The 288,358-nt window shown below is 43.9% G+C and overlaps 1 protein-coding gene and 1 pseudogene across 2 annotated transcripts; both read right to left on the bottom strand.

Annotated features, from left to right (window-relative positions):
* Window positions 1-77,216: 77,216 nt before the first annotated feature.
* On the bottom strand, window positions 77,217-78,805 carry LOC113616366 (uncharacterized; annotated as a pseudogene).
* On the bottom strand, window positions 77,217-207,326 carry SEMA6A (semaphorin 6A). Of its 2 annotated transcripts, XM_027099618.1 has the most exons (20): window positions 206,614-207,324; window positions 140,521-140,658; window positions 138,227-138,344; window positions 134,083-134,143; window positions 133,028-133,090; window positions 132,206-132,307; window positions 126,080-126,170; window positions 122,975-123,094; window positions 122,193-122,281; window positions 121,116-121,333; window positions 117,466-117,597; window positions 114,692-114,847; window positions 111,786-111,962; window positions 111,271-111,411; window positions 111,104-111,184; window positions 108,851-108,909; window positions 106,433-106,453; window positions 106,246-106,296; window positions 100,935-101,090; window positions 77,217-81,466 (listed from the first exon to the last, which is right to left on the bottom strand). In XM_027099618.1, the coding sequence occupies exons 2-20, from the start codon at window positions 140,618-140,620 to the stop codon at window positions 80,268-80,270; spliced, it is 3,135 nt and encodes a 1,044-aa protein (XP_026955419.1). In that variant the 5' UTR covers window positions 140,621-140,658; window positions 206,614-207,324; the 3' UTR covers window positions 77,217-80,267. The 2 variants fall into 2 exon arrangements, with proteins under 2 accessions (XP_026955419.1, XP_026955423.1); XM_027099622.1 differs by lacking the exon at window positions 106,246-106,296 and having other exon boundaries at window positions 206,614-207,326.
* Window positions 207,327-288,358: the final 81,032 nt, after the last annotated feature.

Here is a 288,358-nt window from a genome sequence, read left to right as displayed (position 1 = left end):
TACAGCAGCTACGGGCCCTACGTCCTTCCTGGAGACTCTAGGGGAGAACACAGGCAAACTCACCTCTCCCCACTTTCCCAGCCCTTGTCGGGCGGCTGTCTTGATTTGCTATGCTCGCTGCCTCCCTTCACTGGGCAGGGGCTGCCATACGGTCCTCGTTAGAAGAGGATGGTTTCGAGGAGCTCCTGGAAATGCGTTGCAGGTGGGCTCCTGGGCACTTGGCTTGCCTACGGCCTCTTCAGCTCTGTTTGCTTTGCCTGATTGTTTTCTTCTCAGCTGATTTGTCTGAGTAAAGTTTCTTTTCCCCGTTTTGTCCAAGGTGCATCTGGCACCCATTTGGCCGGGGAGGGAGCAGAAGCAGGGTCGTTAAGTGAATGCTTAGCATAGGGCTGCAAGAAGTAAACTGAGGAGAAAGACAAGACCTGGGAGAGCGTGAAGAGTGTGGTTGGTTGGAGCCTTTGCACAGAGCAGAAATTCCACAACCTCCATCCTTGTACTTGGTTTCTGTCCAGAAACAGCCTCGAGAAGGCCGAGGGAAGGACTCTGATGTGATTCTGAAACTAGATGGCAACTCCTACTTCAGGGGAAGCCTCACAAGTGGCCTATCTTTCTTTCACAGGGGCCATGGCTTCTGGGCAGGTGGCCAGGGTACCAGAGGCTCTGCTTGCCAGGAGGGCAGAAAGAAAGGGCTAGGAAAGATCACCTGTGTCTCTGTTCTTGCTTTCATCTAGTTTGCAGTCAGGCCTCTGGTTCTGCAGCAGGAATTTTGGCTCCAGACCCTGGTCTGGATCCAGAATGCCAGGTAGAAGTAAAAGTGAAGTAGTAACACTTGGAATCCCCGTTCCTGGCAAGGGTCCAGGGCCAGCCCAGCCACAGCAGGGGGACTTCGGCCCGTTTACTTGCCTGTCTGTGTCTCTGACTTTGAGAGACCGAAATGAGCATAGTCATTAGAGTCACAAAGTTTGGGTTTCAAATTGGGCTCCTACTTGATGTACGTCAACCAGTAAGTGCCCATTCATTTTGGAGCCTCAGTTTCCCCTCTATAAAACATGACAAATCACATTGTTCCGAAGAGTAAATGAAATGATTGAGAACACATGTCAGCTCTGCACCTCTCTTAAGACTCCACACGTATGACTTCATTCAATCCACACAACCCTAGGAGGAAGTAGTGTCATCATCGCCATCAGCATCCCTGTTTTATGGAGGAAGAAAATGAGGCAGAGACGACATAGGCTGGGACCTGGGACCCGCTACCAGACTGCCTGCACCTGGACAAAATCTTCTCCAGCAACAGAATACAAAGAAACCATGAGGGACTAAAAATAACTCCACGCCTGCACAGTTGGGGCAGTTATGAACAATAGGATACCACCGTCTCGTAGGTGCCAGGAGCACAAGTAGGGTACTGCGCATGGCACCACCAAGGGGGTGGGCAGACCACCTAAGCTACGCCTCCTGCCCTACCCACGGACCCACCCCCCGTTGTTGCCTCATTTAAGGACCTAAGCAGCTCCTCTCCAGGAGCGAGCAGGGGCACCTGTTTCTTGTTTTTGCTTCCTGTGCTGCAGCACAAGCCCCAGTAAAGTCTTGCCTAAAATTCTCATCTGGCCTTTTTACCAATTTCTACTGATTAAAGAGTCCAAGGACCCAGGTTGGTAACAGAGAGAAGCTAATGCCTTGTCCATGGTCTCACCATCCAGGAAGTGGCGGAAGTGGCAGAGCCCAGACTCCACGCAAGGAGTCCGACCCAGAGCCTGCACGCCTAGCCTGTGCAATCCTGCCTCTAGGAAAGCGGGGAAGCTCCTGGCGCCTGGTGGGGAAAGGCACACGCTGAGTACTGGCCCTCCCTCTTATTGCCTTGCGGCTGCCGGAGCTGCTCAGGGAGTTATTCTGGCTGCTCTCTGGAAGGACAGCGACATGGGGCTACCAAACAGTGCAAGAACGAACGTGAGTAGAGGAGGCTGCTGGGTCAGGAAGGACACGCTGACACAAGCAAGGTCAGTGGGGCACCTGAGGGGCGGAGGAGGGGACGCAGGAACTGGGGCCGCCCTGGCCTGTTCCCTCACGGATGCTCTTGAAATCCACATGGTCTATTTCTGACCAGCTCTGAGGAGTTGGCGAGGTCAGACCTGACAGCTTGCCCTGGCGGCGGCTGTCTTCTCTAAACATCTCCAGATTCAGGGCCCCTCCAGCCGATTGCTCCTGCCCCAGCCGCTTTCACGAGACTCGGCTGCCGTCCCTGCCTCTCCTTGATGAGAGCGAGTCTGTCATTGGGGTCCTGCCTGCAGCCCTCCCTGCCCTGCCCGCCCGCTGTCCTTGCTGTGGTGTCACTGCTCCCAGCACACACCAAGGTTCCCTCACGTAAGGAGGTGGCCACAGCACTCTCTGGCCACCCCTCTGGACTTCATCCAGCCTGGAGAAGGGTGCCCCAGGCTGGGTGTTTTAGACGGGGAAGCTCGCGGGAAGAAAGTGACTTGAAGGAAAAAGATGTGTTCCCTGGATGGGTTAGAAAGAATCACTCTAGTTGGTCTGCCCAAGACACCCCACTCCCAAAAGAACAGTGAGAAAAGAAAAAAACCGTGGTGGAGAAAGGATGGAGGGAGAGAGGCCTCAGGGAGAAAGCTTGTGGCTGGCCGCGTCTCACCAATTTTACACACGTCAATCAGGTTGAGCTCCCTGTTTTTTGGAAGGAGTTTGCCCATATGTCACCCCATAGGCCTCAGCCCCCAGAGCGGAGGCACAGGGCTGACGGAGTGGGGGGGCTTTGCAGTCAGTCCTGGCTATGAGCTCTGGCTCTGCAAGTTAGTCCCCTGCTCTGAGCTTCTATTGCCCCTATGAAAACAGAAATCATAAAATCACCCTCACATGAAAACAAGTCACTGAAACCACCTGACCCACAGTAGGTGCTCCGGAAAAGACAGGCCCTTCTTTGCGAAGTTAATGAGGAAGGGCTTTGGCACCCATCCCGCTCCTATGGAGAACTTTCGGAGCCTCTCACCTTCTTCCCTCTTCCCTTCTCCCCAGGGCTGATGCCCTCGTACTCATGCTGCTCTAGGCCCCTGTTGCCGTGAGGCTGGATGACTGCTAGCCGGCCAGGGAGGGCAGGGGGTCTAAGTCTGAAGCTAGGGCATATACGGAAGTAATACGCTTTCTTGCCCAACAACTGTGGTGAACAGGCAGCTCAGCAACCATGACCTGCTAAGGGCAAGGCATTGAGGATCAGACCTCCCGGGGGATAAAGGTGTTTGTCACTGCCTAAAGCCATCGACTTACACCAGTGAAGTGCTGGCAGAGAGTGAGGGAAATGGCAAATGGGTGGGAGAAATAGATGATGAGTATCAATCATGGTCTTGAGATCAGCTGGGGCAGGGAACCTGAGCTTGTTCACTCACTCTCTTGCATTAAGTCCTGTCAGAGGTTGCAGACTTAAATAAAGACCCAGTTGGACTTAGAGGGTCCGTGACAGATATGAGATGTGAGGGACATTCCTTGTGCCTTTTTTCAAATCCTCTCAGCCTCACTCCTTACTTTGCTGACTGTTGCAGGGAACAGGTCTGTACAGGCTTCAGAACAGCTCAGCTCAGTGGCAGTGTGACAGTGTCCCGCCCCAGGGCTTCCCTGGAGCTGCTGTGTGAATGTCCCCGAATTCACTGGGCGCTAACCCAGTGATAACCGGAGATGTGGGGCTGTTAGTGTGAGGGGCCACCCTTGACCAATGGAAGACAGGAGCCTATGAATAAATGCTTACCCATTTCATTCCCTGAGCAGAGAAATCTGAGCTACATCCCATCAGGCTCCGCAGCAGTTCCCACAGGACTGATCATCTGTTGCCCATGGGGGCAGCCAACCCAGTGATGTGCCTTTGCTTTCCCCACTTTTCCCGTTTCACTCTTCAGGGCCAGTCTCTGGATCCCTGAGATCACTTCCCATATAAACTACCTTCAGGTAAGCCTGTATCTCAGGCACAGCTTTTGGGGGATCTCAGGCTAAGACAGCCACGTATAAAGTTTCAAGAGGGAGAAGAAGGTGTGAAACAATCTTCACAGAATGGAAACGTAGGAACGTTACCGAAGTAGCATTAAAACTGCCAAGTGTGCTGGGTTCCTGTTTGGGTGTGTGCTCAAGGTAAATGCCTTAGCCCTTTTGTATTTTCTACCACAGCCTTGAGCATCTCAGTATCATCATAAAATGTGTGGATATGAATTTAATCTTGAATAACTTTTTGCCAGATGAATTTGATGAAAAGAGAAAGGCAGGGAAAATAAGGGAGTTCACAAAGCAGTAATTATAATGTTAAACCATGGAGTTAAGCGGAAGAAGGAGGCAAGTGAGGATATAAAGGGAAGATAGGTAGATAGACAGATATAGATAGATATAGTCTTTGTATACATCTTGCACCTTTACAAAGATACAGAGGTGGATGGTAGGGTCAATGGATTGATATCAGAGAGTGGTGATGCCAGGGTAAGGGGACACAAGCATGAGAGTGTGGATCAAATGGCATAGGGATTAAAGACTGTTGGAGGTGAGGCGGTCGTGGGACTCAGAAGGCAAAGTATTGAATGGGTCACTATTCTACAAGGTTGTTAAATCACTAAGAATGGTGACAGGGACAGGGGTTGAGAGCCAGGTGCTAGGTCATTAAGGAAAGAAGGAGGGTAGGTTAGGAGGTAATAGTAGCAAGGACAGATGGTAGGTGTGAAAGGCTGGCATGAATTTCAGAGGGTCTGGGGGTTTTGAAGAAGGAGGGAAGATAACTGAATTGCAAGTACAATGGGACACCTACCCCACCCTTGAGCCCTCTGGGATATAGTCACCCCTACACCCCAACATTTAGAAATGACAGTGGAGGTGGGGCCTGAATGGCCTCCACTCAAGAGGCTGCAGATGGGGTGGTATTTGCAGGGGAAAGCCAAATTTCCATTAGGGCAAGATATGAAGTGACCTTAAAAAAAAGGATGAAAGATACAGGGTACTTGCTGATGACAGATCCCAAGTGTCAGGGTACATAGTATGTAAAGGTTGGGAACATGGATGACAGGGAGTGAGAAACAGAAATAATACTTGCCTTGTAGGATTACTGCAAATTTGAGAGGTAACTTTATGTAAAGTGGCCAGTAGGGGGTTTGGCAAAGATAATGATGATGGTGCTGGTGTTGACGGTGATCGCCAGAAGAGCAGGTGTCAAAGCTGAATTATAGGGAATGTCAGAAGAAGCACTGGTCTAGGAATCGAGTGTCTTATGTCTCATCCTGGCTCGGCTATTAACTAACTGTGTAGCCTTAGACAAATCAATCACCTCCTCTCTCTGGATCATGGCTCCTCCATCTATAAAATGACAAGGTTAGACAGCATCACTGGTTGTCAACTCCAAGGTGGCAGAGTGGTCATGCATAAAAAATAGATGCTAATTTTATGAAACACTTTCTTAAAACATGTGTATTTGCTCTCTCCTCCCCCTGTCCCCAAGAGGTCACATCTCATCTTCTGGGGGTAGAGACCCAGAATGTGCAGTTTGAAAAGGCCCTCTGGGTGATTTAATAAGTGACCACCCCCAACCCTATTTTCTTTCTTTGGGGAATCGCTTTGCCAAGAAGCTAGTCTTTCCTCTCCCAAATGTCATCGCTCAGAAAGTGATAGTGAGAAAGACGTGGTTAGTCAGTCAGAGCTGGGTAGGAGCGTTTATCAGAGGCACCAGATGCCCTGAGCTCTGCCCTTGGTGGGCTGATGGCCAAAGAGCAGGCAGCATTATCTTTACAGCTTGTTCTTTGGGCACTTCCCCATTCACATGCATAAGAATGAGAACTGAATCAGCATGGCTCAGTTTTGTTGCTGTTGTTTTGGATTTTTTGTTTAATATCAGGCAACACCATGCTCTTGACTAGCCTAGGCATTGGTCATCCTTGAGGAGGGTGGCCCCTTAGCCAGCAAGTGGGGGAAACACAGGAGGTATGGGCCCAGTGGTGGGGAGTGAACCCAGCACACTTAGTCACCTTTATCCACAGCATGTAGAGATGTACTCAGCACATAGTAGGGACTCAACAAATACTTGTTAAACGAAAATCTAAGGAAAAGCAATAGTAGACCAAAAAAATTCACCTAGCAGTTTAGGGGAATTCATTGGTTTTCAATTGCAGGAAAGAGAATGGCTTCAGAGAAGTACAAATTTATGCTGAGTCAAGCTAGCATTAGAGTTGAAGGACAGGGCTTCCCTGGTGGTGCAGTGGTTGAGAGTCCGCCTGCCGATGCAGGGGACACGGGTTCGTGCCCCGGTCCGGGAAGATCCCACATGCCGCAGAGCAGCTGGGCCCATGAGCCATGGCCTCTGAGCTCATTTAATACTCAGGACAAACACATGAGGCAGTTACTACATTAGCCACATTTTAATGACATAAAAACTGGGGCACAGAGAAGTTGAGTAGCATATTCAATGTCACAAAGCTAGTAGACAGCAGATCCAGGATTCAACCCCAGGTTGTTTGGTTCCACACCCTCTGCTCTCAACCTTTAATGTATAGTCCCTCAAAGGGTAGGAACTCAACAAATGTTTCCTGGATGAAATGAGTGACAAGTCTACAATTTTAGCATGGTTCTATCAGAAATAGAAATAACATTTTTAAAAGAAAAATAGTATATTTGAATAACAAACTACAAGCTGTATCTAAAAACGTTATTTCTAACAGAATAACATATTCTTTCAAACATTCATGGAGCTGTAACAAAAATGTACTATTTAATAGGATTCAAAGAATCTGAATAAATATTAATAAGCTGATTGTATTTAAATAAGTTTACTGGCTAAATGTAATAATAGTATAAGCTGATAATAGGAGGGCAAAAAAACCACATTTTTGTTGTTGTCCTTGTTCTTCTAAGTTTAATTTACACAGTTAAATGTGTAAGTATTCAGTGTACAGCTCAAAGAATTTTGATGTGTACACCTAAGTAACTGTCATTCAGATCAAGATCTAGAACATTTCCACCACTCCCAAAAGACTACTCACGCCCCTTTCCAGTCATTCCTCAACCCAGAGACAATGACTGTCTGTTCTTAAACTTGATGTAAATGGCATCATGCAGCTTGTACCCTTGTGTGTCTGGCTTCTTTTACTCAGCATAATGTTTTTGAGATGTATCCATGTTGTTGTTGTGTATAGCAGCAGTTCATTCCTTACTGATTTATTCATTTCCTATATATAGTATCTCTTTGTGTGAATATATTATTGTTTGCTAATCTGGTTTTCAGTTTGGGGTTATTGTAAACAAAGGTAATAGAAACATTCTTCTACAAGAATTTTTCTGAACCCATGCATTCACTTCTCTTGTGTATGTTCCTAATAATAGAATCTCTGGTTTGTAGGGTAGGGGTATGATTAATTTTATTAGAAACTGCCCAAAACAACTACTTTTTTCCAAAATGGTTGTGCCATTTTATACTTTCTTTTATGTACAAGAGTTTTTGTTCCACTTTTGCACCAACATTTGATACTTTACATCTTTTAATGGCAGCCATTTGGTGGACGTCAAGTGGTACGTCATTGCAGTTTGAATTTGCATTTCCCTGATGACACTGAACACCTCTTACATGTTTATTGGCCATCCAGATATCTCCTTTTGTGAGTTGCCTGTTCAAATTTTGCCTATTTTATAAGGGGTTGTCTTTTTATTATTGATTTGTAGGAGTTCTTTAAATATTCTAGATACATCTACCAGGAAATTTTAGCAGAGACTTTTAAGTCACTCCTGGGTTAAAGAGAAAATCGTATTCAAATTACAAGCAACTTGGGAATAAATGAAAATGTGAGCACAGCATTAAACAAAAAGTTTGTGGGATGCATGCAAAATGATATCAGAAAACATTTTATAGCTTTAACTGTCTGAACTAGACAATGAGAAAGATTTTTTTTCAATGAACTAAATTTATGAATCGAAGTTAGGTAAAAAATGATAAGGTAACTCCCCAAAAAAGTAGAAGGAAAGAATTAATAAACATGTGAAAATACAGGGGTTAATGGAGTAAAAGCAAAAAAGAAAAACTAATCAAGGCTTTGCCCTTCCAATTATGAAAAGGAAGAAATTAATGAAACATTAGAAATAAGAAAGCACATATATTCTCTTAGGAGATTTGAAACATAAAAGCATACCATGCTCAACCTCATTAAATAAATTTGAAAAACTGGATTACAAAATGGGTGGTTTCCTGGTAAATATAAATTCTAAAATTAACTAAAGAGGGCTTCCCTGGTGGCACAGTGGTTGAGAATCCGCCTGCCAATGCAGGGGACATGGGTTCGTGCCCTGGTCCGGGAAGATCCCACATGCCGCGGAGCAGCTGGGCCCGTGAGCCATGGCCGCTGAGCCTGCGCGTCCGGAGCCTGTGCTCCGCAACGGGAGAGGCCACAACAGTGAGAGGCCTGCGTACCGAGAAAAAAAAAAAAAAATTAACTAAAGAGAGAGAAATAATTACAGAAACATTTAACAGTTAGTCGAAGTTAGTCATAAAGCTCAGGTCATGAAGGAACAGATAATTTAGGGGTTATATCACTTCTTTTGGAACATAGAATAAACTTGGAAGCTTGTCAACTCATCTGTGAGGCTTGCATAACCATATACCAAGACTAAACAAAGCTATCGTGGGAAAAGAAAACTATAGATCAATCACTTTTATGAACAAAGATACAAAAATCCTAAATAAAACGTTAGCAAATTAAATCCATTGGTGTACTAAAAGAATAATACATCTTAAAAAAAAAAGAATAATACATCTTAACTAAGTAGGACCGATCTTTGGAATGCCAGGATATTTCAACATGAGGAAATCTATTAATGTAATTCATTTGATCAAGAATTAAGAGAGAAAAATGATAACATCATCTTGATAGATTAAAAAAAATTTAATGAATTCAACAAAGACCCATTTATGATTTTAAAAACCACTTAACAAAATAGAAATTCAAATAAAACAGCCCCATTTTAATGAAGGAAAGAAACCCCTCTACAAACATCATATTCAATGGTGAATCACTAGTTTGGAATCAGAAGAAAAGACATAACATTTACACAATTATTATTCAACATCCTAGCTAATGGAATAAAACAGTAAAAAGAAAACATAGATATTGAAAAAGAAGGGACAAAATTATTTTTACTTGCAGATAATATAATTGTCTATTTAGAAAATCCATGCAAATCAACTGAAAAATGATTTGAACTAATAAGAGAATTCAGCCAGTTGGCCAGAGACTATACCCCATTAATAAGCAACTGTGAAAATGTCATGAGAAAAAAAGATGACCTTTTTGAAACTCTAAGCCACCCAGAAATAAACTGAATAAAAAATGTGTAAGATGTACCTGGGGAAAAAATGCTGAAACAATTTCCTAAAGGCTTAGGGAAACCTCACTGATGAATTGCTTAGATATCTGTGTAGAGGGAGTTATGATGGGACACGTCTGGGTGAGATGGGTCCACACTGTCATATTTGACCAGTGAATTCTCATCAAGACTATGGGTTTGCTTTTTCTTGTATAGATTTTGCACAATTGAAAGCAACAATTCCATCCACCTGTCAAAATTAGATATTATTTTAACCCCTTACCCTGATGAATCCAAGCTGTTGTATTTTCTGGTTTTTAATTTGATTTATAGGTTTTGGAGAACTGAAAGCTAATCCTCAAGATGACCTCTGGCCATTTATTCACTGGTCGGTTCAAACATGTCACACAATGGTTGTAGTTTCTAGAAAGGGGTTGCAGGGGTGAAGATAGCCCTTGGCTGATTTTTAGGCAGCAGGGGAAGATGGATTGGCTGCAACATGATTTGGAAAGACCAGTGATCACGGAGCCGTGGAGTTAACCTCATCCAAGAATGCAGGGGGTTTAGAGGAACATCCATCCTCTGGTCACACTGAGATATTTTCTCAGCATCTCTTGAGGACTGAGTAAATGTGCCGTTTTCCTCCTTACAGAGGTGGGCTGCCATCAAGAACGGCAACTGTCAGTCTCTCATGGGTTTATATGTGTGTGCCGCACGTTTGAAAGTGGCCTTGCAGACTAATGAAGGCCTAATCTTCACATCCGAGCTGGGGACTCCAAGACAGCAGGGCCCGCCTTGGGGGTCCGCTGAAGTGCTGGGGGAGAAACAGTGAAAGAGACTTTGACTTTTAAGGTTCCTGGAACACGGATAATCCAGCAACCTGGGTACAGAGCAGATGAATGCCAACCCCGAACTTTGGAGGCACGCTTGTCAGGATAGAGACTTTTCCCAAGAAGCTGGTCGCTCGTCTTGAGTTGTTGGGGAGTCATAAAAACATATGCCTTTCTAGGGCTGGTATGACCTGAAAAAAATTAAAACATTCTAACAGCTTCTGATTCCAGGGGGAAACATGGTGACACATGGCTCCTGCAGGCTTGTTTCTTCATGTGTCAGTTCGCCCAGTGAATGTTGACAGCGTACCTCCCAGGTTCCAGTTCCCGGAGCACAGTCCAGGTGGATGAGTCTAGAAATCAGGTCCCATCAGGAACAATTACAACTGCTTTGGGCACTTGCCCATTTTTCCCAACTGCCTTTCTCTCCGCGGATAATGGAGACTGTGTAGTAAGTGATTTCCTGCTGGCGGCAGGAATCCAGAGAGCACAGCTGATCGCTGCCCTGCTCTCAACTCCACTCCCGCCCGAGAGCGAAGCAGGAAATCACCTGACTACTTCAGGCCCATTTGGATGACACAGGCAGCAGCAGCTGCAAGAGTAGTAGGTTGTTTTCTGGTTTTAGAGCAAAGAACAACAAAATATCCTGTTTGACTAAGTTGAGGGAAGCTGGCCAGCTCTGGAACAGGTGGACTGTTCATTTTTCTCCTTGACAACAATGAACTGAGTTTTTGTGTTCTGTTCCGAAAATCCCACATCTCCTGCCTGGTCAGGTGTAGCCAACATCCCTGCCTGACAGAGTTCTTTTGGGGACACCAGCAAGCCCAACACAATCTCTGCTCCACTTCGGGTTTGGCACCTGATCTCGAGTTCATTCCTTCAGTCAAGTTAGGATAATGACTTATATGGTCTTGGCTGGAAGGTTCCTTGCATCCTGTGGGGAAGGAGGTTGAATGAGCTAGTTTCAAACTGTGATGATGAGGTCCACACAGCAGAAGGATGAGCCTGTTCTTCAGCTGTTCAGGTTCCTTGTAGGTGAAAAGGAGACCACGGCCGCAAGCTCCCAAGTGAAGAGTTTATAACAACATCCAAGCCCTCAGACAGATATTTGAAAGCCACAATTTAAACTTATAATCATATATAAAAGCAACAGGTTTGGCAGTGATGAGACTTTTTTCAGAATTCTTGTTTTGTGTTTGACCCTTCGTGTGTCTGCTTCACCTTCTCCTCGGAATATACATTGTCAGGCTGTCCATAGGATTTGACATAAAGTTTGTCTGGCTCCAGCCGCTCTGGAAAAGGGAGGGTTTGTTTGTTTTTCATTTTTAAGTTTTACACTTCTCTCTGGAGCATTTGGATAGTGTACTTGAGTGGAGTTCAGTATATGTATAAGACTTTTAAAAGTCAAATATCATAGGATGAAAAGGAAGGCCACAAAAAGGAAATATTGTGTGCATAAGGCTGACATTCCCTGGCTTTGCCAAATTTTGTTCCAGAGGTTAGTAACCTTCTGTTTCAAAACAGGAAAGAAGCTGAATCACAGGGAGTCACCTACACACAGGCTTTGCTAGATAATTATTCAGCTGACAGTTCAGAGAGCTTAACAGACCCTGCTCCGTCGTCTCTGCAGACTGAATTCATTATGTCTTAAACAAGAAAAAAAAAATTCCCATTGGGATTTTCAGGTCTTATTGCTTTCTTTAACTATGTGGTCTACCTGTTTAAGGACTTGGCAAAGAGGATAAAAACGCCTTTCTTAACAGTTACACCTCAGGTTTTAATTATTCCTATTTTTGATCTTCGAGCTGTAGATCTAGAATTAAACGGTCTTCCTTTAATGTGGGTACTGGCTTTTTTAAAAGCCGTTTTCAACTTGTAGACTTAAAAAAAATTTTTTTTTTCCCTTCATGAACAGCTTGGGTGGACAGAGAAAAGAAAGTGCAGAAAGTGCCAACTACTTTCCTTTTGTTTCCCTGGGAAGCTGGTGGGCAATTATTTGGAAATGTCTGGAGTGCCTTGTGCCACACGGATTGGGAAAAATCGTGAGGAGTGCTCAGAGGTACCTGGGGGGAGACAGACATATGGGCAAATCCAAGGTAGCTTCCTCCACCCAGGTCCTTCACCAGCGCCTTCTGTGGAGATGGTCTTTGTTCCTACCTGCTCTGTGGGCTGTGAGGTTGGGGGGCTCTGGGCAGGGAGAGCATGTTATGTGGGGCTTGGGAACATTATTTGCAGAACTGCTACCCAAGTGGCCAAAAGAAGACAGGTTTACCTTAGAGAATTCTTTTTTAATTCTACTCCTCTGTTGTAGCCTTAAAAAAAAAGATAGCCGTTATATTCAGAGGGGGAAATGGCTAAGAAAAATCAAAGCAGTCTCCTGTGTGCCTCCTACATTTAGGGAGAGTTAGGAACATAGCAGAGCTGCCTTTTGCTCCCATCTTGGGCCGTGGCGTAGGGCTGAGTGTGGTGGTGGTGAGGTTGACATATTTGGGTCTTTTCATTTTTCTAAAATTAAGTATGTATCTGTTTATAAAATATAGATATATATTTCTCTCCGGGTAAGCGGGGCAGGGCGGGTATACAGAAACGTGAGTAAACAGATCGTTCTGGAGAAAGAGGAACTGTCGCAAGAACAGGAAGGACTAAGCCACTCTGGGATCACAATAAGCAGGAGAGAGAGTCCGACTGTGTGTCAAAATGTGACGGATTAACTCTGAGTGGAGAGCTGACTGGGCAGTCTCTACTCGTTCTCTCCCAAGAGGAAACCTCTGAAGAACCCTGCTAACGATGAGATGTTACTGAGGCATAAGAAAGCAATAATAAAGCAGTCAGCAGCAGGGTGGCTGCGTTTATTATGGTCCAGACACTGTTCTGAGTGCTTTACATGCATAAACTCACTTCATCCTCACAGTAACACTATAAAGGAAGAGCTGTTATTATCCCCATTTTGTGGTAGCAGAAACTGAGGCACAGAGAGATTAAGTAACTTGGTGAAAGCCACCTACATAGTAATTGGGAGAGCAGCATTTAAACTCAGGTAGTGGGACTTCCCTGGCCGTCCAGTGGTTAGGACTTCACCTTCTGATACAGGGGGGGCGGGTTTGGTCTCTGGTTGGGGAGCTAAGATCCCACAGGCCTCGGGGCCAAAAAACCAAAACATAAAAAACAGAAGGAATATTGTCACAAATTCAATAAAGACTTTAAAAATGGTCCACCTCAAAAAATCTTTTAAAAAATAAATAAATAAACAAACTCAGGTAGTCTGAGATGAGCCCATGCTATTAATGACTAAAAGTTTACTAGTAAGAAAAAAAATTAAGTAAACTGTAATTCTAGGTAGGATATGCTGTGACTACGAGTTGAAAGACATCAGAGGGGGGATGGGAAGTTCCACTAGAGGAACTGTAGGTAGTCAAGGGAGAGAGAGAAGGAAGAGGCTTTTCTGTGTATCTTATCAGATCTCCCATCCCCCTGAGTCATCAAGTCCCCACCACATTCCAGCTGGCTGTGAACTCTGGGAGCACGTGATCTCTAGCAGGAATCAAGTGAAAGTGGTATCTGCTCTACTGACTCCTGCTTCTTCCCAGGCAGACACCTGTGGATGAGAGTGTGTTGGATTCGGCGTCTCTTGGGACTGGACTGCCCATCATGCAAGTTGGGGACCGGTCCAGAGGGAGGAATCAGACCTGTTGTCTGTGGTCTAAAGGGAAACCTGATTCTGCCCTCTTTCTCGGGGCCCTGACCCTGGCCTCTGGGAGGCCGTGGGAGTCCTGAAGCGGGAGCTCACTCAGCTCCAAGAGGAAGGAAGCCCCTCGTCATTTCCCCAAATGAAGCCTCCCACTTCCTCACTTCCAAATGGATTTGGAAGAACTCCTGAGTCTGGCCTGGGATTAAGGGTCAGAGAGATAGAAAGAGTTTGATGAGTATCACACACATTTTCACATGATTCAAGATGCTACAGTATCTCAAGGTCACCATCCTAGAGCTCTCTAAGCATAGTTTCCAAGACACAACCTAGTTTAACACTTTTCAATTGATTTTTTTTTGGTCATATGGCCTTTTGTGTCTATAAAAGTAGAAAGTAAAATGTCTGATTAATTGAAAAGTTTGGGTTAGTTGAATTCTGGTTAGCTGAGGTCTTTTTATACTATATGGTCTGCTCTACCTTTGTCCTGCCGGCCTCCTCAAACAAGTTGTGAAGAACATTTCATGGCATAGAAACTTCTTGAAGTTTATAAAAATACTGTGCATTCTTCCTAGCCTAGAGCATATTCATTGTAAATCAAACAGAAAAAAAGATAAAACACTGAAGTGATTGACAGCCAGCCTAGAATATGAATCTACCTAAACTTCCTGTAGCTTCTCATCTGTCAGGTTCTAAGAGGCTAAAGGAATCAAGCAGAACAGGGTTCTGACCTCTTCTCAGGCCACATCTGCCGTGGTGTCCGTGCTGCCCCTGCCTGGAGGGGACGTGAGAGCTGCCTGGTATGACTTCAGTGTTTTGAGTTTCCAAATGGACAGCCGTTCTGGCAGGAGAGATCAGATGCCGTGTTTTGCGCTCTGAGGCAATCAGGTTTACTCAATCTGTATAAATGGCACTGCCTTTGCCTGCCTGGATCATCCTCTCTGGGTCTGGTGATTGCCTCATAAATCAGGGCTTTTGTCTTCCTTGGTTTAATCAAACAGAACCGCAACAATTAAATGTGTTCTTAATATAATCACCCTTTTCTTGTTGGGCCCTGGGAAACAAGTCTCCCAAGATGTCAGTTGTGTTTTTGCAGGCTAGTTTTCAGGGAAGGAAGAGAGCCTCAGGAAAGGGGAACTGATGTTGAGGTATGTGTGCAGTAACAAGGAAGGCCAAAAACCTAGGACAGAAAACCAGGCATAGCTCGGTCACCTGGAAATGGTACAGAGGATTCAAAGGGGCTCCAGCAGTGTCCTCACTCAGCACTCCTCTAATAGGATGAAATACAGTCCACCCTCCGTATCCGCAGAGGTGGAATCCCTGGAGGCCGCGGGCCGGCTATGGGATCATGGGGGGTCCTGGAATCAGTGCCCCACGATACCAAGGGACAACTGTACCTACATTCACTGTGATGGCCTCTTTCTCTCTCTCTCTCCCAACAATTAGTGGCTCCTTTGCTTGCCTATGGCCCTAGCTCACCCTTACTTTTGATTTCTTTAGCTCCACATTTACTGCATAACTCTTCAGAAGTAATTTCTCCTGCCAGCAGGAAAGTCTTGTCTGATTCATGGTTCATATTAGAGAGAGAGAGAGAATTTAATCATTACTTCCTCCTTCTCTTTGTTTTTTGAAATATATGGGTCATAGGTCACTGGAAAGGTAATTATTGGTTCTTTTTGTCGGTCAGGTCTCCAAGCCCTGGTCCAACGAGCTGTGCGGGAGGCGTATGGATGGAGAGAAATGGTTCGAAAGTACACACCTAAGCAGCAAGGGCTTTACGTGGACCAGCTTCCCTTTGAACAGAGTGTGGTCCAAGCAGGCATCAGCTACCCACCAACATAGCCAGCATTTATGGGCATTGGAGAGTCTTTTTAGAGGAGCCATTGACTAGTCATAAACTACCACTCCCACGGAAGACTTGGTTCCATAGGAGAGCGGAAAAAGCTGGGAGAAGGTGAAAAATGTGTCTTTGGCTCTAACAGTCCAACACACATTTTCCATTTAAGGGCAAAGCCATGGACGATCTGGCTATTTCAGAGTGGAATGAAAGAGCCACACCCAGAGCCTCTAGGGCTACCCTGTGCTCCCAGCTCTAAGGCCGGCTCTGGAATCAGAATAAGTCTTCATCACTGGCACGTGCACACCGGGAGGCAGGGGCAGATGCTGCGGAAGATGTGAAACTCCCCTGCGGTCTTGTTGGGAAGTCTCCTGGTGCCCCTCTCTTGTTGGCCTGAACTGAGCAGCCAGCAGCTCCTGTCCTTCAGGCCAGAAATGCCTACAGAGCTGCTATTGTTTCCCTCAGGTAACAAATGCCACAGGCCTGGGCCAGCCCAGCTGCTTCCGCGCCATCCAATGAGAAGGGTGCTTTGTTTTCATTGTCACATTTGTTGTTTGGAAGGACGCTGTTTGACCACGGAGTTTTCTCGGTGACCTTTACATAAGAATTGCATGCAAATGCCCGAGCGAAAGGTTGTGATTGGTTTGGAAAGGTTATCTCCATTTGTCTAGATGGCTGTCTTCACAAAGGCAGAAAGTTCAGGCACGGAACCCAGGGCTGGGGTGCAGCTGAGAAGAAAGGTCATCTGGTCTACACCCCTCAGTCCACTGGGCCGCATCTGCAGGCGGGGGCTTCTGTTTGCTTCTGGCCTCCCACGTTTTACGTCAGCTAGAATAACCCTGCCGGCTGAGGCGCCTTGCTGCTGTTTCCCCCAGATCGCCTGTTTCCTCAGAACAGGCTCTCTTTGAGCAGAGGTAATACATCCTCCAATCGCCCTGAGATAGGCCATGCAGAGGAATCACCCCTCTGAACAACCAAGGCTCTGTTAATAGGTTCTTAAAGGGTTTGTTGAGGGGACAGCGTATTAATGCTTCACCCTCCAAACAACTCTATTTAAATAACTGCCCTTTCTGAACCAAAAAAAAAAAAAAAATCTCTCTGGAAACTCAGCTGAGATTAATGTGTTCCTTATTACCGTAGAGGCGTCTGATAACCCCTTATCCCTAATCTCAGGCTGGCGATGGGAGAGAGATGGATTTTAAATGAGAGGTACTCAGATTTAAGCTGCTGAAGAGAAAGGACTCTGCTATGATTTATGTGTGTGGGGAGTGGATTTCTTGCCCCCCTGGCCAGTCACTCCCAGCGAAATCAGACTGTTGATTTTCCTACTGGGTGGAGGTCCAGAGGCAGCATAATTAACCTTAAAGGTCAAGTGGGGCGAGGGTGGGAGAGAGGGAAAGCCCGGAACGTGAAGCTAGGGACCAGGGTTGTGCCTGACGGATAGCAGAGAAGGTTCCAGAGGCGTGAGGGGATTGCAGTGGAGGAGTGTGACGTTCTCATGGATCACATCAGCTGTTGACGGGGGATTCACAACAAACAGCTGCGCATGCAAGCCGCAGCCCAGTCCCCGGGGAAGCAGGTGGTGGGGACGTGTGGGCTACAGCCTGCCCCAGCCTGTCTCCATTAGCTGTAATTATGCTCATGACTTGTGCTCCGGGACAGCAAGGAGCCAGCAAGGCCTGCTGGGACTACCAGAGACCTGCCTTTCTAGCAGTGGTGGTCAGTCAGCTGTAAAAATGGGCCACAGTTGGCAACAACAGAAGGAGTCTGAGGCCTGAAGCAATTTTTCTTTGAAATCAGCTTCTAAATTGCAGGGAGTCCAAATAAATGGACACACTTACTAGCTCGAGCGGCTTTTCCATTCCTGCTCCGTTGCCTCCGCCTAGCCACTCCTTGCTGGAGCAGTTCTGGCCATGCAGTTGGAGATGGGGGATGGGGGTCTCCTCCACTCCCTCAGCCTCACCCCAGAGGCTGGAGGCGGCTCTGAGCTCTCTGGAGGGCTGTCACAGGCTGGGCACTTAGCTGACGATTCATGTGTGCGAGCCCAGTTTCATTACCAACATTACCGAGTGCTTTTTACCTTATAAACTGAAAACATGTTCCACAAAAGAAACCTGTCATCTACAAGGGAAAGCCCCTGTAAACTAAAAAGCAAAGAGGTACCAAGCGTTCACTCCAAGATAAATAATGTGTGGTACCACGATGCAGGCTCTCTCCCCAATCTGCCCTCCTGGGTAGAGAAGGCCTCTTTCTTAGGCAGCAGAATTTTCTTATAATTTACCCAGTTTAAGTTCTGGCCTGTTTCCTTCCCTAATCATAACTGAAATTAAATGACAAAAGAATGCCTCTTACTGACTGTAATGCTGTGATATTCATTAGCTTTAGATGGACCCGTGTCACCTCTTTTTTTTTTTTTTTTTTTTTTGCGGTACGCAGGCCTCTCACCGCTGCGGCCTCTCCCGTTGCGGAGCACAGGCTCCGGACACGCAGGCTCAGTGGCCATGGCTCACGGGCCCAGCCGCTCCGCGGCATGTGGGATCCTCCTGGACCGGGGCACGAACCCGCGTCCCCTGCATCGGCAGGCGGACTCCCAGCCACTGTGCCACCAGGGAAGCCCCCCGTGTCACCTCTTCATCCAGCTGGCTACAATTTTGAGGTCAGGAGTGGCTTTCTCTTTCCTTGCATTTTCCGCTAGCTTAGTGAAGGGCTCAAAATAGGTGCTTAGCAAATGCTTGTTTAGACTCTTGTAAAAATACAAAGAGGGCTGAAGACTTGTGCAAAAATCAGAGTTTGTTCTGATTATCTCTGGCGTTGATTCATTCAACCAAATTTGACTGAGAACCTTCTAGGCCCAGGGATATGGTGGTGAGCAAAACACAAATAGGTGTTGATGAGAACGAATGCACTGCATTGGGATTGGTATTTCTCCCACAGGTGTGGGAGAGGGATGTGGGGGTGGAAGATCACGGCTCTCTTAACAAGTATTACGGTTGTTTGTACTGTACCAACTTAGCTAACTGGAGCCACGGCCTCCTGCATTCCCTGTGCCGTATGGTTCTAGGTGAGCACTGGCCACGTGAGACATTTTGGATAAAATTTGGAAGGTGGAGGAGGTAAAGCAGGAGCCACAGTTCTTTTTTTTAAAATTTATTTTATTGAAGTATAGTTGATTTACAATGTTGATTTCTACTGTATATCAAAGTGATTCAGTTATATATATATATATATATACATACATATATAAAACATATATATTCTCTTTCATATTCTTTTCCATTATGGTTTATCTCAGCATACTGAATAGAGTTCCCTGTGCTATACAGTAGGACCTTGTTGTTTATCCATTCTGTATATACTAGTTTGCATCTGCTAATCCCAAAGTCCCAATCCACCCCCCATCCCTCTCTCTTGGCAACCATAAGTCTGTTCTCTATGTCTCAGTCTGTTTCTGTTTGGTAGATAAATTAATTTGTGCTATATTTTAGATTCCACGTATAAGTGATACAATAATGGTATTTGTCTTTCTCTTTCTGACTTACTTCACTTAGTATGATAATCTCTAGCTCCATCCATGTTGCTGCAAATGGCATTATTTCATTCTTTTTTATGGCTGAGTAGTATTCCATTGTATATACGTACCACATATTCTTTATCCATTCATCTGTCAGTGGACATTTAGGTTTTTTCCATGTCCTAGCTATTATGAATATTGCTGCAATGAACATTGGGGTAAATGTATTTTTTTTTAATGTGGACCATTTTTAGTCTTTATTGAAGTTGTTACAATATTGCTTCTGTTTTATGTTTTGGTTTTTTGGCTGAGAGGCATGTGGGATCTCAGCTCCCCGGCCAGGGATCGAACCCACACCCCCTGCATTGGAAGGCGAAGTCTTAACCACTGGACCACCAGGGAAGTCCCTGGGGTGCATGTATCTTTTTGAATTATAATTTTGTCTGGATATATGCCCAGGAGTGGGATTACTGGATCATATGGCAGCTCTCTTTTTAGTTTTTTGAGGAACCTCCATACTGTTTTCCATAGTGGCCGCACCAATTTACATTCCCACCAACAGTGTGTGTGGGGGGTTCCCTTTCCCAGGAGCCACCGTTCTTAAGCCCTGAATGTGGGTATGAGGTGTAAGCAAGGTAGCAGCTTACATGCACCGATGCTGATGTGCTGGCTCACCCAGGTGCTACAGGGCAGCACTTGGCTGTGCAGATCTTCCCACCCCCACCAGATCTCCTTCGGCCTCTCTAAGGCCTGGGCCAGGTGTGCGTGCATCTCCGTAGCATAGAACCCCCGCTTCTCCTGCACGTCACCCACCACGTCGAGGTGCCGAGACACAGAGCAGCATCCCCCCGGTTCCAGATACCGTGTGAGTCTCAGTTCATATCGTAGGTCCCAATCTGTCCTTGCTGCCACCCACATCTGCTCCCTTCTCAGCGGATGGTCTGACTGACCCAGAGTAACTGCAGATCCAGCGCTAGACATGAAAGCAGAAGGCTGCACAGACTACATCAGTCCACTGAGGAAGGTCTAACTCCCGTCAACTCTAACAGATCCGAATCTAAGTCATCCAGAATGGTCCTGCTTCTCCAATCAAACCCTGCCCGATCCAATGAGTGCAGCACATAACACTTGTGGAGTCTCATCGTGTGCAGGTCCAGTGGTCGTACCTCGCCTAAGAGAGTTTACATGCAAATGATGTGGCAGGGACCCTTAAAACCCCCATCTCAGGGGGAGAGGCACCCACCATTCCCCTCTCTCCTGGGCTGTTCAGGCTGGCCTTGGGGTTAATGGAGAGGAGGTAGAATCTGTGCACATGACCACCATCGGAGGAACAGCTGTTCACCACAAGACTGGCACGATGGAGATGCAAAGCAGCTTCGGATTGCGTCACTGGAAGCTAGAGATGCGGCAGTGGGAAGAGGTACCAGGAAATCCCATTTCCCAGATTCGCAGGATGCATTTGCCTTCAGAGGGGCCTCAGCCGTACCTGGTCTTTGAATGATGTGGCACGAGATGAGCAAAAACATCCAAATTTGAAGTCAAATAGGCGACAGTGTACACATTCACGTGAGGAAAACATGGGGACGTGGAGAAGGAAACGGAGTGGAAACAGGGAGCTTCCCCGGGGCACACTTATTGAGTGATGAACCGAAGCCTTGCTGTCTGTCACTGCTCAGAGTGCCGTCATTTTATCATCCTTCCCACGCAGCGCTGTGCTATTTTGGGTTCTGTTACTTTTTTTCCCCTCTCTCACCTCAGTATGCCCGAGTTGCCTGACAAACGAATGTGTAAGAAAATGCTTTATTTTCCCCAGCTCGGATGGAGGATTTATTGCAGGATGGCCACCTGCTCCTCTGTGCTGTCAGGCTCTGCCCTGCCGAAGATTCCTGCTGAGAACAGAGGCCTGCTGCCGTCTTGTGCCCAGGATCTGAGGCCCTGTTTGCTAGTAAGATTCCTTTGCTTAGCCGGGATCCAAGCAGAAGAGAAAAGAATGCCAGCCGCCCTTTTGCAAAGACCACATACCACCCCTCACCCTTACACATGGTGTGCCAAAGGTTTGTCTAATTTCCTTCGTTAAAAAACAAAGCAAGACAAAACCAAAAAACAAACAAACAAAAAAAAGAAAAAAAAAACTTGGAACTCTTTTGAGGACAAGGAAGGAGACGCCAGAGGAAGTGGAAGCACTTGATGTTATCTTCGTACCATCTGTTCACCTAAGTTAGCTATTTAATCAAATGAACAGTTGAGAGCCTGTATAAACCAGGAGGCTGGCAGTCGCCCTCAGTCATCCCACTCCTTCCCTCACTGCCCTTTCTGGCCAGGCCTCCTCAGTTTCAGGACGGCGGAAACCCTCATCCCTTGTGTCCATCTTCCCGCTCTGGGTGAGGGCAGAGCTGTGAGCTGGGCCTAGGCAGGCCCTGGTGTCGCGTTACCTCTCGACCTGCATTTTCCGGGCCGGTGAGGGGCCAGCTCTCCATGAAGTAAATCTCTCTGCCTGTAACCCTGGGGCTGGGACAGCCACGAGCAGCACACCAGAGGCCATGTTACTTTGAGAACAGTATTCCTAGCAGTGGGACAAGCCGTTAAACTTCAGGAAAGAAGCTACGAGCCACCTCCAGCAGAGCATGCGTTCCCTGAGACTCGGGGCACAGGACGTGGCCAGAGACCGGTCACCAGTCAGCCTAAGTAGCCACCTGCGGAGACCAAGCCCCTTCTCCTTGGAACTGATGACACTTCACCTTTAAAAGGGAACTGAGCCTGTCTGGGGCATCAGCTCGGGCCTAGTCTAACTGTGCTAATAAAAAGTTATGTTGGGTTTCCCTGGTGGCATGGTGGTTGAGAGTCCACCTGCCGATGCAGGGGATACGGGTTCGTGCCCCGGTCCGGGAAGATCCCACATGCCGCAGAGCGGCTGGGCCCGTGAGCCATGGCCGCTGAGCCTGTGCGTCCGGAGCCTGTGCTCGGCAACGGGAGAGGCCACAACAGTGAGAGGCCCGCATACTGCAAAAAAAAAAAAAAAAAGTTATGTTGCCCTAGGAGAGTTTTGCAGTGACAGCAGAAAGGTGACTGACTGCCTGGGTTCAATACTCCACTGACAGGTGTCCCCAGCCCCCCTCATTTTCCTAGCACCCCTAGGCAGATGCTCGTCCATCCTGCCATTCATATGCTTCTCTGTGAGGGGATCGGACCTAAATGAGCCCTGGAACGCTTGGGAGTTTTGTTGTACAGTATAAAATGCATGACCTCCTCTCTCTAAACCATTTTCAATTCTACCTCAGACGACTCTCCTTTAACCCTTTAGCTGGATGTTTCACTGTTCTGTGTTTCTCTGTTGCTTCTAAGACAACATTTCTACCTGAAAAGCGCCTCCAGAAGTACTAGTTTTTCAAGCTCATCCATTCTTAAAGGTGAGCACAAATGCCGACTCCTCAGTGAAGCCTTGGGTGAGACCCACCCAGAGGTGATCTCCATCTCCTCTGGATCCCCATAGCTATTTACTGTGACCTATTTTACGGATCCCATTCATTTCTGCATCGTTTAATGGTTGCCTAGCTTCTTGGTATAGTGGTTAAGTAGGTGGATTCAGGAGGCAGGTTTTCTGGGAGCAAACCCTGGTTTGGGCATTTGCTGTGTGGCTTTGGGCGTATTAACCAGCCTTTCTACACATCAGTCTCTTCATCTATGAGATGGGATGATAATGAAGTACCGTGCAGGACTGCAAATCAAACGAGCAAATCCATGTTGAATGTGTATGACAGTGACAGGCAGGGCTCGGCAATGTTAGCTGGCTTATTATTACTTATTACTATTGTTATCATTATTATTATATCTTCTCCTTTAAACTTTCTGATGGCAGGGGCCCATCTTGTCTATCTTTCTGCTCCACCACATGGCACTTTGCATATTGATATATGTCAATTTACTTTGTATATTGATAGATGTTTATTTATAAACAAGTAGATGGCCAAAGAATAAATAAGACTTCCATTCCTAACAAATTGATCCCATTTTCCTCCATTAATTTTAAGTTACAGGGGACTTGATCAAACTGACTTAGGCTTCAGATGACAGTATTAACACATTTTCTTAAACATAATACACCAGACGGGCATCCTTTCCATCTCGGCATGTCAGCCCGTGCTGTCATTGCTCAGAGGTAGTATCAAGAGTCCGTAGCCCAAGACAAGCCTTCCAGCAATAAACCATTAAGAAGCAGCTCACCCCTGGGCAGAGGCCTGTCTACGATTGCCTGGCGTCTGGCAGTATTCCCTGGCCCACTATGCAGAGATGGGCTCAGGAAGGCCAGAGGTGTGACAACCTAGAAGTAGAAGTTGGAGATTCAGACACACCTGGGATCTAGGAAGGCCTTGGAGAAGCCATGGAATTTTTCTCGTAGACATAGAGTGACCCCCTCAAATTTTAAGAGGTGGCCCCACGCAAGTACTGTTGTCCGTAGGCCTCAGGATCATTTTGTAAAAGGACGTGGTGGTTTTTCCTAAGTCTGGGCCCTGTTAGTTTCTGTCCCACCTCTTTCTGAGATTCTTGAGCAGGTAGGAGAAAATGTGGTGAAGGGAAAGAGAGGAGAAAGAGAAAGAGAGAGAGAGAAGAACTGGAGGAGAATAACCACAGTGAAAATCACCAGGGAGAAGAAGGAGAGATTTCGATTTTGACATCTTTTTCCACTGTTGTTACCATGAATGAAACAACAATGGAAACTGGAAGAGAGTGAGGAACGTGTGTGCACAGACTGGCCATGCAGGTGCAGCCCCGGACGGGCTGCTGTGTGGGGACAGAGGAGGTGGGCAGCCAGTGAGCTCAGGTGATGGAAATGTCACGGCAGCTGAGTTATACTGAAGCACTCAAAGTTCTTCTTTTCTTTCTTGATGAAAAATCTGTAATTTTTACTCTGTGGCAAAGCAAATGGAACAGTGACTTACGATTCCCAATTGATGCAGTTGGACACTTCTATCGTGTTTCTCGCCGGCACAAGCTTTATTACACTCAGCTTCGTGGAGAGAAGCAGCAGAGGGGAGGGGAGGCACTGTGCCCACTCCATCCTTGAAGTCATGTTGATAGCAGATGTTTGTTTATTTATTTAAATTCATTCACTCAACCAAGAAGTAATCTTGGAGCTGAATGGGAGTCCCGAGTAGCTTACAGAACTGTGCAGGAAGGACCAGGCTGACTCAGGAATCTGACTGAGAAATGAGGAAGAAGAGAAGGTCTTGAATAAATTAGAAGAGTCAAAATCCTGGCCAGCAATGGCTTAGAGGTGATTGTAATGCAGCAGAAATTGCGGTATTTTGTGATGTATTCGACCTCGGTTAACAGGCACCGCAGAGCAGGGATGCGTGTCCCCTGCTGAGGTGACAGTCTCTAGGAGGGGATCCAAATAGAACCAGCCACCCCAGGGGCTTCATTTAGTCCACTTTCAAACCTGTGAATACAGCAGATTTCTGTTGAAAGCAAATATGATTACGTTGGTTTAAATAATTTAAGGACCAAATAACATCTTCGCAGAGTCAGTTGAGGTGTGAAGCACAAATGTCTCTCAAGCTGTAGATTAAAGTGGGAGCGGGGCTTGCACGTGTGATGGAGGAGGTGTGATCCCCAAAGTGTCTGGGGAAGAGGAGGCCACTGTAGCTTGACTTCCCTTCCTGGGCAGGACAGTGGGAAGGGAATTGTGTCAGGGCTGAGCTGTGTGGCAGTCTGAATACTCCATACAACCTCCCTGGGCCGGCCCTTTGCTCCCAGGCTAGGAAGTCAAGGTTGGGTTGTATTCAGCTTGTGCTGGGAGCTGCCCACTTACAAGTTGGAGGCTCCAGGTTAGGGGTGGGAGGGTGCTGAGTCCCACACCGTGGCCTGAGGTCATCTCAGGTAATATTCCCTCTAACGGCCTGAAAGCTTCTCATCCAAGATGCAGGGTTCCCTTCCTGGCCCGAAGCACTGTCACAAAGAGCCCCCTCTCTGCTTAGCCAAGGGAACACTGGCCATCTTCAGGCCTGGGGATACCCTGGTCACAGTTCAACCAAGAGAAGACCCCAGACCCCTGTGGCCCCCTTGCCCCTAACCCAGCAACCATTCACACACCCCTCAGGGGAGGATCAGACAAAGCCACTGAAAGAGTAGCTAAAGTGTTTCTTACTTACTGGATGACAGACTCAGTTGAACTGCAAAATGGAGAGGTATCCGGCGATGTCCACCTGCATTTTAAAGGAATTTACCCTTGGACCTAGCAACCCCACTTTTGGGCATCTATAAACAGATATGCCTGTGCATATATTCAATGTCCACAGAAGGCTATTCACTGTGATAGTACAATAGCCAAAGATTAGAGTCAACTCAAGTATTTATTAATAGGGAACCAGTCAAACAAATAACGGTACATCCGCATAATGACATACTACGCCACAGTAAAAAAGAATGAGGTAAATCTGTATCAGCTGATATGGAAAGATCTCTAGGATATATCGTAAAGTGAAAAGAGCAAGGTGCGGAACAGTGTCTATAGTATGCTACTTTCCATATCATAGCTTCTCAGTCCTTTTCTCATTATAACCCCCCAAGAAGCCTTTTTAAGACATTTTTTCTAATTGCCACCCCCCATGAAATTTTAATACCATATATATCTGTTTATGTGCTGTATGTATAATGTATATCTGTGATTTATACATAAAAAGAGTATGAATTTTTCACTTCCAAAACCAATTTTCACCCCCTTGGGGGTGGTATCATCCCTGTCCAATAAGAAAGGGAGAAAATAAATATATCATGTAACAAACTGGAAGGATACATAAGAAACTCATAAACGTAGTTGCCTGTAAGGAAGGGAGAGAATAGGGAGATGAGAGCCAAGGTGTGAGTATTATTTCTCCAGGTATTCATTTTCATATTATTTTTGTTTTTGAACTATGCAACTGTATTGCCTGTTTAAAAAATTGAAAGACATGAATTCATTTTTTCTAAAGTAAAACAAACAAACAAATAAAGGACGTCTGAGGAAGTGCCAAGCAAAACACACAAGCAGGCAATACGTGCACCTCTGCCAAGGCTCTTCTCTTAACCACGCAGGTCCTGCAGGGCTGGAGGCTGCCTCTGACAGAGCCGGGTATCCGGTACCGCCGGGGACCTCCGCCCCTCAGCAAGGGACTTCAGTCCCCTCAGGTTTATTTATTCATGTATTTTAAAATTTATTTTATTTATTTATATTTGGCTGCGTTGGGTCTTTGTTGCTGCGCGCGGGCTTTCTCTAGTTGCATCGAGCAGGGGCTACTTTTTGTTGCGGTGCGTGGGCTTCTCAATACGGTGGCTTCTCTTGTTGCAGAGCACGGGCTCTAGGCTCATGGGCTTCAGTAGTTGTGGCTTGCGGGCTCTAGAGCGCAGGCTCAGTAGTTGTGGCGCATGGGCTTAGTTGCTCTGCAGCATGTGGGATCTTCCCGGACCAGGGCTGAAACCCGTGTCCCCTGCATCGGCAGGCGGATTCTTAACCACTGTGCCACCAGGAAAGCCCCCTCCCAGGTTTATTTTTTAGCACAAAAGGAACCCAAGAGTATAGTCTGCCCTCTTATAAGGGCTGTTTGGGTTACTTTTGAAGATTTTACCTTCTACTTTAAAAGTGTCAGGATGTTTCAAATTCAGAGGAAGAGGCAGCACAGGGGCTGGGAGGTAGCACTCCCAGCCAGCTTTTCGGAGAGAATGTGAAACGAACGGGGAGATCACCCGTGCCCTCTCGTCCTCCCGTGGCCCACACAGGCTCTTGCCAGGAAGGGCCTGCACTGGGGCCATGCAGCCCCGGTCGTGAGAGAGACGTAAAAGGGCAGAGATCCTGGGCCTGCCCTGGTTCCCGTCACACGGACCAAGGCCAGGTCAGCTTCCTCCAACAGTGTGTTTCCTCCTTCCAGAGAGATCGCTCGGAGGAGGAAAGACCATGCTTAAGGTTGATTAGTAGACCAGAAATTCCACTGTGGGATTAACAAAACAAAACTGAACAAAAAATTGGGCTCACACTTCAAGGTACCAGCAACTTTAATTTGATTGTGTAATGAGGCGAGATGATAACTAAGATGTGCGTGACTGTGCCCTTTCTTTTGCTTAAATATCAAACGTTGCCATGCGTTTTTGGAATAAGTGGCCACCTTTGAATGAGTTTTGTTTTTAAAATGCTCCAATATGGTACCTAGGGAAGAGAGTCAGTTCATTTAGGTCACTTCATTGAGTTGTGCCCCTCAGACTCAGTTTCCCCGTCTATAGAATGTGTAAATAATAATAATCACATCTACATGATAATGCTGTTGTAGAGAGTGAACGATTTGATGTAAGAAATGTTTCATGAGAGTAAGATATTGTCATGGTTGACATTGCTATTTCTAGAAGAGGGAGGGAGTCTTGCTTTTTAGAACTCAGTAGAGGACACTTAATAGACTTGTTGAGCTGAATTGTTGAGCTGAGTTGAAATGTCTCTGCTCCACTGAAGGAGATTCTAGAACAAACATCTCCCTTCTGTTATGTGGATTCATTTCTCGACTTTTTCAGAAGCCACTTACGAGAGGATGGTGTAGATAGCCAGGGTGTTGTGTGCAAAATGGCAGCTTTTGACGCTCAGTTCTATACCTTCTTACCACATCTCCCTGCGGGGCCTCAGGTCTGTCACTTAACTTTTCTGTATTCTCTCCTCTTTCTGTCTCTGGGTGTTGCTCTTTGAAATAACCACTGGGAAACGCAAACTGTCTCAGGTCACGCCGGGGCTCAGTGCTAAACTATAAACATTAGGGTGCTCCTCTAAGAACTGTCTAGACCCTCAGCATCATTTTATATCATAGTGAATTACCCTAACACCTGTCTACCTTACTAAAATGCATTCCTGGCAGAAGCAATTGAGCCTTTTTTTTTTTTTTTTTTTTGGAATATAGTTGCTTTACAATGTTGCGTTAGTTTCTGCTGTACAACGAAGTGAATCAGCTATATGTATACATATATCCCCCCTTCTTGGACCTCCCTCCCACCTCTCCCCCCTATCCCACCCATCTAGGTCATCACAGAGCACCGAGCTGAGCTCCATCTAGCAGGTTCCTTGCTAGCTATCTATTTTACACATGGCAGTGTATATATGTCAATCCCAATCTCCCAATTTGTCCCACCCTCCCTTCACCACCTGTGTCCACACATCAATTCTCTACATCTGCGTCTGTTCCTGCCCTGCAAATATGTTCACCTGTACCATTTTTCTAGATTCTACATACATGCGTTAATATCCAATATTTGTTTTACTCTTTCTGACTTATTTCACTCTGTATGACAGACTCTTGGTCCATCCACATCTCTACAGATGACCCAATTTCGTTCCTTTATATGGCCGAGTAGTATTCCATTGTATATATGTGCCACATCTTCTTTATCCATTCAAATGTCGATGGACATTTAGGTTGGTTCCATGTCCTGGCTATTGTAAATAGTGCTGCAATGAACATTGGGGTACATGTGTCTTTTTGAATTATGGTTTTCTTAGGATATATGCCCAGTAGTGGGGTTGCTGGGTCATATGGTAGTTCTGTTTTTAGTTTTTTAAGGAACCTCCATACTGTTCTCCATAGTGGCTGTATCAATTTACATTCCCACAACAGTGCAAGAGGGTTCCCTTTTCTCCACACTCTCTCCAGCATTTATTGTTTGTAGATGTTTTGATGATGGCCATTTTGACTGGTGTGAGGTGATACCGCATCGTAGTTTTGATTTGCATTTCTCTAATAATTAGTGATTTTGAGCATCTCTTCATGTGCCTCTTAGCCATTTGTATGTCTTCTTTGGTGAAATATATGTTTAGATCTTCCGCCCAGTTTTTGATTGGGTTGTTTGTTTTTTCGACATTGAGCTGCATGAGCTGTCTGTGTATTTTGGAGATTAGTCCTTTGTCAGTTGCTTCATTTGCAAATATTTTCTCTCATTCTTAGGGTTGTCTTTTCATCTTGTTTATGGTTTCCTTTGCTGTGCAAAAGCTTTTAAGTTTAATTAGGTCCCATTTGTTTATTTTTGTTTTTATTTTCATTACTCTATATGCTTATTGTAGAAAAATTCTAAAATAAATGTAAAATGTATGCAGAAGAAGACATTACTCATAATCCTACTACTTAGAGATATGGAATGTTAACCTCTAGGCGTGTAGACATCTATGTATTTATTTGCATATATGCATAATGTGTGTATACATGTATATAGAGAAATATAGATATATGCATATGTGTATATATATTTATATGTGTATATTTAGGTTTATATAATTTTGTTTGTTCATTTTACTTTTATACACAAATGGAATCACAATGCACATAATATTTTGTGAACTACTCTATGCCTTTTCTAAAATCTGATAATATATTGCAAACAACCTTGCACAGTAATGAGCATATTTCTTATACATTATTATTGGCAGAAGTGTCCCACGCCCAACACCCCCTCGAGAAACAGAGCTGGGAGCAGGGCTCACTGTTCCAAAAATATAGGGAACTGGTAGAAAAAGTGGTTTTCCACATTTTCCCCTTCCTCCAAAGAAGCAGATGACTGCAATAAGGATGTGCTGAACTTCTAAGGAGAGAGATTTTCTCTGTTACATGGGAGTCACTCAGGAATGACGTGGACCCAAAGCTTTTCTTAACGGCAAACTTTTCCAGGTTTGCATTCCCAAGCGGGGCAGTGATGCTGCAGGGCTCCTGGGCTTGCACTGGAACGCAGCACAGCATCCTGCCTTCCCGCCTCTCTGGAGAGTCCTACTGGTTTCCCAGGACCCTCAGGACTTCTCTTCGGGAGAGACAGAAGGAGATGCATTCCGAGGGCTTCTTTGTGCTTCTGTTGCCTGAATCTTCCTGGCTTCTGATTTTGTTTGTTTGTTTGGGGGTTTTGTTTTTGCACTGCAAATATTTTGTATCTAGATACATCCTCGTGCTGTTTTCAACCAGCTCTTTACCATTCTGCTGTTACCATGTCTCTCTTGGCTAGGGTAGCTGCTGCCGCTTCAGCCTTCTGATAGCTCCTGTTTACCTCTAGGGGGGTATTCTTTCTTTTAACACAGGATTATGTAGCACACTCAGCTCAGTGCAAACTGTTACGTTCTTTTCCTGGGGCTAGTCAGCAGCAGAATGCAGAGATGCTCTGGAGTCTCTTGGCAGACTGCACTCTGTCCCCGAGAAGGCCCCTGCAGCCATCCGGTTGGTACCTTCTCCAGGAGGTGACTGAGTGTTTCCACTCTTGTAGAAGCCTGCTTTATGAGAAAGAAGAGCCAGGAAGGATGAGGTTGAGGAGGGCAAGTGTCCCATAAGAGTCAGGGAGAAAGAGCTGCCAGTTTCTGAAGAGCCAAATACCGATTTCAGAGCCACGGTGTGGACCCTGTCTGCAGCTAATGCTCCAGGCAGGTGCAAACAGTTCCTGGAGGTCTGGGAGCAAAGGGCCCTGCTTCTCAGGGAGGAAGAACAGAGGAGGTTTACCTTCCTGGAGCAGCAGTTCTTAACTGTTTTTGGATCACGGATCTCTCAAGAAATAAGTAATAAGACCCCAGTAGGGACTGATAGGGGAACAGCAGGGATCCTCACTGCCATGTACACATACAATACAGACACATCACAGACAATTTCAGGAAGTTCACAGACCTGCTAACACCCAGCCAGAGCCCTGCTGGGAGTCAAGCCCAGGAAAAGTGTCTGGTTAGAGCTTTTAGTGGAGGAAGCCCAAAGCCCTGGAGAGCGACTCTCCACCCCCAAACTGAGCAGAAGGCAGAGACCATTTTCTGGAAAATTTAGGTAGAACCCCTCCCTCCCTTTTCCCAGTATTTCTCTTTTTTTTTTTTTAATTTTATTTATTTATTTATTTTGTTGTGCTGGGTCTTAGTTGCAGCAGGCGGGCTCCTTAGTTGTGGCATGTGAACTCTTCATTGCGGCATGCATGTGAGATCTAGTTCCCTGACCAGGGATCGAACCCAGGGCCCCTGCATTGGGAGTGTGGAGTCTTAACCACTGTGCCACCAGGGAAGTCCCCCAAGTATTTCTTTACAAGGGGAAGACAAACCAAAAACGTGTGGTTTGCTAGCTATGTAGTACCTTCTCCGCCAGCCCTAGACTCTTGGCGTGGAGACCCATGGCTGTGGCTTTGTGCACAGCTCTTGCTAGAGACGATTCAGCAAAGCTGGGAGGATGTGCTCTGATCAACCAGGATTTGTGAACCAGAAACTAAATCCTGCAGCACTGACTCTGAGTTTGGCTTATGATAACAGGGGCCCCCCATGACCTCGAAGCTGGTGCATTGGGACTGATTTATTGTGCAGACTGTGGGGGATCCACGGAGTTCCTCAGCTAGTGGAGAAAGGAAGGCTTCCTTCTCCGTTCTTCATCGGTTTGGATATGTTTCTCTCTCCCTGGCAGGACAACCTCATGGACCCAGACCACGTTTCTCGGCAGGGTGGCTGGTGGTGGCCTTGGCTCCGAGCTGTCCGTCAGCACCAGTGCCTGGCCAGAGGCCTGGGGCCAGGCCAGTGAGGGTGGCAGTGTGAGAGGGGTGCCACCGGCCAAGCCCTTGTTTTTGGAGTCCTGTGAGACCCAGAGATGGCCTTGGACAAAACTGGAGAGGCTGAGGAGTTTGTTCTTGACTCCTCCCGCTTCTCTCAAGGCCATTTCTTTCTGCCTCCCCCTTCAAGGTGTATTCCTCCCATCATGGCCCAGCGGTGTCAAGTCTGCTTTGGGGGGAAGAGCCTATGTTTCGTGCAGCTTCCTTATCTCTTAATCAGAGCACGCCCGTTAATAAAGTCCTCCCTTCAGAGGTGGAAAGGTACTTTCTCATTTGAGCTTCAGAATGGCCCTGTGAAGTGAGCAGACTTACCTCTGCCCCAGCCTCACTCCCTGATTTACAGAGAAGGGACCCAAGATTCTGAGAAGGTGGGGAGTTGGTGTTGATTAAACAAAAGTGTGACTTCTGTGGAACCCTGGGTTTGGGGTCAAAAGGACCTGGATTCAAATTGAGGCCCTGCTACCGGCTTGCACACTTGCCTCTTTTAGTTTTGGGGACCATTCTGAGCCTAAGCTTCCTTAGAAAATGTATTAAGTGGGAATAACATACTGCCTGGGGTTGCTAGGAAAATTGAATGAAAACGCATGGCAGGTGTTCAGTCGTGGTGGAAATACTGGCTACAACCTATGGAAAGCCAGTGCATCGTGTTTTGTTTTTCACCAGCTCACATACCACTCACGTGGTGGCATCTCTTTAGAGCCAATTTCCATTAATGATGGCCCAATGTGAGGCTGACATAACACAGCCAGGACATTTCCCAGTGTCCTCACACTGAAATGACCCAGCTCATTAATTTTGTTCCTATGCTGTTTTAAATAGCTTGAATCCAAAGGGCACTTTCCGTTCTCATTCCCTTGGCAAATCGCTTGGTGCACTTGCCAGAATCTCCTTGGTTACTCTCACATATGGATGTGGAACATGTTAATACCGGGGCAGACAGAGCCAAGCTGAGGATTTCACATTTGCAACATACACGTTATTTCTTTTAACTCGGAACTCTCCATTGAGGCCTCTTACAACCTCCTGTTCAATGGGTTTGCAGCTGTCAGTTCTCCCTCTGACACCCACTGTCACTCCTCTGGTCCCACTCTTTGTGGCTCCTTATCACTTACAGAGCCAATCCCAGATCTCGGCTGCTGGACGGTATAGACACGCTCAAGTGTCTCAACATGACCCAGGGTGCCCAGTAGAGGACGCTCTTTCCTCCTGCCAACTATGCCCTTCCTCACCAACAGCCCTCCTCCCCAGATAGAATTCCCTGGACCAAGACATCTCTCATCTGGCAGCTGGAAGCAACCTCCCTCCCTCAGAAGCCCCTAGCATTTGTCTTTGTCTTTCATATACCACTTATCACTTTCTCCTTTGAAGAATATTCATTCAATCTCATCTACCTGGCTTAGCACCTCTTATAGAAGTCTCCTTGGAGGCAAATTCCCTTCCTGATTCATCTTTGTAGCCCCATGATACCAAGCACAATATCTTTCACAGATTTTCAAATGAATTAGTGAATTGAATGAATAGATTAAAATATTTTAAGTATGGAAGAAAATGGCAGAAGTAGTTTGAATTATTGAAAAGTTAGAATGTAGTTGAAGCCATGTAGTCATATTACTTTCAAGTATATATCTCCAGCTAGGCTAATCTAGTCTTGCATCATCGATATCTTTAGGGAACCTATTTTAATGCATAATTGAATTATGATTAATATTATATCAATTATTTATATGTACTTGGTGCTTCTGAAATACTGTTCAGGTCTTTTTTTTTCCTCCTAAGTATTTTACTATTTCTACCTTGAAATCTAGTTTACCCTATTAATTTCTTGTTCATAGGTGTGCATAGATATGTTTCAGCCCAACTCCTGTCTGAATGACCAGAGCACATTCTAGAAAACATCAGTCCTGGGAGATGTTCCATGAAAACAACATATTTTGTCATCCAGTACTTTTAGGATATATCATATCCTGTTCCTTTCTCTATAAGATTCTCAGCTACTAGTTCTCCAGAGGGATGCTGTATTATCGAGTAGACTTCTGCTTTAATTCAGTCACCCGTTACTGGAGCCTCCACTGGGTGTCAGGCACCCATGTGAGGTGCTAGGAATGCAAGGAGACTGACACTCTCCCTGCCCTCTGGAGACACCTGAAAACAAATTATTACAAGCCAGGGTGTTGAGGACGATGGTGATATGGAAGCCACTCAAAGGAATAATCCCCCTGACCGCTCAGAGGGACAGGGTCACTTCTGAAGTCCACTCCTGCCTCTATGCTTCCTCCCCACAGCAGGGGACAGACAGAGGTCTCCCCTGCAGCTCGGCCTCACTCTTCACCACCCTCCATATGCCCAACTCCTACCACAGGCAAATTTCAGAGGCTCCCGTATCCTCCCTCTCAAGCCTTTCCTTCAGGCAATTTTAAGTTAAACTATATGGAATTGCCAACGGTCAACCATTTTTTACCTAAAAATGGCAGTTTCATGTGGTTCAACTCAACACGTCTCTGTTGGCCTCTGTGACCCTCCGTTTGGGGTGGGGACCAAGGAGGAATTTGCGTAGGAGCAGGCAAAAAGTCTGTCCCATTCGGGCTGCTATCACTCCACCTCCCAGATCATCTTCCTCTCCTGCTGTTGACCCCTGAGGGTCAGTATCTCCCACCTTCAGCCCCCATCCGTTGTTACTTCTTCATACTCAGAGCTCATCACTCAGAGTTCCCACTTGCCACTTCCTACAGGGACCCCAGGACAAACCCCACCCTGTCCGCTGAGATACAGCCCTATGTATCCCACTCCTGGAGTTATAGGGCATAGGTCTTGCAGAGGGGAAAAGAATGTGATGGCTGTGTCCATCTGTGATGGCCTCCTCACCCTGGAGCGAGAGCGGGCTCAGGAGTGTGGATGGACTTGCACACCCTTTCCCGCTGCTAGAGACACAGCCGAGACCCCTGCCCTCCTTGCTTCTGAAGGGCACCACCTGTGTCCTTCGTATAGCTCCCTCCAAGCGATGACTGTCAGGCTGAGGGCAAATCTCTTTGCAAAGACAGGAAACTGAGACACCAGTAAAACACCCATCCAGCAGAGCAGACAGGAATCCTACTCAAAGCCAGAGCTCAAAAAATATTAGCCTGGATTGAAAAAAAACAAAAAACAAAAAACAGAGAATGAATTACAAACCAGGTCTCTTGTTGGTAATGGCATAATTAGCATGTTATTGGGTGTCTATTGCATGCAATATGGTGTTTGGGGTCCCAGGGGACAGATGGAGGCTGTGAGGCCTCTCCCAGCAGAGGGGATGGGTTCCAGAATCAAGGGGAAAAATCACGCTGGACACATCAGGATACATTTTTGGCTTTGCTGACCTAAGGAGTCAAATATTCTCATATATGTCATGGTCACATTTTATGCAATGGATGCTTTTATGAAGATCTTGCGTAATTCAAGACAACTTTTCTCTTAGCAGCAAATGTAAAGTCAGGGGGATGTGTTCCAGGAGAGCAGAAATCTGTAATTACTATGTTGTCCTTTTGCTTTAAAGCTGCTCTTTCCCCCAGCATTATCTTTAATATCTGGCGGAGCCTTTTCCCACATTAACAGCATGTCAGAGCTTATGGACGGGTTTCATCCTGGCATTTTACCACATCTAACTTCTCTTGCCAAGATTTCGATTTGGGGGCCCCTTTTATCAGCCTTAGCACTAGCATCCCCATTCAGTGGTCTTTTAGGTGACTCTGCTGTAATAGATTTTTAAAAGACAATAAATTATACCAATAACGATTAATATTAGCAAAATAGTCACCAAGATACTAACAAACTCTGATATATATAAACAGTAAGAAGGTTCACAGATTACAGATCTTGAAAGAGGATGGCAGGCATTTCTATGGCCACACATGTGGGAAAAATACAAACTGTTTCCAAGGACCCCTCCTGGGGTTGAAATGATGCAGTCCTTGATGGATTTTTTTTTTGGAGGATTCATATTAATTCCAATTTTGTCTATAACATGAGACTGTCGAGTCCATACTACTTTATATCCCCTGGTTTGGATATGCCGTGATTATGCTGTGATAACGAGCTGGGATCCCTCTCCCTTGTGCCGGATAACTTAGGCTGAAAAGCGTGTAGGCAGAGGGGCAGGCCTGAGCAGCTGTGAGGGGAGGTAGAGGGGAGGTGGGGTACAGGGGAGGCTGGACCTGGGCGACAGCTGGCAGCGATGAATGGGAAGTGAGTTTTCCACCCTAAGTGTGTTGCCCTGCCAATGGGTCACCTCTGCCCGCAAGGAAATGACAGCTCATTAACTGCCTCTTCTACCCCCACTGGAAAACACCCTGGGGGATACTCTGCGTGGGTTACCTGACTAGTTCTTGGGCGGTGGTTCTTAAACAGGGGACCCTGATCACCAACATCATCACCACCTGGGGGTCTTGTCACAATGCAGGTTCTGATCCAATACCGATGCAGGGGCCTGGCCTCCTACATTCCTAACAAGCTCCCAGGGGATGCAGGTGCTGCTGGTCCAGGGACCACCTTTTTTTAATTTAATTTTATTTTTTTGCGGTACGCGGGCTTCTCACTGTTGTGGCCTCTCCCGTTGCGGAGCACAGGCTCCGGACGCGCAGGCTCAGCGGCCATGGCTCACGGGCCCAGTCGCTCCGCGGCATGTGGGATCTTCCCAGACCGGGGCATGAACCCGCGTCCCCTGCATCAGCAGGCGGGACTCTCAACCACTGCGCCACCAGGGAAGCCCAGGGACCACCTTTGGAGTCGCAAGGCTGTTGGGTTCTTTTAGGGCCCATCAGTTCCCTTCCCTCATACCTCTTCACCACTTGCAAGTGCCTAAAATCCACCTTGATTATACAACTAGAGAAAAGGCTCAACACAGCTGAAGTGACAGTATCAGTGATGAATTCTTCCACAGGACGAAATGACTAATGTGCCTTTTGATGGTGGAGAGAGGATGAGGGCCCTGACTTTGACCCGGGAGAAAGGACAGAAACAGGAGTCTGGGGAAGCCAGGATCACTCTGAAGACTTGACTGTTCTGCACGGGGCAAGCCGAGGGAGTCCTGGCAGCCGCCGTCTCTCGGTGTGGCTCTGGCTCCACGCTGCTTTGGCTATTTACTACGTCTGACTTCACAGAAAGGGGCTTTGTCTAGGGGGTGAGCTAACTGAGGCATCAAGGTATACGATATAGACCTTGACGTCCAGGAGTGTAATGTGACTTTTAACTGTTTCCAGAACAAGACTTAACCGAACTCTGTACAAAACCCGCCATGATTAGTTTTCAGTTTCTAAGCACCTTCTCCTTCTCGACCGAGAAGTGGACAGTCCTGAAAGAGCATATGTGTTCTTCTCCAAAAGCCACAGGCCCCTTACATGTCAGAATATATTCAGCTTTGGGGGGAAATGACATGACAACTAATTTTCACATAAAATTTATCTTTACAAAGAACAGCAGGCAATACACAATAACCGTGCAGGGGATGCCTGAGATTTATTTTCTTCTTAAAACATGCCTTTTACTGTGGTTTTAATGATGTGCATACAATAAAAACATTCATTTTAGAAAGTCGAATAGTCTCTGAACTGTTCCTATTGTGCATTGTATCGGTAAGGATAGAATAGGCTCATTATTCACATACAGTCAGGAGAGCGGGAAGTGATTAAACCTTTTGATAAGAAGATAAATGATAGGAAATCCATCTGAAAGCCTGTATACTGCCCCGAGTCAGAGTTTCCACTTTGAGCCAGCACAAAGCCTGCCTTCTGTGCGAGGCGTCTGGGCATCCTCCCCCTTCCTGCTGTTGTCCCACTTTGGCTGTGACCCTCTTAGAGACTCACACCTGGGGCAGTAGAGTTTCCTGAAAGTAGGACCCGGAGGCATGGTGGGGCCCTTGCTTCTGCGCTCCTATCATACTCATTACCCTTGAAACCATTTGTTGTTCAGTGTGTCCTTCCATGATGTTTGATGCTTCCAGATGTTGGAGACTGGGTCTCACGTGCACAACCTGGCACACATGGGCACTTGGGAATATTTGTTAGATGGATGGATGTATAGATGGACAGATGGATGGGCGGACAGATGGAAGTTTATCAAGCTTTAAAGTGGCCTTCATTGAGCGCTTGGCCGTAGGCCAGACTTTTGTACGAATTGGTAATTGACAGACCATGCACACGTCACTTGCCCCTCCAAGGGGCAGGCTTCTCCTTGGGGGAATCAAGGGAAGCCCATCTTTTCAGGAATTTTATGCGCACACTGTGATTTCTTTAAAATGCACTGAAAATTATATCCACTGATCCCCACACTCTGAAACAACACAAACCACCTTCAGTTTGTCTGCTTCAGGTACCGTAACTCGCATTCAGGGCCTTGAAGGCACTCAGGGTGTAGGACCCTCCAGCTCCCAGCTACCTCCCATTTCAACTCAGGTTGTGGCAGAGCAGGGTCTGGACTTCCGGTCCCAAGTTTAATATCCAGGAAGCAGGGAGTCACTGAGAGATTATGGAAACACCACTCCATTGCCCACCTTCCTCCCATTTCCGTGCGTCTGTGCTTCAGGTACAGCAGAGCATGATTAGAATTAGTGACTAGCCGACTACCAGCAAGAGTCCACTCATTTCACTGAAGCTTCTGAACTTCTGTGTAGCAAGGATAAGGATTTTTAAAAGTCTAGGTGACATTACTCTGAAAAAAAGAAAAGCTTCCTTTTCTTATGTACAGGTAAATACAAACAAAAGAAAACCCCCCAGACTTCCCATTAGGCATCCTCTTTATGCCTTTGATCTTGTCTGACAAATTAACAACGTTGTCACTTCCACAAGCCATATTCAGCTCTTCACTTTTGGAATTAATTGTGATAGGCTGACAGAACTCCAGAGAGCATTGAAGAATACATTTGGCTCTGTTACCAGCTTACTGTAAATTTGGTCTCACTCATGTGAAAGCCACAGCACTTGGTCATCCTGAATCAGGAGTTTATCAAATTAGAGCTTTCTCTAGTGTCAGAGTAAATTAGAGCACAAATTATTTTCTTGAACATACTAATAAAATGAGGCCAGGGCTTCCCTGGTGGCGCAGTGGTTGAGAGTCCGCCTGCCGATGCAGGGGACACGGGTTCATGCCCTGGTCCGGGAAGATCCCACATGCCGCAGAGCGGCTGGGCCCGTGAGCCATGGCCGCTGAGCCTGTGCGTCCGGAGCCTGTGCTCCACAACGGGAGAGGCCACAACAGTGAGAGGCCCACGTACCGCAAAAAAAAAAAAAAAAAATGAGGCCAGTGGTCTCATTTGCTCTCTTGTATATGAAATGATATTGTTTACATGGGTTGATTTTTAACAGGTCTTTTACTCAGGAGTGCAGGATAAATTGACCCCAAATTTACCTGTTAAGACTGGTTAATAAAATATAAAAAGAGGGACGCATCAATGAAATTTCTTTGGGCCCACAAAAATCTCTGGGTTAGGAATCAAAACATGTACGTTCTAATGCCTGCTTTGCCATTTACTTACTGGCTCTCTGTCCAGGGTGGACATCTGTTGTTTTTGCCTGCCCATCACCCATGTCCTTGTCTTCAAGTAACAGCAGCTCTTTCTCACTCGCGCATCATGTTTTCCCTGGGACTGATCCCATATCCCAGCCCCAAGGAATGTGCGAGGCCAGAACATTCAGACTCATGGTGATTAGTTCAGCATTGGGCGTGCAATTTAAACCAGGTCAATGAAATTCAAGCTGTGACTTTTACTAGAACTACTCATTTTTGCTGGGATTGCCCAGTTGATAGACTACAATGCTAGAGCTTCTGGTGGACAGTTTTGCTCACAGGAAAGCAAATGCATTGCCAAGAAATGGAGAAACATACATTTGGGATAACGTTAATTGAGCACCTGGATCCAGCCGTACCTGCACAAATCATGCCTGGAGTTTTCAGATACAAGAGCTAATAAACGTTCCATGTATTTGCCTTTTTCTCCTCCCTCCCTCCCTTCCACTCTCCCTTCCTTCTTTCCTTCCTTCCGGCTTGGTTTTTGTCATTTGCAACCAAAAGAACAGTGACTTCAGCAAACGCCTTAACCTCTCTGGGCTTTAGTATACAATTGATACAATTAAATGAAATGAGATTCCTTTTATCTAAGAGTATTTGTGACACAAATATACACTGTAGAGACAGTGAAGCACTTTTGGAAATGTGTTTATTCTGGGACACCAACTAAACATTCAGGGACTGGAAAGAGGCAGTGCATCTCCAAACCTTTGTAAGCTCTGACTGCAGGGAGCAGTGGCTTCATTGTGTTACTGGCCATCTCATCTGTCCTGCTGGGCTGGTGAGTGGACTGACTGCTCTCACCAAGTCAGACCTGTCCAGAGGGTGATAACTTAACCCTTGCTAGTGCACGACAATCCCTGAAGCATACGTAACTGGCACATTGACTGACCCAAACTCTGTGGGGTCTAGGTAGAGAACAATTTTACTCTTTCTCATTGTGGATTCTTGAGATCCATTCTGTGGACCCGTTTTTACCCACCCATAATAAAAATTCTTGGGAATTCCCTGGCGGCCCAGTGGCTAGGAATCTGCACTTTCACTGCCATGGCCCTGAGTTCAATCCCTGGTTGGGGAGCTAAGATCCTGCAAGTCATGCAGTGCGGTCAAAAAAAAAAAAAAAATTCTTCCAGTCGCCTTAACTTTTAAGAATAATTTCAGTTCCATAGTTAAAATACCCAGTCTGCTGTAATAATTAAAACCTCAAACTTAATTCAAAAAGGAAAACTCTGGGCTTCCCTGGTGGCGCAGTGGTTGAGAGTCCGCCTGCCGATGCAGGGGATGCGGGTTCGTGCCCCAGTCCGGGAAGATCCCACATGCCGCGGAGCGGCTGGGCCCATGAGCCATGGCCTCTGAGCCTGCGCGTCCGGAGCCTGTGCTCCGCAACGGGAGAGGCCACAACAGTGAGAGGCCCTTGTACCGCAAAAAAAAAAAAAAAAAAAAGGAAAACTCTGTCCTCCCAGCTTAGGTTTGAGCAGTGGGAGAGAGGGATAATGGTTGGTTGGATTCTTTGCGGGTCCCCCCATCTCCTCCTCCTCTTTACTTCCCCAGGCTGCTTCGGCTTCCTCCAGGGCTTGGAGAGGGTGAGGGAGGAGAGGTGGGCATAGCAAACTCATATTTGGCCGGCGTCGCCGTAACCCATGTTGTTGCCTCCTGGTTTGACAGGTTCCCAGCAGGGCCCATTCTGTTGGGTTTCGTGGGGGCCATTCTTGGGAGCCTTCAACTGCAAAGGGCATCACCTTTTGTCCTTCAGCCCCTGCGATCCACTGGCTCTGTTGGGTCCCATTTCCCTCCAGGTAGCCCATATGGACCAGGTCTAAGATTTTGCTAAGCCAGGTCCCTTCCTGGGGTCCCACATCTAATCCTGGGGAGATGGCCATCGTAGATGTGCAGTCAGCCCTCAGTACACTTCTCTGCTCTGCCACCAGGCCGCTTCAGCAAGCCTCTGCCTGTGGACTTCTTGAGCAGTGAGTCAGACCCAGCCTCTGCCCCCTACACACTCCAGGAGACACAGGTCAGGCTCTCCAAGTGATTCTTTTGAAGCCCATGTCAGCTGAATAGAAAAGAGGGAAGCCTCATCCCTCCTCACGACCCCAGTGTAGGATGGAGCAGCTGCAGACCGGGAGCACGCTCTCACCTCTCTCCAAAGAAGGTCTGACAGCTTCCTTCACTTCAGCCCTTTTGTGTCCTCCAGGCAGACGACGGCTAGTGGACAAATCTTCGCAATGGCCTCATAATGGTCAAGCACCCCACTTTAGATTGGGGCTTCCTTGGCTCTTAGTGTTCACTGGTACCTCTCTGCCTCTGGGGCCTTAATCAAAACTGAGACATAAAGAGTCCCATATTAACATCCTGTCCATGCCTTGGGGTCTGTGTCAGAATTTTCTGGTTCCAGTTCTAAGTGTAAGTGGAATCTTCTTGGTAGAGGGGTCTCCCATCCCATCCTTGGGCTCTTCCCCCAAATCATCTCTCTGTCCAGGAGCCAATAGGATCTGGGCCACAGTGGTCCCAGGAGTGAAAGGAACTTACCTTTGCACAGGAGTATTCATTCAGATGCCTTGATGCTTTGGTCATTTGGAGGGATTTCAATCCTACCTGATGGGACTTCCAACCACTCTTACCAGTAATTTGCATCGTTATTTAGATTCTAACATAAATTATTGGTCTGAACATCTTTGTGAGTTAGACTCCTAAAAGGAGACCAGAGAGGTTAAGTAGCTCACCCAAGGTCACGCAGCGGAGCCGTGGCAAAATCTCGGAGTGTGACCCCCAGCCCGTTACTCTGGCCTCTAGACCTTGCAAGCTCCTTCCTAAGCTCATTATCATCTGTTAAAATCCCTTCTCCCGTTTTGCACACAGTCACCGAGATGTCTGCAGATTCATTTGAAACAGAATGCAAACATTTCCAGAATTCATTTCCATTTCCATTTCCAGCTCTGAGGAGGTGTTAACTTCGGAGTACTTCACTGATCATTTTTCCTCTAGCAGCAATAATTGTTTTGAAGAACTTGACACACATTTCACCAGGGCTCAGTGCTACCAGGCAGGCAGGGAGCAGTGAGGAACTGAATTCCAAGAGCTACATTTGCATTCTGCAGCGTCCCGGAGAGTGAGCTGAACACCCCACTCCCATTAACAGTAATGAGAGGTGTGCATTAAGCTCTTCCTCATTGCCAGAAATATATTTCATCCTTTGGGGATCTGTTCTGATCCTTGGCCCTTCTGTGCAACCAGCCACCGCAGCATTTGCTCGGTAATTTATAAAAAGATGTGTGTTGCACCTGGGTGCCTCAGAAAATGTTAAATAATTTAAAAGCATTCAACACCAGCCTTAAATTAAAGCTCCCCAAATCCCTTGCCAGATGAGTATCATTAAACTCAGACCCACACAGGTGAGTCTTTTAATACATTTTAGGGATCAGGAGGCCTGGGCTGGGTCTGAGGCAGGAGCAAATCCGGAGACTGCAGGCAGCATGGCATGCTGAGGGCAGATCCCAGTCTATAACAAAGCTTGGGAGCACGCCATTATTCCAAGGCACTCTGCCTGCTTAACAGACGTCATCTTATCCATCGGACTCCACCCATCAGGGAGAATGGCTTTTGCTTCCCATTCAACACCCTGGCCAGCAAGGTCCAGGATGGCCTGACCCCAGGCTTCTCAGCAGAGCAGGAGGGTGAAGGACTCAGAGTTTCTCCCAGGGCTGGGGTCACTTGCTCAATGGCGGTGGGTAGGTTCACGTGCAAAGTGCTTGAGGTTGGGACCTGAATAATCTGCTACAAAAATAACCACAACACTTCCCAGTTTACCTTAGATTTTATTTTCTGAAACAGTTATTTTTAAACCCAAGTCCCTGGAACCTTGGGTACCGTGAAAAGCACCACTTTGGGAATTAAAGGGACTCCAGCTTGAGTCTTGGCTCTTACTACCCACTAGTGAGTGACCTCCAATAAGTTACATCACCTCTCAGCTGATTTTATAAAAATTTTATAATGAATCACTCATTAGTGTATAGGCTAGGCTACTGTGAAGCAATCATATCGATTACACTAGGCTACCATAAGCCAAACATATTGCTGCTTCTTTGTTATCAATGCATGAACTGTTATATCTGTAAATATGTTATACTTGTAAAGGGCAGGGGGATAACAGTGTCCACTCTGCCATGGCCGTCTTAACAGACAGACTTGGACACTCTTTTATGCTTCCAGGGTTGCCCTACCTCCGCGGTGCAAGCTGGGTAAATTCACATGATGCTGAATCCCTGGCACTTTATCCCAGGCTGGCAAATCATCTCAATCTTTCCCTTATTTCCAAATCTAAAAGCAAGCGTGCTCCATAATCTCCTAGGTAAATACATCCTTATGCTCCATTCTGGATGGGATTCTAGAGAAACAGAATCACTCAGTTGAGACAATAAAGAAAAAGCTGAGCTTAGGACCTGAACAATCCAGATAATGGCTTTACCTGTGTACTTGGTGGGACTGGAGACCCTGACTGGGATTGTCCCTTAGAATTGCACAGTCCAATGTGTGTGTGTATGTCTCTATGTGTATATAATATATATATATATACACATATATATTCTCATTAAACATTTTTATATTGCTTACATGTTGAAATGGTAATAGTTTACATTTATTGGGTTAGATAAAATATTTATTAAAATTAATTTGACTGGCTTTTTAATTTTTTTAATATGGCTACTAGATAATTAAAAATTACATATGTGTTTTATATTATATCTATACTGCCCTGGAGGTATCTTTTGTTTCCATTGCAAGAGGTAGACACACAGCAGGATCAGCTCAAACAAGGGGTTTTATTATCTGGATCCACGTGTAATTGTTCAGAAACCTCAGAAACTCAAACCCCAGGGTGGGTTTTGCCCAGATGACTGGATCTGGGAGGTATTCCTGGGTCCACAGTAGCTCAAAGGCCTCCAGCAACAGGGTTAGAAACGATCTTCGGTCTATGTGGTTCACCAACGCCTGTTCCTGCGTTTTCTCTCTCCTTGCGTGACCAATGGGTAGCCTCTCTCCAGGTTTCCTGTTTATATTCCTGAGAGAGGGGGGATCCTACTGGCCCAGCTAATGTCATGCTTTTCCTTCAGCTCTCTTTGTCAATCCCAACAGCATCCGATTGTTGTTTGGATTCTGGACAAAGCACAGAAAGAAGCTCAAGTGAGGTGTACACAGAGTAGGAGGAAATCACGCCACTGGGGGGAGGGGGCCCTTGTTACGGGCTGAGTTTCGTTCTCCCCAAATTCATACATTGAAATCATAACCCCCAGGACCCCTGAATGTGACTGTATTTGGAGACAGGGTCTTCGAAGAGGTCATTAAGATAAAATGAGGTCATGAGGTGGGCCCTAATTCAAAATGACTAGTGGCCTTATAAAAAGATTGGGGTGCAGACTTAGAGTGGGAAGACCATGTGAAGACACAGGGGAAGGTGGCCATTCACAAGTGAAAGCGAGAGCCCTCAGAAGAAACCAGCCTTGCTGACATCTTGATCTCAGACTTCTAACCTCCAGAATCGTGAGGAAATAAGTTTCTGTTGTTTAACACCTCATCTGCAGTACGTTTTCATTGCAGCCGTAGCAGACCAACACAGCCCTCAAAGATGAATTTTCCCCAGGCTCAATTTTTCTGTCTGCTCAGCCCGCCTGGGCTGCAGACTTGGGACTAATGAAGGCAGCCAACGAGATTTCCCAACAGGAAGTCAGACCATCCAGGTGTTCACGTCTCCCTGAAACTGTAGGGGGAGGCACAGGCCATGGGGGGAGCCCTCCCCTCACCCCTGCTGCGGTGGCATTTCAGCCAGCCGCTCCTTTCTGCTCCGTTAGCTCCTGGAGGACGAGGTCGGCTTTCCACACCTGCTGTTGACTGTCTTTCCCTCCTGAGCTGGCAGCAGGAATACAAGGACTTGCCCCGGCTTTTCAGCAGCTGTGAGGCAACCATTTTTGCTTTGAAAGTCACAAACCTGGGAGCCACCAGAATGACTACCCCTTGGGTGGAACAGGCCCCGAAAGACCAGGAACAGGTCCCGAAAGACCAGGTGGCAGGACCAAGTGCCAAGAGAAAGCTTAGTTGTCATCTGAGGCCTTGAAACTTTTAAAGTGACTCAGCAAAGCTGTGTACACAAAACTTTATCAATTATGCATCATAAAGAAGTCATTTAAATGCACAAAGTACTAACTGAATATTACTTTAATTCATGGCAATATGGAGCCATTATGAACCCCACTCCACCCCCTTTCAGAATGCAGAGGTGCGCAGAATGGACTGCCCTTGAGATGCCTTGCCATTGGGGAAAAATGCTCAGAGTGTATTAATGTGAGGCAGTGGAGAGATGCCTCTTTCGTTCATTTCTGTACCTGCCTTTGCCTGTCCTCCGGTGACTGCAGAAATGTGCGTGCCACAATCCCCATTCCTCCTCTCTGCTGAGTTTTTGGGTCCAAGAAAGGGAAAGCTGTTTGGCTTCTGACAGTATGCAATGCCCCTCACCAGCAATGGCCTCTGAAGGGCACACTTGGACCTGGGACACGTGTGGATGTAGCCCAGCGCCGCCCTCCAGAGAGGTTCCACCTTCACCTCCAGAACCTATTGCTTTGCATTGTCTTGGAATGTTCCTTATAGAAATCACTTGCCAGGTGTCTTGTTATATCGAAAGAGAACGGTTTAATGAGGAATCAGAGTGATAGTAATTTAGTTTTTAACAAGGGAGAGTTGAGATGCTTACAGATAAGATTCACTTACAGTGGTTATCTCCAAGGGGTGTCGTCACCAGGAACTTTTCAATTTTCTGCTCCATTTTTTGGTAGCAGCATTTCATTCATTTTCTAATAGTAATAAAAGAGACAAAGCATATAAATGTCTCCTTTCTCTGGTTGAATCGGATGCCCTGCTTCATGGCTGTGACAGACCATCGAACCAAACTGCATGGAGTCTGGGATGGCATCCACCCATCCCACCAACAGTGGGATGTGTGGCCCACCAATAGTCAAGCCCATCGCTTGGAGTGGGATCGCCAAACGGGCCTGAGTGTGGGAGAGAGCGTCCGGAAGAGGGAAAATCCAAAACGTAGCCTGTGGCAAAGGAGAGGACCTGGGCAGAGCCGGCTGTGAAGCACAGCCTTGGCGGCCTGTCTTCGCCCAGCGAAGGTCTTCGCCCGTGAGGTCTGCTCCCCAAAGCCAGATGGGGTGAAAGGAGCTGGTGTCCCTGAGAGCGCAGCAAAGCTTTCCTGTCTTGAGGCCTGGAGGCGCAGGGGTGAGAGAGTAGAACTGCAGCTTTCTGCCTGGAAAATCCACATCTAAGAGTCCCGCCAGCCCCCTCCTGGCAGCAAACTCGCCTTCCCCCTGCGGGCTTCGCATTGGAAGGAGCGAGGGCGTTCATTCTCCTAGGGAATGAACAGTCAGTATTTGTCAACTGTGAGCCAACTGCTCTACGTGAAATAATCCATCTGAACTGTCATAAGGACCCGGAGAGATTGGGGTGGTAATCTATTTTTTAAAATGAGGAAACTGGGGCTAAAGATCTAAGAAATGAGGAAACTGGGGCTAAAGATCTAAGAAATGAGTCAACTAGCATCATGTAGCCCATAAGAGAGACAGTCAAGATTTGACTCCAGGTTTTCTGACTCTGAAATCCAGGCTCGTGGCTTGACTTCTGGTGCATCCTGCAGGGTTAACAACTAGTTCTAAGACTCCGAGTCTATTTTTCTTTTTTCCTAAAATTTACTTCTGTGGGCTGAGAGGCTGTTTTGCCTGGCTTTGTGATATGCGTAGATACAGAGATGCAGATATATGGTTTCTAGAGTATTGTCCTGCAAGACAACAGGAAGGTGACCACACTAGGCTAGAAAATTGCAGATAAAACAGGTTGTGTGGCTTTGCCATCCTTCCTCTCGTGAACACGGACCTCCCAGAGCATGGAGAGTGTCATGTCCCCTGCCCGGCGCCCTGCCCCTCCTCTCCCACTACTGCACCCAGCGCTGCTCTTCTCTTTAGCAGAAGCTAGAAAAGTGTTGAACCACAGTCAAAATAAAGTTGTGAGCAGATGAACCTTTTATTATGTCCCCAGCGTGAAGTCTGCCTGTGAAGTGTGTATTAGATCACCTAACCACTGGGGCACGTTTAATCATGTAACTCACTGTTCTTTCAGCATCGTTGAGAGGTCCTTGTAAGCCCAACTGCCTGGTCACTGTTTTTACATAGCCAAATGTGACATTTCTGGGCTCAGCGGGGGGGTGTGTGTGTATGTCTGTGGGTGTGTGTGTGAGTGTTGAAGGCAAGGAAAACAAAACGAAATACTTTGAAGAAACGTGGCCCAGAGAAGCAGACGCCTTTGAAAACATTAGAGCAAAAACCAAGGGCAGAGTTTCCTAAATGTTCTTCCTTTCTCTGCCACCTTTATAATTTTTGTCAAATTTTGTCAGTAGATCACTGAGCTATTACTTATTTTATATTTTAACTTGACTCACTTTGTGAGTATTTTGGCCCCCTCTCGGGCAATCATACCCATGAAATTACTTACCAGTTATGTCTGTTTCTAAAGCACCCTTAAATTAGGATAAGTGAAATAAAAAGTGTTTGTGTGGCATTTATAAATCATCTGAGGGGCACACTTTGGTGATCAAGGTGCAAGGGGACCGAGAATGCTTTCTCCCTCTGCGCGGGGCTGTCTGTTCTTGGGGCTCTAAGAGCTGGAAGCTGTCGGCTTGGCTTCCACCTTCCCTGGTGTTGGAAAGGACAGCGACAGCACAGACAGGCCCTGAGTGACATCTGGGCAGCGCCTACCCTCTGCCACGGGAGCTGCGTTTCCTGAGAACCCAGACTAGCTTGGCTGCTGCTTTGTGAACAGTAGCCATACTTTCAGAACCCTAGATCAGGATACATGGTTCAGTCACAGGATAGAAGAGTTTTAAATGAAACAGTTCCAGAAAATATGGAGAGCGAGGTTGTTGTAGTCACAGAGCTTCCGGAGAGGGTGGTGGGGTGACTCTTCACCCCCAGTGGACCCACCTGGAGACAGCTTGTGCCCTTTGCTGCCTCACTGGGTTTTATGGGCTAGCTTAAATGGAAAGGGCTAGCTCATTTTCTAAAACTTCAATTCCTTGTATCGTATTACTTGACACAGTCAGACTCCTTCACTAGCATGCATTGCTGTGGTCCAAACTAACTGGAGAGAGAGAGAGAGAGAGAGAGAGAGAGAGAGAGAGAGGATGAGAGCAGGTGAGTTGATGTGATGAGAGGAGTATGAGGCCCAGCACTGAGATGGAAAATAATGTGGAAGCCCAAGGGTCCCCTGCCAGTGCCCTGAGAAGTTTGCCGGAGGGAAAATAAAAGCTCCCACCGGGATGGGTGTCTATAATATTTGAGCAGAGTGAACCGTTCACCATGTGCTTTCGCTGCCTCAGTCACCTCAGACAGTTTTCTTTGTGTGTGTTGATTGGTTAGGACTCTTGATTGCAAGCGACAGGAGAGCCAGCTCCAATCGTCTTCAGCAAAACCAGAGCGTATTGATTCATGCAGGCTGCATTGCGCAGGAGGAGGACTGGTTTCAGGCATGGCTGGGCATGAACCTCAGCAGTGTCCTCAGGACTCGATTTTCTCTTCATTTTCCAGCTCTCTTTACTGAGTTGGCTTCCGTCTTTTTTTTTTTTAAATTGGAGTAGAGTTGCTTTATGCCGCTGTGTTAGTTTCTACTGTACAGCAAAGTGAATCAGCCATATGTATACATATATCCCCTCTTTTTTGGATTTCCTTCCCATTTAGGTCACCACAGAGCATTGAGTAGAGTTCCCTGTGCTATACAGTAGGTTCTCATTAGTTATCTATCTTGTACATAGTAGTGTATGTATGTCAGCCCCAATCTCCCAGTTCATCCCCCCGCTCCTTTCCCCCTTGGTATCCATACGTTTGTTCTCTACATCTGTATCTCTATTTCTGCTTTGCAAATAGGTTCATCTGTACCATTTTGCTAGATTCCACATATAAGTGATATTATACAATATTTGTTTTTCTCTTTTGGACTTACTTTTCTGTATGACAGTCTCTAGGTCTATCCAAGTCTCTGCAAATGGCACTATTTCATTCCTTTTTATGGCTGAGTAATATTCCATTGTATATATGTACCACATCTTCTTTATCCATTCCTCTGTTGATGGAACTTTAGGTTGCTTCCATGTCCTGGCTATTGTAAATTGTGCTGCAATGAACATTGGGGTGCATGTCCCTTTTTGAATTATGGTTTTCTCAGGGTATATGCCCAGGAGTGGGATTGCTGGGTCATATGGTAGTTCTATTTTTAGTTTTTTTTTGTTTTGTTTTGTTTTGGTTTTTTTGCGGTACACGGGCCTCTCACTGTTGTGGCCTCTCCCGTTGCGGAGCACAGGCTCCGGACATGCAGGCTCAGCAGCCACGGCTCACGGGCCTAGCCGCTCCACGGCATGTGGGATCTTTCCAGACTGGGGCACGAACCTGTGTCCCCTGCATCAGCAGGCAGACTCTCAACCACTGCGCCACCAGAGAAGCCCTATTTTTAGTTTTTTATGGAACCTCCATACTGTTCTCCATAGTGGCTGTATCAATTTACATTACCACCGACAGTGCAAGAGGGTTCCCTTTTCTCCACACCCTCTCCAGCATTTATCGTTTTTAAATTTAATTTTTGATTTATATTGGAGTATAGTTGATTTACAATGTTGTTAGTTTCAGGTGTACAGCAAAGTGATTCAGTTATACATATACATATATCCATTCTTTTTCAGATTCTTTGCCCATATAGATTATTACAGAGTATTGAGTAGAGTTCCCTGTGCTATACAGTAGGTCCTTATTGATTATCTGTTTTACAGTAATAATGTGTATATATTAATCCCAACCTCCTAATTTATGCCCCGGCTTTCCCCTTTGGTAACAATAAGTTTGTTTTCTATGTCCGTGAGTCTGTTTCCGTTTTGTAAATAAGTTCGTTTGCTTCCATCTTGACTTTACACAGTCCTAACTTGGCGGCAGAAGCACCAGTGCCTACACTGTCTTTGGTTTCCAGGACATATTCAGCTGCAACTCACTCCTCTGCAGCTTTTCAGCAGATCCAGTGTTGCAGGAAGGTAAAAAGCCATTTTGTACTGAGTTCAGGTCTAGCTCTGAATTGCAAGGGAGAAAACCTGAAGGGCAGTGGCCAGGCATTGAACTTAGTTCAGAAAGATCTCTTTGGTGGTATTTGCACCTTAATATACAAAGTAAGTTATGGATTTCCATCATCCAAGTGGGACTTGGACTATCAGATTTCTGCTCAGTTTATGAAATTGACATTAGAAAGCTGGGGAAAATATTTTTTAAAAGACAGCAATACAGCAGCCCTTTGCAGTGATTGAGACTTTTGGAAACGCTCTCTGGGCCGGGCTCACCACAGCCAAGGATGTCCTCGCCCACGCAGGTGCCCAGTGAACCAGGCTGGCTCTTTGATTGGTTCCTCCCCTGAATCATTTCCCCTTTAGACTTTCTACTTGTGTTCCCTAATGTAACTGACACCATAACCCAAAGGTATGGGTCAAATAGGAAACCAGAGGCACTTGGTTTAGAATTTCCTGAACAGAGAATACAGAATAACTCACACTTACTGCTAGACACCGACATTTGTTTCCTTATAGAACCTTTATAATAACATCGATATTCTTCGTGTATCTGTCTGGAGGAAGGGTCTCAGACAGCCTCACAGTGTCATCTTTAACCCCGAGATGATGAACTGCAGCAACCTGTCCTGCGTTGCTCTTTCTTCATGCCCACTTCTCCTCCAGCCTTCCTTCCCTGGTAGCTGCCTGCAGCAGCCATCTCCTCACCCCTGAACGTGGGCCAAAGCTGACTTGGCTGGGAGAACCATGGCTCTGCTGTCTGTTTACTTTGGAATAATACAAAATAAAGCTGACCTGACTCTCTCGGGTTTACCGAGAGTTTTCACTTTTCATGCCCTCTATCTCGCTAGATCGCCATAACACTTCCACGAGGAAGGCTGAGAATATGAGCTCTCCGGATCGTTGCTGCACCACAGCCCAGCCTAAAACACAGTGTCTGAAAACACCAATAAACACCACGAGGGATGAGCAGACACAGTCTGACTGGAAGCTGCAGGATGAACTTCCAAGACGGCTCACTCACCTGGCTGGCAAATCGGTGCTGGCCATCCAGTTGGGCTTCTCCAGGGGCTAGTTGGGTTTCCTCACAGCATGGTGGTTGGGCCCCAAAAGTGAGCATCCTGAGAGACATAAAGTGAAATTTTATCTTTTTTCTTTCTTTCTTTTTTTTTTTAAAGACCTGGGTCTGGACACCGACATAACAGAATTTGTGCCAGATTCTACTGGCCAAGCTGTCACAAAGCCGAGATTCCAGGGGAAGGCACAGAGACTTACACCTCTCAGTGGGAGGAGTGGCAAAGAATTTGGGGGCCAGGTTTTAAAACTGCCAAATTGAGATGAGGGAAGAGCCCCAAGAAGTCTAGTGACTTGCCTGAGATCACTTCAGTAGACACCTTCTGAGGTGCCTGTCCAATTTGTTACCACCCTCTCTGAGATTTGCTCTTTATCCATGGGGTGGCCCCTGAAGCCCTGTTCCTGATGCAAAGCTAGGTGTCATAGGAGTTCCTTGGTATGTGTGAATAGCGCCTCCTGGAGTTTTTCAGTGCCACCATCCAGAGACCCCCACTGTGACTCACTCCAGGAATTTAGAATTGGGGTGCAGATAGATGGAGACTGTTATTGGCTGGGGTTTACAGAGAGAGGACTTTGGGTCCAGAGCAGGGGACACCCTGATGCATGTTCAAGATAGAGGAAGTTATTTCTTTTCTCTGGGCCTCAGCCTCCTGTAAGTGAGGAGGGCGAATGATGTTAATTAATAATCTACATTCTTGTGATTCACTACAGAATGGTAGTGTACAAACGTGGCTCCCCAAAGCACTTTCTTGTTTCCTGGTATTTTTTAACCATTTTTAAATTGAAGTATAGTTAGTTTACAATGTTGTGTTAGTTTCAGGTGTAGAGCAAAGTGATTCAGATATATATATATATATATATATATATATATATATATATATATATATAAAATTTTTCAGATTTTTTCCATTATAGGTTATTATAAGTTATTGAATATAGTTCCCTGTGCTATACAGTAGGTTTATCTGTTTTATATATAGTAATGTGCATATGTTAATCCCAAACTCCTAATTTAGCTCTACCCCGCCATCCCCTTTGGTAACCATAAGTTTGTTTTCCATGTCTGTGAGTCTATTTCTGTTTTGTAAATAAGTTCATTTATATCATTTGTTTAGATTCCACATATAAGTGATATCATAGGATATCTGTCTTTATCTGTCTGACTTACTTCACTTAGTATGATCATATCTAGGTCCATCCATATTGCTGCAAATGGCATAATTTCATTCTTTTTGTGCCTGAGTAATATTCCACTGTATATATATACACCACATCTTCTTTATCCATTCATCTGTCGATGGACACTTAGATTGCTTCCATGTCTTGGCTATTGTAAATAGTGCTGCGGTGAACATTGTGGTGCGTATATCTTTTCAAATTAGAGTTTTGTCTGGATATATGCCCAGGAGTGGGATTGCTGGATCATATGGTAGATCTATTTTCAGTTTTTTAAGGAACCTCCATACTGTTCTCCATAGTGGTTGTACCAATTTACATTCCCACCAAACTTGTAGTTTCCTGGTATTTTGATTCTCATCTTAGCATTGCTAGAAGACTGAGAATAGGGTAAGAGGTGGCTGATTTTGTGATTGATCCAACATCGTGAAGTCACAGATTCTCTGCTTCAGAGTGGAAAGGCTAAGGCTGAACTCCCAAGAGCACTGAGATGCCCCGGGCAATGGGGCAAGGGAAAGTTCCCATGGGGCCTTTCTTACCCCACAGGTCTTCTGTGTCTACCAAAGGAGATCATGGCTGGAGGGGAACTTTTCAACCATGAGACACTTCATGACATTGTTTTTGGTACCATTGCTCTATCCCAGTGGTTCTCAGTTGGGGTGAATTTGCCCCCAAGGAACAGTTGGCTGTGTCTGAGACGTTTTTGGTTGTCACAAGTTGGGAGGGAGTATGCTACTGGCATCTAATGGATAGAGGCCAGGGACGCTGCTAAACATCCTTCAGTGCAGAGAACTGCCCCCTTCTTCCCCAATAAAAAAATAATCCAACCCAAAATATCTATAGTACTGAGGCTGAGAAGTCCTGCTGTATCCTCTTGCCCAAGGGAAAGTTTGAATTTACAATCTAGATTGAATCAAAGTTTAGATTATGGCTTGAGTTTTTAACACTGGGTTTTTCTTTCTGGGTTATGGCTTTGTAATCCAGATAACAGCTGAAATCTCCCTGTTTCTTGAATTAATTTCATGAAGTTAATTCAAATTCCAAGTCCATACCTCCTTGCCTAACATTTCTTCAAACTCCCATGTATGAGTTTCTGATCATCTTCCTTTACCACATGTGGTGTCTGTTCTGTCCCATGTCAGCCCGTATGTGAAAACTCACCTTCTGTGTCAATTTCTATTCAAATGTTAGTAGGCACACACACACCCCATGTGCATTAGACAGTTTGTATGTGTGTGCAGTACGGTAGTGCGTGTGTGTGTGTGTGTGTGTGTGTGTGTGCGTGTGTGTGTGTCAGAGAGGACTGGGATGGAGTAGGAGATTTATAATGGGGCATTATTCCTGTTCGTAAATTTCTTAACTGCTGTGCTAATGGGCCACGTGGAAACTGAAGAGCGGCAACAGTGGGTATATGAAGAGTAGAGAATGAGCAGATGTAATAATTGGTGGCTATGAGAGAATGATATTTTAAAAATGGAATGTTCTGTGAATGAAGAAGCCAAGGGAAATATTTTTCAAACTTTTTTGACCATAACTCTCAGGAAAAAAATCTGACACCCACCCAGCCCTGTACCCCCATAAAATATTACCTATAATTCAAGCAAAAGTTTCATGAAAAAATACCCTTATTACATGCGGTGATTGTGGATATTTTCTTTTCTATTTTATTTTGTAAAAATGCTGCAGCTCACTAAATTAACTTCATGACTCACCACTGGCTCTGACTGGAAGTTTGAAAACATGGTGGGGGTGATGCCCTAGGGTAAAAGCCTGGGCCATGGAGGTGGGTGGGTTGGGAGAAGAGTAAGGCTGCTTGAGTTGACAGAGTTGGCAACTGCAAAGCTCAGTACTGTGTGATCACTCACAGTGCTATCCAAGTTCCCCAGGATGGTGGTGGGACTAGTGGATCAGGGAAGGTTGTAATACACGAGCCCAAGTCATCAGTGAACATAGAGGAATCATCAGGATGTCACTCAAGGTCTAAAAGGAGGAGCATGAGAGGGTAGGTTGGAGAAAACCTCAGAGGTAGTGTTTTTCTCTGAGTGGAGGAGTATTGGTGGTTTAGAAGTGTTCTAATCATCCTTCTGGTCCCCGGCACCCATGGCACAATACAGCTGCATTGCACAGGTGGAAAATCCTTGCTGATGGATTCATTCTTTTGACACACATTCATTCAGCACCCACTAACTTACCACCAGATCCATACACTTCTGTGTGCTGCTTTGTTCTTCCTAAGAGCATCCTAGGGGTTCACAGCTACACCTGGGGCGCTGCCTGATAACGTCATCTTTTTCCTCCCATACTTACCTTCTGCATGAACACGTGAGTCAAATGCAAGAAAGCGATCAGAACGGGTAAAAATCTGAACTTATCGCATAAGACTTGAAAATGGCTCCTGACACCATTATAACATAGATGTTAGGGCCAGATTACATGACTCATATGGTCCGAGACTAACTTCAGTGCCTGCGAGAGTGCTGGAATAAGTAAGCAGTGAATCTGCAGTCTGATGATGAAAGACTCAGGTCACTGGATTCCAATTATTACTTCAAACATCATGTCCCTGCTTCAGGCCCTTTGGGAGAAGCCTGTGTTTGAAAAGATCACCGTTTATTTACCCCTTTCCCGGCTCAACATCCATCTGTAGCTCTGCAAGAGTAAGATAGAGGTTGCTATCTCCAGCTCTCTATCCATTGGCAAAGTCTGGGGTCTGTTGGACCCATGTGAACCCGGGCTCCGTTGCTCACCAGCTTTCCCATCTAGATGTCAGTTTTCCATTTATAAAATAGGGTTCTTGTGCCTGAAACACATAGTACAATACCTGGCACAAAATAGATCTCTAAAAATATTATTTCTGTTGCCATCCTTCCATTTATCTTCCCTCCTTATGGTAGATGGCTTATTCTCAATTTTCACCCCTCGATGTGTACCATTTCCCGTGTTCCTTCTAGCGAGAGGCAGAATATATTTTTCTGCCCCACTGAGGCTGGACCTGGCTACTTGATTTGATCTTGGGCATGTGACTTGCTTTGGCCATTGGCATATTAGCAGATATGACACAAGTGGAGGCTTGAAATGTGTTTTTACGGTTGAGCTTATTCACTTACAACCCCACTTTTTCCCATGAGAACAACAGGCCTCAAAAAGCTGCTGGGCCGGGGAGGATGGGAAACCTGTGCAGAGACCTGGACCCAGCCTGCAGCTTGGAGTCAAGCCCAGTGGAACACAGCCTAGATCAACTGAACCCTAACTGATCTTCAGAGGGAGAAACAAGTGCTTATGGTTGTAGGTCTCTGAGCTCAGTAGCATTATTGTAGCAATAGCTAACTGATAACTACCTTAAAGTTTTCACCGTCCATAATAAATGCTGCATACATTAAGTAGCAGAGAGAGTAACTTTTCTAGGGAAGCAGTAGCATAAAGTGAATCACTGGTGCATAAAAGGGACTAGAGCTTTATTCTTCTGCTAAGCCTGAAAAACATTTAGTAGGTGTCACTTGGCCAAAGCAAGTCACATGCCCAAGATCAAATCGAGTAGCCAAGCCCAGTATCAGTGGAGCTGCAACTTCCCCTCCATCTTTATTTGTGGGTAGGGGATTTCATATCAAAATGAAACTGTATGGATAGTAGTTTCATTTTTGGATAATAGATAATATTTGGATAATAGATAATAATGCCAGGATTATTGTTTCTCTGAGACTAGACCCAAACTATTGTTAATAGAAAAAATAAGCGTATTTTGCACGAAGCTAGATTCTATTGGCTTCAGAAGAAAACTAATTCTTACTGGGTGAGGTCGTTTGCTCTTAGGTAGTCATAAGGTAACCCGAACCATCATGGTGGAGAAACTAAAGTGGGTCCCTGCCACACATGGGACAGAGCCCCCCTCTCTCTACTTTGCAGCCTGAGAAGGAAAGCAGAGGAGAAAGGGCACCACCGCACACAAGTCCTGGAGACATCTTTCACATTCGTCTGCAGACTCGTCTCCCATGGGAGGGTGGAATCCAAACAGATGGGGGCAAGAAATGGGAAGGAGCAGAGCAGAGAGAGGGGCTACAGGAGAAGAGGGATGAAGGCGTGCTGGAGACAGAGTTAGGAGACCTTGGGGCCCCCAGAGCGGGTCGAGCATTAGTGAGCTGGTGGGCGAGTGAGGACGAGAATTCCAGATGCGCTCCACTTACCAAGCCAGGGGTCAGACATGAGCTGTGTCTGCCTAGCACACCATTGAGATAGAGATAGAGGGGACTTGCTTTATTTTCTGATTCTCACAGGAGCACAGCATAAACTGGCAGCTGTTCTGGGTAAGAACAAAGCACCGCTTCTGTGGGACTGTCCCTGTGGGACATCCTCTGAAGGCCTAAGCTCTGAGGTTTTGTTCTCCCAGCTCCAAATGTGTATGGAGCAAGAAACAATGTTAGTTAAATAAAGCCACTTCTTCCGGCCCATCTACTGTGTCTGCTGTAGAATACCTTCTTGAACCTTCAGTAGAACGTCCTTCTGAGTTCAGAGTGAGCTCCTTCTGAGGAGGACGGGCGTGGCGCTTCTTCCAAAGGGGAAGCACCTGTTTCCTGATCACCTGGCAGCGCCCGGCCCTTCCGCTTTGGCCTGTAATTCCTTTAGCCCAAGGGACCATCATGCATATTTCTCTGTTTACCCAGGTTCCCCCTTTAAGTAGTGAGGGACATCCCACTGTGAGACGAAAAGAAGGTAGGGTCCTGATGCACCCTGCTTAAATTCTATTCTATTTCAAAAGTAAAAATGTTGCTCAGAGAAGTCCTACCTCTGAGTTTTCTGGTTTTATTTCTCTTTCCTCTGTTTGTATGACACTTGGGATAGATCCAAGTTTTGTAGGGCCCCGCGCTTATACAATGTGAAGGGCCTGATTTACGAAAAACTGTAAAAGAACAGGGTGGAACTAGGGACAGAAGTGGAGCTTTACTTAGTTTGAGACTGGAAGGGGCTGGTGTAAGTACCTGGTCCTGAAACATGGGCTTTCTTTGCTTCATGGTAGTCTGCCTCTGACTGCAGCTGATTTAACTTCTCCCCCTTTTGTCTAGGAGGGTGGGAGCCAGGAGCCAGAGCCTCATCGGGGGGCGGGGGAGCGAGCTTCCTCCTGGGCTCCCTGTGGGAATGTCCTTCAGTTTGTCCTCGGCCTGTACCACCAGGCAGGGGTACCCTGCAAACAAGGCTGCTCGCCATGTCCTGTGGTGTCACCCTCAGGAGGGCTCCAGCAAGGGCCTAGCCAGGCTGCTGGGGCAGATTCATCTCTCCAGACCATAAAATGAGTGGGATCCTCATGCAGAGGTCTTGACACATGTCAAATGTCACCCTCAGCCCTTTGTCCCCTAGGTGGAGCCTACTGGTAGAGCTGGGAGATGCTGTGATGTACCAGAAACATCTACTGGCCTTTCCTATTTTCTCAAGGAGCACACCCAACCTCCCCAAAGGCCACTTTGTCTAAAACGGTCTCTTCTAAGGCTTCCTTTTCTTAAAATGTCCACAGCTGACCATTCTTTCAGGTAAGAAATGTATTCGGGCTTTTTGCCCTGCGAACAAATCTAAGAAAGGACAAGAAAGGAACCAGGGCAGGTGTGGAGCTCTAGATAGCCAGAAGCAGTGCACAGCGTTTGGAGCCCTACTTTTGGATAAATTTTTTCCAGCTGTTGAGTTATTCTTTCGTCACTTCTCTCAAGGAGAGCCTGACTGGCCTGGTTATGGTCATGTGTCCACCTCTTGTTCATGACAGACCAGGTCATTCTGAGTGATGGTCCTGTCAAGATGGCATAAAATGAGGAGCTGAGGTTCTGCAAAGGGGAGAATCTGAGAGCTGCTACAGAAAATGGGGGAGGGACGCAGGGTGGTGCCTGCACTAAATGGATACCCTAGGTAGAAGCGCCTTGTTTCACAGTCTGCCATCTGAAGAGACTTTTGCAGTAGTGTCACTTCACCATGAGATTAATTAACAGAGTCCAGGGCGTGAGGAGATGGGGCACAGGGGAATTTGATGGACATTTGGGCTTCGGGAAAGTTCTGGAACATGGAAAGTGATAAGAGGCAAGCCCGGGTGAAGGATCTAAAAGGAAGAGAAGAGTCTGAGCCCTAGAGAGGCCTGGAGAGTGTTGGAGGTTAGTGCCAAATGAGATGGGGTTACTAAGAGGAGGAGGATGGGCCCTAACCAGAAACTGTGTGGAGTTCACCAGTTCGTCTTGGTAGAACTCTTAAGTTTTTCCTATAACAAAGCACTATCCTTTTACAGTAGCCATTTTCAAAACTGTATCCAGGCATCTCAGCCCAAATGGGGGTCAGAGAGTAAAAGAGGTAAGCTCGGAGGAGAGAGCAATTAGAGAGCAACTTTGTCTTTACCAGCTGAGTCTAAGGCTCTGAGCAGCATCTCTGCAAGGGATTCCGGGAGCTCTGAGGTGTTGAATGATCAGAGGCAAAGCCACCTGGGAGATATTTGTGGGGAACTCATAAATGCCATGGGAAACTATGAAAGGTTGCTTCTCAGAAAGAGCAGAGGACAAATAAACCACTTTTGGATTTTAAAAAGGCAAACAGGGGCTTCCCTTGTGGTACAGTGGTTAAGAATCCGCCTGCCAGTGCAGGAGACACTGGTTCGAGCCCTGGTCCGGGAAGATCCCACATGTCGCGGAGCAACTAAGCCCGTGCGCCACAACTATTGAGCCTGCGATCTAGAGCCTGCGAGCCACAACTACTGAGCCCATATACCACAACTACTGAAGCCCGCGTGCCTAGAGCCTGTGCTCCGCAACAGGAGAAACCACCGCAGTGAGAAGACCGCGCACCACAACGAAGAGATACCACCCCTCGCCGCAACTAGAGAAAGCCCACGCGCAGCAACGAAGACCCAACACGGCCCAAAATAACTTAAAACAAAAAAAAGGCAAACCAATTTGACATCACAGAGTCCAGTGGAAAGACTTACTGTATCAAATAGCAGGTCACAACAGATGCTCGGGATCTACACTGCAAGGCCTTGATAGTCATAAAGTGAAGGTGTCATTGCTGGACTGCAACGTACTCCAACTTCAGGGTTTCTGGGATCATAAGTCACTTGCATAGTCAAACTGTGGCAATAGTTCCTTTCCCAGCAGATTCCTCAGGCTCAGAACACATGCAATGAGCAAATCTGTAGAGTGCTTGTCGCAGTGAAGGACCTTGGGCTCTTGCCAGCTAGGAGAAGGGCATTTGGTTATTGTCAGAGGCTGAGCAGAGGTGAGCGGCCCCATCTTTCTTCCTGCAAAGAGCAGAAAGACCAGTGCTCTGTGGTCTTGCCTCTTCTTGGCTTCCTAGGTTCCCCTCCCCCCCACTTTTAGAACAGGTGTATTTCCTGTCCACATCCCCCTGAAACCACTGGGCTCTGCCTAGAACCACTGATGTTCATCCCTAATCCATTCTGGGCTCCTGTCGCTCATTCAGCTGTGCTGCCCTTGGCTTTTTATCCCACTAGAAGCTGCTGCACTAAGGGGAACAGGCCACTGTGTTTGTTCTTTCAACTACACAGAGAAGCAGAAAGTACCTGTGTGTCCTTCACCAAGGAACATTTTTAGTTGGTTCCCAATGAGGCTTTTCTTTTTTTTTTTTCTTCCCAAATGCCTAGATTTATTCTTGGAAGCAGCCCCTTACTGCTGATGCGACGTCTCTCCTTGGTTATGCCTAAGTAGGATCGTTGAGCCAGAGCCCCTCGTTATCTGTTTTACGATGAGCGAGATGCTCTTCTGCTTCACAAAAGAACACCGAGCTTGTAGGAAATGCCCTTGTTTCAGCTCTTGGCTGCTCCAGCTGAGGTTTTCTTGGCCAATTTTAAACTCTCTCCGTAAGCCTTGTGGGCTTTGACAATCTTAAGCAAATACACGAAACCCACGATCTGAGTTCATCACTCCCTGCTTAAACATCTTTGCTGGGTCACATGCCAAAGCTCAGGCTCTTCATAAAAGGCTACATAAAAGGCCCTTCACGATTTAACTGCAGCCAAATATTCAAGCCTCCTTTTTTTTTAAAAAAAAAAAAATAGTTCTATTATTTGATTAGTGAATTTCTTTCTTGTTCTTCCTTTTTTTTTAAAGAAGATGTTGGGGTAGGAATTAATTAATTAATTAATTAATTTTTGCTGTGTTGGGTCTTCGTTTCTATGCGAGGGCTTTCTCTAGTTGTGGCAAGCAGGGGCCACTCTTCATCGCGGTGTGCGGGCCTCTCACTATTGCGGCCTCTCTTGTTGTGGAGCACAGGCTCCAGACGCACAGGCTCAGTAGTTGTGGCTCAAGGGCCCAGCTGCTCCGCGGCATGTGGGATCCTCCCAGACCAGGGCTCAAACCCGTGTCCCCTGCATTAGCAGGCAGATTCTCAACAACTGCACCACCAGGGAAGCCCAAACCTCCTCTTGTTCTACCATGACCAGACACTACACCCCAGGCGTGCAACCTCACTCCTTTCCTCTAAAACTGGCTGCCCATCCCTGTACTTCCTCTACCCATATGAGGTCCTCAGCTGGGAACACTCCTCTTCCCCCATCCCGGTCTCCTGGATGGTGGCATCTCTCCCAACTAAAGTTCATGTGTCTCCCTTCTGTGTTTCCATGCTGATGGGCATCCCTCCTCTGGGACACTTATCAAGGTTCATTTTAATTATTTGCAGACATCTCCCTTCCTTGACCATGAGTTCCTTGAAGACACCAGGTTCTTATTCTCACCTTTCAAGCCTTAGTACAAGGTCTGGCCAGCGCTGGAGCCCAGTAAATATTTGATGAGCAGAATGAACAGTTCTGCAAGGGCAACTTTTCCTTAGACACCAGAAAATTAGCCCTTTTAAAATGGACACACATCCCTGCAGGGACTGGATATTTGGGGAAGGATTCACACCCATTCTCCCCTCAACTGGCTCTCCTCTGGCCAAAGGGGCCAGAATTCCCGGGAGGTCGCTAATGCCTCTCCTGATGGTCTGTTTCCTGTTACTAGCTAAAGGAAACTATATACCATTGTGTTTGCTTTCTTTCTTTTTTCCTTTCTTGGAGGACAGGAAGTTCGGGGTGAAGCCAATGCTTCCTGGTGTAATTATTCTACAAACCTCCTCCCCCTTTTGCCTTTTCTCCTTCTTAGCTCTTGCCTTCTGACTTTAGTTTAAGAGGTTGCATGGTTCTTTTATATCTGTGCTTTTCATTGAAAGCCGTGTCACATCCTTCTGGAAGCAGGTGGGACATAAATAATAAATGAGAGATGAACATATGATACAGTGCTCTTATGTTGCTTCACAACAAGCCTTGCTGCTAATGCGAGAGGTTTCCCAGTCCGTCTGTGGGTGTGTGCCCCTGCCCTCCCCCAATGCACACCCTGGATACTTGGTCACACTCACGAGGCAGTGTCATTGTTTATATCATCCCTAGCTGGACCTGGGGAGAAAGTCCTTTGACTATGTCCTTCTCCAGAGCACCTCTCACAGATTTCAGAGAAGGGGTTCCGTGCAAGCAATGCATTCATCTTTATTGTAGATGGACCACGCTGACGTGCCTGCCATGTGCTTTGTAGGAGATTCTGAAAAAGTAGGGTGATTAGAAAAATACTATGCCTCAGCGTGACCACCTTTCATTAGCATCTCTGTACACATACACACATACACACATGCACACAATTTTACATACACCTTTGAGGCGTTGGGAACTCTGGTTTAAAAACCCATTCTCTACAAGATGGCTTAAATAGGATGCTGTTCCCGGTCAGGGATGGCTACATCCTAATCACAGCTACATCATATGTGGGTGAATAAATATGTGATAAATGCCAAGGAAATGTTGAAAACAGAACAGCATGATGGTTTTGCTTTACCTGCTTTAAAACTACCATAAGTAAAAAAGGCATGGTGCTCAGATGGCCAACAAACACATGAAAAGATACTCAACATCTCTAATTATTAGAGAAATGCAAATCAAAACTACAATGAGGTAACACCCCACACCGGTCAGAATAGCCATCATCAAAAAATCTACAAGTAATGAATGCTGGAGAGGGTGTGGAGAAAAGGGAACCCTCTTGCACTGTTGGTGGGAATGTAAATTGATACAGCCACTATGGAGAACAGTATGGAGGTTCCTTACAAAACTAAAAATAGAACTACCATATGACCCAGCAATCCCACTACTGGGCATATACCCTGAGAAAACCATAATTCAAAAAGAGACATGTACCACAATGTTCATTGCAGCACTATTTACAACAGCCAGGACATGGAAGCAACCTAAGTGTCCATTGACAGATAGATGGATAAAGTTGTGGTACATGTATACAATGGAATATTACACGAAATTGGGTCATTTGTAGAGATGTGGATGGACCTAGAGACTGTCATACATAGTGAAGTAAGTCAGAAAGAGAAGCACAAATATTGTATATTAATGCATATATGTGGAATCTGAAAAATTGGTATAGACGATCTTATTTCCAAAGCAGAAATACAGACACAGATGTAGAGAACAAACATATGGATACCAAAGCAAGGGTGGGATGAATTGGGGGATTGGGATTGACATATATACACTATTGACTAACATAGATAACTCATGAGAACCTACTGTATAGCACAGGGAATTCTACTCAGTGCTCTGTGGTGACCTAAATGGGAAGGAAATCCAAAAAAGGGGGGATATATGTATCCATAGAGCTGATTCACTTCGCTGTATGGGAGAAACTAGCACAATATTGTAAAGCAACTATACTCCAGTAAAAAATTTTTTTAAAAAGGCATAGTACTGACACAAGTACAAAAATTAATAAATGGAAGAGAATATGGAAAGGGATCCAGGTCAGTCTGGATGACCTCACTCAGGGTTCAATCACAGAAGCGGAACCACTATCAATGATACAGAGCGGCGGTTCTGAATAGAGGCGATTTGGCCCCAAGGGACATTTGGCAATGTGTGGCGACGTTTTGTTTTGTAGCCCCAACTAAGGGGCAGGTCCTACTAGTATCTAACAGGTAGAGGCCAGGGAGCTGCTGACATCCTACAATGCACAGGACAGCCTCACATAACACAGAATTCTCTAACCCAATGTTAATAGTGATGAGGTTGTGAAACCTTCCTGTAAAGGACTTATTATTTGCTAAGGACAATACACTTATAAAGGTAACTTTACTAATATTCAGGGACATGGACACTAAAAGCAATGAGCCTTTGTGACCACAAGATTGACCCAACTTAAAAATATGGAGGCCCTTCAAGGGTGGTCATGGTGTGAGGAGAAGGAGAATTTAATTTGTGATGGGTTGTTATGGACTGAACGTTTGTGTCCCCCCAAAATTCATGTCAAAACCTTACCTGCACAATGTGATGGTATTAGGAGACGGGGCCTTTGGGAGGCGATTAGGGTTATAAGAGGTCATGAATCGTCTCATCGGTGCAATTCATGCCCTTGTCAGAGTTCCCAGAGAGCTTGCGCCCTCTCTGCTCTGCCAGGTGAGGCTACAACAAGAAGCCGACAGTCCACAGCCCGGAAGAGGTTCCTCCTCAGACACTGATCATACTGGCACCTGATCTGTTATTTATAAGCCACCCAGTTTATGATACTTTGTTATAGCAGCCCAAGCTAAGACATTGGTATTACTGTGAATTATAGGAGCATTTTGGAGTGATTTTCAGAAATAATCATGGATACCAAAATATACACATCTTTTATCATAGTACTAATCCAACTTCTGGGAATCTAATAAGTAAAAATAATTTCAGTTTTTGATGGTATAGCTTCTAGTTTATGTATTATAGCCTTGTGGACATGGGAGCAACTATTATAAATACGTAATGCTACATATTTACTACGTTTAAAACATGGTGAAGTTCAATACCACGGTTAACTTGGATATCTGGTTAATGCAAATAATGTGATTAGCAATATATGGATCATGGAAATATAGATAGATTCCATATTTGAAAAGAATCCTGCAAAACAGAAAGTATGTGAGGGCACATGTCAAACTGTCAACAGTGATTACAATGTGTGTATGTGTGAACAAGAGGAGGAGGCTGCCCATGAAAGGACAGTATTTTGTGTAGATATTGACTGTATCTATCATGTGTGCTGACTTCAAAGACCTAAGCGTCTGCAGAAATGTGTCCGTCTTACATTTGAAGACTTTGGGTGCTTGCAAATTCCTACAGGAGCCATATTCTGCTGGGCCTTTTTAATATATGCTTTCTTTCTCGTGGAAAAAAGCTCCGTATGCCACCTACTCCCAGGTCCAAGTATCAGCCCCACTCATGCAGCTAATTCCTACTCATCTTTTAAGACCCAGCTTGAGGGCCACCTCCTCTAAGAAGGCTTCTGAAAGCCCCCGCTAGCCCCACAGTCTGGGTAGGGACCCCTCCTCTGATTTCTCAATGGGTCCCACATCACCAGATCCTGCCCACTTTTCCAGCCCCTAGAATAGCAACACGCAGCATGACGTGCAATCCATGTTTGCTCCCTAATGAATCAGTTTCAGATGTTCTGACAGACATTTTACATTTGTTTTCTGGTGGCCGTTAGAAGTGTGCCACAATTCTTGTCAACCTAACACTAAACCAGAGTGGGGCTTAGCCAAGGGGAGAGACTATATTATTAAAGCCCCCATCCCTCCCCACTGCACTCAAGCCCCCCCACTGCCCCCCATCTCTGAATATAATGCACATATTGAGATTTTCCCTCTTCACCTGACAGCTGGGTCTCTGATATCCTGGGAAAAATATATTTCCATTTTAAACATTATAGGGTAAAACTACATTGAGCACCTATGGGGTCCCATTAACCATGTAGAATGTCATGTTTGTTTAAACACATTCAGGGCCCAGAGACTGCTTACAGTGTTGTTACTCAGCCTAATGCTCTCACATGCAGAGTCTGGATGTCAGAGCAAGCTCGATGAATTTGTATTTACAGTCAAAACAGACCTTCAGAAAAGCTAAGGAAGATCCAGCACTGCCTACATGTGTCTGAAACCTCCGGACTATGCAGAAACCACAGGAAAGAGTCCCTGTCCTCTGATTCCCCTGTGGCCCTCTATGTGGCAAGGCAAGATTGAGGGGTGTGGTGGGGAGAATGGCAGTTATCCTAGGCTTTAGGGCATATGGGTATTTTACTGTCTACATCTAGAGCAGCTTGCCGCTGTAAAGGTACATCACAATGATGTACCTTCAAGGGTACATCCAGTGATGTTCCTTTTGTTCAGGCATCAGTGCCAACCACTGAGAACAGCCTTCTCCTTAAGATTCTGGGAAGAAGACTTTGGTCTAGCTTGGGTCACCGGTCTACCTCTTGGTTAGGGGAGGACAAACAACCTTAATTTATGGTCCCATCAAGACCACAGCAAAGGGGGCATTAACGCTACAAAAGGAAAGTAAGATGCTGTTATCAAAAAAAAAAAAAAAAAAAAAAAACAGCAAGGAAGCATGGCACCCAAATATCTACCACTACCTGAGGCTTTCATATGTAGCCTCTGTGCGTTTTCACCTGCCTCCTCATTATACCAAGGCACATGGGAAGGACTGCTTTGTTCCCTCCCCATGCATCCCCACGAGCTGCATTAAAAATTGAATTTCCCGGGGCTTCCCTGGTGGCGCAGTGGTTGAGAGTCTGCCTGCCGATGCAGAGCACACGGGTTCGTGCACTGGTCCGGGAAGATCCCACGTGCCGCGGAGCGGCTGGGCCCGTGAGCCATGGCCGCTGGGCCTGCGCGTCCGGAGCCTGTGCTCCGCAACGGGAGAGAAAAAAAAAGGGGGCGCCCGCCCCCCCAAAAAAAAAAAAAAAAAAAAATTGAATTTCCCACCTTCCAATGAGGTTCCTTATATTCAGTGTAATCCGATTCAACCTGCATTTGAAAACGTGTAGGGTGGGGTTATAGGGTCCCTCTGGGGCCTGCCCTGTCCTTTAGCATGAGCTGGGTCCCTTGAAACCTTAAGGACAACCATTGTACATGTCATCTTGCTTTTGGTGGTTTGGCATTTTACAGTTTCTTATCTTAGTGAAAAGGCTTCAGATTCTGGGGTTCCTCCCTTTTCCTGGGCAAGTTCTCCCACTCTACCATTTACAAAGGCAGTTATTAAGTGTTCTGTTGATCCTTGAGACTCTCACACCAGTTCTCAAAGATCCTGAAAGAGAAACAGTCGTATTGTTTTCAGCTTGAAGAGGCTTCCTCCCAGAATGTCACCCTTACCCAGACTCAGGGGACATGAAGAAAGGTAGGGTGTACATGGCCTGCTGATGCTGGGAGGGGGTCCACCGCCACTAGTTGTCCTCCTGGCCCCCCTGCCTTCTCTGGGTTATCCCCAGTTCTTTGCACGGAGCCGGGGATAGGGCAATGAGAGTACCTACAAGTGAGGAAGTCCTCGTGAGACTGCAGCCCCCTCCCACCCTTGCCCATCCACAAAAATATCCCAAACTTCTTCAAACCAACATTTTCATCTCCAATTTTTGAATAAGTGAAACTTGAAGTTTTGATGCCTTATTTATTTTAAAATCAAATTTAACTCCTTCCCACACAGCCCAGATGTTCCTTCATTTTTCCTATTTTGACTTCCTCTTGACATGAATGATGAATGGTGGAAATGAGGGCCAGTGAAGGTGCCATTGCAGACAACGCTGTGCTCCTTGAAAGGTTCATGACCTGTGGATTCCCCCAAATCTTTACCCAGAGCTTCTCTGCCGCCTCGAGACCCTGGTGATCTTGCCTCTGAACTTGGGAAATGGGTGAGCCTGCTAATTCAGGCACTCTCTGTCAGCTTGCAAATGCTGGCACAGCACAGAGACGGATGAAGAGCCCGAGTAAAAATCAACCTAAAATAAACGGTATTTGAAGACCTTGAAGCAGATTAATTTAGACATGGTTTGAAAAAAGAGTGGATTGGCTTTTTTTTCCCCTTAATTTCTTAGTTGGGATTTGGAGATTTTCTTTTTTTAATGGTCGAGCAAAAGATTCAAATTCTATCCCTTTAATTTCTTACTTCAAATGGCTGCAGAGAGTAATGAAGGCTCAACTTGGCTCAAATATTTTTCCTTTGTTTAGAGCAGGCAATTAACGAGGGGACACTCGGGCTTCTGGGTACAAGAGAGCTCGTTCTACCCTCCTAGCTCCCACTGCAGAGAGAGGGAGAGGCAGATATTAAACGCTGTTCAAAAAAATTAAATAAGTAAAGAAGAGCCCTGGTCCTTGAACTACCTCTAAAAGATATCCTATTACATTTTTTCAGTGTTTCCTAGGAAACCAGTTCAGTGTAAAAACATATTCTTTGTCTTCTGCTCTTTGCAAAATTGTTTGAACCATCATATCTCATAAAAGGTTGCTCCACCGGCAATTTGAACTGCATTAAAAAAAAGCTTAATCTGCAGTTTGCTGCACCAATGACGGTGATACACCTTTATCGGAGGCTTGAATGCTTCAGACTGTATTTGCTGAAAACGGATAAGATTATGCCATTATTTCTGAAGTGTCTGTGAAATCAAATCTTGTTGTCTTTTTCCCCTCCATATCATGTCTTTTTTCCCCCAACATACCCACGTTGCATTAAAAAAAAAATCTCCTAAGATGGTTTTAGGAGATTCTTCTCAGTACTTACACAGCAGAGCATCAAAGAAGAGAGAAATAAATCTCTCTCTCTCTCTCTCTCTCTCTCTCTCTCTCTGTATTCAGCACATATGTGCTTGGTGTCCAGCACTGATATGCTTCTGTGTCCCCAGTGTCATCACTGGGTCACAATCCCCTAATGCCCACTCTGCTGTCTTGGGTCATCTCTGATTTATCTTCCACTATCATTGCATGTTTAGTTCTTATTGTGGTTTTGCAGATTGAGGTATTTGAGTGTGTACTGGGGTGGGGACCTCATGAGGGTCAAGGGTTTAGGGCACTGGGAGATTTCTTTGTTTGTTTGTTTTTGACACCTGAAATTTCAGTTGCTAACTTCATCTCCTATGTGAAGGCCCTTTGGAAAACAGGAGCAGCATCTCCTTAGCACTGACGTGGGCGTGCACATACGGAATATCTGCAAGATGGGCTGCACGGTGTTGTCTGCACCATCGGAAGAGTGTCGCTGAGGGGTTAATCTGACTCCCATCCCTTGTGTCATTAATCACTTAGCTTCCTGCGGTGTTGGCAGTCTCTTTGTTTCTGATAAGCACTCTTTGTCATGTTAAAAAAGCATCCCCAAGTCCACGTCACCAATACGACACAGGATGATTAAAAGCACTGGCTATGGTGTCACCCAAATGTACATCCTGGATCCACAAATCACCAGCTCAGTGAGCATGGAAGTTCTTCAATTCTTCTGTGCTTCAGTTACCTGAGTTTTAGCAGAGCACAAGAAACTGAAGTTTCCCAGCTTCCATTGATGCCTGATGTAGCCCTGTGGTTACACTCCTGTCCCTGGGATGTGCTAAAGAGTTCCGTGCAACTACTGGGATTAGCTCTTAAAAATGGCGGAGGGCTTCCCTGGTGGCGCAGTGGTTGGGAGTCCGCCTGCCGATGCAGGGGACGCAGGTTCGTGCCCCGGTCCGGGAGGATCCCACATGCCACGGAGCGTCTGGGCCCGTGAGCCATGGCCGCTGAGCCTACGCGTCCGGAGCCTGTGCTCCGCAACGGGAGAGGCCGCAACGGTGAGAGGCCCCCGTACAACAAAAAAAAAAAAAAAAAAAAAAAAGGCTGGGGATGGTCCACCACTCTCTCCTTTGCTCTTCCGGTTGACTGAGAAAATGGCACAATTAGAAACGCTTCTCGGATCCAAAGAAGGAAGGCACACATTGAAAGTTGCAGAGCTGCCCCACCCATGCTGGATCACGTGCTTTGGGGCTGTTACATGAGAGTGAAATAAGTTTCTATCTTTCAGCCTCCACGTTCTGCTGTTACTTTTTTTCAGTAGTTAAATATGTACTGCATAGCGTATGGTGTCAGGCAGTGAATTAGGAATGGGGACGCCTGCTTCTTGCCCTCAGCCCTGCCAAGAAAGAGCAGCGTATTATTGAGCCACCTCTCGTGTCATGATTTCATCTTCTCCAGAAGGAGAGGGGTGTTGAACTAGATTTCTCAGCACCGTGAGATATATGCTAATGACTCTCACTGACATTTTTGGTATAATGCTTTACAGTTGTAACAAAGTAGTTTTTCTCTTGAAAGAAATGTCACAAACTCTTGGGATGAGACATCCCAAGGGATGGGCTTGGGACTGAGTGAGTGGTACATCCATCCAGGCTAAATGGAGCTGAGATTGGAAACGCTCTGGACCCAGACAGGGCAGCACTGCAGGTGTGCTCAGGGAAAACGGCTGTGAGGGTGTTGGCATAGAGTCCAAGGCACCAAAGCAGACAGGCAATCCAAGACCGCCGGGCGTCATGCTGGTGCCACAAGTATTGCCTCAACAGCAAAGGCGGTGAGTGAACCTACAGCTGTGTTCCTCGCAGTGCTTTCTGGGGCCCATTCTCGAGGCCAGAGAGTCCTGCCCAGAGGCACCACTGGGGCCAAGGAGACAGGAAGAGTCCTGGCAGCAGGGAAGGCAGGATTCAGTGACAGGACAACCTGTTCTCCCCAGCCGGCCATCTGAGAAAGGAGGAGGGGCACAGCACTGTAGTGTTTGGAGCCCCCAGGCCTCCGAACGGGCATCGTGTGGCTGAGATGGCCGCAGCAGTGAGAAAGAGCCAGAACCCTATCGGGCCAAGCAGGGCTTTTGTTTAACGAGGTCTGGCTGGCTGCTTTTGTTGGCAGATAAGGAGTGTTTAGGAGAGAGAGAAAAAAGAGACATTTTCATTATCAGCAGGATGGGAACTCAAAGTCATTTATTTAATTTGAAGATTTAAAGGACTAGGATCCCATTTTGGATGCCAAGCTGGAGAAGAAGGATACGGTGGGATTCTGGGTTTTGTAAGCACCAGTAAACGTTCACCTCATGTGCCTTTTTTTTTTTTTTTTGCGGTACGCGGGCCTCTCACTGCTGTGGCCTCTCCCGTTGCGGAGCACAGGCTCCAGATGCGCAGGCTCAGCGGCCGTGGCTCCCGGGCCCAGCCACTCCGCGGCATGTGGGATCTTCCTGGACCGGGGCATGAACTTGTGTCCCCTGCATCTGCAGGCGGACTCTCAACCACTGCGCCACCAGGGAAGCCCCACCTCATGTGACTTTTACACTCTTCTGTGAAGTAGACGGGGCCGCCATCATTGTCTACTTTTGCACATGGGGCAAAGGACATGCCAAGAGTTTGAATGACTGCCCCACAAATGGGGAGGCCAGCTCAGACTAGACCCACAGACTCACAGTGAGATGCACTTCCTTCTCAGCTGCTTTGCCTTGTGAGAAGTGAGAACTCCAGATTGCCAGATGAGGGCTGACTGTCCCTAAGAGCCTCTAGGGGGCTGGCCTTGGTGGGCCTGGTCTTGGAGCACCTCACCCTCATGACACCACTCCCACTGAGCGCTGCTCTGTCCCTGGGCCCAGGCCTGTCTGCTGCTCTGGCCAGGTAATTAGAGAGGATCTTTTTGGGTCACTCTTTCCTGAGGACAAAACAAGCCCTTTGGTTTCTCAATTAGAAATCTCAACAGATTGAGTGACAAGGAGAAGTTTTTGATCTTGCTGTTATAGTCACCTAATTAAAATGAGAGGCAGATGCTCCAACACCTAGTAATTTTCACCTCACTTACTTTAGCTCCAGTTACAGCCCTTCCCTACTGACTTACACTGTTTTAATTACAAAGTCAGAGGGAAATAAGACTATTTACCTGTTTCTATTCATACATGTCAGTCTAACACATTATCTTTTCTCCCCAAGCAAGAAATGTGATTGCAGGACTTCTCTTCACTCTGGAGACAGAGGGGGATAAATCTTTGGTTCTTAAGATTAAACACCAATAAGAATTCAACTCAGCCAACACCTAATCAGACTTCAATAGACAATTTTGTTTCAGACAACAAATGTATCCTTTTCCCAGGAATGGAGGAGGCAGGTCTTCAGAACCACTGCATTTGGTATTGTCTTGGAATGCACACTTTGGAATAGAAACCTTCCTTTTCAAAGTTAATCGGTTATTGACTCGGACCCTATAGATCAGGGAAAGTTAATCGTGTCAGAGGTCGTTCAGTTTACCGAGTACGTAATTAAGTAAATAGCACCGTGCAGCAGTTGGAATTATGTGTATATTTTATACCAGAACTACCAAAGTTGGTGCCAGCCAAGCCTTCATCTTTACTAAAAAGCATATTTGTGGGCTTCCCTGGTGGCGCAGTGGTTGAGAGTCCGCCTGCCGATGCAGGGGACACGGGCTCGTGCCCTAGTCCGGGAGGATCCCACATGCCGCGGTGCGGCTGGGCCCGTGAGCCATGGCTGCTGAGCCTGTGCTCCGCAACGGGGGAGGCCATAACAGTGAGAGGCCCGCGTACCGCAAAAAAAAAAAAAAAAAAAAAGCCTATTTGTGTACTGAGAAAAGGCTTGTGGACTGGGAACAGGTCTTCAGCTGGCAAACAAATAAACAAACAAGCAGCAACGCTCCAACCAAGCAGAAAGAAAACAGTGGGGTTAAGAAGAAGGGTGATTTTCCTCTCCCTCTGAGTGACATCTGTCTGAGGTTACCAGCTGAGCAGGCAAGTGAAGATGCTGGCTTCCTCAGAGGGCTATGGAATAGCCCGACACGGCGACTGGCTGGGCCGCACTGCCCCCAGGGCAGGAGGGAGGCCAGCCACCCACTCCAGACAAGAGGGCCCTGCCTCTTCTGCACCATGTGCCCTCATACCAAGCAGCATATGAACTCTAGGACGGCCAGTCTTCAGCACTGGCAGCATGGAACATGGGCAGTGATGTGGCAGAGGAAGATAGTTACCTAGGTGGAGGCCATCTCTACCTTCTGTCTCCTATCGGGAGAATCATCCCCCCATTGACATCAGAGATGATGTCGAATTGTTTAGTTGGTACCCATAGTGCCTAAGTGGCCAATGGGCCTAACATGAGAAGTCAGCAGGGGTATTTCTTTCTCACCTCTTCTTCTCATACTTACTTTACCTCATTCTTCTATGAAGGGAAGGGTAGGCAAACGCTTTACCCTTCTAGATATAGGGCATTTCTTCGACTCTGTTCCCAATTAAGCCTGCATTCTCTTAAGCTTCTTACATTTCTCTTGTGCTCTGTGAGGCTCGGGTAAAAGGAAGAAGCCCTGAAAGCCAGGCCTTTCATCTTTTTCTTCCACTGAGGCAGCCCTTGTCACTGCCCCTGAAGTGGGAGGGTGCATCTCAAGAAGGGAGGTCACGGAATTCGGCTTCAGCTCTTTTTTTTCCTGCTTTGTTGACAGTTCCTCATAACACTGCTGGCATCAGGACTTTGCAGACGCAGGAAGGAAGAGATGTATTCTTTAATGATGGAAAAATATTAGAGCACAATACCCTTAAAATAGAACGTGTGCGCCTGGCCTTTATTTGGGGGACTTCACTGTTGTTAGCCGCCGCTCCTGGGAAATGCTCTTGAGGGGCTTTTCCCCTTTGGTGAAACAGAATAATTGTGTAACCTGAGGTGTCCCCGAGAGAGCTGAGGGGATGATGTCAACACACAGGTTTTGGAAACATGACTCCATTTTTATTTCAATCACTGTTCCAATAGATCCCTCCTCTCCAAACTCCAGTTTCTGTAAAATAAGAAGAATCATACATGTGCTGCTGCCCACCCCACTAGGCTGTTCTGAGGATCTAATAATAGAACGGACAAGATTATGTCTGCGAACTGTAAAACGCCCCCGATGTAAATTGTCATGTCATCCACAAGCAGAAGCCCTGCTCCTCTTGGGTTGGCACCATTCCATTTTTCATCTTTTATGAAGCAAAAGTTAGCCCTATTATTGACATTCGTGCTTACGCACTGACATGGGCCAGGTCTGCAAAATGTTCTGTGTCCACACCTGAGAACTAAGTTTCTTACCCTCTCTCTCAAACACCCACTTTCTCACCACCCTGTCACATGGTCAGGGCGGGTGTCATGATGAACAGGATGACAGAGAGCGTTTGGCTCACAGACAAGAGTTCTCATCATCTTCCTCATCCTAGGAGACCCCTGGGAATCCTGCTGGAGTTTCTTTCATGCTGGTTACCTGGCATTGCTCTTGTGTAATGTCACCTTCATCTGTTTTTTTTTAAAAAATGAAAATCATCAATGAGAAAAATGCCTCCAATTTCATGGTTACTTACTTTCCCCTTCATTAGCATCCCCTTATTTGGACTGTTATTGCAGCTCCATCAGCGGGACCAGTAACTTGCTCTGGGGATGATGTTAGTGATTCTCAAGGGAAAAATCTCCTTTTATTTGAAGAGATTAGGAAGATTAGGAAGAATAAAAAACCGCTAGTCACCTCGGTCAGCATCCGTGGGCTGCCAGCGACCCGTGTCCAGGCCCCTCTGCAAAGGTCTTGTCTCTCACTCCTGAGACTGTAATTTATGACAGTTCACATTTGACCAGAAAGTGCTGAGGTGGAATGCATGTTTTACCAGGAAGAGGGGTGAAAGACCTCCCAAAGGGTCCACCTTCAGCAGACACTGGTTCTGACCCCTGTGACATGTTTGGTGTTAGACACCAAGAGGAAAAAGCCTCATGACAGCAGCTGTTGGCACATGTGCGCAGGGACGTGTTTGCAGAGGGGGATGGGGAACTCCCCACCACTCATCTGCCTCTCTTGATTTACTCAAATTTCATTTCCATTTGCTAGAGGGACATCTGCACATTTTTCTGCCCAGTCACATTGAATACACATCAGTTCAGATACAGCTCTCTGTTGAGGTCAACTGCCCCCCACCTCCAGGCATCCCCGGGGGGTTAGAGCTAAGGATACACAATAGTCTAAATGGAATACTGAAGATCCCCATCTGTCTGGCAGGCCCGATCAATAAATGTGAGCCCTTCCTTCCCAATTCTGTACAAGAGACACATCACCACGTGGGGTTAAGACAGGCGTGAGGTGTGGGTTTCTAAGGGTTACTGAGTCCAAGCACCCAGCTGTCGCAGTGCTCAGCCAGGACACGCTCTTAATTGTGTTATTTTGTTACTAAAGGGTCTTTGAAATTCCCCTTACCCCTTTCCCTCCAGCTCAATATCCCATGTCTGAAATTGATTAGTACTCCCCACTTTTGTTTCACTTGCTGAATGACTTTTTTGGAAAGAGCTTTTGTTCATGCAAACGCCTAGGCACCATGGTTCTGGGCATCTTGTTTGGCTTCTGCCAACTTAGGAGACTGAACAATGAGACCAGTTTGTGTTTGCTTGGCATGGCACTTAAGGAAAGCAGGCAGGTCTAAGACATCAGCTCTGGCCCCGTGAAACACCTAGCCTGTTGGCAGTGCTGGGACAGCCACTCCTGAGAGCCAACAGTCTGAAAACATCTGGCAGAAGCCACCAACCCTGTAACAGGCAAGCAAGCAAACACAACAATTCAAAATCTAGGTTATCCGAGGCACTCCTCAGGCCTGAGCAGGGACATCCCTGGGGCCCCAGCTAAAATACAGGCTGCACCTGTTCAGCCTCTGTCACCTCTTCACCAGACAAGAACAAAGCTGACTTCAGCAAAAGCCACCATCCCAAGTATCAGGTTGCACTGCAGGGACTGTCTACAGTGTGATCTGAGCTCCAACCGACCCACTTGCCTCGGCCCAGATGAAGGAATTTGGGATGCCCAGCTGGGGAAGAGTGAGGCGTGTCTGCAGGCCTTCCTGTGACAAAGGATGGCAGAGTGATTTGGGGATGAAGTTTGGGAGGAGCGAGTGTCAGGTCTTTTTAGCTAACATTACTCTAATGATATGAATGAAGAGGGCATGAAAGACAATAAATTCGTCCTTGGAAGAGTGTTCTACTGCCAGCTTTGGGATCGTGGCAAGTCCTTTCACTCAATGGACCACAGCCTTCTCATTTTTTAAAATGAAAGGGTCAGACAAGCTGTTGGCCATTCTCTCCATTTGACATTTGGATATAACCAGGCAGGGCAAACCCGTCAGTCACGTAAGAAGGAAGCTCTTCTGACCGACAAAAGGAGGAATGGTCACAGAGCTGATTCAGTTCTGTTTCCTAAAGAATCCGAAACTGGATGTGGGGTTTTCACGCATTGCTCCTACCAATTTGGCATGCCACGTGGTACATTGCCCAGCAGCCCGCAGCCTCTTCCTGGACCATTTCCACATTACTGCCAGGTAGCTTTCTAAAGCACAAACATATATATGTGCTTGTGGCTTTATAGTCTCCAAATGCACTCCACTGTCCATCAGCTAAAATCCTAGCACATGGTCCACAGGCCGCTCCCGATCGGACCCCAACCCCCTTCCCAGCCCTGGCCCTGTCAGGCTCTCTCACAGACCCTGCTCAAGGTCCACTAAACCTTCTGTGTCCCAGTCAGAGCACCTTCGGCACCTTTGTACAAGTTTTCCCTTCTGCCTGCCCTAGCCGTCCAGAGAACTGATTCCGTAAGGACCAGCTCGTGTGTAGCCTCGAGCCCCAAACCTCTGGGCCTTTTCCTCAGCACTTTGTTCCTGTCTCCCAACGGCAATTACAGAGGCCGTGTCCACTCTCCTTATAAATGAGGAGGCAGCAACTATATTCTAGTCAACTTTTGTGCCTGACAGCGCCTCACCCTATGGGTGGGATTCAAGTAACACAATTGGAAGTGAGTTATCAGAAGGTGACTAGATCATTGTAGGTGTAAATTGAGGTCCAGCCGCAGCTTCCCACACTCAAACTGACCCAAAACACTTGTAAAAAATTATTTCAGAAGGTCAAAAGTAAAATACTACAGCTGAAGACTTATTTAAATAACTGTTTTAAAAATATTCCAGAGGGGGAAGAAAAGCCCTGATCTAGGCATTTCAAAAGGCTACCCTGCAAAATGAAAATCAAGTGCTGCATTGCACTATAGCTCTGACCGTGTCTTCCGGCTTACAAGAGATAGATGCGAACAAAGAGTAAAATCCTGCACCCTCCACCTTATTAATATGTAAAAAGGCTGAAGTCACATCTGTGCAAGGATTTTTTTTTTTTTGCGGTACGCGGGCCTCTCACCGTCGTGGCCTCTCCCGTTGCGGAGCACAGGCTCCGGACGCGCAGGTTCAGCGGCCATGGCTCACGGGCTCAGCCGCTCCACGGCATGTGGGATCTTCCCGGACCGGGGCATGAACCCGTGTCCCCTGCATCGGCAGGCGGACTCTCAACCAGTGCGCCAGCAGGGAAGCCCAGGTTCTATTTTTAGTGGACCTTACATAGTAAAATCCTAGCCTTGATCTCCTTAACTATCAAGCCTACCATAAATGTTTGATGATGAACAAGCCCATAAAAAGAAAATGCGTGAAATGAATTGAGGGAGTCAACGCATGCTCTGCCTTTTAATTACCAGTGGCTTCTGCTCTGATCCTGCTCCAGGCTGGGTGCAGGCAGAGAGAACACTTCAATAATTTGGGGAGCAGGGTGTGGGTATTGCAGACAAATGGTTCTAACTACATTGTGATTTATGCTTTGGAAGCCAAATAGAGATGGAGGAAAGAGGAGCACCCTAGGCAAAAAGGGGGAAATTATGAGATAAATAAAAGCATTCAGGACACAAAAGAGAATGTAGAACAGTCTTGCTTTATTACTTTTAAGTAATAAAGAGCCTTTTCCTTGCCTTTTTGTCTTTTTTTCCCTTCTTTTTTTTCTTTTTTACAACATACATTAAGTCGTGAATCAGATGTTAGGGGGTGTGGAGATGGAAGGAAAATTGGTGACATCACAATATTTTTTACAACTTTACAACAAATATAAATCTGAGTTGGTTGCATCTACCAGTGTCTAGCAAGGGTGGAAAGCAAAGGCACACTCAGGTTTATGGACCCTCTCCCCACACGCTGTGGGGAGCAAAAGAAAAAGGGAAAATACTTAAATGCAGAAGACCAGCTCAATACCTGTGGGCATTTCAGGGTTAACACCACAAGTGATGGGTTGTGGGATACAGGGACTGGGGTGGAAGTTTGACACGGGACTCTGTAACACAGCTGAGGCATTGATGCCCGCACATGGGGACGAGAGAGCAGGTGTTGCACCTCAGTACTCCTGGGAGTGAAGCTTGGGGGAGAGGGTAGCAGGGTGATACATACCCACACCTTCCTAAGTTCCACATTTCTAAAGAAAATAGAAGGAAGAAAACAACATCTCTGTTCCTAGCAAAGTTTCATGGTTTCAGGGTACAGAGTTCACGGGGTGTGAACATTGATTCCACTAACAAAACAAACAAAACAACAACATAACACAAAAATAACAAAAACCTATCCCGAACAACAGCAAAACTGCAAGGGGTGTTTGGAATAAAAGGCTGTGCACGTGCCCTTGCGACACGCCCAGGTCTCACTCTGTTTACGGAGGTACCACTTTTCACAGCCAATTCAAAATTATCCCCAACTGTCTTTTCTAGAAAGTTTTCTTTTTAAGACAATACTAAACCCAGAAGATCAAACTGGAAATGAAAAAGAGACAAAGAGACCACTAAATATACTGTTTAGCTGTTTTTAAAAAACCGATAACAACCAACAATGCTCACAGTTTACAGTATGTTGACAATTCTTTTGTTCGTGATAAGAGTAAACAAAAGTCCCTTGTGTGTGCTTGAGCTAATGAAAACCAAGGGGAAAAACACACGCCCGACCCCCTCCCCCTACAAACAATACCCGCAAAAGGATAAAGAAATTTAAAAAAATTAAAAACCTTTTGCCCCAGTCAACGTTTTTGTAGCATCCATTGTTGTTGGCCTTGTACTTGGAGTTACTCATTAATCACAGCAGGGACCAGCCTGCCTGCATCTATTTCCATGTCATTTCTTTGTGAGCATTGCACCTGTGTGCTGCGCACATGGCTTGGAGACTCCACCCAGGTGCTTGCCCAACCTCACTGCTGTGTTCTCCAGGCAGTGGACACAGCAGGAATCAGGACTGGGATGTTAGTCCCTTTTCTGCTGGCTAATGAGGATATCATCATGTTGAAATGATCTGAGAATACAAGGGAAGCAGGGAGCTCTGGAGGAAGAAAGGAGATTTGCCACCCACAACACTGGGGTCCACGCTTGGCAGCATGGCCAAAGGGTGGTTGGAGTTGGCACGACCAGAAGAATGCGTGAATCAGAGGGTGTGGTGTCGCCCAGCTTTCCCAGGCTGCAGGATTGTAACCATCACCACTGCATTGTTCTTCCATCTGCTGGACGCTAATCTTCCAGAGGGCTGGACTGGGGGTGGGGGGAGGGAGGGTTAAATAAATATCTGCATTTATTTCAAAAGGGGGAAAAGTTGATCATAATGACAGTTTGCAAGTGTACACAACTCAGGGTGTAAGGCACAAATTTACATGTGGAAAACAGGCTATTCACAGATGTAACCCCACGAAAAACCTGTGTGATCAAACCATTAATTGATGCAAGGTAGCAGCCAGCATATTAATTAGTTCACACGGTTGGTGGATTTTGTTTTCTGTCTCACATGCAAAGTGAAATGAGATGGCATATCACAAGCTGGTGCCTTCACAGAAAGTAGGAACCACTGACAAAGCCATGTTGGCAGCAATGGGACGCGATGTTCCATTCTAAAAGTTCCTCTCCTGGTTGCTTTAGAACTTAGGATCTGGAAGGACTTTTAAACTAATTACTCTTTTGCATGTTATAAGCCAGGGACCTGACCAGCAAATTTAACTGGTAGATTTAAATAAATATTCCCCTCTTAAGTTTTTCCTTTAGCTAGATATCAGTCCAAACACAAGCTCAGGATTCCAGCTGCAACTTACTTACTCAGTGAATTTATTGTAAAAATAAACTCAATTATTCCAGTTAATGGATTTCACGTTAAATAGTTTTAACTGTCAAAGGACTTTCTGAAGAGCTGTTCAGAGGACGGTATGTGGAGAGTCCTTTCCTTAAGGAAAAAAGCGTGAAAAATAAATAGTTACTTGCGTTAACGGTCAGGTTATTTCATTAAAAGAGAGGAGCAGAAATTTATGACATAGTTGCCCAACATGGCATTCATCTGCTATAACAGAAAGCTGTAACACTGGTGGGCATTTCACAGTATCTGCGCATAGTAAACTTCTGCCCTTGTTAACGTCTGAGTTAGAATTATCAATGAATTCTTTTTTTTCTTTTTAATTGTCATGATTTTTAAAAATGTATCTGTGTTTTGCAGGTTGGAACGCTCGCCCAGTCGGGCAGCGCTTGGTGCAGTCATGGACACAATGTTGCAATTGCCGTTCACGCGCGTGTGTGTGCATGTGTGTGACGTGCGCGTGCGCGCAGACTTGCGCGCAGGCGCACACGCGGGGCTGGGTGGGTGGGTGCGTATGTGCTTTTGGCTCATGTTTGTGATGCTGATTGAAGTCTTTCGTGAGTCCGACCTGTTGCAGGGCGTGGGGGAAGAGTGAAGGAAGAGAATGGAGGTGAGTCCCGCGTCGCGAACCTTCACCGAACAGCTTGGCCCAATTTTCAAGAGCGCCCCCCCCCGCCCCCCGCGTCTCAGGGGAGGACCCAGAGTCCTGGGCGCCGCCGCGGCCGTCTTGGTCGGGTGGGTACTCAGCAGCCGCGAACCTTGCTGAGCTGAGCGGGCGCCTAGCCTTTCCTGCTGGTTCGACACCTGACCCCTCCCCCAGGGATTATGTACACGCATCGTTGGGCTTCATGGAGGTGGAAAGGGGGGCAAAGGAAGGTTTGGGGGGCACGTCCGGCTTTAGCGAGGGCGTGCGCTTCAGCCCCGCCCGGGTCAGTGAGTTGTAGGCGTTGAGGCTGGGCTGCCTCGAAACAGTCACGGCCTGGCCCGAGGGCTGCGAGCTGTGCACCTGGATGGAGTCCACCCTCTGCGGGGCGGGGGGTGGGTTGTCTCCCCGGCCAAAGCTCTGGTTTCTGGAGAGGTGGGAGGAATTGGAGGAGTTAGTATTGTTTCTTTTGAGCGTGGCGGCCTGGTGGCTTCTCGTGAGCGAGTTCGTGGGGTAGCTCCTCTTATAATCAAGCCCGTAGGACGAGGAGTGGTGCATCTCCAGCCGCTTGCTCAGGCCGTTCTGAGACAGGGAGGCTCCGGGAGGACCCAGGGAGGCCTCCCGCTGGGGGACTTTGGGGGGCAGGCTGTCCAGGTTCTCCACCAGGTTCACCCCATGGTTGGGACTCTTGCTGCTGAGATGTTCCTTGATGGTCTTATATTCCAGGGTGGCCGCCTGGTCCTCCAGCGCCAACTGGGCCACCTCGCTCATTTTGGGCTGGTCCACGTACTCGTGCTGGTAGCCCTGCTGCGTGATGGGCAGCACGACCACGCTGGGGATGTGGCTGGGGGAGGCCCGCAGGGGCAGGTCGGTGGGGATCACGGGGGAGCCCATGGGGGGCATGTCCTTGGTGCAGGCGTTGATGAGGTTCTGGTTCCTTTCCCACTCGCGGCTGCCGCGGTTGGGCTTGCGCTTCTGCTGCAGCGTCGGGGTGGACTCTGGGGTAGGCAGGGCGGCCAGGTCCAGGTGGTGCTGGTCAGCCTTGATGAGCATCTTAGCGGTGTTGCTGGGAGTGGCGAGCTTGCCGTTGTGCATGAGTGGCGTGAGGATGGCCTCCGGCTTGGGGTCTTTGGACTGGGTGTCCCCAAAGAGGCCGCTGAGCTTGGTGACGCTGCTCATGGAGCCGCGGCGCGAGTGGGCGAGCTCCTTCTCCTTGCGGTGCACGGAGGACACGTCTTTGCGACGGTGATCACAGACGCAGTAGACGATGATGCCCGAGAAGACGGCTCCCATGACAAAAGCCAGAATGACCGCAATGGCCAGGAGGGTGACAGGAACGAGCTGGTCGTGGCCTTTGAGATAACTCTCCCGAATCACTCCTGCAAAATACATCGCATATGGTGTTAAGAAATGAAAGCAGACCGTGAGGCTGATTTTTGTTTGGCATGCACCCAGTTAATTAATAACAGTAATAAGTGAGAATAGCACCTCCGCAGAACTCGTCTTCAAGACACCGTTTGCCAAACGTTAACTAATTAATCCTCCCCACCCCACCCCCAAGTATGTAAATAACTTCAATTGTTGCCCTCTTTGTGTTCTAAAAGTGTTTCCCCCTCTTTTCAAGTATAGGCTCTTTCTACTTTGCTTCACTCCATGGAATATGGAAGTTTTTCTTTTCCAACATTTATCCTTCTTTCCCTCTCATCTCTTTTCAATCCTCCCGGTCCTAAAACTGCGAGATATTTTGAGTCTGGGGGAATAGGCAACAATTTTATGCATGTTAAATGAAAACTGCACATCACTCCAGGCTTCCAGGGACTTTGCTGATGACTTCCTGTGGGCAACATGGCCCCTATCTGGAGAAAAGCTGGTTAGCATTTCAACCAACTGGGGGAAAGACAGGGTGTATCATTTATAGTGTAAGAGAATAGCTAAAGTGCACAGATTACAAATATTTATGCTGATTTTGCATCACTTCTACAAGGGAGAAGAAAATCCCTTGCACACTCAATTTCAGATGAATATGCTAAATGTTTGAATGAAGCTCTTCCCTTACTTGAGCTGAAAGAATATTTAGAAAAAGAGACCATTTGGGCTCCTGTAGTGAGTTTGAGAAGTGTCAGGTATCATTATTACCGCTAGAGTTTGTTGTCACGGTGAAATTCTTCAGCAGAGCTAATCTCTTCAGTTTAATAAAAATTGTGTGGCTCTACCTGTCAATAATCTTACACTACGTAAACCAAGATGCGGTGTTTCTGAAGAAAGTGGCTTTCCCTGGTCCTGCTTAATTAGCCACCAAGCTGAGAGACTAATCAAATGCAAACACTGAAGCTTTTATTTTTTTAATACCAAGTGAGAATACACATCACAATTGTCAGATCTTAAGTGCTTGATGCAGTAGCTAAAAAAATAAAATCTCAAATACCTCAATTCCTGCCTCTGGAGAGTGAAAGAACATGAATACATTAGAGGCTCTGCATGGGCTGAGGAAATGTAAACATTGTTCCTATTATGGAAGTGATAGTAAGACAGAAAATGTACCTTCTCTGGTCTCAGGAGACACATTTTTCATCGACTAAATCAACTCTTTCTGGAATATGTTTAATGTGTTTTACTGGCAGATATCAGTGGCATAGAATTAGAAAGAAATGAAATAAAAATCTCTATCCCTTCCCAAACCCACAACACACAGCCCTTACACTTCTGCTGAAATGCTTTGTGTCACAGCTGAGACCTTGAAGAAATGCAGCTTTGTCACGGAGTTTTTCTGCTAAAATATTTTGATTGGTGAAGCAGTGGTTTTAAATCTCAGAAACCTTAGCCTGAAGAAGAAAACGTTCTCTTTCTCTTTTCTTTGTGAACTCTCCTCCTCCCCCCAATTGTGACATCACAGTTGGTTGCTGTGGAAATGATTGTCCTGTGACAAAGGATTGTGACTTCAGGTGGGGGGATAAATAGAAGCAGCAAATATCTCTTGAGAAATAAAGATTCTGTGATTAAACAAATGCCCTTGGTAGTGAAGGGCAGGGGAGGTAATTCACCCCAGGGAAAAGATAGTAAGACACTGAATAATTTCCACATGTGACACTTGTCAAATATTTCAAGATTTATCTTCATGAACTTTTAAGGGGTAGAAACTGAGAAGCAAAAACGAGCCGGAAACTCAGCTGTAACTCACACCTTATGTGTTGTGGAGCTCCCCAAACAGCGGGGTGTCTTGTGTCCAAATATGTTTGAATACCTAGTCACCAAGGAACTGTGCCAATGAGAATTTCTTCCTTAAATTTGCATTTCCTTGTTGTAATGCTAAAATAGCAACTGATTTTCTTTCAATTTTGATTTTGAGTGGGTTTCTACTGAACATCATTTTTAACCACCTACATATGATGGTACAAAAAATGTACACCTGTGAATAAAATGGGTTTAATTTTGCGTATTGGTGATGTCACCGATGCGGGGTAGTAAATTTTTTCATAGCAGTGGGTATTTCGTGGGTCCCTTCCAGCCAACTGTATTTACGGGGGCTGGGCCTCCCCAGTAGATTCATACCTGTGATAGGTAGTTATCTACAGTTGACTTTGGGATTTTACAATTTAAATTACCATCTCAACAAGAGAACTATAGAAAGCCCGAGGCTAGAGCAATCCATTTGTTTCCTTTATTGTTTAATTGGGAGAACTCCAGAATTTTAAAGTTTATCTATTGCTCCTTTACTTTTAGCTCCCAAATAATTTTCTTTCATGTCTGAAGGTCCTTAACTGTCTTAGACTCATGGACCCCACTCGCTCTTTCACTGGGAAAAACTCTTAGTGGATGATATTTGAGTTCAGGTTTCTGGTTGGTAACAAACCAAGCAGGGTCTGACCTTTGAGAAAAATAGTGTCTCACATGGCTTTCTCTGGCTCATGTTGACATGTAAATAGCGTCCTTAAAAATCTTTCTGCATATACATCCCTCTTGCTTATAGCTGATTCACTTTGTTATAAAGCAGAAAATAACACACCATTGTAAAGCAATTATACTCCAGTAAAGATGTTAAAAAAACCAACCAAACAAACAAAAAACCTTTCTGCGTTTCTTCGGCTTTGAGATATCGACCGTGAAGCAGGTGGCTTCCGTCATCCACCTGGGCACATTCAGAAACCCCACGTCCAAAGTTAGAAACAGATCAGAGATTAAGTTGAAAGTCAAGCAGATAAGACGGTAAAAGTTATTTTTGGAAAACACCTTCCAAACTGAAAGCTTTCTACTTATATCATGAAAAAGGGCAAATGATTAAATCAACTTTTTGCCAATGGTCACTGCACAGGCTTGAACACACCAGACTTGTCAGTGAGGCCGGGGGTAGTGCAACACTAGAGCTCTCCAAAGGCCTGGAGTTTTAAGCTCCCATTTACTGTTGGGTGACCTTTGGGCAAATGACTTAACGTCTCTGAGCCTCAGTTTTTCCCATCTGTAATGTGGGGTTAACACACTTAATGCCTTACTGTGTAGTTACAAGAATCAGTTTAAATAATGATTAAGAAAGAGGTTAAGTGCTGTAGTTTGCTGGACAAATCTAAAGGTCAGAGGAAGCCACAAAAGAGAAATGGTGGGTTAGTAGTTCACCGAGGGCTTAAGAGTAACAGTCATAGGCTTTGCCATTAGAATCCATTTGCTATAGGTCTCCCAGGGGAGGGATAGACCTGTTCTTTCCAGCTCCAAACCTTCGGCTGTCCAAATGTTGCCAAAGGGTTGCCAGAGGTCGATGAGGCAACATCGGTAACATGTACCTCTGTTTCAGGACTGCCTATAGGTCCTGGGTTTTGAAATAAGTAAAACAACAACAGTGGGAAATGTTGAGCAAAACACAGAGATTATACATTCCTGGTGGAGGAATAATAATCCTGCAGTCAGCTCCTTGAGGACAGGGACCATATTTTATATGCATTTATAATCCTGACCATCCCCAGGGCTCTTAGGTCGGACACTTAATAAGTGATTATGAAAGAAATGGGTTTGCAGGACATTGTAGAGACATGTTTTTAAATGGACTTCTAAATTTGCTGGGTCATCTTTGGAGTGACTATGTATAACCTTGCTTCTGAAATCACAGAAACATATCTCTAATCATACAACAGAATAATCATACTGACATCCATTAGGCGAAAGAATCTATACAGGTGCTCAGTATGTATTCAAAATAATAATAGGATAAACTTTTTTAAAAATGAAAAGACATGTGTTCTGGGATAATTCCACAAGAGAGGGTAAATGGGTTATTTGTAACAACTGAGTGCGCCAGTAGAATTGACTAATTCAGAACAAATGTGTCTTTACAAAGGGCTGGGGCTGGAGAAACATCATTGCTTCAGGTGCTGCGATGAAACCCTGGGGAAGCGGAGGGCCTTTGTAGGGTGGTATACTCCCTCCCCACGTTCCCCCACTGTAGAGGGGGAAAGTTGGCTCCACCCTGGGCTGTTGAAATGCCTTCCTCCACCAACCCCTGGGCCTTCTGCTGTCACCAATTGAAAATGGGGCATTAGTAATGAAAACAGTATCTGAAAAACCCTTTGCATTGATTAATTAACCGCCAGCTATTTCTCACCAGTCATGAGGTGCTAAATGGTTATTCTTTCCACCTTCCTATTGCAGGAAGCAAGACACACAATGGCGTAGAGATTTCTCTGAAATCATGCCTTAAATTGGCAGAACTGAGAAAGAATAGAATATCCACTTTTTTTTTTTTCCTCTGAGGTGAGAGAGTTTTCAGATGCTGCTAGAAGGAGGTCTCGGAGGGGCGGTTTGAAGCTCTTTAGAGGCTGAAGTGATGAAAAGATTAGGAACAACCCCGCCCTCCAGGCCCTACAATATGTAACTCAAAATAAGAACAATTATAAACTGCAAAATAAGAGGAAACCCAACACAGTTCTGACTTTTCCTACGATGACTATATCAATGCACTCTGAAATTTCACACATCAAATTCTTTATTTAAATAATGGTTTTTGGTAGCTCGCGGGTACTCTGCTGTTGTCTCTAGTCTGCACAGGGAGCCCAGTGCCAGGCTCTGGGACAACATACCTCAGAAAATATGCTCTCCTATCTCAGGGCTCGATGGTGATGTTCTTGGTGCCTTGACTGTCACTCTCCTGGACTAATAAGGTTTTGGTGGCAAGCATCTTGCAGCAAACATTTACTAAGCACAGATGAAAGTACTATGCTGGGTTTTGGGGAGACAAAGGTGAAGGAGGCACAAACCCTGTGATCCAGTCGGGGAGAAGGTAGGTGCGCACACATCAACTACATCCAAAGTGCGGAAGCGTCATGAGATGCATTGCTTCTACCTAATATGGATGGGCAAAGGCTTTATGTAGGAGGTGACATTTGAGCTAAGTCTAAAGGGTGCGTAGGATGTCAGCTCAAGTGGAGACAGCAACAAGAACCAAGGCATGGAGGGGAGGAAAGTGAAGGCTGTGTTCAGTAATGGCCAGTGGTCCAACTTCCTTCTAGTCTCGTAGCTGTAGGCACCAGCCTCTCAGCTGCATTCGCACTTGCTTCTGGGCTTTCACACGGGCTGCTCCCTCTGCCCGGAATATCCCTGCTTACCTCCCATCCCACTGACCTTCTCCTTTAGGTCTCAGCTTACATGAGGAAGCCTTCTCCAACTCCCTCAAGCCAGTTTAGCTCTTCCTTCTGTAAGTGTCCCCAGAGCTCTGCACCTCTCTATCCTAAAATCATCAAGGAGAGATTTCCTGCTGAACCCCCAGGCATAAAGGTGCTCAGTAAATAGCTGTTAAATAAATAGTAAATGAATGCATGAATGAATGAGTACTTGCAGGGGAAAACTAGGAGTGAGTGCTAAACACCATTTGGAAGCAGGCTGTGAAAAGCCATGAAAGTCTGAAAAAGATATTTAGAAGACATGTCAGTTTTGGAAGGAAAGTTATTGGTTAATTTACCTGTCATTTCAATGGTCTTCTTGCTTGAGAAAGCTGACCATCGAGTCAGAGCGGGGTTCAGCTTACTCTGTTTCACATTGAATCCATTATTGAAAAAAATACAGGCTTCAAAGAGTCAGTACCTTTGCATCAAAAGCACAGCCAGTCTACTTGAATTTATTATTACTGTTACTAAAACTAAGACTCTGTCTTCAACTGTACTTATCCCCTGCATCATACAGACATACCTGGGAGATGTTATCTGTCCTATGAAAAAATGAAGCCAAACAGACCAAGAAAAATACATGAACTCTATTGCACCTATTAAAGTAAGTCCCAAGGAAGAGCCCTACCCATCCCCATCCCAGTTACCTTGCTAAGTACGTGAGGCCTTGGGCAGACAGTACCTTGAAATGGTTAAGTGCACACTTTCCTCTCTCACCCCTGTTCACTGGACTGCCTGTGTCAGAGCTGCTGTGATATGATGGATGTGTCTGTCGCCATAGTGAAGTGATTAATAGGCATCTGTGTAAAGCGGACCTGGTGACCACAAAGACAACAAAGCCCCTCTGTGTCCTTTAGAGAAATATGCAAAGGCAAAAAGGAGGATGGACATTTCCTCCATCGTAGAGCCGGAGTGGGGTTCGTGTTGGGTCTGAGAGCTAAGAAGGATGGCAAAATACCAAGAAAAGCCCTGGAGTGGGATGCCCTAAAAATAGACTCTTGATTCTGCTTTGTAGTAAGACAAGCCTGTAATTCCCTTGAAATCCTCCTAACAACTTGGGTGGATGGAATCTAACAACCCAATCCTTCTTGTTTGAAAATCTTATTGCAGCAAAATGCCAGCCTCACAGTCCTGCAAGGCAGTGCGAGTGAATGAACGAGTCCCGGGCCAAGCATCACCCTGCTAACCACAGAGGGCCTGCTGTAATCCCTATGAAAGAGAGAAAAAAGCAGATAGGGGGAAAACCCTAACTGGAGACAATTTATCCTCAAAGCCACACCCCAGCCCACAGAGATGACCACACGGGAAGTGCAGTGGGCGCTCTCTGTGGTTATCTCGGCAGGAAGCAGCCTTCTCCTTGTCTTACTGCATAATGCGAACCAGATGGCTTAGAAATGAGCTGAACTGCCAGCAGCCGTGGAAATGGACTCAGAGTTTATAACTCAAACTTTCCTTTTTCTTTTATTTTCAATTTTTTTTTTTCCTCCCCCTGGCAGGCTGAAGATTAGGTGCCGGGAGGGGCCATGGTCTTCAAGATGTATCAAGTTCATGACTGACCATGCCAAAGTAGAGGCAGCTTCCTGGCTGTTTAATATCCTCAGTTCAGAAGCTATTTTAGAACTCATAAATTGAAATAATACTGACTGTGGCTGTCTGCAGATGAATCCACTTCCATTTCTATCACCTTTGAAATTGATACATTTTTACTTCTTGTTGGGATGCCATCGCAAGAGGGAACGGGGGAATGAGCATACAACTTCATTTTTCCCTCTGGGCCAGTGGGAGTTCTGGGTTCACTGTTCCTCCTCTGCTCCACTGCTTTAGACCCGGCACTGCCAGGGGGAGTGCTACACCCAGAGTGGAGATTGAGGTCTAGACCGGGGGTCATGATGAGATCGTTTAAAAAAGCCATGCTCTGGAATGTTGATCTGTGGTTCCATGTGTTAGGACTGTCGCTGTCTTTGTAATGACTATTTCAGATGGGCAAAGTTTTAAGCAGAATTTGCATGGTTTATCTTCCTTCCTTTTGAGGCTTTCTTTCTAATAAGGCTAGAAACCCAACATCTAAATAGGTTTTGAAACCAGACAAAGCATTTCTGTTTTCCAGCTTCCTGGTCCCATCTTCCTTTGCTCTCTTAAGAGGCATCAAAGCTACAAAATAGGGAAGTGGATCTCCGTATAAAATTGTGAAATTCAGGTGATTCTTTGGATTATTTGCAGTGCTTTGATTTTTTTTTTCTCTGCCAAATGAAGATAAAACAAATATGAGGAAATAGGTTTGTTTGAATATTCCTAAAACTTAAACTTGCTGGAAATATAGTTCTTGGGATCTTGGGTTATAGATGGGGCTGGGTATTATTGGTTAAGAACGTAAATCTTGAGGTCATAAAGACCTGGGTTCAAGTCTTGGATCTATAAGTAACTAGCTGTATGATCCTGGGCATTGTGCAGGACACATGTTAATGCTCAATTAATAATGTAAGGGGAGTGTTTCTAGAATTTCTGACAAGTTACCTGCCTTCTGCATGGTCTCAGATAGGCTATTTTAATGGAACGCTCTGGTTGGGTACAAGTGTATTAGCCAAGAATGGAGCAATAAGGATTTAAAAATACAACAAAATCTTGGAAAGTGACCTTAAATAAGAGCCCATACAACTTGGAAGGTGTCCTAAATCGTATTACTCAGCGTCAGCATCACCAGGAACTTGTTAGAAATACAAATCCTTGGGTCCTCCTCGGACCTTCTGAATCTGAATCTCTGGAGATTGGGTTCCGAAATCTATGTTTTGATATGGCCTCCAGGTGACTTGTATGTTCACTAAAGCCTGAGAGGCACTGCCCTAAATGATATGAATAATATTCCAGAAAACAGCATCAAGGTGTTATGCTTTAAAGTCCAACCCCAGACACCACTGAGGCAGTGTATAGCCAGACTTTCAAAATTATTTGTAAAAAAAATGAATAAATAGTCTTCCTCGATGTTCACTGAAGTGTGACTCTTTAGTGGGTCTCGTGTATGACATTTTCTTGCAGTTGCCATATTCTGACAAAGAATACAAAATGGATAAGGTTTTATGGGAGAGACAAACACATCCCTAACATTTTCCCTTGGTACCTGACAAAAGCTTGACATATGGCCTAAAATGTTGTACCACTACTTCTGTAACAGAATCAACCCAATATGCCAGAGCGAAAAGCTGCTGGAAAAATGCACATGGTCTCTTTATTTGCCTCAGCATAAAGACAGGGGAATTGTTGATGCTCCCCAACTCTGTCACAGGGGCCATCAGGTAGTGGCTGGTACTAGAGAGCCCAGTCAGGACTGAGTCCCAGGGACAGAAGAAGCAGAAGCTTGGTAGGAACTCACTATTGAATAGAGCAACCTCCTTTAAAGCTTGCATCACATGTCACCTTGAAGTCAACTCCACTCAAGCAATGCACAGCCATCAAGCAACATCTGATAATGATTCAGGGGATCTTTTCCCTCACCCCTCCATGATCAGACAAGAGAATAAGAAACTCAGCAAGATTCTTTTCCTTTCTTTTCTGGATGGAAGGAGGGACCCGAGCTCATGTTTCATTCCCCATATTAAGGTCCTGCTTTAGAGTAATAAAAATGCCTGGTACAAAAGTGCCCTCAGCGGAGCTCCGTGCTTACACATCTGCTGAGTTGAACTGAATCTGCAAATCCATAGAATTACATAAGACATTTTAAGTTACATTAAATTTCTGCTGTGTGCTTTTAAATCATGGAGTGCAAGACCCATCGTCACTTACGGTGTATTTATTACCTTAACAAAATGTCAGATGATTGTGTCCAGTGTTATCTATTATTTAAGAATAATAAGAGGCTGTAGGACTGGAAACAACAAGCTCTAATATGTCCAAAAGGTTAGGCATAACGCAGTTTGCTGCCTTATAAATTTCTTGACATCATTTTCCCTTCTAATAAAGCATTGTCAGTGGTGACTATACTGAACTTCCATTATTTCTATACCGTTCATAATGGCTGCCCCTGCCTTTAGCGAAGAAATCTAATTGCAGATACATATTTGTAAAAGAGTGCATCTTTTAAAAAATACAAATTTTAAAAATAATTGCAGTGGGAAGTTCCTGTTATCCCGTTAAAAAGGAATCTCTTCACAAAGATAATGCCCAATTGTAGACTTACAAGAGCTTAAGAAATACTCATTAAGGATGACAGTCCTTCATACCGCCCATAATTAGCTTTCTGACACCGATTAAGAGCTGTGTACTCTGTACCCAGTATATGTGAATTTATCCAACTGCGTTTCACTAGTAGACTCCAGGGCCTTTCTACCACTAAAGTGCTGGGAGACTGACCTCTGATACCGTTCTTGCAGGTCTGCTCAGGCCCGCAGTGCAGTCCACGTGCTTTGCAGGACTTCACCTGTTTATTACTTGCACAGCCTGTGTCTCCCTGGGACCAGCGAGTGGACACAGCTCTTCTGTCCTCTTTCTCTCTATGGCAATGGCATGAATTATGTATTCTGAGCAACTCTTGCAGCTTTTAAGGCCATTCTCATGTATAATGTCAAGAAAAGAGAGGCTGTCCGCAAGAGATTTCCCGGTTTCCACTCTTTTGCCCTTGCTAGACTACTTTGTTGGTGGAGCAGCAAGGTTTGCAAAGTAAAACTTGTGTGTTACAAGCATTTTTTTTTTAACTCCAAGAAACGAGGCTATCAGAAAGACAGTTTTGAGACAAAGCTAATATTATTTTCCCATTATTACACATGCTCCAAAATATATGTCGACTCTTCACAATTTTATTGTTAGGACAAAACAAATTTGAGATGAACACAGTGCTGCTGAACCAATTAAAGAGCACTTTTTTTTTTTTTGCAGTACGCAGGCCTCTCACCATTGTGGCCTCTCCCGTTGCGGAGCACAGGCTCCGGATGCGCAGGCTCAGCGGCCATGGCTCACGGGCCTAAGCCGCTCCGCGGCATGTGGGGTCTTCCCGGACCGGGGCACAAACCCGCGTACGCCGCATCGGCAAGCGGACTCTTAACCACTGCGCCACCAGGGAAGCCCTAAAGAGCACATTTTTCACTACACCAGATGTTCAGTTAATATGATCATGCCTAACCTAGTCCCTGTAGTCCTTGAAAGTTCCATTAAGCTGTCAGAAAACTTTGTCATTTGTGTGTGTTTTTGTGCAAAAGATAGGAGGGAATGGAAAAAAAAAAAAAGACTGAAGGAAAAGGGTGGGAGCAAAATGAATTCATGTCAAGGGTGATGTGGCTTGAAAAAGTGGCTACAGATTAAAGTAAGTAGCACTTTTAGAAGGTGAATTGATTTTTTTAATACCCCAAGGTTTAAGTTGCTGATTTTAAAAGAAAAAATTAAAGTCTCGATAATCATAATTTAAGTTCTTCATTTTTTTTGAGAAAATGATGTTAGGCGAAGAGAAAAGGGTTTAACTGGTATCTCTAGGAAAGAACATTCAGATGTTGGTGTTCAGATTCAGGCAGGCAGGGAGATGAAACAGCTTTCTACATGGCTGACATTTAACTTTTTTTTTTGGTATGTGGGCCTCTCACTGTTGTGGCCTCTCCCGTTGCGGAGCACAGGCTCTGGACGCGCAGGCTCAGCGGCCATGGCTCACGGGCCCAGCCGCTCCGTGGCACGTGGGATCTTCCCGGACCGGGGCACGAACCCGTGTCCCCTGCATCGGCAGGCGGACTCTCAACCACTGCGCCATCAGGGAAGCCCTGACATTTAAGTTTATTTTTCTTCTGCCCTTTCCACAATAATCTCATCAAGACCTTAGATAAATTCAGCAAGTTGTCAAGAGGATGCAAAATTAATTAGATCAAATCTACCTCTCTGCCCGCACTGCTGAAAGAACAATTACAGCCGACCACGTGGGCATCCTCCCCGCCACTCGCTCACAGGGAAACTTGCATGTCTTCCAGTAGAGAGCCCAGCACCTGACCTCACAATCTGTCATTTTCCTGGGTGCCTCAAAGAAAAGCCAGAGACTGCAAATAGATTCCTTTTCAGTAGGTGATAAAGAAATATTAATTTAGTAAACAAATAAATGGTGGCACCCTGGATTATATTAGCATTTCTTTCTCAGTCTCTCCACCAATTTCAAAATCTGTTCTGGATGAAAAGTCTGCCATGTGCCCTGCACCCCAGTGTTTTAACTAAAGTGATAGAGAAGGCCGAGTCTGGAGTTGAGCTTGCTTGGGGCTTTACCTAGGATAGAGCTCTTAGCTTGGCAAGGATCATCTACAGAAAATGCCAGTGATGTGTGGAAACACACTTTAGATCCAAAATTGATGCAAGATTCCACTTCCCAAGCTTATTGTGTGTACGTGCAATTAACCACCTAATATGATTGAATAATCAGTTTATTATATATCTGTCATCTGTCAATCTCTTGACCTCTGTATTTCCTTCCCTACCACCCATCTTCCTTCGTATCACCCACTGCTTACAGGTAAAGCCAAAACCCCTTAGCGTGACTTTTAATCTCAGTTCCCTTTCTGGCCCTTTTAAATGCTTCTCTTACTCTCAGACTTCAGTCTGCCCCACTGCTAGCCAGGATGTCACCTGTGTGTACCCCCTGCTAAACTGCAAGCTCCTTGAGTGCAGGGCTTATGTTGGATCAGATCAGTGTGTACTGTAGCATTCAGCAGAAGGCTTATGTGTAGCGCATGTTTGCTGAACGTCTGTTGAATGAACGAAGAAAGAAGTGAACAAACGTTGCCATTTTGCCTTTCTTTGAGACTAGGGTTATTGTTACCATTATTACATTTTCTCTTAAATTAACTATTATTTTCTAGTGCTCTGATTCCAGTTCATATCCTTCAAAGTTGTGGAAATGAGAAATGAAAACAAAGGCAGCCGTATAATTGAAGAAGAAAAATCACCCCATATAGTTTACATAACTGTTGATAAAAACCTGAGGTTAAATTAAAATTAGAAAGAAACAGTAGTTTTAATCATACCCTTGTTTAGGAACAGTTTGACTTCTAAGCCTTCTTCACTTAAAAGTGGTATTTGGAAGCTTGCTTTCAGTGATAATTTTTAAAATTACTCTAACATATTTCAAACGCATATACAACTTTTAGTGATATTTCTCTGGAATTAAATACAGTGATAATATTTTTCACAGGATGAAATCTTTAATTCCTCTTATATGGGTTATTTTAGATTTTCTAACAGTTGAAGGGCAAATGTAGACTAGAGATTAGATCTTATATACTCACTGGAGAAGTTATCAGCAACCTCTTCAGTAGGATTGCCAGGTAGCAAATAAATACACAGAACTCCTGGTTAAATTTCAACTTCAGATAAATAATAATGCTTTAGTATACGTATGTCCCGTGCAGTAGGTGGGGCATACTTATACTAAAAAATTATTCATGGTTTCTCTGAAATTCACGTTTAACTGAGCACTCCATTTTATGTAGCAACCCTACTCTTCTGCCTCCAAATAATGGGCTTCTACTGGTTCCCCATAAATATTCTTCAGACTCACTCTGAACTTTCGGAGATTAAAATAGCTTAACAGAGCATAACAAAAATGATAGTAAGCCTTTATGGGGCAGGTTTAGCACAATTTACAAATTTAAAAATATACTAATGGACTAAATTTCAAGAATTGTATCTTCATCAGCAACAACAGCAACTTAGATGCCAACTTTCTTATGAACTTTGAAAGATACTTTTCCTCTAACCCTCAAAACCAGAAATAAGGAAACTCAGGGCTTCCCCGGTGGCGCAGTGGTTGAGAGTCCGCCTGCCGATGCAGGGGACGCGGGTTCGTGCCCCGGTCCGGGAAGAACCCACATGCCGCGGAGCGGCTGGGCCCGTGAGCCATGGCCGCTGAGCCTGCGGGTCCGGAGCCTGTGCTCCGCAACGGGAGAGGCCACAACAGTGAGAGGCCTGCATACCACAAACAAAACAAAACAACAACAACAAAAACCAGAAATAAGGAAACTCTAATTCAGAAGCGTTGTTGGAAGAACAGCAACCAGTCCCCCATCTCTTAGTGTTCCCTGGCCCTGACCGTGCATGTTCCTACCTGGTTGAGTTAGTCGTTGATTGTTAGGTGGAAGTTGCAGCCCTTTGTCCCCCCACTAGCAGCCCCTTCCCCATCAAACAGAACCCCTCTCAACCTCCTTCTCTGAGTTCTCTTCCAAGACGGTCCTGTTCTACCATCACATTTAAAAATGGCTGTGATACTATAGGTTTTACTGATAAAAGCTATGCATATTACCATGGAGTAAAGTTTTTTTTGTTTTAAATAGAGCTCAGGATGTTCAAAAAGAGCCTGAGTTTGCCAGCATTTCCACAAAACTTAAATATGAGTCCTGTACCAGATGTACCTCACTTCCCTCATCCTCCCTGTCAAGTGATATATGACTGCTATAATATTGGCACTGAAGGGGACGACTAAAGGGGCAGAGAAGCCGTTTCCAAGTGCTATGTCCTTGATGTGTTCAGCCAGGTTGTCTTCAGTTGTCTAATATCTTTTCTAAAGTCTGCCGTGCACCGTTTTGCCTTGTTCACAAAGACAATAGTGGTTGTAAAGGCTTTTTGGTGCATTTTTGCGTCTTTGTGTGCTTCATCTGTCTCGCAGTTTGATATTTCTTGGACAGGAACTATGTCTATCTCTAGTTTAGCCTCTAATTCCTTATATTGGCATCCAATACTGCGCTGTAGAGCCAGTAATAAATTTTGCTTGAAGACTCCTCAGAAAACATTTTTGTTATGTAATGTTACTGAAGAAACGGCAGAGAAAATGCAGTCCAAGTTTAGGAGTCAGGGAAAGAAGAGAATCTTATTTTTCTCCCTTTATTACCGTCATCAGCAATAATTTTCTCTGTAAATAAGATCACCTGCATATGACCTGATAGGAACCAAGAAATCACTTTCCCCATTGGGAGAACTGAGATGCTTTAAAATCCTTCATCCATTAGATTTTAAGCGTTGCAGATTGTTAAAACACAGAAGCTGTCAGGCCAGGCTCTGTTACCAAATATACTCTCTCAAAATGGGATTTCCTAGCCTGTTCATGAAGAAAGCCTGGCTCTGTGGGTTTGGGACTCAAAATAGGTAAAGTTTGAAAGAGAGAAAAGGGAAAGAAGGGTCAAGTGTAGGTTACTGCCAAGTCAGGGGAACGTGCTGTAGCCCAAGAGTCCTTACAGATCTCAGAAAAGTAGGCGGGAAGCAGAAGTGCTGGAGGTAAACTTTCCCCGGGCCACAATTTGGGAAATAACGAGCTACTGTCTACACTTGGATGCTCACTGCTGGTCTGGAGAATCATCTCGCCAGATGCTTAACAAGCCTAGAATGACTAATCTCTTTTTAGTCTAAATCCATTTTACTCTCAATTCCTACTTGACCAAACTTCTCATCCCTAATCACAAAGCTCAGTAGTTGGAAGAGAAATCAGAAGAACACCAGGTCGTATAACTGCAGGGCTCAGAGCCCAGCTAGAAGGTAGGGCCATTATTCAGTCTCGTTCTTCCAAATGCCAGAAGCACAGTTTTGGTCTAGGTTAATCATCACTGGACTTTTTAAATTGCTCCAGGCCAGAGTTACCCACACTTTACTCATCAGCTACCAATGCTACAGTCCTAGTGAAATCAATGAGCCTCACTTACCATGTTATTTACTTTTTATACCTCTGTGTCCCTATACTTCCTGAATTAGTAGTTACTTAATATTTTATTTAAATTACCTTTAAGGTGAGTTTCCAGTGGAAACTTTATATAATTATCATAAATGGAAAAAAGTGTCACTTTTCATAAATAGAAGGTAACCATAAAAATAAAATTAACTGAAAGCAAAACAATGTTTGTTCCAGCTAGCTCCAGCTGCATGGCAAAGCCCCCAATCTAAAGCCTGTTCTTTCTCCTCAGAAGGGTAGTAGCAAGTTTCTGGAGTTGCTAAAGCACCAAACTGAGACTTTTGCCTTGACATAACCAAGAAGATGGAAAGAGAAATGAAAGGGGTGTTAACTTTCCACCACATGATTCAGTATTCTTGAAGGCCATGGTGTCTCTGAACCATCTAAATCAGCTCATGTAAGATGTGACATGGCCTACTTGGAGGCTGTGATGCCTTTGAGGAATAAATAATTGACTGTAGAGAGGATTGTTGATAAACTCTATGATTTATACAGTTCCATTCAGGATTGTCATGCAGTGTGGCCAGTATACTCATCATTCTTCATAGACCTTCTGAATCTTACCGGAATGTTATTTCCCAAACTAAAAATTGCTTACAAAATAGCTTGTACATTGATTAACATATATTCACCATTTGCTGTACATTTTAGGTTAAATTATTCATTTGATCCCTAATTTAAATTCTGTTTCTACATCTTTTCCTTGTCTGTAATGACATCTTCTTGACTAAATATAATAATGTGATAATATCTTGTTTTAAAGATTTCCCAAAATATATAAGCACATATATAAGCTCTGGCATTTCCAATCAAATGGGAACATTTTTGTATATATTGACTATTTCATCAGTTTTTTGAGAGCTCACAAGAACTCTAGAAAATAAACTCTGAAGTAGGGGATTTTCTTCTAATCTGATTTATTCTTGTGTCTTTGTGGCAGTGGTCCATGATTACATTAGACATTTATGCTACACAGCTCTCTTGGCAAATCTGTCCCTGGCTAATTTCCTCACCTATCTTGCAGTCTTCTTGGAAATCAGGTTTTGGAGGATTATTGCTTTTGGTCAGAAACAAGAGGCACAGGAGTGGCTATCAATTCCCAGTATTGCTTAACCTAGAAAAGAAAGCTCTTATTTCTCTTGCTGTGGGAAGGAGATGAGGGGAGACAAGCCAGATCTAAAAATAAACTGGATTTTCTTTCTTATTCATATGTAATTAGAGCCCCTTTGTAACTACTCATTACCACCTCGATAGTTATAGGATGAATAAATAATATATATTTTTAAATGTGGCAAAACCAAGAAAGAAGTAGCCAGGGCTGCTCCTAATCTATCAACTTGGTGGTTAAAGGGCTGGCTCTAGAGGCTCCAGACATCTAGGGAGCCAGAGATAAAACAGGGCAGTTGGCTGTGTTTTTACTAATGAATCTAGCGCTTGAAAGATATCAGGCAATTTTAAAGAAAAGCAGCAAGGACAAGAGATATTAGACAAGGCCAGTAGGGTAATGAAGGACAAGGCCAGTTACTGAGCGAGAAAATTACTTCATTTTCTGTGATAATACTTGTGTGTGCTTTGTAGCTCTCTTCTCACGCTTTGTTAGTATGGCTGTATATATATATATACATACAGCATCGGAATGCTACCCCCAGTGTAGAAGGAAAGAGCCTTGGAACGTTCCACAGAGGGGCAGAGGGCTTGGGTCTATTATTTTGAAAGGGGGAGGCTAAGAACAATGGTAGCAGAAGGGGGTTAGATTGCAAGGTGAGGAACAGTGCTTTGACAGAACGTGAGGGACGCACAGGATTAAATCAAGACGAAAGACACAGCAAGGAAAAGAAAGAAAAAGGCAAGCAAACATACTCTGGAAATGCAGAACTGTTTGGAGGATGAGCTGGGACCCGGAGTGGGATCAACCCAGTGGTGCTCAACATTTCTGCAGAGCAGAGCTCTGGGCTCGTTTGCTCACTGGTCTTTTTTCAGCAGCCAAAGTGAAAAGGGCATGGGACACTTGACTCCTCAGCTAGCTGGTCAGCAGACACATTTTCTGCTTAGTGGGGAAATGTGCGGTATTTTACAAACAGTTCCAGAGTATATTTAGCTCCTAAAGCTGGGGCACACAAATGTCACATTCCCATAAGACAATTGGCCCAGTGAAAAGAGCACCCACCAGAGGCCCGCAGAAACCCCATTAAACTCTTGCATCCCAGGAGGTGCTGCACACCTGGATGTGACATCATTAAGGCACCCACGTCAGGGAATGGAAAGAAGCGAGGGGATCACAGATTGGGTCAAGTTAAAGGACGTAATCATGAGTCAGAAAAGAAACAAGACTTTTCCAACGGAGAAGTAACGCCATCACCAAGTCATACCACACAGTGCTTGGCAAAACAAAAGTTCAAAATAAATCATGAACATTAAACAGAAAAACACTTCAGAGCAAAATGGAAATTAAAATCATAAAAAATCATGACAAAAGGAACATCAAGCTACATTACTTTTTTATTTTTAAAGTTTCTGCATAACAACTCATTGTCATTGCCCTATCAAATACACACGTAATCAGTTGTCAAAAATGAAGCTCAAATTTGACAGGGCAAGGCAAGGAGTTAATAGCACGAGAACAGTGATCATGTTAAACACCCATGCAATCACCTCTGCCACCATTGTTTGACAATCTGTAGACTGCTTCCAGCTTTGTCAATATTCATAATAAGACCCAAGAGAATGAACAATGCCGAATTTTAAAATGATCTGTCAAAGTGTTAATTGGACTCTTTGATAACCTCCCTCCCTCGGGAGAGGTAACGATTGGAGAAAATTCACACCATCCGTCTCAGTGAAGCGAAGAGGAAATGACTGTAACCAACAGCTAGATATTTGGTTGACATATTTAATGCTTTACTGGAAAGGCTGTTTGGTTTTTCAGAAAGTTGCAGTGGGCAAATACAAAGTGATTTTTACTGTGTTGTCTGTTCTTGAGAACTCGGCCAAGACTAACACATCTGCGGTCGGGAGCCACACAGAACAAATAATGGCACATGCTAGGGCTGGTGGCCTGCTGGGATAGTTCTGCCCCGTCACGAATTGGCCTGGTGCTTTCTTGTGATGGTTAAGAGCAGGGATCCCACCAATTTAGAGGCTGCTGAGACAAAAGCCACTTAAAAAAAAAAAAAAAGATTGGGGCAGGACATATTAACAGTAAGAAGTTATAGAAGAATAATAAAATCAATTAAGGGGATATATTAAAGAACGAGTTAAGGGACTTCCCTGGCGGTCCAGTGGATAAGACTTCACCTTCGGACGCAGGGGGTGCGGGTTTGATCCCTGGTAGGGGAGCTAAGATCCCACATGCCTTGCGGCCAAAAAACTAAAACAGAAGCAATATTGTAACAAATTCAGTAAAGACTTAAAAAAAAAAAAAAAAAGTTAAAAGGACTACATCTTCCCATTTTGGGCTTGGCATGTAGCAGCAGAAGGTACGACATTCTCAGGAGATGAGCCGCCAAAAAAAAAAAGGTGAAAATTTAGTGTGTGAGTCTGCCTAGCAAACATTCTCTAAAAGTAAAGATGGAAATATGTATACAGAAAACCCTGGGGGAAGACACGATAGAGACTGTCTTCCAAGGGTCACTGTGGCTGGTCTGCCCTTGAGACTCAAATCCCTGCTTGGATGAAACTCTTGAAAACATATAGAAGTAAACAAGGCTGAATGGGGGGAAACAGCTCGCAACATAACTGAGCTTTTCAGTCTCTGATTTACAAGACTTTTTTGGACAAGTAAAGGCCTCTTTGGTTGCAGCTGCAACTAAAGTAGGATGTGTTACCAGAAGCAGCAAATGGCGAGAAAAGAGATGACATTTCCTGTCTCTAGTTGAGCAAAGAAAGCCAGGGAGAATTTAGGACAGTTCACAGTAGAGTCCCTTTCATTTAGTGCAGCTTCCTTTCCATTTTAAATGCATAGCAATTCTGCTTGATTAAATAACATATTTTTGTTTTAGCTGTTATCCTCTAAGGGCAATGAAGTGCGTCCCAGGACCTCAGCTCTATTCAAATTCAGCACCATGCGAGAGTGAGGGATGCTACCAGCCAGAAAAGACTCAACTCTGCTATTTCTCCATTCACTGATTAAACGGGCTTTTACTTTGATTACATGTACTTGCCAAAGCCCGCACCGCATTCCATCCCATTATGGGGGGAAGAGAGGATCCAGAAATCACTGAACGAGCTAAGAGGAGTGGAAAGGGATCTCAGCGGCCAGTATCTGCTTTGGGCCAAGCCATGCCTCTCTTGGGTGGAGGAAGCTTAGAGGCTGTGTTATTTGTTTTGTGTGGTTTCTCCTTGGTCAGGGAATCATTGTGGATCAAGCCTAGCATAGAGGATCGGGTTGCAGCCTTTTCTGAGACGCTTTCAATCATAGTGTGTTGGAGGTTCGTTCCTTAAATGCTGCTATGATTCAGCTGGAAGCAGTTCCGTAGTCCTCCCCACTTTTCCCTCCCTCTCCCCCCAGAGGAAGAGGTACTTCCAAGGCCTTACCCTTCTTGTCTTGGTGATTATGGGAAGACACTGCCCCCAAAGAGTCTGTGCTGTCAGGTGAATCCTTCCAGTCCAGCATTCCTCCCCTAGACTCATACCCCTCTTGAGCCGCCGAATTGGACGTGGTGGTGCTGGGCAGGAGGGAACTGGAGTGCCCTGTTTTCATCACAAATATAGTTAGGGAAAACATCACCGGAGACACCCGCTCTCCCTTTGCTCGGAGGCCAGGAGGTTGGACACCCACACTGGCTGTAAAAGACTCAAAGGAGATTGTCCTAGAAATAACAAGACTGGTGGGTAGGATTCAGCAGAAGACCCCTGAGATTGTCCTAGAAATAACAAGACTGGTGGGTAGGATTCAGCAGAAGACCCCTTGTACTTGTAGTTAGAGGATGAAGGGCCAGATCTCGTCTCTGCTGTTTGCTGAGCCTGAGGGAATCCCTTAAGCTCTCTGGGCCTTGGTTGGTTTTCCCTGTGCACGAAGTGGAGATGATGTCGTTTACCTCCCAGTGTTGGAAGGATAAAGTGACATCACGTTGAAAGTACCTAACAGTATCTGACACACAGTAAGCGCTCAAGAAGTATCCGAGTCCTTCTTTGGTATTCGCACAGCAGCACTAAGGTAGAATGTGTCCACTCTGGGGACAGCGTTTGTGATGGATGGGGCAGGTTTATGGTAGTGGGTGAGCCTCTGCCCCGTCACAAACAGCTCAGCCGCCCTGAGCCTTTCCCATGGAGGATGTGTCTGGTTTTCAGCTGCAACTCAGCCTCACAGGCGTTCCTCTTTGCGGGGGAAGTGACTGCTTTCTAAAGGGATCTGCTCCCACCCCCTCCTTCCTGGAACAGAGGCCTCAACTGCTCCATGTTGTTATGGCTGTGCCTTTTGTGTCTTATTCCAGCCAAGTTAGTTTCATGGTTTCATGACTCATACTAGTGAGAGGTGGTTTTCTGAGGCCACACTGATTGATCCAATTCCGATTAGAAAGGGATAGCTTTTTGAGATCCAGAGCGGCCAACCCTAGGATAATGCCAGAGGAAGAATGGCTAGGTTGGGAGTTATGGCAGAAACTGGATGTTTCCTGTGAACACATTTCTAAGCTTTCCCCCCCATCATTCCACAAGGTTAAATGCAGATCATATCTGGTGCTTTGATCTAAGCTGTCACAATGATTTAAAGAAGCCCCACTACCTGTTCTCTCTGGTGGAAATAAAAAATCACCTCTCTGTGATTTTCCAGTAGAGTCTTTGGCTTATTAAAGCATCTTACCTACAGCAGCCTCTTGAACAATTTTTAAAAAGACATCAAGGCAACCACTGTGAATGTGTAATTGGGGCCTCTGGTAGAAAGTAGGACAGATTCACAAGTGGCTCCAGCCTTGGGCTGTGATCACCGCATATGTGATAAATATGATACTAGCCACCAGAAAGAAAGATTATAATGAATGCACTGCATTCTTCTCCTTTACAATTATGATTGGAAGTTGGATTCCTAGGAGACTTTAATACTGTAAATTACATACTGTGCATACACACACGTGCGTGTGTGTGTGTATGAATAAAGCGGGGAAAAGCAAGCCAGCCAAGTGGCTTATCTAAGCTATAGGATTTCCATGGAGGTTCCACACTTGAAGTGTTACCACAAAGCTTTGGTAACATCTAAGAGGCCCCTTTCTGTGTAGAGCTTGTTTGGCTCTTCCACAGCTTCAAATACCCGCTTTGTTGCAAATAGTCTAGTTCGCATCCAACTGCTAAAAACCTGTTCATTGAAAAGTAAAGAATTCTTGCGTCTAGACTTTTTGTTCTTATATTTCTGGGTTTCACATCTCATCTCCCAATACTGGTAAGAGAACAAGGGTAGGAAAATTATTAACCTGGAATTGGCAATACAGACTTTCTTTTACTTCCTTTATGCTTATATTGAGGTCTAAAATATAGCCCTATTTTCTACTCTTGAATTCAACAATGCTCTCGTGCAGTATACGGTCAACCTAAGAGACTTCAGCACCCAGCCTAAGCAAACAATTAGAAATAGCTTTGCAGGGAGTCAGGAAGGGGGGAAGGAAAAATAGAAGCCTCTCCTCCAAGTAGCAAGAATTTCTTTTACCTGAATTGATATGCATTTTGAGCACTTTCAATTTAACTGTGTTCAAGGGGCAATTTTATGGTAATGCCATTAAGTATGGTTTAGGGAGAACATTTCTTAATACGGTAATCTAGGGGAAATAGATGCCTACGGGACACATTCTCTGTAGAAAGATTTCCTGGACCATATGCTGCAAATATCTGGAAAACTCATTGGTAATGGAAAGCTATGGCTATGAGAGGAAATTAATGTGGACCAGATGGTAGTTAGGTAGGAAAATGTTTCACACAAATGTGAGAAATCAGCTCCTGCCTATTGCTGAAGTGTTAGTCTAATACCCACCACATCTCCATATTCTACATGTAAATCTAGAGAAACCATGCATCTGATGTTCTCAAATGGAAAAAAAAAGAGCGCAGCATGAGGTTTGTAATCTTTTAAACTTATGCTTGAGGACAGGCAATGTGTGTCATGGGTGAAGCAAACAGTCGGAGAAAGCAATGCCTGATTCTCAAGAATTTTAGAACTACCATGTAGAAGCACCATGAAGCAGCCATCCTTAGTTTGAAATCAAAGAGGTGTATTATTACTACCTCTCCACCTGTTAAAAGGAAATCACTTATATTCCTTCTTAGAATCTGATTCTACAGGCTATATTGTTTTTGTGCATTCCCTAAGAGACTGTAACCAAAATAATGCTACAAAAATAGGCAATCGTTTGTGGATATGGTATTACATGTCAACAATTTGGAACCTATAATTTTGTGTTGTTAATCCAGTATGAAAAGTCATATTATCATCAATGGAGCTTATGGTGTATTATTCTTATAATATACAAAGAAATATTTAAAAAGTTAACTTTAATATGCATCATATTGTTTCTCTATATCTACAAGTCTTTGTAATTCTAGAGGTTAGAGATCCTTCAAACTACTCTAACCTATTAACAATGATTGTACCCAGTTAGACACAGAAGAGACACTAAATCAATACAAGAGAGGATGAGAGAAGGAAGATAATCAGGGTCCAATTCACTAAAAAAGGGTTCTTGTATATGTAAGTGGTGTTGCACAGAGCTTTTGCCACACAGAGAGTCTGCATGGCTTACTGAACGATCCCTTTTTCAGAGTTAGGCAGTTCTGGTTCTGCGGGTCACCCTATGAGTCTGTACTCAGCCACTGAACTTTTTATGGGAACATGCAAAGGACACAGCTAGACACAGTGGGTGCATTTTGGACTTTGGGGTTGGCTTCCTAGTCTACATCCATGCTCATAAAAACAGCAATTTGCTTTTTTCTTTGATGGTTCAAATATAGCACCTAGTCCAGTACCTGGCACATAGTAAGCACTAAACTAATGTCTACAAATGAATGAGTTAAATCTCTTCTAGGTTTATTAGCTCCAAAATAAGCATCTCTTGCAGTAGTTTGTGAAAAGAAAGTCTCCTCTGTTTTTGTAAGTACTGTCTGGACCAGCCCTCATGTTGATGGTCAGTTAATCATCTAACCCCTTCACACCCGGGAGAGATTGAGCCTGAAATGGACAGGGTCATCAGTTGAAAGGAAAATTCCAACTCTTCTTTAGTTTCATCACAGAAACCGCTGACCGAGCGAATGGGCATTGTTCTTTAAAGTGTTAACACAGAGGAATTAATAAGTTCCTTTCCTTTTATAAAGGCAGTAAGAGAGATCCATAAATTGAAGAGTGATTTTTGTTCATAAAGAGCAAGAGCATCCCATGGTTTAATTATTCTATCTATATGAGAAATTACCTGGGAGTTAAAATTGGCCGTAGTACTATTGATGAATGCTGGGGTTACTGGTTCAGTTAGATTCAAGACCTGAATTTCTCAATATCTGATAAAGATTATTCAATTATAGGAAATGACTGCAAAGTATGATATTGGAGAAGTGCAGATGCGAAGTGGGTTCTCTTTGTGAAGGGCAAGCTAAGCTAGATGACACTTGCCTCCTGAGAAGTGTTTCTTCCAGCTGTTGGTGTTTGACATTCTGGCTTGAATCATAGACGAGAGAATGGTAAAGGTGGATGAATTCAGTGGGCTCATCTACGCCATGCTGCCTCACTTCACGACAGGAGAAACCGGGCATTGTTTTCCCTACCTGCACAGCCCCAGTTTATAAGATAGTCTTTAGGACTTTCAAAGAGGCTTTTTATTTATGCTAATTAGACACAGGAGTGAGAGTGTCCACAGAGCTATTAGATGTATTTGTAGCCATCTTGAACTATTTTTTTGAATCCTGAAGCCACCTTGCTTTCTTTTCTTCCTCTTTTTTTCTTTTCTTTATTTTGTCCCCTTCCTCTATTACCTACCTCTACATTTAAAGACTGACCTAGAGCTGTTATTGTTACACGTCTTCAACATAAGTTATAAAATGTGTATCAGTGAAGCTTGTAGTCCCCATCATAATGCAGAAGCTTAAATTTCCCATTACATATATGTTGTTCATTATCTGTAAAAAGCACATGAATAGTTTACCTTAATAAACATTTGGGGAGGCTTTGAGAAATGGAACTGGAACATTTCAACTACAGTTTAACTTTTCTTCTAAAGAGTTCAGAATAGTCTGTTTATGGACTTAATGGCTTTGTTTAGTATAGTGTCTGTATATTTCAGAGCAGGAACAATGGGGTAAATCCTGTTTGCACATCATTTCCACTGCGTCACTCTTCCTTGTATACATTTAAAGACGTTTCACTGAAGATACGTCTACATATTCATACTCTTTGTGTGATTAAATTTCGATGGCTATATTGGAAAGTTTTGCCTAATAAGAACTTAGTATCTGCACTCTGTATAGATTTTCCTGCAGAGGGTATTGTTCTGAAAGTCAGCATTTTGGGGAATGATACTGTCAGTTAAGGAGCTATGGCCTATGAGTTATAAGCACTATTCTTTTATCTTGGATGTACTTATGTCCAGAAGCAATTTCTTCTCCCTCAAGAACTCATTAAATGCATTCACCAAATTCCCTAAGGTTGGCATATTTCATGTTCTGTGGATTAAAAATGTAGGACTCATTCTCACATGTCAGTTGTCTCATATATGTAGAGTAATTTTTGAAGCATCATGAAATCTATGAATAATTTTAGTGAATTGGGGCCCTGAAGTAGCAAAGAATCTGGTCCATGATGTTTAGGAATGAAGATTATAAACTACCACAGGATGAATGGCTCGAAGAATAAAAAAGAAACAACCCATAAACTGACCATATACTGTGTTGTAAGACATTTCATGATCTGGTAGAGGAGTTGAAATGTCTATAAAAAATAATGAGAATTTAAAAATTAATTTAAAAATAAACGTAAAATTCGAAAATACTCAAGAGGTTTAGTGAAACAGGATTTCTCAAATATATTTCCATTGCTATTAAATTATGAGTAATATCTTCCTTACCATTCAGTGCCACGAAGGAATCTGAAAGACAGAAGGGAGGAGTAGGTTACTTAACATTTAACACTCTGCTCAGTGTGACTTCCGTAATAAGTGGGAGTGAGCTGATACAGAGCTGTGCTAACATACGATCCCCAATACTAAGTAAGCGCTTTTTACTTTCTGCTTGTAATAGAAGATGCTTCATATTTGGTCCGATTTCATATCCTTATACTATCTCTTTCCCAAGTGAGCTTCCTCAAAGTCATGCCTTTGTTTCCAAGAGGCAGAGAAAAAGCAAGTTAGTGGAAGGAATGGTAGCTGCGATTATAGGTAAGCCCTACTCCAATCAGAGGGATGTGTATGTGGATAAAGTGAGTCACATCTGGACCACACTTACAAAGCACATTTTCTTTACATTCTCTCTCATTTCATCCTCCCAACCATGCTGTGAGCAACTGTCCGGTATCACAATGTTCTGAACTCAGCAGGAGTTTTAGTTAGGAAATTAACAAAAATAAAAATCACACATACAGGCAACATACATTTGTGTGTGTGTGTGCACGTGCGTGCCCCCGCTGTGTGTCTGGGTCACGTCACTTGTTCACTCAGCCTGCTACTCAGCCTCTGACACTGGCTCTTTATGGTTTCGTCATTTTCCCTAAAACTCCTGTTAAAGAGTCATTGTGTACCAAATATCTAAATCCTTTGAATGCTTGTGTGTGACTCGATATGTCTGACAGAAGTAGGTCATGCTCCAGTGGGCGCCCAGGAGCAGAGAAGCCACTAGGAAAGGCATTACCTCCTGCCCGGAGCAGGCACCCTACGTGCCTCAGCAGGAGCGGGGATCGAGTTACCGAGCACACGGAAACACAGAGGCTTGACCAGTGAGACGGAAGAGTAAATCACTGGCCTGGGGCCTGAGGGTCTGCCCTGCACTCTGCCTGAGGACCCAGGCGTGGTGTAAGCCTGCTGGTGTAGTGGATGCTCTAGAGAGCCAGTAGCACTTTCACATTTTTCATATATTTACCTATTCAATCCAAATTGACACCCCTATTTTTCTAGATGCCTATATCATCGAATCATAAAAATATGGAGAAAATTATTCACTAAAAACAGCTAATTAAGTTCACTCAGACATACATACCAACCGAAACCTGATTCCCTAAAAATGGGGCCATAAGGCACAAACATGATCAAGAGCCACCAAATCAAACATCACATTGTTTCACTGCAGACACATAGCAGAGCTTTTGGGCTCCGGACGCGCAGGCTCAGCGGCCATGGCTCACGGGCCTAGCCGCTCCGCGGCATGTGGGATCTTCCTGGACCGGGGCACGAACCCGTGTCCCCTGCATCGACAGGCGGACTCTCAACCACTGCGCCCCCAGGGAAGCCCCCTATGCTAATTTCTTAATTCAGAGTTTGTGTGTGAAGACAAGAAGCTTTTTCCGGTATATATTTGCAAACAAACAAACAAACAAAATATGACCAAGAATTTGGAGATGAGGCTCTGTGGCCCTATTTATTTGATTATGTCTGTTCTCTAGAACATGGCTCAAAGATTTAGAGTTATATCCATGATTTTCATTATCAAATCAAATATCAGAAGTAATATAGTTTCATTCCCTTAGGAGCTATTTTTGGTGCCATTCTGAATACAGGCTTCTTGAACTTTATCACATACAACATTTAAAACATGGCAAACTAAATGTTTTCCAAGAGTATGGCATTATTCTCTAAATTAGCATTAATAAAGCATTTTCAGGAGAATATTGATACTAATCAGATCACTGGACAACTGGGCAGACCTTTGACCAGGTTCCTTTATATAAAGTTCTAACTAAAACGTTGGCATGTAATAACTTTTGAAATGACCTCTGAGATTAGTATAGCAGGTCAGTTCTTATAAAAAGGTTATTTTGAGTCACCTTGTATGTAGTGGGTTCTTTCTGAAATTTTTTTCTACTGCAAATGGTAATAAACCTAAATCTAATTTAAAAAATAATTTTGTTAATCGATACGTTCAAGAGAAATAAAATAGTCCCATTCAATTAAAAAGCTAGAGTACAGTGATCAGTCTTTTTATTATTTGGCTGAAAATCATGGCAATAACATATCTTTAAAAACAACAAAACTGGTTTTAAATGGAAGTGCTGATGTAACTTACTGCTCTGCTGTAGTAGACATCCTCTAGAGTGAATTTGTTCACTCTATGTGAACAAATGAATATAGGTGCCAGCACTTACGGCAACAGCATCGGCAACAGAGGCTTCAAAACACACAGTTTTCTTTGATATTTAGAAGGTGATTTCTGTTATTTATGCATGTTTTAGAGGCAGCTGCACTCAGTTTCACATGTGGGGTCATGTTTCTAGGCCAGTCTATAAAAGCATCTTTTTTATAGAATAAATACCCAAATGGATAAAAAGCTCTACTTACTGTGACAGTCTCCCAGGCCATCTGTGTTGCCACGCTCTATGTCCTGTTCAAAAGTCAGTCTTCCAAAACAAAGGAGGGAAGAGAAGAGAGAGAGACACAAATTCAATGATATGAGTCTATTGCAGGATGCATCTCAAGTTTCACTAAAGCAACTAACACAGTTTGATAAATTGAGTGACAGATGCCAAAAAAGTAGGTAACGGCTCAAAAGTTTATCTCCAAAGCTTACAGAAATGGGTCCTTTGTGAATCTCCCAAGAGAAGCCATGTTTTAGACAGTTAATTCAGGTATTATTCAGGGAGTTAATTAGTTTGTGGATTACCTATATCACTCTTTGCCTCTGATGCCCTGAGCATTTCTTAAATATCTAAGTTTACATGTTAACACACACTCCTTACGTAAGTGATACAGACGTCTCTAAATTAGAAAAAAGTCTTTTCCTCTCTTTTGCCCCAACTCTTGCCTTCCTAGACCTTTACTTGTTTCTTTGCTTAGAAGTAGCTTTGTATAACAAAGTGTTCAGACGGTCAGCGGATATGTGGGACCCTGAGAGGATGGACATGGCGGTGCATTTTGCTGAGACCACTCAGGTGTTTCGTTCACTCCTGCCCCAGGCCCAGTCCTCAGGAGTATTGCCGTCATGCTCCCCTACAGGCTCACTCTTCTTATAAGGTCACCTTTGGGCTGTATAAGCTATTAACGCCATTAATAAGATCAATCCTAATAGAATGTATTTTGATTTTTAAGTAAGCACACTGGAATACTCCAAAGGAGTCTTGTCCTTTTTTGGGGGGAACTTTGCGCTTCTTTCTACACCATAACTGAAACTCCTGTTTTGTAACTGCCTTCAGAGTTTACTTATGAGCCATATAGGAAAACTTTTTGGAAAGTCACACCTTGATCTAATAATGCACCATGTTTGTTTTCCACTGTTTTTGTGTTGTATTAAAAATCAAATTCATCCTCAAAGGCTAAAGATTTCTAGTGCTAATGAAAGCCAGTATGCACCAGGCCCTGAAGGCCACTTTCCAAAGAGAGTTCCACATGTTTTGAACAATGAAATGTTCTCATGTTGACTTTAAAATGATTCTTAAAAATCAGTCTGCCTACTTTTGGTCACACCTTGACTAAAGAAAGGAGACAGGTCATTTCTCAGCTTCCCTCGCTGTGCATTGTGATCCTTTCTCCTTCACTTCAAGGTTCCGGTGAAAAGATGCAAAGCTTTAACACTGTAGTAGGTCAATATTGCTACTCACAAAGTTGATCTAATAGTAAATGGTGAGTCAACCCTTTGCATTAGTCAAATTTCCAGGTCAGACTTGCTAGTTACCATTAGCTCTGTATATGGAAATACTTTCCCTCAAATTATGCAGGTGGTCATCAGATATGCCCTCCTGTCTGTTGACTAGCTATTCTCAAATGGGAGAGGAGGCTCAGAGTGATGTGAGGACCATCCTTTTCGCCCTTTAGATCAGAGGAAGTTGAAGAAATGGCTAAGAAAGAACTGTGCTGCCATCTGGCACTTTCCTTGAATTGCCATAACCTGTCAAGGACATGCGTTGACTATTTTTCCAAATGTCACTTTGGATTTCACATCCACTGAAGTAAAAGCATAAAACCTTTGAGCTAATACCATCCAGGCGTTTAAAGTCAGGGTAACAATTCTAAGCATCAAAATCACATGCATGGCAGACTAGCTTGATCTAGCTGATCTGCTGGAGAAATGCCAAGAATTGATTTTACTGCCTAATGAGTAATAGGGTCAACTGTTCTTCAGTGCAGGGGAGAGGTTTATTGCCTGTATACACTGTGCTTGCAGTACAAACGCATTGCTTAACAAATGCTCGGCAGTTTCTTCTCAGCCCTGGATGGTCAATTAGAAGAGCCAGTTTTGCTGTGGCTGGACAAACCACATCGCTAATCTAATTGGTACCCTCCTGCTCCCTTTCTCTGCTGTTCTCGCACTGTGATGATCCAGGCATGTACCATCTTGTCCCTCTCTCCAGGGAATACTTAGAAGTCCACTGTGTTGTTTCTTTCTGTTTTTAATTAGTCTGAGGATGGATGATTAATCAATTGGAAATCTGCCACCTGATGTTGGGTTGTTCTATGAAATGGGAAAAGGAGGGAGAACGGCCAGCAGTCGTATTGATGAGGTTTGTGCACAGAAGGCTGAGTGGCGGTGGTGTGTGTGAGCGCAATTTATTGTACGTCTAGGCCGCTTTATACTCTCCCACACCTCGGGCTCCTTACCTACTGCCAGGTGACAGATGGGCACAGGCACCTCCTTCCTTTACCCACCCACAGTAGGGGTCTCTGGAAGCGATACAGGTTCTGTAGGAAGAGGATGACTGTGAGCTACCTAGGACTCTTTTCTAAGCACCGTGGACTTGCTAATGATCAATGAGGCAAATACATACTTTTTGCACTTCCCATGTCGTTCACACCGGCCAAGGGGAACCTTTATCACACAAGTGGAAAATGCAACATACAGAGAGCTGCTTGCTTTGTCCAGTTGCATGCCCATAATCCTCTTGTCTTCTACTCCATCATAGCTGCACCTAATTTTATAAGGCAGGATAATATCATTCATAGTCTCTCTTGGGTCAGTTCTCTCTTTCCTGCCACCACCCTTACAGCCCACCTCCCAGCGCACAAGGTCAGATCTCTTAATCTGATCCAACTGAACGGGAAACAGAACCTTATGTGTGCACCCCCCCACACACATACACATAAACACACAATGTATGTGTTTATATAAACACACATTATTAGCAAGGAGAAAGTAATGCTTTTAATGTTATGAAAAGATTTTTACAAATAATACTACAAGTCACCTAAGTGCATAAAATCTAAGTCTGCCATGATTTCTCTGAATGGAAAAGGTAATAAAGTAACGAATAGTTACTAGGAAAGAAGCAAACATTCTACGCACTTTTCAGGGTTGTAGACGCTCATCTCCTCCAGGAAAAGGCTGTCATTTAGGAAACCACTGTTTCCTATCCTGGCCAAGAACTTCAAGATGATTCCTTTCTCTGATCCCAGGAAAACCACAGTGTGATTCTGATATGGCCCAGCAGCGGTGTCCACCGCAATTTTGGTCAGGCGGTATCTAAAATGACAGGATCACATTTTTTATCTCTTCGTTGGTCTTTCATTAAAGTGTCCCCTTTTCCACTTCAAACAATTGGGATAGAGCTTTCTAGTAATAACCTCAAGAAAAATATATGCATATAAATAATGCTCTCAAGCTGTTCTGCTCCTTTATTTCCATATGTAGAGCATTAGTATGGCTCCAGGGGGGAGGAAAGAGGTATGTATGTGTGGAGGCCAAGTTACATAATAAATACGTAGCCATCACCATCTGAAACCACTCAGCAATTATCCCTTCCATGAACAACAAGGAAAGACTGATGTCTGCTGTGAAGAGGGGAAGAAATAATAAGTGAATTCATTTAACATTTCGCAATGCAAAGTACTAACCACTATGCGATCACAGCTAACATTTCACTGAACACTGAAAAGAAAAGCAGCGGCTACCATTTTTCCATACTCTTCCTCTGAGGTGCCAAGACTTGTCAACAGAATGTCAGACTGGAAAGCTTTCTGTTTGTGTACAGAGGGGTAGAGAGTTCTGAAGGATGGGGAGGTAGAGTGCTCATGGCAATATTAATAAATAAATGGATATACAAGCCAAACAAGATCCACCTAAAGCTAAAGGTGAAGGGCATTAGTCCTATTGCCTGCCTAGATAAGTCCTATTGGGCATGCTCCTTCTCTGAAATCCCATAGCCGTTCAACACTCCACTCTCCTTAAGCATCATGGCAGGAACCAGGAAACATGGACTCTTCTGCAAGTTACATACCATGGTTTCCATCTTATGGGCAAGAGCCATTATAGTATTGGGTTGCCCAAAATCTGCCTTCGGTTTTTAAGTAAAAATAAAAGACACATTTTTCATTTTCACTGAACAACATATTCACCCTTTTGTTCCACTACCTTCTGCCATTTTTCAGGCAACTTCATAATTCCATCTTTCCAAAACTTTTAATCTTTTTGAGCATGGAACTGTTCCAGGTGCCTTTTACAGTCTTCCAGGGAATTGAAATTTTTCCATTAAGAGAATTTTGTAAAGACCCAAATAAATGGAAATCCGAAGGTGCAATGTCTGGTCAATACAGCAGATGAATCAGAACCCTGGCCAAACCATAACAGTTTTTTTGCCTGGTCATTGAAGAGACACGCGCTCTTGCACTATCTAATGCATCATATAATTCTGGACGCTTTTCATCAAGTGCTGTGTTCAGTTGGTCTAATTGGGAGCAGTAATCGTTGAAACTGTTTGGTTTTCCGGAAGGAGCTCATAATAGAGGACTCGCGTCTAATCCCACCATATATGCAACATCACCTTCTTTGTGTGAAGACCGGCCTTTGGTGTGGTTGGTGGTGGTTCATTTCGCTTGCCCCACGATCTCTTCCATTCCACATTATTGTACAGTATCTACTTTTCATCACCCGTCACAATCTGTTTCAAAACTGGAGCGTTTTCATTACATTTAAGTGGAGAATCGCATGCAGAAATATGGTCAAGGTTTTTTTTTTGCTTAATTTATGTCGAACCCAAACATCAAAGCGATGAACATAACCAGGCTGGTGCAAATGATTTTCAACGCTTGATTTGGATATTTTGAGTATGTTGGTTATCTCCTGCGTGGTATAATGTTGATTGTTCTCAATTAATGTGTCGATCTGATAGCTATCAACGTCAACTGGTCTACCCGACCGTGGAGCATCGTCCAGTGAGAAATCTCCAGCACGAAACTTCGCAAACCACTTTTGACAGGTTCGATCAGTCACAGCACCTTCTCTATACACTGCACAAATCTTCTCTGGCATTTCGGTTGTGTTTTCACCTTTCTTGAAATAATACAGCATAATATGCCGAAAATGTTGCTTTTTTTCTTTCATCTTCAGTATTAAAATGGCTACACAAAAATTCACCGATTTTCATAAGTCTTTTTTAAAATGCACACTGATACGACAGCTGTCACATACAACCTAACAAAATTGCTTCGAATGAAGTTAAAGACAACTAAGTTCTACTAGAGCCATCTTATGGAAAAAACGGAATGAACCTTTTGGCCAAACCACTGCTTTAATATCTTTCAATCAAGTCACTGTTTAAAAATGGTGGTAAAGTTAATTAACATTTTGTTTGATGACTGCCAAAACTGGATGGTACTTGGGAAAGCCTGTTGAACTGTTTGGCAGTAAGCCCTAAATAAATATGAGACGGAGGAGTATTTAATGCTGTCACAGATTTCTAAGCAGCTATCCATTCTCCGTTGGCCACCACTCCAGACAACAAATGCTAAAGTATGAACCCTTCATGCTGGTTTACTTGTGCAAATACTCCGTTACTCCCTGCTCCGTATGACAGCTAACAATCTAGGGACAGTGCTCGGATGACGTCTGCAGCATGTTTTGCAACCATATCCAACCAAACAGGTATCTACATCCATTGACTGATTCTCTTCACTGCTCCTCTACTCTTACACACATGGGATGAACAGGCTAACGCAGAAGGAGATATCTTTGTTTCTCTAATTGCTGGCAAGTGTCCAATGAGCCTGAAACTATCTGAACTGTGTTCACTGGGAATGTGGTCATGGGGCTTGGTGGCATCCACCCATGTGCCCGGGACTTCAGAGCTGAATCAATGCCCAGGATAAGAGAAGACGTTTGTGGCATTTCAAATTGTGATCCACTGATGATAGGTTCTGTAAGCATGGGAAGGAACAGGGGAAATCCAGTGAGGACATGGTTTGCTTGACACCCACCTGACCATCGTCCTCAGGAACCATGGCTTGTTGATGATGGAGGGCACGGCCTCATCCATGAGCGGGTGCGTTTTGATGAAATTCAGGGTATCGTCAGGAAATTCATTGGAGGTTGCATATTTTTCTAAGGAGGATGAGCCAGCGCAGCAGCCTGGCCTAAAAAGAAACAAAGGGAGGGGGCTTATATCACGCTTTATGGCAAATTCTTTAAATGAACTGCTTCTCTGTGCGTATTGCATGAGGGAGAATATACCGTAGGCTGAGAAGAGGAAGCTGAACAATGCATAATGCCACCAAAAAATGTGCTTAGATTTCCTCAGGGCCACCTCCTCACTCCATAGAGAAGCCTGAGCCAGGACAGTTCAGCCTCGGCTGGGAGCAGCTTGGCTTCTCCGCCAGAAGCACAGACCCACCCCATAAACAGTGATGGAGCTTGAAACAAATGAGGGTTTGGTTTGCACGTCTCCGGGACTGCTCTGTCTGTCTTAAAACACTGCTAGAGGGCTTCCCTGGTGGCGCAGTGGTTGAGAGTCCGCCTGCCGATGCGGGGGACACGGGTTCGTGTCCCGGTCCGGGAGGATCCCACATGCCGCGGAGCGGCTGTGCCCGTGAGCCATGGCCGCTGAGCCTGTGCGTCCGGAGCCTGTGCTCCGCAACGGGAGAGGCCACAACAGTGAGAGGCCCGCGTACAGAAAAAAAAAAAAAACAAAAAGCAAAACACTGCTAGCATTTCTGGAGGCATTTGCTCCACAAAAAGAGACAATTGGGCTTTTTCACAAATGTAGAAAACAAAGGCGTTCAAAAAGCTGCCAGCCTTACGTACCTGCTAGACTCAGTGTAACCATCTCTCATTAATAGGGGGTCAGAGAACATTTGGGTTTTGTTTTTTATTGTTTTTGTTTGATTTGGGTAGGTATGAAAAGCCATTTACAATGAAATTCTTGCCTGAAAAGGCATTTTTAAAATTTCTGAACAATGACACTGAAAATTCATTTCTAAAAGAAATTATGTGGTTTTAGGAGTCAAGGGCACATCTCAGCAAAGTCAGATCAGAGAGACACTGGCACCAGTCTTGTCCAGACACCTGCTTTGCCCACTGGTGCAGGAGAGAAAAGTGGACCCTGACAACACTGGCAGGGTCTAGCCCCAGGCACACGCTTTCATGGCACTAACCCAGTCAGCCAGTGAAAGCGCCCAGATATCTGTAAGAGAGACATGCCAGCACGTGGAAGGATGAAAGCAAACATGCTGCCACCAGTAGAAAGTCACTTGAAGTATGTGTCCTGGTGACAGCTGAGTGACACCATCTTTCGATACCCAGGGGAGCATATTACATAAGTACTCCCGAAACCTGATCCCTTAAGCTTAACTCCCCTTCCTGCTTACCTGGAAGGTAGCTAAGAATCCTAGGCAATGACTTAGAGAAGCTATCTGAGGTTACCAGGGTATGCTTTTTACACCTAGTCTGCTCTCCATAAAGAACAGAGAATGCACATGCCATTTAATTCAGGGGATGAAAATGGATGAACTGTAGGGGTTTCTCCCATGGGAACAGTGTTTCATATTATCTAAGTTAGTTCAATTAAGTGAATTGGGCTGGGTATTTTTTTTTTTTTTTTTTTCAGTACGCGGGCCTCTCACTGTTGTGGCCTCTCCCGTTGCGGAGCACAGGCTCCGGCTGCGCAGGCTCAGCGGCCATGGCTCACGGGCCCAGCCGCTCCGCGGCATGTGGGATCTTCCCGGACCGGGGCACGAACGCATGTCCCCTGCATCGGCAGGCGGACTCCCAACCACTGCGCCACCAGGGAAGCCCTGGGCTGGGTATTTTGTGTGGGGGATTGGATGTCGGAGGAGAGAGTTGGAAACCAAAAAAGTTTAGAAGACACTGGGTTTCCTTCCACAAATTAAGTGGAGGAAGCCGAACACACAGGGATGTTTCTATATAACTTAGATTTCGAATGCTGTGATGGGAGGTATGCAGTGTGTGCCACATAAACAGGGCAGGCACAGGGCTGGGAGAGAGTTTCATCCTGTCCCAGTTAGGAGGAATGAGTTAACTGGTTTAGTGTGAGGATTTGATAGATATTCCACAGGACCAAAAGGTCTCTGTATTGTCTCTCAACAATAGGTTCCTCATGAAAGCACTTCTGGGGCACATTTTGGGGAGGGGAGAATCAACAGTGCATCTGGACCCCGAGCAGACCAGAACCTGACAGACCAGAGACATCCTAATAATGACCCATTGTACCTGCTGCCCTTGGCCCAGAGTCCGGGATCAGCTCTGATCCAGTCTAGTCACAAACTCCAGGGAACACCATTTATATTTTACATTTTTTTTAAGGCTAAAAGACATGGGTCTCTGCAAAACTGAAGAGAAGCGGGGAGGGGCGGTGGAAATCATCTCCCCAGAGATGTGAACTTGCGCAACTCACTTTATACCTCTCTGGGCCTCAATTTCGTCAGCTATAGACCATTGGGGCTGCTGGACCAGATGATTCCTGTCATCCTAGGATTGCATTGGATAATCCACAGATAGAGAGTCTAAGCAAAAGACTAGAGAGTCGCTGTTTTGAATACAACTATAGGTAATTTGGGGTTTCGGTTAAGGGAATGAAGGCAAACGGCCTCACCGGCCTTTCTATTGTGTTGGCATTTGTATCTGCGTGGCCAGCATGGAAGGCACTAGTGTGCAGTTTATGAGATGCTTATTATCAGGGGAGCAAATGGCAGCATTTCTAGAAATTCAAGAAAGCCGTATAAATATCTGCACGTACCTAGGCTTAGGCACTCGTTCATCAGGAACTGGTGTCCACGTGGAATCTGGAGACTTCTGTTCTTTGAATCTCCCAGTAAAAACAATGGCGACATCATGCATGTCATAGGCACACACTGCAGACCCAGGGATGCTGCAGTAGGACATTTCACACAAAGTGTTATTCATGCAACAGTCACGCATGCAGTTTGGAAAATATACTCCAAAGTAACTTTCCTAGTACGGGCAGTTGAAATTTAATGTTCGCATCCTGAACACTAGAAATGTAAGGGATCCTAGCTCATAAGGAGAATGTTTCTGTGACTCAGATGTGCATCAGTGGCCTTAAAGAAAGGGCTAGTTACAGCAGGGTCAGGTGAACATCTCTTTATGTCTTGTGTCTGGCACTGCTTTTGTTTACAAAGGAGGAATGGGCGAGCTGGTGATTTATAAGTTTCATGAATTCCCTGAAATTATCAGTCTTTAAACCAAAGATAAAACGTTTGGACAACATTCTGCATCTCTAATACTGGTGAAAATGTGAAGTAAAAGTGCCCCTACTGTTCACATAGTCCTTCTTTGAATTTGGTTCCTCAAGCCAAGGACTTCAGGAGTGAGGGTGTATGCGTGAGGAACCCAACCATATTTTATGTTAGTCAGTGTACATTGCAAAGTTTACTTCCTGTTTATTTGCATAAGACTAAACAATTGAAATCTCTAAAGCACCAACACTTTGCAAATAAAATGCTCTATTAAGTGCTAAATAATAATAATGACAGTAATCTCTACCTATAATTACATTCTTGCCTGACACTCCTAGAAGGATTTTGGGATTTTTTTTTTTTTTTCATCAGTGGTGAACAGACATGAATTATTCATTCATCTAGGTACACTGCTTAAGCCCATGTTTGTTTTTGACTACGGTCGTTCCTTGATTTTGATCAAATAAATTTCAGCCACTGGCTGGCCAACAGTTTTAATCAGGCTTTGAGGTAGTGGGTCACTGCACACAGAGGCATCCAGGGCAAGACACAAGCACTTTGCAGCATAAACATCATCCAGGGAGAAAGAATGATTTAGTCCTGACTCTGCAGATGTTGAAAGGATACGGAAATCACTTCATATATGATTAGGAGAATTTTATGCCATCTTTAATTTCATAACACAGTTATGAAGTATTACTAATAAAGCAAGAAATAGGGAGAGGATTAGAAAGCTTATTTAAAACAAGGTGGCAGGATGAATTTTAAAAGTATGTAGCGTGTGTGTGTGTGTGTGTGTGTGTGTGTGTGTGTGTGTGTGTGTATTCACAGTATTGAGTCTGTAATAAGACAATGATCCCCATTTGTTTTGAAATTTCAGAACCCCCAGCATTATTTAATTTTGTAAGACTCTCTCCACATCTCGCTTTCCTAAAAGTAAGAGGTGTACCTATTTGCCTTAAATATTAAGAAAAATAGGATAAATACTGAAGTATTTTATGAGGCACTTCCTAACAACTAAAGATACCCTAGGGTTTTATAATCTTCCTAAGGTTATACTCATTTGTAAATCCTTTCTTTTTCCTTCCCTGCTTTATTCCCTCCCTTTCTTCCCATCTTCTGTTCATTCAGCATATATTTATGGAATCCCTAATCTCAAGCAGTGAATGTCAGTAAATAAGGGCATCCTGCTCTCAGCTGACTCACAGTTCAGTGTGTAAGAAAACAACAGCAAAAACAACAATGGTGATAATAATAACAACGATAACAAATATTCCAACACAATCTGGTAAAAAGAGGTATGTGCAGGGTTCCACGGGAGGCAGCTGGAGCCGCGGCTTGGGGCATCCCCGGGGGTTCAGTGGGCAGACCTGGCAGAGAGCAGGGCATGAGCAAGCTCCAGTAAGCCCTGTGCGCTGTAGGAGGAGCCCGTGCCTGATCACGAGGGAGCCTGCATGCTACGCCAAGGAAGCTGGGCCTTATCCCCGGGGCAGAGAGGAGCACCTAAAGGATTTGAAACAACCTGACATGATGAAGTGTGCATGTGTGGAGGAGCCCGTGGAGAGGGATGAAACCAGAGGGAGTAAAACAAGAGAGGGACTATAATTTATATATGAAAACTGGTATGCATATCTTTGCCATTTTCTGATTTTACTAAACAGACACGGTTTCTGAGACTGCATTAGCACGCACTAATTGAATGTTTCCTAGGGCCCTTTTAAGAAAGTTCTTTACATGGGAGTATACATAATACGCAGGAATCTACTACTCTATTGTAATCGTGAAGTGACTCACCCTCTCAAAAAACATACACAAAAACTAGAAATGTGCTCTGAAACTCCACTGGCACCTACATTCTGTGTTCCAAAATAGTATTCTTTTTCAACACTACTAGATACATCGGTTCCAGCAGTCAGGGCCTGAATTTTTTTATCTTTTCTATCCTCAAGTCTAAAAATTCCTTCAGATGGTTGCAGCTTATTTAAACCGAACTCAATACCTCTTGCTGCAGTATGGGTTTACGTTTTCATATCTCTTCAGTGGGAACTCTTGACTCTTGTCCTCCATACAATTGGGGAACATTATTTCATCTTTCAGCTAGCTCTGTTCTGGGCTCTACCCAATCCTTAAGCATTTCTTCCTAGCGGCTATCCTGTCATCTAGCCACTCATCAAGTTCTTCAAAGTTTTTGTAAAAAGTATAATCCAAAACAAAACAGTGCATTCCTTATGGAAGATTATATGGAACACACAGAATTCTACATGGAAGTGAGAATATAGTACATGTATTTCAGTTTCATGACCATGGCCAGAGTTAGGATCATTTCCACACAATGGTGCTAGTACTCTAAGGTTTGGGAGAGCCAAGTACCAGGGAACATAGTGTCCCTGTTCCTTCTGTTCTTTAGTCTCTACACATTTCACTGTTCCAGGGACAGTTATTAGTGTGCCATTTAATAGCTCAGTGTCTTAGCTTAAGTAAATACAAAAATAGGGGTGAACAGGCCGAGACGGTATTTCTCCGTGCAACGTTTGATGACTTGTAAGCCGTCAGTAGAACCCTCCAGAGTCAGACAGTAGTGCTGTGGTTGGGATCCTGGTTCCTCTGACAGGATAATAACCAGGGTCCCTTAGGTGGGATGCAAGATGGACTCATCTAATTCCTAAATTTCACTCTGTAGCATTTTAATAAGTTTCCAGTATTTTTACTTCAAAAATTACTGATCTAGTCATAGAAATATTAAAAGTCAAATAAAATGTTAGATGACCTAGAAGGGAAAGGAGGAACATTCTTGAGTTCCAAAGCTGCTGCTTCCACCCATTGGCTACCTGGACCAGATAGTATAATTGAACTCAGTTTCCTCAAGTGTAAAAAGAAGGCAGCAGTATTCACTTTTCAAGATTACTGGAGGGATTGAGGAATAGCACATGAATAGTGTTTATACCCCAGGCATATGAAAATACTGTATTGTTATAATTTATCTAATTACTTTCTCCAGAATCCTACTCTAACAGTGCTTATAAGTGACTGATAATTTGTTGATGAAAACTGAATGTTAAGTGCTTCTTAGCTACAAATAGTGAATGGCAATTTTTCCATCAGTTGCAAATCTTGTGTGTTAGACGACAACCCCTTGGGAAAAGGAAGCCAGGAAGGACCGATTAGGTCCACACAGCCAGGGCATGGTTACCTGTTATAAGGTGTGGAAAAGGTTGCCAGGACAACATCACGGCCATTAATACGAATCACATCTGTAACGGCCTGGAGGATGTTGAAATAAAAATGAGAGTCCCCTGGAACTGAGCAGTTCAGGCGAGCTTTAAGGAAGGATGTCCACTGTTTCTCCAGGACTCTTTGTGACCCTCCCATGTCATTCTTACAAACCTGAGCCACTCTTGGGAAAACTACCTGCAGAGGAAAAACATGGAGAAAGTGGAATGCACTTACTTTTCGTGGAGATCTTAGTAGAATTTGCCTTTCTTAGAAAACAGAAACAGAACAACAAGGTGCTTAACTTAATCCTGTGTTTCTAAATTCAGTAGCAAAAAAAAAGAAGGGAAAAACTCAGCATTGGAGCAGCATGTTTTGAAAGATAAGGCTGTGGCATTTAATACAGAGCCATAAATCCTTCAGGGGATCAGCTCCCAGCCACATAAACTCATTTCCATACAGACTGCTTAGCTTTTTATTTCCTCAAACAAAAGCACACTTGTATGCACCATCTCTGCCATGCTCACTAGCTGCCTCTGGGCTCTGCATCTCATGCTCTGAATTCCTCTAACTGTGCAAGCCCCCCTGGCAGTGAATTGTGCCCTCTAACTTAGTGATCTTGATCTACTCTCTGATAAAAATAACTGAAATAGACATCCCCTAAGTGTTCTATTGCTTTTTGTAATACAGTCAAGACCCTTGGTTCTCTTAAAAGATATTGAATATTTACACTCTCTCTCTGGAGCGACTCAATTTAAAACAAAAAAACCCTGATGAGTGGACCTGGAAACCACATCTTAAGGTACTTGAAACTCAGTATGAAATCAACCCAACATCTATCTATTAAATTTTCAATATAAACATTTAAGAGGTTTCCCTGTAATCTGTTACTACTCAGAAAAAGCATACAGGGGTTTGAGGAAGCGAAATGTTTCACTTCCACCCGTCTTTGGCTGGATCTTCTCAAAACGATGACCTTGTCATTCGATTTATGGTTCTTATTTCAAAGTCATTGATAACCACACTGGCCCCAAATGGAGACATCCTCCCCGCTTACCTTTCCCATGGTGTTGTACTCCACCGCTATTTCCCTAAAGAAGAAGTAGATGTAGTCTCCATAGTCTACCGCTTGGACAAAATACGGTTCTGTGGACAAATGGGCACTTTAATTGGGGACATGTCACACAGAGTTAAAAGAACTGCAATCAGCTGCAACCAAAGACATGTTATTAATTAAAAGCGTAGGGCCATCAGACATTTGGTTAACACTAACCATTTCTAGTGACTTCACACATGCAAGTGCTGGTGATTTCAGAAAGCATTTAAGCCTACAGATTTTTATCTTTCAGAAGCAGTTGCAATGAACAGTGAAGAATAAAGTGAGTTTTGCATATCTATGTCATTTTATTTTCCACAATACAACGCTCAAATTACAGAATGGATTTTGTACACATCCCTTTGTCACCCTTGACTCATACAGTGTTGTGAACAGCTTTTTTCCTGTTCCCCACCACCTCCAATCCCCTGTTCCCTTCCGTGAATGAAGTGTTTAGTTGTTTTCGCGTGGGACTCTGAAATGAGAGCTTGAAGCAGGAAAGATACATGTCACGTGTTCTATTATAGTGGCATTGGTAGTTTTGATAACACTCCAGAAACTCATGGGAAGTGAAAAGGGGAGGTAAATCAATCAACTGGGGGCAGAAGGTGCAATTTCCACCTTCCTGTCCGTGAGAAGCCATCACTAAAATGCAACTACAGTCTGGTCCATCCAGGCTCTGAATCTCCCTCAGGATATGTATCTCCCCCACCTCCCCTCCTTTTCTTCTTTTGTTTGTTCACCTTTCAACCATTTTGAATCATGCTTGACGGTCCGTAGGGTTGGGCTGTCTCCGAGACTCCGGTAGATGACTGCATCAATGGCAAGGAAGTCAGTCACTGTAGCAGAGTACAGTTTTCCGTCTTCGAAGAGAAAAAGAAGAGGTGGTCGGAGTTGCAGCAAGACAGTGGGCATGCGGGAATAATAGAGGCCTCCCCCGCCCCGGCTTTCCTGTATCAGGTAGATAAGATAGGGCACCTGGGAAAAGCCCAAGAGTCTCTGGGAAAACACTTGGCCCACATTCCTAACCATTTTCAGTTGGGATCCTGAGAGATGAAACATTTTTCATTTTTTAAATTGCACGGCAATTTCTAAGCAGCAGCTCAGGGAACAGGGTAAATGAAAAATGTTGTTTGCTTCACTCGATTAGATGTACCTTGACGGAAATCTCAAGGCCAAGGCCTCTTGGACGCTGCAACTGCCACCACACCATGGTAAACTGGATTAGGGAGGAGCCCAGGGAAAGATAGAGGCTGATTTTAATCACCAGAAAATTTAAGTGCAAGCAGAAGTAACAGCGTCCTCGGCCTGAGCAGGTGAGGGAGGTTGAAGAAAGGGGATTCATAAGCAAAAAAGAGCTGACTAAAATTGCTACGTGTATCCTGCGCGTCTCTGCCCCTCTTTACCTCAGTCGTGAGAGCCACTAAGCCCTGCCAATCTCGCTTTCCATTTAAGAAATATTTGCTTCATTATTTCCAAAGTCACAAACTGAGAACGTTCTGATATATAAGAAGCCAAAGTAAAGTGGGGCGGGGAGGGGACGGTGCTGAGTTCAAACTGGTCTTTCTTTAAGAATTCATGCTCTTTGGGACTTATGCTTGAGGATGCATTCAAGGCAAAAGAGAGCGAAGATGACTGAAGGTGAATCCTTGAAATTTTGCGTTCTTTTCGCGGATTAGCAAGCATTGTTTATACAAATAATCAAATGGGCTGTTCTGGAATAGCAAAATCTATGTAGATGAAATGAAAACACTAATTATATTTAATATAAAAAATTACTTCCGTGGCTCATTTTTAGTGGATTACATATCTTCATTAATTGTGGCTTCGAAAGCATCTTCAAAAGTGGTTTATATACAATACAGTGTTCTTTTAAGCTCTTCCACTTGTGGAATAAGCATATGGTTTTTCTTAAAAAAAAATCTTATCCAGACATACCTAAGCAAAGTTCTTGAGGTCTACTTTTGGTCTTAACTGACATTTGCTTAGTTTCAGGATAGAGCTGTCTTCACACCTACACTCTTGGCATTCATATATCAGTAAGTGTTGACTGTTTGGGTTAGATTTTAACTGCAGACAGCACACCTTTCTATTGATAAACATATATCTACAAAAATCACAACTTGTCCTATAGAATCCTAGCCCCAGGCCATACAGATACACCTGAAGGGTGGAGGGCAGTGGCAGCACTGTGTGCGCGTGTGAGGTTATTGCTGTTGAACACTCCCCCGTACACTGGGTGTCTCACCAGAACTTTTACTTGTAACATCAAGTACTATTTTGGCACTCTTCGTAATATGGCAACCGTTGAGGTGCAACAAATATCTTCTGTTTATAAGGGCTGAGCGCTTATGAGATTTCAGACATTTCAGTGAACACTGATTCAAGTATACCTGTTGGAAGGGGCAGAGGGGCAGTCACAGTATGGTCTCACATGGCTTGCTTCTTGAAGCTTGGTGGCCTTAGTAAACACTCTGCCCATTCTCCTCTTTCTACCTCAGGCTACTTCTTTTTAGTTAATGCTTAAACTTGTGTTCTCCACTGCAGCCCACATCCTCCATGGTACTGACTAATGCAGGTGCCAAGTGTCAGAAAAGTGTTGCTGCAGAAGTTACGCACTTAAGAATATGCTCAAACACCCTAACCACTGGCCTTGCCCCTGACCATGCTTACAAACAGGTCTACAAGACTTTGTGTTTCTCACAAGGCTGCTTCCCGACAATACTGTGCTCTACCTTTGGAGGAGAACCTGAGAAACGTTTCCTTCTGAACCTGGCACGAACCACTTCTTCAATCTTTGACTGCAGATTCAGGCCCACAAATGGATGACACTGAGGATGAAGTTCAAGGAGCTAATCTTTTTTCATGATCGAAGCCCTAAAGTCTCTTATCTGGCTAGGATGCGCCAGTTTTTAGCTGCTGTGATGGAAATTATAGCTAACTGCTTTATTACATGCCATAACAATCACTGTTATACCAACGCTTCTCCCTGTACCCACCTCCACGTGCACAACTGGCCGTGAATTCCTAAATAAATTTCTAATTAAAACACACACACATGCGCACACAGAAATCCCAATCTGAAAGTCATGGCTTCCTTGCTGTTGTTTTATATCCTTTGCAATGGAAGGAAGGAGTAGGGATGGGGCGTATGGGTCAAGCTCCGCTAATCAGTATCATCCCCTTGGCCACTACAATTTTTCTAGCAGAGATAGGCATGCAACCTAATCCGGTCAGTGATACTTGAGAAGATCTTTGCTGCTAACTTATGAGTATGTGGTCTCACTGCTCTGATAGAGCTTCCAAAAGCTTCCTTTTGTCCCTTTCCTTCTCCCTTCTGTATGTAGACAAGAGGACATGTAGCCCTAATTGAGCCCCGGCAGCCATCCTATTATGACTCTGAGAACAGCCAGTCTCTCTCAGAGAAAGAAAGGAAGCAGAGCAGAGAAATGAAAAGGACCTGTGTCCTGGATGAGATTGTTGAGTTGTTGAATCAAACCAACCCCAAAGTCTACCCTACCTTAAATACTCAATCCGCATTGGTGGTTCAAGGTGGGATTTTCTAGTATTTCAGCCCAAACATGCCCTAACCAGTATGTCGCACGTTCAGTACCAAGTTGTTATTCTTTCTGAAGGCACAAAAGCACGGGTAGGCGTGGCAAAGACTTCTCTTAAGAAGCGAAAGTACAGTTTCCATATGAATTTCAAATGGAAAAGGCGTTGTTAATTACACTGTTCACTAGAGAATCGAAGTACAACTGTGACTCTGCAAATCCTCCAGAGTAGATGTGTGGCCACAGGCAGAGCACACAAAAGCAAATGCAATGAGAAGAAATCAGGTCATTTACCTGCAAACAGTGCAACGTTGGCATGTTTGGCATCGTAAGGGCATCTGGCCATTCCACTAAATTCATCCCCAAAAGCTTCCAAAGTATCCATCTGAATGAAATAATAGGACTTAATTAAGAACAACAGAAACCAACAGTAGTAACAGCAACTAATATTTACAAAGCTCTTAATTTGCTAAGTAATTCACATGCATGGCGCACATACTCCTCGAATACCCTCTGAGGTAAGCCTTTCGGTTTCAGATGACGAAGCTGAGGTTTAGAGAGATGAAGTCACTTGACTAAGATTCTACGGCTAGGAGAGTCAGAAATTCAGTCATGTCTGCTTGACTCTGAACCACTACAATAAAGAGATTCCTTTATTCCAGTAAAGAGTATCATTCTGAAATGCTCAAGAAGTAGCATCTTTCTCCTTGGAAAAGGAATGTCTGAGACAGACACCAGGAAAACTTAATTCCCCTCCTTCCTCTCCTCTGCATGAATTATCTGTTGAGTCATGAACTCTATAGAGAATGACTTCAGTTTTGGTTTTGTTGTGCCCGAGGAGTCCTGCCTTTGTGGGTTAAATCCTAGAAGAAGACGCTGGAATTCTTTCTCGGGTTACCTGATAAGAATAGTATGGTGTCAGCAAAGGTACAAAAACATGGATGCAAGCAGAGCTCAGGTAGCCTTTGTACCTACTTCAGAAACATGTCCCATCCTCAGACTGTGCAGCTGAGAAAGGCCCAGAAGCTGAGAGGCTCCCAACAGCCACAGGCTGCTGCTTGACTTCCATCTCCTACTGCCCAACCCTGGCTTTGTTCCTGTGAGCTAGAGGTTATTACTGGCGAGGGGTTATTACTGGCCTGCCTGTGAGCCCTATTTTAAAAATTTTATTTACTTTTGCTGCGTTGGGTCTTTGTTGCTGTGCGCGGTCTTTCTCTAGTTGTGCCGAGCAGAGGCTGCTCTTTGTTGTGGTGCGCAGGCTTCTTGTGTTGCGGAGCGTGGGCTCTAGGCATACGGGCTTCAGTAGTTGTGGCATGTGGGCTCAGTAGTTGTGGCTTGTGGGCTCTAGAGTGTAGGCTCAGTAGTTGTGGCACACGGGCTTAGTTGCTCCGTGGCATGTGGGATCTTCCCGGACCAGGGCTCGAACCCGTGTCCCCTGCGTTGGCAGGTGGATTCTTAACCACTGTGCCACCAGGGAAGCCCCTGTGAGCCCTATTTTAAAACAGGGAGATTGCATATAAAAACCTGGATTTCTTGCTTCTTTTGAACAAGTTGGAAAGTCAGTTTAGGCTGTTCTTACCCAAGTGGCAGCAGGCTATAGTTGAGTACTGGCAGCCCCTGCCATTTTCTTCAAACAGGCACGTGGTCTTTAGCACCAGGGCTCCTTCACCCACAGATTATCCTGACAACCTGATTGCTTCACTCCTGTGAGTTACCTGTCTGGCTCCATAGGCATTTGCAGGTGAGGCAGGGCCTTACTAGCTGTTCACCAAATTTCATTTCCCTTTCCTGCATATCCCACTAAACTACATTTCCCATCCTCCCTTGCAGGTCAGGTATGATCACATGACTGAGCTCTGGCCAATGGGGTGTGTGTAAGGCTCTGCACCACTTCTAGGTCTGGCCTCTAAAAACCTTGCAGAGTCCTCCCCTCTTGCTCTCTCTCTACATTCTTCCCTTAGATACAGAGGATCCAGTGGAGAATTCCAAGATCCTAAGAGATGGCAGACACAAGAGCAGAATGGAGCTGGCTTTCCGAATAACTTCCTCATAGAACAGAACCTCTCTCACTGACCCACACTTGACTGTGATGTGAGCAGGAAATGAACCTCTGATGGTCAGCCACTAACACTGGTCAGCGGTTGGTCCACCTAGACCAATAATTAAGGGGGTTCCTACCACACAGGCTTCTTCCTTACGCCATGGATCGTCCTAGAATTTAAACCTCAGCAGCACAGAGTCCCTAGACAGATCTCCACACTATTAATGTTTTGACCCTCTCTGTAGTTCAGTCTTCTTTACGGTTTTAGGGTATTTTGTGTATCATGTGGCAGTTGCCTGGTTTGACTACATATATGAAAACGGAAAGAAGATAAACCTAAGACAGCCGTGGTGCTGAGGAAGGATCTGTGGAAAGGCCTTTAGCGCTAAATCAGGGTGCCTTAAATCAGGGTGCTTGGAGTTGCTGCCCAGGAGGAAGGAGCGAGGTTCTTACTGAGCAGCTGCTAGTGTTGTCCAACACTAGCCCTTTGCCCTCAACCCACAGAAACCTTTTCAGGGATAGGACAGGCCATTTCTACGTACAAGCACTTTGAAATCTCCCCCATCGGAGCCATCCTGTTTGTTTAAACTGTAGCCGAGAATCCCATAAAGCAGTGTGTTAAAAATGTAATTTTAGGGAAAAGATGTTCAAGTTAGACATCCTTTAAAGCAAATGTACTCTCGCCCCAGCACATTTTTATGAAAGTCTTTTCCTGATATTTTGTCCCAAGGAGAGCTTCCTGATGAACTGTGACAGACTTTGCGGTCTGTGGCAAGTATTCAAGGTGAGGCTTAGTACACAGTGATGCAACGGAAATGCTGTTATCCCAAGCAGTGCATGCTGTAATCCTGGCAATGGGGAAACAATAATATACAGTGGGGATATATGTTTTAAAATGTACCTACTTGTAAAAAAGCGGCTATAGCTATAGCTAGTCAAGGGCAGGAAGCAATGAAGAATTAATGTATTGGTTTGGGAACTTGGAAAAGCCCAGAGACAAAACAATGCCATGGTGAAATCCTCCTTCCATGAAGTAAGAACTAATCCTTGTAGCAGTCATCAGATCTTAGACTTAATATTAGCCCCTAGTAAATTAAATCACCGTAGGGTACAGATAATTATACTAAGAACCAGCCTGACTTGTGCGGAAGTTCAAGAGGTTTAGAGAACAGGAGGGAAAAGGTGTGGAGTGTAGTTGTAGATTTATAGTGGGCAGCCTTCAGAATTCTTCCCCAGATAATCTTATTTGGGGCTCTAATCTCTCTAATATATTCAGCTTACTTCTGTTACAAAAATTGTGTAAGTCAGGGCTTCCCTGGTGGTGCAGTGGTTGAGAGTCCGCCTGCCGATGCAGGGGACGCGGGTTTGTGCCCTGGTCTGGGAAGACCCCACATGCCGCGGAGCGGCCGGGTCCGCGAGCCATGGCCGCTGAGCCTGAGCGTCTGGAGCCTGTGCTCTGCAACGGGAGAGGCCACAACAGTGAGAGGCCCGCGTACCGCAAAAAAAAAAAAAAAATTGTGTAAGTCAGGGCCCGGTGCAGAAGCAAAGACCAAAATTTTGTCACTCTCCTGCTTCAGATAGTTTAACTTGACGCTTCTGCGCTCTGAGAGTTGGGTTAGTGGAAGACTGGTCATTGTTTTTGCTTTGACCCTTTGGTCCTGATCTGGAGATAACAAGCACTTAAGAGAGAGGCTGTCCATTCTCCCTGCAGCCAAATACATTATGTCTCATATCCTCAGCAAAGTCCCTCGTGCCCCGAGAGTCTAAAAACACTTGTCTGAGCAATGCCAAGGGTTCTCGCTACCATTCGCCGTGCTAGGTGTATCCTGTCTGTGGTTTCTGAGAGGCCCAGCCTCCTGGAACATGTTTCAGCAGGTGTGGCTAGAACAAGGGAGAGATGAAGGCATCCCTTAGAGATGAAGCGCCCTGGGGAATAGAACATGTGCAGGAAGAAAGAGCTGGAACACTTGCAGGCCGGGCCTCACAGTGCCAAGAAAACCTGTAATTTGTCATAAAAGATAGCTTTCCAGCTAGGGAATTTGTTAGGATTTGTTAGAAGCACTGATCTTAATGAGTCCTAAACAATGACAAACAGGGATGGAATATTACGTGGTAGAATGGAAGTCCGTGCTCCAGTATACCGTTACTGGCTGAATGTTTGACTGGACTGCTGCCTCTATTACAGCCTGAATCGGCTCCTGTCATTATTTAAAATTTGGATATGACAGTATTTTTTGCATTAATTTAGATTTAAAAAAATACTGCATTGAAAAAATCATTTATCTTGATTACTGAATTTTTGGACGCCCCCCCTTTACATGTTGCTCCTGAGCCAGATGCCTCACTTGCCTCACCCTAATCCTGACCCTGCTGGTGCCCGTTTCCAAACATAAGATGAAAGATGAGCATGAGGGCAAAACAGACCCTCCCTCCGATGTCTGTGCTAAGGCAGTCTTTTAAAACTGTCAGACCCAGGCTGGTGAGCCCTCTGGTCCTGATATCAGCCCAGCATTTTTTTGCTCATTCTTCACACCCCTAAGGTTTCACTTTATGCTGGTGAAACCCAAATCTAGATATGCCCCCCATGTCTCTCCCTAAATCAAGGTTGACCCCGTCCATCTTCTTGTTGGAGATCTTTATTCATGTCCTGTAGGCCTTGCCATCCATGGTGCCAGGAGTACTGCTAACATGCAAGATGGAACACCCGTGTTCTCACCACCCCCCTCAACCTCACTGCTCTTCCTTTACTCCCTGTCCAAACTGGTGGCCGCCCCATCCGTCCACCCACCCAGGAGATAGCCTCGCAGCCGTTCTTAACTCCTGTCTCTCCTTATCCTGTGCTTCTTGTTAATTAGCAAATCCTCCTGGTTTTTGTCACCTAAGTATTTCCTGAATCTCATCTCCTCCCTTAATCCCTGAGGCCACCTCCCGCTCTAGGCTCTTTTTTGTTGTCACTGTCACCTCAGAGTCCAGCACTTCAGAACCAAATGAAGTTTCTCAAGCTCAGTAGACTGTTTCTTACTCCATGCCTTTGTTCATGCTGTTCCCCTACCTGGAATGCCCTTCTCCCTTCATTTGGTAACTTCTACTTCTTCTCTAAGACTGAGGTTAGGCATTATCTCATTCACTATTTACCCCTCAAAATTAATCGAACACCTGTTTGGAGACACTGTGTCAGGTTCTGGGCAATCACAGACGCTTGGGTTTCTCCTGGGCTGGGGTGTTCGTGTTCCATACGTGGGGACAGCAGGAGGGAACACTTGAAGACAGGAGTCGTCTACCTCCTTCTGGAAGCTTTCCCTGACTCCACATCTCAGGCTGATATAAGCACTTTTCTGTGATACTTCCATCATGCTCTGCATTATGTCACCATGGCAGCAAACCCATGGGATTGCAGTTTTCTTCTCCCTGTCTGGCTTCCCTAAGGATGGAGGCCTCCTATCTGTCTTTACAACATCAATGCCTGGTCACGGGAGAAACTCAAAATGGGTTTGCTGAATGACAGACTGTTGCAGAAAGAAGGGACAAGGAAAGACCTCAGATCATTGCCATCTCTGCTCCTTCAGCAACACCACCATCAGCTGCATCAGAACTAAGTAGATTTATTAATGCTGCGAGGGTTAATTTTTTTTTTTTTTTTTTTTTTTTTTTTGCGGTATGTGGGCCTCTCACTGTTGTGACCTCTCCCGTTGCAGAGCACAGGCTCTGGACATGCAGGCTTAGCGGCCATGGCTCACGGGTCCAGCCGCTTTGCGGCATGTGGGATCTTCCCGGACTAGGGCACGAACCTGCGTCCCCTGCATCGGCAGGCGGACTCTCAACCACTGCGCCACCAGGGAAGCCCGAGGGTTAATTTTTTTCCCTTGCATAAAGGCCAAGTTAAGTAAGGCCATAGTCAAGTAAGCTGAGTGCTGAATGGAATTAACTTCCTGTGTTCTTGAAAATCTTACCTAGAGGAAAGTCTGCAGTTTCCAATGACATGCTTTTGAGATCCCTTTAAAAATAGGAATCGTTCACAATATAAGTGTGTTTTTGTGCTCAGAGAGGAGATGGTAGGGTGGGAGGGAAAAAGAGAAAGGGAGAGAGAGGAAATCCACTATGTGGTACATATGTTGGCGTTCTGAACAATAGAGAATAGGGTTTTACAGAAACGAACTTAGCCGGGTCAGCTCTTTAAAGCTGCGTCAATCAATCCTGAACAAACAGGAAGCTTAGAAGCCTGCCCAGGATCACTCATGTGGAGCAATACATTAAGTCGAACAAGTGAGAGGAACCCAGGTGGTGTTGAATTAACCCTCTTAGGTTACTGCAGGCGCAATCACAGTGAATTATGAAATACCTCCGGGCTGTGTGGTTCCAAGAGACAAGAGAGCATTTACCTTATAGTTTCTGCAGGAAGGGTTGAAGGCATTAGTTCCACAGACAAACAAAGTATCATCGTTTTTCTTTAGAAGCACTTTAATAAAGTTGTGACACTCATCCTGAAAAATAATTCAAACTTTTTGGTATCCAGTCCGTTCAGTATAGAGACCCCTTGACCGTGTACCATGATCTGCTAACAGCAAGGTTAAAATGCTGGTGGCTGGAGCGTTCCCCTGTGAAAAGTTCGAGCCCCTCCTTATGTTTACCACAAGATGATGATGAGAGTAACAACTGCTTTTTCAACAGTAAATAAGAACATGGCATAGAGTGAAAATGTGTTTATGCCTCAAAAGGAAGGCAGGCCTGGAAGTACCAGCCTCCCCATCACATTAATTCTAATGCCAGAGACTCCAGGGTCCCTTGATATATAAGGTTCCTGGCTGAAGTGTGTTTTTATGTTCTATGACCAAAGGCACAGACTTTTGTATGTCTGCGGCAGCCTTTCTGAGCTCTTCTGCAGACTCCCTGAGGGCTCTGGACCGTGAGGCGTGGGCTCCCGGAGAGGGCACTCACAAGAGTCGGGGCAGCCAGCTTGGTGTCCATAATCCCTGGTGCCCCTAGATAGTTCATGACGCATCCCTAGCAGCTGTCGTAATGTTTTATCACATTAAAAGCAAACTATTTTTGCAAATTAAAGCCTTCAATAAGTTGATGGAAGAAACAATTACTGGGGGAAAAGGGACTAGTGTGACCCATTCCACATGACGGTCTACGGCTAGAGGTAACAGTCAAGGACTTAACCCAAAGTGGCAGCTGCAGGAGAAATGAAAATTGCCTACCTTATGTTTTCCCTTCATTCTGCATGTGTCTACATCGGCCTGTCTAGATTTCCATGTCAGTTTCTGCAGTGATCAAGAAAGAAATCAATTAGAACCCAGAGGTTGTTGCATTTGATTTTAGAAGTAAGAGTTCCCTGGGGGAGACTAGAGGCTGAACATATATTTATTGAAAGCTTTCCGCACCCTTTCTCCATGATTAATTCACCATAACAACAAAAGATTAGAGGTGGAAATGTTCATTTAATTTTGAACCCCTATCTATTCATTAAACTACAAAATGATCTTCTTCTCCTTGAGATGAAGATGAAGGAAAAAGGAAAGAAGAATAAACAACAGCGTGGATGGACATTTCACATAAAATCTCCACATTAACTTGCTAAATTACGCTCATTTTGATAAAATACATGTCCTTGCCCTTCTTTTTCACTTGATAAATCAGTTTCCGTGAAGCAGGCCTTTTTCTTAAAATATGGAAGTCATTTTCTTAAACATAAAGGAGACATTCACTTTAGGTTGACAAAGATTTAATTCAGGTTATACTCCTTCGCATAAACTCATGGGCTGAAGGGATCATCTACTTCTGGGGCAGATTTTATTAACTAAAATACCTCCATGTGGAGTTACAAGGGAGGCTTAAGGTTATATTTTATGTGTGTCTGAAATGGGTAATTATCAAATTCCTGAACCACAACAGTCAACTCAAACTTAGTATTGCAAGATATGGAAACATAACAGTGAAACGTTTGTACGACAAAAGTTTCCATATGAAAACTGATATTTTCCAGGACAAACATCCAATATTTTATTAAAACAATTTAGCAATTACCTAAAACTCTAAAGTGTACATGCACACATAATTGATGAATAAAATATGACGTACATAACCATTTCTGGGTACGTATTAAGCCCTAACTTACCCCCAAATTAGGATTTCACAGAATGTTCCAAATTATTATAAGCCATGTCATCTCAATCAATGCCTTTAAAATACATATTCTCTTCAAGAACTATCCTAAGGTCCTTCATTTCAGAAAGAAGGTTTGAAAACTACTTACTTTGCTACAATAAATTTCTTCTGTGTGTGAGGTGTCTATATCAACAGTATAAATATGGTCCCTATAAACAAAGAAATATTAATACAACGTCAAACACAAGAGTCAAGATCGTTCATTTTCTCCTGAATACAAGTATATATCTCATTCAAGGCAGATAAACCCACATCCATGTTATTAAAAACAAAACATGCATATGCAAGACAAAGGGGAGGGTTCAGCCTCCAAGAGATGCCTCTGGCTGACATGCAGCATCTTCTGACAAAATGTGGCATCTTGCCACAAGGGACACCTTTTATGAAAACTTTCCAGTCGTCTCTCTCATCATAGAACTATAACATCTGTATATATGTAGTTTAGGGGGAGATGTCTGAAAGCTGAATAGGCTTCCAAACTGGAACACAGATGGGTTCGCATGCCCCTTCACATGGTATTCAACACGCTACAGTTGTTCATCAAGGGAGCTAACAAAAAGCTCATCTCCATCTCTTTTTAGACAACATATTTTCAGCCTTAGCTTTGATAATTTGAGAAGATGGAAGACGATAAAAGTAAAACTGTTTCCAGGAGCCGCTCTCTCTTTTCACACGATGATGGTCAATTAAGGTCTAAAATGTACTTGAGCTAAAGTTTACATTTCTTGCTTCTGTTTACCTTCCTGTTTTGCTGAGAATTTGGTTGACTTTATGATTTGCTGCCATTCTCCCCTTGGAAGGGGAGAAACAGAATCAGCAGCTCAGGTGTGGGGCTATATTTAAACATCCCCTTCTGTGTGAACTGAGTACAAGGGCGTTTTTGTCTGGAATTCAGAATAAAGGAAAGAAAAGAACTACACTCAACTGGGGAGATGGGGGGCTAGTGAGGGAAAGCAAAACAGCTCGTTTTCCCTTGAAATAACATTGACTTTTTCTAAACTGCAGGAAGTCCTGGGGCTGGAAAATTACCCACAGCTTTAAAGCAAGACCTCAAGGCTCCAGTGCAGACTTTCAAGCCCCCTCATTACTTAAAAGAAACGGAAAGGGGAGAAGGAAAGAAAGAAAAAAGAAAGGAATCTGCTGTCAGGATTCACTTCAATTCTTTTCCCCCCAGTTCTTTGGAAATCTGTTTGCTACTGCTTTTAGGGAAAGTACAACAGAGAAAAATGGAAATAAAAACAGGCGCTCTCCTGTGAAAATAAAAGGGGGCAAGGCAGTTGGCCTACAACATTCCCTTGCTTGCTCCTGGACTGTGAAAGAGAGAGAGAGAGTGAATGTGTGTGTGTGTGTGTGTGTGTGTGTGTGTAAGGGTGGTGAGGGGGAGAAAGGGGAGCCTGTTTTGTAAATTGCTGAATTGGGAAGTTCTTCAGACTTCAATAGGGTGCCAGAATCGCCCTGCCCTTTAATTCCAAGGCAGTTTTATGGCATTCCTTTATCTCTTGTTTGACTCTATTGGTGGCGCTGTAGGTCAGGTTCATTATTGGAATGGAATTGCCTATTACTTTGGTATTAGGTTTGAGATGACTCGAGGTTTTTCCTGGCCCTGTCTCTCCTCAAAACTTTAGTAAGAGCTGAACATATAAATTGTAAACTAACAACTGATTAATATTGGCAATTCCTCAGAAAGCTCTTAGATTGCCCCCTTTTGGCATGGCCTGTTTATGTTAATTAGCAGTTCAGAGATTAAACAACAAAAAAAGAAGAATTTACAAAATGGATAATAATAAAGCAGAACTGAAAAGCCTTCTTCCCATCAAGCTTCACTCAGTCCCTGGGCTCTGGATGGGACTTGGCTTCTGATTGCTGACACACATTGTCTAGAAGAATGGGGGAGCCTTTTAACTATAAAATTCTGTGAATGAAATCTCCTTTTGGACAGTGGTAATCTTTTTCAACCTCCAAGAGATCACATTGCCCAGCAAACAGAACGACACTTGATGCTAAACCACAGACCAGGGTCAGGGGTTATTCCCCAGCACCAGTGTGTGCATCCCAGGGTTCATACCCTGCTCTCACTGAATTAAGTTATTTGAACACAAACTGACTTAATCCAAGGACTTCCTCTTCCCCCCTTCAGTGAGTACCACTGAGCTGTGTTGCCATGACTTCAGCGTGGGGGAAGGATTTCATTTTAACTCGTGTTACTTGCTGCCTGAGAATGGATCTCTCGGGGCACTGTTGGGAAACCCGAAATTAAAAGGAGAGGAGGGACCCTAAATACAGCGACCACAGAAATAATTTAGGAACTTCTCCAGGGGTGTATATTGAAGGGAAGTGGCTGCACGTAGAGTGAAAACCAACATGTCAATGCTAGGCTGTTACAAATTTGACCTTTAACCAAAGACAGTCTATTTTATGGTGTTAAAAAAGTGAATGTGTTTCCCTTTTTTTTTTCCCTTCTCTTCTTTCTCCTTTTCTTGGGGTAGGGAGTTACGATAAAACGGTCTTGGTTTTAACAAGCTGTAGTAATGGTTACTTTGAAGTCTGCGTAGCACCTTGCTCCTAACTCAGGTGCCCACCGAGGCCTGCAGTTCCTACCCATGCTAAATCATCAGGCACAAGCGCAGAGTCTGTTACAATGTTTCTTTTCCCCTAAAGACTCAGTGGCAAAGTGAGCAATTCATAGAAGATTCTTGAGTCAACCTATTTCTCACAGATGCAATGTTTAATCATTTGTTTTGACCATCCTTTAGCTAATTGGGTACAAATGTAATCTTCCAGACTTGCTACATTTAGGAAACTAAAAATGGGATTTAAGAAGGAGCTGATAACTCTCCCAGAGAGGCGGCTACTCAGGACTCATTGGATTGCTTTTTAATGAATACCTACAATGGCCATGTTCTTGGGCAACAGCTATGAGAAGGTTATCAGCCAGGACAAATAGTACCGCTTCTACGGCTCAGTAGGCTGCAGAGTACGGGGAGTAGTGACCCAGACTCTAGAGCAAGACCATTCCAGTTCAAATCCTGCCTCTGTCATTCTGACCCAGTCATTTCACCTTTCTGTACATGGTTTCCTCCTGTAAGCCATGGGTATGATAATAGTTCCATCTCATAGGTTTTTTTCCAGGATTGAATGGATTAACATTTATAAAGGACTTACAACTGTATTTGCAATTTATATAGCACATACAACCAATATGTACTACATAAGTATTTGTGAAGTAAAAATTTTAGAAAGTGCTTTGGCGTTGCTCCCTGTGACCAAATGTAGGGTACTCGTAGGATATTTTAATCCAGCCAGTGGATTTTTACTTTATGTTGTATAGCTTGTATTTTCAGGACATTTAAGTGCTTTGAAGGAATCCAGCAGTGTTGTTACTTACCTGTTTGTTGCCTGTGCTCACAGCCAAACAGGTACTACAAACATAATCTCTATTTCTCCTTCCCAGTGTAAAACGATTCATCAGGCTAGACCCAGGTTATACTTTATATTTTGAATGAGCTACACACACACCCCCAGATGGGAAATCATGTATTTTTAGAATCCCAAAGGACTTCATTAAGATAATCTAATCTAGTCTCTCATTTAACAGAGGACACTTACACAGCCAGAGAAGTTGTGGTCCAGGTGAATTAAGATTAGAGGTGAAACAAAAGCCTAATCCATGTAATTCCTGTCTGGGCAGTATTCTTACCATGCCATCCAGCCTTAAGACATGGTCTGTTTAAATGACATGTCCCTAGTGGATAAGTGTTTTCTTAACTAGATCCAAATCAAAATCTTCTAAAATGGATGGCTACTGCTAAAGTAATGATATATACTATACATTAGCTGCAAAAACACAAGATTAATATACACACACCCACACACTCATTGAACTTAAATCGATACATGTTTACACATTCAACTTAATTTAGTAAGTATCAAGGAGAGAAGCACTTTACTCTGTGCTTGAGCAAATATTTGTATATATATATACGATGTTCAAGATAAACAGTGGATTATTTGAGTCTAAGCTCCAAAATATGCCATTATTTCTACCCAAATCCACATAATGAAGTTAAACAGACACAGAAAATCTTGAAAGAATGACTGCTTGACAAACTAAAGTAGACTTTAAATTAAAGAACACTCTGTTGGGGATCTTTAAAACGATGCATAGCGGAGACATTTAGGTATTAGGACCCTTGGCTTGCTCTGAAGGCAAACGTGAGGAAAAGGTGGCTCACCTAGCAGCAATGTAGAGGGTTCTGTTCATGATCATGATCATCTGGATGTCCAGTCTATGCCTCTGTGTGGTGTTCCGTCCTGGCTTGTGGCCCACAAACACCGGATACTGTTTTGTATCTGTGAAAAGAGGAGATGGGGCAAGAGAGGGAAAAGGAAATGAAGCCAAGAGTTGACAGGGCAGGGAGAGGAGGGGGGCAGCCACAAAACAAAACCATATTTAAGTCCAACCGGGCCACCATTTTCCAGTCTGTTATTTTAGGAAATGCTGTGATAGAAGAGTCCTCTTTAAGGATAATCAAGTTACAGTTTCATTTCCTGATGCTAATAAGACTGGGCTTAGATTTCTAAGTGTCACTCTTTCTGACTTGTCCTTCTTTCTGGGGGTTAAACTTGCCAGTGAACCCTTTACATGAAGGTGCTCTTTTCATCCACAGTTTTCTTTTCATCTTTAGAGTGCTAAGCCCGAGGGGCAGTCTGCCAAAGATCTTGTCTCCGGACAAAACTATTTCAAAGCAGCCTTCCCATCAATCACCACAAAGGCAATGTGGTCTGGAGGCAAGAGCCCTCACCCAGGAGCCAGAAGAAAAATACAGTCTCCACAGGCGTCCAGTTGGAATAATCTACTATTGAAGGCAGCCCCGCTAGGTTGGTTGGCATTCTAGGAACTGTGGGAAGTTCGCTCTTGAGTTAAGCAATTGGCTAATCTCACAGAAATGGGGGCTTTGACAGGACAGGGTCAAACTGAGTGTAGCCAGTCGGGTGATCTGGAATTTTCCCTGACCTGGAGAGTCAGTGAGCGTATTTCTCCTTTTCTGCAATTCCCTTTAGCTGAGAGTGGGCAATTTGTAATAATATTTGACCTTTGGAAATACCTACACCTCAAAAATCTCTCTGCCTTTAAACCTACAATCTCCAGAGCACTGGCAATCCTCCAGAGAAACTAAGGAGAAAAGAGAGACGAGTCACACTTAAAAGGCAGTTGTTTTGAGGGTGAGAGGGGTGGAAATAATGACTTGTAATCCATTCACAGATGTGTGCTCAGACCCCTACACCTTAAACCCCTGTAGCATCTGAGCATGACTCACTCTTACTAGAGAGCCTCAGTATATTTCACTCACAATCAAGCCTAGTATGGGATTGTCTTGTGCTTTTTCCTCACTGCTCTGAAATTTCATTAACCCACTGATCAAGGAGGTTGCTAAAACAATTCATGTCTCTCTCCTATCAAAGATTTGACTGTCCACTGAAGCAGCACATTTGGGCCCGGGGTCTCTTCAGTACAGGGGCACCAAAGATAGAATACCTGCCTCAAATGGACATAAATAAATGCTTATTAAGGTTTGGTACCGTAAGTTAGGTGGACTCTGCCACTTCAAGAATGATGGTCTCAAACTACACAGTTTGGTCCTTAGTCATACCCTGACTTTTGTTCTCAAAGCTGTCAAGGCTTGACACCTCCCCTTCATATAAAATTATTTCCTTTTACAACCTAGACCGTCCAGCAGAAAGCTGGGTAGATCTCTTTAGTATCCTAGTATTACTGTCAAATACTTTTTTAAGGTTCCTTCAGTGTTTGGAGATTATTACTGTGAAGATAGACATTTGGGTAAAATGCTTTCACTTTTACTGTGACAAAATATTTTATCTTTTGGAGAGAAGGAAAAAAAAAAGTAATTGTCTATTTCATCCCACACACAGGTAGAACCTTCCTCTTTTTGAAGAGGAAACTGACTTTTTCATCATGTTGCTTTCTACCCTTGACAATGAAGCAGAGATCAAAAGAAAGTTATAAGCAGTAAAAGTCAGTCTACTATGAATTCAGAATCTCTCTATCCAAATCTAGCAATGATGAAACTTCTAAGTCTAAACAAAAGTTCATTTTTGTCTCTGAAGTACTCAAAAACAGTCTTCTTTTCTGTTATCTTGTAACAATGCCTCTGTCGTAATTACTTATGAAAATGTGGAGTACTGGCAACACCCAGATGACGGTGATGTTCTCCCATAGCTGGTTTCCAGGCATGATCACAGCCTCCTTGTAGTAACTGAGACTTCATCGGAGGTATCGAGGGATGTCTCAAATCCTCACAACCACGTTTATTGGAGTTACAGAACAGTCATCCCACCAATTTTGGCTAGACTTGAATTATCTACCTCTGCCATCCACACAAGTTAAAGTGACTAACAAGTTTCCTGTTTCATGAAATGTTTAATTTGTATGTTTTGCCTGTTGACGCAGGCTCAAGTGCCCACAGAGGGAGAGAGTGAGAGTGAGAGTGAGATTGTGGATACTTACAGTTGCCATGCGAAATACTGATTGGCTCAGAATCTTCTGGGAAAGCAGCCCCAGCGAAGTGTAGCAGTGTGAAATATAGCAGCAAGGCTTCTGACCTCATAGTAGTTCAGCGGGGAGACTTTATTTCTCTACTTCACCCTGCCAAAGAGCAAAGAAGGGATTTTTTTTTTCTTTCTTTTACAAGTCAGCTTTATTCCACTCCATAAAATGAAACGGGCTTGAAGATAAATTTTAGAGAAAGGGGCTCCAGTTTCCTGTCTCTTCCACTGTGAATTCACCGATGACAGTGTTTTGCATAAGGAACCCGTGTCCATTACCCACTGCAGCCTCCTTCCCCATGCATCTGGGCCCTTTTGCAAAGCTTCTACCAAACAAGTAACTCAGAGCCTTAACTGCTTTGTCCTGAGTCGGTGTTAGGCCATTGTGGGTGGCTATTTCACAGTCACGAAATAGCATTCCAAAAAATGTGGATGATTTAGAAAGCTTTTTTTTTTTTTTTTTTTTAAGGTAAATACATCTTTTTTCTTCTCAGCAGGTTTATAGCAGCATGCCATCCCCAGACATGAGTTGTTTGGGCAGCCCAGAATCTTTCAAAATTTTGAAGTAGTTGCCCAGTATTGAAAAATTAAATATCTGATATAATGACCTAAATGCCAGTTCCCTTCAAGCACCATGCTCCCATTCACCAACCCCCGTCCCCACTCTACTGGCCCAGTTCACTGATTTCCATTACCTGCTTGACCCCTTAGTTGAGATTTTCACTCATTTATGTAATTCTGTAGTAATTCTGTAGTGACCTTAGACATAAATAAAATCACAGAATCTACGTTTAAAAAGAAATAAATGGATCCTTTCAGACTCTGTGGAGAATGTTATAGGGAGCACCTGAAACCACATCCTGAAATAGTATTGTTGATTTTTAAACATATCTCTGTATATTTTAGTGTCAGATACTACCTTGCAATGAAACAGTAGTGAATAAAAATGCCAATATACTGTTTTACCCATCTGCATTTTCTTAAAGATGCTCTTCATGTGTAGAAAAAATTCTTCTAAATCTTAGAAGTAAAAACATTCCCATATGGGGCTGCTGGATACAGTGAAAGGAAACTCATAAGACAGTACATATTGCATAATTCTCAGGCATATTTCAAATAAGTGTTGATCTATCAGGGAAATTAATGTAAAATGGGGCTATCTTTTTATCTTAGTAAAGCCTTTGAAGTAGACTGCCAAAGGTCTTGTTTTGAGCAAAGCTATTTCACAGTAGTACATCAATCATTTAAGATTGGTGTGTAATAAAGTCAAACTTAGTAACTTAGATGTCTTTGAAAGTTAACCTGGCAAACAAACTGCTAACTTATGCTTTTTAGAACACACTTAATATGAGATACCTGTGTCTCTCTTCTTCGTTGCCAAAAAAAGCATTAACAAGTCCCGAGTGTTGCATCCCAACTGATAATTTCACAGACACAGCTGGGTCTTAATCATTTCTTCAGTCGAAAAGTGCACATTAATTAATTTGCTTTATCTTGAAAATCAAAGAGGGAGAGAGGTTGAGAGAAAAGCCTGAGCAATTCCATATCTCCATCTCTGATGTGTAGATGAAAATTAAACTTTAAATAATTACTTGTTCACAAGGGCAGTCCATAACCAAGAGACACGAACATGTATTTACAGACAGGTGAAAAGCACCAGTCCATTCATTCATTTGCTAGTTCCTCCTATTCTGGAGAATCTAAAACCAAAGGGAAGAAGCTCTGTGGTGCCCTGATTTTGCTTGTCGTAGCTTCTGTTCAGTGTAACATTAAAGGCGAGAAATCAGTCACAAGAGCAAGTAAAACATTTAAAAAAAAAAAAAAAAGAGTAAAACATAAACCAGCTACCAGTCAGAAAGTATACGGGGAAGAGGAAGTGGCAACATTTACCGAGGGCTCAAGAGCAGTATTATAGTATTATACAGAAGCCTATTACCTCAGAGAGTTTGCAGCACGCCGTGGAAGAATAATGGAGACTCAAAAGGCTGATCCTCATTCCGTTAGAAATCTTTGGGAATACAGGTATACTTTTAAAGATTCATTTTTCTTGACATGACAAAGGAGTCTGTATCCTCCCATAACTGCATTCATCTTTGTACAGATGTCCTAAAGCTAACGAGACAGAGTCCTGCTATTTTAGTCTGTCTCCCAGTTTTAATTTTTTCCATCTTAAGATTGCATGGATTGATGCAACATTCTCAACCCAACCCAGAAGCTGGCAGGAAGAGCAATGCATGCATAAGAAATCTGTTATGCAATCCAATGGCTTTTTTTCAATCCTCATCCTAGCCAGGATCATGGCTAAGATGGGTTATTTAAATATCTCCAGGTTTACAGAAGGGCTCTCTGCCAGGAAAAATATCTGTTTTATGTGTCTTCCTGTCATCGTATCATCAGGTTGTTAACATGTACATCATGTGGGTGAAAGTGTTCTGGCAGTCCCAGTTCATCTTGGCCATTCCATACGAACGCTTTCTAATTTTCTTCAGCTGAGGTTTTGATGTATTATTCCCTTCCTACACAACTTTGGGCTCTAACCCTTGTAAATATGTAGACAGTATATTTTCCTGTTGAAATGATTACTTTGTGGCGAGATCCCAATCAATCACATTGTCATTTTCCATCCTGCTGAACAGGGGCTGAGTCTCCCTGCTAAGACCTTAGCACGCAGACGTGCGCTAGCCCAGCAGAACAAAAACAAACAAGAACTTTCCACTGCGTTCAAAATCTGGAGCTAGCTGGGCTGCCGCTACGAGGTTGTTGAAGCGATCTTGAAACTTTGTAAAGCGGTACCCACATATAGCACAGTTGTAGGCATCTGCAGACACTTGTCGATTTCTCTCTTTGTGACTGTGCTTGTAGAGGCTAAAAATGACTTAGACTTAATCAGCTACCCAGAAAATTAGATCATGGGAAGACTGTCAACATGAGGATTCTAAACAAAAACGTTTACTTCAAAAAGAAGCTCATTATGCCTGAATTGTCCATCTAAATTGTTTCAGCCTCCCATAACTCTTAGCCTGAGGAGAAATGACCTCTGTAAAATACACCATCACTAAAAAGTGATATTCCTATTCTTCTCCACCCCAGAAAATTCACTGGAAAACCTTAAGAACAGGCAGGTGAGGTTAATGGGTAAAAAAGGCTTCCTAAGACAATGGTGGGAATGTTTCCACTGGGGGAGGGCCAGCCCCTCTACTCTGAGCACCTGCTGTTCAGCTCTGAAGTGCAGGCCCTATGCAGTGTTGGCCCGCAAAGCCAGATCTCTGATTTTTATTTTTATTTCTTAAGAAGCCAGAAATCTGGAGTTGTATGTTAAACCTCCTATTTTTTTTTTTTTCTCTAAATGTTGGCACCTAACTTAGTTTTTTCTTCTCTGTGAGTCACCTTTGGCCAAGTCCTACCAGTTTGTGAGCCCAAGTACAATTTTCTGGGGCAGGATTTGGGGAGTAGTGGGCAGAGGATTAGAACTAGTATTGGGGAAGTGTGAGGCATACTCTGGCCAGGTGGGTTTGTCATGGCTTCTCGATAGTAGTGGCTCTTGTGAAATTAACCTGATTAATCAGAAGTAAGATGTGGCCATTTGTGATCTGATTATCTGACTTCATAATCATTTCTGGTTCTCGTGACATCCCCTTTGCTTTATGCTCTGCTGACACAATGACTTCTTCTTCTTCTTCTTTTTTTTTCATTTCTTTTTAGCTGTGTTGGGTCTTTGCTGCTGCGTGCAGGCTTTCTCTAGTTGCGGTGAGTGGGGGCTACTCTTCATTGCAGTGTGCGGGCTTCTCATTGCCGTGGCTTCCCTTCTTGCGGAGCGCAGGTTCTAGGTGCACGGGCTTCAATAGTTGTGGCATGCAGGCTTCAGTAGTTGTGGCTCGTGGGCTCTAGAGCACAGGCTCAGTAGTTGTGGCGCATGGGCTTAGTTTCTCCGCGGCATGTGGGATCTTCCCGGACCAGGGCTCGAACCTGTGTCTCCTGCATTGGCAGGCGGATTCTTAACCACTGAGCAACCAGGGAAGTCCCAGACACAATGACTTCTATACTACGACAAGGGTATGAGGGGTAGATAGAAGTCCCAGTTATTGTCTGTACACACACAAGTGAATGAACATTGCTTGTTTTAAAGACCCAGCTGGGCTGCCCCACATACCCTGTGTGTGTCCAACTGCAGCAGACAATGCATCAGTGTACTTGCACTTGGACTTGGCTGTACGGATATAGCTTGTATCTGATTTGGTACCACCATTCTTCCAGAATGTTGGTATCCAATGAACATTTTAATAGTAAGCGGTAATGATGAGAAAAATAATTTATCTGGAAACTTGCAAATGCAAAGTGCTCTTGATGGTAACTCTAAGTGTGGCCTAGAAATAGAGATGGAATCATGGTGGTGGCGCTTCTCTTTTTCTGTGGGGAAAATTATTTGCTGCCATGCTTCTTTTAAAAAGCACATTTTCTACTGACATAATAGGAAGTTTCAGAGATAATCATTAATTCATGCCGTCATTAATAGATGGAAGGTGTGACCCTGGGTCAGTCTCGTAGCTGCACTGGCTCCTAGCATCCTCACCAGTAAAATGAAAGGATATAAAATATAATGGCCTATCAAACTCCTCTGGACTCTGAGACTGTACAATTCTAGGCGATTCTGCCCTAGTGAAGAAAGGATTGGGTACCAGATGGTGATTCAGGAGGATAGTACATGGAGTGACCCTGAGCTCGGACACTGCAAGGCCACGGACACCTTCTGGAGGTGTGGGGCTGGGACGGGAGGAGTAGGCATCGAGGCAGGGTGGGGTACTGGAGCTCGAGACAGCGGGAGATGCAGTTGGGCTCTGGTGGCGGTTCTGTCCGCCACCCTCTGAGATGATGGCAGGGCGGGGGCAGGACAAGCTCTGTGCACTTGGGCAGTGATCTTTCCAAAGAGAACAGGGCTGGGTTTTTTCTATACCCTTTCCTGGTTGCCCCTAAACTGCATGTGGTTTGGAAACTCAAGGAGCCATCAGTGTGTCACTGTGTGGTACTGCATGTGGCAAACAGGAGGGATGGAACAGGTTCTCTTCAACTTTGCTCTTGGGGGACTGCACTAGGCAGAGCACACAAGTTGTAGAAAGTTAGTCAGGCTGGAGCAAAGAACTGTGACTCTGTCTAGTTTCAACATCAGGACAAAGTTCAAGTCCATTAAGTAGTTCTACCCTGGCCAAAGAGAACCACCATTATTACCGCTGAGTCATATTCGGAGTTTAGTCGGGTTTTACGCTAAGATAACGTTTTCATTTTTATTGCTCCAGCCTTCTGACCTCATCCATCATCATCTTTGTTTTCACAACGGGAGTATCTTTAAAAATCTGACTTGAAACTGGCGTAAAAGCTTTTCCGAGAAATCAAACGATCGCTAATCGTACACGGAGGCAGCGGGAGCAGAGGGTAAAAACACAGGATTTGAATGCCTCTGCTCCACTTATTAGCTGGGACCTCTGGCAAAATGCGGAAGATCTCTGAGCCTCAGTTTCCTCAACTTCAGAGTGGGGAAAAATAGCGTCTCAAGATTAGCTGTGAGATACTGCACGTAAAAATGGTAGTCCTCCATAAATGTCTGTTTATTCTTCAGTTGAGATACTAAAAATTGCCTTATTTGAATAGTTTCTCTTGGAATTCCTTAAATTCTCAGAGTAGCAGCTGGGGTTCTGTGTCTTCAGCAGGAGAAGCAGCTCTCTTCTTCTTCTCCTTGCTGGCCCCTAAGCTTCCCAGCTCTGGAGGTGGGTGTCTGGGAGAGGCAGGAGAGTCTGTCTCAGGATGGCACAGCTCGTGTTGTGTGATTTAAAAAAAATGTGAATCACAGCACTCGCACAGGTGCAAAGGAAAAGATCAGTGTGGACATCGGTGAAAGGGTGGGGTGGAAGTGAAAGTTTACTGAGCATCTTCTACGTATGATGTACACATGCGTGTTATTTTATTTAAATATTACAGCAATCCAGAGAGACAGGCCTTATCCTCTCCATTGTGCACACAGGGAAACTGAGGCTCACAGAGGTTAAGTAACATGTCCAGTCAATATCTATAGCCCATCAGTAAAAACAGAAGGCCAGGTTGCCAAGCCAGGGCTATGTGATGCCACAGTTGATGTCCTTCCCAGAACACCAGGGAAAGGGGAACAGAAGGAAGGCTGGGAAGAGAGAGAGGCTGGCATAAATGGAAACTGCACTTAAGATCATAGTTGAGTATAGGTTGATGCATCTATGCTTCCATGGACAGAGTGGCTGAAGGTCCCTAATGGCTTCAGTAATAATAAATCTATTAAAGGAGTGCATAGTCGCTTGCAAATGTGTAGGCAAGCAAAGGCTCATTCTACTTTGTGGCCCTGCGATTGCAGGCTTAAGGTGACAGAAAGATGCAAATGCTTTTCAACCACGGTTTTAGGAGGAATTGATTGTCTCGTGACACCACTGGGTTAAGTGGAACCACGTGCCTGCTTGCAGCCCCCTCAAGAGTGATGTTTTAAAATAAATACACCAAAGAGAACAACGTCTGTTATGAAGGATAAAATCGAAGTTGCCTGTTTCAGGAGCTGAGAGGATAAACAGATTTGGATACCTCTCAAATCCGAGTAGGGAACCTTTGCCCAGAGAGAGGTGGGAGAGCAGATGTTGGTGCAGAAAACCCAGCTTGCTGAATGCTGAAGACGGCTGGTTATTCCTGCACCAGAGGGACAGTTCAGGAATCAAGGAGTGTTTAAACAGCAGGTTTCCTTCGCTGGCCTGGACTGCCCTGTTTCAAGGGCTGCAGCATGACGAGGATGCTGCTGTCCACGGCAAGCACGGCCAGGCCACAGAAGGACTCCTCCCAGATGGAGTTAGGAACAACTTGGGCCCGTTGATCCTGGTTGAAATGTCCACTGCACCCAGTCTTCAGGGGTCACGCTGGCCACCTGTTTGGTGACACTGCATTAAGGTATAAGTTTTATGCAAATGAGAAAAACAGCTCTAGCCTTTTAATAAAGCATTTGATCTTTATGTTCTCCTCAGCCATTAACAGAGACATAAAAGCTCCCATTTCAGAGGAAAGGGAAATGCCACGGACCTAACTCTAACACATTTTGGAGAAGGATGATGGCATTCAGTGGAGTATAATAATAAATATCGACTGTGTATAATAGATGTTCCAATTTGATCTGAAACCACTGTCACAAAGGAGAGAGAAAACAGCTGTGAATTCAGAAGTCTTTTTAGAAAAAAATTTTCTTTTTTAGGAAAATAAAAGTTGGTTGTAAACCTATGATCTTTTGAGGAGAGAAGGCGAGTCTTGTCTTTCAGGTGATCCTTTGTCATGATCGTTTTCTTTCTTTCTACCAATGCTCTCCCTATCCCGTAAATGCTTGAGACAGTGCATTTAAGGCACTTTGCTTGGATGTTTCAGGTACAGTCTCATGACTCATTAGGGCTCTGCAGTTATAGGCGTGATCTCAGCAATCTGTGCAGAATATCCTGTGGAAAACCACCTTGATCTCAAAAAGCTGCCACAGTCGCCAGCATGTTTACCCATGTCACACCTCAGCTTTTTGCCATCTCCATCTTTCTCAACTTTTACAATAGCGCTGACCTTAAACATATGCTCCAGAGACAGAAACAAATACCCGCTTTGTTCTGCTGTTAAGGAAACTGAGGCCCTGAGAAGTGAGATCATTTGCCAAATGTGGTGCAGCTCAAAAGTGGCCAAGCTGAGCCGCCACTGAGGACTCCTGGCTCCAGCACCGAGCTCTGTCCCTACATTACGCAGCTTTCAGAAAGGAAGCCAAGACTCATTCATTTCTCCTTGGCTTGCTGCCTGGTGTTCATTACTTCCATCGCTTGCTTTCCCTCTCACTGATTCCCTGCTTTCTGCTGGGAGCCAGGCTCCTGTGCTAGGTGCTGAGACAGAGATGGAAAAAATAGATCCCTTACCCTCTAGGACCTTGCTGTTTAGTAGGTGGGCCTGACAGTTCCAGATCATTGACCAAAAATAGAACACACAAACAATAATTTTTCCAAAAGAAATGAAAGTTCTGTTGGGGAGAATACTATCTGGAGGGTGAACGTGTTGCAGAGAGACGCAGGTGGGAAGCTCAGCGAAGGCCTCTGTTTGGAGGAAGCCATGGCACGTTGCGTGATTGTTCACTGAGGACTGGGGCGGTTAGAGGAGAGGCGGCTGGGGGGACATATCGGGTAGAAGGACCAGATCTGGAGAGCAGGGCATTGAAACGGACAACTCCATGCCAGTTGGACTTCAGACACTTTCAAACTGGACCATTTCCCTCTTTGATTAAGGAGTTTCAAATATTTGTCTGAAGTAATGGATGGATGTTTTTTCATTTCACCCAAAGTTTGGTTTAAAGAATATAACTCAGAATAAAGATGGTATCTGATGACTTTTTTCTTCTAAGAATATGACAGAAGAAGAAGTAGTAGTGTGGGGAGGAGAACTCTGAGGTAACAGCTGGGAATATTGGTATTTATTCTTTGAGTTATTGTCACATTATTCTCCCTAGCTTTCTGTACATTTGTAATTTCATTAAAGATGAAAGAGGGCAAACATAATATGCCTAAACTGAAGGCACTTTTTGCCAGCCCTTAGAAAGATACTTGCAGAGCAACTTTTAAGGGAACAAACTAGGGATATTAGCGACTGGAGTTTTCCGTGAACCTTTGTCAAAATCCTGAGCTGGTTTAAACCGAAGCAGAGCAATGGCTGCCCTTTGCCAAGATGACTCCCCCTCGTAATTTTTCCTCTGTTTGCTGTCAGTGTGGTTTACAGAAAACAGAATCTCCCAGCCGTATCTCTCAGGTTCAGGTGGCTACGGCAGTCTCCCAGCCATATCTCTCAGGCTCAGGTGGCTGACCCTTCCTGGTTTTGAAGGGGAGGTCAACTTCAGACATGACTTGGAGAGAATTAAAAACAACCTGCACGTCTCTCCTTTGAGTTCTGAGTAACAGTCCCAAATAACAGTATCACCAAGCATGGATGATTGAAACTTTAACAGAACGCTACAAATTCTTACTGCTTTTTTGGTAAAAAGTCTCAAGATCAGGGAGTGAAAAACATTTCCTTGAGCTAAACTTTTTGAATCCGTTTCTCTGGTGTTTACTGCATGCCATCTTTCACTGTATTGCTTGTCTTTCTCTGTGACCTCTGATGCTCTCCCAGTACCTTGAAAGCCAAAAATAGACTTTATATTTGACTACAAGCTTCTGATTATATATAGAGAGAGACATAATATCATGTCAGGATCTGTTCCATAACAAAGCATGATACTGCTGACTGGTACTTACCACCAGTAGAAGATCTACAAACACAGTGGACTATCTGTATGTTTCTGTATGTCTAGACACACCCAGAACAGAAATGAGATGGAAGTATTGTCTCTTGAATTTCCACAATTTTCTTATATTCTTTAGGAAATTCATTTCATTTATTGAAAGGAAAAAAAAGTCCACTTTGTGTCCCAGTAAACTGCTGGGAAACTGCAAAGCCATACATTTAAACCTATTTCAGTTTATTATTGCATCTGGTAGATAGCACTACATCTTTCTGGAATTAATGATTTCTTTATTGGCTTTGTTCATGTTCTCTACGCATAAAAAGGGACTCATTAGTCTGGCTTGATTTACTTAGAGCAGTTATCAGTTTGAATTGGGGTGGAGAAAGCACTATTTACTAGTTACCCATTCCCTAAAGTGTTCATTTGTTTTTAGTGTGAAATCTTACCCTCGAAATTACTAGCTATTTCCAAACATCCTGAAAATATGCTTCCTTAAGGCCAATGAGAGTAAGCTCCAGGAAATTATGGGTTTGTTTAAATATCTCTACCGCTTGGTGACTTGATTCCGCACACAGGTGACTTAAAGGTCACTGCACAGAAACATTTGAACCCCATCCACTGAGATGAAGGTGGTCAGCACACAGGTGAACTATTTGGGTGGTAGTAGCTGGTTTTTTGTTTTTTGTTTTTTTTAATTTTATTTATTTATTTATTTATGGCTGTGTTGGGTCTTCGTTTCCGTGCGAGGGCTTTCTCTAGTTGCGGCAAGCGGGGGCCACTCTTCATCGCGGTGCGCGGGCCTCTGACTATCGCGGCCTCTCTTGTTGCAGAGCACAGGCTCCAGACGCGCAGGCTCAGTAATCGCGGCTCACGGACCTAGTTGCTCCGCGGCATGTGGGATCTTCCCAGAGCAGGGCTCGAACCCGTGTCCCCTGCATTGGCAGGTAGATTCTCAACCACTGCGCCACCAGGGAAGCCCAGTAGCTGTTTTTTAAAATGCCTCACTTCTCCTTTAGTTTAAACAAAAACAAGCAAGTTGCCGTCTGAAATACAGGTACACAATCCCTCATTTGCAATTAAAAACGAGAACAATCTCCCGCCCCACCCTGAAAACCAAGAGTTTTTTCCTTTTCAATGGGCAACAGAACTTGACCTACAGTGGCGTGACACTTTATCCCTCTTAGGATAAATATTTGTACATTTCACTGCAAAAACATTAATGGGTCTGATTACTGGATGTTGCCCACGCTGGGAGATACGTCCCATGTCACCTTTCTAAAATCTGAAAAATTTTAAATTCTGAAGCACATCTGTTCGAAAGGTTTTGAAAAAGAGACTTGTCCCTGAAGAGATTAAAAAACAAGGATAAAAAACAAATGAGGGAAGAGGAGATCCGTTAGAGCAGAATCCCCAACACTGGTTTTGCTAAGCCCAGCAGCTCTCTAATTACCCTTGGTGTATTGTGAGATTCTCACAGAATTAAAAAAATGTAATCTGATTTCATTAAAAAAACCCCCGTATATCCTATTATACTTTGCTTGCAAGAATAATTCGGACATTAGGAACTGCAGACAGAGTCATCTAGCCTTAATTTTCTCTATTCTGTGCTCATAGCGACAGGCTCCCAGGCTCGGAAACCATTCAAGGGACTGACGGGTGCAGGCTTCCCCAAGATGAGTGATGCTCACAAGGTAGAGGTGATCTTGGTAGAGAGGGTCTCCAGGGCTCCCGTGAGTGAGCTAGGACGTCCAGCAGTAGCAGAAGGTGGCAGCCTCACCAGGCGCAGCAGCCCTCTCCTGGGTTAGGGTTTTCCTCCCACCGAACAGCCAGCTACAGGCAGTTCAGCACTCCTTCCTCTCTCTGGGTTAAATGGATAAGACTTCACCAGGCTTTTTTGTGCAGTTGGTGGTGGTTTCTCCAAAGGAATGTCCATAAGGTCTGCAGCCTGTACTCTCTCTCGCCCATGGAATGACCCTGGTAATGGCTTTCTCTAGTCGCTATAATCAGAGGGAACTGCGGGCTGGCAGTGTCAGCCCTTTGCTTTGTTATATGTACCTGCCTTTAATTTTCAGTCACCTGCGATTTTCTTTCCATGGAGAACACCAGTAGGTTGAAGGATTAAGTAATACCGTGAAGAATTTGAATTTCAAGAATATTTCGGGAGGACAGCTATTACCTTGGGCGGGTGGAGTGGCTGAAGAGGAAGGCATACTCTCTTCCCTTCCTGTCTGAGGGGCTCTTCCACAAACTGTCCCCCTCCTTTCTTCCTTACTAAAGGGGTAGGGGGCATCAGGCACGATGGTCATCAGTCCTAACTCTGGGATAAAATGGAGGCAAATGGTTAATAGCAGATAACCTGGACACCAGGTTAATCGCTGCAGTCTAGATTATCTGGAGGGAAGACAGCACATGGCCGTCAGCAATTAGCCTCCGAATCTAAAAATAAATAAATAAATAAACCACCATTCCTGTAATTAATAGCACGGCAGACGATCAGTATAATTACCATCTCTGTGAGAGAGTCCAGAATCAGGAGGAAAAGTGAAATTATTCAATAAGCTTGAGTGTGACAGGCAGAAACCAAATTAAAGAGCTGAGGGTTAGACAAAGGGGACACGATAAATCAGAGAGAAAGTGAGTGTGTGACCTGTGCCCAGCCCAGCAGGCGTGCCTGGGCAGCTGTCACCCCAGGAGCCCTGCAGGCACAGGCTCACCTTTCCGGGGAGGAAGTGGAGGTGCAGGAAGTGCATAAATGGCTCTGAAAGCTCATCGCCTGGTTACTGGAAAGCACAGAGGTCCATCTGGGTCACCCAGGCTTTCACTGGTGAGGATTCTAAAGGGCTGAGCCGTGAGATGGAAAAAACACAGCTGTGGAACACATGGAGAGGGGATAATACGGGAACTTCTTCCTGAAGGGGAGATTGCCCCGCTGCACTCTGAGTAACTAAAAGACTATGGCAGAATTATGTTCTACTCAAGTAGCAATATTCTTCCTGTGCAGTTCACAGAGCCTTCACCTCTCCAAAGAGTAAAAACAGAAAAGTCATTCTGAAGTGTTAGGCAAGAATAGGCAGACGTGCTCCTCGAATATCTGTTTAATAATCAGTCCTGGGCTTCCCTGCTGGCGCAGTGGTTGGGAGTCCGCCTGCCGATGCAGGGGACACGGGTTCGTGCCCCGGTCCGGGAAGATCCCACATGCCGCGGAGCGGCTGGGCCCGTGAACCATGGCCACTGAGCCTGCGCGTCTGGAGCCTGTGCTCTGCAACGGGAGAGGTCACAACAGTGAGAGGCCCACGTACCGCAAAAAAAAAAAAAAAAAAAAAAATCAGTCCTTTCCAGCAGCACTAAAATGAGTAAGCAAGGCTGAGTCTCCTCCAGAATCTTCAGTGAGGAGGGAGCATGGTGCTACAGGGCACGAGGGCAAGATAACCCCCACTGGGGCACTGCTTCCCCATCTGCAAGTGAGGGACTTACGGATGCCTCCTCCTTCCTCACACAGAAGGTGTATTTGAAGGTTGAGAGTCGTTATTAGTAATTTTTCCATGTTTTGCAAGTACTTTTACTCCAAGGGAGCATTCCTTTTGTGCATCACGGATAATTTCTTTAATGTTTTGGGAGTTACCAGTAAGAACATTAGACGCGAGAAAATATCTTACAGGTGTGTAGGCACTGAAAGTAAAGTAAGAAACTGCCTTTGTTGATGGTTCACCTTGACTCATTCACTCATCTGTTCATTCACTCAAGAGTCTGATGTGAGCCAGCAAAGCACTGTGCTGGGGCAGTGGGGGAGACCCAGGTCATGGGTCGGTCTTGGGGTTCTGCCCTTGAGGAGCCCCCAGACTGCTATAGGAAATAGTACAGGAGCAGCTCTAACAAAGTGTTTATAGAAAGCATGTAAAGAAATACGAGAGGGCTTCCCTGGTGGCGCAGTGGTTGAGAATCCGCCTGCCGATGCAGGGGACAAGGGTTCGTGCCCCGGTCCGGGAGGATCCCACGTGCTGCGGGGCTGCCGGGCCCGTGAGCCATGGCCGCTGAGCCTGCGTGTCCGGAGCCTGTGCTCCGCAACAGGAGAGGCCACAACAGTGAGAGGCCCACGTACGGGGAAAAAAAAAAAAAAAAGAAATACGAGAGTTCCTAGGACTGAGAGAGAACATCCTGGCATTGATTCTACAACCCAAACACCTGTCAAACCTCTTCTCTTCTCTACATGCTGCCTATGATCATCTGACCCTCCATCAGCTCCTGCCTGGACTACTACAGTAGCTTCCTCATTAATCTCCCTACTTCCACTTGGCCCTCCATCCATTTACTGTCCATGCAGCAACTGATGGTCTTTTAAAAACGTAGATCAGGTCATGGCCTCCCCTGCATAAAACTCTCTAGTGATTTCTTATTACATTTACAACACAGTTGAAACCCTCTATCCTGGGTGCAAAGGGCTTCACCTACCTCCCTGACCCTATTTTGTTCCATCCCACCATTGCCCACTCTGCTCCAGCCTCTCAGCTTGGGTTTCCTCCAACACACAGCTCTCATTCCTGCCTTAGGGACTTGCCCCTCCCTCCTCGCGGAATGATCTTTCCCCACCCCGATCTTCACGTAGCGGGCCCACTTCTGTCCTTCAGAACTCACTTAAAATGCCACATCCTTGAACAGGCCTTCCCTGACCCTGAAAAGAGCCCAGTGCCTCTTCTTTCATCACTTTATTCTCAATTTCTCTGATGGATTTGCCCCTAATTGGTGTTTCTTCATTTATATTCTTATTTGTTTTTGTCTGTCCCTCCACTCCATTAGGAATATAAGCTTTGTACGGGCAAGTTTGTCTTGTTAATCATTGCATCTCCACGTTCTGGAACAGTGAACTTCCAGCAAATATTCACTGAATAATGAATAAACGTTAATCCGAGGAAGAGCATCAGAACAGTTTCTGACAAATCAGTGTTAAAAGCAAAGCAAAGTGGAGATGCAAGGGGCAAGGATAGGTATTTTCAGATATCTGAAGAAAAACCTGGAAGACAGTTACGAGGGTAGAACTAAGATCAATGGGCAGAAATTATGAGGAGATAATTTCTGCTCAAAATAAGGAGGACCTTTCTAGTAGTCCCAGTAACACAAACCTGGACTGGCTCCCGTAAGGGGCCGGGAGGCCAGAGGAGGGCTTGGGTGGAAGGAGTGTTGTCCGTGGGAGGCAGACATCGGGTGTGGGGCTAGACTAGACAGCATTTGAGGTCCCAGTGGAGAGCCTGATTGCCTACGATTCTTGGATCTTCTGATGAGCCCTCCCCCCACGTCCTGAGGAAGCACTGCTTAGAGTGGGAAACCAGAGATGGTCCAGCAAAATCCTGCTGGTGACTCAGTCTCTTTAGATGAAATGATGTACCTGCAGTCAAAGGATGAAAGAGGAAGTCCTTGGGCTTTGGCTAGGCCTCGTTCATTCAAGATCCCAGTTTGACCAGCTTGTAGAGGCTGTAGGTCAGTAGCCAAAAAAGTATATGCAAGGAGAGAGATGGTCATAACCTGCTGAGCATCACTGGCAATAATCAGAGGCCTTCTGGGTTGGGAGCATACCGTGTCCATACTGCCCTGCCTCTTCCCGTCTCTGCAAGGCTTATGGAAGGTCTTGAAGTGTGGGATACAGAGTTAAGCTCTGGTGTGTGGCCTTCCTGGGGATGCATGTCATCCACTGGCTTGTTACTAAGGCTCAATTGCCAATGACATACAGACCCCAGGAGATGATTTAACTCCACTCTTGTCTCACATCCCTTACCAGTGACTCATAACTTTCTCCCGACACCAGAGCAGCTGGGCCAGCCAGCCGGAGAGAAGACGTACAGATGTTGCTGGCTGGAGTTGGAGAGGGCTATGGGCCTCTCATCTGCAATCAGCGCAGAATGCTTCAGTGGGGTACAGAGTGGGGTTGAAGACAAGATGTGGGTGCGGATGTCAGCTCTGTCATGGACCGTCTCTCATCCTTCCACACATCCGTGTCTTCAAGCAGAAAACACTGCAGTTCCTCTTTTTCTGCAACTCAGAGAAGTTTTATTTCTTTGGGGAATATGAGACCCTTAAGCCAATCCATCTGGAGAAGGTATGCGAGATAGTACTCTGGCCAGAACGTACCACCCACCCAGATGTGTGGGCTTAAAACAGATCTCAAATTAGAGAATTGTGAAAGGATGAGAAGACAAATGAGCGGGTGGAGGTGGGGGGCAAGGAAGAGATGATCTTTGTTTCTGAGAAAAGGATGTAGAACAAAGACATTCAATTAGATCTGTTGATTATACACCAGAAAAATGAAATATATACGTGTGAAATTCTCATTAGAAACGGCTTGCTCAGACAACATTTTGTACACTGAAGGCACTTGTTAAATATTGGTTGATATTGATCCAAGTGGCTTTGAGTATTTTTAAATACCAGTGCATTGAGTTCTACAGTGATTTGAAAAGAGGCAGATTTTTAAATGAAAATTGAAACACAAGTCAGGACTGACTGACTTTTTTGAATTGTGAACGTTGCAGTTCTGTTACATATGCAACTACTAATAGTGGCTGTCTCTGAGGGAGAAGGACTGGAGGTCAGATGTGGGAGAGAAACTCACTTTTTAGGCTGTACCCTTTTATGTTTTTTGGAATTTTTTTCTTATGTATGTGTTTCATTTTTGGAATGAAACAAGTTATTTTTTTAAATCTGTGTCTCCAGAGGCAGACCCGGAACGCAGGCCTGCTGCTACCTGCCAATTCCCACAGTTTTTCCCAGGATCCCGTCCCCTCACAGTATGCTCAGCCAGTGGTCATATGCTGCAATACAGGATGAGGGTGAGGGACGTTTATAGGCATTGTAGTGTCAGTAGTGGTAACTTCATCTGTGACCCAGATGGATATATACGGTGGCTGGTAGTCTTCACAACACCATAAACCCGCCTGTGTACCATACGAGTGGCTGCCTAATTTATTAGCTTTCAAATAAAAATGTAACCAACTCAGAAAAGCAGGACATAATGAAGTCAAATACAAAGAATCAGATGAGCTCAAAGCAAAACCCCTTCGTATTTAAAATTTTATTTTCCATAAGGAAGAGTACAGGGCTGTGTATGGGAACTTACTTTTCCTCCCCTTGCACGTTCATATCTGGGCAGGCTCCTGCCCCCATGTTCCTTGGCACCATTGCCCTTTCTTGGCGTTCATGTCCCATGGCAAAGGAAGGCCAAAGGCTGCTTCTGAAGCCTGCCCAAAGGATGCCCAACTTTTTAGAAGTGGAATGAGTGTTCTCTTCTGGGAATGGTCACCTTAGTCTCTCCCAGAATGACTTCTCCCAGAGAACAGAGGTCACTGACTAGAGAAAGGAGGAGACTTCATCAGAAGAGCGATGAGGGCTGAGTGGAGAGGTACCCACTGTACTGGGATATGATGGATGAAAAGTGTCCTTCACCCTTATCCCAGCACCCCTCTCTGGGGAGTGAGGTTTACTCAACAAACACTGAGCTAGGTGCTGAGATGGGGGCAAAGGCTTGTTTCTTCCTTCCTTGCTTTCCCTTCTCCCGAGAGCCTATTTCAACCACTGTGAAGTTGCTTCTCCTGTTGGGTGGGTCACATTACGCTCCTCTTCTTGGGGCTCTAGGTTTCTCACTGGGGTGGGAGACAGTAGTTTCTGATTTGAATTTCAACTCCAACTTGAACCTTGGAGGCAAGTGCTACCTATTGGAACATGCATGTTCTCTTTTCCACACTCCACCAGTACCTGCTGCCCTGTCTGTAGCTAAATGCGAAAATGGACCATACTGTGGCCATAAACCACTGGTTTCCAAACTTTCCTACACATTGGAGTCACCTGGAGAGCTTCAAACGTTAAGGATGCCCGTGTCCCACACGCAGAGATTGTGACTGAATTGGCCTGGGGGTGTGACGTGTGCTTTGGAAATTTTAGTAGATTCCCCAGGTGATTCAAGTGAGCAGACAAGTTTGGGAACCGCTGATGTAAACACAAATGGTATCCAAATTACAATCCTTGTCCCTTTCATTCCAATGCCTTCAGCTACAGCCAGGGATAATTAATCATGATTCAAAAAACTTGCATTTGTGCCAGGCACATGGAGTGGCTTTTAAAATATCCAAGTTTATTTTGTGCCCACCACCCTCATGCCAAACCACTAGCAAAATATAATTTAATCCATTAAAAGTTACAGGGAGCCCTGCAGAAACTTCTTTTCCAGCATGGGGCCTGCAAAGTATTTTTAATGTAAACACAGACAATAGGTATGTTCTCCTTTATAACAGAGTTGAAATAAAGCAGATCTAATTAACCCACTCAGATGCTACGGAGTAGAGGCCATGTGAACACTGCCTTAGGAAGCCTGTCCTGCAGCCTTATCAGAATGGCTTTTCTCTTCACCAGTGCCCTGGTAACCTGGGAAGTACAAATTTTGATTACTAATTGCTACATTGTTAGTAACTGACTATATATCATCAGGAGCTGGTCACCAGTGTCAGCCTAGACTTAATTATCTCAGCTGAAGAGAAAGTAACCCTCTGAAAGAACTGTTTTCCAATTAAAGCAGCATAGAATATGCGATTTGTCTCTCTGGCGATATCCAATTCACGCCCCTTTTCATGTTATTTGTATTGTCTTCTTTTCCTCATTACAGGCTCAGAGTTGTGCATCTTGGGCTCTCTAACAAGAAACACATAAATATCAAGAGGGCAGCTGTCAGACCTTTGGAAAAAAATCATCACCACCACCAAAAACACAATAGTTATTACAGAGTTTCCACTAGCAAATGCTACAGCTAAGATTAAAGACAGCTTTCAGCATATCCATTTACTTTCACAGTTTCGTAACCTCAATAGAATGTGGGTATGATTACTTGTACACACACACATCTCACATACTTAATTTTCAGAAGATACTCTTTAGGGGTGCTTTGTCTTAGCTATTGTTTCAGTGACAAGGACAACATTTTTATAATAATACAAAAAAATATATTTGGGGTAAAATCCCAGGCAGTACTCCCTCTTTAATTCTTCATCTTTCGTATCTTGTTTGTTTTTACTGCTGTTAATTTGTTATTTATTCCCACCGAATGTGTGCCCACTTGCCTATCAAGGCAATTCTTTTTTTTTTTTTGGTGGTACGTGGGCCTCTCACTGTTGTGGCCTCTCCCGCCGCGGAGCACAGACTCCGGACGTGCAGGCCCAGTGGCCATGGCTCACAGGCCCAGCCGCTCCGCGGCATGTGGGATCCTCCCGGACCGGGGCTCGAACCTGTGTCCCCTGCATCGGCAGGCGGACTCCCAACCACTGCGCCACCAGGGAAGCCCAAGGCAATTCTTTATCCCAGGAGAAAGTATAAGTTTGTCTCTCTGTGACTAGCTCGACCCTGACCATGCCATAAACAAAGGTTTAGAAGTCTGGGTTGTTTCAGAAAAGGTTTATTGAGCACCTGCTGTGTGCCAGGCACAGGTATATTCTAGTGGGTTTCCAGCCCATTCCTTCCGTTAATGGCTACGTGGCCTTGAGTTGGCTATTTAATCTCTGTAAGCCTCTGGTTCTTGTAAAGTGGGACAGTGATGCTTTCTCTTCAACCGGTTGTGGTTAGGACTTAAAGCCCCTGGGCCCTGAAGAGGTGTTTAATATATGCTTCCATTTTCTTCTCCATCCCCTTTGTGCTTGGGGGCTGGCATTGGGAAACTAAGGATCTTCAGGTTTCAGCATTTTCAATTTTGTGTACTGTGCTTATGCATCACTTGTTTCCTAAAAATACTTCCTCTTTGTAGTTTCAATTTTCTGCTTTCCCTAAAACTTCCCAACCACACATAACCTTCTGTGTCTTGCCTTGGAGCTGCCCACATTTTGATTCACTTATGCATTGCTGCCATTCTGAGAAGACAGTAATTGCAGTTTGGTACTTAACCAAAATGTCATGGAAGTTTAAATTACTTCTTTGGGGGAGGGAGTGCTGTATTTTTTTTGATGCATTTTTCAGGGCCATGTCATTTTAAAAAGGAGGAATAGCCTATGGTCACTGGTGTTAGTCATTATCTACTAGTCTCATATCCCTCTCCCCAGCTACTTTACAGATACCTCAAAGGAAGGAGCCCTTTTATAATAGACAGTACATTGAGCATTTATTGTCTATATTGATGAGCAAGGTACTGTCTCAGGCACTGTGGCCAGTACAAAAATGAAGGATGGCTAATGTACAAGAACTTGGAAGGAAGCAGCATTAAGAACATTTCTGGAATCCTCTCACCTAGCATTTCTTGGTGAGTGCCCTGCCCTAGTGCCTTGGCTTTCCTGCCTGTGCCCATTATTGGTTTTTCTTCTCTCCTGTCAGTCCTTTGTGTCTGTCTTGCACTGCTCTTCCCTCCACTAGGGGTGGTTTCTTTTTTACCCCCAGTGTTTTCCTCATTGCCATCCCCCGCAACTCAGCCAACTTCTTTATCCCATTCTTTTTCCTGCCTTGGGAATTCCTACCTTTTCCTTAAGACACTCTTCAAATATCACCTCCTCGTGAGGTCTTTCCTGATCTCCTCTGACAGTTAATTACTAATGTCTCTCTCCTTTCTTCCACATGAAAGAGTTCTGTCATAACAAACTGACATTATTTGTTTACTGATCTGCCCACACCACTAGACAGTGAACTCGGCAAGGGCTAACAAAATAACAAAGGTTCGATGGATAAATAAATGGATCAACGAATGAATAATCGAATACACAATCTCTGTCCCCAGAGGATTCACAATTTATGGGGGAGACAGATATGTCAATAACGAACTGCAAAGTAAAGTACAAATACGAATGTACTATAAGGAAAATGCCACACATTTTGAGTTTTTTCAGAAAGGCTTAGATTTACTTGCTTAGTTTACTTCATAATGGATTGGAGCCGTGAAGCAGTTACTGTAGATTGCACCCGACCTTCTTTTTTAAAGGCCTTAGTCTAGCTGGCCTCAGAAACCCTGTTATGTATACATGCCCTGGTAACACACAGCAGCAGACTAAGGGAGGCTTGGCCTTTCTATTTGCAAATACAGGCTCTTGAAATATACATGAAATGTAAGACGCTGGTGTTGGCACAGTGACATGAACACCTCCCTATTCTATGAAATCCCTGACCTAGTTACACTGCTGAAAGCATAGCTTTAGTGCATGTAATGCCCAGCACGTGGAAGAAATTGTTATCTTGAGAAAAGTAAATTTTGCATTCCCCAAGTTCTATATTATTAAATCTGTGATCTTAATATTACATTAGAGTAGACATTTTATTCAATTATATGGACAATGAAATAAGAACTGAGAAAGAGGTAGCTGGCCCAGATTCCCCTGGGTGTGAAAGGATGATATTTATTTTATCTGCTTCTGACAATGAAGGTTAAATTGTTACATAAAGCTCCTACCAGCAAAATATCAATTCAGATGGAGGTTAATTCTTCAGTCATACTTGGCTTTCAGCATTTTGTCATCAGAACTAAGCAGCTGAACACTTCTGCCCTAAAAATGGGTGGGGTTGGATCTTCCAATATGCTGGATCAAGAAAATTGAACGTGGCCAAGAGCTGACTATTGCCAAATTAAACAAATGGACTTGGGGCTTGCTCAATAAAATAAACTGTTTCTAATGATCCAATGCATGGAAATATAGGGGCTTTTCTTTTTTCTATATGGAGGGAAATATTTCTCACCAACGTACTTTCAGAAAGTGATCTTTTATACCCAGTAGGCCATGAAAAGGTGAAAGTATAAATGAGGTTGGAGGAGGAATTCTTCTCCATCTTCCTCCTGCGAGCTGATGTTTTAGCTCTGTTCTAGGAGAAAGGGGTAGGGAACGTGGACCGTTTCATCTGTCCTTGTCAACCAGTTGGTTCTAATGAAGTCTAATGATTAGTCTTAGACGGTCTGTTAACTGCATGGTGTGAAAGTCGGTAAGAACCTTCAGTTAAAAGTCAACCCTGAGACCACAAAACCTTAGATAAGATTAAATTCTAACATCTAAAGAGCTCTCCACTAATCTGTCTAACAGGCTGAAATCCAACTCAAGTGTCATTAACTTAATAACACTCAAGTCTAAATGCCACAAAGCAAAAGCTTATTAAAAATGAACAACTTAGAGAACCAAAAAAGGGAGGGGGAGGGAAATGAGGATTTTTTTTAAATTAACAACTTCTTGCAGGATATAGGTTGCAGGTATCATTTCCTTTAGGCCAAATCATTTAAGTGGATCTAGTTGTAAAGCAGTTTACACTCTGCAGGATCACTAGAGGTTAAACACCTAATCAACAAATGGTAGCCTGTTTTATCGCTTCCCTTTCCTTTCTTCATTTCCTTTCTTAACAATTGGATACGATTCCTGAGTGATTAACATAGCACATGATCTCTTTCTCATTTTCCAACTTCATCCTTTGAAACCAAAAGTGAATTAACAATCATCCGTAAACTTCCTGCCATGGTTCTCACTTGCTTACGGATGTGATGTGGATTTCTGGAAATGCCCAGTTAAAGGAGAGTATGTCCACATAGACTCCAGTTCCCTGATGACCAGCCCCTCTCACCTCACCCCATCCTCCCATCCTCATTTGCCTTTACGGTATGGAGCTGATACTGCAGAAGCAGCCGATTATCAGGAAAGCCAGATCAGGTAAATTAACTTAATGAAACAGATAACTCTGTATATAAGTATACCTTTGAAACTGACTAGGCTCAAATATCCACTCAGCTAATGAGCCTGCGATAGGACCCTGGCAGAGGTGTAATCCTTCTGCCACTAAAAGCCTTTCCACAGCCCTGCATCCTATCTTTCTGTCCGAAAACTAGGCAGGAGCTTAACAACTGCCAAGCTTCCAAAATGCAAACAGCAGCAGTTGCCTATCTAAGTTGTGATTGATGGTGCGCAAAAATACACAGCTACTTCATAGTTACGCTGGCCCGCAACAAATTAAGGATCTAAACCTTTGTGCTAGGCAGATAGCCAGTATATCGTGGGGTACTGCTGGGGCTCTATAATTATATCCAGCCTGATAATTATCCATCCCACCGCTGTGAATGGCCGGCACCCAGGGACTTTCATTTCACTGTCCCCCTCCACCAGTTAATGCCTGACCCTATGTCACTCTGACTGTGAAAGACGCTGAAGGAGACAAATGAGTTTTTCTCTGACTATGTTAAATTAACTAATGGATTCTGATTGTGAAACGGGCATCATCATAACAAACCAAGGCTCTGCTTTGCTGGGTGGACATGTAGACAGTCTCTAAGGGTTATTAACTTCAGGCATTAGAACAAAACGGCAATAAAACCAAAAAAATCTGGCGAGTGTGAATGTAAAGAACCTATTTAGTGTGAATAGTGATTAACGAAATACTTTATATTTCAACCCGTTATTTTGGTGTCCGAGACACATCTACAAGAGAGCTGTTGTAGGGCCTAAAACTAGGGATTAAGTGACCGGTTTTAATCAGCATTTCCCCCTTTTCTTTGAGTGCTTTTGTTTTCCTACTCACAAGGTAGCTGTAATTCAATATGGCTGCACATCTATTTGAGCTAAATGTAAATCCTGAATATCTTAGACTGAAAATAATCACTGTTTTCATTGCTTTCATTCTAACGTAAAAGGCACTATTGCTTCCAGTAATTGGTAAAGGACATTATAGTCTGTCCAATAGGGTAATTGTACAGATTCCAGTGTTGTAGCTATACAGACACTCCCTGTTACACATGGTCTTAATTTTTAATATGTATTTTTCGTTTAGTTCACTAAAATATTATGGGTTTCATCTTCGTGCAGCTGAAAAGATAAATGTCCTTTCCCATGTCCCCATCACAAGTCTGTGTTCTGGGAGATTAAAAAACTGTAACTCATCTGTTCCGTACCGTATTAAGAGTGAAATTTGGCAATCTAGATGTGAATTTATTTCCAAAAAGAAACAGAATCTGGTAAGTTTTTGTCTTTTAGAGGAAAGAATATTTTAGAAGCTTAACTTATTTTAAAAAAGACTCATACTGATTTTTTAAAAAAGATAAAATTGTATATAATTTTATTTAAACCCTTTGGACTTCTGAAGAGTAAAAAACCCATATTAATCTAAGAATTTTACTTTTGAGAACAGGATACTGAAAATGCAGAAGTCATAGAATCTTTCTTAATCAGTGACCAGAAATACCTGTTTACCTTTATTGTAGGTGGTATATTTTCAGAAGGGTTCCCTCTGCCCAAGAGGAATTCATTTTTGCAAAATAATAACGTTTTATTGTGTTTACCATGAGTCAGGCTCAGCACTCTTTATGTGTTATGACTCATTTAATCCTCACAGCATCTCCAGACAGATGCTATTATTGTCCCCATTTTACAGGTCAGGAGACTTCCTAAGGTCACACAATAGTTAAGTGGGGGAGCATGGATTTGAACCCTGGGCAAGCCAACTCAAACGCCTATTCTTAACTACTATGCATACTGTCCTCTAATCATAGTCATTTCCTAAATCTTAAATTCACTAAACATTTAATAAGTGCCTGTTATTCTAAGTGCAGGGCATCGTACTGGAGGTTGGGGGTTAGAAATGGGAGGGTCTAGAGTGGAGAAAAGGGGGGACAAAATTTTAAAGAAACATTCTTCCTACAATCCGGTCAGATGGACACAACTCCATGACTTTGATTTGATGTTATAAATCCTGCCTTTCCCAGTTGGCCTTTCCATCTGGGGAACTGTGGGACCCAGAGGCTAGTGTCAGAGGCACTTGGGTCTCTCGGGTCCTGCCCGGCCCAGTCGACCTGTGTAAAGGCCCTCCTTTGCCACTGGAGACATTTACAGGGTTACCCTCCTAAAGGCATCCACAACCTGGTGGTAAAAGTCCTCACCTGCGTCACATCACGGTGCCTTGTTATTTTCCCTCAAACTCCAGTGGACATCAGTCACAATGCCTTTGGATGCAGCTGCTTTGAAACCACTGGCTCTTAGCACCCTGTCACACATAACCCAATTGTTAAAGTGTCATTAGCAGAGACCCAGAGAGATGACAGGTGTAAACAGTTTATAATTTACAAAGCGCAGGATCAGGTTTCTCCACGCCCTCTGCCAGCAGCTCACAAGCACTCCTTAGCTTGGCCCTGTGTATGCACTGTACACATTTTTACAGGACTGTTTTAAAATAAATCCCATGTCGTACCTATTTAGTAACCTTTTGGCCATTTGAATCCCTTTGACTGTTCGGGAAAACTATGCAAAGCTATTGGTTCATTTTGAAGTTAAGATTTCAAAACGTTCTGTCAACTAAGTAAAACGCATGTGCCTTGGAATCCTCGGAATGGACTGTCCTTCAACTCTGTGCTGTGGATTTCCTTCTTTTCTTTTTCCGTTTTTGAACCGGTGGTGCTCTTGTGCATTGGAGATGGCAGGTTGGTAAATGACTAGCTTTTAAAGAGACCGGCCGTTTGTTGCTCTGTGCACAGATGTGGGATTTCTGACGCCTTTTTAGTCGGTCCTCCTGAGCCGCCTTCTGCATTTTTCAGTGCTGACATGTCTCAGTAAAACTTTGACTAACTGGGATACTTGGGGGAGGGGGGTTCTGGCTGAATGATTTCCTGGTTAAACTGAAAGTTATTTAGAAAGCTCTTGTTATTGAAAATCTTTCCAAAATACATCAGCACACTTTTCTCTGGAGTGAGGCAGCACGGCTGGAGAAAAATTGAACATAGCTGTTTGGAAGGGCTGCAAAGAAATTTAGCAACGCTGCTAACTGCTCTCCAGTCCTTTCTCTTACTCGAAAGCAGCCCCTCTCTGGATTGACAAGGCAGTTCAGATGGCAGACCCTTACTACCCTCTTCAAAACCTCTTTTCCTGTCTAGGTGGAGGTCCCACTTCCTACCGGGGGCGTAAAACCAAGGCCAGGTGGCCATCGGCTGTTTCTTTCCCGTCCTCACACACCTCCAGGCTTCCCTCCCTCGGGTTTCCACTTGCCTTCAAGACTCACCCCTCCTTCACCTCGTTCCACATTCATTCTTTCCACCCTCCCCAAGGAGGCTGCCCATCTCTTTGGCCCTTTCTCTGGAAGTTTCACTCTCTCCCAACCCACTGACACAGCCATTAACACGCCTGTCTCCCTACTCCAAACAGACCTTTCTCTCCATCTGTCCTCCCCTTGAAGGCCTTAACCTTCCTTGCCAGATGCCTCGCGCGGGTTGGTACAGTTCCAACCCGCATTTACCTCCCGACCTCCATCCGCTCCCCAGTGATCTGTTTCCCCTTGCCTGTAACTCCGCCGGAGCTGCTCTCGCAAAGGCCGTCAGGGACTAGCTCCGGAATCCAGTGGCTCTATCTCCCAAGCCTTGTTGATTCTTCCTAAATACAGCTAGAATTCCTTCCCTTCTTTCCACATCTGCTGCCACCTCTGTTCTGCTGACTGTGTATGGAGCATGAAGCGGGTCTCAACCTGCTTCACTGCTTCCACCGCACTTGGAACAAAATACAGACTTCCTGAACCCACGGCCCTGCACACTCAGCTCCTGAGAGCCCGTCCCCACATTCCAGCCAGCCAGCGCCGGGGCCCTCCAATGTTCTAGAGCTCCGTCTTGCCTGGAGCTGTTTTCACTCGTGGTTCCCTCGACCTGGAGAGCTCTTCCCCCTGGCCTCCCTGGCTGGCCCCTCCTCCACTTCCAGCCCTTAGTTCAAATACTACCTCCTCTGAGACCTTTCGTGCCCAAACCATCTGTGTGGGTTCCCGACACCCCCCCCCCCCCCACCACAGCGCTGTTTGTTGTTGCTTTGTGGTACGCGGGCCTCTCACTGTTGTGGCCTCTCCCGTTGCGGAGCCCAGGCTCCAGATGCGCAGGCCCAGCGGTCATGGCTCACGGGCCCAGCCGCTCCGCGGCATGTGGGATCTTCCCGGACCGGGGCACGAACCCATGTCCCCTGCATCGGCAGGCGGACTCTCAACCACTGCGCCACCAGGGAAGCCCCACAGCGCTGTTTTTCATGCAACCCCGTTCTTTCCCTTCGCGCTGCTGACCACAGGCTGTCGTGGGCAGTGTACTCACTTGCTCACTGGTCGGGTTATCTTTTGTGGCCACTAGACTTTGAGCTCATGAATCCTTGGATCACGTCCTGCTTATTCACCACTAGACACCCAGTGCTGAGCCCGCACTGGGAACATAGTTACTGAATGACTGAATGAACAAATGAAGGCTTTCTACTTTTACAACAGAGGACCTTTCTAGAAGGTTACAGAAGCCTCACCAAAGATACAACTCAATAAAGAGCAGCTGACGACGTTCACATTTTCAGCTTTCTAGCGTTTGAAATTCTGTACGCATCTTTACCTATACGTAAATCAGGCCCCTCAGCCGGGAGGGGAAAAGCACTCAGCATCATACAGATACACGTGCTGCTATAAGGAGACGAGAGTCTAAAGAAAAGCACAGACATTGTGTCGAGAGCAGGGACTAGGGTGCCCTGAAGGAAGGGAGGAGGGCAGCCTCTGCCCTGGGAGGTTAAAGTTAGACCAAGCAATAAGGTCATTGACCTGGCTGGGCAACAGGGAAGCTGGGTAGCAAGTGGGATGCAGAACTGCAAGTCTGCACAAATGCAAAGTTGGCTTTGCGACGGCGAGAGGGAGAGTACAGGAAGGATTTGGGTGGAGACAAATAGAAATCGCAGCGATGAGCACAATCTTGTGGCATAAGGGGGCTGCTGTGAGTGAGCAGCGGGAATCTCGTGATAGGCACGTGATCTTGGATTTTGAACACGATGAAACTGTGACCCAGGTAATATCACAGTTATTCTGACTTTGTATCCAATCAGAAACACAGGTAATTGGGTTGATGATGTTTCTCATGTTAGATGGGAATGTAAACTGCAGGAATAAAGGCTGCCGACAGCCTGAGGGAGATGATGAGAGCAGCCCATCAGCTGGGGCTCAGCTGGAGTCATAAAGCATTCCCATCCACACTGGCGTCCTGCACGGTCCAGGGGGGCCCACACACCCTGAAAAGCGGGGCTGATGCTGAGCTGAGGGAGAAGTTGGAAACATGCAGCACCTTTCGACAAATGTACAGCTTTTAAACAAGTCATGTTATAACTGTAGGAGCAGAGTTTCTGCTTAAGACTCCTCCTGTGAACGATTTTGTAAAACAGGTTACACCCACTCCCTCGATTTTTCTCCAATCCAGATTTTCCTATACTGAGACTGTTGACAGCAGGGATTTCTGTATCATTCTAAAGCAAGAAGATGTGGTAGTCATTTTGCATGGCCCTTAAGTTTTGAGGCATTATAAAACAACTATTAAAAAGTTAAATGCCAGTACTAAATAACTCAATCCTATATACCCAAAAGGAAATGATTTCAAATAAAGATTGATTTCAAATAAAGTCCATCTGGCTTTTAGTTCAGCCAGCCCTGTCTACCCACAGGGAACACAGTCATTTCCTCTGCACAGACGGGTTCTCCAGAATCATCAGTTAGAAAACTCACCTTCGGCAGTGTGAGGAAGCATCAGCCAGCACCAGTAAAGTTGTCTTCCTCTTCCTCCACCCCCTTATTGCAATTAGATTCGTTTTTTGGTATTATTTTAAGAGTGATTGGAATTTTTTTTTTTTGCGGTACGCGGGCCTCTCACTGCTGTGGCCTCTCCCGTTGCGGGGCACAGACTCCGGACGCGCAGGCTCAGCGGCCATGGCTCACGGGCCCAGCCGCTCCGCGGCATGTGGGATCCTCCTGGACTGGGGCACGAACCCGTGTCCCCTGCATCGGCAGGCGGACTCTCAACCACTGCGCCACCAGGGAAGCCCGAGTGATTGGAATTTAATTTTAGTTAGGAAGAGCTGGGCCCATTGTTTACTTACAAACAAACAAAAGAATCCTCTCCCAGGCACTAGAGTCCCTGCTTGGCTGGTTTTAAATAGATGAGGCTGACCAGATATTTACCATCAGCTTGGTGAAGAAAGAGACATTGTCCTAGGGAGCCAGAGCCCTGGGAACTCAGTTCACACAGTGATGCGTTGCTAACTGGGTGTGGACTATGACCAATCAAAGTCTCACTGTACATTTCACGGAGGTGGGACCAAAACAGGAAAAGAAAAAGTCCCCAAGTGTCAGCATGTTGGGAAGACATGGTTGCAATAATATTGTGAAACAAACGCTGGCTGGCAGACAACAACCAATAACAAACTGCAAACTGCTTATCGGGGTTTGACCGAGAAAAAGGCCCCCAGTCTTTCTGAGGACACTGGCAAAAATCCCAGGTCCTGCAACTCCTGGAGAACTCCCTGAGCAGTGTTTCCTTCAGGTACTGCATTGTCAACAGCGAGATGTTCTCAGCAGTCAAGGAACAGCTGCACAATGCAAGCAGCCTCTGAATGGTGTAAGAGCTTTTTATTCAGCCCTTGTGTGATAGAAAAGAAACAAAAAAACACACACAAAATCACCCCAACTGGTATTCTTTTGTGCTTTACAAAGGCAGTACTTTTCTGGCTCCAAGTTCAAGACTCATGGGCTATTAGGAGAGGCATGATAGACAATGTATTAGCATGTGTGAAAAAGAATAGGCGTTCCTAAAAATCAAGTCCATAATAAGAGCAGCCCAGTGTTTGGAACACCTACCTAGTCAGAAACATTTCTAGCAGCAGTTAGAAGGTGAGCATTTTGATTCATGTGCTTTTGATGAAAATCTTTTGGCAATAGTCACACACACACACAAACACACACACACGCGCGTGCGTGCGCACGCTCCCTCAAAGATCTATCGATAGGAGACTATAGCAGGTATTTATAATAAAGGTATTCTTTACGTAGGATGGTAATCGAAGCTAGAATCACAGAGAATTTAGAGCTAAGAAATCATCTAATCCAGTATCTCAGGCTGCAGAGAGGAAGAAACCTTCTTCCAGAAGAATAGGCTTCTGGAGAAGTTAAATGACTTGCCCAAAGACACAGAGATACTTCAAAAGGAAGCTTTCATATGCCCTGCATGTGAGACAGTGTTTAGGAGTCAGTGGAGACCAGATCATGGATTTTGCCATCAGTCCAGTCTGGGCTTGGAAGCCTAGCACTGCTCATTTCCAGTTGTGTGGTCTAGGGAAACATGCTTTTACTCTTCAGAATTTCAACTAGTTTAACTAAAAAAATGGGGATCATAGTAACAGGTGCCTTTAGGGTTGCTGTTCGGATTAAGTGAACAAATAGCATGCACTAAAAAAATACTGGTTGCTATGATTGTTGCTATTATTATTATTTTTAAATTAATTAATTTATTGGCTGCGTTGTATCTTCGTTACTGCGCACGAGCTCTCGTTGCGGCAAGCGGGGGCTACTATTTGTTGCGGTGTGTGGGCTTCTCATTGCAGTGGCTTCTCTTGTTGCGGAGCACGGGCTCTAGGTGCGCTTCAGTGGTTGCAGCACGCAGGCTCAGTAGTTGTGGCTCGCGGGCTCTAGAGTGCAGGCTCAGTAGTTGTGGCACGTGGGTTTAGTTGCTCCGCGGCATGTGGGATCTTCCCAGACCAGGGCTCGAGCCCATGTCCCCTGCATTGGCAGGCGGATACTTAACCACTGCGCCACCAGGGAAATCCTTGATTGTTGCTATTATTAATAGTAGTCATGTTTTCACCTTCTTGGGAATTTTAGCACATTCAGAAAAAATAACAGAAAAGATACTAAAAAACCCCCAAGAGAGTATATGAGTTAGCATATGGAGAATAAATGCAGGCAGGTCACACAAGCAATATGTTTAATTGCTTTATCTGCTCTTAAAAACTTAGGTCAGCTGCTCTGTAGGAATAACAGTCTGCTGTCTTCACACATGAATATATCATTCCTCTTACCCATCTACTTAGGTTCAATGGTTTGAGGGTTTATTTCCCAATGTTAGTAATAGGTATTTGTTGATTCTTTAAAAATATTTTACCTTCCTCAAATAACTTACTGCTGAGCATTTTCATTTTTTCCCCCTGAAGATGGGTGGGTATCCTAAAGTAATGAACTTGTATGGCCAGGATGCAATGCCACTTACTGTCCTGAGATGTCAGCCTCACATATGTGGAGCCACCCAGGCTGTCGAGATAATGCATGACTTTCAGGTCCTTCAAATTCCATGTGTTCCAAAGCCCTTTTAACACTATCATTTTACATGAGTTCTCTGGATAGTTCTGTTCAGAGGAATAGAATTTCAGTTAGTGCTTTTGCTTTCAGCAACAGTTTTGTAATACTTTTGTCTGTTATCTTATTTAACCTGTTGTGTATATGATAGACTATACTTAATAACTTTTTCATGCGCTTATATTAACTCGGAGTTGGTAGTGTTTTTTGATGGAAGTCATTCATAACCGCCAAGAAAATATCATTTTCAGTTGTATGTTCTGCAACCAGGCAAATTTTTCTTCATTGTATATGAAGTGCAGTTTTAAACGGCTACATCTTTTCCTTACGTACCGCACCCCAACACCCCGACTTATGGAAGTTAGAACAAATGGCATTTCTTTCCTCAGCCCTAGGCAACTTTCTGCGATGGGGTTTTAGCTGTGATGATCTGGGCAAGCATTATGTGGTAGGTCTGCTTCCTAAAGCTGAAGGTGATACTGGGTTGCTTTTGTAGTTCTTGTTGGTTTTTGGTCTTCTTCCTGGAATAAATGTCACAAATTCCTAATTCTAAGGGTGCTTAAGAGGTGTGAACTGTGGAGTATGCACATAATCTGACATGCTATGAAAAGCATTCTCCTGGTTTTGCGATCTGATAACAAAACAAATCATTGACGCTTAGCGCTTGTAAGAACCGTCTTGCCTCTGCAGCTGCGCTGGGTGGTACACAGAGCTGCCATCCATACTCTTAGGTTATACTTCAAAGAAATGGCTCCCAGTATTCTAATATGGTAACCTTGTACCTCTCACTAAAACACATCTTCATAATTCCCCTAATGCTGACTTGTGTGGTCTTTCTTTAATTTGTGCCTGATTGATTCCCCTCAAATCTCACATAAACATAAAAAAACTGATGGATTTCCTTCAGTAACTTGATTTTCACTGCTAGAATTGTTAACACCATTTCCGTCAGTGGTAGACGTTCAGATTAAATGATTTATGGGTCTTCTGTATGCAGAAAACTATAAGACACTGATGAAAGAAATTAAAGATGATACAAACAGATGGAAAGATATATCATGTTCTTGGATTGGAAGAATCAGCATTGTGAAAATGACTCTACTACCCAAAGCAATCTACAGATTCAATGCAATCCCTATCAAACTACCACTGGCATTTTTCACAGAACTAGAACAAAAAATTTCACAATTTGTATGGAAACACAAAAGACCCCGAATAGGCAAAGCAATCTTGAGAAAGAAAAATGGAGCTGGAGGAATCAGGCTCCCTGACTTCAGACTATACTACAAAGCTACAGTAATCAAGACAGTATGGTACTGGCACAAAAACAGAAATATAGATCAATGGAACAGGATAGAAAGCCCAGAGATAAACCCATGCACATACGGTCACCTTATTTTTGATAAAGGAGGCAAGAATATACAATGGAGAAAAGACAGCCTCTTCAATAAGTGGTGCTGGGAAAACTGGACAGCTACATGTAAAAGAATGAAATTAGAACACTCCCTAACACCATACACAAAAATAAACTCAAAATGGATTAAAGAGCTAAAAGTAAGGCCAGACACTATAAAACTCTTAGAGGAAAACATAGGCAGAACACTCTATGACATAAATCACAGCAAGATTCTTTTTGACTCACCTCCTAGAGAAATGGAAATAAAAACAAAAATAAACAAATGGGACCTCATGACACTTAAAAGCGTTTGCACAGCGAAGGAAACCATAAACAAGAAGAAAAGACAACCCTCAGAATGGGAGAAAATATTTGCAAATGAAACAACTGAAGAAGGATTAATCTCCAAAATTTACAAGCAGCTTATGCAGCTCAATATCAAAAAAACAAACAACCCAATCCAAAAGTGAGCAGAAGACCTAAATCGACATTTCTGCAAAGAAGATATACAGACTGCCAACAAACACATGAAAGAATGCTCATCATTAATCATTAGAGAAATGCAAATCAAAACTACAATGAGCTATCACCTCATACTAGTCAGAATGGCCATCATCAAAAAATCTACAAACAATAAATGCTGGAGAGGGTGTGGAGAAAAGGGAACCCTCTTGCACTGCTGGTGGGAATGTAAATTGATACAGCCACTATGGAGAACAGTATGGAGGTTCCTTAAAAAGCTAAAAATAGAACTACCATACGACCCAGCAATCCCACTACTGGGCATATACCCTGAGAAAACCATAATTCAAAAAGAGTCATGTACCACAATGTTCATTGCAGCTCTGTTTACAATAGCCAGGACATGGAAGCAACCTAAGTGTCCATCTACAGATGAATGGATGAAGAAGATGTGGCACATATATACAATGGAATATTACTCAGCCATAAAAAGAAATGAAATTGAGTTATTTGTAGTGAGGTGGATGGACCTAGAGTCTGTCATACAGATTGAAGCAAGTCAGAAAGAGAAAGACAAATACCGTATGCTAACACATATATATGGAATCTAAAAGAAAGTGGTCATGAAGAACTTAGGGGCAAGACGGGAATAAAGAAGCAGACCTACTGGAGCATGGACTTGAGGATATGGGGAGGGGGAAGGGTAAGCTGTGACAAAGTGAGAGAGTGGCATGGACACATATACACTACCAAACGTAAAATAGATAGCTAGTGGGAAGCAGCCGCATAGCACAGGGAGATCAGGTCGGTGCCTTGTGATCACCTAGAGGGGTGGGGTAGGGAGGGTAGGAGGGAGGGAGACACAAGAGGGAAGAGATATGGGGATATATGTATATGTATAGCTGATTCACTTCGTTATAAAGCAGAAACTAACACACCATTGTAAAGCAATTATACTCCAATAAAGATGTTAAAAAAATGATTTACGGGTCTCTGAAGTCCAGATACTTTATATTTTAGTTATTATTTTACTTCTGTCCTGGAATTACTTAACCTCTTGATTTTTATATAAAAATTTAATTATTTAGGTCATTGGTCACATCAGTTGTTCTCTCCCATGTATCTTAAATTAACATTAGCTGTAGAACACATTATATTGCTGTGGTGAATTTTTAGTTTGTTGGGTAAGTGTTCTTGAAAATTTTCTGATCTCGTTGATTGTTTTGGTAAGTCTTCTTTCCATTACCAGTTAATGTCATCATATTCATTTTCTTGTACTAAACTGCATTTTTTACAAAACTTCTTTTCTTTTACTGTAACTTCTTGGTTAGGTAAAAGATGGATCTTTTTTATATGCTCAGGCTGATATTTTCTTCAGATAATGAGACAGGATCCAAATACTCTTCTCAGGGCATGCAGTTATTGTAACACTGAGATATACAGATTTTTTTTTTGATAGGGAAAAGTATCCATTATCATTCTTTTGATTCACCATCAGTTCAAATACCACTTGTAAAGTAGGTAAGTGAAAAATGACTATGGTAAATGCAGGCCAAAATGGACTCTGTCATCACCGCAAACTGCAACACGGAAGCCACTTCCTGCCCTGTGCCCTCCATCTCTGGCTAAACTCCTGCTTCAGGTGTTCACAAAGATCCCTTAATTTCTAGCTATAGCTCTATTTCAAGCCACTTCTACTAGAAGAGGCTGGCCCCTGGTTATTCCCTGAAACGGAGCAGAAATGAACTCCCCCATCTTTGCCACAGGTCACTCTAACCTCTCACTGTCAGAACCATATGGCAAGATAAGGAGGTGGGGCACGAGGGTGCACTGGAGTTTTGTCCCCAGAGTCCCTGTTTGCTCGTAATCCGGCATCCCTCACATTTCAGAGACCGATGTTGTGTGTACGCACGTGTTACATACCTAATGTCAAGAGTGAGAGAGCGAGAAAAGCAAACTTGGTCCAAGCTAACGTTTTTCACTTGTGTCTTCCCTGGCAGTTTATTCTCGTTTGACTGGCACCAGTACCAGCGAACACCTTTTCCTTCAGATCAGCATCGTTTGGCTTTTAGATGACAGTATATTTCTGCATGGCTGAATGCAGACAGGAAAAAGTCTTGTGTAAATAACATTTTCCATTAGCAACGCTGAACTGATGTAAGAGCTCTCGATCCATCCCAAGACAATAAAATTCACAAGCACGATAATAGGAAGATGACAAGGTAAATGGCTTACGGTGGAGATTGTGGTGCTCCACTTGATTCTCATTGGGGCAAAATAGAGGAGTCACATCTGGAGCATGTCTTTCTCAAGCTGCAAATGCTTGATAACATTCATGTGGATCAGCGATGATGGGTGGTGCCAGTGGAGGGTGAACACAAAAACAGCTGAATCACTTGCTGGCCTGGCTATGCGAAATGCTAATTAGTGATGATCACTGTGTCCGATGCACATTAAATACTCAAAATAAGAATCTAGATTCATACCACAGGTCTTTGATCTAAACCTGTTGTGTTTGTTTTCAGAAATCTTATTATGACTATTGGGTGTGAGGGAGGGGGGGAGGCAGAGTCACCAAAATTCTTATTATTTATTTTTTAAATGATAACTAGTATTCCAGGACATTTGAAAGCAATATTCTTAAAAGGTAGCAACCCTCGACGGATGTGACTAAATAAAGGGTAAATGACTGCGTGATCCTATGCCGAGGCCACACGCACAAGTTCATTCTGTCGGTACCAAGCTCACATTGTCGTCGCTGTAAGTTCAAATGCTAATTAATAGTTAGAAGAACTTGGTAACATCTTACACCTGAATGGGTATCTAGGGCAGAAGAAGCTTTAAGCTTTTTAAGATGCTTACTTTATCCAGTTTCTCATGTGCAGAAACACATGTTGTATCTTGGGAAACGCACTGCTGTTTGCCCACTGCATTTCTCCCCCATGTTTTCTGAAAATTCTGTCCCTGCTGCTGGGAGGGTAGCCTGGAGAGCCATCAAAAACTAAGTCTCTTTATATTTCGTCTTCCTTTGAGATAAAGGAATTGGTGTGGGATTTTTTAAAAGACTTTGGATAGGGAGTTTGAGATCATCATTTCCTATATCCTTTCTAGTTGTTCTTTGCTAACCAAAAATAGTGTAAAGGTCTAGGAACTATGCACCAAAGCCACTACCATAACTAACCAATATTCTGGTGTTTATATAAGTCAGAAATCTGGACAGTTCTTTGAGAAATAAAGTATCTTCTAAAGGACACTCAGCATTTTCATCTTGGTTGCTCTACTGTGTTTTCTTTCTTTCCAAGAGATGCCTCCCCAGCCTCTTCACACACAGATACGATTTTAACAGCCTTTTTTTTAAAGGGCCCTGTCTCTTTATCTTTCATTAACAGGGTTAAGGAAACATTTGTTTTCTCCCCTCTCATTTACTTTAGACTACAGGGAATTTAAAAGCAACACCCACCCATACATCTACTGTATCAAAGAAACTAAAAAAAAATTTTTTTCAAAGGCAAATAACACACTCTACTGGATGCCGAAAGAATTTGGATTTCTTTGAAGGTGAAGCCTGACCATTTGCAGATACTAGTAGATCAGGGCAACCTTGTGGGGTTTAGCATCATTTTAAACTCGGCATAAAGCTGGTTCCTGTGTCACGCTTGGAGAAACAGGAAGCGTCTGTGGCTGAATGGTCCCAGGAGCAAGGAAGTGAGGGTGCCAGAGCCTCTTCTGTTCGGGATTGCTTGGTTCACTTCTCCATCTCTTTACTCCTCTAGGCCGGCAACCACTTCCCTTATTCCAGAGGCTGCTGTTTCAGCACCACTTGAACCTTTTCCCTGATATTTTTTGTCCTGTGGGAGATAGCATCATTTTCCATTTGTAACATTGGGATTCTGTGATGTCAGTCTATTTGAATATTCACAGAGCCCAAGCAGCATAACATCAAGTTGAAGGTTTTTCTCCCCTAAGCTCTGAAAATACTTTTCTCTTCCAAAATGATGTCAATTTCATTTTTCAACGACTGCGGGTTATGGTTGGTTTTTTGGTTATGCCTATGCCTGCGTTCCTTTAAGCCTTAGAAGGTGCTGCCTTTCTATTTCATAACTAACTAAATTTTACTTAATGTTTTTGGAAAGCCCTTACAAGTTCCCTTGGTTCAGAAAAACCCTCTCCCCCTGCGCCCTCCCATGCGTGGAGCCTGAGAGCCCAGATAATCCAGGTCAGGAGAGGGTCGCTCCCACGTGGAACCCCTCCACTCTCACCTTTTCTGGGATCCTCTCTGCAACTGCAGATGTGTCTCAATCTTTTGTTTTTCTCTTGATCTAGTTTCTGCTGCAAATACTTTTTTCTTCCTAGAATAATTCTCATTACTCTTGAACCCTAATAGGTTCTATTGTAGAAATACTATAGAAATACCCACTAATCTAAAAACAATACTTCTCCTTAACCTCTACACTTGTTAACCTTTTAAATAAGACCAAAAATTTCATTTTCTAATTCCAAGTGGTCAAGACTGGCCAACATGTGCTAACTCTTTGATCTTCTCCAAAAGTTTATAATCCTACTAGTTTCCTGGCTTGGCAGGGCTGTCGCACCCAGATTAGGCAGCAGAGATACCACTCCCACATACTGACATGAGTTTGTGCTGGAAGAAGAAAAAGAGAAGTGAATGGGACAATACGATAAGGCACACCGATTTGGTTAGATGATGCGGTTAAGCCTCCACGCTCTTGGTCAAGTCTCCAGTGTGGTCAGATTCATGCCCAACTAACCCTTTTCACGTTTGTGGTAGACTTCATAGGTTGTCTCTTCTCCTTTGCTTGTCATTAAATTCTTTAACCTTTTGGGCAGCTCTTAAAATACATTTGGCCAGTCTTTAATTACATGGCAGTCAGTATTCTCTGCTGTATTTCTCAGGCAGATTAAATGTGCCTTGGTAGAGATAGGAAAAAGAAATTCTCTTTGGTCCCTAGTATTTCCAAGAAATAACTCGTCTACTGGAAAAACTTGGAATAGACTCTAGTCCTTCTTCCAGCAACATATTTACACTTCCAGTTTATTACTGCTGAAGGCACTCTTTCCAACCTCTGTCACTAGGGGTGGCCCTTCCTTATGAGAGTTGCTTTCTGAGATCACTGAGGAATCTCCTTCCCAACCGTCCCTCCCGAGCTTGGGGTCAGGCACAATCTGGGACACGGATGCAGTTTGCAGTTTCCTTGTGTACTTCTTGGGAGAGGTCTTGGGAGAGGTCTCCTGTGATTCTCAGAATGAATTCTGCCTGCCAAACAGGACTGAGATGATTACATCAAAATGTTACAAGGACAAAAAATTACTGGCCAGCATGTAATCACTGTGATATCACCATTCCTAGTCAATATTTCTCTAGCTTGGTACTTATTGCTTTTAGACTTTGGCATGAAAGGTGAAGTGGCAGGGGTTTATCTGCAGCCTCACCCTCCACTGTTACAGGAAACTGTAACATACTACCTAAGCACTTGATTGCTTTGGAAAATGGTGGCCCAGAGTGGGAAAGTAAGAGACAAGGGTCGATCTAGTCTCTCCATGGAAGTAGGAAGAGGCCATTCAGATGTGGTGACAGTCTGCTCTGAAGAGGAGCCCTTTTTATCCCGCCATCTTCACAGCCCCATCCAGTTCTGCTGTCCATCAAAATTGTGGAGGTGATGGCAGAAATCCTCATTTGCCTTAGAATCAGAGAACACAGTGTGAGCTATCCTGGGAAGCTGTTATGATGATGAAGATTGTCGTGGGCTGTAAAGCATTTTGGAAGCAGGAAATTTTAATAAAATAAGTCATTTCAGTAATAAGTGCATCCTAGAAACCAAGGGCAGAGTCCTGTTTCCTAGAGCCAAAGCTCTGAGACCTGACGAAAGCCATAATCCTAAAGGCCATTGAGATTAGTGTCACTCTTCTTATCACCCAGCGCTCTCACCTCAGTTCTGTTTGCCCATGTGGCCTTGGGGCTGTTAGACAAATATTGGGCCCTCATGACTCCACAGGTACAAGCATGTCAAGGTCCAAGTTAACGACTTCCCGGAGACATTCTGCTTTACATCTTGAACGATAAACTACCAACAAAGATCATCACATCCCTACAGTGTAGTTAGCTATAGCAAGCTAAAAAGTTTTTGTTTCTCCTTTTTCTATGACGACCCCATTTTTGCACCCCACATTCTGTGTGTCCTCACATCTCATGTCCATGAATCCTTTTGCCCAGTGCCTCTCAAACATTACTGGGTACCACAGTCACCCTGTTACAATACAGACTCACCGCCAGTGAGTCTGGGGAGGTGGTGGGGAGGTGGGGAGGTCTGAGCGTTTGCGTTTCTAATAAGCTCGCAGGTGGTGCTCGTGCTAATGCTGCTGGTTGGTGGGCCACACTTCCAGGAGCAAGGCTATAGATCACCTGTCAACTGGATCCTAGGGCTGGAAGTAGGTGATGTCCGAGAGCTCTTTCCTGCAGCCGGAAGACTGTCCAGATTGCCTGGAAAGCCCCCATACCATTACACAGGTCCTTATCGTAACCCCTTCCAGTGAACATAACACCACAAGGGGGGATTAAAGGGCTTTCAAAACTCGGATCTCGAAAACGACCCTGAGTCCACCCATTTTCCCTGATTCCATGTCCCTGCATGTTAGCCACTCCCACCTCTTTTTACTGCTCATTATAGCTAGTCTGAACAAACACAAGCTTTGGCCTGATAAGCTATCAACTGACTTTTCCATAAATATAGATTCTCATGAAAAACAGAAAGAAAAGGGAACAGAATGGAGAGGTGTCCTATGTTCAATTTATTTTTGGTTCCAAACCTATTTCTTTCCTTAGGCTTGTTACCTGATTTCCATGAAGTCATCCTGTTTGCTCTCTGCCTTTGCATCAGTTTTTCCTGCTCTACAGAGACATTAAAAGGATTTTGAAAAAAATCTATTAGCCTTAAAAAAAAAAAATCCATCCTTTGATTTTAGTGGCATTGAAGAAATGGACATGTCTACCAAGTGTCCTGAAGAGGTATATAGCCCTGATGTGGCTGAAGAACCTCATATTCTATTCTATGGAACTTTGCTTTCATCCTTTTCTTCCATGTCATCCCAACTGGGTTCCCAGCCAAGGAATCCCATGTGCTAAACCCTCGAAATATATTCACACTATATTTGTATTTGTTTATTTTTCAGTATTCAAACATGAAATTAACTCCTAAAATGCCAGCCAGTCTGGGGTGTATGTTATCAGAAATGAGTGGTTTTTTTTTTTTTTTTTTTTTTTTGCGGTACGCGGGCCTCTCACTGCTGCGGCCTCTCCCGCTGCGGAGCACAGGCTCCGGACGCGCAGGCCCAGCGGCCATGGCCCACCGGCCCAGCCGCTCCGCGGCATGTGGGATCCTCCCAGCCCGGGGCACGAACCCGTGTCCCCTGCATCGGCAGGCGGACTCCCAACCACTGCGCCATCAGGGAAGCCCATGAGTGGTTTTTATATATTCTTAAGGTGAAAAGGGACGTTTTAAAAGCATTTACCATTTTTTCTCATTAGTAACCTATTTGATTAGTATTCTCTTTTTTAAAAATATTTATTTATTTATTTATTTATTTATTTATTTATGGCTGCGTTGGGTCTTCATTGCTGCATGCGGGCTTTCTCTAGTTGCTTCTCATTGCTGTGGCTTCTCTTGTTGTGGAGCACAGGCTCTAGGTGCGCGGGCTTCAGTTGTTGTGGCTCATGGGCTCTAGAGCGCAGGCTCAGTAGTTGTGGCGCACGGGCTTAGTTGCTTCACAGCATGTGGGATCTTCCCGGACCAGGGCTCGAACCAGTGTCCCCTGCATTGGCAGGCGGATTCTTAACTACTGCCCCTCCAGTTAAGTCCTTGATTAGTATTCTCTTAAGTAATGTACTGATTAAGAAAAGGCCTTTATTTCATCTCTTAAGGAAGCCTCTGTAACAGAAGCTTTTATTTCATAACAGTATTACTAAGAAGCCAGCATTCAGACTGGCTAATAATGTCTTTGGATCTAAACCAGAGGAGGAACTCCAATGATATAAACTCCTATACATTTGATATTTAATAAAAGAAGCCAAATGATCCCTTGAGTCAACACCTTGAATGTAAAGTATTCTGCAAATAAGGAGGGAACATGATCAATGCTATTAATTAAGGTGTATTATACCCAGAACCTTCTCCCTGGGAGGAGCTGAAAGCACTTTTAGGGACTGCAAATTAACGCCATCTCCAAAAGTGCTGAACCTTATTCCTGGACATACCTTTTGCGCTGAAAGACTCTGGCCCCATGGCTATCGTGGTTATTGTGTAAGACCATCTACCCTATCACTTACATTCACACCTGCAGACAGGAATGTCTGGCAGCCCTGGAACTTAATTGTTTAGTTTGTGGTTGATCAGTCTTGAATTGCTTCCAAAGCTCCGTGGGTGTCCACACACCTGGGCACTACAGAACAGCAAGAGCCAGTTATAATGCCTTCACCCTCCTTGACAACTTTCTTTTCTTTCTTTCTTTTCCGTACTTGAGATTTGCTTTATGGACCTTAGTTCTTGCTCCCAGGGAGGACTGGCACACTCCTGATACTGCCCACTTAGCTGCCATCTCCTGGTCGGCTCAGCAGTGGTTCTCAAGGCTCATGATGTGTCTCAGTAAATATCACATTTTTCACACTGGAGCAGAAAACTCGCTTTAGGATGGTGTATGGAGAAAAGTTTCAGGCTCCTGCCGTGCAGGGCAGAAACTGTGCGTGTCATTCTGACACAGACTACTTTGAAAATGGGTTCTGGAGGGTTGTTGTGGGCTGTTAATACATCTCTGGGTTTTTGTTGGTCAAGAAGTAGAAAACAGGCCTCCCAGCATTTGTGCTACATTTTTTCAATTTAATCTAGAAATATAATAGTATATACCATGCAGAAACTGTTGTTGTGCTTAAATAATACATTTTTCATTAATATAGCTTCTTCAGCTAAAGAAAGGGTTTTAAGATATGGTTCCAAAAATCCCCTTTTCCATGAGAAAACTGAGGCCAGGGAACAAACAAGGCTTTCTGACAGATTATACCAAGTCACAAGAAGATACACAAAGGCAACTGTATTCTCTTTGTCTGTACAGCTTCAGTTCACCTTAAGACAGTACTGCTCTACACAGTTCCATTCTGTACACCATGATGGATAACCAAAAGGGTTTTGTTACTCTCCAAAAACATTTAAAACTCTGTTCTTAAGTGAATTCTGTCTTGAAAACTAAAGGAATAATGGGACAGGCCTAGCATTCTCTGTCGGCAATTTTTACTTCTAGAAAGAAGTGTACAATAACTAAGGCATTATCTTGTAGATACAGTATTGTAAACCACTAATTTAAAGCTTCTCAGAACTAGCTGATGGGAAGATCGGATAAGCACTTTTCAGGCTCTTGATGGATCAACTAAAAATACAGTTAAAGATCATTATAAGCAAACAAGAAAATGGACCTGGTAAATCATCTCTTAAATGTCTGTGAAAATTAGGGGGAAAAAAAGCACAGGCTACATCCCCTCGATATAGCCAAGGACCTCTAAGAGGTTACTTCATAAGCCTCTACCATTTGAGGAATGAATCAAGAAATAAGAATTTCTCTTGGAGTCTGTTAGCCATAACAACGCGATACATTCTGTTTTGTACCATCCCACAGCATATGGAGATCTCAGATACCAGAACACAGTTCAGGCTAGAGCCTGAAGAGAGATAAGCAGCAGAAGGATCTTGATGATTATGTTTATCTCCTGGAGAAGACTAGACTACTGGGAAACTCTTGCAACATTTAGAAGGGGAGGAAAAGGATGGGGAGCTGACACGGGGCGGGGGGGGCTTCAGCTGGAACGCCTAGTGAGCCATTCCGCACCCCCCTCTGACTGAGAGTTAGAGAGGTTAATTTCCTTTTCACTTCTGCCAACATTGACCAGAGAAATAAAATGTAAACACAGATGGAAACTGGAGACATGACATAAAAATAATTTTATTTATAATAAGTGAGAAATTGCACTTTGCTCTTCTAATGAGGCATAAATATCCAATTCTTGTTAGCAGAATGTGCCATGTGAGTACTCTTCTATGCAAAACGCACCAGAGTTTTCCCCTGTATCATTCATACCGTGTATAAATGATCAATTTTCAGAGCATTTAAAAGTATACAAACAATAACCAAAACACTTAACCAATATTCAGACACTGTCACAAATACCTCACTGCCAAAGGCCAGTGCTACCTTTTGGACTGGTGACAGCACACATTCAATTCACTTGGCCGTGACTGGTTCCATTGTTCGTGGGCCTTCTAAATGGGCATCTTATGTTCACGTTTAAGTCAGTGATGGATCCTAACTTTGTACAAATAGAAAATAAGGAACTGTATCTGTTTAGGGTTTGAATAGAAAGGGGTTCATGGTTTAAAGAGTTTATATTTTTAGAAGGCATTTTAAACAGAGATGTTCTAATAAATATCCCTCAATTATTTCAGGTCATTAATTTCCTAATATTTCCTTCCATGCCCACTTCTAAGCCTCCTTAATTTTATTTTAAAAGCAAAATAAACGTATCTGCTGAGGGTTAGTCACAAATTTCATGCTGTCAGCAATGTCTGGAGTATTTTAAGAAAGGAGAGATTACCAAGAGAATGATCCCCTCCAAGGTTATCTGACACCATTACTCTACCTTTTAGTTCTTGAACTTGAAACCAGCTCTGTGAAATAATACTGTGTAAGTGCCGATGTTAACAGTATCTAACGATGCAGAGAACCCCATGTCCGGTTCTGTGGGCTTGAAACCTTGCTTTTAACGGACTTCTCTGAATCATAGCAAAAGCAAAGGAGATGCCAAAGGAGAGATCCTTGCCAGTGACCAGCCGCCGAAGGCCCTGTCAGTGTGCTCAGCAGACATCTCTGTGCCCTGTGGTCTAAGGACCGTCCACAGCACCCAGGGGCTCTGTATCTAACAGCAAGAATAGTACCTTAGGTTCGCCTGGTGCCACCCTGGGTAACAACAGGTATGACATCTGCAGCAGAACCTTGGGAGAAAAGTTTGACTCTCTAATCATCTTACACCGTGAGGAACATTATTCTCAGAACAGTTTACTAATCAGAGGCTCCCCACATTGACCGATCATCACAATCACCTGAGGAACATTTGACTCCTGTTAGTTCCCAGGCCTCAATCCTGGAGATTCTGGTTAGGTAGGTCTTTGGTTGACTCAGTTCCCCAAATAGCCTCATGCCTAAAATTCTCATCTTTAAGGACAGAAATCCAACATTATCAAAAGAGGTCTCGGGTTAGCTCCATTTTTAAATATTAGCATCCATTAGCTCATTCAAAAAGTAACATTGGGGCTTCCCTGGTGGCGCAGCGGTTGAGAGTCCGCCTGCCGATGCAGGGGACATGGGTTCATGCCCCGGTCCGGGAAGATCCCACATGCCGCGGAGTGGCTGGGCCCGTGAGCCATGGCCGCTGAGCCTGTGCGTCCGGAGCCTGTGCTCCGCAACGGGAGAGGCCACAGAAGTGAGAGCCCCGCGTACCGCAAAAACAAAAAACAAAAAAAAAAAACACTGAATGCAAAGATGATAAGGGTATATAGTCTCTGTTCTTGGGGACCTCAAAGTTGAGTAGCTTTATGGAATTTGCAAAACGTCACTTAGGTGGGATACAGGCCATGACCGAAGAGAACATGGGTAGAAGAATCTGAAGCGGGAAGGTGGAGGACGGGATTGACAGAGCAGGGGCTTTGGGTGTAGGGAAGGTGTCAAAGCAGATAAGGTGGGCCCAAAAGGGCAAACTTGCCCATGTCATAATTCGTGTCGAATCAATTCTATATCACATTCTCTAGCGCGTGCGTGCACGCGCGCGCACGCACACACACACACACACACACACACACACTCTCTTTGTAGCTTATTCCTCATCAGCATGCTTACATAAACAGATTTGGGGGCAAAAAGTAAAAATACCAAACACTTATCTACTGCTTAGTATGTAATAGACCCTTAAGGCAATTTACACATATTGACTCATTTAATCCTCAAAGCAACCCTCTGGGGCAGACACCATTACTATTCCATTATACAGAGGAGTGAACTGAGGAACAGGGAGGTTAAGAAGTTTGCCTGAGGTCACACAGCCCAGTGAGTGATGAACTTTGAATCTGTACCCAACTTCCAGCCTCTCTGCTGGTGACCACTGCCATGCTCCCTTTCTTCTCTCACACACATGGTTTCGTTTGCTGAAGTCATTTCCCTCCCACCCACCCGTAAGTTTTGACCTGATTATTGGATTCAGATAGAATAGGTATCTTAGAGGATGTAATCACAACAGGCTTGCTCTGTCAGCTTCCTCTTTGGAATTAAATGCAGACACGCTACAACAACAACATCAATAATCCCACTAAGGAATTAGAATGTCTGAACCGACACTTACAAGTATCAGGAGCCATCAGCTTTCTGACAGCTAGGATAGGGCTTTAAAAAATACCTGCCTGACGTTTGCCACAAGGCCTCTCCTGAGAGTGTGTCACAGGATCCTGTCTGTAGATCCTGACTCAGCGATCTACATTAACCTAAAGACACGGTGACAATAAAGAATGCAGGCAGGCCACCACCACATGTCACTGACAGCAGTCGGAGAATTGCTGATTAAACTGGAGAGCACTACGAGGTGAGCCATGGTCTTTGTTCTTACTCTTGAAAATTTCCCAGAATGTGTAAAATAGCTGTAGTCAGGGCCTCAGGCTTTCTCTGATGTTCACATTTCTGTTTAAAAAAGGATTTTGTAGCCAACCATCCTTTTCAACATGTTTTAGTGTGCCAAGCTGAAAATTACAAAGCACAAAAGTTGGGCAAAATAATGAGCACACATAACTTTACACTGACTGTCTTTTTATTCAAGAGGAGAATGTTTCTTCTCTTTTTCCAAACTAGGGCAAAGACAGGTGCCACAGTGTATTGTGAGAATCAAATGAGATGGTGCATATAAAAGAGCGTTGAAAGCCTTGCACTAATTACTTGGTCACCCTCCAGGTCAATTACTGATTTGGTACTAAATGAAATCCTCCAGGGTGGGGCCCGTTAGGATGATGCATGCTCTCCGGCATGGTTGCTCGAGGCCATAGAGTGAGCCGGGTAAGCACCTGAGGAGTTGGAAGGTGAGAAGGTGAGGGCATTTAGGTGGGGCATTAGGTTGCATCCTCTCTACCGGGAGGAGCATTTGCACCTGTCATTCAGGTGCAGCTCTGCAGATCAGATCCTCTCTCAAAGCCTTTTACATCAGTGGTGGATGATTGTTTATACTCACTCACTTACAGGAAGTGTTATTAATGGGGCCGTTTTACACATCCAATAGAAAACTATTTCATAAGTGCAGCCACATGCTGCCAGAGGTGATAAGAAAAAAACAGAACATTTTCATTCAGGCATTGCCAAAATATACTCAAAAGTTAAGAAAGTGGGCTTCCCTGGTGGCGCAGTGGTTGAGAGTCCGCCTGCCGATGCAGGGGACGCGGGTTCGTGCCCCGGTCCGGGAAGATCCCACATGCCGCGGAGCGGCTGGGCCCGTGAGCCATGGCCACTGAGCCTGCGCGTCCGGAGCCTGTGCTCCGCAACGGGAGAGGCCACAACAGTGAGAGGCCCGTGTACCGCAAAAAAAAAAAAAAAAAGTTAAGAAAGTGAAATTTTACGTGGATTGGATATAGGGATACATAAGAAATGATGGAGATCCTGTCTCCAGGAGAAAAGCATCTCCCTGACAGATGAGGATCCAGGGGGAGTTGAGTGTACTCTGGAGAGCATTCCTTCTTCCCAAGAATCCTTGAGAGGCACCAAAGGACACTCACTTCTCCATTGGGAAAATGAGGACAACGTTACGAGTTTGCAAACTGCTTTGAAAACTGTAGATTAAAAATGTAAATGCATATAGGACATTCAAATAACACATTGTATCAGGCCTATTTTTCGTGACTGTATTGGGAAACTTTTATTAATATGTTCAATTTAAACACAGATAGCCACCTCATCGATCGTTAAGCACTTGAAAATCCACCAAGTATAATTTTAGCCGGATTTTCTTACAAACCTTCATGTAACCACTGTAGGGAGACCACCTCTGAACTCCCAAGTTCAGTCCCTCAAAGGGATTAAATCTTAACCACACCATCACGTCGACTGCTTTCAGTGATCACGCTCGGTGTCATTAGCATCTATTTAATATGGCAGCTGATGCCTTGTGGCCCCCTGCAAATGGGGGTGAGCAGAGCCTTGGCGAGAAGTGAATCGTAATTGCTGGCCGCGGGGCTGTGCGGCGCTGTGACAGCGGCAAGTGGGGAAAAGAGGAAAGCATTAGAGAAGGTCTGTTGTACTGATGAAGTAGAATTCCTAGAACACACTGTGCTATCAAATGAGATTTGGCTCCACAGTGCTGGGAGCAAACAATGGGCTCAGTAGGACCCAGCATTGGCTGCTGCGCATATTCTAGCTTCTTTAGTTGCAGCTGCCTTTCATTCGGGGGAGCAGGAACCGCACTAGAGAATGGAAAGGAGGGGCTGTATTTTTGGGCCAGAGAAATCCAGAGAGTAAGTAAGATGTTAGGGAAAAAAACCTAGAGAATTTCAACCAGGATGAATACAGTGGTAAGTTATCTTCTCACACTCAACCAAGTCTATAATTTTTTTGGATAAACAGTTATAGAAAGGACTAGTAAAATGTGTCCAGCCTCTTTAGCTGGGTTAGTATAGAGCACGTTTTAGAAAGAACTGGGTGGAGGATGAGTCTTTCTTGGAACTTTAGCTCTGGAAAGGGGTGGGGAAAAGGAGGCTTTAATGCATGGGGGTGGGAATAGGGGCTGCAGAGTCTGAAGTGTTAGGGAGGGTCTCTATTCTGGGTCCTTATCTGCATATGAGCTGAATCCAGGGAAAACAATGAACAGTAACATCAGGAAAAAAATGTTCCAAATCACTTATTATAAAACTACATCTTGCTTTACAAAGAATTATTTGTCAGTCTCCAGATAGGTAATATTCTGTTAGTAGTAATAATCCAGGATATAAGAGTTTGTGCCCAACTTGCAAAATGGAGAGAAGAGAGGCGAGAATCCCTACTCAAAAAGTGCCCGAGGCACCAAAAGACAGTTTGACTGTTGAAATCAAAGACAGCTGATTGTAGCCTGTACAAGTAGGAACAACTCTACCTAATTATGAATGGGGCATTGTCAAACCAGTTTGCCCCTGAAATACTCACTTTAACTTAGTTTTTAAAAAATCCATTTTATCCAAAATATTTGAACAAAATTATGCTGCAGCTGTTACTAACCAAGTACAACCAGAGGTATGAAGTGCACACATTCTGTTTGAGGGTTCACATGAAGGTAATAATTTTTATAAAGTATGTGTTCAAAAAACACTGCATAGAAACCAAATTTGTGGAGAAAATTCCGCCCTCTTAAGAACTGCCTAGGAGGGCGGTGAAGTCCAAACAACCCTGATTTGCCCACCTTCTTGAAAGGTTTCAATTCTTAAGCACCTACACTCAAAGCAAACACTAAATATCTGTTGTGGAGGTTTTGTTACAGAGCCCAGGAACCCAAATCCCTGAGTATGGAGAAAGCTGGGTTTCCCAACAAGGCCTCCTCCCTAAGCCGGGAGAGGCAGGCTTGGACCTTGGGATGGTCACGGCAATCCTGCCCATTCGTGCCTTATTTGTTCTGATCGTTAGGAGGGTGCCAATTAGCGCCTATTTTGATGACAGTTTTGTGTTGTGGACGTCTGTCCACTAGCATCTGGCTAGGGCCCAAGTCCATTTCACAGGAAACAAACCAACCAAACAGCTGTCAGATGGTCCTGAGTTTGGGCGAATACCAAACAAACACAATCCTCCCCGCCACAGGGGAGGAGGGCCGGCGTTCCCATCATCCATCATCTCAGGAAGTGCGCAGTCTCCAACCCATTACCTGACTCCTGACCGGCAGCTCCCTTATTTTTGTGAATTAGGCTTTGCCCACTGGAGTAAGTACTTAGAATGGATGAATCCAGAATTCACTTGTGTTTGCTTGAGAGCTGACGATCAGCTTGGCCCTTGTGTTTCTTCTTAAATCACTGAACCTCTTTTCTGTCCTCTCATTGCACCCGGGGGAAGTAGGGGGTGAAGGCTGGGTTGGAATAGGGATTCACTTTCCAATCCAACTACTTTGCTGTTCAGTTCTTGGGTTTTGTGAAAAACAAGTGTTTAAAGCCAGTGAATCAGTTTGACGCTTTTAGCTTATTGGTGTAGGTAGTTAATGCCATATATACCTTAAAGTTTTGTCATATAAACTTTTTGTATTTACACGTTGATTTTGAGTCAGGTTAGATTAACAGAGACCTTTGGGCCCTCTTTGAAATATCGTGATTCCAAATATAACATTAACTACAATCTAGCACAGAAAACTCCCTCAGTATTATTCCTTTGGAGTTCCTACATGGTCTGTTCCCAGAGTGTAAGAAGGCTTGTGGCATAAGCCTGATAAACACAGGCTCCTCACTGAATGCCAGAACCAACAAAGGCAAATTAAAATGGGATCAAAACCTACTCATCTAACATCTACTTAATATTTTGGGATTATCCAGTAGGATCTAATATATAATATAGCTCAATGCATATTGTAGGTGTGTGCTAAGTATTTCCTAAGTAAAATGAAGAAATGAATGATTATTCAATCAACTATTTAAAATCAGGCTCTGACACACAGAAGTATATAGAGAAAGAGACAGAGATAGAAGCAGGCAGAAAGACTCATCTGGTCACTATCATCTTGTCACTTCAGTTTTAACTTACATGCCAACAACCATGCCCTCCTGGTGGCATGAAACACTGAATTTAGCCAATTCTATAAGGAGAACTTGGTGTCAAATTATAATAGATAATTTTTATTGTGTGCTTACCATGTACCAGACATCATTCTGGTACATATGGTCTCATTCAACCATCAGAATTGCTTTATGAGGTTGGCACTATTAGTATTTCCATTTCACAGGTGAGGAAAACAAGGCCCAGAGAGGTTAAGTGACTTTCCCAAGATCTCACAGCCAACAGAACAGGAAACTCGAGCTCATACTTTTAACTCCTGCATCATGTCACCCCTCTAGAAGAAAAGTTGACTCCCAAATGCAATTTTAACCCTCAGCTTCATTCTGTGTCTCTCTAGCAGTAATGAGATCTTAGTTGTTTTTCCTGATCTTAGTCTCAAAATTAGGGAAATCATCATCATCAGTCAACATTTCTGTCAAATTCATGTCAGTCACTCTACTGCTATGAGCTGGATGTACCTGGAACATTGTAACGTTACCTCCGTAACCCACTGAGGATGCCAACATTACACATGCAAAAGATAGCTACGGAGATTGAAATTTACTCTCTCCACTTATTGCAGACTCTGGAGTGTGCTTACTCTTCATCTGAGAAAAAGCAGAGCTGGCACTACTGTCAGAAAGTACTTAATGCCACAGTTTAGGCTGCAGTGCTGTGCTTCTCAATATCTTCAGAGGATAATCTATAAAGTGCTGAAATTTACTCATTGAAGGTCTGTAATAGGATAGTGTACTGAAGTTAGAGAACTCTTCCCTGAGGGCTAATTATGCCACGGACTTGGAGGTGAGGCTATCTGGTCAAACATCTCCCACCCAATGGTGGTTGAAAATTCTTTCTTGACATTTGTAATTTTAATTTAAACTTATTAAAGAAGGTCTTTTAGACTTATTTGACAGAGCTTATTTCATCGTATATTGTTCTTTTGCGTGACGTAAAAGAAAATATAAGTGAACTTAATTGGATAACGCAGTCTTAAAACTTCTTGTTCGGTGTTTAACTCCTTATATGGGGTTGGAATTCCCAGTCATGAGTGTGTGTGTTTTTCCACACCATATTGTCCTCTTTGCCATCAAGAGCTTTGATGATGGACACATGTAAATTTGTTCACCACCTTTCAAAGCAGGTATCAAACTTCTTAACACTATTTAGAGACAGTGACTAGCTGGGCTAGGTTAGCTGCTAACTATCTGTAGATGGTAAGAGTCTCTGTTTTTTCAGCTTTCCTGGAATGTAAACAAAAGTAGTTGTGTTGATATCAAGTAACACTAGAGGGCAGCCTGCAAGTTAGAAAGTAAGTAATCCTACACCAAGCACTACTTTGGCATAGTACAATAGATAACAGCAACTCAAATATGGTGTCCCAGTGTAAAAAAAATCATCAGATCGTTCTTTAATGTTTAATTCGAATGTGCCTTCAGAAGACTTCAAAGCAAACAATTTCATAAACGTTTTCTCCCTTCTAGAAACTCCCTTATTTGTTAAAGTCCCCTGAAGATACTTGATGTTTCCAATCCTGTTTTTTTTCACTTCCATTATTCAACCTCTTTTTAAAATGTAAAACAAAACTTTATTATGGAATAAAACTTTCCTGTTAGAAGTTTCACTTAGAAGCCTCTGAAATAAAAATGCACTGTGAAGGGTAAAGACAGAATATCCATCTTTTTAGGGTTTTTTTATAGCATAAATATGAGTTATTTTCAACTATTAAAGGTCTTTGGAGGATTCTTGTGGACAACTGTACTGTATCAGTACTTATCTAAAGGTTGAAACCATAAAACGAAATCTGTAATTCCTCATTCACCTATGTATTGAAGGTTTATTTCTTCCTAAATAAAATATTACTCAACACATTTTTTTTCTTCTACAGTAAGCAGTGTTCAGTTTTAGCATAATGCAGCAAAACTAGGCTTAGCTGTCTGCTAACACTGTCTTATTAAATAAACAACACAATTTAGGTGTTATTTGTGTTTTGTGAATTACATCATCTGTAACATTTCAGTTGCAGGAGGCAACTTAAGAGATAAACACTGGTAAATATGCCCCAGGCAGGGTTAGGAGGACAGAGGGGAGGAAGGGACAAACACATCTACATTTAGTTTCAGAATTCAAAGACTTGCATAAAGTAAAACCGTTCAGAATGAAAAAAATAGGAAACAGGTGGCTCGACCTATGCCCTGATTCTTCCATGCATGAGTCACATGCTCTCCTTCCTCCTGTACTTTGTAGCCAGTTTTTATAGATGCATTGGACGGTGCTTCAGTCTTTCTTATTATTATCCACCTCATATCAGGGTATTAACCTCCCTAATGTTGGAGAAAGTGGTCCCAGCTGCCAGACCAAATGCAACAGTTTAAATGCTCTTAATTTTAAAATCTTTAGCACTCATTTTACAGAGCTGGGTATGAGCACAATAGAACTCATCCCAGGCTTTGGCGTTTGGCTTCTTATGTGTCATTTACATATTGTTTTATGATAGCTGTTAAATATTAACTATTTTGTCTGTAAACCTGGGTTCCTGTCTTGGCCAGTGCCACCGCGATCCACTCAGCTCCCCAGACATGACATCTTGGAACCATTTTTTACTACTTCTACCCCCTTATCCCACACGTCCAACTGGTCCTTAAGTCCTGACGGTTGTACTTTGTCAACACACCCAGAATCTGTTTCCTTGTTTTCCACTCACAGTGCTAGCAGATTTATATTTCTAAAACACACATCTGAGGACATCATCATCTTGCTGAAAAGCTTGGAGCCTGCAGCTCCAAGTCCCACCTCTTCAGCAGGGCAGAGCCCTCCACAAGCTACTCTCCATCCCTCTTTCTGTCCGCTGGGCTTTCAGGCCACATCACCAGTCATCAGGAGGCCCCCTTGCTGCTCTGGGGCCAAATCCTGCATTTCTCTGCCTCTGGCCTTTGCTCCTGCCTCTCCTTTAGCCCCACTGCTCTTCTGCCCCTTGCCTCCCATGTACCAAAATCTCACTCATTCTTTAGATGCAGCTGAAATGCTTCCTCCCCAGCTGGACAGAGCACTCCTTCCTGTCCTTAGCATCCTTACCACTCTGCTTTGGGGATGGAGAATAGTCAGACCTCAGACACTATAGTAATTTTTTGCAAATCTAACTTCCTCGATAGAATGTCGACCCAATGTCTGGCCTTGAATGGGTATGCAGTTAATCAGTAAATTCTGAACTAGGTCATCATTGTGTCTCAGCAGTATCTAGAACTTGCCTAGAGTAGGTGCTAAATATCTATCCGCTGAATTAAACGGAACTGCTGCTTTCACTAGACCCAGCAGCATGGACCAGAGGAGTAAAATAACCTTGGTCAGAGGGAAGATCCACTTATGTTGAGCCATCTGGTCTACTTTATTCCTTGCAAAAAGTGTGTTTCTGTTTCATAGGTACAAGTTGCAAGCCCCAGGAGGATATTCCTGCTGAATATCTGGTTCACCCCTCTGTCCCTCCAGTTGTACCCTGCCCCAGGGTCAAAGTTTCCACTTCTATGTTACTGTTTATTTTTATTCCTACTATAAAACAGGACTAGAATCCTAAATAACAACATCCTTCATTTTTCAAATGATGTCCTTTCGAATGACAGACTCAAGGCCCTAAGAGCTGCTGGAGACAATGACCTGCAATAGCATTCCACCCAGAACCAGGAGTTTAGGTCCCAATGGCAGTGAACCCTCAGGTGAAGTCCTTGGAAAGCTACTTCTAAGCTTGTTTCGTGGCAGTAGTCAATCTGCATAGTAGGCATAATGTAAAAACGTCTTCAGTTGGAAGACCGTAAATTGTTTTCAGAAATTTTTAAAGTATTGAGTAAACCGTACAATGGCACGGAACATAAAAAACGCAGATTCAGAAGGCTGGGGACCTTGTCTCAAGCCCCTTACCAGAGGTGTATACTCTTAGGCCAATCATTTGACCTCTCTGAACCTCGGTTATCTCATCTTTAAACTGGGCATAATAATATCTGCCCTGCCTAACCCAGGTTGTAATAATATTAAATGAGGTGATGTTTATAAACACACTTTGAAAAATATAAGCACTATGTAGTAAGGTCTTTATTAGTAGTAATAACACCGTTAAATACTGTTGATGTTGATCGTCACCACTAAGCCTGATTTCTAAAATCTGATACGGGACTTGGCAAGACTCCTTCCTGGGCAGAGCAGTCCTGGGTTTGCACCTCACGGCTATAAGCCAGTCTGTCCTCTCCCATCCTGGGAAGGCCGGCACTTGAAACACAGGCAATAAGAAACAATGAAATATGCCAATGCATTATGATTACTTTTAATAGAACGAGCCCTCCAGTGAAGACTGGGTATGGTTGACAACAAGCAAGAAAAGACATTGCCCCAGTCCTACGCTGGAAACCTTTGCAAGCTCTGCTCAGAGGAATTTGCATTTCAATAACAATGCGATAATGTCAAGCTATTCACAACATTGCAAAGCCTTCTCTTGCACACCTGGCTTGGGGAACTGGAAGTGGCTGTTTTCTAACAGCAATGGCAGTTATGTTGTCCTTTTCATTCTTGGGAATGGATGTGTTTGGGCAGTATTCGCAGGTCTTGTGTTCTGGACATGACAAAATATGAAAACGAAAGCCCCACACTCCAAGATCTCCCAGGAGAATTAATTAATCAGCATATTCAACATGTTGAACTTCCCCTCATCACCAACGAATGGAAACACCACGTAGATAAAAGTTGACTTTTTAATAGAAAACTTTTCCCTGTATGCTGAACATCACCTTAAAAAAGAAACGTGTCCAAAAGATGTTTGTTACCTTCCTCTTGGCTACATATGAAACTACTCTGTTCCTTCTAGATGATACCAGTAGCATCTCCTCTTGTCTGGGCAAACATGGGATCATAACACAGGGTTGACTTAATTTATATTAGAAGTAAAACCATATTGCACGCAGTGGGACAACCATCTTGCCAATTATTTCAGATAATCACTCCCCTAGAACACAGTACAGCAAATAATACCAGTCAACTTAGGTAATTTCTCATTAAAACTCTTATAGATCTGTAAGCTTAATTGTAAAAGCTAAGCATTTATAATTCGTAAGCACAAATTATGCTAAACTAGACAGGTTGTATGCTACCAAGAGTTTCGTATAAGCTGCAAAATGATTATTCACTCAGTAGTTTAATCCGTAAGTTGGCATTAATATACTATACCTAACTTTCATTAGGCCCCTCTAGTTAAAAGCTGAATGTAAATAGCGCATTAACATGACAGTTCAGCTTCTTGATATCTGTTCTAAGACTCATGACACAGGAAAATTACTGTAAATGAAAAGTAAGGCCTGTTTCTCTCCAGTGCCTATAGTGTTCTGGTCGTTATGGTTAGCACTCGGTAAAGAGTACTTTTAGGCGAAGGAAATACCACTTGGTCCAGTATCCCCAGCATAAGTGGCTTTCATTTGAAAGAATTGGGGCACTGCTCAAAAGTCCCATTCAATCTTTGGAAGGCATGGCCTCGAATCCAGCTAGGAGCCAGTATATATCAACAATTTTGATAAGTAAATTCCTTTAAAATACAACATGATTCCTCTAAAGATTCAAAACACTCCACATCACTTGTAAATTTCAGCTGTTCCCCAAGTGATATTTCATTCTTTATATGATCATTCTGCAAATGATACAGAATCACATTTCTCATAAAAGAAGAACCTAGCATGGTTTGCATGGCAAGATAATGGAAGCATATTCAAGTCACCGCTGTCTGAACATGTTCCAGCAAAATGCAGCCTCCGAGGCATGGATGCCTTGGAGACACCAAAACATCTGTAATCAGAAATCATTAATTAAGGTTACCTAAAGTCTACATTGTATTTGACTGACAGCCTCACAAAAGCACTGCTTACTTTTCGTAAGGCTGCAGTGTGCAATGTCGTCTCTGACCAGATACCAAAGAGTAATCACAACCTTGTCATTGTCGACAGGACAGCAAACTGAATCCCCACAAACTCTTCTTCGAACAAAAAAAGCTTCTGATCTGAAATATTAATCCCATTGTCCTCCCCACTCCATGCTTTTTTCTTTAAAAAAAAAAAAAAACTATCGTAAAAGAATACTCTAAAACAAGCAGGACCTATTTTCTGACCCTGCCGAATAATCAGAGGTCCCTAATACTGAATTTACAAATGGATATTTTCTTTGCTTCACAGAGATATTTGAGGGGGAGGTGGGGGAGGTCTGGGGGGATAATTGCAGCCTATGGGTAAGCCAGACCACATGATCAAAAACTGCTGTGACACTTAAAAGTGTTTCTCCACAAGGAATTCCTGTGCCCAGAAGCCTGGTGAAGCCAGTAGCAATTAAGGCCATGTTATCCTTTTAATTTACTTCAAATTATTGGTCTCTAAGATCAATCATTTAGTGTGGTTGAGTAAGGGAGGGGTCAATATAATAGGCACGTGCATTAAAAATTCTTGTTGATCTTAAACAAAAATTTTGGCAGGCTGGATCTGGGGAAATTTAAAACGGCTGCTTTGAAGCTCACCCTGAAATAAAAACTAGTTATTTTCTAGTTTAAAAAAAATGACTAATATTCTAGATTAGGCCCATTTGTAATGAATTCAAGGTTTTCTTCTTCTGAAATCGCCTGGATTTTCAGTTGCTGCACTGCGTGTCCTGAATTCAGTGCTGTTTGCTTCAAGTGTGAGATGGTTTTATTTTATGTTTTAATTTACAAAGGAATTAAATGGCTGGGCTTAGACTGATGGAGGAGTCCTTGAAAGTCCACTCGAGAAATGGGGACTAAAACATTAAGAAGTGAACCAGTATCTGTTACACAAGGCCAACTCTACCTAACAAAGGAGAGCTGTGTTCTTCATCACCCACGAAGCACATAAATCATGGGGTGCGTGTATCTCCCTCTTGTAGCAATTTAGTCCTCCAGATCTTTTCTTGACCAGGTCACACGAGATGTCCGCCACTGGAGAGCTTTTTCCTCATCAACCCGAAATAGCAAGATATTATAATCACAGGAAGAAAAAAATGCTCAGACACTCAAGAGCTGGCAAAACAGTAGACCTTTGGGCCATTGTTGCAAAATGCAGTCAAATGGTCTCTAGCCCTTTAGTAATGTGCGTCGAACCAAAGAAAATAAAGGCGAAACCTGAAGGAAAGCACGAGTGTTTACGTGGCCATACCAAAGCACAACATACAACACTCGTGAGGTCATTTTATTTATTTAGCCATCTGCAGAGCCAAAACCAAGTTGTGAAACTGAGATTTGAGCGAAGTCAGGAATGGCCTCGTTTACCTCCACGTTTAGAGACAGCCTTAATGAAGAGTTCGTACCCTTTGGCTTTCTTGTCGAAAGACGAAAGTGACATCAGCCCCTGGACTGTAATTTTTTACCAGCAAGACTGAGTAAGAGGCAAATCCTGGAGTAAATTATCAGCTTGGATGTGCACGTAACAAGGTCCAGAGAGACCCTCTCAGAAGTTGCCTCTTTTAATCCAACGCTGACTTATACGAGAAGCGGTTTTCAGTGCTTTCAGAAGACCACAACAGCCAAAATCACTGCAAGCCTCGCAAGCCTAGTAGATCTCAAACCTTTCCCAAGACATCCCAACACTATCTGAGGCCCTGAAACTATGGCAACCGAATAAGAAAGTAGCCTCCATGATTAATAGATGAAGATCCCAGCGACAGTGTCAAGCTAGGGCCATCCTTCATGATGCGAGAAGAATTAGCACAGAATCCATCTCAGAAACCATTAACAAGTATTCTTCTTATAAAAATCCACCCAACTGCCATTCTGCTGCCTATACCCCAGTTTAGAATGCCGTGAACAGTTCGGTTTCTAGTTATCGCTCACTCTGCAGAGATGAGAATGTTGTTAGTAACTCAGATGCTCACGTTTTTAGAATAATGAAAGGCTTAATAGGCTGGTGTTCCACCTGGGTATCTGAGGCCTAAGAACAAAGGCATTCAAACACCAAAGTATGTGAATGAAGTCGAGTGGCTCTCAGGGTAAAAAGGAGAGACAGTTGTGGATTGTTCTGCGTGTTTTTTGTGGAGTGCAGTTTTTCGTAAAGCATTCCATTTTCAGGAAAGGAACGTTTCCATTCACCAGCTCCATCAGTATTCTCTTACTTTCCTCATTCAAGGATGGTAGGAGTCTGGGGGGGAGGCAAGCCCTAGAGTCGCTGCAATATTAATGAAAAGATTGAGTACGCTCCTGAAAAAAGGACTCGGGAATAGGAAAAAGGAAGGAAGAATAGATCCACAGAAAGCCTGGCTTTAAAACTCTCATATAACATTAAACCACAATTAATATATCCGTTATTTCCCGGTCCCTCAAATGCTTATTTTCCAATGGCATGTTTTCATTGTGTTCAATGCCAGCTCCTGTTCTGTTCTATAAATGCTTCAAATCAAATCATGGCCAAAGGCTTGGTCTTAAACACGTGGGAGGGCAGAAGGGATAAGAGAGGGATAAATGGCATCACTTTTAGAGATTCTTCCGCTAAGGTTTTTGAATTGGCTTGGATTCTTTGAATTAAAGTTTCTGCAGATGGCAATTATAGGTTAGTTGGAAACCACTAGCAAGCGCTGAGTCATATTAAATGAAAGTCTCAGGTCTCAAGGCTGTATGTGGAAACATCTATTACTAACAGTACTTTCAAAGCAACAGTCGCACACTGGCTGCTCCACAGGACCTGGTCCTTCAGTCTTTGGGGCATGTGAATTGCTGATTTATTCCCCTCTCTGTATGTCACCTTTCCACTTGCAAAATTGAAGAGAAAAACATTTTCCTAGATGAAAATAACTGTAATTCTAAGCCATGGAGGGATTCCTGTTCCTTCAGGGAACTGCAGCGATAATATTGCCCCTTTTGCTGTGCTTCTGAGGAGTCAGATAAGATAAGAAACTGTATGATTATCATCTGAATCAAATTTCAGGTTGTATAGCAATATATCAGCAGTAGAGTAATCACTGTCTCCACTGCGGTCAGGTGACTATTTCCCTGCATTTGGTGGGGAAGGTAGTGGTTCGCTTCTGCGTGGAGATTCAGGTGCTCCCAAACTGTCACTGTTTCAGGCTTGGCCAGGGAAGACTGACCTGGCAAATATGGCCACCATAAAGACTCTCATGCAGTAGTCCCAGCCATAGCCTCTTGGAGAAGTTGATTGACAGCCAAGCTTCTCCCCTATGTGGTCCTTGGGGTCAATTCAACTCATCCCTGAACAGTCATTATGGGCAGCTCTCAGATTTCAAATGTGGGTACTCTCAGATTCTTTAGTGGGTGTATTTTACTTAACGGTGTGAATGTTCCTTTCCAGTCCGAAGGTGTTTCCTTCGCATCATCTCTTTATGTCACAGATTTGTAAGGCCATTTCCTTTTGTACTCTCCCCACCAGGGCACTCTCCATGACAACTGTCACCCAAATAAAAATAATACTTTATATTTAATGAGTGTGTGTAGTGTATCCGGCATTGGGCCATGAAACTTAAAGATGTCATATTTACTCTCCTCGACAACTGTAATACAAATGTAAACTGTAGCATTTTACAAATGGAAACTGAGGCAGATAAGTAACTGGCTCAAAGTCACACTATTTGTAAATGGCAAAAAATGGGATGCAGTCTGTGTTGTGTCTGCCTAAGATGTGTGACCTCTGCATCACCTCCAGAGCTGTCTACAGCCCTCCCTCCAACAGTTCTTGCACATTTTTTATAAACTTATGCCACAAAATCGAATGAATTTGCCCTGTATTTGGTGGGGAAGATAGTAGCAAATAGCAAAGATCAAAACTTCTTTCCTCTCACTCCTAGTTCGCCCTGATGTGTCTGTTCTACGTTAATGCTTTCACTGACATGAGCTGTGTTAGAACTTACCTGAGCAAAAACAAGCCCTTACTTTTTTTTTTTTTATAATGCCTGGCAGAGTGCCACTCCTATGACCTTGCCCAATGCATTGGTCACATTGGAAACAATCACTAGTTGACACGGTTGGCATCTGATTCATAAAGTTGCCATCTGTACACTACGTAGATTGTGCATTTTCAGTGAATTTGAGGATCTTACTTAATTTCATAATGTGGTTTACATTAAAATGACATCAACACAGTATAATCTTTCTTTTATGATTTAGAAGACAATGAAGCAGGGTCTCTGCTAGGCCTGGGGTCTCGGGAGCGGAGGAAGGAGTCAGCATCAAACTTTTCAAATTTCCAGACTGCATTTAAAAAAAATTAATTAATTAATTTTTGCCTGTGTTGGGTCTTCGTTGCTGCGCCAGGGCTTTCTCTAGTTGTGGCGAGTGGGGCTACTCTTTGTTGAGGTGCGCAGGCTTCTCATTGCGGCGGCTTGTCTTTGTTGCGGAGCATGGGCTCTAGGTGTGTGGACTTCAGTAGTTGTGGCACGTGGGCTCAGTAGTTGTGGTTTGCGGGCTCTAGAGCGCAGGCTCAGTAGTTGTGGCTCACAAGCTTAGTTGCTCCACAGCATGTGGGATCGTCCCAGACCAGGGCTCGAATACATGTCCTCTGCATTGGCAGGCAGATTCTTAACCACTGCACCACCAGGGAAGTTCCAGAGTGCATTTTGTATTTTACTGAATACAGTTACATTCGTGATTTCATATTATTCTCCCAGCAGTCCTATTAGATAGAAAGCATAGGTTTACTATTCACAATTTTTATTTAAAATAATGCAGCTTGAGAAAAGTGGCTTGTCTGTTGTAGTAAGTCTGGAACCCAGGTTGTCCAACTCCAACAACAGGGTCTTCAACAACAGTTATCACTGCACTGGGACAGGATAGAAATGTGGGTTAATGGGCATACTGTTTCCTCCTGGTAGGAAGTTGAATTTTATTTAATAAATTTATTTATTTATTTATTTATTTTTGGCTGTGTTGGGTCTTCGTTGCTGCGCACGGGCTCTCTCTAGTTGCGGTGAGCGGGGGCTACTCTTCGTTGCGGTGCGCGGGCTTCTCATTGCAGTGGCTTCTCTTGTTGTGGAGCACGGGCTCTAGGTGCGTGGGCTTCAGTAGTTGGGGTGTGCAGGCTTAGTAGTTGTGGCTTGCGTGCTCAAGAATGCAGGCTCAGTAGTTGTGGCACACGGGCTTAGTTGCTCTGTCGCATGTGGGATCTTCCCGGACCAGGGCTCAAACCCATGTCCCCTGCATTGGCAGGCCGATTCTTAACCACTGCGCCACCAGAGAAGCCCCAGAAAGTTGAATTTTAAAAACTACTATTAGCAAACTCCAAAAAGGCAAGAAGCTTCTGTGGCCAGTGGTTAAAATGCAGAACAAATGAGTCCAAGGTCAAAAGCTCAGTCTCCGTAAGTGCTGGCTGTCTTCTTAGCTCTGTTTCTCAGAAGGGTGATTCTACCTAACTCACATTCCCTCCAGCTTCAACCAGGTGTCCCACAGATGTGTGCTCTTGGCTATAGAAGGGGACTGAGTGGATGTGAGTGTGGGAACGAGCAGGCTTCAATCCATCACGAAGACTGGAAAAACAACCCAGAGTGAATGCTCCACTGATGATGCATGAGACACGTCACCTATGTACATGGAAGACAGTGTTACACACACACACTCATGCAGGCAGAGAGGTGTCTCATTTGATGGACACATATCATAGAAAAACAAGAGCAGGCAAAAGAGATAAAGGCGGGTTGTTTGCAAAAAGATTCACTCTTCATTCATTCAACAAATACTTGTTATGAAAGCGCTGTGATGTGCCAGGCACAGGTTTAGGTGCTGGAGATACGGCAGTGAAGGAAACATAATGGCATTGTGTCTAGCAGAAGACAGAAAATAAATGAGGACAACAGACAGTTTGTCAGGATGTGAAAAGTGCTAAGAGGAAAAAAAAACAAACCTGAGGCTGTCCACTGGGGTAAGGAGTGTTGCGACAAAAGGGTGAAGCAAATATGATCAGGAAAGGCTTCACTGAGGAAGTGACATGTGAGCAGAGAACCTGTAGGTGCAGAGGAGCAAATCCTGCAGCTCTCTGGGCAGAGGACCGCCCCAAGCCTTGAAAGGGCAAGTGCAGAGAGACCCTGCAAAGGGGCCCGGGGGGAGCACGCCCAGCATAGTCACGTGACCCCAAGGAGGAGTGGAGGTCAGAGAGGTGGGGACCCGAGTGCAGATCACGTGGAACCACAAAGGCCATAGAAAGAACTCTGGCTTTGACTGGAATAAGATGGGAAAGCATTTGAGCACATGTAACCTGATCTGTAAAAAAAAAAACTGTTATCACTTCAGCTGCTGTGTTGAGAAAAGACTGTAGGGGGCCAAGAGCAAAGCCCAGAGACTAGCTGGGAGCCTAACACGTAGGTTCCCCAGCAGGAGGAGACAGTGGCTTGGCCAATGTGAGGGCCACTGAGCTGGAAGACCTAGAGGGAGTCTGCATGCTTTCTGAAGGTGGGGCTAACAACATGGCAGCTAGAATGGATGCAGATACCAGAAAGAGAAGAGTCAAGGATGACTCCTGAGTTTTTTGGCGTGAGCAAACTCAAAGGATGGAATTGCCATTTACCAAGATGGAGAAGATGATAAGAAAAGCATGTGTGGAGGAGAAAGATCCAGAACTAGGCGTTTGGAGCATTTGGGTTTGGGATGTCTAGATTCTACCCCCTGTAGGCATTGTGTATATCACAGATCCAGGAGAGAGGTCTGGGCTGAGGGGGTAATTTGGGAAACATCAAAGTATTGATACTTGTGTGTGACGCTCTCCATTAGTGTAATTAGAATTATTCTAATAAAAAGGTTTGCAAGAACTCATCTGCTTCACAAAGCAAGATACCCTTGTGTATAAACTATATTGTAATAGTCCCATGCTGAGAAGTATCCCGAACTCACTTCTCCCCTTGAGGTTTGTGTGGTATGACATCTTACTTGCCCATTTCAAAGGGATTAAATGCCTCCCTCCCTTCCCTACCTTACCATATCCCCAAGAGGCAATTGTGTGGTTGCCAGCAGAGAACAGCTCAGTTGCTCTTACAGCACATTTTAAGGCAGAGGAGAAAAGCCTTCACTCTGGAATAGAAATCTCTCAGAGACAACTTGGCTCCAGGGCACCCCAAGAGAGTGGGGGGCACTGATACGGGAGGGCCCAGCAGGATGCTTCCAGGTTTCCCCTTCCCCTGGAGATGTGAACACCCAGGGAACACTCGCTGTGGGACGAGGGCAGTGAACTGTCGAAACTTAAAGTGTGTGCGCAGGGCGGGCGGCAGTGTCGAGATACGTGCAGGCTTTTCCACCGTCGCAAACGGCAGATGCCTAATTAAAGCATTTGCAATTAGTTTGGCTTGTTCTGTGATTCCTTTCTGCAAACAAATATGATGGGAGAATATATTAGCTCTTGGCAAATCTAGTTCTAAAAAAACTTTCTCTCCCGTGATTACTCTTTTGTCCTGCTCAGAAAAGAGCTGAAGCACTATGTACACACCCTGAAGTATGTGACTTACCTCCTTGTCCAAAACAGTATTTTTCCTTCCATTTCATAAAGGAGTGCAACTGCCCATTTGCCTTTAAAGCATGAGGATTTATTTTGAATTTAATACAAGTTCTTAATTTGGGTCTCTTAATTTTATTCAATGAATGTAACAGTCTTCCTAATTCTTGCCATCCTTCTGATTCAACACACTTGGCAATGTTATCCACCTCCTCAGAATGCAAATGCTATATTTCTTTAATGATGGGAAAAGCATTCAGTAGACTTCGAAAGAACTCTAGGGGTGAGTGTTTGTGTGTGTGTCTCTGTGTGTGTAAATAAAGAGTTGCACTTATTGCCACTTTACAATAACCACTTACTTGAAGGCATAGACTTTCTTTTTCACTGTAGGGGAAAAAAAAGCCTAGGTCTATTCTAAGTGGAGAAATGTGAACTGTTTGGGACTGTTTCTTTCATTTAATCATTCAATATTGACTTGAGTTTCTACAGTGGTTCTTATGAATCTTTAACCTATTTCAACTTAGATGTTTTATCCAATAAGTATATTCTGCAGGTAGCTACTGAGATCATGATTTTGGGTGTCTGTTGAACATTTACATATGTGGTTATATGCATTATGAGAGTGTGGCCCATCTCTAAACGGTGATAACTGCAAAACAGAACGCTTTGGGAAGACTGTCACCAAACAGTGTAAATAAGAAACATGAACTAGAATGCCTCTTTATATCAAGTTGAAAAAAGACATCACACAAAAAAGAGGTTTAAATCTGTTGGTCATTCATTTCTCCTTTCAGATTGGTTTGCAAAGTGCCTCATCTGAGAATGTCCTAAACCCAAAATAATAACAGAGAGTGGGGGGTTACTCAAGAGTTGAATAAAAGTCACCATATAAACAAGCATGGGTAAACCAAATTCAAATAATTAGTGCAGTTATTTTTTAACAGATGGTTTAGGTTAATAGGTGGAGACACAGTGTTGCCACTGTTGTATTTAAGGTTAGGTTAATAATTAACTTTCGTGCCTGGAGTAGTTTAATCAAAGCTTACTGTAAAAACTGCGCCATGCAGACTAAACAGGGTATTCAAAAAACCATGCAAAATACTTGCAATCTTGACCTCTGGTAGTCATTTGGAAAAAGTGTGAAAAAAGAAGATGTTTTCATTCAGAAATGTGCACTAGTATCTTTACTTTGGGGGAAAAACCTTCCTAAAGGGTTCATATTATCTGGAACCAACAATCTTCTCCCTGCCATGAGAGTGGCTGACTGTGGACTTCAAATGCCCAAGATGTATGTTGAAAGGAAGACCAGACAATTATCAGGATTAGAGGAAGGCAAGGCAAAGGCACTCGACCTTCGTACCCGGAAAGACTTCAGAACCGGCGCTGGGGGGCATTAAATAGCTTTCCCGAGACCTGCTGGCACAACACTGTAACAGGGTTAAACATCTTTTCAGATACCAAGCAAAGAAAGTTGGGCATACATGTGAGAGAGTGTGTTTGTATGAGTGTCTTCGCGCCCCTGTGTTTTAAACCTTTCATGGATCACATTCAATTGCAACTTGATTTTCATCCAGCCTAGGCAGAGAGTGATCCCACTGTGGCCGTCCCTGGCCACCACATTCCCAAAGCAGACGCCTTTCTCCCAAGGACCGATGCGGATTGGTAGCGGGGCTGCCCCCTGCAGTACAGGCAAGAGGCGGCCCCTGGAAATGCTCGCCTTGGCCGTGAAAACAGCGATTCCTACCCCGCTCCACGCACACCTGATTTCCTGCTCTGCCCCTCCTTGAACACCCGCCGGCTGGAAAACAGCGCGAGGGGTGCAGGAGGCTGGGATGCTGAGCTTGGAGCCAGCGAGCCCGGGCTCGTGCCTACACGCACCCGCGCGCCAGCCGCTGTCCACAGTGGCCCCGCCAGCCGCTGTCCACAGTGGCCGCACCAGCTTCCTGAGTGCTGCGCTGAACTTCCCCTTCTCGCCCCTCCCCACGCCCACCCCTTGCTCAATTGCTTGAGAGACTGGGCCAGCAAGTGTAGCGCCACGACCCCAACCAAGCTGACCACCGGTCGGGGTGGCACTCTCCGAAGGGCCGGCTGCTACCTTCTAGCCGTACGTATCCTGGGCGGTTCGCCCGCCTCCCTGGGGGTTCCGTTTCCCGCGGGCTGCACATGCTGAGCCCCAATTCTGTAGTGCCCCCCCACCCCTGGCCTTCAGAGAAACTTTCCAGAAGCGCCTGGTCGAGTGACCCCGCGCTGGAAAAAAAGGAGGCGGCGCTGGGCGGAGGGGCGGCGAGGGAGCGGGAAAGAGGAGTCCTGTTTCCTTCCCCCATACCCACAAATCCATACTGTTCCCTGGCTCCCCCTGTACCGTTACGGTCGTGGGAGGAGGGAACGGATCTCGGGATCCTGCTTTGCACCGTGTAACACAGTGGGGAGCTGAGAAAAAAGCGGAGCATCTGGGGGAAGAGACACTTGCCATCCCAGCAGGGTCGTGTAGAGTGGGTGGGCACTGTCGGGCTTGCTCCCGAGCGCCCCACTGCCAGCGAAGCAGCGCTCTAGACGCAGCAAGTAGTCCGGACAATCCAGAACCTGGGGCCCGGGCAGAGCTGTCGTCTGGTTAGCAAGCACTGAGCCATCTCTTGCCTGGTCTTCTCACCCTTCCCCCTCCCGGGACACCTTCTTTCCAGAGAGGGACCTCGTAGATTCTGGAAGACGGCACAGTGGGCGCCAGTCCCGGCGTGGCGGGTTCTGTGCTTGAGGGGGACACAGACACGACGGATGCTGTCTTCGCCGCCCAGGAGGGAGCTGCGGCGGGGAATAGGACCCAGGGCGGGGGCGCCGCGGCACACTGGGAGGAGGCCACTCGTTCGAGCAAACAAAGCCCGGAACCTCTGGTGCCAGCGTCCGAGGGACCCGGGATGTCACCAAGTGGTAGGGTGCGCGAGTGCCAGGGCCATTACAAGTTTCCCGCACTCCACTGAACCCAGCCCAGACCCCGCACCGACAACAAAAGATTCTCTTTGCTTCCCCACCGTATCTGCGGAACCCCTGAACCCAAACCTCGTGCCGAGCGAAAACAGCGCTCTTCTACCCAACCTCCTCCAGCCCTGGAGGGCAGAACCCCTTCCCCTGCCTTCGCACCAGGACCGGGCACTTCCGAGAATCTCACCCTTTCAGGGCTTCTCTGCTGCCTGCTGGCCCGAAAGTGAGGACGAGCCCCCGGGTACTGCATACACATCCCAGGGCCAGGGAGCTATCCGCGCGGTTGGTGTCCCGGGCGGCGCCTGGCGTGTGCGCAGCGCGGGTGGGGAAGCTCGCAGCACGGAGCCCGGCGGTCTCTGGGGCGCCGGGTGGAGAGGAGCAGCGGGCAGGGCTCGCGACTGCTCCCCCAGGGCCGGGCAACGCTTGGGAGACTGACACAAGACAAAATAAAACGCAAGCACCACAAAGCCGAGACAGGGCGTGCGGACCGCGGCCCCGGGACCCGCAGGAGGGAGCCGAGCCGCCCGGGAGGTGGGGCGCGCCGGGGCGCCCCAGCCGTACCTTTTCGGTGCATCGACGGGCAGGCGGCCGGGGCTCGGAGCGGGCTGGTACAGCGTGTATCCCATTTAGTAATCCATTATCGAGGGGATCTCTCCGGGCCGCGAGCTGCGCTCTCTCCTTCGCAAGCCTTTGTCATTCCTACATGTGTGCTTGTCTCTTTGGGGTAACAGTCGCGGCGACTACTTTCTGGGATGCAAACGCGCTGTATTCATCTCCAATGACAGGCGGAGAAGGGGAGAGGAAGAAAGAAAGAAAGAAACCAACAAGAAAGGAGTAAATGTTCAAGAAACTCTTCTCCAAATCCAAATTCCACTTGGATTCCACTCCGGCAATCCCTTCGGTAGTGTCTGCGCCGATTAACAAGTCATTTCAGGGTGGGGGGGCGGGGTGGGGGCTGGCGCAAGGGTTCGCCCTCTAGCCCCGCTCCACGGCTGGGAGCGCTACGCCGCGGGTGTGGCAATGCTGGCCGCTGCCGCCGCTCCTAAGCGGACATCGCGGGCGGTCGGCCCCGCGGAGAAGCGCCGCTGCTGCGTCCGGAGCGCCTGGACAGCCGAGTGCGTGGGGAGCGGAGTTGGCTGCAACCTCACCCCGTGCGTCTCACTACTCCTCTGTCACTCGAGAGGCCGCCGCTCCGGGGCGGAGCCAAGTCCCGGACTGGATTGCGCAGAGCGGACTCTCCTCCTGCAACCCCGCCTCCTTTGGCTGGCGTCTTCTCCGACCCAAAGGAGAGCTGCGGTCTATGTGTGCGAACACTAGCGAGCGAGGCGGAGAGACGGAGAACCTACGCGGTTTGGCCGCAGGTGGAGCCTTGGATCGACTGGCCAGCGCAGCTTCCTTCCATCACTATTCCCTGCCCCGCCGCGCGCTCGGCCGAGGTCCCCGCGGGGGCGATGCCGGCAGGAGGCCAGCCCTTGCCTCCCCCAGCCCCGCATTTGCTCTAGCAAAAAAAAAAAAAAAAAATCCCGGACAGCATTGCTGAGCTCTGACAAATCAGAAAAATTAATAAAAATAGACGTAGTGCAGGAGCGAGTCACAAGAAAGGATTTCATCGATTTTCTTAAATGGAAAAGTTTTAAAGGATGAGGGTGAGTGAACGGCGAACGTTTCTAATTCTGATTATTGTATCAAGAGGTAGATTCCAGAAGTGATGGACGCTCTGCGCACCCAGATGAATTGGATAAAATCCGGTGCGCTTAAAAATACACTTCGAAGATACGAACACAGCTATTAGTTAACGTACGTACAACACAACACGTTAATAAAGCATGTTAAGTAAGCAAATAAACTATAGTGGAAAGGATGCTGTTAACGAAGATTTGCTTTTAAAGTTAGAAAGTGTGTAAACTGTTCTTAGAAATAACTATGTAAACTTCAGAAATAAGACACAGTTCCAACGAGAATCCAACAGCTTCATGGAATAAGTAAATCTCAACTTCTTTCAAGGCGCTTTTGTTACCATTAGAAGAAGAATGGCAGGCACAGCCTTCCTCCTCCGCTTGAAAGTTCAGTCGCCAAAAAAGCCTTGCTGTTACAGGCTTGGGCCCACTGGGCAGGCCACACGATGTCCCCCCTACCCCGGCCGCTGCGCGCTACCCGCCTGCTTGCCCCGCAGACTGCGCACGGTAGCACGTTGCTCCCCGAGTGGGCTTCTCACTTCGTTTGGATCGTAGCCACAGCCTTTAAAGAAAGTAACACGGGGCGGCCAAGCAGTTCTCCGATCATTACTTACTAGTCGTGGGGTCGGCCGAGAAAAGCATTGGGAAGCAGATCAGGGTCTCAGTCGCCCTTAGGCCGAATGCCGTCATAGAAATGCAGTAGAAACTGTACCTGTTCCCTAATTGGGGCTAGGGCCACTAATAAGTCTACCCCCCCCCTTTTTTTAAATTACCGTTCCTACATGGAACTAGACTACATACAGACATCTGCTAATGAGGGCTCACGAAGAATAAAATAAGTGCACACGCGACAACAGTGTATGTATATATAAGATATATTTTCCACAAACCGTTTAGAAAAGGTGAGAAGGGTAAGCGGGAAAACGTCGGTCTCCCTGCTGTCTGCCAAAGGTGCCAGCAGGGGCCGCTATCCCCACCTTTCGCAGGCAAAAGCAGCTACAGATCCGCGGCGGCGGGGGGTTGGGGGGCTGCGGCCGTAGGTGCGCGCGCAGCCAGCGCGACACGCGGAGCCAGCTCCGAGAGGGGGCTGGGGCGTGGGGGCGGTGCTCTTGGCTGCGCGCTCCCGCGGCCCGGGTGGGGACTGGCTCGCGGACGTCCCTTTCGAATCCGGTCGGGACCCGGGGAGGGGCCCTGGCCGGCCGCCACCGGTCAATCGAGGCTATTTAACGCCCAAATTTCGGCGTTAAGTCCCGAGCTCGTCCGTGCGTCCCCGGCGGGGTCCCGCGGCCCGCACGTCGGGCCCAAGATGTCCCTGGGGTTCTCCGCCTGGTGTCTCCATCCCGGCCGGGTCGCCGAGGCCCCTTCTTCCTTCTCTGCCGCTGATTTACATGCTAATTGTGTCTGGGAAAAGTTCTTTAATTGGCAGGATTAGTCAGAGCAAACGAATTGTTTCACAGGCTGAACTAAATTCCGGGTTTAGCGTCTTCCCTTGGAGAAACAGACAAACTGTTTTGTTTGTTTCATGGATGTATTGGAAATGCCCCACATCGAGTTTCAGAATATGTTTTTAAAGGGAAATTATTTTCATTATTAATACTTACATGTTTAATTTGCAGTAACGCTGAGCCAAGAAGCAGGAGATTAAATTTACCTAGTTTAAAATTAGAGAATACAAGAAGAAAAGACTTTGAGTTAATTTTCGCACGGCTGAGAAATATCACCCAGAATCTTCCTGGCAATGACTAAATCCTGAAGCCTCACCATCCAATTAGGCACTCGTCATCCTGACCAGGTGAGATTACATTTCCACCTGCCGGGGGAGAGATGCTTCTGAAGCTGGCAGAAAAGCCAACTGTTGTGTCGCTCCCAAGCCCTCGGGGGAGCACCTGTGGGAAGGCTGCCCCCTGAAACCTCATGATGTCATTTCCCCTTCTGTGCGCTGCTGCAGACTCACTCCCAGAAGCCTGCCTTAAGTTTTCAGTAAAACTTCTGCCCTTTCAAAGCCTTTGAAGTCTGCAATCCACCCTGTCCCTTCAGGGAAGAAAGCCAATGGGAGTTAAAGAATCACCAAGTGTTAGAACTAGAAGGAAACTTGGACTGTTTCGTAGTTAAGTGGCATGAAGTGGAGTGACCAATGCCCCAGTCTCTGGAAGCCAGCTGTTGTTAGGGTAACTTACTAGCTGGTGACCTTGGGGCGGTCCCTTATCTCTCTGGAGCAGTGGACTCACTTGTAAATGAGGATTCAGCTACTACTGTCTTCCCAGGGATGGTGTGGATTAAATGAGATGGTGAGTGTAAACCATGGGTCTAGGGATAAAGGTTAACTAGCATCTGTAAAGGTTAACTAGCATCATTGTCATCACCCGTGTCGATCCTTCCACCACCGTTTACAGGGGTCAGACAGAGGCAGAGGAAAAAGGTGGCTTGCTTTGTGTCAGTGCTGGGAGCTAGCCCGTAACAACTCCTCTTCAATAAGCCCACAATGCTGTGCCCCACAGCACCTGGAAAAAGTGTGATGAAGGAGAAGAGGAACTGGAAAGGTAAACTCAACTCACCCAGGAACCTTTGGAACCTTTATTTTTTCTTTGCGGTACACGGGCCTCTCACTGCTGTGGCCTCTCCCGTTGCGGAGACCAGGCTCCGGACGCGCAGGCTCAGTGGCCATGGCTCATGGGTCCAGCCGCTCCGCGGCATGTGGGATCTTCCCGGACTGGGGCACGAACCCGCGTCCCCTGCATCGGTAGGCGGACTCTCAACCACTGCGCCACCAGAGAAGCCCACCCAGGATCCTTTTAAAGACCGCATCCAGCTGTTTGATCAGAATCTCTGCTTTACTACAAAAGGGAGTAGTGAACTTGGAAGAAGTGTCTGCTGGTGTGCACTGCTCAACTCCTTGTGGGTATGAGTTCCTGGAGCACACTGGGGAGTGCAGTTTGCACAATCAGGCCATTACCGCTCGTGATCAGGGAGCCTCTCTGTGTCTGTCTTTGGAGTCCCTTCTCCAAAGTTCACCTGCTTGCCTTAAATCAGTGGTTTTAAAATCCATTTGTACATTAGAATTACGGGGGAGCTTTTGAATGGCGGAAATCCCTGGGCTCCAGAGATTCTGATCTATTGGTCTGGGGTGGGGGGACATGGGCATGGATATCTTTCAAAGCTTCCTGGGTGGTTCTAGTGTGTAGCGAGGGATGGATGAGAGCCACCATCACCATGAATCCTGGCTCTGTTCTAGAACACTGCTTTTTTCCAGCCTTCTTTGATGAGGCTGTTTGTTATCCTTCTTGCCTGTTTATCCCAGTGTCAGGAAGTGCGGTTAGTGTCCTTCTTGCTTCTCAGACCACTTCTCCTTCTCTCAAAAACTCCCAGACCATTGGAGGCTGTGCGCTACAAAGACATTGGCACTATCTTCCACAGACCTCATTTTACCTCACTTTTAAAGATTTAGCACCAGGCTTACTGTCCTTCTACCTGTCCCACCACCTGTCACCATTCATGGGAGTGTTAGCGTCCACCTAACTACTAACCCTCTGCTTTTTCAGCTTCTTGCCTTCCTCATCAATACTGTCCTTTGTTCCTACTCCCCTCTGCCCCCCACTCCAGGGCTTCATGCTGGGCCTTGTTATCAGGAAAGGTGCCACGTTCTAAATCGCTAGTTCTGACATCCCCTCTCCAATCACAGCTTCCTCTCGTTCCACCTTACTTGCCCACGCACCTGCCTGCGCTCACTCTGATTGCAGGAAGCCCTCCAAGCCGTGGGTCCTGCCGCTCTCTCCATCCATCCATTCCCTGCCTCTTTCATTCCCCTCTGTGTCCAGCAGAGCTTTATAATAACAGTGTCTCTCTGGCTAACACTTTCAACTCCTGGCTCCTCTTTCTTTTGGTCACACTCATCTGAGTGAAAACCAGTCCCGAATTATAGAAATACCACCCTTCTCTGCTCTTGCATCGGGTAGCTGAAGCCTACTAGAAAAAACATTTCAAGCACGCATCTAGGTAGGCTGCACACTCAGTCGTCAGCCTCAGTTGGGTACTCAACGCTGACTCGTCATCTTCCCTTCCTCTCAGTTAGTCTCTAACTTTCTCCCCTAATTGGATATTTCACCCTCAGTGCCTCCTACTTCCCTGAAAAAACAGAGTCCATCAGATGGGAACTTCTTGCATCTGTACTCATCATTTCCTGCTTATCTCCTTACGGTGGAGGCAGTGTCCCTCCTCCAATCTGAGGCCAATCCCTCTACCTGTTTTCAGATCATTTACACGTTCTCAGAAATCTTGTCCTACTGTCTCCAGCTCTTCTGCATCTCCCCATCCGCACATAAACAGGTTTTAGTCTCTCTCATCTTAGAAACAAGCCTTTCTAGGGTTTTCTGTGCCTTTTACCCCTTGTCTCCTCTCTTCCAAAGACAAAGGATTGTTGACAGTCTGCATTGCCACTACCTTCTCTCCCACTTGCCCATTCCTGCCTGGCTTGTGTTCCCAGCATGCCTTTGCCAAGGCTTTTGCTCTTGTCTTCCGTGACATCCATGACGGTAAATCCAGTGGACGTTTTAAAGTTTGATTTTATTTGAGGTCTCGGCGTTGATGCACGTGACCACTCCTTCCTCTGGGAAATACCCTTTGCTCTTGATCTCGATAGCACATCACTCTCAGCTGGTTCTCCTGCCTCTCTCCTTTTTTCACCTTTGTTTTTCTTTTGATGCCTTTGAAAGATACAGAAAATTTCAAAGAATAATAATAAAAAAAAATCCCAGAATTAGCAACTGTTAATATTCTGTCTTATTTGTTTCCTGTCTTTATTGCAAGAAATAAAACATGGTGTATAAAGCTCAGCTTCCTTATAATCAACGCTGTCTTTCCCATTCCCCTCCATTTCCTCATAGTAACAGTGTCATGAGTTTCCTGTGCATCTTTGTAGTTCGTTTTCTATACTTTAACATAGATCATATGTGCCCACAACCAATATATAGAGAAATATTTTTGGTGGAGTTGTCCCCCAAATTAACATAAATAATGTCCTGTTTAGTCTTTTCCTCCAGTTCACTCTCCACATTGTAGCTAAAGCTATCTCTGAAAGATGCATATCTAATCCCATAGCTTCCCTGCTTAAAACACTCTGACATCCCGAAACCTTAATAGGATCTTCAAGGCTGTGCATGATTTGGTTCTTGCCTACCTCTCTGGTCTTATCTCTCTGCCAGGCTCCCATCACTTTCTTACATCTGCAACATCACTGGTATGGAAAGTTCCAAGCTCCTTTGTAACTACAGGCCTGCACTGGAACACCGTCATCTCCCCCTTTTACCTCTTTACCTGGCTAATTCCTACTCATCCTTCAGGTTTCAGCCTAAATGTTTCTTCCTCAAGACAGACTTCCCTGATACTGCAGAAGACATCATACCCCTCCATTATGTGTTCTCAAAGTACCCTGCCATATTTGTCCATCTATGACAGCTAGAGTTAATTTTCGGTCCAAGAGCTTGTTGAATGCTTCTCTTTCCTGTTAGATGAGAAGCTCCTTGAGTCATGGGACTATATCTTTTTCGTTTCTCTTGCATCTCTAGCACCTTACAGACGGTAGGGGCCTGGTACCTAAAAGAGAGGATGAATTTGTGAAAGCAGTGAGTTCTTCTTCAAGGATTCAGTGGGAAAAGAAATAGATTGTTGGATGGGATAGGACCATTTAAAAAGGGAAAGAAGAAAAAACACTAGAAAGTTATTTTGAGATTTCAGTTCTCAAGATGAACAAAATCTAAGCTTTCCCCCAACACAGAACTTTCAATGTACGGTGTCTAACTTGTTTTTTGAATGAGGAAAGGATTTACAGGTGTGAGTGATGAGTAAATACCACAATTACAAAACAAGATGCTTGAAACTAAGTTGCAATAAGAATATAAATACAGCTCTAAAAGACCACCAGTGGAAGGAGATAAAACTGCAATTTGAATCCCCTGGGGACAATGCAGTCTCTGGGGAGTGCTCTCGCAGCAGGCTGGAGTGTGCTAACAGTGATTTACTGTCTGCTCCTCCGTGAATAGTTTCATGGGTCGCACCCTCTCCGTGTAACAATCGTGCCACTGTCCCACAGGGCTGCTTGGGCTCCATTCCCTTCTGATATCAAATCATTGTTTGGGAAATGAAGAGAATGGTAGGTTAGAAATAAGGTCGTGAATGAACAATAAATGTTAAGTAAACCAGAACTGCATTTTTTTTCCCTCACAAGAGCTCTTGACATTTAATCGAAGTCTTTAGTTATGTAACGCAGAGCAAAAGCTATGTCTGACCTTATTTTCATCTTTCTGTTCCAACCTAACTTCTTTTAATTGTCCCTCCTACTACCATTGAGACTTAAAAGTATCTGCTTGGTTATGAGTTTGTTTAAAAATGCAGTTCGCTAAATATAATTTATAATTTTCATAACCAGATAAATCAGATGATGAAACACTACTTTGGAATTTGCTGTTTAGTCAAAAGAATGGCGAAAAGTAAAATATACTTATTTTTGAGAACTGTTTTCAAGGCCTTTGCTTCCAGGTAGTGGAAGGTCTCTAGACGAGGGCTCTGGCCTATAATTAAATATCTAATTAGCTTCAAATTCAGTCCAAATCTAGTTTTTAGATTATGTGAGAAGACACTGTACTGATATCAACTGAAAGACTTTTTCCAGGCTGTTTCTGATGAGTGTGTATTTAAGAGCAATTTTATAACTAGAGAGATGGAGATAACCAAGGGTGTTTTTGTTTGTTTTAATATCGAAACCTTAGAAACGGGAAGACAGCTGTCTTAAGCATCAAACTTAGGCTGGATATTGCGGACAATGAAAGTACTTAAAAAAAATGATATGCTTGGATCTAAAGTAGATTTTTAAATGAAATATAAAAAATGACATATTTGGATATAAAACAATCCTCTGAAAACTCCTCTGTACTTATAAAATATAAGGATGGTTTCCTAATGTCTTAACCTGACTTTGGATTTCATACCTGGGCAAGTCTCTAGTTAGTAGTCCTATAAAACACTGACAACATGTAGCTAGCTAGATTTAAGAATGTTTTCAGAGATAACTTTTAGGTGGAAATTAGCTTAAATATTACCTTATAAACTAAGTAACATATTGTTCGGCACTTCCCCGAAGTTTCAGATGATTCAGTCACAAGCTACTAGTGATTAATTTGTACTTCACCAAAATTTAAGACAAGTGGAACAATTGATGTCACATTCTTTGTGAAACCTTTTAAATATACCTTTATTCATAACCGGGTACTTATTAATTTAAACTAGAATGTTAACGTTTTAACATTTGAACTGAAAACCTACCCGCCCATTTTCTTAAGAAATATTGTGTCATGAACTGTATTATTAAGACTCATGTAAACACACACGTTGATTTCCTCCTATAGTTCCTCTCCCTCTCTCTCCATGCCTCAAAGCAATTGAGTCATTTCCTTTCTCCAAATGGCCCTTTAAAGGCTTTTTCTTGTTTAAGCAAATTTTTGAAGGCCCTAACCCTCGCTGCCTCCTCCCCATTTCTGTACCCTTCTCTACCCTTTGAACAAGATCGCAAGCATGGATTTTTGTATTATTATAGCCCAATGTTGACATTGTTTTGCTAGATTCCCTTGCCTTGGGCAGTTTTTTCCCTTTTTGCTTTACATTACTTTTTCCAGTCACTTTTTTTTTTTTTTTTTTTTTTTTGCGAGGGGAGGGGAGAAAACTGTTTAGCTGTTTTTCTTATAATAAAGCACATCATATAAACTGTACTAAGAATGTTGTATGGTAGTATTGACTTACTCACGTGGAGGGAGAGTTACCCTTATGCTCTCAGGTTCCTATCAATGCGTTATTAGATGATGGGGACTCAGATGCAGTGGTGCTTTAGTTATCAGCATGCTGTCTCCGGATCACATCACGAGGTCATCGTCATCCTTCCAGCTGCTCAGGCCAAGCAACTTAGAGTCATCTTGACTTCTCTTGGTCTCCCATTTGTCGCATCCAATTCATCAGCAGAACCTGTTGGCTCTACCTTCAGAATATATCCAGAGTCTGACAACTTCTCATTTCCCCCATTATCACACTGGTCCACGCCACCATCATTTTCACCTGGAGTCTCCTCATAGCTGGTCTCCCTGCTCCTGAACTTGCTGTATGCTGTACCCTACAATCTAGTCCCCAGATCGCTGCCAGAATGATCGTTTAATGTTTTCAATAAAGTCAGGTCGCTCCTCTGCTCCAAACCATCGAGTGGTTTCTCTCCCACCTCCTCAGGTTGAAAGCCAAGGTCCATTCTTCGTGGTCTGCTCTCCACCTCTCCTTCTCATCTCCTCTTTGCCCTTTCACTCATCCCACATCCCACCTCATGCTCTTTGTTTCTCCTCTTCCCGAAACATTATTTCCTGAGATATCCCTCAGGCTCACTTCACCTTCTTTAGGTCTTTGCTCATATGTCAGGCCTGCCTGACCACTACATATAAAATTAAAAATCCTTAACCTATTATACTTTCTTTAATACCCCTTACCCTACTTCTTTTTTCTTATAGCCCTTATTGCACCTGTATATACTTACTTGCTTATTTGTTTAGTGTTTATTTCCTGCCACTTAGACTAAACTTCAATAGGGCAGGAACTGACTTTCATGTACCACTATATCCCCAGCACTTAGAACAGTGCCTGCCATATCTTAGAAATGCAATATGTGTATATATATATATATATATTTTTTTTTTTTTTCCTTTGGCTGCGTTGGGTCTTTATTGCTGCGCACGGGCCTTCTCCAGCCTCAGCGAGCAGGGGCCACTCCTTGCTGCGTGGGCTTCTCACTGCAGTGGCCTCTCTTGTTGCGGTGCACGGGTTCCAGGCACACGGGCCTCAGTAGTTGTGGCTCATGGGCTCAGTAGTTGTGGCTCATGGGCTCTAGAGTGCAGGCTCAGTAGTTGGGTGCGTGGGCCCAGCCGCTGAACGGCATGTGGGATCCTCCCAGACCAGGGCCCGAACCCATGTCCCCTGCATTGGCAGGCGGTCTCCCAACCACTGCGCCACCAGGGAAGCCCACGATATGTATTTTTTGAGTGAGTGAATGAATAACCACACCTTACCAGGTTTAATGTCAATCATGTTAGAACCCCTGGGTGCGTGGACTATACTAGGTAACATTTAAAGCAAAGTGAGTAGCTCTCTGTTGAGAAATGCTCCCAAATACATGGTTCTCTAACAGTTTCTTTGTCTAATGTTACAGTAGGCAGCTCTTGGTGAATTTTTGTTTTTGTTAATACAGTTTGCTTTGGGGCAGTGCTGCTGTTTGGTGGCGAGAGTAGGAATAGGTATGCTGAGCTAGGAGGTTCTGAATGAGAAATACCTGGTGTGATGATGAGGCTCTTTCTTGCTCCTTGCTGGTTACTTCAGATGATCACTTTCAAAGACCAAGAGTAAAGGACAGCTAGCTTCACATCACAACCTTGGGCTGCCATAATAAAATCTCACAGACTGGGTGTCTTAAACAACAGGTGTATATTTTCTTCTGATTCTGGAGGCTAGAAATCCAAGATCAAGGTTCTGGCTGTTTGGTTTCTGGTGAGCCCTCTCTTCCTGGCTTGCAGATGTTTCCCTCTCACTGTGTCCTCGTGTGGCCTTTCCTGGGGACATGCAAACACAGAACAGAGAGAGAGTGAGCTCTGTTGTGTCTCATCTTATAAGGACACTAATTCTATTGGATCAGGGTCCTAATCTTATGACCTCATGTAACCTTAATTATGTCCTTACTGCAAATACAGCCCCCACTGGAGGTTAGGGCTTCAACATATGAATTTTGGGGGAACATAAGTATTTAGTCCCTAAAAGCCTTCCTTCCAGGGTTAGCTGAATCCTGGGAGGTCTCATGCTTACTGTCCTAGAGGCAGGCATACATAAAGGCGTGGCCAGCAGGGCCATTGGGTTTGGGCCCACATTCAGAAAAGTTCTCACATGATCTTTTTTAACCTTGTTTTCAAATAATGTCCATGTACATACATATACTACATGCATAAAAATAACCACATGCATAAAAATATTACATATAATATGTATATGTATATAAAATACATAGAATACATTATATATAATGTATATATAATTACTGTATTGTTATTTTATTGAAGTGTAGTTAATTTACAATATTATATTAGTTTTAGGTGTACAACATAGTGATCCCATATTCTTATACTTTATACTCAATTTAATGTAAAATATTGGCTCTATTCCCTGTGCATCCTTGTAGCTTATTTTATACATACCTCTTAATCCCCTACCCCTATCTTGCCTCTCCTCCTTCCCTCTCCACACTGGTAGCCACTAGTTTATTCTCTATCTGTAAGTCTGTTTCAGTTTTATTATATTGATTAATTTGTTTTATTTTTGAGATTCAACATACAAATGATAACATACATTATTTGTCTTTCTGTGTCTGACTTATTTCACTGAGCATGACACCTGCCAGGTCTATGTTGTTGCAAATGGCAAATTTTCATTCTTTTTTATGACTGAGTAATATTTCATTATATATATATTTTATAGCTTCTTTATGTATTCATCTGTTGACGGACACTTAGGTCACTTCCATATCTTGGCTATTGTAAATAATGCTGCTATGAACATTGAGGTGCATGTATCTTTTCAAATTAGTGTTTTCATTTTCTTTGGCTTTATACCCAGGAGTGGAATTGCTAGATCATATGGTAGTTCTGTTTTCAAATTTTGAGGAATCTGCATACCATTTTCCATAGTGGTTGCACCAATTTACATTCCCACCAACAGTGTACAAGGGTTCCTTCTTCTCCATGTCCTCACCAACATTTGTAATTTGTGGTCTTTTTGAAGATAGCCATTTTAACAAGTGTGAGGTGCTATCTCATTTTGGTTTTGATTTGTCTTTCTCTGATGATTAGTGACATTGAACATCTTTTCATGTGCCTGTTGGCCATCTGTATGTCTTCTTTGAAAAAATGGCTATTCAGGTCTTCCACCCATTTTTAATTGTTTTTTTAATATTGAGTTGTATGAGCTGTTTATATATTTTGGATATTAACCCCTTACTGGTCCTATCATTTGCAAATATTTTCCCCTGTTCAGTAAGTTGTCTTTTAGTTTTGTTGACTGTTTCCATTGCTATGCAAAAGCTTTAAAGTTTAATTAGGTCCCATTTGTTTATTTTTGCTTTTGTTTCCTTTGCTTTAGGAGACAGATCCAAACATATATGCTGTGATTTATGTCAGAGAGTGTTCTACGTTTTCTTCTAGGAATTTTATGGCTTCTGGTCTTGCATGTAGGTCTTTAATAGATTTGAGTTTATTTTTGTATATGATGTGAGAAAATGTTCTGATTTAATTCTTTGACATGCACCTGTCCAGTTTTCCCAGCACCATTTGTTGAAGAGACTGTTTTTTCCCTTTTGTATATTCTTGCCACCTTTCTTGAAAATTCATTGACCATAAGTGTGTGGGTTTTTTTCTGGGCTCTGTGTTTTGTTCCACTGATCTGTTTCTGCATTTGTGCCAGTACCATACTGTTTTGATGACTTTAGCTTTGTAGTATAGTCTGAAGTCAGGGAGCATGATACCTTCAGCTGTGCTGTTTTTTCTCAAGACTGCTTTGGCTATTCTGGTTGTTTTTTTCATATAAATTTTAGGATTATTCTAATTCTGTGAAAAATGTCATGGGTATTTTGATCAGCATTACATTAAATTTGTAGATTGCTTTGGGTAGTATGGACATTTTAACAATATTAATTCTTGCAATCCATGAACATGGGATATCTTTACATACCTTTGTATCACCTTTAGTGTCCTTCATCAGCGTTTTACAGTTTTTAGAGTGTAGGTCTTTCACTTCCTTGGTTAAGTTTATTCCTAGGTATTTTATTCCTTTTGATGCAGTGGTAATTGGGATCATTTTCTTGCTTTCTCTTTCTTACAGTTCATTATAAGTGCATAGAAAAGCAAGAGTTTTTTTTTTTTTTTTAACATCTTTATTGGGATATAATTGCTTTACAATGGTGTGTTAGTTTCTGCTTTATAACAAAGCGAATCAGTCATACATAAACATATGTTCCCATATGTCTTCCCTCTTGCGTCTCCCTCCCTCCCACCCTCCCTATCCCACCCCTCCAGGCTGTCACAAAGCACCGAGCCAATATCCCTGTGCCATGCGGCTGCTTCCCACTAGCTATCTACCTTACTACGTTTGTTAGTGTGTATATGCCCATGACTCTCTCTCGCCCTGTCACAGCTCACCCTTCCCCCTCCCCATAACCTCAAGTCCGTTCTCTAGGAGGTCTGCGTCTTTATTCCTAAAGCAAGAGATTTTTGTTTATTAATCTTGTATTCTGTATTCAACTTTACAGAATTCATTTATTAGTTCAGATAGTTTTTTTGATGGAGACTTCAGGGTTTTCTATATGTAGTATCATGTCATCTTCAAACAGTGACAGTTTTACTTCTTCCCTTTCAATTTGAATGCATTTTATTTCTTTTTTTGGTCTAATTGCAGTGGCTAGGACTTTGAATATTATGTTAAGTAGAAGTGGTGAAAGTGGCATTCTTGTTCCTGATTTTAGAGGAAAAGATTTCAGCTTTTCTCTCTTGAGTATGATGTCAGCTATGGGTTTGTCATAAATGGTCTTCATTGTATTAGGATATGTTCCCTGTATACCAACTTTGATGACAGTTATTGTCATGACTGGATGTTGAATTTTGTCAGATATTCTTTCTGCATCTGTTGAGATGATCATATGATTTTTATTCTTTGTTTGTTAATGTAGTATATCACATTGATTAATTTGCAGGGGGTTTTTTTGTTTGTTTGTTTGTTTTTTTGCAGTACGCAGGCCTCTCACTGTTGTGGCCTCTCCCGCTGTGGAGCACAGGCTCCAGACATGCAGGCTCAGTGGCCATGGCTCACGGGCCTAGCCGCTCCGCGGCATGTGGGATCTTCCCGGACCGGGGCACAAACCCGTATCCCCTGCATTGGCAGGCAGACTCTCAACCACTGTGCTACCAGGGAAGCCCGATTTGCAGGTGTTGAACCATCCTTGTATCCCTGGAATAAATCCCACTTGATCATGGTGTATTATCCTTTTTATGTATTGTTGAATTTGGCTTGCTAATAATTATGTTGAGGATTTTTGCATCTACATTCATCAGTGATATTGGCCTCTAATTTTCTTTCTGTGGTGTCTTTGTCTGGCTTTGGTATTGGCGTAATGGTGGCCTTGTAGCATGAATTTGGGAGTGTCCCCTCGTCTTTAATTTTTGGAATAGTTTGAGAAGGATAGGTATTGGCTCTATGTTATATGTTTGGTAGAATTCCCCTGTGAAGCCATGTGGTCCTCTTTTGTTTGCTGAGATTTTTGATTACTAATTCAATTTCACTACTAGTGACCATTGTGTTCAGATTGTCTGTTTCTTCCTGATTCAGTCTTGGAAGATTGTATGTTTCTAGAAATATATCCATTTCTTCTAGGTTGTCCAATTTGTTTGTATATAGCTGTTACTAGTATTCTCTTATGGTTTTTTTGTATCTCTGTGATATCAGTTGTAATTTCTCCTCTTTCATTTCTTATTTGGTTTATTTGGGTCCTCCATCTTTTTTCTTGATGAACCTGGCTAAAGGCTTATGAATTTTGGTTATCTTTTGAAAAAACTAGCTCTTGGTTTCTTTTATCTTTCTTTTTCTTTTTTGGTCTCTATGTTATTTATTTCCTCTCTAATCTTTATTTTTTTCCTTCCTTCTGCTGCCTTTGGGCTTTGTTTGTTCCTTTTTTATAATTCCTTTAGATGTCAGATTAGGGTGTTTATTTGAGACTTTTCTTGTTTCTTGAGGTAGGGCTTTATCATTACAAACTCCTCTCTTAGAACTGTTTTTGCGATGTCCCATAGATTTTGAAAAGTTGTGTTTTTATCTTCATTTGTCTTGAGGTATTTTCTGATTTCCTTTTTGATTTCTTCATTGATCTGTTGGTTTTTCAGTAGCATGTTGTTTAGTCTTCATGTGTTTGTGTTTTCCCATTTTTCTTCCTGGAATTGATTTCTAGTTTAATACTACTGTGGTCGGAAAAAATGCTTAATGTAATTTCTGTTGTCTTAAATTTGTTGAGACTTCTTTTGCAGCCTAGCATGTGACATATCTTGGAGAACATTCCATGTGTGTTTGAAAAGAATTTGTATTCTGCTGTTTTTGGATGAAATGTCCTGTAGATACCTATTAAGTCCAACTGGTCTAATGTGTCACTTAAAATCCTTGTTTCCTTATTGATTTTCTGCCTGGATGATCTGTCCATTGATGTCAGCAGGGTGTTAAAATCCCCTACTATTATTGTATTATTGTCAAATTCTCCCTTTATGTCTGTTAGTATTGGCTTTATATATTTAGGTGCTCCTATATTAGGAGCATATATGTTAACAAATATTGTATGCTCTTTCTGTATTGATTTCTTTATCAATGTATAATACCTTTTTTTGTCTTTTGTTCTACACTTTGTTTTAAAGTCTGTTTTGTCTCATGTGAGTATTTCAACCCCAGCTTTCTTGTAATTTCCCTTTACATGAAATATCTTTTTCCACACCCTCACTTTCAGTGTGTGTGTGTCCTTAGCTCTGAGTTGAGTCTCTTCTAGGCAGCATATGGGTGTGTCTTATTTTTATTAATCCAATAAGCCACTCTTGTCTTTTGATTTGAGCATTTAGTTTATTGACATTTAAAGTGATTATTGATAGGTATGTATTTATTGCCATTTTGTTACTTTTTTTTTTCAAAAACAGCTATTTTAATGCAACATCAGAGAAGCTATAAGCAAGTTACACTCTAAAGGATATAATTGTCTACGCTCAAGGTTTAAACAGAGAAAAGAAAAACAAAAATGATTTTTTCTTCCTTAATGAAGTGAAAACAAAGTAGGAAAATTTCAACTTGAGAAGAAATTTAGCACATTATCATTTGCTACTATCAATATTTCTAATAAAATAGTGAGTAATTACTATATAGCTGGAACTTCACAAAAAGTGTCTCTAATTCTTTTATTTTAATTTTTAAATTTAATTTTATGTATTTTTTATACAGCAGGTTCATATTAGTCATCAGTTTTATACACATCAGTGTATACATGTCAATCCCAATTGCCCAATTCATCACACCACCACCACCACCCCCCTGCCGCTTTCCCCCCTTGGTGTCCATACGTTTGTTCTCTACATCTGTGTCTCAATTTCTTCCCTGCAAACCAGTTCATCTGTACCATTTTTCTAGGTTCTACATATATGTGTTAATATACGATATTTGTTTTTCTCTTTCTGACTTACTTCACTCTGTATGACAGTCTATAGATCCATGCACGTCTCAACAAATGACCCAATTTTGTTCCTTTTTATGGCTGAGTAGTATTCCATTGTATATATGTACCACATCTTCTTTATCCATTCGTCTGTCGATGGGCATTTAGGTTGTTTCCATGACCTGGCTATTGTAAATAGTGCTTCAATGAATCTTGGGGTGCATGTGTCTTTTTGAATTATGGTTTTCTCTGGGTATATGCCCAGTAGTGGGATTGCAGGATCATATGGTAATTTTATTTTTAGTTTTTTAAGGAACCTCCATACTATTCTCCATAGTGGCTGTATCAATTTACATTACCACCAACAGTGCAGGAGGGTTCCCTTTTCTCCACACCCTCTCCAGCATTTGTTGTTTGTAGATTTTCTGATGACACCCATTCTAACTGGTGTGAGGTGGTACCTCATTGTAGTTTTGATTTGCATTTCGGTAATAATTAGTGATGTTGAGCAGCTTTTCATGTGCTTCTTGGCCATCTGTATGTCTTCTTTGGAGAAATGTCTATTTAGGTCTTCTGCCCATTTTTGGATTGGGTTGTTTGTTTTTTAAATATTGAGATGCATGAGCTGTTTATATATTTTGGAGATTAATCCTTTGTCAGTTGATTTGTTTGCAAATATTTTCTCCCATTCTGAAGGTTGTCTTTTCATCTTGTTTATGGTTTCCTTTGCTGTGCAAAAGCTTTGAAGTTTCATGAGGTTCTATTTGTTTATTTTTGTTTTTATTTCCATTACTCTAGGAGGTGGATCAAAAAAGATCTTGCTGTGATTTATGTCAAAGAGTGTTCTTCCTACATTTTCCTCTAAGAGTTTTATAGTGTCAGTCTTACATTTAGGTCTCTAATCCATTTTGAGCTTATTTTTGTGTATGGTGTTAGAGAGTGTTCTAATTTCATTCTTTTACATGTAGCTGTCCAGTTTTCCTAGCACCACTTATTGAAGAGACTGTCTTTTCTTCATTGTATCTCCTTGCCTCTTTTGTCATAGATTAGTTGACCATACTAGCATGGGTTTATCTCTGGGCTTTCTATCTTGTTCCATTGATCTATGTTTCTGTTTTTGTGCCAGTACCATATTGTCTTGATGACTGTAGCTTTGTAGTATAGTCTGAAGTCAGGGAATCTGATTCCTCCAGCTGCGTTTTTTTCCCTCAAGACTGCTTTGGCTATTTGGGGTCTTTTGTGTCTCCATACAAATTTCAAGATTTTTTTGTTGTAGTTCCATAAAAAATGCCATTGGTAATTTGATAGCGATTGCATTGAATCTGTAGATTGCTTTGGATAGTATAGTCATTTTCACAATATTGACTCTTCCAATCCAAGAACATGGTATTTCTCTCCATCTGTTGGTATCATCTTTAATTTCTTTCATCAGTGTCTTACAGTTTTCTGAGTACAAGTCTTTTGTCTCCCTAGGTAGGTTTATTCCTAGGTATTTTATTCTTTTTGTTGCAGTGGTAAATGGGAGTGTTTCCTTAATTTCTTTTTCAGATTTTTCATCATTAGTGTATAGGAATGCAAGAGGTTTCTGTGCATTAATTTTGTATCCTGCAACTTTACCAAATTCATTGATTAGCTCTAGTAGTTTTCTGGTGGCATCTTTAGGATTCTCTGTATAGTATGTCATATGCGAACAGTGACAGTTTTACTTCTTTTCCAATTTGTGTTCCTTTTATTTCTTTTTCTTCTCTGATTGCCATGGCTAGGACTTCCAAAACTATGTTGAATAATAGTGGTGCGAGTGGACATCCTTGTCTTGTTCCTGATCTTAGAGGAAATGCTTTCAGTTTTTCACCATTGAAAATGATGTTTGCTGTAGGTTTGTCATATATTGTCTTTATTATGTTGAGGTAGGTTCCTTCTGTGCTCAATTTCTGGAGAGTTTTTATCATAAATGGGTGTTGAATTTTGTCAAAAGCTTTTTCTGCAACTATTGAGATGATCATATGGTTTTTATTCTTCAATTTGTTAATATGGTGTATCACATTGATTGATTTGTGTACATTGAAGAATCCTTGCATCCCTGGGATAAATCCCACTTGATCATGGTTTATGATCCTTTTAATGTGTTGTTGGATTCTGTTTGCTGTTATTTTGTTGAGGATTTTTGCATCTATATTCATCAGTGATATTGGTCTGGAATTTTCTTTTTTGTAGTATCTTTGTCTGGTTTTATATCAGGGTGATGGTGGCCTCATAGAATGAGTTTGGGAGTGTTCCTTCCTCTGCAATTTTTTGGAAGAGTTTGAGAAGGGTGGGTGTTAGCTCTTCTCTAGATGTTTGGTAGAATTCACCTGTGAAGCCATCTGGTCCTGGGCTTTTGTTTGTTGGAAGCTTTTAAATCACATTTTCAATTTCATTACTTGTGATTGGTCTGTTCATATTTTCTATTTCTTCCTGGTTCAGTCTTGGAAGGTTATACCTTTCTAAGAATTTGTCCATTTCTTCCAGGTTGTACATTTTATTGGCATAGAGTTGCTTGTAGTAGTCTCTTAGGATGCTTTGTATTTCTGCGGTGTCTGTTGTAACTTCTCCTTTTTCATTTCTAATTTTATTGATTTGAGTCCTCTCCCTCTTCTTCTTGATGAGTCTGGCTAATGGTTTATCAATTTTGTTTATCTTCTCAAAGAACCAGCTTTTAGTTTTATTGATCTTTGCTATTGTTTTCTTTGTTTCTATTTCATTTATTTCTGCTCTGATCTTTATGATTTCTTTCCTTCTGCTAACTTTGGGTTTTATTTGTTCTTCTTTCTCTAGTTCCTTCAGGTGTAAGGTTAGATTGTTTATTTGAGATTTTTCTCGTTCCTTGAGGTAGGCTTGTATAGCTATAAACTTGCCTCTTAGAACTGCTTTTGCTGCATCCCATAGGGTTTGGGTCGTCGTGTTTTCATTGTCATTTGTCTTGAGGTATTGTTTGATTTCCTCTTTGATTTCTTCAGTGATCTCTTGGTTATTTAGTAACATATTGTTTAGCCTCCATGTGTTTGTGTTTTTTACGTTTTTTTCCCTGTAATTCATTTCTAATCTCATAGTGTTGTGGTCGGAAAAGATGCTTGATATGATTTCAATTTTCTTAAATTTACTGAGGGTTGATTTGTGACCCAGGATGTGATGTATCCTGGAGAATGTCCCATGTGCACTTGAGAGGAAAGTGTAATCTGCTGTTTTTGGATGGAATGTCCTATAAATATCAATTAAATCTATCTGGTCTATTGTGTCATTTAAAGCTTGTGTTTCCTTATTTATGGATGATCTGTCCATTGGTGGTGTCTTTCCATACTTCCTGTACCTGGATTTCTATTTCCTTCTTCAGGTTTGGGAAGTTTTCAGCCATGATTTAATCAAATATATTTTCAACCCCTTTCTCTCTTTCTTCTCCTTCTAGGACCCCTATTATGTGAATTTTAGTATATTGTTGACATAGAGGTCCCTTAAAGTATCCCTGTTTTTATAAGTTTGTTTTCTTTTTTCTTTCTTTTTTTTTTTTTTTTTTTTTTTTTTTGGGGGCCTCTCCCTTTTGCGGCCCCCCCCCCCCCCATTGCAGAGCACAGGCTCCGGACGTGCAGGCTCAGTGGCCTTGGCTCACGGGCCCAGCCGCTCCGCGATATGTGGGAACTTCCCGGACCAGGGCACGAACCTGTGTCCCCTGCATCGGCAGGTGGACTCTCAACCACTGCGACACCAGGGAAGCCCCCTTTTGCTGTTTTGATTGGGTGATTTCCATTATTTTATCTTTCAGATCACTTATGTGTTCTTCTGTATCCCCTAGTCTGCTTTTCATTCCTTCTAGTGTGTTTTTCATTTCAGTTATTGTATTCTTCAGCTCAGACTGGTTCTTTTTTATATTTCCTAGTTCTTCTTTACAATTTTCACTGTGTCTATCTATTCTTTTCCCAAGTTCAGTCAGCATTCTCATTACTAATGCTTTGAACTCTATCTGGTAAATTATTTATCTGTTTCATTAATTGTTTTTAGGGTTTTTTCTTATTCTTTTGTTTGAAGCAAATCCTCTGTTTTCTTATTATGTTTAACTTTCTCTATGAAATTAGGTGAACCAGTTACCTGTCCCTGTCTTGAAAGGATGTCCTTGTGTGGGAACATCCCTGTGCAGTCTATGTGTGCTCAGTGGCTTTGGTGGAAGAGCTGGGTCTGAGGTGAGCACAGGTCATGTCTTTCCCCAGGATATGCTGGCAGCTATCACCTTGGCGGGAGGTGGGGCTGGAGATGGAGGGGTAGGGCCAGAGCCAGGTATGAGTCACATCTTCTATGCTCAGTGGCTGTCCCTGCCCTATTTGGGGCAGGGAAAGAGCCCAAGGTTCTGGAGCAGAAGCCCTGAGGGTCAGGTCTGAGCTGGTTCTGTTCCTGCTAAGGGTGTGTTCTCCAGTCTCCTGGCAATGGCACTTTTGCCCCAGAGGGGAGCAGTGCTGAAGCATGAAGAGCCAGAGCGGGTGCCAGACGTGACCCAGGGAGCAAACTGGGATGGTCTTGGCATGCCAGTCAGAGTTCCAGACATCTCCCAATCCACTGCCTTCATGAGCACCAGTAATGGCTGTCCTCGCTTGTTCAGATGCAGTGCTAGATCTGAACCAACTCTGTCTCGCCAGAGTTTGCACTCTCCCTGGCAATGGCAGCCTTCACCCTAGTGGGGAGCTTTACGGAGCTAGAGGGGCAAGGGCATGTGCTAGAATGGTTGCCGGAAACCAGCTAGAGCCCCAGGGAAGTGTCAGTCATCTTCCTCAGCCTTGTTCCTGGGAGTAAGCAAGCATATGAGCACTCTTCAGGAGCAGAGTTTCAGTTTCTTACAGCCCTCCTGTGTGCTCCACTGGTTTTCAAACCAGCTAAGGGGACGCGTCTTCCCAATGTCAGACCCCAGGGCTGGCTTGCCCACTACGTGGTTTGAACCCCTCACTCCCCAGGGAGGATCTCTGAGCCTGTGTAATCCCCCCGCCCCCCGCTTCTTTGTCCGCTTCTAGGAGCACGGTTCCTGTGATTGCTTCTCTTCCCCTCCTGCTTGACTCTGTGTGGATTTTTCTTTACAGCCTTGGTTGTAAAAGAGTCTTTATTCTAGTCTCTAGTTTGTTTTTGGTGAGAATTGCTCCACATGTAGATGTATTTCTTTTATTTTTTTATTGAAGTATAGTTGATTTACAATGTTTCAGGTGTACAGCAAAGTGATTCAGTTATACATATATATGTCTATTCTTTAAAAGATTCTTTTCCATTATAGGTTATCATAAGACATTGAATATAGTTCCCTGTGCTATAGTCCTTGTTGTTTACCTGTTTTATATATAGTAGTGTGTATCTGTTAATCCCAAATTAAAAATTTATCCCTCCCCCCCTTCCCCCTTATGTAACTCTAGGTTTGTTTTTTTATGTCTGTGGTAGATGTATTTTTGATGTTTTTGTGGGGGAGGTGAGCTCTGCCGTCTCGATCTCCTCCCCACTGTAATGTTATTTTACAAATTAAATATTTGCACAGTGCTTATGAGCATGGTATAGCACTTCTTATCTTTTTTAGTGTAATGGAGCGTCTAGCCTCTATCAACATCAGAGAGACTGCCTTCTAGATTTGGGGAACTGTATCCACCATACTGGACATCCCTATTATTCTTGGTTATCATCCAAACATTGGCCCTTTCTCCCAGCAATTCTTCCCAGTGTCTTACTGTCCACACGGCTCTGAAATTTTCCCTTGACTGGGTCTCCCACTCCTCCCTTCCAAACCTCCCTTTATTGTCCTTGTCCCTTTTCTTGTCCCATTCCGGGACTTCTGCAGGATGAACAATGCCTCCCATATCCTCAGCCTCTTCAGTGACTAATCTTCCCACCTCTGGTTCTCTGCTAATATGGCATAACAAAGGACCCTGGGTGCTTTACGGCCATTCTTGGGTGACGAGGACTTCATCAGTTTCAGGGCAGAGCCCCAAACATACGAAGTGTTTCCCAAACTGATCATCCCCCAGGGTGGGGTTGACGGGGGAGCCCCTGAATGAGAACTGAGGACTGGGTTGTATAAAATGAGGGCCTCTGGTGAGATACCATTTGGTACATGGGGAGGAAGCCTGTAAAGGAGCTAAAAGGCCACAGGGGTGGGACCCAGGAAACCTAGGTGACCCTGGCAATCCTGAGCCTTAGTGTTTTTAATCTGGGATTAAGATATCTGAAATCTCCTACCAAAGTGCCACTCACGAAAAGGACCTCAGACAGTAAACATGACAAGATGCCGTTGAAGCTTCATGGGGGAGCGGGAGTGCTGCGGACCTGGAGCTGGCCTGGGGCAGCTACGAAAGGGTCCAGGGCTGGGACGCACATCCCCTGGGATCAGGCTGGTTGTGGGGATCAGGGTGCTCTTCTCATTAGGCTGGTGGCAAAGACATTTCCCAACTTTCCTTGACAGTGCATTCAGGACAAAGACTCTGTTTTTGAGAATAAACAAGAAAGTCCTAATAATGGAAAAGAGAAGTGAATCTGAAAACATGCAGAGTTTAAAAAGGAGAAAAGTGGGACAGTATGAAAGCATCACCTGCAGGTCTGAAATCTTCCCCTGCCGTGGAACACTGGTCATGCTGGAGACTTCTTGAAGAGCTTTGTGGGTGTCAGTGCATTTAGTCTTTTCAATGATTCTAATATCTAAGTGTTATTATTATCCCCATTCAACAGATGAGGCAGATGAGGCAAACAGACATTAAGAAAATGTGGCCAGTGACTTCTTGTTGTGACGTGGCTGAGGCAGAAGTCAGAGCCAGGCCTTCAGCGTGCAGCCACCACCTGCCCTGTGCAGTCGGGCCAGAGAAGCACGGGAGTTACATGCAGCTGATCCCTTGTTTCAGCCCTTTCGAGAAGCAAGTAAAAGTCCAAAACATCCTTGAGGTGGGTGGTGGTTAATGCCGCTGCTAACTTGACAAAATAGAGTCTGGTTCTAATGTGTGTAATGTTCTGGTGAATCTCCCCCAACACAATTTCAGACAATTGTTTAAATTTAAATGTGTGCTTATTCAATCAAAACAAAATTAGAGGAAAATCTTAATTGTAAAAGAGATAAAGCAGGGGTTGATAATTTCATTTATAGAAAAGGTGTTGTGCTTTTGAGAGACATCAATACTGAAGTCATCTCTCAATTCAAGTTTAATGTTTAACCTTACTAAAGTATCACTTACTGTATATGTCTGTTGCATGAAGAATGGATACACCCTGGGTTCTGTGCTTCCAAGGGTGTGGTCCTGTTCTTCTGGGGCATGTTGGGGATGTCTTTATACACCAGTGTATTTTCCTCTCGAGCTGGGTCCAGAAACAGTGAGGCACAAAAGGGTTTTCTCTTTTTAGAGCTTGAGCTTCTAACAAAAAGAGTCAGTTCTCTACACTGGGACAACTGGCTATCCATTCCAGAAAACAGTAAAGTTAGTTCCTACCTCACACCACTTTCAAAAATAAATTCCAGACGGATTAAAGATCTAAAAGAAAAACAAAAACAAAATATAAGACAGTTGGTTGAACATATAAGAGAACATGATTGTGATCTTGGGACAGAAAAGGGCTTCTTTGACCCTAAGAGCAAAACCTCTAAAGGAGACAATACATGCAACCTAAGTAACAGACAAAGGATATAGTACATGTAAAGGAGCCAGACAAATTGAGTAAGACAGTGATAAACAATTTGATAGGAAAAAATGGGCAAAACACATAAAGAAGCAGAACTTAGGAGGGAATGCAGTTGGCCAATAAATATCCCAAAGGATGCTTGACTTCACATTAATCAGGGAAGTACAAATTTAAACAATAAGATTACTTTTGTACTCATCAGATTGGCAAAGATATTAAAGTCTGATAATCGCACATATTGCCAAGGATGTTCAGGTAGCCTCATAAGTTACTAGTGAGGATGTAAATTGGGATAGCCACCTTGGAGGACAGTTTGACGGTATCTATTAAAATTGATAATCTGCATATTCCATGATCTTGCAATTCAGCTTCTGGGTATCTACCCTGGAGAAATATTCATTCACCTTTGTCATAGAGAGGCAGGTATAAAGATTTTCATTGCAGGATAGTCTGTAATTGGGAAAAAATACTAGAAATGACTTAAACGTTTATCAATATGGTGGTAGTAATTTAAAATAGCTAATAGGATCTGGTCATCATATTTTAGAATATCGTGCAGCAACTAAAAATAATATAGTAGATACTTGTATACCACTCTGAGAATTCCCCAAGACATATTTTATTTTTAAGAAGTTGAAGAAGTCTACACACAGGAAGATTTTAAAAACTAGACAGAATTAAAATGACCTCATAAAATCTATAGTTATTTTTTTGTTTGATTGTTTTTAAGAAAAAAGTCTAGAACATCCCTGTACCTGAGGACTGATAATACAGGGCATAATTAGGGAGGAAGCATTTAGGTGGGGGAAGGAGGGGATGACGTTGTTATGGACTGAATGTTTGTGTCCCTCAGAATTTATATGCTGAACCCCTAACCCCCGAGGGTGACTATATTTGGAGTAAGGAAGTAATTAAGGTCAAATGAGGCCATAAAGGTAGGGCCCTGCTTTTATGGGGTTAGTGTCCTTATAAGAAGAGACACCAGAGAGCTAGCTCTTCCCCACCTTGCCTCCTCTCTCTCTTTCCCTCTCTCCCTCTCTCCCTCCCTCTCTCTCTCTCTCTCTCTCTCTCTCTCTCTCTCTCTCTCTCCCTCTCCCTCTCCCTCTCCCTCCCTCCCTCCCTCTTCCTCTCTCTCTCTCTCTTTCCACTATGTGAGAACACACTGAGAAGGTGGCCCTCTGCAAGCCAGAAAAAGAGCTCTCACCAGAAACCAAACCCTATAAACCCTGTACGAACCTTGATCTTGGACTTCCAGCCTCTAGAACTGTGAGAAAATAAATGACTTTTTTAGGCCACCCAGTCTGATATTCTGTCATGGCAGCTCAAGCTGACTAAAACAGTTGTTTTAGCCTTAGCTGGCATGTTAGCTGTAATGTTCTAATGTTCTCATATTTTAGAATGAGGATGTATTTACATATGTGATTTACATTTACATATGTGATTAAAACTTTGACTTTTTAAAATTGAAGTATAGTTGATTTACCATGTTGTGTTAGTTTCAGGTGTATAGCAAAGTGATTCAGATATGTGTATATATATATATATATTTTATATATATATATATATATATATATATATTCTTTTTCACATTCTTTTCCATTACAGTTTATTATAAGATATTGAATATAGTTCCCTGTGCTATACAATAGGACCTTGTTGTTTTTCTATTTTATATACAGTAGTTAAAACATTGACTTTTTAAAGTCAGTTTTCTTCTCTCTTCCCCTGTAACTGCCCTTCTCCCCTTCTTCTCCCCTTCCTCTGAGCTGTATTAATCTAGGCAGACACTTATGTTCTGAGCCTCCCAGCAAAATTTTCCAAGAAGACCTCCCGTAGGTCAGGATTCTTCACCACAAACCTGTGAGGAAACACCATAGAAGTTACTTGAGGTTAGATCAATAAAGTCAGGCAGTGTGAATTGGGAAGGGGATTTACAGTAAGGGGAAATTGCTTTCTCTTAGAATTAAAGGAGAAATCTCAAGTGAGAAAGTCACTTTCTGTCATCTTCTAACACTACATAATATGCACATAGTGTCTTAAATGTATTACCTTACTACTGATGGCCAACATTTATTTCATCCCCAGTATGTGGCAGGCAGTCTGCAAACATTTTATGTGTATTATCTCATTTAATTCTCACAAATCTCCTATGAGGAAGTTGAGATAATTATTCTTAAATCACAGAATTTTCTCACTAAATTTTATTTATTATAAAACAATACTATATCAACATTGCAAGAAACTTAAAGACAAAATAGTTTTCCATTACCCTCCACTGTAAACACAAACATGATTTCCGTTTGTAGGTGTTTCTAGGTTTCATCTATATGCTTACATATTTTTCTGTTGTCACTAAAGGACTATATCATTTTTTACATACCTTATTTCACTTAGCAGACTTGTTACATACTCTTCATAATTGTCATTTTAATGGCTACTCAATATTTCATTCAGTTGTTACGTTGGAATTTACTTATCTGTTCCCCTGTGGTTGACATCTAGGCCATTTCCAACTTATAGATAATGTTGAGTAAACATTTTCACACACATGGATTTTTAAATTTGAGTTAGTTCTCTTGGATAAGTTCTCAAAATCACTAAGGGCCAGATGATACAAGCAGTTTTTATTCTTATTGATCAAAATTGCTCAATAGCCTTCCAAACCTTGTGTCAATTAATGATGGCCCCAGCGATGTACAAATATACCATGTTCACCTCAGTATGGTCGGCATTGGCTGGTATCATTTCAAGGTTTTTGCTGATGTAATAAGTTGAGGGGCTCCTCAGCTCTTCTAAGACTACTTGGTAAGCTGATTGAAAACTCCAGAGATGCATAAAAGGAAAAGGATTGTTTTTCCCAGCTCAGCATCCATCCTTTCCCTTTCCTCTAGGAACAGCACCCTGAGTTCCCCTGCTCTCTCAATCCACGTGGTGTGAATGGGACCCCCACCTACCCTCAGATCCAGGAGATCAGCATGTGACACAGCGTGCCCATGCACACCTTCTCCCTCACACACATGCATGCGCACAGAGGAATGGATTCAATAAAAGGCGAGCAGAGCCAGGAGGAAGTGAGAATAAGTCCTGGTGACAGTGTTGGAGTCCCCAGATCAGCTGGGCTTGATGCCAGATCCCCCTTGGATTCAGGGCCATTGTATAGAGTTTGTGAATTGCAAAGGGTTCTCAGCCAAAGGGGGAAAAGGGGCTGAATCCATTTTGTGGCTCTGGGAGCCAGACGGCATCTACCTAGAGGAAGGGACATGTTTTTTTGTTCTCTTTGTTGTTTTCACACAAAGGCTCCCATTGGGTGCCAAACCACATACTCACTCAGGAGTCCCTTTTTCCATTTCTCAGAAGGGGCTGTGTAGGCTGCCAATAGCTTCACAGTTATAGGAGCCGATAAATCTCCCCTTTTACTTAAGTCAGTTTGAGGTCTGCTTCTGCCCCGTGAAACCTAACTAATCCTGATGAATATATCAGATCAAGGTATTTTAAAACTAGGATAAACCTTGAAAATTCCTGAATACCTAGAGGTACTTTACAGATGAAATGACAGGGAGCTTAGTAACTTGCTTGAGGTCAGCATGGGCAAGTGGTAGGCCACTAGTCAGTGGCACTATGTTATACCACTGTGTTAGTGGCCGGCCAGCACTAAAATCCTGGTTCCCAAGTAAGCATTCTTTGCAACATAGTATACTGCCCCTCTGTTTACTACCTAAGATGCTATTTTTCGAGCTTGGGTTTGAGAGTCTAGCTCTGCAGGATGGCTTAGTTCCTCTGGGCTACTCTGCCTACCACGCAGCTGCCCATGGTCAATGTTGACCTCTTGGCTACGGCTTTGGGGTCCAACTACTTACACGTCTCCATGGCATAAACATCAGAAAAATAAATGGTAGGATGTGATTTGATAAATTTATTTCTATGTATAAGAAGTCAACTCAGAAGGTGCTGGAACACTAGGAATACTATGACTAGGAAAATTAAACAGCTGTACTCTTTAGCCTACGATTTAAAGAAATAAATATATTTAGACATATTTGCATCTATCCTTTAGCTGTTACTAAACGCTGTTATTAAATTTGTGCATGGTCTTTTTGAAGGCCTAAGTAGAAAACTCCTCACAGGTCCTCTTAGACTCATAGATAAATTCTCAGAGGGAACTTCACCTTGGCCTGTGCCCAGCAAATGTGTCTTCTGACCACCCCCCATTGGGTTTATCATTCCCCTTACTTATTCTGATGTTCCTGAATTTTACTTCCCTTGGAGAATCTGTCTTCTGTTCTATATACCGCTTCAAGCTGGAAAAAGGAGGGCACTTTCAGCGTTTCGACAAACGCAAGGAAAGGCTGCACGATTTCTCTGGGTTTCTGTCAAAGCCTGTTATCTCTTCCCGGACAGAAGAGAGTAATTTTCTTCCACCAGACAGCCTCCTTGCTACCCAAATTTGCCCCGTGACAATGTAAAATCAGATTCTGTGCCAAATTCTATAGATGTCTTCTTGTTCTAAGGCCTAGTTTCTTTGACAGTGACCTTTGAACAAATTACTTTTCAAGGAATAAGGCCCCTTTCCTTAGGCTCATTGTGAAACCCATTCAGGCTGAGCTCTCAAACTGGCTCCTCCTATTACAGCATTTGGTCAGTGCAGTAGCATCCGGGGAAAGGTGTGGAATGGATGCCATCCAGGGGAGCTGCCCCCCTCTCCCCAGGAGCCCTGTTCTGCCCGCAGGCGTGGACTCCATCTGCTGCCTGTCTGCAGGTTTCCACTGTCCGTTATCCCTGCGTACGTGTGTATCATGTGCTACTCATGCTCAGTCTCACCCACCGAAATAACTCCTTTTCTTTTTTTTTTTGCGGTACGCGGGCCTCTCGCTGTTCTGGCCTCTCCCGTTGCGGAGTCCAGGCTCCGGACGCGCAGGCTCAGAGGCCATGGCTCACAGGCCCAGCCGCTCCGCGGCATGTGGGATCTTCCCGGACTGGGGCACGAACCTGCGTCCCCTGCATCGGCAGGCAGACTCCCAACCACTGCGCCACCAGGGAAGCCCATAACTCCTTTTCTTAATCCAAATTTCCCTTCCAGATATCACCACGCCTTCTTTTGTCCCGTTCATTCCTATGTTCTCTAAAGATTTGTCTGCACGCACCATCTCTGCTTCCTAACCACCACTTCCTCTTTCTACAGCATTCTCTATAGGCATCCTTCCGCATCTCCCCACAAAACAGCTTTGGCTCAAGGCATTAGTTAGGGAAGCATACAGGCATCTAAGTAGCTCTAACACAGTAGATCCTTCCTGAGCACTCCATTATCACTTCCTGCTGACCTTTTCCTCCTCCATCCAGTCTTTAAATGATGGGATTCATTTGGGCTCTACAGTGCCAACCCCCTTCTCTTTTTTTTGCCTCTGTCTTCATTCCTGTGATTTGAAAGACCATCCGTATGTGATGACTCCCGAGTATGCATCTTCAGTCTACAGCTCTTCTCTGGGAATCAGATTCACACACCCAACTGCTGCTTGACACCTCCGTTTAGATGCCGTGCAAACATTATGACCCAGATAGGGCTTTGCTTTTCTGCTCAAACTTGACCCACACTCAGACTTCCTCATCTCACTTTTCAGACTAGAAACCTAGGGATACTCCTTGATTCTTCCTCATCTCTCACAGTTAATCCATCTGCAAATCTCGTCTTCTGGTTCCAACATATGTCACATCCCTCTCTTTCTTCTTTCCTGTCCCACTGCCCCCACCCCCATTGAAGCCACTGTCATTTCTTAACTGTTTCACTGCAACAGCCTCCTAACTGGTTTCCCTGAATCCCATCTTAGTCCCCTCTAATCCATTATTCCTACTGCGTCTCGAATAAAGATACAAATGTCATCATATCACTCTATCGCAGAAAATCATTTGCCATTGACCTTAAATCCTTACTGCCATCTGCAAGTCTTGGTTAATCCTCTGGAATGTAAGCCTCATGAGGGCAGGTATGTCTTCTCTCTCATTCTCTGTTTCATCCCCAGTGCTTAACATCATATTTAGCACATGGAAGGCATTTGATAAATATATTCAAAAAATGAATGATGAACACTTTACCATACTGTGTGGAGTTATTTGCTTAATGTCTATTCTCCCAACTGTGGAAACAGAAACCATGAATTTTGTTGTTTGACCCTTTATACCTAATCACTAGAAAAAGGCTCCATCATTAATATACAAGAATTGGGAATAATGGACTGGCTGTGTTTATGGCATTGTAGTTGTATCTAAAAACATAGTGCTGAGTGAGAGCGGTGTGGAAGAAAATTCAATATATAACACAAGGCCATTTAAAAAAATAACAAGTACGTACGTGCAGAACAGCAGTACATACTTGGCAGGATACAAATAAGAAGGTATACATTAAACATATCAGAATGGCTGCTTATAGAAGGGAGGGATGGGCATAGGAAATAAGATAAAATAGAAAAATATCTAAAGCCAGAGAGGACAGACGTGTTTGTTAAATGATTGATGAATGGAGTCTGCAGGTGGTATGAAACTCCAAGGTGAGGAAGCATGGATTTTTAAGCACTGTCAGAACAGGGCATTGAATGTGTTACAAAAATCCATTTGTTGGGGATTCTCTGTTTTGAGAATAATGATGGAAATGCGGCAGTCATAGCCTGGTACTTTAAAAAGACAAAATTCCTTAGCACAGACAATATAGAAACATTCTGATTCCCACGAGCATCAGACATTCCAAATATCTTATTTGGGCAGAGTTGTCCTCTAATTCTTAAAAAAAGTCCTTGAGGGGAGAATTCTGTTGTTCTTTCCTCTTGTGCATGCTAGTTAAGAATGGGTAAGTTGCAGTATCCTCAGAAAAGTGATTTCCAAATCTGATTCTGCTGATCTGCAAGAAAGCTCCATGAGTGCCAACAAATTCCTCAAACAAAATTTGCTTTAATTCATTTTAATAAGGACAAATAAATATGTTATGCAGCACTTTTAAGAGAAAAAATGGATTATCACATCAAATTAATGAGGCTGGGCATGATAAGTGAGGCACTATCATGTTGGAATCAAAACCTTAGGCTCTGTACAACATAGTGTAAAGATTTTAGGCCATTAAAAAAATTTCCATAGTTATCACATGATGGATTCATGGCTCAGCCTGAGCGTGTAAAGCCCGCTTTTTTCTGCTTGAGAATCAGAGTCTGCTGATTCCAGCACCTAAAGCACTGGTGCAGCCAAAGCAAAATTTACAAGTCTAAGCTGACTTTTTTTTTTTTACATCTTTATTGGAGTATAATTGCTTTACAATGGTGTGTCAGTTTCTGCTTTATAACAAAGTGAATCAGTTATACATATACATATGTTTTCATATCTGTTCCCTCTTGCGTCTCCCTCCCTCCCACTCTCCCTATCCCACCCCTCCAGGCGGTCACAAAGCACCGAGCTGATCTCCCTGTGCTATGCAGCTGCTTCCCACTAGCTATCTACCTTACGTTTGGTAGTGTATATATGTCCATGCCTCTCTCTTGCTCTGTCACAGCTTACCCTTCCCCCTCCCCATATCCTCAAGTCATTCTCTAGTAGGTCTGTGTCTTTATTCCTGTCTTACCCCTATGTTCTTCATGACATTTTTTTTTCTTAAATTCCATATATATGTGTTAGCATACGGTATTTGTCTTTCTCTTTCTGACTTACTTCACTCTGTATGACAGACTCTAGGTCTATCCACCTCATTACAAATAGCTCAATTTCATTTCTTTTTATGGCTGAGTAATATTCCATTGTATATATGTGCCACATCATCTTTATCCATTCATCCGATGATGGACACTTAGGTTGTTTCCATCTCCGGGCTATTGTAAACAGAGCTGCAATGAACATTTTGGTACATGACTCTTTTTGAATTATGGTTTTCTCAGGGTATATGCCCAGTAGTGGGATTGCTGGTTCATATGGTAGTTCTATTTGTAGTCTTTTAAGGAACCTCCATACTGTTCTCCACAGTGCCTATATCAATTTACCTTCCCACCAACAGTGCAAGAGGGTTCCCTTTTCTCCACACCCTCTCCAGCATTTATTGTTTCTAGATTTTTTGATGATGGCCATTCTGACTGGTGTGAGATGATATCTCATTGTACTTTTGATTTGCATTTCTCTAATGATTAATGAAGTTGAGCATTCTTTCATGTGTTTGTTGGCAGTCTGTATATCTTCTTTGGAGAAATGTCTATTTAGGTCTTCTGCCCATTTTTGGATTGGGTTGTTTGTTTTTCTGATATTGAGCTGCAAGAGCTGCTTGTATATTTTGGAGATTGATCCTTTGTCAGTTGCTTCATTGGCAAATATTTTCTCCCATTCTGAGGGTTGTCTTTTGGTCTTATTTATGGTTTCCTTTGCTTTGCAAAAGCTTTTAAGTTTCATTAGGTCCCATTTGTTTATTTTTGTTTTTATTTCCATTTCTCTAGGAGGTGGGTCAAAAAGGATCTTGCTGTGATTTATGCCATAGAGTGTTCTGCCTATGTTTTCCTCTAAGAGTTTGATAGTTTCTGGCCTTACATTTAGGTCTTTAATCCATTTTGAGCTTATTTTTGTGTATGGTGTTAGGGAGTGATCTAATCTCATACTTGTACATGTACCTGTCCAGTTTTCCCAGCACCACTTATTGAAGAGGCTGTCCTTTCTCCACTGTACATTCCTGCCTCCTTTATCAAAGATAAGGTGACCATATGTGCGTGGGTTTATCTCTGGGGTTTCTATCCTGTTCCATTGATCTATCTTTCTGTTTTTGTGCCAGTACCACACTGTCTTGATTACTGTAGCTTTGTAGCATAGTCTGAAGTCAGGGAGACTGATTCCTCCAGCTCCGTTTTTTGTACTCAAGATTGCTTTGGCTATTCGGGGTCTTTTGTGTTTCCATACAAATTGTGAAATTTTTTGTTCTAGTTCTGTGAAAAATACCAGTGGTAGTTTGATAGGGATTGCATTGAATCTGTAGATGGCTTTGGGTAGTAGAGTCATTTTCACAATGTTGATTCTTCCTATCCAAGAATATGGTATATCTCTCCATCTATTTGTATCATCTTTAATTTCTTTCATCAGTGTCTTACAGTTTTCTGCATACAGGTCTTTTGTCTCCTTAGGTAGGTTTATTCCTAGATATTTTATTCTTTCTTTTGCAATGGTAAATGGGAGTGTTTTCTTGATTTCCCTTTCAGTGTATAGGAATGCCAGAGATTTCTGTGCATTAATTTTGTATCCTGCTACTTTAGCAAATTCATTGATTAGCTCTAGTATTTTTCTGGTAGCATCTTTAGGATTTTCTATGTATAGCATCATGTCATCTGCAAACAGTGACAGCTTTACTTCTTCTTTTCTGATTTGGATTCCTTTTGTTTCCTTTTCTTCTCTGATTGCTGTGGCTAAAACTTCCAAAACTATGTTGAATAAGAGTGGTGAGAGTGGGCAACTTTGTCTTGTTCCTGATCTTAGTGGAAATACTTCCAGTTTTCAACCATTGAGGATGATGTTGGCTGTGGGTTTGTCATATATGGCCTTTATTATGTTGAGGAAAGTTCCTCTGTGCCTACATTCTGCAGGGTTTTTAACATAAATGGGTGTTGAATTTTGTCAAAAGCTTTCTCTGCACCTATTGAGATTATCATATGGTTTTTCTCCTTCAATTTTTTAACATGGTTTATCACGTTGATTGTTTTGCATATACTGAAGAATTCTTGGATTCCTGGAATAAACCCCACTTGATCATGATGTATAATCATTTTAATGTGCTGTTGGATTCTGTTTGCTAGTATTTTGTTGAGGATTTTTGCATCTATGTTCATCAGTGATATTGGCCTGTAGTTTTCTTTCTTTGTGACATCCTTGTCTGGTTTTGGTATCAAGGTGATGGTGGCCTCGTAGAATGAGTTTGGGAGTGTTCCTCCCTCTGCTATATTTTGGAAGAGTTTGAGAAGGATAGGTGTTAGCTCTTCTCTAAATGTTTGATAGAATTCGCCTGTGAAGCCATCTGGTCCTGGGCTTTTGTTTGTTGGAAGATTTTTAATCACAGTTTCAATTTCAGTGCTTGTGATTGGTCCCTTCATATTTTCTATTTCTTCCTGATTCAGGCTTGGCAGGTTGTGCCTTTATAAGAATTTGTCCATTTCTTCCAGGTTGTCCATTTTATTGGCATAGAGTTGCTTGTAGTAATCTCTCATGATCTTTTGTATTTCTACGGTGTCTGTTGTTACTTCTCCTTTTCATTTCTAATTCTATTGATGTGAGTCTTCCCCCTTTTTTTCTTGATAAGTCTGGCTAATGGTTTATCAATTTTGTTTATCTTCTCAAAGAACCAGCTTTTAGTTTTATTGATCTTTGCTATCGTTTCATTCATTTCTTTTTCATTTATTTCTGATCTGATCTTTATGCTTTCTTTCCTTCTGCTAACTTTGGGCTTTTTTTGTTCTTCTTTCTCTAATTGCTTTAGGTGCAAGGTTAGGTTGTTTATTCGAGATGTTTGCTGTTTCTTAAGGTAGGATTGTATTGCTATAAACTTCCCTCTCAGAACTGCTTTTGCTGCATCCCATAGATTTTGGGTCATCGTGTCTCCATTGTGATTTGTTTCTAGGTATTTTTTGATTTCCTCTTTGATTTCTTCAGTGATCACTTCGTTATTAAGTAGTGTATTGTTTAGTCTCCATGTGTTTGTACTTTTTTTTTAAATTTTTTTTATTTTTTTTTATTTTTGGCTGTGTTGGGTCTTCGTTTCTAGAGGGCTTTCTCTAGTTGTGGCAAGCAGAGGCCACTCTTCATCGCGGTGTGCGGGCCTCTCTCACTGTCGTGGCCTCTCTCGTTGCGGAGCACAGGCTCCAGACGCGCAGGCTCAGCAGTTGTGGCTCACGGGCCCAGTCGCTCCGCGGCATGTGGGATCTTCCCGGACCAGGGCTCGAACCCGTGTCCCCTGCATCGGTAGGCAGACTCTCAACCACTGCGCCACCAGGGAAGCCCTGTGTTTGTACTTTTTACAGATCTTTTCCTGTAATTGATATCTAGTCTCATAGCGTTGTGGTCAGAAAAGATACTTGAAACAATTTTAATTTTCTTAAATTTACCAAGGCTTGACTTTTGACCCAAGATATGATCTATCCTGGAGAATGTTCCATGAGCACTTGAGAAAAATGTGTATTCTGTTGTTTTTGGATGGAATGTCCTATAAATATCAATTAAGTCCATCTTGTTTAATGTATCATTTAAAGCTTGTGTTTCCTTATTTATTTTCATGTTGGATGATCTGTCCGTTGGTGAAAGTGGGCTGTTAAAGTCCCCTACTATGAATGTGTTACTGTCGATTTCCCCTTTTATGGTTGTTAGTATTTGCGTTATGTATTGAGGTGCTCCTATGTTGGGTGCATAAATATTTACAATTGTTACATCTTCTTCTTGGATCGATCCCTTGATCATTATGTAGTGTCCTTCTTTGTCTCTTCTGTCTTTATTTTAAAGTCTATTTTGTCTTATATGAGAATTGCTACTCTAGCTTTCTTTTGGTTTCCATTTGCATGAAATATCTTTTTCCATCCCCTTACTTTCAGTCTCTATGTGTCTCTAGGTCTGAAGTGGGTCTCTTGTAGACAGCATATATATGGGTCTTGTTTTTGTATCCATTCAGCCAAACTGTGTCTTTTGGTGGGAGCATTTAGTCCATTTACATTTAAGGTAATTATTGATATGTATGTTCCTATTCCCATTTTCTTAATTGTTTTGGGTTCGTTATTGTAGGTCTTTCCCTTCTCTTGTGTTTCTTGTCTAGAGAAGTTCCTTTAGCAGTTGTTGTAAAGCTGGTTTGGTGGTGCTCTCTCAGGTTTTGCTTGTCTGTAAAGGTTTTAATTTCTCCATCAAATCTGAATGAGATCCTTGCTGGGTAGAGTAATCTTGGTTGCAGGTTTTTCTCCTTCATCACTTTGAATATGTCCTGCCAGTCCCTTCTGGCTTGCAGAGTTTCTGCTGAAAGATCAGCTGTTAACCTTATGGGGATTCCCTTGTGTGTTATTTGTTGTTTTTCCCTTGCTGCTTTTAATATGTTTTCTTTGTATTTAATTTTTGACAGTTTGATTAATATGTGTCTTTGCGTATTTCTCCTTGGATTTATCCTGTATAGGACTTTCTGTGCTTCCTGGACTTGATTATTTCCTTTCCCATATTAGGGAAGTTTTCAACTATAATCTCTTCAAATATTTTCTCAGTCCCTTTTTCTCTTCTTCTGGAACCCCTATAATTCCAATATTGGTGCGTTTAATGTTGTCCCAGAGGTCTCTGAGACTGTCCTCAGTTCTTTGCATTCTTTTTTCTTTATTCTGCTCTGCAGTAGTTATTTCCAGTATTTTATCTTCCTGGTTACTTATCCGTTCTTCTGCCTCAGTTATTCTGCTATTGATCCCATGTAGAGTATTTTAAATTTCATTTATTGTGTTGTTCATCGTTGTTTGTTTCATCTTTAGTTCTTCTAGGTCCTTGTTAAATGTTTCTTGCATTTCGTCTATTCTATTTCCAAGATTTTGGATCATCTTTATTATCATTATTCTGAATTCTTTTTCAGGTAGACTGCCTATTTCCTCTTCATTTTTTAGGTCTGGTGGGTTTTTATCTTGCTCCTTCATCTGCTGTGTGTTTTTCTGTCTTCTCATTTTGCTTATCTTACTGTGTTTGGAGTCTCCTTTTTGCAGGCTGCTGGTTCGTAGTTCTCGTTATTTTTGATGTCTGCCCCCAGTGGCTAAGGTTGGTTCAGTGGGTTGTGTAGGCTTCCTGGTGGAGGGGACTAGTGCCTGTGTTCTGGTGGATGAGGCTGGATCTTGTCTTTCTGGTGGGCAGGTCCACATCTGGTGGTGTGTTTTGGGGTGTCTGTGGACTTATTATGAACTTAGGCAGCCTCTCTGCTAATGGGTGGGGTTGTGTTCCTGTCTTGGTAGTTGTTTGGCATAGGATGTCCAGAACTGTAGCTTGCTGGTCATTGAGTGAAGCTGGGTGCTGGTGCTGAGATGGAGATCTCTGGGAGATTTTCACTGTTTGATATTATGTGGAGCTGGGAGGTCTCTTGTGGACCAGTGTCCTGAAGTTGGCTCTCCTACCTCAGAGGCACAGCACTTACTTCTGGCTGCAGCACCAAGAGCCTTTCATCCACACGGCTCAGAATAAAAGGGAGAAAATGTAGAAAGAAAGAATTAGTAGAAGTAGAAAGAAAGAAATAAGGAAAGAAAGAAAGAAAGGAGGGAGGGGGGAGGGAGGGAGGGAGGAAGGAGGGAAGGAAGGAAGACAAGAAAGAAAGACGATAAAGTAAAATAAAATTAAGATAAAATATAATAAAGTTATTAAAATTAAAAAAATCATTAAGAAAAAGAAAGAAGAAAATTAAAATCAAACAAAAAACAACCAAAAAACCCCCGGATGGATAGAACCCTAGGACAAATGGTGGAAGCAAAGCTATACACCATAAATCTTGCTCTCAAAGTGTACCCCCTCAATTTGGGATGATTCGTTGGCTATTCATGTATTCCACAGACATCGAGTTGATTGTGGAGCTTTAATCTGCTGCTTCTGAAGCTGCTGGGAGAGATTTCCGTTTCTCTTCTTCTCACAGCTCCCAGGGGCTCAGCTTTGGATTGCCCCCGCCTCTGCGTGTAGGTCGCCGGAGGGCGTCTGTTCTTCACTCAGACAGGACGGGGTTAAAGGAGCCGCTCATTCGGGGGCTCCGGCTCACTCAGGCCGCGGGGGAGGGAGGGGCACGGAGGGCGGGGCGAGCCTGCGGCGGCAGAGGCCGGCGTGACGTGGCACCAGCCTGAGGCGTGCCGTGCGTTCTCCCGGGTAAGTTTTCCGTGGATCCTGGGATCCTGGCAGTGGCGGGCTGGACAGCCTCCCCGGAAGGAGGGTGTGGATGGTAACCTGTGCTCGCACACAGGCTTCTTGGTGGCGGCAGCAGCAGCCTTAGCGTCTCATGCCCGTCTCTGGGGTTCGCGCTTTTAGCCGCGGCTCGCGCCCGTCTCTGGAGCTCCTTTAAGCAGCGCTCTTAATCCCCTCTCCTTGCGCACAGGGAAACAAAGATGGAAGAAAAAGTCTCTTGCCTCTTCGGCAGGTCCAGACTTTTCCTCGGACTCCCTCCCGGCTAGCCGTGGAGCACTAAGCCCTGCAGGCTGTGTTCACGCCGCCAACCCCAGTCCTCTCCCCGGCGCTCCGACTGAAGCCCGGGCCTCAGCTCCCAGGCCCGCCCTCCCCGGCGGGTGAGCAGACAAGCCTCTCGGGCTGGTGAGTGCCGGTCGGCACCGATCCTCTGTGCGAGAATATCTCCTCTTTGCCCCCCCGCACCCCTGTTGCTGTGCTCTCCTCCGCGGCTCCGAAGCTTTTCCGAAGCCACCCACAGTCTCCACCCGCGAAGGGGCTTCCTAGTGTGTGGAAACATTTCCTCCTTCACAGCTGCCTCCCACTGGTGCAGGTCCCGTCCCTATCCTTTTGTCTCTGTTTATTCTTTTGCCCTACCCAGGTACTTGGGGGGTTTCTTGCCTTTTGGGAGGTCTGAGGTCTTCTGCCAGCGTTCAGTAGGTGTTCTGTAGGAGCTGTCCCACGTGTAGATGTATTTCTGGTGTATCTGTGGGGAGGAAGGTGATCTCTGCGTCTTACTCTTCCGCCATCTTCCCGGAAGCCGCTAAACTGACATTAATGAACAAAGAAAAGGTGAGAAAGCAAAACTGAAATATCATAATTAAATTTAAGTATTTTATCAAAGAAGGCCAACATCACTATAACAGACACGCACACTCACACTTTGTTGTACAAGTTAGATAACTAATTCTGAAGACACTATACAACTGCAGTTTATGAGATTACTATTTGGTAACTTCAGCTGTGTTGCATAATTGATTATGAAATATTTATAAATTTGGAGGGTTTGATTTCTAGACTTCGCCGAGGAATCTCGTATATCAATTTAATTGTAATCATAAACTTGACTCCTGCATCTGTATTCCCACATCCTAAGTTTCTGGATCATCTGAAGAGTTCCCCCATCTTCATATCCAAATAGAGGAAGGAGCAGATATTAATTGGGAATCAAGATTCCATTTATAAAACATGACCAACGTATTCTGTCCTGAGGAATATAACCCGGAGTGTTTTTACTTAGTTGTAATAACTGGTTTGTTGCAAGTGGGTTGACTTAGTAATACCATTTCTCCAGTACTCATTATGTGCTGGACTGGGTTAGTCAGGTTGTCTGTGCAGTGGTTCTCAAACTTGAGAGTACATCAGAATCACCTGGCGAGCTTGTTAAACCACAGATTTCCTGGGCTCCATCTCCAGATTTTCTGAGTTAGCAGGTCAGGGGTGGGCCCTGAAAATTTGCATTTCTAGCCAATTCCCAGGTGATGCTGCTGTAGAAAGTAAAATCTCAGGAGCTTAACACAACAAAAGTTTGTCTCTTGGTTTCACAGACTCCCATGTGAGTGGGCAGCCCTCCTCCGTCTTATGGCTGTGCCACCTGTGCACACGGCCTCCAGGGATAGAAGAAGCACTGAACTTCCTTGATCCGCCTGAGACATCCGGGAACCGGATTCCAGGAGCACTCTTTACGCCCAGCAGGTACTTGCCATTCACCGTCTTTTCTCTGCACCACAAAGCTGAAAGGCAGTGTGTGCACACTGCATTCAGAGATAAGAAAATTGAAGCTCAGAGAGACTACCTTCACAGGCCACACAGCTACTAGAGAAGGGCTGGAGCTGGGATGTGGCTGTCTAACTGCAGAGCTGCTGGGCTGTCCTCTTCAGAAAACCACCGAACTTGCTGAAGGGGCTAATTCAGTCAAGGGTTGGCACGGAGCAGGCTGTTCTATTGATGTTGGATGAGAAATTTATCCAGCATCAACAGAACAGACCCACAGTTGCGGGCCCACGGCAGGCTCCTTCCACAACTCCCTCTCTCCATATAGTTTGCAACTTGAGAGCCCGTCAGAGTAGCATGAAATAGCCGTGTATTTTCACAGTGGTGTATGCCCCTGCGGTGGCTAGATATTTTGAGGAAATGGATCCTGAAGAGGAGAAAGAGAAAGCGGTATTTAAACAAGAAACCTCTAGGAGATGGCAGAGGAAAGATCATCACAAGTACTTACCGATTCATTTCTCAGTTTAAAACACTGAGGAGAAATTGAGTCAGCCCAGCTCTTCGTTTAGTCTGTCATTTTAAGAAACTTCCAGCCATGTACCTCTTTTCTCTTTACCTCTCTGTCCAAGCTTTACCTCACCATAAATAATGCAATTTTGTGTTTTAAATATAAATCTTTCTTTATACTGAAGTATAGTTGATTTACAATATTAGTTTCATGTATACAACATAGTGATTCAATATTTTTATAGATTACACTCTAAAGTTGTTATAACATATTGACTGTGTTTGCTGTGGTGTACAATGTATCCTGGTAGCTTATTAATTTTATACACAGTAGTTGGTGCCTTTTAACTCACTACCCCTATCTTGCCCTTCCCCTTCTCTCTCCCCATTGGTAACCATTAGTTTGCGCTATCTGTGAGTCTGTTTCTGTTTTGTTACCTTCATTTGTTTGTTTTATTTTTTAGATTCCACATGTAAGTGATAACACAGTATGTCTTTATCTGTCTGACTTATTTCACTAAGCATAATACCCTCTAGGTCCATCCATGTTGTTGCAAGTGGCAGAATTTCATATATATGTGTATATATGTATAAAACACATCTTCCATTCATCTGTTGATAGATACCTGGGTTGCTTCCATATCTTAGCTATTGTAAATAATGCTACTATGACCATTGGGGTACATGTATCTTTTCAAACTAGTGTTCATTCATTTTCTTCAGATATATACCCAGGAGTGGAATTCCTAGATCATATGGTAGTTCTCTGTCTTTTTTTATTTTTTGAGCAACCTCCATACTGTTTTCCATACTGTCTGCACCACTTTACATTCCCACCAAGAGTGTAACAAGGGTTCCCTTTTCTCTACATCCTCACCAACATTTTTTATTTGTGGCCTTTTTGATGACAGCCATTCTGACAGGTGTGAGGTGATATCTTATTGCAGTTTTGATGTGCATTTCTCTGATGATGAGTGAGGTTGAGCAACTTTTTGTGTGCCCATTGGCCATCTGTAAATACAAGTCTTAATAGAGTGGACTGATGCACAGTGATGCCTGCATGTCCAGGCTCTCCCACAGATGTTATTGACTAGTTCTTCAATTCTAGATGCAAGTGTACTTATTTAGTACTGCTTTAAAACTTGATGTTTCAGGAGCTAATGATCCTATTTGTGAATTATGTAGTCTTTATCGGCCTTTCACCTGTTCATTCCTTTCTTTTGGTTGTTTTGCTCTTCCATAGAGCTTTTAAAAGAAGTTGGTATATTAATGAAGATAAAGCAAAGCTCATTCCTTCCATCCACCCACCATGCGTGTTTTGAGTCTTTTTTAGTAGCTCTTACAGGAGAATCAGTGGACAAAGGGGTCTGAAATACAGACTGAAGATTCAAATTTTCTGTGGATTTACTTTATCCTTACTCCGTGACTGATTGAGAATTTATAATATCTCTTTACCAGTTCTACCAATTCTATAGGTTAAATTTCATATATCAGTTAAACTTGCATCTGTTTCTTTGAGGGAGGGTCTGTAGAAATTTCTAAGGTGATAATCTTTTAGATAGTCTTTAAAAAGCATTGTTTAAACACTTCTGGGGACATCAAAAGGTTATGTTATCTGTAGCATTTCTTTCTTTTTAATTAATTTATTTACATTTTGGCTGCATTGGGTCTTTGTTGCTTCACGTGGGCTCTCTATTGCGACAAGTGGGGGCTTCTCTTCATTGCAGTGCACAGGTTTCTCATTGTGGTGGCTTCTTTTGCTGCGGAGCATGGGCTCTAGGTGCATAGGCTTCAGTAGTTGTGGCATGCGGGCTCAGTAGTTGTGGCTCGTGGGCTCTAGAGCGCAAGCTCGGTAGTTGTGGTGCATGGGCTTAGTGGCTCCACGGCATGTAGGATCTTCCTGGACCAGGGCTCGAACCCGTGTCCCCTGCATTGGCAGGCGGATTCTTAACCACCGCACCACCAGGGAAGTCCCTTATCTGTAGCATTTCATTTCATTTTGTTTAATGACAGAAAATTTGGTTTCTTCAGGTCTATATACTTGTTAAATATTAATAAAATGAACCCAATCCTAATATATGCCATTTAAAAAGAACCACAAATGGTCACCTCTTGGCCTTTTGGCTAAGATCAAGTGTAGTAAAAAGAACCACTGACGTGGTAAATAAAAAATTAATTCAGTATAGGAACTTGTTACTTTTTGATTCAGAAAGTAAAATTAGCCACATTCTAAGTAAAATTAAGTATTGTGTATTTTTTTCAAACAGATATCATTAAACTGCAGAAAATGAATGTATTTATATAGAAAGAATATTAAGATTTCCTGAAAATTACTGCAAATAAATAGGCACATTTTAACTGTACTCTGAAAATATAGTGACTAAGCTTTAAGGAAAATCACTTTATTAAATGTTGAGACGTCTTATTCATCCAGGTAGAACACTTTTAAGAAGGGCACTTCTGCTTAATAAGTTTGGTTATGCTAAAGATAGTTTGAACCTTTAACAAAATTCTCTGACAGTGAGGCCAAAATAAGTGTATGTATGTTTTCTAGTGATCTAACTCTAATGGATTTATGGTTTATTAAACAGGCTCATGTCAAAGAACAGGGCTGAAGAAAAATGTATAGATCATAAATAAAGTAAAACAAAACATTTTAAAGTTAAAACAGACTAGAAGGAGTTTGTATTATATACCAAAGACTGAATTGATATCCAGAATATAGTTTATAAGAATGTCTATAAATCAGTAAGAAAAAGACCAAAGAGTAGAAAAAAAATCTGTAAAGGTCATAAGCAGACCATTATCAAAAGAAGTTCAAAAAGAATGGACAGGTATGTAAAAAAAAGATTCAGCTTCTCCAATGACCAAAGTTATGCAACTTGGTACAAAAATGAGATGCCATTTAACTCATCAGAATATAAATATGATGTCTATGTTGGCGAAAGTGTGGCCAAACAATATACCAATGTAGGGAGTACTACCATTTCGGAGAACGTTCTGGAACTATTTAGTAAATTTGAATTTTGCATATGCTAATACTTAACATTTTCACTTCTAGATATATTGCCTATAAAATTTTTCACACGTGTGCATAAGGAGGAGTAGCAAAAATGTTTACAGCGGCATTTTTCTAATGGCAAAAGCAAAAAACAATTGAGACAGTTTCAACGTCTGTAAATAGAGAAAAGCATAAATAAAAGATAGTTGGCCCTCGGTACCCTAGGATGTGGAACCCTTGGTTACAGGGGCCGATTATACTACATCATTTTGTGTAAGGGACTTGAGCATCCCTGGATTTTGGTGTCTTGTTGTCCATAGGGGTCTTGGAACCAGTCCCCTACTCATAGGGAGGGAAGACTGTATTGAGATGCCAAAATAACAACAGCACTTGAAGTGAACGAACTGCACCTTTATATATTAACACAGATCTTAAAAGAATACATTACAGCCTCACATATAAGTACAGAAAAAAAAATCAGAAGTATAAGTTAAAGAGTGCTGTTGGGTGTCCCAGTCTTCCCTGGGTATCTCCTAACCCCGCCCCTTTTCCAGCATAGCTCATGCTTCCGAATTCCTGGAAAAAACCTTGCTCACTCGCTGCCTTTCCCACCACCACCTTCCTCCCCCCCTACCCCAGGGCTGGGCTGCACTGTCTGGCTGTTTGTATCACAGTGGCTGTTTTATTTGTGAGATCCTTAAAAGCATGGTCTGTGCCTTTTAATTCTGAATCCCTAGCACTGAGCACACTGCCCAGCACATGGAATAATGGGTGAACGAAGCAGATTGATTTAACTGACGGCACCAGGATTCATCTGAGGCAGCATGAACAGTGACATGGTGCACATAGAACAGAAGACAGTTACAGATTATCATTTTATTTCTTTGAAGGATCATCAATATTTTAAAGAAATTTGTTGTTTTCTAAGTACAAAGGATGTCTGAGGTAGTTAAATAAATAAACCATTACACTGGAAACAGAAATGTCAACTGAGATCCAATTTACCAATTGGACCTATAATTCTTTTAAGGTCTGTTTTTAATACAAATTAAATTCTCAGCTACTTACCTCCCTTTTTCTCTATTCCATTTTCATATAGGAACCATCTTTTAGTTTACAAATCAAGGGTTTAAATACTGACCTATGTTTTTCTTGGAGTTAATTTTTCTTTACAGCTTTGATCATAACTAGATTGACTTCTTTAGTTATATCATTTGGGAAGATTCTTCAAAGTATGCAATCCATGTGGGCACTGAACTACTGATAACTGCCCTATGGGCAGGACCTGTCATTTGAGGGTGTTGTTTACCTAGGAGTAACAACGTAGTCCATAACAATTCTGAACTTATGTGTGGAGGACATTTTCATATGGGGAGCTAGTCAAAAGTCTTCCTTAAATATTGATGCATTTTAACTATTATCAATCAGAGTTATTGCTCCATCAAGACATAGGTCAAGGGCTTCCCTGGTGGCGCAGTGATTGAGAGTCCGCCTGCCGATGCAGGGGACACGGGTTCGTGTCCCGGTCCGGGAAGATCCCACATGCCGCGGAGCGGCTAGGCCCGTGAGCCATGGCCGCTGAGCCTGCGCGTCTGGAGCCTGTGCTCCGCGGCGGGAGAGGCCACAACAGTGAGAGGCCCGCGTACCGCAAAAAAAAAAAAAAAAAAAAAAAAAGACATAGGTCAAATTCCACAATTCTACCACTTCCACTACTGCTGCTGCTACTACCGCTCCAGCACTTTTGCTATTTACTAGTCTTTCTGCTTCACTCTGACTGTGTACTCAAACGCACACACACATACCTCCACAACCACCCAAATTATGTTTCAGTGGGGTCTGATTTTAATAAGTATTGATTTACCCATTAATTTATTCATTCATTCAGCAGAGATCTGTTGAGTGCCTTCTCTCTACAGTAACCTTGTAGGTATTCACATACCTAGGTGAACAAAGGTATTCACCTACCTAGATCCAGAGGTGGGCAAAGCAAAGTCTCTACTCTCAAGAAGCTTACATTCCGTTGCAGGAGATGGATGAGCAAACAAATAGGTGAGAAAGTAATATAATTTTTAATAGTGGTGACTGCTGTGAAGAAAAGTAAGGCAGAGTAAGGGGTTGAAAGTGAGCCAGTGGGGAGTAGGAAGGGGCAGTTATTGTAGACAGCTTGTGCAGAAGCGTCTTATTGCTGCTGTAACAAAACTACAAACTTAATGGCTTAAAATGACACAGCTGCTTCCCAGGTACTTTGGTGAATCAGTCAGAGAAAAGGGCATAAATTCTAAACCAGAAAAAAATTGAGGTGTCCTCCTCCATCCTATGTTGAGGGCTGTGGTTGGGTAGTAAGGAGAGTTGAATATGATGCCTTCCTAACAGAAACCTTAGTAAAAGAGCTGAGATGATTTTGACTGTCTTCCTTTACTTCTGTGTTTTTCCAGCATAGGTAAAGGACAAAATGATGCGTCCGAGTTGGGTGTATAATCTTCCTGGCAGAGACCAGAGAAAAGTGTGTATTCCATAAAATAGTTTATTATATAGGATTATTCTTAATTTAATTAAAAATCACTGTCATTTTGGTTTATCCCGCAAGATATTAAGGTAATTTAGCTATACAGAAATATTTTTGTAGCAGTATACTTTGTGATGTAATTTTACCTGCAAGTTAAATTGACCTGCCATGATTCTCCTGTTACACAATCTTATTAGTTGCTATTTCATCATCTCTATTTACATTCTTCTAGGATTTTTATATTTAATATTTTTTGTGATCTTGGCCGGCATTAAAATTAAGCTGAGCAATCTAGCATTATAAGCATAATTTGTTTTCCTCTTTAAATTTAAAGGATTTCAGGAAAACGGTATTTTTTTTTGTAGTGATCTTTAAGCAAAAGTGAAACCAAGTGTTTGTATGAACGTAACATACCTCACTACCTACAGAAATCATGCAATAATTATTAAAAAAATTATTTTCCATTTTCTTTTTGACACTCTTTCTTTTTAAACATGAAGTTGGCAACTTAGGTCCAAAGACAGTAAAAGTCAGAGTTTTGCAGCTGCTAGCCCCGTTTATGTGCTCCGGAGCTGCAGCTAACCCTACAGTATTGTTGGAAAAGAAAATGCTCTCACAGGGAATGTGCGAAAGACATCCTGACAGGAGCGTCATGGATTAAATGCTCTATTCACAGCAAGGCTTCGTAAAGGCAGAGCATCAATCAAGAATTTAGTGGAGCAGGGGGAAAGGATTGCGTTTATCTTGGCAAGGTCTATGTTATCACAAAAGAAGACTGTGGGCCGGTGTAGACCATAACCATGCCTCCCGAAATTGCCGAAGTCAAGGAAAGGGTGTAATTGCCATAATTGTAAATAAGTGGCCCAGAGAAGTCTGTATTGTATCACAGGGGTTTTACATACATTTAAAACATCGAACAGATTGTTAAAGATCAATTGAAAATAATAGAAAAAGTATGAATGGGTAAATCAATAGCTGTCTCTGTGACCTTTCCCTTGAATCCTGCCATGGATGTAGCCTGGTCAGCTGGACACGAAGCAGTCTCCAGCGGTGGAGAAGCCATTCACACCCTTCAGAGGCTTGAACCTGGATTTTAACGGCTAATGTCAATTATTATGAAGCCAATCATTTTTGTTCTTGGGACAAAAGGGACTGGAAAGAAGACGACACTCTAAAAGTTTTACAGTAGAGATTGTGCTAGAGAGAAGGTCGAGGCAAAAAATAAAAAATGAAAAAGATCCAGAAAGGAGATGAGAAACAAAGGGGGAAATAGAAGAAAACACTGAGTGCACTAAAAAGGACGAAGAAGAACCAGGAATCTTATCTTGGAAAAGTTAGGGAGAACGTGGTTTATTCCCATGTTAGTATCTAGAAAACAGCTAATATTTGGCTGTTCTCATTAGCTGAAATAGGCTGACTGCCAAATCTAGATGAAAAGTGAAAAATGTCATCGGTTATCCAGATGTTTCCAAATACCTGAATTTTTGACACCAAATAGAGAAAACATCTCAATGATCAACTGAACTTTTTGCTTTGCTTGTATAGATGTTGACATCACGTGACAGCCAAAGATGGCTTGGCACCTGTCCACATAAAATATAAAATAGGTTTCCAACTTGAACCTGTTTAACATATAACAACACTCAGGCAGCCTCTATAAGCACGTGTTTGCTCTGGCTCTGACACAGCACTGTGCTGCCACTATCTTTGTATATCGGAAGGAGAATTAATGTTAAGCACATTGTCATTACCCATGAAAAAAGGTGACAATGTTTTGAAAGATACTGCAAAATACTTGGAAAGAAGAAGAATGCCTCTTTTCAACAGATGATACTCACTCATGCTCAAGAATTTGAAAAATCTTTTTGATTTAATTCTAACCCTTGGGAATGGAGCTGGTGAAAAAAACACCTTAAAACGAGGATCTGCAAACCCTTTCGGCAAAGGACGAGAGAGAATATTTTGGGCTTTATGGCCCCTACCATCTCTGATGTTACTTCTAAACTCTGCTGCTGCACCATAAAAGCAGCTGTCGACAGTACATACATGAATGAGCATAGCTGTGTTCCAGGAAAACTTTACTTATGGACAATACAATTTGTATTACATGTAATTTTCATATCACAAAATATTCTTCTTTTGATGTGTTTGCAACTATTGAAAAATATAAAAACAATTCTTACCTGTCCAGCTGTATAAAAGCAGGTGGTGGGCTGACTAGTTTGCTCTGCCCTAAAATAGGAGAGATTTAGAGGAATAAAAATGCAATAATAATAGTAAAGATTTGCAGCATGTTTAAAATTTGCAGACACTATACTAAACACTTCCCATGTTTGTTCTATAGCAATTTAATCCTCAAAACAATACTATGAGATGGATACTCTCATTTCTTCAATAGACAAAGAGGAAATGAAAACTCAGAGATTTCGAGTAATAGAGCCGCTGTGTACAGTTGTGTGGATTGCTTACTGCACATGGGCGTCTAGTCATGTGAGTGGGTGGGTGTGAGTCAAAAATGGGTCCTCACCCTCCTTGGGATTTCATCTGCCCAGAGGAGCGCCTGTTTCTAATTTGCCCGGAGGTCATAAGGGCCAGTCTTTCAAGTTGTTACATGCTCAGGTCTACGGTGGTGTTTAAGTGGCTGATCAGAATTTGAACCCAAGACTCTCCATCTAAAAACTCTGCTATACTGTTGAAGCAAATTCCTTGTGTCCTTTTGAATAGATTTTTATGTTCCAGAGGTAATTTTTGCACACATCTTGTTTGTTTCTTTATGAACTCTGTCTTCCTTCCTGAGGACTAACAGATGCAAGTTCTCTAAGGTGGCTTTGTTCCTGCAATTAGCTCTGTTTGTCTTTGTAGCTGCCTTTTGCAGCAGTGAGTCAAAGTGTCAGAGGACATAAAACAGCAGTAGCACCAAACGTTACAAGAATGAAAACATTCTGAGGATGGAAGCCCTTGTTTTCTCTTCACTTCTGTAATTCTTTCCCAGCCCAAACCAAGACAACACATTTCCAGTGGGACTGAGGTGAACAGCAGCTTAAAATAGCAAACTACAGTGTAGTTCACAATTTTGGCCTGTAACGTTACTTAGATGGAGTGAACTGTCTTATGCCCAGTATGTTCAGATGATTGTGGGCTCAGCTAGATGGGATGCTACATCATAGTTCCCAACTTGCCAAAAGGAATTCCACTCTTCCAAACATGTTCTTCCACTACCTTAGGCACGAATTTCTTTCTCCGTCTACCCCATGCAGGTCTTTACTCCCTTTTTTCCTGGATTACTGAAATGGCTTCTCATATACTCTGCCTCCTTCCAGTCTCACTGGCTGTCAGTAGTTTTTCACATAATTTCATGCTCATCTTTGAACATAATTTTTAAAAAACAATTTCACAGTCCAGTTTGAGACTCTGGGTTGGCATCTGGTTGCCTATAGTGTCCAGTGCAAACTTGAGCCAGGCTCCCGAGACCTTCTACAGGGCTGCCCACCTTTATTTTTCTGGTTATCCACTATTCCCTCAATTCATTCTGTCACATTATCTCCTTCTTATCATCACCCTTGAATGCATATGCTCGCTCTCCATCTGAGTCCTGGCTCCAGCTTTGTACATCCTAGCGTTACACCTTTTTGCTGAGGTACCACGTCAGGTACCCACCTTCTCCAGAGGGCTTCTTGTGGGTCCCCAGCTGAAAGTCATATCTCCTACCCCACGTTCTGTCATTTAACTGTTTTCTGTGTTTGCTGCTCTCAGATTCATTTTGTCTCTGTGATCTGCGTACTGGAAGCATAAGCACTTAGGGTAGAGTAATGCATTCTCCTTTAGCAGCCCCGGGATCCAGCCCCCAAACTCTGCTACACAAGCAGTACTTCATCGTTTCGCTTTCTGTAGCTCAACCTGAGAACTGACCGATGCGCCCATTCTGTCAGGCCTGTGGAAAAACAAGGCAACAAGCAAAACATAGCTAGAATTTAGTTCTTCTTGGGCTGCTCTAAGCCCTACTCTGGAACTGTGCCATGGTTCTGGGAGCTTCCGCAGAGCCGAGTATTGGGGAGGCGGGGGACACTGGGTCCTCTGTTAGTGCTCCAGACCGGGTAAGCCTGAGAGCCTGTCATCTCTGTCCGCAGCTTTAATACTCTTCTCCTGTTCCCATGTCATGCTGGGAGCCCAGGAATCTTCGTGAAGGCTGTTTATATTTCTGTCAATGTGCACAATGTAGCCATCCCTTTCGGGGCTGGCAGCCTTCCTAGCGGGCTGCTTAATGCAAGGCGCTGCTGTCTGCTCTTGGGACTGGTCCCGGGCCCCTGCCTCTTCCACGCTTCCCCAAGCCCAGGGAACTGGGAGACTTTAGAGGAACTGCTCCATTCCTGTTTCTTCAGGATGTGAAGAGAGGATCTCTCCCGTAGGTTGAGGCTTTTGGAAGACAAAGACACAAAAGCTTGTGGTTTGCCTTGTTTTCCGCTCTGCTGTGTGCCTGTCCTGAATGAGTGGAGATCTGATCTGGTGCTGGAATGGGGTGGGGTGGGAGAGGTTTACTGGGAAAGAAGGAGAAAATGAAAAATATGGGGGGGGAAAAAGTAAGTGAATATTTTAAAATAGTAACCATCCACAGGCAATTTTTGTTGTTTTCTATAGTGCCTTCCCAGCATTAGTGATGATGCAGAAAGAGCTTAATAAAGACTGTCTCATGTAACTCATGGAGCTCATGATTTACGTGTACAATGAAAACAAGAGGAGCATCCCTTTCTAGCATCTGACGTTTTAGTGCAGTATTGTGTTTTGTTTACTTTTATAGCTGGATTAGGCTTAACAAACACGGTTACCATGTAAGCAAAAAGGTACCCTCTTCCAAATGGGTGCTTTTTCGTCCTCACATCACATCCTTGTCTGTAGAGAGGAGTGAGGAAGAAAGGTAGGATCTGTCTACAGAGAACTTTGGCTCTCAATGACATCAACAGGTAAGCAGGTGGCAGCGAAGTCTGTGCGCGTAACTGGCAGGGAGGAGAACTCTCTCTGTTTACCTAATTCCTCGGCATGAGTCACTTGCAAACACTGTCCACTTAGCTCTGCCAGGTATGACCCTGTCTGAACATCTTGCTTCATCCAGTTGAATCCTAGGTATGTCTCCTGCTGTGTTTCAAAGGAAGTTACAAACAAAGAGTACTCAGGGAATGCCCAGTATTGGTAGTGGGAAATTTCTACGACAGCCTTAAATTAAGGACCAAAAAGGCAAGAGCAGCAGGGGTGATGAGGCTGGCACCGGAGCCAACCTCTGGCTTGAGTTGCAGCTCTTATGAGCTGTGGGACCTGGGGTGGGAGCACCGTGCTTAACCTCTGGTGCCTCTGTTGTCTTCTCTGAAAAAATGGAGATATATGTAATAGTATTATAAGATTATTATGAAGAGTAAATGAGTTAATTTGTCTGCTGCTTAGAACACTGCCAGGCATACAGTAAGCACAATATAGTGTTATTATTATTATTGTCAGATCTCTATTCTTCTTTTTTGTCTGTTATTTCTTTCCTGATCACACCTAGAAAGACTCTAAAATTCTTTACAGTTTAGCATTCTGTTCAACATAATTGGAGCTGTAATAGTGACTTACCATGATCTGTCATTTTAGGAGGCTTACGCTTGTGGTCCGCTTAAAGCCATTACTCTGTATAAATTTATTTATTTATTTATGGCTGCGTTGGGTCTTCGTTGCCGTGCGTGGGCTTTCTCTAGTTACGGCGAGCGGGGGCTACTCTTTGTTGCGGTGCACGGGCTTCTCATTGCGGTGGCTTCTCTTGTTGTGGAGCACGGGCTCTAGGTGCGTAGGCTTCAGTACCTGTGGCGCACGGGTTTAGTTGCTCTGCGGCCTGTGGGATCTTCCCGGACCAGGGCACGAACCCGTGTCCCCTGCATCGGCAGGTGGACTCTCAACCACTGCGCCAGCAGGGAAGCCCGTCATTTTAATTTTTAATGTCTAAAAGCATTTTGCTCTCTGCTAAAAATCTCATTTTGGCTCATTATGTTCAAAAGGACTGGTTTTGTTTTGTTTTGTTTTTGCTTGTTTGTTTTCTGTGTTAACAGCAAATATCATGATTCATACCTGTCTTGGCCACCTGGAATTATAACTGGCCACAGCAATAAGTTAGAAGCTCTGCCCTTTGCTAATTAAACTAGGCATAACTTTAAAGGGCTAATTAAGTGCACATAAAGGCTTATTCATATATTTTTAAAGTAATTCTTTATGGTGTCCTGCTTTTTAAAGAGAATGTTGGTGGAATTAGGCTCTCACAGCTTGGATATATGTTTAGATACATTCATTTTTGAATCCTGACTAAGCTGATGAACTAGCAGTGGGTACGCACTTGTCGAGGGGGACACGCACCTCAGCCCTTTGGCCTGCCAGCCCCCATGTGATAATCTGTTGTTCTCAACTGTTTTCCCACCAAGTCACTCATTAAGGAAGATGTTCACCCTGAGGACGGGCTCTCATGTGCACCTTGCAGTACATCCACGTTTCCTTAACCATTCCCTTCCGCTGAAACAAGAACACATCAAAATGCAAGTAAATGGGGCTTCCCTGGTGGCGCAGTGGTTGAGAGTCTGCCTGCCGATGCAGGGGACACGGGTTCGTGCCCCGGTCCGGGAGGATCCCACATGCCGCAGAGCGGCTGCGCCCGTGAGCCATGGCCACTGTGCCTGCGCATCTGGAGCCTGTGGTCTGCAACGGGAGAGGCTGCAACAGTGAGAGGCCCGCGTACGGCAAAAAAAAAAAAAAAAAAAAAAATGCAAGTAAATGAGAGATGTATTTTTGCAGGCATGAATTTGAATCTGCTCTAATTTATAAAAAGAGAAAAGTTATTCTCAAACTTTAGTTTTTGTATTATTCAGGTAAGGCTAGATTATGCTGCAATATGAAACAACCCTTCGTGGCTTAACACAGCATTTTGTTTCTTACTCAGTGTGAGCTTACAGTGGAGGGGTCCCTGCAAATCACCCAAGGACCCCACTGACAAGATGCCATCTCGAAGCAGCTCACACAGTCACAGAGCTGGGCGAAGCCAGCATCACCAGTCCCAAAGTCGCTCTTAATGTTTTTACCCTGACATGACACACATCATTTTCGTCCCCATTTTATGACCAAGATGAGTCACATCGGCCGTGCAACGTGCCAACAGCAAAAAGTGGTCCTATCATTCGCTCATATGAAAGCCCAATGACCACTACAGGTTCAAAAAGAGAAAAATTACTAGTAACAAACGAGCTCTATTGTACCTCATTGCCCTGCTCATTAATAGTACCTTCTGCTAGCCAGTAAAACTCTGTTGGGCAAACCCATAAGCTGAGGAAGGTGCTTCCTGGACCATTTTCTCTATGTTTGCTGCTTGGAAAGAAGAACTTTTTAGATATTTTGCTGATGCTGATTTGTTGCACATTCTGGTTTAGCAGAATTTAGAATTATATGTGTGTGTGTGTATATATATATATGCAAGTGTTGCATAAACATAGGGCTACTTTATAATGTATGCTCAAACCCAAAAGATGAAAATAGTCCTCCAAGAGTACAATGAAGAACCAGCCTGAAAACCTCAACTTAAATAGCTATCTAACAGTCCATACAGTGAGATCTCCTTTCTATAAATACTCATATATGTGTAGTTGTCATACTCAGGAAAACCCTGGAAGCAGATTCACTAAAGTGCTAGGAGTGATTATATCTAGTTATAATAGTGAATGGTATTGTACTTTTTATTTTACTTTTCTTTGTATTTTCTAAATTTTTAATAACATCTTAAATAGAAAAATAATCTCATTGCCTTATCAGTTAGGTGAGACAGCTGAAAAGCAACTGTGGAAGCAGAATTCCAAGATGGCCCCAAGTCTCCTGCCCTCAGTGTACGTGCCTTGTATAATCCCCACCCCCCCCCCCCCGAGTGTGGGTGGGGCTGTGAATATCATGGGATATTACTCCCATCATTATGTTATGTTATACGGCAAAAGAGATTTTGCAGATGTAGTTAAGGCCCCATATCAGTTGATTTTGACTGAATCAAAAGGGAAATGATCCTGGCTGGGAGTGAGCTAATCTGGTGAGCCCTTGTAAGAGAGGAGAAGCAGCAGTAGCAGCAGGAGCCCTATTCTCCTGGCCTTGAAGAAGGAAGCTACCCTGTTGGGAGAGGAGGGAGCCATGTGGCCAGGACCTGAGGGTGGTCTCTAGGAGCTAAGAACTAAGAGCCATCCCTGGCTGACAGTTGGCAAGAAGCCAGGGGCCTCAGGAGTTCAGCTGCAAGAAATGAAGTCTGCCAACCACCAGTGAGCTGGGAAGAGGGCTGTACACCTCCGAGGAGATAGCAGCCCTGGATTACACCTTGACTGCAGCCTGGTGATGTCCTGAGCAAAGGATCCAGCTAACCCATGCCCGGAGTCCTGACACCTGGGCATTAAGAAAGAATAAATTTGCGTTGTTTTAAGTCGCCAAGTTTGTGGTCATTCATTACACTGTAATAGAAAACTAAACAGCAATGCCAACAACTGCCAAAAGAGTCTACGGAATAAAATCAAGAAAAAGTGAAGATGAACAAGTGTTTTCAAAAGAAGAAGAAGATTCTTCAACTAGAAGTCAGAATTGCAGTTAGCTTTGTGGAGAGGTACTGGGAAGGGCAGGAGAGAACCTTCTGGAGCGCTGGTGGTTGTCTACACCTTGCTGTGGTCACTTGATCTGGGCATTGGTGTGTACACATATGAAAATGTGTTGAACTGTATACTTAAGACTTGTGTGCATGTAACATATCTCAATAAAAAATAATGAACTAAAAAAAGTAAATAGAATAATGAACTAAGCCTAGTGAGCTTGGTGTCAATCATTACCAAAATTCTGTAGGTAAAATCTGTGTGTCTTGTGCATGGCAGGTATTCGAAAAATATTTTTTCTTGTGGTAAAATATACATAACATAAAATTTACCATTTTAATCTTATTAAGTGTACAATTCAGTGACATTAAGTACATTGGCATTGTTGTGCAACCAGCAACACTGTCCATCTCCAGAACTTTTTCATTGTTCCAAACTGAAAAAGATATATTTTTACTGTTGAGACTCCTGGCTCTATTTTCTTTTGGCTGTGTAAACAGGTCACGAAACAATACAGGATGGTCAAGGCACTGTTCATATTATGCTTTGTTTATGTATGAGTTGACATGTGCTCTGACATGCTTCTAGGTTTTAGTGGAGTAAAAAATTCTTGGAAGATGGCCATTTATTTTACGCAATTTTATAAACTAGGATTCTTGTAATCCCTTTCCAGCCCCACTTTTCATCACTTTCTCACTCATTCTCTATGGTAACAAGGTATTTGTGATTCTCAGAACGAACCAGGACCATTTGACCCTTGCCTGGGTACCTGCCCTGAGATGCTGTCATGTCCTTCTATGCCTGGCAGATTTACTCAGGTAACTCATTCAGAACATCTTACTGTGCATGTACTCTGTCCTAGGTGCTGGAGACACACTGGTGGACCAGCCTTAATCCTGCCTTCGTGGCACTAAGGACTGAGAGGGAGATGGCCACTTGTCCTTTAAATTTCTATTCAGATATCAGCTCCTTTGTGAAACTTCCGCACCTGCCTTCCTCTGTGGCTGCTCTTCCTGTCACAGTTGCCTGAGGCTCTTTTAGCAATATTATACATACATCCCCCTTCAGACAGTCCCTCCCTGTATCACATTTATTTATATCCTTGTCTCCTCTACTTAACTGAAAGTTACTTAAAAATCAGGCTCTCCCTGTTCATTTCTGTGTCCCGTGTACCCAGCACACTGCCGGGCCAGGGTTGACACTCATTTACTATTCCCTGAATGACTGAGTTGGGTGTGGGGTAGGGATGCTAAGGGTATAATTAAATTGCAAACTCTACCTGAGGATCATGGCAACTGAACATCTGTAAGTTACTGAAAAGTTCAGTTAATAGTTCAATAGGTAGAGAAAATGCAGAGGGCACTTTTAGAGTCTCCTTATGATGGATTTATATTATTAATCAAACAGAGGTATGTAGGAACCTGTGAACATGTACTTCCTCCTCTAGAAATCAGCTCGCTTTCCTATTAATGAGGTTGGATATGGTATAGTATAAATCTCCTGATGCTTGTTCCACTCTTTTCATACATACTAATGAGGACGCGCCTACGAGTGTGTTTGTGGTGGGGAAAATAACATCAAGACTAAGACCCCCTGCTGCTTTGCACCCAGTTTTTTAAGGATTGTTATTGGCATACTAATTAAGTAGCTGAGTGCATTAAATAAAGAGCATGTCACTGCAGAAGTTATTAGCGATTCCTTGTGTTTCTCCACATCACATCTTGTAGGGGAGGGTGGAGAGTATGGACATTATCTCCCATTTTCAAGTTTTCTGCTTCCATCAAAAATTAATCACAGAGTTCAGAGAATTTTCAGAGTTCCCATTAACTGTGGAATGACTCTTTTTTTTTTTTTTTTGCGGTACGCAGGCCTCTCACTGTTCTGGCCTCTCCCGTTGCAGAGCACAGGCTCCAGACGCGCAGGCTCAGTGGCCATGGCTCACGGGCCCAGCCGCTCCACGGCACGTGGGATCTTCCCAGACCGGGGCGCGAACCCGTGTCCCCTGCATTGGCAGGCGGACTCCCAGCCACTGCGCCACCAGGGAAGCCCTGGAAAGACTCATTTTGATACAAGACCCCATAGTGATGCTTGTCCCCTTTATACTATGTGTATTTAACATTTAAAAATGTGGATGATAGTCTCATTAGCTAAGAAAGAGCATATTCTGAAGACATATCCTCAGACTTGATGATTGTGCCTAGATTATTTATTAATTTCTAGAAAGAGAGAAAAGGGTAAGATAAGTCCCTGAGTCATTGTTTTATCTTCAGGAAATGATTTGTGTTCTTCCTGGAAGTGAAATTTGCATTGTTTTTTTACAAACCCACATGCTTAGTCAGCTCTGTTTGTATCCTGCCTGACTATAGTTAATGATGGCAGAATTGAAACACAGTAATATTAATTTTACAGTATATCACCTACTAGTTTATTTTTTGAACGTCAGTACAAACAAAATTTTTCAAAAAGCACATGCAAAGCATTTGTGTGTGTGTGAATATGTTAAGATGACTTTGAAATTATTTCGTGAGTATTGAAATGAAACAGTCTTCCTACAAGAAAGCAGGTGACTTAGTCTAACGGTTTCCTTCTTTCCCTTTTGCTTCTTTGTATGTTATGGACATAAAAATGTAGGAACAATTTACGATGGGTAAGTGCCAGTGGATTGATTAACTGATTGGATGTGTTTGTTTGGATTGTGGCTGGACCAAAATTGGGAACTGAGGGCCAGAAATTGGCACTGTATTGGCCAGTGTCACACAGCCAATTAGCATAGACAAGACCAGACCGTCAGCTCCAACTGCCAATGGGTTCTCTTTCCACTGGAGAAGGAGACACAGTTGCAAAAAATTTTCCCCTTTCTTTGCTTTTCTTATTTATTTTTCCCCATATGTTTTCCTCCATCTGTATCTTGACACTGTGTATATTAGTAGTGATAAAAGAACTCACTTTTGTTTTCATTTCTGTTTCTCTTGATGCATCCAATTTTCCCCCCACTGGGCTCCCAGCTAACTGTTGCCATCCCTTCTTGTCAATATTCTGTTCCCAGGGAGCTGGATCTGTTTTTGATGTTTTCCTGGCTGAAATCAAGACAGCAGGAAGGGTTGCAGTGTTGACTCTGTCTTGTTTCTTGTTTTACCATGAAAGTTGGGAGAGGTAGGATGGTGGGAGGGAAATCTTAAATCATGGTAAGAAACTCTTCCCTCCCTTTTCTTTTTTTTTTCCAGGTCTCATTTTATTTTTCTCCTTTTTTAAAAAACATTTTATTGGAGTACGGTTGATTTACAATGCTGTGTTAGTTTCAGGTGTACAGCAAAGTGATTCAGTTATACATATACATATATTCTTTTTCAGATTCTTTACTCATATAGGTTATTATAGAATACTGAGTAGAGTTCCTTGTGCTGCACATTAGGTCCTTGTTGGTTACCTATTTTATATATAGCAGTGTATGTTAATCCCAAGCTCCTGGTTTATCACCCCCCAACCATGTTTCCCCTTTGGTAACCATAAGTTTGTTTTTGAAAGTTTCTGTTTTATAAATAAGTTCACGTGTATCATTTTTTAAAATTAGATTCCACATATGAGTGATATCATATTGATATTTGTCTTTCTCTGTCTGGCTTGGTTCACTCAGTACGACAATCTCTAGGTCCATCCCTGTTGCTGCAAATGGCATTATTTCGTTCATTTTTTATGGCTGAGTAGTATTCCATTGTATATATGTGCCACATCTTCTGTATCCATTCATCTGTTGATGGACATTTAGGTTGTTTCCATGTCTTGGCTATTGTGAATAGTGCTGCAGTGAACATTGGGGTGCATGTATCTTTTCGAATTATGGTTTTCTCTGGATATATGCCCAGGAGTAGGATTGCTAATTCATATTATAGCTCTATATTTAGTTTTTTAAGGAACCTCCATGCTGTTCTCCATAGTGGCTGCGCCAATTTACATTCCCACCGACAGTGTAGGAGGGTTCCCTTTTCTCCACACGCTTTCTAGCATTTATTGTTTGTAGACTTTTTGGTGATGGCCATTCTGAGGCGTGAGGTGATACCTCGTTGTAGTTTTGATTTGCATTACTCTGATGATTAGTGATGTTGAGCATCTCTTCATGTGCTTTTTGGCCAACTGTATGTCTTCTTTGGAGAAATGTCTTCTTAGTTCTAAGTGGAGGTTTTTCCGTCGCACCAGCTGCCTTGCAGAACTAACTCATGGATCAGATCGCATTTTCTTTGCACTGCATCACCCAGTTACCTTCTCTTCGAGACAGGCACCTTGGCGGGAGAGAAGTGGGGTAGGGGAGGGGGTAAGCACTGCAGGGTGGGGGAATGTATCCAGCATGTCTTGGAAGAAATGTACCACTTAAGAGCAAACTCTCAAGATTTGATCCCCTGCCCTTCCACTTTTTAGGGCAGGCCTGGGTAAGCCATGACCCCTTTGTGCCTTGTTTCCTCATCTACAAAATGGGGACAAAAATATCTCCTTCCCAGGTTAGAGGTGAGGATTAACTTAAGTGCTTGGCACAAAGCCTGACCTGAAGGTAGTTATGATTTTTGGAGTGACACCAATAGGCAGGACATAGTTTCTTGGGAACACTCTCAGATTCTCTCTGAACCAAGAGGTCATGGATTGGAGCTCTGTTTCAACAAGTTCTCTTTCTTGGAGTTTGGGGTAGGAGAAAGTTCGTGCTCCCAGGAGGATGAAGGAGGAAGATGGTAAGACCCAGGTTGGATGTCAGGGCCTCAGTCAAGTGGTCTGAGTCCCAGCTATGCTCTAATTCTCAGAAAGAGCTGCAGCACCAGGCTGGAAACAGATAAAGCCCAGAGACCCACACGTAAGACTCTGGCATTTCCGAAGCTACTTCGGTGTGTGCAGTTTAAAAATTTCAGCACTGGCTTTTCCTGCCTGCTTTGGTGTAGAGGTGGCCAGCATTATACAGCAAGAATGGCTGCAGGGCTTCCCTGGTGGCGCGGTGGTTGGGAGTCCGCCTGCCGACGCAGGGGACACGGGTTTGTGCCCTGGTCCGGGAAGATCCCACATGGCGCGGAGCGGCTGGGCCCGTGAGCCATGGCCGCTGAGCCTGCGCGTCCGGAGCCTGTGCTCCGCAACGGGAGAGGCCACAACAGTGAGAGGCCCGCGTACCGCAAAAATAAAAAAATAAAAAATAAAAAAAAGTATGGCTGCAGGCCTGTGCGTATCCTCAGCTGACCTGGAATCTCTTATCTCAGAGACGCTTCACGGGAAGCCTCTTTAGGGCGTTTATATGTTGTACTGGGCCCAGACTCCCAGCCCCAAGCTTGGTCCTCAAGTCTTGGTCAACCACCACGAATGGGCCTCAGCCCAGCCGCTCTCACTGTGAAAGCCTTGTAAGATGTACATGGTGCCTCTTCTTTTCCCAGCATTGTTCTGTGTGGACCAGACTTATGGGCTTTAATTGAGTGAACCCCCTTTCCTGTGCTCCTCCCACTGTGATGAGAGGGAGAGTGGGGCTCACTATAATATAGTGTGAAAGAGATAAGAGGGAGCAGAATCCAGGGTAAAAATTCATTTTTCTTGTTGCCATATTTCTTTGCTGGTTATAGTTTCTTTGCACCCTAGAGCTCTTGTCAGCGACGCATTTTGTGAATGGAGACATTTCTGCTTTGAAGTCATAATTTATCCTACAAGAGCTGCTAAAAGAAGCACTTTTAAACTCAGATCTGAGTGTAGGCTGGGAATTGTAAGTCACCTCTGAGCACTTGGGTAAATTGCAAAGAGTAGGATCCTTTTTACCTTAGGGAGTCAATTTTAACTTATTGCTTTTTCCTCTGAAGATAGTTTTCTCAAACATTTTCTCCTCCTTGCTTTCATTGCAAATTCTGACTTAGGTTGTACGAATGAGCCATTTGTGATTTATTTATGACATTTAATTTGCTGTTAAGTTAACTTGTGACTACCTTATCATTAACCATCTAGCTAAACAAGAGTTTTAAAAATTAACCTGTGGAAGGTCTAGGGGAACACTATATTTTTCCAACCTACTCCAAAGACAATTACAGTTACTAACTAGCCATCTCTGTTCCTGAGCCTTAGAGAGAAAATATGGCAGAGAAGGTGAGAATGTGAACACTGGCATCCACATGCCTGTATTCAAATTATGACTTTATTACTTATCAGCTCTGTGACATAGGGTAAATTACTTGACCCCTCTGTGCCTCAGTTTCCTCATCTGTGAAGGGAAGTAAAGCTCATACCTTCCTCCTAGGGTTATTGCACGTAATAAATGAGTCAAGATACCCAAGGATTTTAGAAGTTGCTTGACACGTAGAAAGCAAAATGTAAGTACATCTTTTTCTTATTAAATTGTCTTGTAGATGTGTAATATTGGAGTACGGAAAGAAAGACATCCAGATGGACCAGGAAAGCATATATTTGTAAAAACGGGTATCTTTTACTTTTATGGTTTGATTAACCTTAAAATGGCTGTGAGGAGCGAGTCAGATTTAATCAAAGGTGATCCTAGATTTAGTCACTGAAAATGTTTTGTTTTTTGTTAAATTATATCAGAGGCATAAACTATTTAAATCTTCTGGGTCTTATTACAGTGCTGTTTTGAATGTCATGTTTTAAAGGTTGAAAAGAATGTCTTCAGTGTGTGAGTTTGCATAATACAACCATCTGACTGAATAGGGCTATATTAAGTGGCCGGCCAGACTCCCTGGGGCTCCCCCCAACCCTTCCTTACCTTCCCACACGCTCTCAAGAGGGACATGTAGCACATGTTATGCAAGCTCTACAGGAAAGAAAGATAATAAAAACACATCTCTGTCTCCATATGTTACTGCTGCTTCTACACACTGAGTTTTCAGGGTAACTATCTTGTTAAATTTGTCTATTGCTGACAAAGCTATTCAGGATTAAACAATACCCGGTGTCGTTTGATAGGAGGCCAAATTTCCCTAAGAGGGTTCTTTTGGAACCCCCTAAAATGTCCTTTGGTTGCAACCCGCAGAAAGTCACAAGAGAGCAGCTGAACTGTGCAACTGAGTTTTGTTCATTGAATGTATACACATGCGTATGCACACATATGAGCACACACACATACACACACACAGAGTCCTTGTGCCTTATTCCTTCACATTTTTTCTGGGATTGGTTAGTGAAGAAATTTGGGCATAAATCTCTGCTAGTTTGGGGCCATGATTGCTTTACGTTTCCAGGAATTCAAATGCATTACATTCATTCCTGAATCTTCACAGTGTGCATTTAGTAGGGCTCTATTATACCCATTTTATTATCAGAAAGTCCAAGGAGAATTCTAGGGATCTGGCCAATATTGGCAGATGAATCACCTGGCAGTCACAATTTGGCCATGTGGACTCAAGCCGCTCTTTAATTGCTTGGAAGCCCCCAAAGGGAAGGTTATGCAACTTGAACTTATCGGGGAGGTGGATATGGGGGAGAGATTTGCACAGTCTTAACCTAGAGGCTCAGAGTTCTGTTTCCAGGATGGTTCCCTCCCTCCTAATCACACAGGGAAGGCCAGATCCTCCTGTATCTTGCTTTCAGAGCTCACATATATCATTGTCTTCTAATATGTATCATGTTGTAATCTCATATTGATTTTTAAAAATTAATTAATTTATTTATTTTTGGCTGCGTTGGGTCTTCGTTGCTGCACGTGGGCTTTCTCTAGTCGTGGCAAGCAGGGGCTACTCTTCGTTGTGGTGCACGGGCTTCTCATTGCAGTGGCTTCTCTTGTTGAGGAGCACAGGCTCTAGGTGCACGCGCTTCAGTAATTGTGGCACGTGGGCTCAGTAGTTGTGGCTCACGGGCTCTAGAGCGCAGGCTCAGTAGTTGTGGCACACGGGCTTAGTTGCTCCGCCGCATGTGGGATCTTCCTGGACCAGGGCTCGAACCTGTGTCCCCTGCATTGGCAGGTGGATTCTTAACCACTGCACCACTGCACTACCGAAGTCCTGATATTGATTTTTATCATCACTTGAATAATTATCTCCACCCAGAGGGCCAGAACTCCACAAGGAGAATGTTTTACTAATCACTGTGTTTTCAGTACCCAGTCCAGTGCCTGGCCTACAGTTGGTGCCTAATAAATAATGACTAGTTGAGTGCTCTCCTCTTTGTACATATTTCTTGTGCCAATTCTCAGTGTCCTTTGTAACACCACTGACTCAGTTAGTGCTGACTGGGGCCAGACGTGATTCGGGGGCGCTGAGGGGCTGAAATGACCACATAATCCTCTAGGCAGCCAGGGAGGTGTTCCATCAATCAGTACTTTAACAAGAATTTATTAGATTTGAACCATATGCTTTGTGCTCAGTGTTAAAAATCGAGGGAAATATTGTAAAGAATAATAGTCTCCTTGCCTAGAGAATTTCAAAATCTAGCTGGCAAGATGAGTCTTTTACAAATATCACAATTAAAGGCTAATCAAAAAGATAAAAAAACCAAAAAACTGAGACTGATTCTAAGGGAAGTAAAGTTTCAGAGAATGGAGAGATGAAGGTATTCTGAAATGGACAGAAAAAGTTTGTATGGAGTTAGGACCTAAGTAGGAAAGATGTGTAGGATTGGGATTATCAGGGGACAGAGTGAGACTTTCTATATGGGAAGGGGAGACCCAGTGAGCATAGACATGGGGACTGGCATGAACATGGCTTATGTGAGGACAGGAGAGGCCACTAACCTGACTGGAGTGGAGTGTGCTTGAGAGAGAGGAGGAGATCATAGCCAAGTAAGTGATGGAGAACCCTGACAGGTGGTTTGTGATGTTGACTCAGCCTGGTCAGGCTGGGACTTTTGTGCTCAGGGTGGCGGTGACGATAGTTGGAGCAGTAGTGGAGGTTGGAGGGAGCTACAGGGGCTCGTCCTAGCACCTCCACGTGCGTGCGACACTCTCCTCTTGGTTTTGATTTCATTACAATCGGCACTCAATTTTTTGACTTGAAAACTCCCCTTGGTGAACCAGCCTGATCTCTTTACAAGGGAGTGGTTTTCAACCTTGCGTGTGCATCAGCACCCTTCCGGGATCTTATTTTAAATGCGGATTTCTGAGACCTGTCCCCTACCGCACACCCAAGTTCTGATTCCATAGAATAAGACTTCGGGAGCTGCATTTTTGCAAGAACCCAAGGTGCTCCACAGACCACACTTTGTGAATATTGCCCTAAGGAGTAAGTGGTCCAAGGAGCAGTAAAAACTTAGAAGATGGACAGCCAGGAAAAGGCGTGTGTAATAGAAGCAAACTGCGCAATTAGTCACTGTGACGTTGTTCTTTGATGAAATGTAAACACTATCCAGATAATTCTTAGCTTTCCCATCATCTGCGGCCTTACCTTAATTTGATGACTAGGGTGATATATATATGATAGACATGGAAATGATCCAATTTCCAGAAGCTCAGGTAGTGAGAATACGCAAGCTCACCTTAATCCGGGGACATCCTAAGAGCAGCTACTTGAATTTATACTTTCCTATCAGCTGTTTAAAAAACTACAATTAGTAGCAAATGACAGTCAGACCGACTTTCAGAAGAACTGGTTACATTCTGCTAGGAAACAGTTTAAAGGATCAGATTCGTGCTGCCGGTAAGTCAAACAAGCGCATCTGGCCCCTGAGACTTGGGCCTCCCAACCCTGCGAAGTCAGTGAGTTGGATTCTCTTTCAGCGAAAAGCGCAGCTTCGGGCTTTGGTATTCTCATCAGTGTTCACTCGTACAATCGCCCGATCTGCTCAGGGAGGATGCAGAGGACTCCCGCGCAAAAATGCAGAATGGTAAAGATGTGTGTTCCTTCTACATCTCCAGATGGGAAAACTGCCGGGGACTCTGGTACCCGATCTGGTTTCTTCAATCATGTGCTGTAGCCTCTCTGCAACGCTTGATGGGAAGCAGAGAGGACCTTGGAGGTCACACAAAGGAGGGGGACTCTTTTCTGTCAACTGGTCTTTCGTTCAATCCACATTGAAGAAAGGGCAGACAGTGCAGAGTAAAATCATGCCACCGGGCTCCCTACAAAGTCACGCCATTCGAGTGTGATGATTGGAACGCTGTCAGCTGACATAGTCCGGTACAGAGTTGGAAGGTGGGGTGTGCAGGTCGGGGTCCAGTTTTGAACGGATCAAGTGAACCTTCTCAGAGTTAGAATTTGAGGAGATTGTAAAAGGTATTTCAGTTTTTCTATCACAGCTCTGGGGGGGATGGGTGGGGGAAGCCTGCACAGTAGTCGTTTTACCAGAAATTTGTTTTGTGTTTCCCACTCTCCTACAGATTTACAGTGACAGCACAGCCATTTCACCAGAGATAAAAGCAAAGGAAAGAACTCTAATAGCGAAGGAAACATATTTTAGAACTAATACCACTCTGCTTTTTCAACCTGCCAGCAAAAAACTGTTTGGCTTCATTTTATGTGATGCTGGTTAGCTAGAGTCAAGGTTCATTAGGGAATGTGCAGAGCCTTGTATCTTAAGGTTAGGTGAGTCCAGTGCAGCTGTCTTGGCTCACCCATGCCCAAGCACAAGCACCTATAATGCCTGGAGTTAGGGAAACAAAAGCCCCCGCTTCTGTGAATCTCCAACTAAAGGCACTAAAGGCAACCTTCGACTCCCCCCAAAGCCAATACAAAAGAAGGGAGAGAATGTTGTTGAACTAAACTGAATTTGAATTGAAAGCCAACGCCCTTTTCAAAAATGTAAAAACTTTTGCTTGCTTAGAATATCTACCAGGCACTGAATGGGTGGGTCACTGGCGGTTCTCCAGGACCACCCAGTCTCTAACTACCATCCAGGTATCTTCCAGTTTCCAACTCAAGGTAAAGGAGAGACACCTATCCTAAAAGACATCTTGCATGTTTTCTTCTTTTATTCTCTTTCTTTGACCATTCTCCCTTTACCACTTACCATGGATGAGTTAGCTGTCGTAAGGGGTAGCTAGAGATGAATTCAGTGTCTTCATGTCCTGTATTATACACCGAGGTAGAAAGTGTATAAACATAAACCCAGGGCCTCACGTCTCCTCAGCACTTGAGGGGTGGAGGTAGGAACACTTGTCTTCACCCTCCTGAGCTGGACTGCTGGGAATAGGGTGGATACGCCCATTCTGACCAAGGCCTGGTATTTTTTTTCACTCCCTCATGCACATCATATCAGCTCTGTGAACTAGGTATTATTATCCACTCATGAGGAAATGAAGGCTCAAAGAGGTTAAGTAATTTGCTCAAGGTTGCACATCTGGGAGGAACTGGGATTCGGATCCACATCTGACTTGGCCCAGGATTGTTCCATCATACCACATCTCTAGGGCCCTGTGTAGAGCACTGCCCAGGCCTCTAGAGATAGGCAGCTGTGCATGTGGGATGAGGGGCAGAGCCATGCTCTCAGAGGACAAGCCCGTCACCTCTGATCCTTGATGCAGGGGAGAGGCTGTATGTGTGTACGTTTGTTGGTCCCGAAGGACAAAAACACAGGTGAGACGGGCTATTCTGCTCAGCAGGCACTGCTCCTATACTTGCCCTAGTTCTTGCCACTTTGAGCATTTTTTTCCTCTCTGAAGTGACATTGGAGGAAAAAGGATCTTGCAGAGGTGTTATGAATAATGACACTAGGGTTATGTGTTGCATAAGCTGCCTGATTGCATAGGGCCAGCAGGGACCTGGGTGGGACTGGGGAGGTGGGGGAAAGGTGCGGTGCAGGCATCTTCTTTTCTTTAGGGGGATGAAACTTAGACCACCCTGCCTGTTAGGCAGATATGCAACAGGGCACTGGTTCTCATGCCCTTAGCAGAGAAGATGCTTTTGTTGAAGCACTTTTGTTCACTTTTTCTGGGTATCTGTTTAGAGGCTGGTTTCCTCCCCAGGTGGCCCTCTGAACGGAGGTGGGAAAGGAGATGAGTGAGAAGGGAATTTACAAGTATTGTCAGGTGCAGTGTGTCAGGCACAAGGCTCCCAGCTTCACATGCACTTTCAGAACCAGAGAAGACAGGGCTTGCTACCTCTTGGCCCAGAAGACTGACTCGGATCCTCTGCGTTGGTTTGCTAAGAGTACTGTGAGAAAAATGTTTTCTAACGTGGGACTTTTCTTGGAGGAAAACCTCTGAAGAGGAAAACCCATAATCTAGTTAAGTTGTCATTTCTTCTTTCCTTTTGCTTGCTCTAGGCCTTCATTCATTCCATTTGTCTTTTAGACATTAGCACTGTAATTAATCCCACTTTTTCTCTATCTCCAGAGATTTAACTGTAGCTCATTTTAAGATGGCATATCACCAAACCCTTTTTCTTCATCTTTCCAAATGTTTGCAAACTGGTAGGACGATTTAAATGTGGGTAATCTGAAGAAATGTTGGCTTATTCTATCCAAACATAGATTTTTTTTTCCTAAGAGAGTACAGAGTGACTTTTTGGAGTTCAGAGGAAACTAAAGTTATTTTATTATTTTACACAGGAAGACAAAACCCTGAGAAAGAGCAGAAAATGATATAAGAATAACATCAGACTGGGGTGGAAGTTTCTCTACGTTTCCACGTTCTTAATTACACGAACACTCACCGCCCTTTTCCATAAAACCTTGTTAGGAATGCTGACATTGCTGCTGCTTTGACAAGGGTGAAAAGTCAGTCCACTGCCATGAGTTTGACTTGCAGGATTATTACTGGAAGAAAATCTATACAAGTGTGCTTTTCGATGGCCACGGCAGACTTTTTAATTTCTCTGATAATTCCTTCACTCTTCTGTTTTGGTACAGCTGGGACTGACCTGCTTTGTTCCTTCATTACAGGGTTTTGCATAGGTATTAATAACAGGAGAAGGAGGCTCTGATGCTCAAACTCGTCCCTGAAACTCAGCAAGACTTCTCAACTTCAAATCCCCAGGCCAGCTTCATGGATTTTATTTATGTATTCATTTATTTATATGATTTCTGGTGCTGAGACACGGATGAAAAATTAAAACATAAATTCATCAGCAAGACCTAGAGGAGAGCAAGATTAAAATTTGAACCCCTGAACTTCCAGGCACCTCCTGCCACAGAAATAACAAGATCATCACTGAACTCCACAAACAAAGGGAGCTCTCTCTCCTCCCCCAACAGCTGGCGAAAAGGCAGGCCTGAGAATACACAGGCTCAAGACATCACTCAGAACATCCCAAACCAAAACAAAAGCAATGCACCAAACACCCAAAAACAAACAGAGGTGTGATCAGATTCCAGCAAGCCCTGGTGAGTTGCCAAATTCGGTTTCTGGCTGTTTGCCCCGCAGGAATTATGTAATTTCCCAGACAAGGGCCCTGGACTCAGAATTGCAGCCTCTCATCTGTGAATTTTACTCCTAAGAGCTGGCAGCAAAAATAGGTGAGAATCTCACTTCCACTGATGCAGTGAGGCTGCTGATTTTTATTAGGTAATTTTGTTAGTGTAGTTGGGATGGTGTTGGAAGGAAATGCCGTGTTATGAGATAATAGAGTGAATTCCCTCTCCCCTAAAAGTAACTAAATTGCCCTCCATTTTATACTCTTAAGTAATCCATGCCCCAGTTCTCTGAGGCCAGTCAATGTGAGTCTCCAAAGCAGAGCGAGCCTTGTTTATTTCACCCTTCCACAGTGGGACAGCGAGCTCAGACTGAGGAATGGGGCTGACATGCTGGGGATTCACTAAAGAAAAGCAGGAGGCGTAGGAGAGAGTTGAGGCTGGTATCAGAAGAATGAAACGACTGACCCCTGTGAACCAGATACCTTACAGATGTCCTCTCATTTCATACTCACAACAGCTTTATAAAAAGTAAGTATCATTCTCATTTCATAAGGGAGGAGATTGAGTCTCAAAGAATAAAGCAGGGCTTCCCTAGTGGCGCAGCAGCTGAGAGTCCGCCTGCCGACGCAGGGGACACAGGTTCGTGCCCCGGTCCTGGAGGATCCCACATGCCGCGGAGCGGCTGGGTCCGTGAGCCATGGCCGCTGAGCCTGCGCGTCCGGAGCCTGTGCTCCTCAACGGGAGAGGCCACAACAGTGAGAGGCCTGCCTACCGCAAAAAAAAAAAAAAAAGAATAAAACAGCTTGCTTGAAATCACGCAGCTGGTTAGTATGACTGGGGCTTATAAGACTTCAAAGTTTATTCCATATCCCAGGCCAAGAGCACTGCTCTGTCAAGTTCAAGGGATTTAGGTAAAGCATCCAGTGGCTTCATTGGTTCCATAGGTCCTTGTGTGATTGAGCCACTAAAGGGCTTTATCGCTAGGGTCAAGCCCTCTGTATTCCGTAGTCTCTGTGCTGTCTCATGGCTACAAGTCATGTGTGGCCATTTAAATTTAGATTAATTATAGTAAAACAAAATAATTTAGTTTCTGTGTCACACGAGCCATAAGTCAGTGCTCAGTAACCACATGTGGCTAGTGGCTGTCTTTCTGGACAACACAGGCTTCTAGAACATTCATTTTCAACTTAACAGAAAGTTTTGTTGGATAACAGTGGAGGTGGAACATTCTAGTTGTTAATGGGACCTCCCCCTTTCAGGCTGCACTTAGTTCTTCTGAACCTGAGAATCCAGCTCATCCTGCTTATCAAAGCAGAAATGTTCAGTCCCACTCTGGGTTTCCATTGGGAGGGATTTTCCCTAAGCACATTTACGACCTCTGTCTGCCTCTTTACTCAGTCTGCTCTGGGGAGGTGGAGATGATTTACTAATTGGTCAACTTGGGAAGAATAATTGGGAATGAGTTACCTACTGAAAACAAGTTCTGCTGTTCCCCCAGGTCTCTGCCCCTGTGGTGGGCATGGTTTGGGGGTGCCCTGAATACCTTCTGTTTGCCTGTAAATCCACTCTCTACCCTTCTCCACCCTGCTCTGGGCTCCAGGAGGAGCAAAAAAAAAAAAAAAATATATATATATAGGCTTGTGGTCAGTAATCAATGGTTTATCTGATTGATCAAGGCCTGGAAAGAGAAATATTGGAGGATTAGGGACCAGGAGGTCTGGGGAAGAGCCATGTGGAAGCATCTATGGGCTCGAGCATGATGTGTGACAAACTTTGTATCAAATATTAGTGCTCAACAGAGAGCATTTATTTACCATGGAAGGGCACTAAACAACCAACTTGATGAAATGACTTAGCCAGTTGAAGTCAGTCCTTGGATACTCCGGTAACTGGCAAAATGGGCTTCATGACACGGCGTCTGGGATGGAAGCTATGCATGGACCCAACAGCACGGGCTCCCCCTCACCAAGGCTGGTTTGCCACTGCTGAAAGCCCAGCTTTCTAGGAGCAGAGAGGAATACTGAGCTGCTGATTTGGCACCATCCGCTATGGGGCCCAACCAGCCACTTGGAGGCAAGTGATTACATCAGCCCCCTCCCATCTTGGAATGAGCAGCCATTCGTCTTGAATGCACACCAGATACAAGATTGCCTGAGAGCGTCTGCCAGCATGACAGTCAGAGGACTTACCGAGTGCTTGATTCCCTGCCTCAGGATCTCGTTGAACTGAGGAGCCCAGTTATAGACCAGGATGTGTGGCAGTGAGCACGTGACCATGGAATCCGCTGGCCTTATTACATACTGCATCATCCAGAAATGGTTGGCTGTGATGAAACATCTTCTTAACAGCCACCAAAGATCCAGCTTAGAGATGATAAGCTCTGAGGACTGGCACCATCCTCTAGGACACAGTATATACCCTACATCAACAGCCATTATATGGGACTGTGTTCCCAGTAGGTAGCAAGCATGAATCTGGGAACCTAGGAGTAGAAGTAGGTGCGGCTCTGCTTATATGACCCTCGGTGACCCATTTAGGGAATTTGTGCCTCCTGTTACTGTATTTCTAGACTTTTGAGGTTCAGTTTCCAGAGGGAGGACATTTCTGTCAGGAAACTCAGTAGGGGCCTCATTAAGTTTTAAGCCCTATCTGCTGACTGACCCTTGTGCCAAAGTCTACCAAACCTGGGAACTAGTCTGCATCCTAGTAGGAGTAATTGACCCCAATGATTAGAAGATGTAGGGCTGCTGTTACAGCCTGGGGTGTCTCTTGGAATCCCCTTAGCCACTTTTAACAATAAATGGACAAAGGAGTAGCCATAGCCTGAGAAGGGCATAGTGACCAGGAGCTGAGATCATCTTACTGATGAAGGTCAGGGTGACCCCACCAGGTAAGCCACTTAGACCAACAGAGGTGCTGGCCAAGGGGGAGAGGAATCTAAAACGAGTAGCAGAGTGGAGAGATGATGTGTCTCAGTTACCTAGAAAGCAGCTGCAGCAACAGGGGCTGTAATTCATGTCATTAACCTTGTAAGTTTAACCAGGAAAACAGACCAGCCAGAATCCTGGAGAAGCTGTTCTCAGATTTTACAAGTGAAGAAGGTGGACCCAGGTGGCTCAGTGAGTGCTATGGGGCTCTTCCCAGACCCCCCTTTAGGATGAGGAGACCGTTCTCCCAGCTTCTGAGAATGGCAGTGACTGGGTGACTTGCGCCTCTCAGATGAAGCCTCTCCAGGAGTCGGCTTCCACCAAAGAGAGCCACGGGTCACACTCCACTCCCAGGGGCAGCCCGCACCCAGCGTGTGTCAGTGTAAATGCCAGACTTCCTTGCATCAGGCAGGACATCTGGGCAGGTTCCTCCCAGGCTCTGGGTTAGATGAGGCTTTGGATGCCGCTTCTTCGCAGTTCAGTACCTCCCTGGGCCCAATGCCACTTCTTTGCTACAGGGGTAGCTCTTCAGTGAACGCCCAGTAAACCTCCTGCGTGCTAATCTCTCTCAGAGCCTTTTTCCTGGGGCACCGACTTCAGACAGTGCTGTTCTTCGCCTCAGAGTACTTTCCCTGCCTACACTTCTGACGGATTCTTCATGAATTATTCCTAATTTCAATGTGCCCTCTGAACACTGCTGGGACCCTCACTGACTGGCACAGCAACATGGGGCAGGCCTGCTCCAGGCTCTGGATCCCCAACAGGTGGGTAGTTCTGCCCAGTTCTGAGGTTCAGTATCTGTAGGACCCCCTACCCATGGATAGAATCTGCATCCTCTAACCTACAAAAATCAGCTTGATAAAGATATTTTGGCCTCTCCATTAATTCTGTGTTTAAATTAGTCAGACCATGGGTGGGGAAATACTCATTTGTGGCTCCTTCAGAGACCCCAGCCCTGTAGAGCGCAACTTATACCAGATTTAGATGCATGTGTGTGTGTGGGGGGGGGGGGGGCAAGCTTGGCCTACTTTCAGTAGGATGCCTATTTCTCCCCCTAAACGGGGCCCTGATAGGATAAGTAGGTTGATTGAATCTCTTTGATTCTCAAGGTTATTTAAGACATTGATGTGTTCTGTATCTAAAAAATCTCTTTTTAAAATTTATTGTTTCATTACATAATTAATAAGTGAATTCATTCACTTTGTTTAAAAAATAAAGCATCACAGATGAGGCTAAAATTCCGTTTGGCTGTCACACCAATCCCCTCCCAGAAGACAAATTATTACCCTCCAGACCTTTTCCAAATCGGCAGTACCTATTTAAATTAAAGTTGTTCATTTTCTTTGACCTGGAAATTCTAGTTTTCAGAAGGTACACTTAAGAAAGCCTCTTGGATACGCATGAGAAAGAATGACAAGGATATTTACGGCAGCACTGTTTATAATAGCCATAAAGGTAAGTAACTTAGTAGGGGTCTAAATAAATTGTGGTATATTTTTACAATGATACTGGATGCAATAGTGAAGACAGGGAAGTGGCTCTGGAAAAGCTAACAGGAAAAAACCTTCAGGAGATACTGTGGCATGAAAAAGGAAGTTGCAGAGTGAGAAACGTACTATGATTCTGTTTTATCAGGGCTATTCAAGTAATTGCCTAACTGAAACGACCTGGGTTAGAGAAAGAGAAGGAGGAATCAGGGAAGTGACTAGTCCTCTCCCCTGCCCTGCCTCTCTTAGCCATTTCTTCCCATTTTCCTGTACCGTTTCTGCTTCCCTTTCACTCCATGTTCTTCCGTCTTTTTTTTTTTAACTTTTTATTGTGTATTGGAGTGTAGTTGATTAACAGCGTGGTGATAGTTTCAGGTGTACAGCAGAGTGATTCAGTTATACGTATACGTGTATCTATCCTTTTTCCAATTCTTTTTTCTCTCTCTCAATCACTGCTTTTCATGGGTTAACACTGGAGCCAGATCTACATCCTGTGAACTGTTTTTGTTTACTCTCTTTAACAACCGGTTGAACTCAGTTGATGAGCAACATGGCCAATCCAAACTGATAGTTAAAATGTCAAAATAAATGGTTGCATTGCCTGCGCCCCAGCTCAGGTGATGTAGTTGATGAATAATTCATTGAGCAGCAATATGAGCTGTTTGTGGAAACTTGCCCGCTTTGGCTACTCTAAAAGCTTCAAAGATAAACCAACAATTTGACCAAGTCATAAAAAACAATGTATATATAAAAGAAACTTCAATGGTGGGTTGACTAATGAAAGTCTAGTGTTTGCATTAAACAAAGTGCAAGTAGCCGTTGTATTTTGTGTTACTAGAGCATGTAGATTATTTGAATTAAAGAATTCTAGTCTTGGCTTCCCTGGTGGTGCAGTGGTTGAGAGTCCGCCTGCCGATGCAGGGGACACGGGTTCGTGCCCCGGTCCGGGAAGATCCCACATGCCGCGGGGTGGCTGGGCCCATGAGCCGTGGCCACTGAGCCTGCGCGTCCTGAGCCTGTGCTCTGCAACGGGAGAGGCCACAACAGTGAGAGGCCCGCGTACCGCAAAAAAAAAAAAAAAAAAGAATTCTAGTCTAATGGCTTCCTTTTACATTGGAGAGAATTGTGGCCCAAGAAAGTGAGGTTGCAAAGCAGCATTCCCGGTTCAGCTGTTTTCTGATGATACATTTTTTAGACAGTACAGATGTTCATTCTCCTGTACTCTGGGAATGGTCCTATCTCTCTCTGGTATGGGATGATCCAAATGTCTGTTCTTTTACTCATAGGTCTGTGATTGGGGCACAATCTTTATGGGATGGATGGAAATGGTTGACACAGTCCTGAATGGGGTAATGGCAGGAGGGACCAGCTCTGTGCCTCTCTGGAGTTCCCTGTTATGGTTTAAGGATGTTTCAACGCTAGAGGGTCTGGGAATAAAATCACATGAAAATGGCCACAGAAACTGGACATTTTTAGCTGGAAGAAGAAATCTAGGAGTAGGGTTACCAGATAAATATAGGGCATCAGTTAAATTTGAATTCAAGATGAACGATGAATACTTTTTAAGTATAATTATGCCCCAGATATTGCATGGGACAAACTTACACTAAAAAAAAATTATTTGTTGCTTATCTGAAATTAAGTTCGATTGGGTCCCCTGTATTTTTGTATTTTGTATGTTTCTTTGTCTTGCTGACTCTAAAATTATAAATTATGACCAAATTCTCTTTTTTTCTATTGTCTGAAGCTTCTAGCTAATTTTATGATAGCACCGTCACTGCTCTCATAATGCGACCGTTTCCCCAACAGACACGCTGGTCTCTCTGACTCTTCAGGGATATTCCTCCTGCCCTTCAGGATGGTCCCCTGTGTATCCACAGTGGGAAGATGTCCAAGTCCCTGTTGAAGTTAAAAAAAGGTAAATGAGCAGCATGCATGGTAAGATCCCATTTGTGTAAATTTTCAAAAGCATAAACAGAAATACAGGTAAAAACTTTTTTCTGGTTAAATATCTAAGAAACTCTTAAGACTTTATTTTAGGATGGGATCAGTTATTAAAGGCTGGTGAGGAAGACTTAGTTTTTATTTTACACCCTTATGGATGGATATTTTAAAAATAACTGTTCACTTTGAAACAGTCTAGGTATTTACCTTTTAGGAGCACTGTGGTGGCATTCCCAGTGATGGGTTAGGATTTGTGATCGAAGGACGCCATCTCACGTTCCTTTCAGTTTAAAGATTGTATACATTTAAATAGTTTGAGGCCCCATCAGATAGTCTGGGTAACACCATTGATATGTTTGAGCATTCTCGATCTCCCCTGCCCACCTAAAAGCTCAGGTGAGTGGGAAGCATCTCCCGACGCAGCCGTGGCCAGTTGCACGTATGTTAGCCAGTGAGTGTGTGCGCACCACCTGAGGGTAAGGAATATGAGCCCAGGGTCCGCGAATCCACATGCAGTTCTTGGCCTTACGTTCAAGGCAGGTCTGGACAGTTCAACAACAAGGAAAACAAACTTTTTTATTCTCCTCTTCATAATAGCTCAGTCCACATTGAAATTGCTGTTGCATAGGCCAAAAAAAAAAAAAAAAGATTGCCTGAATGCCAGCAATTTCATATAGTTCAACTAATACTACTTTGGGACATCACTTTTTACTTTCTCATTTGATCAATTAGAAAAACAAATCAAAGCAACTAAAGTATGTATATTTCCAGGCTTCCAAATCTGCCTTACCTTTTATTTACCTATTCTTTGTGATACATATTAATAACAGCTAAAACTTACATAACATTTTGTCTGTGCCAGGTATTTTAAATGCTTTGCATATAGATGCCCATTTAAACTTTCCAGTAAACCTATGAGATAATTCTGTTTGTCTCATTTTGCCAGTGAGGAAGCTGAGGGGCGCAGAGTTTCAGCATCTTGCCTGTGTTGGTGCAGCTGTAGGTGATGCAGCAGAGGGCCCTGAGCCCAGGCAGCGTTGGCTTGTAACCATGACATCACGCTGCCTCTCCTTTGTTCTGGCCCCGAGTTCCTGTTATGATAGGCTCGTCACTGCCCTCTTATAACCTGACCTACTAACTCTTTCCTCGGCAGACGAGTTGATATGTCTGGATTCCACAGGGGTACACGTACCATACTTTAGGATGGTCCCCTTGAAGCAGTATAGGAGTTTATCCAACTCTGGTGAGGCCAGGGTGTCCCCGCACCCAACAGTTTGGATTGGGGGCCCTCAGGCAGGCAGCCTGATCCTTCCTTGCTGCCAGTGCCAGTCTTGCTACAAGGAAACGGTCCTTGATAAGAATCATCAGTTTTCCCCTGAGCTGGTGCTCCTGCAGGCCTGGTGGAGGCACCTGATTTAACCATCCCCACAAACACGCTCTCCACCCATTGTACACCGAGCTCGCCTTTGTGCCTCTGCTTCATTTCTCCTTTCCTACAACGGTGGTGCTGAGGCTGCAGTGAGGCAGAGTGGCTGGTGCGTCTCACAGACAGGAGAGGAGGACCCACCGCTTAGTGCCTATGGGCGTGTTAACTTTTCCGCAAGTCAGTTACTTCCTGTGTAGAATGAGCATGCTAACACTGATGTTTTAGGGGGTGGTTGTGTGCCTTAACTGGGTCCTGGACGTAAAGCCCAGTATAACATGGGACATGCGGAAGATCATAGGAAGCAGCAGCACTGGGGCGAGATCACTTCTGTGTGAGGCTGGGCCTGTGACGTGGGCTAACGCAGCTTTCTCTGGCTTATAAAGTGTCCTTTTAGCACTGACCACCTCACTGAAAGGCACTTTTGCATTTATTAATTACATCTTCTTATCTGTAAGTGAGGAAGTTTAGACCCACTGTTCCCTTCCACGAGGATGGCTTTGGACTATTTTTGGTGTCTCGGCCCGCACTCTTTCCTCCCCCCGGGGGAAAGAGGAGGGTGTGAAATTACCTGTTTGGTGAGTCTCTCCTTGCTTTCTTCTTACTCCTGGGGCCTGTTAGCTCCCCTGAGCAGCCGGCCTCTTCTGTTCCCAGCAGAGACAGCTCCCCATACCCACTGGTTCAGAATCTGGGCTGGGAAGGCAGGTTCTGTATCACAATTTTTGTTGAGATGTTAGACCACGGGGTCCTTCTCAGAAATATATCTCAGAAGATCTATTAGAATTCGATTTCTCCCTTGCTCTCAGACCGTACTTTGGCTTTGCCCCAAATTTCAAATGCTGATTAAACTCATGTGTTGCATATATCTAGTATTCTAGAAGGCAATAGCTACCGTATTCATAAGAACATTTGAGATATTTGAATAATTTGATACTAGAATATTATAGACATTCATGCTGATTTTAAAACATGGGATGGCGTAATAGATTTTTCATTTATTTTTGTGACTGTGTTTTTTCTACACTCGGTTTTGGAATGGAACGAAGGCAATATTCATTTTAGTGTGATTGAACTTTGGGCTTACTGATGAAATGGAGTCTGTTCCCTTAGAAGTGCCTCACAGTTTGCTTTTTAAAGTGAAGTAAACTAAACATATAGAAAAGTACATTGTGATGTAACCAGCACTCAGATGGAGAGAGAGCACATTACCAGCACCCCAAAACTCCCCATCACAGCCCCCACCTAGTAAACTACAGCCTTGACTTCTCACATCATATATGAGTGTTGCTGGTTTTTGAACTTGATGTACATGCAGTCACACAGTATGCACTTGGTGGGATCTGGCTTCTTTGAGTTAGCACAACTCTAATTTCTTGATTCTGAAAATAATGCTGTGATGGTTTCTAAACCACTTCTTGGAAAGGAAAAGAGGGAGGCAGGGAGGAGAGAAGGGAGAGTGGGGAAGAGAGTGAGAGGTGTGTGTTGGGTACCATTTGTCTGTAGCTACTCTGAAAGGGATGCAGCCCATGAAGAACTTTGGGAGACTATATACCAGCCATATTAGCCAGTCTCTGGCTACCTTAGACCTTATTTATGTGAGAAAATAAATTGGACCTGAATGAAAATTTTGTTGAACTGACTTGCTTTGGCTGTGCCGTGGGGCTGTGGACACGTGGTCCTGATACCTGTGAACCCTAAGAGGACCCCAGGGTGTTGGCCTGGCTGGATTTTACAGTACTGCCCTGAGTCTTAAAGTTATAGTCTTAAAGTTATAGTTTTGTACCCCAGCCGTCTTCCCAGGGTCTATAAGAAATCTCTGTTGGAACGTTTCCTTCTAGGTTTTCATTGTAGTGTTAGATAATAAATGGATGACAAGAGCTATACAGAAATGGAGTAGAAAGGAACTTACATGGTGTGATTTTTAGAGACATTATGGGGCTTCTCTTGTCCCAAAGTAGCTTTCCCACCACGATACCAAGGCACCACTGTCCCCTCCTCTCTGTCCTACAAGTCCTACATTAGATTCAGTCACTATTAATCCAGAGTAATGAAACCAAAGAGCTAAAACACACACTTATTGTGAGATGTTGGTAGGAGCTCAGAGAAAAGTTGGGTCTTACCTCCTTTACACATTATGCATCCTCTTTGGAACACTAGGACGTGCTAAATGAGAGGGAGACTATGTTTGTGGTGGCCATATTCACACTACGGAGTCAGGCTTCATGATGGAGGCAGCCTTGTTCGTCCTTGTGCCTCCCAAATTCTTCAACTTCTGTTCCCAAGGACACACCCTGAATATTATCTTTCAGGGTCTGGGCGCCTACATGTTGCTCACTGCTCAGGATGGAGGGTGAAGTTAGGTAGTTTTCTCAGGCTTCTGAGTGAGAAAGCTAGAATTTGAATCTAGCAGTATGACTCCTAATCCAGTGATTATTTACTCCACTGCGTGGATGGAACAGTGGTTGTAATCCACTCCTTTAACTTTTCAGATGGGGCAAGAAGATTTTGTAACGTTTCCAAGGCCCAGTGCCCTTTGAGTTCATCACCCTGTCTCTTGTCTTCCTTACCTCTTTGCCAACCTCAACCCAACTTTTCTCTGAGCTCCTACCAACATCTCACAATAAGTGTGCGTTTTAGCTATTTGGTTTCATTACCCTGGATTAATAATGACTGAATTTAATGTAGGACTTGTAGGACAGAGAGGAGGGGACAGTGGTGCCTTGGTATCGTGGTGGGAAAGCTACTTTGGGACAAGAGAAGCCCCATAATGTCCCTAAAAATCACACCATGTAAGTTCCTTTCTACTCCATTTCTGTATAAATCTTGTCTTCGCATTATTTATTTGTTCAAAAATTATGCATTGAGCACCTGCTAAGGGCTAGACAATACTCTGAGGGTTTGGGGGCACATCCATGAGCAAAACTGACAAAAGTCTTTGATCTTATGAGCCTTATATTCTAGAAGGGAGGGATAGAGAACTAACAGTAAGTATTATAAATCATAAATGCATCAGTTTCATGGTCTGTTAGATGATGATAAGTGATACGGAAAACAACAGAGTAAGAAGGATGGGGAATGTTGGGGGCAGGTCACTGCAGGTGTAGTAGAGTGTTCCGAGTGGACTCACTGACAAAGTGGCATTTGAATAAAGACTTGCAGGTGATAAGGGAATAAGCCACACAGATATCTGGAAGAAGAGTAGTCCACAAAGAGGGACAAGGCAAGGCAAAGGCCTTAATATGAGAGTATGGCTGGAATGTTTGATGTAATGTAGAAGACGAGTGAGGGAGGAGAACAATAAGAGGTGAAGTCACAGAAGTAACCAGGAGTCGAACCATGTAGTTACTTGTCGGTCATTGTTAGGACTCTAGCTTTCCTGCTGATTGAAATGGGGGGAGGGATTGCAAAGCTGTAACACAGAAGAGAGACATGATGTGACTTATGTTTTAACTAATCATTTTGGTTGCAGTGTTGAGAACAGGCAGTAGGTGGGTGGGAGACAGGGAGGGAGACCAATTAGGAGACAGTTTTAATAACCAAGGCGAAGGATGGTGGTAGCTTAGAACAGTGAAGGGAAGTGGTCATAGTCTGGATACACGATTTCCTGATGTAATGGACGTGGAATATAAGAGAAAGAGAAGCCAGGAATGACTTCAGTATTTTCGCTGTAAGCAACTTGAAGATTGGAGTTGCCATCAGCTGAGATGGGAACGACCATGGGAGCAATGGAACAGAAGGTGGTCTCGGAGCTCCGTGCTGGATTCATTGAGTTCATGATGCCTATCAGACGTCTCAAGTAGAGGTGTTGAGTCTGGAGTTTGGGAGAGAGTTTCAGTGGGGGGATACTGTGGGAGTTGATCCCCACATACAGGTGGTATTTAAAGTTAGCAGACTAGAAACTTAGCAAAGCAGTGGGGGTAGATAGAGAAGAATTGAAGGTCTGAGCTTACAGCACCCAACATTAAGAAGTAAAGAAGAAGAGGAGAAGGAACCAAGACAGGAGATATAGGAGTGTCACCCGGCGGGGTGGGGTGGGGAAGGGTGGTGTTTTGGAAACCAAGTGAAGAAAGTGTATGAAGGAGAAGAGAATGTCAACTACATCAAATGCTGCTGAGGGGTTGAGCAATATGGGGACTGAGAATGAGAAGCTTGATTTAGTACCGAGATGGTCCATGGTAACCTTGACAAGAACAGATTTGGCGGAGTGGGGAGGGTGGACACCTTATTGGGATGAATTTAAGAGAGAGTGTGAAGAGATGTGGATGAAACAGTGAGTGTACAACTCTTTCAAGTAATTTTTTTATAGAAGGGGAGAAAACTAATGGGTTGGTGGAAGAAGTGTGGTCAAGAAAAGTATTTTTTAAGGTGGGAGAAATAACAGCATCTTAGTATGCTGATGGAATTGTCTGTATAGGAGGCAGAGGGATGGACTCGGGAGCACTGTGGTGAGAGGGAATAGAATCCAGAGTTAGAGCAGAGGGACTGACTTTACAATGGGGCATGGATGGTCTGTGTATGGAAGGCAGAGGGCCCGTGTGCAGAGGCTGGTGCCTGAAACATGAGAGGGTAAGGGGTCGATGGGGACTCTCTTGAATTGCTTTGTTGTTTCAGAGAAGAAAGAAGGTCATCAACTGAAAATGAGGCGGTAGGAGAAGATGTTGATGGTTGAGGAGAGGGGAGAAGGTATGAAACAGACGTCTGGGAAAGCAGGAACATGAATGAACTAGGGAAGCACAGCACAATTGCCGGCAGCATTGAGGTTCAAGGTCATGGATTTTAAAGGAAACCTGTCAGCATGATTGTGTGTTTTTCTCTAGGGATCTTCATCTGCACAGCTGATGTGCATGAAAGGTGGAGAATTGGATCTTTTCTCCTTTGGAAACCTTAAAAATGCAACAATTTAAATGTTTTGTGAATGAAAGAGCCGCTTCAAACCATTATGCCTATTTGCTTGCATGCTCCCTCGCTCCCTTCCTTTCTTCCTTCCAAAAGCACTTGTATCTCGTAAGTATATAATAATCATATCTGAAACTAGTTTAAAGCAATCCCCATTTCTTCAATGAACTTTGTGTGTTTACTAAGTGCCAGGAGCTCTGTTAGGTACCAAGAAGATACAAAAAAGAAAAGAAGACCCTAGGTGCTCATCTAGGGAGAGGTGAAGATGAAACATGTCTATGATAATTGTAATATAAGATGGAAATTGGTGAGCATCAATTTGAAAACAGAGCGTTGTGAGAATTGAGAGAAGGAAAGCTTGTTTCTAGCTGGAAATTAGAATACCCTGTGCCTGAAGGGTGGCCACATGGTTTCTCCCATCCCACGTGCTCTTCTGGGTTGAGACATTGCTACTCCTCGCATTCAGAGTGGGAGTGGATGTGTTCTCCTGAACGGGCTTGTGACTCATTCATAACCAATACAGTGCACAGCAGAAATGACGCCATATAACTTCTGAGTCTAGGCCAAAAGAGGAGATTTGGCTCCCACCCTGTTTGCTGGGACATGATGTAAAAAGTCCTGAGCCTCCATGTGAGAAGTCCAGTTCCCCTGAGGCCACCATGCTGTGAGGAAGCCCAGGCCACATGGGGAGGATACTTGTAGGTGCTCTGTTAGACAGTGGCCAGCATCAGCAGTGGACATGTGGCAGAAAGCACCTCCACATAATTCTAGCCCCCAGCTGCTGAGTCACCCCCGGCCATTAAGTCTTTCCAGCTCGGGTCCCAGACATCATGGGGCAGAGTCAAGCCATCCCTACGCACTCTCCGAGTTCCTGACCCACAGAATCTCTGAGCGTCATACAATGGACTTTTTACACTGCTGAGTCTTAGAGTGGTTTGTCAAGTAGCAGTAGTTATCAGAACAGAAGATTTCTTGAAAGAGGGAACCTGAGAATCAAGTCAATGTTTAGATGTGAAGAAAATGTGATACTAAATGAGACTGGCGATTTTATTGATTATGGAGGAAATGCTTGGAATTTCCCTTTCACGTTTGATATTCCGGCTATTAAACACTGTTTTGTAGAAATATCTCTAGATTTTTATCTGAATTCAGAAAATTTATGAAGACTTTGGAATGCAGCTCTTCCTGGTGATTTGACTTTGTGATGACACAGCACCATCAAATACATTTTAGCAGAACCTAAGTCTTTTAATTTTTATTTTTTTTTTGATGTGGACCATTTTTAAAGTCTTTATTGAATTTGTTACAATACTGCTTCTGTTTTATGTTTTTGGTTTTTTGGCTGTGAGGCATGTGGGATCTTAGCTCCCCAACCAGCGATCGAACCCACACCCCCTGCTTTGGAAGGCAAAGTCTTAACTACTGGATCGCCAGGGAAGTCCCCAGAACCTAGGTCTTGAAGAGAGTAACTTTCATGCAAAAAGTTGACAACTTCATT

The sequence above is a fragment of the Aethalodelphis obliquidens genome, unplaced genomic scaffold, assembly GCF_003676395.1.
Source record: "Aethalodelphis obliquidens isolate GAN/ISIS:26980383/991018 unplaced genomic scaffold, ASM367639v1 scaffold4, whole genome shotgun sequence".
Classification (NCBI taxonomy): Eukaryota; Metazoa; Chordata; class Mammalia; order Artiodactyla; family Delphinidae; genus Aethalodelphis; species Aethalodelphis obliquidens.
The sequence above is the reverse complement of the archived record's forward strand: the minus strand, read 5'-3'. Positions and strand labels throughout refer to the sequence as shown.

Excerpts from the sequence above, each read along its gene's own strand:
- SEMA6A (XM_027099618.1), bottom strand. The coding sequence starts at position 140,620 with ATGAGGTCAGAAGCCTTGCTGCTATATTTCACACTGCTACACTTCGCT. Across the intron at positions 111,963-114,691 it reads TTCCTGAGGACGATGGTCAG|ATACCGCCTGACCAAAATTG; the intron begins GTGGGTGTCAAG and ends CTGTCATTTTAG. Across the intron at positions 101,091-106,245 it reads GTCTTACAACACAGTATATG|GGCACTCCAGTTCCCTCCTG; the intron begins GTCAGTTTATGG and ends TGATGAAAACAG.